The 281,884-nt window shown below is 37.5% G+C and overlaps 14 protein-coding genes across 28 annotated transcripts; 3 read left to right on the top strand and 11 right to left on the bottom strand.

Moving 5' to 3' along the window:
• Positions 1 to 27,501: 27,501 nt before the first annotated feature.
• Positions 27,502 to 151,430, bottom strand: LOC119548833 (CUGBP Elav-like family member 2). 5 transcript variants are annotated; one of them, XR_005219329.1, is made up of 12 exons: positions 145,849 to 146,112; positions 110,277 to 111,134; positions 73,284 to 73,744; positions 64,933 to 65,015; positions 60,916 to 60,964; positions 43,478 to 43,659; positions 43,114 to 43,411; positions 42,187 to 42,393; positions 36,265 to 36,414; positions 29,104 to 29,535; positions 27,678 to 27,769; positions 27,502 to 27,620 (listed from the first exon to the last, which is right to left on the bottom strand). XR_005219329.1 is itself a non-coding variant. In XM_037856450.1 (10 exons), the coding sequence occupies exons 2-10, from the start codon at positions 110,951 to 110,953 to the stop codon at positions 29,267 to 29,269; spliced, it is 2,376 nt and encodes a 791-aa protein (XP_037712378.1). In that variant the 5' UTR covers positions 110,954 to 111,134; positions 145,849 to 146,112; the 3' UTR covers positions 28,310 to 29,266. The 5 variants fall into 5 exon arrangements, 1 of the variants encoding a protein (XP_037712378.1); XR_005219331.1 differs by lacking the exons at positions 110,277 to 111,134; positions 145,849 to 146,112 and adding an exon at positions 151,040 to 151,430; XR_005219330.1 differs by lacking the exons at positions 110,277 to 111,134; positions 145,849 to 146,112 and adding an exon at positions 74,390 to 74,780.
• LOC119548834 (2',5'-phosphodiesterase 12) lies at positions 141,574 to 143,947 on the bottom strand. The gene is made up of 2 exons (XM_037856453.1): positions 143,601 to 143,947; positions 141,574 to 143,538 (listed from the first exon to the last, which is right to left on the bottom strand). Exon 2 carries the CDS (start codon positions 143,429 to 143,431, stop codon positions 141,590 to 141,592), a length of 1,842 nt encoding a protein of 613 aa, XP_037712381.1. The 5' UTR covers positions 143,432 to 143,538; positions 143,601 to 143,947; the 3' UTR covers positions 141,574 to 141,589.
• Positions 151,431 to 188,613: 37,183 nt separating the features above from the next.
• On the top strand, positions 188,614 to 190,868 carry LOC119548520 (lymphocyte antigen 6 complex locus protein G6d). The gene is made up of 3 exons (XM_037855811.1): positions 188,614 to 188,770; positions 189,415 to 189,585; positions 190,580 to 190,868. Exons 1-3 carry the CDS (start codon positions 188,716 to 188,718, stop codon positions 190,783 to 190,785), a joined length of 432 nt encoding a protein of 143 aa, XP_037711739.1. The 5' UTR covers positions 188,614 to 188,715; the 3' UTR covers positions 190,786 to 190,868.
• A 5,045-nt stretch (positions 190,869 to 195,913) lies between these two features.
• Positions 195,914 to 197,411, bottom strand: LOC119548096. Its single transcript, XM_037855185.1, has 2 exons — positions 197,251 to 197,411; positions 195,914 to 197,166 (listed from the first exon to the last, which is right to left on the bottom strand). The coding sequence occupies exons 1-2, from the start codon at positions 197,309 to 197,311 to the stop codon at positions 196,772 to 196,774; spliced, it is 456 nt and encodes a 151-aa protein (XP_037711113.1). The 5' UTR covers positions 197,312 to 197,411; the 3' UTR covers positions 195,914 to 196,771.
• An 808-nt stretch (positions 197,412 to 198,219) lies between these two features.
• LOC119546524 lies at positions 198,220 to 199,946 on the top strand. Its single transcript, XM_037852860.1, has 3 exons — positions 198,220 to 198,370; positions 198,489 to 198,674; positions 199,424 to 199,946. Exons 1-3 carry the CDS (start codon positions 198,319 to 198,321, stop codon positions 199,648 to 199,650), a joined length of 465 nt encoding a protein of 154 aa, XP_037708788.1. The 5' UTR covers positions 198,220 to 198,318; the 3' UTR covers positions 199,651 to 199,946.
• A 354-nt stretch (positions 199,947 to 200,300) lies between these two features.
• On the bottom strand, positions 200,301 to 200,974 carry LOC119546523. The gene is made up of 2 exons (XM_037852859.1): positions 200,636 to 200,974; positions 200,301 to 200,583 (listed from the first exon to the last, which is right to left on the bottom strand). The coding sequence occupies exons 1-2, from the start codon at positions 200,879 to 200,881 to the stop codon at positions 200,344 to 200,346; spliced, it is 486 nt and encodes a 161-aa protein (XP_037708787.1). The 5' UTR covers positions 200,882 to 200,974; the 3' UTR covers positions 200,301 to 200,343.
• Positions 200,975 to 201,068: 94 nt separating this feature from the next.
• LOC119546522 (probable G-protein coupled receptor CG31760) lies at positions 201,069 to 202,783 on the bottom strand. The gene has a single exon (XM_037852857.1). The coding sequence runs from the start codon at positions 202,746 to 202,748 to the stop codon at positions 202,221 to 202,223; it is 528 nt and encodes a 175-aa protein (XP_037708785.1). The 5' UTR covers positions 202,749 to 202,783; the 3' UTR covers positions 201,069 to 202,220.
• LOC119546518 (probable G-protein coupled receptor CG31760) lies at positions 202,767 to 244,368 on the bottom strand. 2 transcript variants are annotated; one of them, XM_037852848.1, is made up of 14 exons: positions 244,282 to 244,368; positions 240,521 to 240,753; positions 229,525 to 229,976; positions 226,859 to 227,045; positions 213,234 to 213,426; positions 212,042 to 212,447; positions 210,277 to 210,578; positions 209,481 to 209,634; positions 205,576 to 205,685; positions 205,379 to 205,523; positions 205,098 to 205,306; positions 203,830 to 204,079; positions 203,583 to 203,767; positions 202,767 to 202,902 (listed from the first exon to the last, which is right to left on the bottom strand). In XM_037852848.1, the coding sequence occupies exons 3-14, from the start codon at positions 229,954 to 229,956 to the stop codon at positions 202,863 to 202,865; spliced, it is 2,613 nt and encodes an 870-aa protein (XP_037708776.1). In that variant the 5' UTR covers positions 229,957 to 229,976; positions 240,521 to 240,753; positions 244,282 to 244,368; the 3' UTR covers positions 202,767 to 202,862. The 2 variants fall into 2 exon arrangements, with proteins under 2 accessions (XP_037708776.1, XP_037708775.1); XM_037852847.1 differs by having other exon boundaries at positions 202,772 to 202,905.
• On the bottom strand, positions 205,820 to 208,689 carry LOC119546519 (zinc transporter 2). Of its 6 annotated transcripts, none has more exons than XM_037852852.1 (3): positions 207,851 to 208,029; positions 207,240 to 207,794; positions 205,820 to 206,792 (listed from the first exon to the last, which is right to left on the bottom strand). In XM_037852852.1, exons 1-3 carry the CDS (start codon positions 207,891 to 207,893, stop codon positions 205,930 to 205,932), a joined length of 1,461 nt encoding a protein of 486 aa, XP_037708780.1. In that variant the 5' UTR covers positions 207,894 to 208,029; the 3' UTR covers positions 205,820 to 205,929. The 6 variants fall into 6 exon arrangements, with proteins under 6 accessions (XP_037708780.1, XP_037708777.1, XP_037708782.1 ...); XM_037852850.1 differs by having other exon boundaries at positions 206,208 to 206,339; positions 206,398 to 206,792; positions 207,240 to 208,689; XM_037852849.1 differs by having other exon boundaries at positions 207,240 to 208,689.
• On the bottom strand, positions 211,095 to 211,844 carry LOC119546521. Of its 2 annotated transcripts, none has more exons than XM_037852856.1 (2): positions 211,792 to 211,844; positions 211,095 to 211,694 (listed from the first exon to the last, which is right to left on the bottom strand). In XM_037852856.1, exon 2 carries the CDS (start codon positions 211,649 to 211,651, stop codon positions 211,118 to 211,120), a length of 534 nt encoding a protein of 177 aa, XP_037708784.1. In that variant the 5' UTR covers positions 211,652 to 211,694; positions 211,792 to 211,844; the 3' UTR covers positions 211,095 to 211,117. The 2 variants fall into 2 exon arrangements, with proteins under 2 accessions (XP_037708784.1, XP_037708783.1); XM_037852855.1 differs by having other exon boundaries at positions 211,097 to 211,709; positions 211,792 to 211,843.
• On the bottom strand, positions 222,822 to 224,696 carry LOC119546058. Its single transcript, XM_037852126.1, has one exon. It carries the CDS (start codon positions 224,694 to 224,696, stop codon positions 222,822 to 222,824), a length of 1,875 nt encoding a protein of 624 aa, XP_037708054.1.
• Positions 244,369 to 248,741: 4,373 nt separating the features above from the next.
• On the bottom strand, positions 248,742 to 252,403 carry LOC119548098 (gustatory and pheromone receptor 33a). Its single transcript, XM_037855187.1, has 5 exons — positions 252,374 to 252,403; positions 251,876 to 252,312; positions 250,993 to 251,394; positions 248,912 to 249,377; positions 248,742 to 248,853 (listed from the first exon to the last, which is right to left on the bottom strand). The coding sequence occupies exons 1-5, from the start codon at positions 252,401 to 252,403 to the stop codon at positions 248,767 to 248,769; spliced, it is 1,422 nt and encodes a 473-aa protein (XP_037711115.1). The 3' UTR covers positions 248,742 to 248,766.
• A 6,376-nt stretch (positions 252,404 to 258,779) lies between these two features.
• On the top strand, positions 258,780 to 262,902 carry LOC119547365 (protein rhomboid). 4 transcript variants are annotated; one of them, XR_005219221.1, is made up of 4 exons: positions 258,780 to 259,049; positions 260,952 to 261,095; positions 261,972 to 262,141; positions 262,210 to 262,349. XR_005219221.1 is itself a non-coding variant. In XM_037854182.1 (4 exons), exons 1-4 carry the CDS (start codon positions 258,810 to 258,812, stop codon positions 262,429 to 262,431), a joined length of 786 nt encoding a protein of 261 aa, XP_037710110.1. In that variant the 5' UTR covers positions 258,780 to 258,809; the 3' UTR covers positions 262,432 to 262,896. The 4 variants fall into 4 exon arrangements, 3 of the variants coding, with proteins under 3 accessions (XP_037710110.1, XP_037710111.1, XP_037710112.1); XM_037854182.1 differs by having other exon boundaries at positions 261,962 to 262,141; positions 262,210 to 262,896; XM_037854183.1 differs by lacking the exon at positions 258,780 to 259,049 and adding an exon at positions 259,133 to 259,234 and having other exon boundaries at positions 261,962 to 262,141; positions 262,210 to 262,902.
• Positions 262,903 to 263,344: 442 nt separating this feature from the next.
• On the bottom strand, positions 263,345 to 281,631 carry LOC119548471 (mucin-5AC). Its single transcript, XM_037855739.1, has 6 exons — positions 281,376 to 281,631; positions 269,606 to 270,202; positions 267,729 to 268,064; positions 267,589 to 267,669; positions 265,157 to 267,520; positions 263,345 to 264,718 (listed from the first exon to the last, which is right to left on the bottom strand). The coding sequence occupies exons 2-6, from the start codon at positions 269,691 to 269,693 to the stop codon at positions 263,637 to 263,639; spliced, it is 3,951 nt and encodes a 1,316-aa protein (XP_037711667.1). The 5' UTR covers positions 269,694 to 270,202; positions 281,376 to 281,631; the 3' UTR covers positions 263,345 to 263,636.
• Positions 281,632 to 281,884: the final 253 nt, after the last annotated feature.

Consider the following 281,884-nt stretch of genomic DNA (forward strand, 5'->3'; position numbering starts at 1 on the left):
AAAATCAACAGAAAATAACGCCAGCTGGCGATGGCAGCGTGACTCACGATCCTTAACTGACTTTAAAAATTATTTATAAGCTTAATAATTTTATTCCCTGTGGCAACAATGTCTTGGAAATAAAGGTGTGACAATTGAAAATTCAAAAATTATATTTCAAGTAAAGTGTTCTGGAATGATTTAGCGATTTGATTTACTTTCTAAATGTACTGCGGTCAGAAAAAATACACATTTATACACACATTTTGAAAGACACAAAACCATCTCCGACTTCATTCCCTCTCCATCCGTTTCAAGTTCAAATGGAACAATGCCAGAATAATGCTTTCCCTTCGGAGAAGGTGAACTGAGGTGATAGGTCATGGGAATGGGAATGGGAATGAGTAAGGGCCTGTGAATGCGAACGCCTCAAGTAGATTTAAATGAGCTCAACGTGCATTTAAATGCAGCCTGATTTGATTACGAAATTCGGGCTCCATCTCGAAGTGAGCTTCAAGGGGGATCGCCTGCTGCTTCTTTGGGTTGTTTTTGCTTTAGGGCTCTTGTCACAGCCATCAACAATTGCGCATTGTGGCATCGGCTGGCTGTCAGGCCAGGAACAATGCCAAACACGGCGAAAGCCACGGGTGCGAAAATTAATATTTGCCTGGAAAACAACAACCGCAAGAAAAGAGGGCTCTGACAGGTGCGAGAAACTATAGTACTACTCCTGCAATTGAGAATGCATTGTGTGCCCCAGCGCGTGGCTCGTAATTAATTTCCTGGGCTGCATCAGGGATGGTGAGGATTCAAAACCTTGGCCAAGTCAAAAGAGGGGGTTTTTGGAAAATTGTATCTTCTGAATCGAATTACCTAGCCCGAAATTCTTGAATAAAAATAAAACTGCATTTTTAAAAAACATATTTTACTATTTATTTTATTATTCTTAAGACTTCAAAACAGAAAATTTTTATTTATTTGGTTTTGTAAAGAATTAAAAGATATTGAAATACACGCTTTCTTAACTTTTAAATTCCGATTGAATTATACAACAAATTTGTTAATTCATTCAGTAACCATTAATCTTTTTTCCTTGGGATTGTAAAATAATGGTTTTGATTCAAAAAGATTATCCAAACAAAGAAGAACAATTTTCCAAAAATATATTTTAATTGTTTTTCAGAACATAGCTAGAAAATAAAACTTTTTTAACAATAAAGACAACCAAAAATGTGGATTTAATTACCAACAAATCCGAGACCTACTTTGTAGATCGACGAGATATTTTTAAAATATACTTGCTAATGATATGTATGGCATTTTATACAACGGATTTAAAAAAATTACAATGAAATATAAATAAAACTATATTTCTGGTCGATCATCTTAGGAAATCGCTGGTAAGACCACAAATGAAGCAAAAAAGCAAGTTAAAGAGGGCGAAGTGAAGCGAGCCGAACTTCGGGAGTTCAAGTACTTGGCAGTCCTGAAACGAGCTCCTTGGCCCCGAGAATAACCAGGATAGCCCTGCACCCCGCGCACTCTGCCATTTTGCTGGTTTCAGATCAAATGCATCACGCGGCTCAGTTCGGAGTTTCTGTTCGGTTGGGTTTCGATGGTGGGAGTTTGGACGTTGGGACTCGGTTGGAGGAGTGCCTGAGCTGCCTGGCAGCTGTTGAAGGAGCCCCTATTGTTGTTGCTGAAAAGGAGTTGGATTAGGAGTGGGTGGAGATGGAAGTGGATGGGTATGGGGATGGGGATGGCGATGTGGATGTGGTGCTGCCCTGCGGTGGCTCATTGTTCGACTGCAGCGCGAAGGATACGCATGTTGGTGGCAAGTCGGTTTGGATTGGATTTGGCAGGAGTGGGAGCCCCTGGAGGTAACTTAAAGTGAGCTGGCTCAAGTGGCAGCGAGTGGAGGGCGAGGGGCGAGGGCGGTGGCTAAGCCTTAAGATTTGGCCTGCCACTGCCTTTGACTGCACTCAGAGAGGAGCTTCGAATATGGCTTATTCCATCGGCCACATGATACTCACGGAAAATGCATTTTCGAGAACTTTCCATTAATTAATTTAATGAACTTTTGCCCGGGCTGTCAGTCCGCCAGTCAGTCAAGCCAAGTCAAGTGCATAAAAGCCTTTTGCCAGCTGCATTTCAAAACTGTTGGACAGCTTTTGCACAAAACCCAGTATGTGGGCTAAATAAAATAGAAATCCATAGAAATATATTAAATTAATTCGCAATTATGGAATGCTAAATTACCCGCAGTTATAATTAAATGAAAACCACCATGCTGAGTGCAAAAGCAGGGATTTATATTTATTCACTGGATTTTTTTTTTCTAAAAGCATGATTGAATTCATTTTGCATTCTGAATTTAAGCTTACTAATTCTGCATTTAACTAATTTAAATATTGTAATATAATACGCAGAAAATTTAATTGGAGTGAATATATTTTGTAATGCATAACATTAACTAATCAGCATTTAAAATACCATAAATAATAAAATTCAAGTTAGGAAAGACATAAAAAAATATTTCTATTTATACATATAAGTCGTAGAAAATTATATTTTTTATTTTCTTAGTACACAGTTATATTTTATTATTCTCTGCATTATTCGTTATTTGCCTTCTTGAAATAATTGTAGAAGCCGTTTCATTACCCTTATTATTATCCCACAATGGAACCATTAAGGGCATGCCATCTGGAATCACTCGTCATTCGGCCTTTGATATAATGGCCCCCTGCGACTGGGGAAATCTTTCATTATTTCGTTAGAATCATCCAGTTTCACCTTCGTGCTCATAACGTTGTCGCACAATTAAATTCGAACCGTGAAAGCTTTCAACTGCACTCTGGGCCACAAATTATGGCCATCCTGCCCATCCCGCCCATCCCTTCCCGCCCATCATTTTGGCCCTTTCAATGGCAGAACAAATGGCCAAAAGCGGCTGCCAAATGTCGGCCTACAAAACATATAGAGATGGATATACAAAGGGAAGACATTCGGCCGGAATTTAACTGCTGTGCAGTCGCGCATGAAGATCCGCTGCCAATCCCCCCGTTCCCCCCTCCACCCTGTCAATTATGGTCTATGGACATTAAATGTCATTACGCAGCAACAATCAAAAAGAGAGACAGGATTCGCAGCTGGGGAAGCTGGGAAATCGAGGAAAATCGGGGAAAAGGGAAAGCCGGGGAGACAACGAGCCAAGCAAAGCATGAAATTAAAATGCGCCTAAGATGTATTCTCAACTGTCATGATGCCGATGACGACGGCGATGCCAGGAGTCGTCCTGGCAAAGGAGTTGCTGCCCCGGCCCGTCGTTCTGCTTATAATTTCATTTTTCACACCCAACTCTCATTGACAAAGTGTGAAGGACGCGGGCCGAAGGCGAGCATTCTTCTTGGCTTTTTGCCTTTGCATACTCTTGCCAACAGAAAGTGTAGCTCGAACGACAAAGGACCTGTATCGAGAATAAAGTATTCTAAACTGAATTTAAAAAATGAATACCCTCAAAGCCGAAATAAACAGCGAAATTGGCTGCGGCACACAGCAAGTTAAAATTTTCTTTTAAAACAACTAAATTGTTTATGTTTTTGTATCGTGAACAAAGGAACCAGTGCTGCCATATTGTCCTTTTTCCGAACAGATATGTCCTCATGTAAACAGCGTTATTCGGAAAAAATTTTATACACACCATGTCAGGAAATCTGTCCTATTTTCAAAAATATAAAAATCAACCTAGCCGTTGGTGAATCAACCTGTTTTTATATACTAAAATGACTTTTTAGCCATCAAAATTGTAGTAGTAGTAGTATATAGTAGTAGTATACCACATTGTATTTAATGTATTTAAGTACCAGCTACAATATTTTCATTGCATTTTTGAGTTTACCATTTGATATTCACTGCTCTAAAACAAACTATAATTATTTTGTACATCTCTAGGTTTTTGACTAAAATATTATTAAGGACCTATACCTGAAATTCGAATGGCCTTAAGAGATATTGCCCTTATAAATCGAGTTTTACCACAAATCTTTAGAAACAACACATAGGCTCTGACTCGCTTCATAGAGTACCATCAGATTCTGAAATCCAAACTTCGGTTACATTTTGCATGGGGCACTGTGAAATCAGAACATAATCCCATTTACACTTTTAGAAAATATTAAAAAATGCGGGCGCTAGACAGGTTTTAGCGTTATGCTCTAGAATCTACGTGACATGCACCTACCGAAGAAATCAAAGGTTAAGTTGGATGTCTTTCAATACAAAAATGATAAATATGTAAAATAAAAACGTTTTTTAAAATAGTGAATAAGCGCATAGAACTTTATTTCCCTTAAATAGCATATTTTGTGTTTGGTTTGACGTACACTTACACATAAAAATTAGAAAAAGTAAGGCATCTACAGTCCTGGGTGTCCGGGTAAAAGTTAAATATAATATATACTATAATATATATATATTAATAAATATGGTTAATGGGAAGTATTAACGCTCAATCGTAATGGAAAACAAATGTTATAAACTACGTTGTAATAAAGGGTATTTAAAATTCCCCCTGCTCTATAGTCACATTTTGCTCTCTCAGCTTTTGTATTTTTGTGGGAGCCTTGCCAAAGCGATAATAACAATAAAATAAAATGATGAAAATGCCAGCGGCAGTTGGGAATCAGCTGCTTGAAGGAGGGGCACTGCTTGGCGGCCTTATTAAATTTATATTTAAATTTGCTGTATTGCGGCTGGGCAAGAGAGCTGGCTGCAGAAATTTAATTAATTTCAAAAACAAAAATTGAATTCTCGCCTCATTTGAAATGCAAAACCGAAAGAGGAGTCAATTAAATGAATGTCAAAGAGCAGGCGCCGAACATTCACAATGTGTCTCTTCCTGGATGGCCCCACCACGAGCACGACGACGACCACGACTCCGACTCCTGTGAATTGGGTCCTGCCTCAACAATTCCTTTGACACACACTGGCATTCCCCAGAAGGAGGAGCGGGCTACCGTGTCCTGCCCCTGTTGTTGTTGTCTTTATGGCAGGCGCCTCCTGTGGCCGCGCCCTCTGTTATTGTAGCCATGGAAATGAATATTAATGCCGCCAGGATTCTGCCAGTCGATGCCGAGAATGGAGGCCGGGGAATGGGGACGGAGGACAGGACACCAAAGTCCTTTGCCCACAAGGGCTCAGTGCGCACTTTGCACAGCATTAATATTTATCAGCCCGATTTCGGAGTTGTTGTTGATACGGGGCCCTAGGAACCCCTCGCCAGCCCCTCGGCAGCCCCTCGGCAGCCCCTCTACGCCTCTGTCCACGGGCCGAACAACATATTTTGCATACCCTTTGTCCTTTGTCTATAATATTTCAATAAGCGAATGAATGCGAATCAAGAAAGGCATCTCTGGCATCGGCAATTGCAGGGCATAAATTCGCAGCCAACTGAAATAAATAAATACAGCCTGGACTCACTACGCTATTTTGATAAATGCGCAGGTTATTCGTGATTATCCCCACTAATTTTGATTTTTTCTGCATCACAAAAAGTCCGAAGCTACATATATTCAATCAAAATTCTTGGCGTAATTGATTGTTATTAATTTGGAATTAAATAATTGGCTGGATTGTGCAAAAGAATAATTTTTTAAATTATTTGCAGGGCTCTTCATGAGCCTTGATTCTTTAATTATATGTTTTCATTTGATATCGTTTTTAGGTTCAAAGCAAAACTCAAATCAGAAAAAATTGAGGGAATTTCACACCATCCCTTTCACATTTTAAAATGATTGTCTATTGGTATGAGACAAATTAATTTCTGCGAATTTAAATGCAGTTCGATGTCACTTTTGTCAGGGCAAACGAACAATCTGTATAATCCCGGGGCTCTCGACATCGGCGCTATCATTACGCGACACTCACCGACCCCTCACCCTGCATCGCTTGAGGACACTCTCTTTATATGGGCCCATTATCAAGGGTAATGAAATTTACTTGTACACGAAATAAAATTATATCATTAACACCTGAAGCGTGCGGAGTCACACATGCGTCCGTATATAGTAATATATGCATGTGCACATATATGTTTGCATGTTGTCGATAGCGGCATCGCTGGCCGAGCACTTATTCCACCCACTGTGCACATATTTACCCTGTCTGCACGGCGACTTTCCGTATCGTTTTAAACACTCAGAAAAAAGTGCTGGCAGTGGGGGCAGAGCGGAATGTCTCGATTGTTCCTCGAATAATACAATTTGTTAACATTGGCTATGCCGTGTTAATCAGCCCCCGACGCGACGGCGTTAAAGCAATTTCCCCCAATTTCCCCACTGAAATTGCACTTTAAAATCGATGTCGGTCTGCGGGTGGATTTATTTCTGTGGCTCGTCGCACGTCGGAACTCCCAAGTGCAGGAACTTAATTAATTAGCTGCCTAAACTTCGTTTTGAAGTTTTTGGCCACAATCTGATTTCTTTTGAGATTTCTGCACTGAGGCAAGCTGGCAGGGCCAGCCAAAAACCCACCTCGACCTGGCCACAAGGAACTTGTCCTGTAGTTGCATTGCCATCAATGATTTTTTATAGGTCGTAGGGTGAGTTGGACAGGACGAAAGGCGGAAATATATTCCAGCAGTCTAAATATAGTTTTACTAATGTCTTTTTCCGCTACTAGTTATCTTGATTCACTTAATAGATTACTTTCTGTATATTGGACTTAGTGAAAACTACAATAAAGTCCATTGTTTGTTTCGACTTATTTTAATGAATAAGAGTTTAATTATCAGCTTATACAATTAAATGATATCAATTTAAATAAAAACTGCTAACATATTATTATTTGTAATATTTAATAACCATTTATAAGCTGAAGGATTTATATAAAACAAGAAAGGAAGCTAGCTTCGGCAAGCCGAATTTTCTATACCCATACAGTTTGTTTCCGTTGTATGTATTTTTTAAAAAACTAAAACCTAGTTATATAAATCTTAAGATAATGTTCCATTTCAATTTACTACCGTATATGTTTACAGAAATCAGATATAAAAGTCTTGGCATTATTTGGACGTTTGAAATTCTGAAATATTAAGAGAACATATTCCCAAGAGTAAAAGTTAATTTGTCGATAAACACCAAAATTATAATTTCATACATTTAAAAAAAATTTTTTTTTGATCACCCGTATGCGAGCTATAGGATTTAGTTGTCCGATCCTACCTACAATAGAAATAAGACTTTTGGGAAAGTTGCATCCCAATAGCAAGGGTATAATAAAGGTTGCATTCCCCAAACAATTTCCAAACTTATTTTAGGAGTGTAATACAATTAAAAGGGTAGCACCTGTTCGACTCCCGCCCTGGCTTATCCCTTTCACTTGTTACTGTTTTTCTTTGGGATTTTCGGCTCGGTTTTTGCCTGTTAAGTGCAGGACCTGAGCCGGCCGGAGCTTTTGTGTTTTAGTTTCCACTGCAAGCCGGACACGATTGCGGCCCAGTGGACGGCCAAAGAGGAAAGTCGGAAAAGGCGGAAAACCCGCTGGAGAGCAGGAAAGCGGGGAAAGCGGAGAAAGACAGGGCCACAGCTGAGCCCTGACCGCAATCGCATTGTGGCATTGTCCACATCGATGTTGTCGCCCTTTATTTTTGTTACCGGTTCGAGTTTTACCAGGCTTAATGGCCTGCAAAGGGCAAGGAGGCGGAAGGGGGAGCTCCAATTGATTTTTACTTTTGTTTTGCGATTTCCGACAGCTGAAGGCGCCTCCTCGAAAAAGTCCTGCCGGAATCGCACAACTCAACACAAATCCGCAGTAAATGAAAACCAAAGCCCGAAAACTTTCCTGGCAACTTGTCATCGTTTCGTTGCGCTTCCCTTCCGTTCGCTGAAATTAAATTTTAGTTATTAAATCATCAATTCAATCAGACAATTAGGAAAGTTGTCAGCTGCAAAGTTTGCCAGCCACACAAACTTGCTGACATATGTGAAAAGCCAGGGCCCTCTCCAGTTTCCGCCTTTGCCGAGTGACAGAAACTTTGCCGAAGAACATTTAACGAAAATATTTCTTAGTTAAAAACTCAATTTGTTTTTCAAGGAAACTCAATTTGCGGCTTTGAAGTAAACTGCAAATTTTCAACGAATTTTGAGGACATTAGAGTCGGTGATTGGGGGCAGAAGCTGGTTGCTGTGGTCACTCTGCCGTTGACTTCTGGTCCTTCGACTGATTTCAATTTCATTAACGCCTGGACGAACCTCTCCCCTTCCTCGACATACTGCCTGTTTGTTTGGCTGACAGCTGTTGCCAATTTCTGTCTTTGTCTGACTTCACGAAGCCCGAGGATTGACGGATGGTGGCGAAAGAGAAAACACGCGTCCTGGTCCTATTGAACACCCTGGTGTTATCCAACATATTAAAAATACTTAACATATCTTTTCTTGCTTTCAACATTTTACAATGAAATATCATGGGATTCGAAAATCTTTAAAACTATTAAGAAGGTCAATGGTAAATATGTTTTTGGTTATCTTTTTACCGAAAACCATTTCAACATTTTTAAGGACTGTTTTTGACTTTTTATTGAAACTACAAAAAATAATTTTATACATTTACCTACTATTTTCGTCAATAGGAAAATGACTATTAAATCTAAATTTTTTTCACTCGTATTCTTCGGCCATGCGCTTAACTCCCTGCCTTACCGCAATTGTGCAATTGATGGAAATTGCCTTCGAGCAACTAATGAAAATGTCAGAAACTTCTAGTCCATTTCCCTGCCTGCCGTGTGGCCAGAGGGAAATGCTGAAATGCTAAAATGCCAGAGTGCAGGTCCAGACTCGGCCTGGGCATGATTTTCAATTTGTGATCTTAATCAGCAGGTGTCCTCTATGGCTTTCTCTTTCACTTATTCCCCACCTGCAGCACCTGCGGTCGCCTATCAACGGCATCGTCATTGTCGTCCGCATCGTCATAGCTTTTTATTATTTTCGTTCGAGCCTGACTGCCTACTAATAGTGGCTGTTGCTGTTGCTGCCGATGTTGCCTTTGTTGAAAGGTTGCTAGGCATTAGCTTTTGTCATTCGGAGCATCCTCCCAATTCTCCCCTTTATTCTCCATCATCCGGCGAACAATGCACTGTGAATTGCCTGGGCTGCTCGACCTCCACGGGGTATATGCGAGTATCGTATTCTGAAAACCTGCTAAAATGCAATCAACTTACGAGAGTACTGAAAACATCTTAATGGTTACTAGTGCAATGTATAATTAATTTAAATTATAAAAAATAATCTTCATTTAAAACAATTTTATACAAAAGTAGGTTATTTATTTATAACATCATTATGGCAAGAAATGAATTCATTCATGAATCATCCTCCGCCATAAACGTAGAATTTCATCTAGATACATAGGCCACTGTGGTCCGCTGTTCAAGCCATCAGGAATGAGTCCATAGTCCACAGTCCTCAGTCCAGGATCCGGAGTCTAGACCGACTTGAGAGGTCCTGGCTGTCCCGCTGCTTTTTGGCCTGCTCCTGTGCCCATTTAATTAAATTACACCAAATTGTTTGGGGCTGGCCTCTGTCGCAAAAAAAATGGGGATCCAGGCACCAAAGGAAATGTGTAGAAAATGATAAAAATATGTTACATTGAAAAAATATTTTAGAGGCGTTTTAAGTCCTGGTAATTGCTGTCTTATAACCCTCTTCTTCTTTTCCGAGCGAATAATGTTCAACCCCTGCTATGTTGAACGTTAAAACTCAGCGGAAGGTTTAATCTGACACACTTTATGACCGGTTGAGTGTTGCTAAAACTTTATATTGAAACAAGCAAAAATATTTTAAATATAACTTCCCTATTTTTAAAAAATAGTTGTTAACATTCGCTAATACTACTTAAAGTTTTAAAGTCTTCCCAAAAGTTTCCATTTCATGGTAATATAAAAAAAATAAAATTATAATTTGGAACATCTGTGAAAAATTTCCACTTCTTGTTTGACAATTCAATGCGTGACTGATTTGCAAGTGTGCGTCTGTGTGACTTGTGCGTGTATTTGTATGTTATTAAAATACAATTGACATTTGAGATATGAAAACTTGAATGTGGCACATGTTCATGTTTTCTATATGGAATGCCATGAAGAGGGAAATTTTCAGAATACATTCTCCACACAAATTCAACACGTTGCCAAATTGTGAATTACGCACAGAACTCAATGTTTCAGTTTTCTGTTTTTTCCAACCGGAAAAAGTTTTACACCCGCAACCAGTGTTGTCAAAATGTTAACGGATGTGTAAAGCATAACAAGCAATCTTTTAAAATCAAATACATTGTATTTTCCTTCCAAAGTCAGTTAAATAATTATTAAATTTCCTGCAAATATTTAAATTTCTAAATTTCTAATTTCTAAATTTTAAAACTTCAAAAATAGTAGTGTTTTGGGTAGATTTATTTTCTTTGACATATACAGATATATTTTCGCTTAAAGTTGGCAGCACTGTCAAACGTCTGGAAATTTACATTTCTGCGTTGCCTACTTTTTGGGGCACGCAAATCAAAGTCATAAAATATAAGTTTGCACTGCGTAAACTGAGGGCGGGCTGGCGATGGCCACAGCTGCCTAAATGTATTTTAATTTGTGTGCCTCGGCTGCCGACTGTGTGCAGCAGTTAAATGGCAAATACATGAAGCTCAAGTTTTTAATTTTCCCGTGGAAGGGGCGAAGTTTTCCGCACCCCAAATGATTAATCGCAGGAGCGGAAACTCCCCCAACAGATGGTTCTCCTTCGCCGGAGCACCGGACAGCCCGGCAAGAGTTGACAATCCAAGTTGGGTTAGGTAACTGCGGCTCATATTGATCAATCACTGTCACCTGGCGAAGGGGCGAAAAAAGCGAGGGGTGGGCGAAATCTATAAACAATATGATAACCATTTGGCAATAAACTCGAATGTGTCTGGCGCTGTCTCTGCAGCACTTTGAGTGATTTGATATGGCACATCTATATCGGTGGCTATATATACACGCGGACATGGCCCGCGGCTCCTCTTTGATTGTAACAAATTTCCAATCTAAGCGAACGCGGAAGGACGGAATCGCAGTGACGGATGCGATGAAAGTGGAGTGGCAAGTGGAAAGTGGAAAGTGGCGAGCAGGCGGAGTTTCCCACCCAATTTTCCGCCTGCTCGGTCTGCGGAGCGCCAAAAAGTGTCACTTTTTATGAGCGATCATTTGTATTTCCCCCTTTCGCTAGTTGTATTTGCTTGTTTGTCGTTTGTCAATACACTTTTTCCTTTGCCTTTCCCCATTTTTTTTGTTCTCCTTGCGCTTTTCTTGTAGCTCCCATTGTAACTTTATGCTTTTGACAAATTCGAGTTTAAGTGGATTACTTTCCACTGTTGCATGTTGGCCAAGGAGACCCGACTGCCCATCCTGCCTTCGATTCTGATTCCATATCTTTGTCCTTCAGCTGATGACTCATTAATTGTCTGGAGGAGACGCTCGCTACGCAATTAATTTTCATTTTCATTTGCATTTTACGGTGGCGAGTGTTGGTCATAAATTCAGCTGAGATTCGCTGGCTGTAAAAAATTGCAACTCGTGCTTAGCATTTGTGCTAATGGTCGCAGTTTGCTAATGGGTTAAATTTTGAATGATTGCTAGATAATTAATTGGGGTTCACGATTAAGGTCAGCAGGGGAAATGTCTTTGGACGCGGAAACTGATTAAATTCTAGGATAACGTAACACCTTATGTGAAATTATGACCACGGCATAAGCAAATTGATTTAATTTGGTAGGAAAGTTGAATAGGACTCGAAGATTTCTAGACTTTGCATAAGATGTCACAAAATTAATAAACATATAGCGATAAATTTGATATACCATTGGTAGATTTATTTTCATTGTCTACTTGTATGTAAAATATCTTTTGTTCTGACACGTCCTACAATTAAAATATCAGACTATGTTCCTATAAGCACAAAACATTACGGTAAAACACAATCATAATCTTGAGGTTAACTATTTTGTAGGACCTTTATATTTACTAAGTCCCTAAAAAACCAGTACTTCTTTGACTTTATTACAAGGGTGGCTCATATGCTGATTTAGAACCCCTTAAATATAAATATTTTAATAAAAATGCATTCTCAACTGCTTAAATTGAACCCCTAGGAACCCATTGCTATATATATTTAAAAAAAAATGTATTCTAATCTGCTGGAATGAGTAAAGTATGCCAACCTAAAAGCATTTATAAACATCCTAAGTACCCAGCGAATGCTTCCTCATATAGGAAATTCCAATTAGGTCCCTGAATCCCATCCTCCGATCTCACCACCATCTGCAATCACTTGGCCATTCCATTTGAGACGGAACCCTTTTCGCATTCTTGAAGTCCTCCCATGTGAACAATTAGTGCCCAGAAGGGCTCGACCGTCCTGCGACACGTGCGTAAGTTTTCAATTTCGCTTTCATTTGGCTCTATTTTATTCGTGTCGGCCGAGTCCCCACTCAGGGCCAAAAAAGGGGCAGGCTCATAAAAGATTTAGGCCTCGCTGCCATTACGAAATGCAATTTGCAAAAACTTTTGATTTCGCTGGCAAGCAGGTCGAGTCAAAGGACCAAACCTTTTATTGGTCTCATTAAACGGAATGTTTGCGGGCTTTGAGCTTCGGGTGCCGCTGCTTTCGATTTCCAGGTACCGCTCCCCCCGACCGACCACGCCCACCGCCCCACTTATTTCCAAGTCGGTCCACGTTTTGCGAAAGGTGAGCGGCGTTGATTTTGAAAAGTTTCTGCGGCCCACCTCGAGGGTCGAAGTGCTCCAAAGATCTGAATGCTCTCGAGCTGACATTTTTCGTTGAAGTGGACGTGATTCGATTTGGATTCGTTTTGGTTGCCCGGCCGCCCCGCCCACAGGAGAACCCGACTTTGGATCGGAGAAACTTTGCAATTAAGCTGGCAATGAAGCGCAAACGGCAGACCGGAAAACGGAATCGAAAACGCAAACTGAAAATCATATTAAATTTCAGCAAATTATTTGTAATTTGTTTAGTTCGGCCAGGCGGGCGGGTGGTCGATCGAGACCCCTCCTCATATCTGCAGATTCATTTTCATATTCATATTCATGGGAAAATTGAATTTTCGCAAATTATTTGCTTGGTTAGTTCTATGGCTTCCACAAAATTGTTTGCCAGCACACAGAAGAGTCAGCAGATGGGGCTTCTTCTTCATTATCTTGCGAGCACAATGCCCGGAAAACTGGACCTGCTCTGCCATATTCGGAAAACTCTTTGAGTCGACTCGTAATTGAAATGTGTGATAGCACACTCACCAGCCCGTGATAACAATAGGCATTAGTTTCCCAGCACAACAGAGCTGGGGTATGGAATGACTGCACACCAGAAGTGTTTATTTGGAGAACATAATTGGAAAAATAAGCAAATATACGACTAGTTCTACAAAGTTTTTACTTTTTAATTTCGACAAGAGTTGGATCATGGAAAAACTTGTACAGTCGAACACCTTAATTGGGTACTTAAGTATTCAAAATATATTTATGGCCTTTGGTTACCTGAGTGCAGGACTATACTTACAATCATTTTCCAGAGATCACATTTAAAACTGTCTTTGTGAATAAGGGCAATCTTTAATCGGGCTTATGCGCAGTTTCCAGTAATTCGCTAATATCCATATGAGAAATCCTTGACTTATGTGCGGTGTTCATGCGAATGCCCGTCAGTTGGAATTGCGAATCCAAAGCGGAATTGACAAATGCCAGAAGCATAGGGCAAAAATCGATTGCCATTTTGTCATTTTTCAGTGGAAATTTCAACGCTTTCTGAGCGATTAGGCGCCACATCGAGGGGAGGAAAATTCTGCTGGCATGTGTATCGATAAGAACACGATAATGATGTCTAAGTCGCAAAATCCAATAATGAAAATTAATTTCTCACACACAGACTCGTTCGCGGGGAGCGTAAGCCACAGGCCCCAAAGCAATTTATGCCAAATTGGCAGGGGGAGCGATGTAGAAGGATGTTCAGACAGTCACTTCCACGCCTGAAATATTTTTGACACCTGCAGAATTCCTATTGACAGCTGTGCAGGTGGAAGGCTTTGGGGCTGGGGCTGGGGCTGGGGCGGTGGTGGGGTCTTTGGAAAATTCGCGTTTGAATTCGAAGCGTTTCGGGTTCGGGTTTCAGGTTCCCATTTCCTGAGAAGGGGTTTCCGGGGCTTTTCTATGCCGCGTGTGTGGGCATACGTGAAATTTTTGACAGTTATTTTAATGAAATTATGCAAGCACACTTTCACACATTCACCCACTCGAAAGAGCGGTGAAGGGGCTGGGTGAAAGGAGGGTGGTGCTCGCCTGCAGCTGATTCGAGAGTTTTCGGAGTGGGCCATTCACTCCGTATGTGGGTTAATCATATGCATTTCGAGGTTTGCAGGCGGCCAACGCTTTGCCACGCAGCATTTTGGTTATTTAATTAGCGCCCCGCAGGAACACACACAAACTAGGGGTGCTAGCACACACAATTAAAGCTCACGTGTCCGCAAACATTTTCTGTTTGAGGTCCAAACCTTTACTAAAGTTTCTGTTAAATTTAAGGTAATTAGAGTCCTTTGGCGGAGAATATAAATTACCTATTATTAGGGTTGTTTCTATTTCAGACACGCATGTTGGTATAATTTAAACACCAAGAGGAATGATCAGAATATTAACAAAAAGATAAATAAACAGCTTATAAAAGTACTAAAAACAGCTAAAGATTGATTCATTTATTGATCTATTGGTTGTTAAAATACTTTTTACGTAACTGTATGTACTCAAAAATATTTAGATAACTTCTAGTGATTCTTTTAAATTCCCCGAACTCTATTGTTACAATCTTATAACCATATTTGGTTGCATGATGTAATCGAAATTGTACTTTTCAAGTGCTCTTCTTATTTCTTTTTGGGCTTCCTTGGGTTCCCTGTTATTACGCCATGTCATCTCTAGTGTCTCATCGACTTTTGTGAGCCCAGTGCACCCCCGACACTCCCCGAGTGGCTGTGCTACCCACCAAAATTGTCGCACTGCCGGAGAAATTATCCCCCGGGGTTGACGAAGGTGAGCACGTGTTGAGTTCGCAAAAAACACGGCAAATGGAAAGAAAAGTACAAACTTTTATTTGATACGTTTTTGATTTGCGTTGTCAGACAATGTCAATGTCTATCCCTGGATCTGTCGCCAGCTCCTGTTGAAAACAATGACAAGTCCTGCCGGAGAAGGGAGATTTGCCACTGGAGACAGGAGACAGGAAACGGAAGCCGGGGGACAGAGGAGAAAGGCACTGGGGCAGACGAATGCGCCAAAGTCTCAAGTGCATCATGACACGTGAGTTTTTTGCTGAACAGTTCGGTTGAGTTTTTGGTAATTTGATTTCGACACTGAGATTTTCCCGGGGGCAGGTGGCAAAGCGGGCGAAGTTAAAGTTAACGCTACATTTGATGCCAATGGCAAAACAAATGCGGCAACGTGTGAGGAATTTTCAAGATGCCATCCGCCTTTCGTTTTCTGTAGGGCGGGAGTTTTGGGGGCGAATAATTTTGCATATTTGATTCTGGGCTAATAGAAAGAAAATGGCTTCGATTTTATTTAAGCGAGATAATTGGCTGGGGCAATTGCAATTTGTTTACTTCTTTTGTATTGGTAAAAACGACCCTTTAGAAAATGCTATGCTGTGAGATAAGGATTGTTGTACATATAATGAAAAGTAGTTATATCGGTATTTTAGTTATAGAAATTTAGATAAAGAGTTTGAAGTAAGAAATAGGTATAAATTTATTTAATTTTTTAATATTATCTCATACTTGAAGGCTTAAATTTATGACTTTACATGTTTCCTACTAGATCCTTGATATTTTTTAGAGTAGTTCCACCTGCGACTTTAACGCCCTGTGAGCTTTCACTTTATTTTTTGAAAACAACGCACGTATTTGTCGTTTCCATTACAGTTGTGCTGATTTTGATTTGCTGCCCTTATGTTGGGCTGCCTGCTGTGCCCCTCCCAGCGAACACCCTCTGCCCCGCCACTGCCAGTCAATCTCAAATTCACTCAATCAGTCAGCCCAGGCAGTTTCAGTTAGTCGTTGCGTCAACACTTTGCCAACTGCCAGGGGGGGCGGCAAACACCTGCCACGCCCACACATTTCGGTTATATGTTTTGTTCGAGTCACGTCTGTTGTTGTTGCGAAAACGGCTATTTTTTGCAGCTCGTTTGCCGACTTATGACTTTTGTGCCAGCGCTCATAGGCAATTTCTATCCACCGCCGGAGGGGGCGGGCTCAGGTGGGCGTGGCACATTTGTCATACTCAAATTTAAAATTCAATTTACTTGCGTCATAAATTTAATAGCACAGCCAGAGGCACCGCCACAGGCACAAATGCCAGTTGATTTTTCCATATGCGATACTTCTACGTCGACGTGTGAAGGGTTAACGCCAGCGAAAGGGCTTAATGGGAGGGGTAGGTGGGGGTGGGTGGGTTATATTAGCCAGGATATTTTGAGGAACATATAAAAACCATCATTGGATCACATTGGAATATTTTATTGGTGCTAACGCAGTCAAATCAGAGGAAATAAACTGAAGAACACGCGGAAATAAAATCTGGAAGGCCAATCAAAATATGTGTATGATTGTACTGAGGGATTTAAAAAATGAATGGAAAAGAAATTGAAGAATACAAGAACTAATAGCACAAAAAAAAAATTTTAAGATTATAAAAATACATAACTATAAGAAACATAATAACATTTAATATATAAAAACAAAATTTTTAAAATTGTTATATTAAATATATTATAGTCCGAAATAGCCTCTGTGGGGCTTTAAGATTTTTGTTTGGCATTCTAAGACTAACCACACTTTTCAAGATGTTAAAGCCGCAACTCAGTGGAAGCCCAAAAACATTCCCTCATTTGGTACAACTGCCTCTCATTAGGCATATAAAACATGGTAATTGCTTAGCTTGTTAGATGTTAGCAAGACTTTTAATCCACATACACTCCAGCCGAAAAAAGAATTAAAACTTAAAAGGAAATCTCTGCCCAGTCCTCAAGGCGTATACGTAACGGCGTATACGTAATATGCTAAACAAAAGTGCGCCAATTAGAAGGGAAGTTCAGTTTTTAAGCCCAGTCCCAAGCCCACAGAACCGCAAAAGCCAGAAAGTTGATTTCTTAACAGTCCCCTGCCCCAAAAGCCGCAAACCGAACAAAATGTCAGACGGAGACAGTCGACGAAGTCGGAGCAGCTCCAAAATTCTAAGCCAAAAAATGTTGCAGCAGCAGACCACAGAATTAAGCTGAAATGAGTCCGGCTCAGTGTGTGGAAATGGGTGTTTCAGGATAGGAGAATATGTGCGAGGGAGTCCGGGTGTTGTCAGTAACTTGTCTACTTGTTGTCTGTATCGTGTGGCAGTTTTTGGGCCCGAGTTTCAAGACCCACACTTCGAGGCATATGCAGGAAAAAGATGAATGCATTACAAATGAAGACAGCTGGGGGCAGGTCAGATGGAGAGTACCCTCATCAAAGGAAAAGTCACGTGACCAACAGCTTACGTAGGTAACTACTGCATTTTGCAGTCAAAGCTTGCCCCAAGATCTTTAAAAGATATTTTTCCGAAGTCTCTAATAAAATAAATATCTGCTCATTAAAAATTTCATATTAAATATTTGAACAAAATACAAAAACATTGAATCAAAATTTTAAATGACATAAACAACCTTTCCGCGGTATTTCAATATTCACCTTTTAAGCTTAACTTGCGTAATTCAATTGGTATCACACACCTTGTATTGTACTATACAGGTTTCTATATATAAGTATCTTTTGGTTAATTTTACGCATAAAATGTATTTTTATGTAGGTGTAGGATACCCGAAATTTAAATGTCGGATCTAAACTGCAGAGCAACAAACATTCGCTAGTTGAGTTTTTGAATAGTTAAGTCATTTCTTGTTATATTTATATTTGATGTACATTTTGTGGCTTGGCCAGAGTTTTGAACAGAGATGGAAAAGTCGGCTGACAGTCAGAAGGGTCTGAGTGAAATATTCTGATTTGCGTCTTGTCACGCAGAAATAAAGCTAAAGTCCATTTTAATTGAGTTTTTCTCATGTTGCAAAATGCTTTTTGCAAATTTATGACTGCAGACCGAGCAGCAGAAAATTGGGTAGAACCAACTGAACTGAACCAAATCCCACCGAACCGAATCGAGCCATATGAATGTGTAATAAAATGCATTTTTGGCCATTTTGTCACATGAATTTAATTTAATTTAGATTTGGACCGACAGCCGGCAAGGATCAAATGAAATGAAAAGAGCGTCGAAGGAAATGCTGAATATGAGTGAAATGAAATGGAATTATGTGCGGCTCAAATTTTATGGTCGAATGTGGCAGTTAAATTGAGCAGGGAAAGCGGCAAGTATTTTCATGGAAATGTGGAAAAGTTTTTCCTTTTCCGAGATCCTCAGCTTCTTCTTACTTACTTGCTGGTGTATGACAAAGTTTTCTTCGTCTTGCGCTTGTTATTTTCCACGTGCAGCGCTCGATATCAAAGAAAACAACTGGCAAGATTTCAAACAGCGGATTTCCCCCTTCCCATTTCCATTTTCATTTTCCGACCCCCTTCGCCACTTCAATTGAGCGGTGGCGGCTGCTTTTAACGTTTCTGTTTTTCCGTTGTTTAATTTTTATTTTTATTTTGATTTCGCCAGCGGCTTCTTGCACCGCTCACCCCTCGGAAAATCTGCGTAATCATTGGCAGACGGGCACGGGAAAAGCGGAACAGGAAAAATAAGTTTTGCCGCAAAAATAAATAAATAAATATCATTTTGTATAATAAAATGCAGGCGTGGAGGGGCAAAACTCGAGTAAACAACAGGAAGCATAAATTGTGTTATTGTAGCTTATAGGGGAAAAGCGAAGGGAAGGTGGTGGAGACAGCAGAGAAAGGGGAAGGCGGGAAAACTGGTCGATTTTGATGTGATTAGGCCTGTTTGGACGGAAATGGTTTAGTTAAAGAGAAAACTGGAAATAGAATCAACTTGTCCGTGGTCCTGGCAAAATGTTTTTCAATAAGTACATAACGAAATTGCAAATGTTGATTACTAATTTCCCGAAAACGTAAGAGATTTATTCATTACTTAAAAAATAAATTTATTTTAAATCTAAAATAAAACAAGAAAGGAAGTTAACTTCGGCAAGTTATTAAATTTAAAAATACAAAAAATGATATTCCCAATAGTATAAGATAATATGTCAAAAAACACCGAAGCTATAATTTGTTTCATATTATTTTCCCACCAATTTTCCGATCGTTCCTATGGCAGCTATATGATATAGTCGTCCGATTTTGATAAAATTAAATTCGAAATTCAGAACTAACTAAAAAATGTTATTTCCAAGCGTAGGAGGTTATATGTTAAAAAACACCGAAGCTATAATTTGTTTCATATTATTTTCTTAACAATTTTTCGATCGTTCCTATGGCAGCTATATGACATAGTCGTCCGCTTTTGATAAAATTTAATTTGAAACTGCAAACTAATTAAAAAATGTAATGTCCAAGCTTAGAAGGTTATATGGTAAAAAACACCAAATATATAATTTTTGAAAATTTTTTTTCCGATTATTCCTATGGGAGCTATAAGATTTAGTTGTCCGATCCGGCTGGTTCCGACTTATATTCTACCTGCAAAAGATATAAGACTTTCGGGAAAGTTTCAGCCCGATAGCTTTAAAACTGAGAGACTGAGGGACAGACGGACAGACGGACATGGCTAGATCGATTCGTCTAGTCATGCTGATCAAGAATATATATACTTTATGGGGCCGGAAACGTCTCCTTCACTGCGTTGCAAACTTCTGACTGAAATCAATATACCTTCTGCAAGCGTAAAAAAAAAAAACAAGGAAGAACGCTATGGTCGAGTACCTCGACTATCAGATACCCGTTACTCACCTAAAGGGACCAAAGGGAAACGGAGATATGCAAGCAGCAAAGCGAGATTTAAATGCGCCACCTACCGACGGAAGACAGATTTAAGCATTGTGGGCGTTAGGGTAGGCGTGGCAAATTTTTTTTTGGATCAATCGATAGGCATTGACGAGACCAATACATTTCAGTTAAAATTTTTAATCTAGCATAAAAATTTTGGGCGCCACAGGCTTGGGCGGTTTGTGGGCGTTAGAGTGGGCGTGGCATATTCGCATAACAAACTTGCGCTGCGTACAAGGCTACGGAATCTAAATCTGAAATCCCAATACTCTATCTTTGAAAGTTTCCGAGATATCCGCGTTCATACTTACGATTTTTTGACGTTTGTGGGCGGTTTGTGGGCGTTAAAGTGGGCGTGGCAAACTTTTTTTTAAGTCAATCGATAGGTATTGATGAGAACAATTCATTTCAGTTTAAATTTTTACTCTAGCATCAAAAGGAGCCACAGTTTTGGGCGGTTTGTGGGCGTTAGAGTGGGCGTGGCACTCTACTGAAACAAACTTGCGCTGCGTAAGAAGCTCAGGAATCTGCTCGCCAAATCTCAATAGCCTAGCTCTCATAGTTTCCAAGATCTCAGCGTTCATCCGGACAGACGGACAGACGGACATGGCTAGATCGACTCGGCTAGTGATCCTGATCAAGAATATATATACTTTATGGGGTCGGAAACGCTTCCTTCTGCCTGTTACATACTTTCCGACGAATCTAGTATACCCTTTTACTCTACGAGTAACGGGTATAATAAATGCTAGTAAAGTAACAAAAGTATTGCTATACCTTCAAGTTGAGTATAAATGTTTAACAACTGTTTCTATGCAATGGTGAACTTTTTAAAAAGCCAAAAATGAATCCATAATTTTGGTGTGTTTGCATCCCCCAGCGAACATGTTTTAATCACAGTATTAAGAAGGGGTTATCCCAAAAACAAAGGAGAGATCTCCCGCGTTCATCTGCCATTCAACTCCCAACAGCAACTCCCCGGCACATTTGCCAAATCAATATGCAATATCCCACAAGTAACGGATTTCAAACTTTCACCCACCACCCACTCACACTCACTGGGCAATCATATCGATGGGGAGAGATCCGAACCCGAACCGCCTGTCATAAAAGCCGCACACACAAAAATACGAGTAGTTGGCTGTATCAAGAGGGAACTGTGGCATGAAAAGCACAAAAACTAGGTTAGTTGCCGAGATTTTTTACCTTCGCTAACACGACCCCGCCCCCACCTCCCCCTCCGCCCACTCCACCCCACAAGAATAACAATTGCACCCTCTAACCCCTGACCCCACCCACTGCCATTCGTCGACGTCCCAGAGCCATCCGTTCATGTCTCTGCCAATGCATTTCAAAACAGGAGCAGCAGAAGAAGCGAATCGGGAAAGGCGTTTGGCCACGCCCCCGCCTCCGCCCCCTCCATATCTGTCAAGTGAACTGGAAGTGATACGGATATATGGGGGTATGGAAAGGGGGTGTAGGAAGAACGCTGAGCGTGTTCACGTGCAAAATTGCAGCGATTCCCTAGCGGGTTTCGGTTTCTCCTTCAAAATCGAATTCACTTTGCTGGATACACTGAGAAAAAGTAAAAAACACCACTTGAAATGGTTCCCTTGCGGCAGAAAATCAAGAGTCTCCTGGTTTTGAACTTTTACATTTTATTTCTTTTTTCAAAATGTACGATTTAAAATATGATATTGGGTAATCCACAATTTAAAATGTCTAAGATCTTTAATTTTAAATTCTATATCCAAGGCACCGTTTTTTCCAGTGCAGCATGTGTGTGCCTGTAACGGTGTGCGTATGCGAGTGCAATTCGAGTTCGATTTGGAGTGTGATCGATGACGATGACGGGCAGGATGCGATGCGAACAGGAAACGGACTGCCAAGGATTTTAATCAGCTGTTGTCGCTCCCCCTGAATTCGGGCTGAGGAAGGCAGCTTGGAAGCCGATCGGTTGCGGTAACGGCCAGTCGCCCGGCGACCATTGAGAAGCTGGCCATGGCCAGTAGAGAGAACAAAGGACTGCTGACTGATTTGCCAGGACAGGCATTTGTCTTAGCCATACGAACAATCACGTTGGATGAGGTAGGGAATTGTTCCGTAGCTGCATCTTTAAAATCCGGATGAATATCTAGAGTTCTTCGCAAGATAAAGGATACCTATTATTCAGTATCTCTGAAAAAGGGCAATATAATTATCTTAGCACTGGCATCTTAGGCTAAAACTATTAGTTCGGGCTTAAGACCTGTCCATGTAATACGTAATCATAGTTTGGCCAGTTTCTAGAGACCCTCCATGGAATCAATTTTGAGAACAAATCAAATATTTTGATTCCTTCTATGTGAGAACTTAATATATGGATCCCCCCTTTGGACAGACCCCTTTTCATTTGTGTCAATCTCAAAAATATAATGGCTTACAAATACATAATTATGAAACCATAGAAAAACAAGGCTATACTTAAACTTAACTTAAATAGTCCGTGGTAATTTACCCATTATGGTTTCTCCACTGTGTTCTTTAGCTGAACCTATTAGCACTCGCCCTAATGTATTTGGCTTCTCATTCTATGCGATTCCGACAACCTTGGTTTGCACACCATCTTTCTGGCCACAGATTGTTTGTCCACATTGCAACGCCGCTAAATTGTTTGTCTTTTGTGTGTGTGCTTGTATCTGCGAGGCTGCAGCCCCTCTATCCCCACTCCCTTCGCCCAGTCTTTCATTTGGGGGAACCCCATCGATGTGCGTGCAATGCCATTAACAATACGCCCAATGCCAAAAACGGGCAAACGCGCCAAATCCATTGTTATTTCGGTGGTCGATTGTTGTTCTTCCGGCTTGCGTGAGCTTACTGTGGCCCCAGCCACGCCCCTGCCTCCGCCCGCCCCCCGCTGGGTAAATTGTGCAAACAAACAGCGGATGTTAGAGCGGAGAAGAGGATGGGTTGTTCTGAAAGGATGCTGCTGAGTACACTCAGAGAAACGAATTCACAGTGCTTATTGTTATGCATTTGATTACGAATCTGAAAACGCTACCCATTGCGCTGCGTGCAAATTTTTTGCATTCCTGATTGCTTAATTTCTGGGGTATAGGTGATGGCTAATAATATTCGTTAAGAAAGGTTAAATTTGCCAAGAAAGTTTTTAATACTTGTAAAGGTTTTTGTTTTGCAAAATAGACAGGGATTGAAGCAAGTGCTCTTTGTATATTTAAACCGCTTTTCACGAAATAACAACACAATAAATTGTCTCTAGCACACCTTTTCAAATATTTCCGAAATCTTTTTCGGAATCATTTGTTCATTGTCTAGTTTTAATTTTGGGTAACCTGCCCAGTTTTTTTTCTAACTGCATGCAGAACTTGTGCCACAAATCGCTTCAATTTTGGTGGCCCACTCCGCTCCTATCATCTCATCTCTTTCCCTGACAGAGTTGGAGGATAATTTGGCGAATTGGAGGGCGGCTGTGAGTGGGCCTGGGCTTTGTTTTTTCAGCTCGGTTTGTTCTCAACTGCAATAATCTTATTAGCAGTTTGTTGTTCGAACCTAATCAATTACCAACGTAATTACAAACTTTGCTAATCTGCCTCGGTTTCCCCAGCAACGCTTTCCCAGGCCGTTCCCCCATATTGTTCATGACCGTGTCAGTGCTCGTGTTCGTGTCCCTGTCGCTGTTCATGTTCACGTCTAGATTGGAATACATCCTGCATACATGTAGTACCAATCCCAGTCCCACAGGCCCGTGGATGAAACGCGCTCCGCTGATGCGGCTCAAATTTAGTGGCCTAAATAGTGATTTAACCAGTGGAGCATGACAAAAGATCTCATCAAACGTTGGCAAATTGTTAACCAGAAACTGAGAGAGATGGAAGCGGAAGAGATTTCGATTAGGCGTAGTTGCGGGGCTTCCAAGTCCCAGGATGGTTCACAAGAGTACAGATTGAAACTCAATTAACGTTTTTGAAATGGGCTTAATTCATTCTATTTTTAGAGCACTATCAATATCTTCAACTTGTTTTTGTACTACTCAAGCTAAAGCTTGTTTATCAGCATATGAAAAGTACTCTAACTGTTTCAAAAATACTTAAATCAGAAAATGAAGAGTCGTTTAAAATAAACACAATTACAAAATAGTAATTAGTAAAATTAACTTTTCATTTAAAAACACTTTTTCAATTATTAAGGACAATTCGCTACCAATAAGACTCATCGAAAGATGTGAAATCATAACACTTAAAATATTGTATTAATGAACAGAAAATAAAAAACTACACAAAAAAACAAGGAAGAACGCTATAGTCGAGTACCTCGAATATCAGATACCCGTTACTCAGCTAAAGGGACCAAAGGGAAATGGAGATATGCAAGCAGCAAAGCGAGATTGAAATGCGCCACCTATCGGCGGTAGACAGATTTAAGCGTTTTGGGCGTTAGAGTGGGCGTGGCAAATTTTTTGGGTCAATTGATAGGTATTGACGAGACCAATACATTTCAGTTAAAATTTTGTATCTAGCATGAAAATTGTGGGCGCCACAGGCTTGGGCGGTTTGTGGGCGTTAGAGTGGGCGTGGCATATTTGCGTAACAAACTTGCGCTGCGCACAAGGCTACGGAATCTAAATCTGAGATCCCAATTCTCTATCCTTGATGGTTTCCGAGATATCCACGTTCATACTTACGATTTTTTGAAGTTTGTGGGCGGTTTGTGGGCGTAAGAGTGGGTGTGGCAAACTTTTTTATTTATCAATCGATAGGTATTGATAAGAACAATACATTTCAGTTAGGAGCCACAGTTTTGGGCGGTTTGTGGGCGTAAGAGTGGGCGTAAGAGTGGGCGTAAGAGTGGGCGTGGCACTCTACTGAAACAAACTTGCGCTGCGTAAGAAGCTCAGGAATCTGCACGCCAAATCTCAATAGCCTAGCTCTCATAGTTTTCGAGATCTCAGCGTTCATCCGGACAGACAGACGAACAGACGGACATGGCTAGATCGACTCGGCTAGTGATCCTGATCAAGAATATATACACTTTATGGGGTCGGAAACTCTTCCTTCTGCCTGTTACATACTTTCCGACGAATCTAGTATACCCTTTTACTCTACGAGTAACGGGTATAAATAGTAATTGACCTATGCAGACAGTTAAGTAACTATAAAAAATTGTACTTTACTATAAAAATGGTTATATATGTATTTGTTTTTGCTTTTTTTACTTTTTTAATGTTAAACCACTATTAAAATAGGTACATTCAAGTGATTTGTGTATTTTGTTATTGGAATAGTAAAAAGTTGATTAAATATCAAAAATAGTTGTTCTATCGTACAAATTTTCCGCAATGTGTTGCTTGTTGGCTCTCAAGCCAAACTCTAAAAAGTTAAGACTTTACTTAAAAGATATATTCTCTAAAGTGTTAAACATCCACACTAGCTGGAAGTCACCTTTAAATTGTGCAAATTGGACATTTTTTTTTGCTTATAAATTACCATGCTATAGTACGGTATCTATGAATTTAATTAGCTTTGTAAATATTAAGGTATATATTATATATATGGACATTTTTTTTTGCTTATAAATTACCATGCTATAGTACGGTATCTATGAATTTAATTAGCTTTGTAAATATTAAGGTATATATTATATATATATACAGGTTGGATAACTTTGAAAATAGTTTTTTAACTACAATCCATCGGTTGGATCCACTCTACTCTTTTTATAGATTCATTTACGTAATACGTTTGGGAAAAATTGACAATTCGATGGTTGGGGATTTTACTATTCTACTGGCCTATTTTACCAACCGAATTTTTTTATTTTATTTAAAACAGAGCAACGAGTATATAATATCCCAGGCACTCGACTAAAGCGTTTCTTCGTTTTTGTTCCTCCTTTACTCTTTATGTACAACTAGTGGTACCTACCTTTACCTAATTCCAAAACATCCACCAACTTTTTATACAAATGATTTATCGCAGACTTCCACACACTTTCATCAGTCTACCGGATCAATGCCGCTTATCGCACACCAACAATCAGTTTTGCCCCTTCTCACCATTGTTGCAGCGGCGTCTATCTATTGGGATTTGCTAGAGGAATGCCAATAACTTTTCGGCTTAATCAAATGCCAAAATATTTGAATATGCCAAGTCAAAATTATTGCCGTGTAAGCTCCGCCGCCGCCCCTTTTGGCATTTGCTGTCGACAGAAGCGGAGGAAAAGTTTTCCACGCATGATTTAAATGGAAATAAATCTTGCGTTAAGACTCGACTTGGATTTGGATTATGCAAGCCTGCGGAGGAGCGGAGCGAACTGCTGCGTCACGTAGTTGGTAAATTTGTTTACACGTCCTGCCGGTTGGCCCTCGCACTTGGGTCTTAGGATCTCGCCAGGATTCAGCTCCCCGGGCTACCCGCCCCCACAGGTCCACAATTGGCATAAAGTTTCTCATATGCAAATCGCAAGTTTAGCAAAATATTTCGTTTATTGTTGAAGTTTTCCTTTAGTTACTCTCGCTCTGTCTCCCTCAGTCGTCAACATTTTGTATGTTTTCCGTTCATTTTTCTTGACTTGCTTGCCTGGAAGTTTTCCCTCGCAAAGTTTTTTGGCTTTAGACATTTTTTGATAAATTATCCAGCGTCAGTTCGTGTAAGTTTGTGCCAGTAAAAATGCGCTCTCCTTTTTTAATAAAAATCATGACACCTTTTATTGATTTACTTATTCTGTTTGGATGCTGATGTGTGATTGTGTGGGGGTGTGTTGTGTAGCAATATACACTGAAGACTTAATAGATACATATAATCCATTCGCTTAACTAACTGCGTTTTATCACTAGAATTACGTTCTCGCTGTTTACTGCCTTAATATAGCCAATGCAAATATTTATCGCGGTTTTCCAAACTAATACTTCAATCTGCATCCACATTAAATGGCATTCTAATTTCATTTGTCCGAAAGGGGAATTCGCTTAATATCTAGTCAGAACACACAGCCTTGCTTTGTTTCTCTAAAAAATTACACTTAGCAGCTAATTATTAATTACACATTTAATTACACACAGAACACTTTTTACGTTAAGCTTACTCCTAAGGTGAATGCTAATTTCTGCGTTGAAATTATGTTTAATTTAAAGCCACATCCAGATAGTTTGTATAAAATGCACACAGCTTAGACTCTACTTCAAACAAAGACAAACGATCAATTTAGAAACTTAATTCAAAGCCATAAATTATTTAGCTAACCCTTCCATCTGATTTGTCAATGCTTTTGTTCAGCTTCAAAACCAATTTATTATATTTGACAACAAACTGAAACTCAGATTTTGTTCAGTTTATTTTTATAAATTTACTTTGTTAAAATTAGTTTGCTTTACAAGCATATAAAATGGCTTTTCTTGGCTATCGTACAACATGTTTGCATATTAATTTTTTTACAGGTTTTCCAATATGTTTGTGGTTCTAAAATGTACAGTAGTTGTAAATTTGTATGCGACAGCAGTGGAATAGGCATTTATTTTTGGGATTCTCGAGACTCAAGCGGATAATATTTACAAGTTTCAGGGACCTATGCGCCTTCTAAAAACGATTTGCGTACAACTGAAATGAGAGGAAGAATTAGAAGACTGAATATCTAGAGAAGGGGGTAAAACTTACCTTTCAACTGGCGGCTTGCATCAACTACCACTTGGCTTGCCTTTCCAAAAATAAAATAAATGGCAAAACTCTTCCAAACGTCAACATATCATCTGGAGAATATAAACAAGTTTAATTGATTAATTTCTAAATAAATATAGAACAAATCTGGTTGTGTTAAAGCGTGAAGGAACCAATCGCCTTAGATATGTTCTGAAATTAATAAAAATAAAAATGAAAAGCATTGTCGAATTAAAATTAAGTGTGATCACATACACCAACATAATACGCAAAGAAATACTTTGCTGTATTTTTAACCAAAGAACAACGTGTTAAGAACACAAAAAATAAGTACATTTTGTGTGCATTTGAAACAGAGAACAAAACTTTATTTAGATATGTATGCTGCGGTATGAAGTGTTTACATATGTGCATGATTTTTTACATCAACAAAGTATGCTACATTAGGCACTTATCTACTTCAAAAATGTGCGACGACAGAAAGCCAAATAAACTTCAACTAAAACAGAGAGTTTACAACGTAGTGAATCATATATAATAATATAATACCAGATTTGTGTAAATTTGGATGATGTAGCGAATGATAGAAACTAAAAAATAATATAATAAACTCCATTGATAAGACTTCAACATAAATAACAAGTTTTCCATTTTTGATTTCATTTGGTTTGTTGTCTTTTGTATGCATAGTTATTTTTACAAATTGCATAGTTAACACTGAGAAGCGTAAGTGAATTTGTTTGTTCAACTAATTATAATAATAATTGTGTTACTTATAATGCGTGTTAACAAAAACATTTCCTTTTTCAGTACAAATAAAAAATGTAAGTTAGTTTGGGGGTGTAACAAATCAGATAACTAAAAACTAATTATGCACATCAGCATAAATGTAGATATATATATATAAAAGAGATAATCCATTGAACAAAACGAGTAACTTGTAACTATAGCTAGAATATATATCATGTGGGTATATATTTATAATAAGAACTTCATTGTGACTTGCAACATGAGAGATGAACAAATCAAACAGAAAGAGCGAGTATAAAATTATGAGATATATCAAAAACTTATAAGCTAACACTCGAACAGATCCTTGTATTTTTTTGGGTTTTTTTTTATTTTTTGTTTCGTTTGTGAGTCATGAAAGTGTGTACAAAATGTTTAATAAAAAGGCGATGGTTCAACCAACTCGTACGACAGTTTAAAATATGAAAACAAGTCGTAAGGGTTCAAAGGGAACTTCAACAGAAAGTTAACTAAACTACGGTCTAATAGTTGTATTATTCGTTTCTTTTTTTTTTGGGTTTTGTGTTTTTTTTTCTAATTCAACATATAACGTGCTAAATCATAAGCGATTCTGTCTCTTTTTGGCACAGATTCATGTCTTTTTCTGCTCTGGTATTTGGTTTTTCATGATACGTACAACGTTGGCATTCGCATCTTCGTTTACTCTTGCAACGCGCGCGCTCTACACGGGCTACTCTTCATTCATTGACTACTCCATATTTCACAAATCTCAATATTCCTCTACTCGGTGTGTCCGGATAACCTCGCTGCTGACGGTGGGAATCCTCCGACAATGCCCTCTAGTAGGGCTTGGAGTCCTTGGGCTTCTTCAGCTGCACCTTGAGGCGCTTGGTGCCCACCTGGAAGCCGTTCATCGCCTTGATGGCCACCTGGGCCGAGTCCGGATTGTCGAACGAGACGAAGCCAAAGCACTTGGACAGGCTGGTCTGCTTGTCGATGAACACCTTGGCCGAGATCACATTGCCGAAGGGCAGGAACGTGGAGGCCAGATCCGTGTCGGTGAACTCCTGCGGCAGATGGTAGATGAAAAGGTTGCATCCCTCGGGTCCTGAAAGAAAGTAAAGGATGTTCCATTAATTTTTTGTTTTTTGGAATTACGAGTCATAATAAAGGACTTAAGTCTATCGTCAATAAATATTCCACCTTCAATACAATAATCAAACTGTGGTTTATCGACTTCATGTAAGTAATCAGATATCGGCCCTATAGTTTCTGCTGCTGCAACTAGTCCACATTATAGACCCACCTAGCAGGGAACTATTAATTAACCAGTTGCATTCTTGCACTCCCTGTGTTTTACCCATCACCCCCCGAGTTTCCACCCACTGAACCGCAGAATACAGAGGGAAAGTTGAGCGGACAAAGAGTGAAATTATATGGGTCCAATGGCGGAGATTAGGGGAAGGGATGGGCCCCAGCAGCAGCTGATTGCCAAGCGGAAGCGGAAATGATGCCTCGTCCCTCTCTTTCGCACTTGTCTCGCCATCTCCTTTGCTCCCGTCAACTGTCTGCCGTACGTGTGTGGGTGTGACACTTTGTTTAGCAGCACGTGCTATTGCGACTGCTGACATCGTCATCATTATCTTTCGGGGCATTATCATCGCCATTCCCGGCGTTATCATCATCGCCCCGTCCCTGTCTGCCGCCCTATCCCCGTCCCTGTCACACGCACATTAACGTGGCTCGCGCCTCGTGCTGCGGTTGCACTTTTCGTGCAAATTACTGTCAACGTCACTGGCAATGAGCAGTCAGCAGTCAGCAGTAATACAACCCACCAGCATCCGAAATCCAAGGCACCCAGCTCGGATAGAAAGAGACGGAAAGTGGGGTGTTGGAAAGAGAGGGGTGATAGCAGTGCCAGCAGTCGCGTTTTCACTTTCGTGATGCTTTTTAATGACAGCAAAACGCTTCAAATGGCAGCTGGCATTTTGCGGTCCTGTCTTTCAATTTGATCTGGATGAAATCCAAAAAATAAGAAAAAACAATGGTAACGAAAAGAAGTAAAAAAACACCTACGGTTACTCGCATTCCGAATAAAAACAAAGTATCGAAAAATAATTGACACCCAAACATTACAAATATAAAACCTAAAATTAACTTAATATTAAAAATACTTTTATCTGATATTAAGAATCTCGCTTTAATTTTAAAAACTAATTGCCCATCACAACATTAAATTAACCACTTTATATGATAGCTGAACAATGAATGAATCTATATAGACCTGCCTTATAAATTTAAGAAATGCTTTAGTACATCAATCTTAAGTATCTTGATGTGTGTTTTCCTTTCTTTCGATTTTTAATTTTCCAAAACTCATGAATCTCCTCACGATGTCCCAGTCATCATTAAAGCAAACTGTTACACTCTTTGATGAGTCCCCACCCACATACACACACGCTGAGATTCACACTCGCTGTAATCGGATAAGTTTGTAGTGGTTCCAGGACATCATGCAGCACCCACGGCCACCACGGCGGCATCCATAACTCTCACTCCATCATCGTTTGCCACAAGCACTGCTATTGATCACCTTGATGTATGGGTTGGCCACCGTAGGCCTGCAATCCCAGTAGGTTCTCCTCAATCCGCCCACCCAGGCCTCCCTCGCCTCCCTCAGTGCCACGCCCTCGAGGTAAACTGACTGCTGACAGATTGCCCGACGCTGATGCGATTACAAAATGAAGCCAAATTGAATGGCGAAGAAAGCTGCTCCTCCGGAGGCATCTCCTTCGGTCACAAGCCGTTGACGTTGCCAGGATTTTAATATTAATTGACTCGGGGCTCTCGTCATGCACTTGTTGCTTTGAAATTTTGCACGCCCAACAATTAATTTAGGCTCAGGATGGGGAACGAAACGGGAAGTAAAAAGTCCAATTAAAAGTGCTTCAAGCTATTGAATTACGCGACTAACAAGCGACACGTGTGGCTCGACACGATACATAATTAGATGAAAGGACAAATGTGAAGGCAGGCGGCACGAGATGTTTCTAAGGCAACAAATTAAGGTAACAATTTTGAATGACACTCGACAATTTCCTGGAAGATTTCAAGTTGGTGGAAAAAACATACCTACATAATGTACAGAAAATTGTTAAGGTAAATTTGTTTTTGTTTGTTCCTAAGAAGGCGAATTTCTAAGAATTTTTCATTAAAATGAAAACATTAAACTAAGGCTGCTCATTAGATTATTTCGAGGGGACTTTTGCAAGTATTAAATTTGGAGTACATTTATTTTTAGATATATGATTCATTCAATTCAAATAGCAATGTAAGTTCTTTTGATAGGATGTTTATATCATTAGTTACCGACTTTAACATAGAATAAAATTTGAGCAATAAAAGTACAACTATTTATTCCGACTATATGCTACACCATTTTTAGTCCGCATTACATTTCCTTAACCACCAAATTTATATCCAAAACTAAATCCATATGCAGTCTGGTTTTACTCAACTTTATATAAATTCAGTTGGCTGTCAACTGCAAAATGTTTTCCACTCATTTTGGTAACCAGAAATGTGTAACTTCTTGGAATCCGCAAAGGATTCCCCTCTCCATCGCTCCGCACATACAAATAAACTTCCTGTTTTGTTTTTTCTCAACTCAAATTTGTTGGTTTCATTTTTTTGGTTGGAATTTTTCAGTGTGCGAAAAACGATTTCCTATATTGCATTTTCCTCTTCCGCCGAGCAAAGATGCGGCATCCGCCTTGGCAATGTCGCCTGCCCTCTTCGCTATTGATGCACTTGCATTCTGGCCGGGGGAATAAGAGATGTTACTTGCAGATGCACATTCCCTCTCCCTTTCGCAGTTAGGACCAGCATTTTTGCCATTTTCCTGGCTGTCGCGCTCACCGAAGTGAGCTGGCGAAAGTCCTCCTTTATTTTCCTATTCCTCTCAAGGGCACGAACGAGGCGGAAGGAAGCCAAATGGAATCTATGGCACATAAGCTACAGTTCCAGATCTGCCTGCACATATATCTGAGTTTCTTTATTGATTTTAACGTGACTTGTGCATATAGCTGCAGTGGGAGAAATTGTGATAGAAATTCTCCGTTCTTAAATATTTGGTCGTATTCTTGATTGAGTCTGTTGCAGAATGTTGCTCAAAAAATATTCATGAAAACTTTGTTGAGTATGTTGTTGAATACATTGTTAAATACGTTAATAAATACGTTGATAAAAACATTGTTGAACATGTTGTTAAATACGTTTTCGAATACGTTGTGGAATGTTTTTGAATATGTTGCTAACTATGTTGTTAAATATGTTGCTGAATCTGTTATTGAATATAGTGAATTTGTTGTTGAGTATGTTGTTGAATATGTTGAATATATTTTTGAAGAATTTTCTGAATATCTTGTTTATCTGGTTATTATCTTGTTAAACATCTTGGTTATATAAGTTAAAGATTTTATTAACCATAGCTCAGAATATTTCCTTGCAAGTCTTGTTAAACATCTTGTTGATATTTTGTTATGTTTTCATTTCTCCACTTCATAACCATATCCACTCACTTGCAGGCTCATCCCCTTTATAATAATTCCAACTACCTCCCAGAGCAAAAGTCGCAAATCTGCGATGTCTCCGGCCACCTCTTCTGCTCCCCGAATCGCCCACGCCTTCTTTCTGCACATACATTTGGTTATTTTATATTCCGACTTCCGGCTTATGCACATGACTTTAATCCGGATGCAGCCGGAAGGAGAGGCGACCGCTGCCGCCTTAGGGTCACCCATGCGATGATGAAGGCGGGGATTCCCATCGTCTGTCACTGTCATATTTGTTGCCTTCCTTCCGTCCCTTTCTCGACCGGAGTTCTCGTCCTCTTGGTCCCTTAAGCATAGTCCTGCGCCGCTTATGATTTTTTAAAATTATTTTCCAACATATTTTTTTATATATTTGTATTTATTTTATTTTGCTGCTTTTGCCTCTGTTTCCTGCTTAATTTTGTGCCTGTCGTCTGAGCCTGTCTACACGCTTATAAGTTGTTTCCTGCTCCCCAGCCCATCCTTATCTTCCGCTTAAACTCCCACTATCGTCCTCTTCCGCTTTCTGTTGTGGAACTGTCGTCACTTGATAAATTTCACATGTTGAGAATTTATCTGCACTAGACATTGTTGTTGCAGTTTTTCCTGCCCTTTTGCCCCACGCAGATTGCATAAATCCGACATTTTTAGGATTTTCTCAAACATATTTTTTCCCTGACTTCAGAGTTTAGACGATATACGCTTTGAAATAAGGGAAAGGTTTTAACTGTAGCCTAGAAAAATAACCACCACTTAAAGCATGATAAGGAGGATACCAAAATTGTCCAGTAAATTAGTGGAATATATAAATAATTAGTGGAATATAATTCGATAAAAGTAGGGACAAACTTAAGATCGCCTTTAAAATCTCCTTTTTTATGCTGTCAAATCAGAGTCAATTACCCATTAACCACTTCCTGTCTGTATCTTGCTTATCTCATCCAATAATTATATAGAGCTTAGATCTACCCACCCTCCTGATGGGTCGACTTTCATTTAAGCAGGTCCCAGTCATCTATGATAGTTTTTCACAATCCAACCAAGCGAGGCGAAACATGGCAGCTCACATTTCGCATTTGGGCTAGCAGGAGCAATTTGTTGTGCTTCCACAGACAGCACCACACAATCCTCGCTTCCCCAGGACTGTGACCCTGCGTCTCGTTGGAATTTGTTGTTGCAGTTGGTCAGGAGGGAATTTTCGGCGACGTCATGAGTCAGCAGAGCAAACAAGGAGTCGCACAAAAGGACGAGGCAAGCAGAATTGAAGGAGTCGTGGGAGACGAAGATGAACCGGGGGGACAAAGGACGAGCGAGTCACTCAACTGCAAAAATATATCTCACTATATGGTGCATAGCATGCAGAGAAAAAAAAAGCAAAGAATGGTTGAGGCCGAATATGTACCAAATACAATTTAAAGTAAAGAAAGTATAACTCAGGAAATGCAATTAAAATTTCTTTAATATACTAGTTTTTAAATAACGAGTAATTTTTTAAGCTTATTTTTCCCTCTGCACTTACACATCAGATGAAGCACCCCCGGCACTCCCATCCACTCAAAGGATGTTTGCTTATGTAACCGGAAATATGGCAAAAAGTGCAATGCCAAAACATTTTCCATTGCATTTTGCCCAGCATTTCGAACATCTCCCTGCTGCAACTTTAATGTTATGTGTGCCAAAGTACACACCCCGGCACACAAATCCACGGAGGGCGGGAAAAGAAATGCTCAGTTGCCATATTTCCCGATATCGACAGCGACGTCTGACTAATGGAATTGTGTGTCAAGTGTGTGTAATATTTACACTGTGTCGGGAGCTGATAAAAGTTTAAGCCCCACCGAAAGCGCTCCTCATAAATTCTCCTTAGCGAGTGTGAGATGGGAGCAGAAGTGGAGTATATGAGATGATTGATCTTATTGATTTTTGCTACATCTCTGCAGGCATTGGCTTATGGCATTGAAGGATTTGTGTCAGCAGAAGACATTCGATTGCGGATTAAAGGGGCGTTGTGCACACATTCAGGAGGGCATGGCAAAGGCGATTGAAATTCTTGCAAGATGGTTTGGATTTGGATTGGTGATTCTGATTTGTAGGGGCTCGAAAATCTACTCGGGTCCAATCTTGCAGTTATGAAAATGCCCATCTGACATTCCGCTTTTCTCTCATCCCAAAATCCTGTACTTTATCCAACTGCATAACATTTGATAGATGACTTTTCATATAAAACTAAGGCCCCTTTCCTCCAGCACAATAAAAGCGACGCGAACAATGGCACAACTAAAACTAAGTAGATTAGACAGACATCCACAAAATGTCCATGACAAGTGGGATTCGGGAAATAGGGGGTTCAGTGAAGGAAGGGAAATGTGGGTGGAAATAATGCTGAGGCAACGAGCAGAAAACAGCAAAAAAGGATGCAAAAAATAACCGCATCACGAGCGAATGACGCTGACAGCAATGAGCGGGTTTAATGCATGTGATGTTGCATCAGAAGCAGAAGCAAATACAATTGCAGATGTGAAAATGGCAGTGGGAATATCCATTGTTTGGATACCCTTACTATTGTGATGCATAAATAAAAACGTAAGATAAATTTAAAAAGTGTTTGACTTAATGATTGCGGCATAAAATCTTTTTATGCTTAGTAAGTATAGATATATTTTGCTTAAATACAAAATTTGTTTATCAATTAATTTCTTTGTGAGATAGTTATTATAGCTTTCAATTCCCCTCTACTTCCACCAACTTTTTGTAAAGAGTATTTAGAGAACCAACTTATGTAACCAAAAAAGAGTAGCGCAGAGGATAAAGTGTAGACCGAACGATCTGGTATTGGACTGACACGACCGCAGTAGCATTCGTTCGGGCATTTACTACATTTATCAAAATGTCAGGCTTTTAGACATTTCTATTTCTAACGTGTGCGCGTAACTCCCCCACCTTTTCTCATCCCTAAATACCACTCTGATTACCCACGAAATTGCCAACAAACCAGAAAAGAGTCTAAACCTAGGATTCCCTTTAAAACAATAGAACAATAACCGACCAATTTTTTAAATATTTTTTTGTGATTACAAATAAATTTATAAGAGAACATATATGTTGTTCATGAAAAAACCTTTTGTAATTTAATACTATTTTAAATATTGAATTACGTTATATATATGACGAATTGGACTGCCTGTGCTTTACTCAGATTTTTGCCAATTCTTTAATATTTATTGTATTTTCAGTGGGTCACTCACCTTCGATCTGCTTTCCCGCAGCGGCGGCGGCTGCGGCACTGAGGGCCACGCTGGCCAGCGGCGAAGTGGACAATGCACTGGCGCTTCCAAATTGCGGTAGACCGGCGGCTGTTGACATATATGCCGATGCCAATGGATTCGGATCTGACCCTATAAGGATGAAAAAGAGGAGAGTTTTAGTGTTGTGTCACGCTAAAGCCATTTTTCAAATATCGTTGCGTAAAATAGACAATGAAATTAAGTGTCTCAACGTATTATAGCCATTAAGTTGGTTTATTGACGTTTTAATAAATGTATATGTTATACTAAAAAGATTTGCAAAACTAAAAGGAAAATATTAAATAATCCCACCCCATGTGTGACACTAAAAAATGTTATTAATACCAAACAGTTTAGATTTAAAAATAAAAAGTTTTTTTAATTGATATCAGATATTATCATGCATTTGTAATCTAAAACGGATTTTCTGAACATTTTTTTGACAGAATAACCTGTGATTTCACTGTACAATTATTATTTAGTTGGTATCGTTTCGTCAGACGTAATTAATCATCGAATTTTGTGCCCTGCGACGCGGGCGACATTTGATTATTTTACAAAGCACACACATGACACATCCGCAATAGCCAATCTGAAATTAATTTGTCTCTGTGCGATGTTGGTTGTGTTCTGGTTTCGGGTTTTGTGTAATTTGACGCCTGTTGTTTGTTATTTAGTTGTTTTGCGTGTTTCGCCATTGGCCGTCAGGCAATGCAATTTTGTGGTTTGCAATCCGCCCCTGACCACCACTACCATTTTACACCCCCTTTACACCCCCTTGGCGCCGTCCATGATCGCCGTTATTAATGAGTTTTGCAAACCTTTCGAATGGGGTCGAAACTCTGCGAGTGCAACGCCCAAAGAACTATATATTTGCAAAATGGGTCCAATAACCATTATCTTTGGATATTCCAACTTTGGGAAAAATATGAATTCAGCTCACCAAAAATTATCCTAGTTTATTGAATTTAATTGTGCGACCCACATTTTCTTACTACACTTTAAAAACTTTGATCAAACGGACAACTTTACTGATTTAAATACGAAAGCAAGCAGTTAAATGAGAAATAAAAACATGGTAAATTTGCAGAAGTACGTAAGCGAAAAGTTTTGCACATATTTGCACGGAAAATTGTTTTAATTGTTGTTCAAAGTTTTGCAAAGAAAGGCAAGAAAAGTCGTCCAGTGAAGAGTGGAATATGTATGAACCCAGGGCACACCACTCATCAAGGAGCTGGCTAACTAAGTTGGCCAATAATAATACACATGAGTGGCCTGGCCTGGCCAAACAATGGCAAATTGAAGAAACAGCCGAAAGAAAGGAATAAGAAGTCGAAAACATTCCCTAAAACTGTTTTCTGGCCCGGATGTTGTCTGTTTTGTATTTGCAAGTTTTTAGTTTCAAGTTGGAAAATTGTTCGTGGAGTTCAAGTACGAAATTGTACAATTTCCAGTTCCTCCTTCATCTTATTTGCCACTTGCAGGCAGAAGACTTTTTGTTCCCACTGTTATTGTTATTTTTGCTGTTGATTTTGAAGTGCAAAAAGAAAAAAGAAAGGAAAAGTGTATAAACAAACGTAATGGAGAGCCGGCTGGTAAAAAGGGAACGCCATGAAAGGAATGGCCAAGCAAAATGGAGGGAGTTCAAAACGTGTTGAAACCCTAAATCAGTTTGAAGGGCCTGAGGTTGGTAGTATAAACTACATAGTTTACTGCACTTGAACAAAACTTTGATTAAGATTTTCGGTTGTTGCTGTTGGCTTGACTCGCTTTTGTTTTTTTACCAACTCAACTTGGAGGCGAGTTCAAAGGAGTGAGCTTCGAATAACTTTTTGAATTGGATGCTCTTGATCTTTTGTGATGAGTGCTTGCGGAAAATCAGGCAAATGTTGGGAAAAAAAACACGACACACTGTGAAGATTTTAATTTTGTTCATCTTTTTGAAGTTTTTAATTCGCTTTTCTTATAAATTTACGAACGTATTAAGTCAGCTGATAATTTTTGTTGCTAATTAAGTGTAGCCAAAATTTACATAATTATAAAAAAAACCAATCTAAGTTAGTTTAAAGCATATATTATTTTTTTAACAAAAAACAAATGTTTGTGCAATATTTTTTTTTAGTTATAGACATTTATTGCATTTCCTGGTATAGGGTAATTGTAAATTATTTGTAAACAAAAAGTGAGTGCCATATTTTTCTTCCGAAGTGTAATTTAAAAAATGTACTCATATTCCTGCAATACGGTAATTATTTCCCTTTTTCAATTTAGCCTTGTTTTTATATCCCCGCATCTCCAACCAACAAACAAAATCCCTTTATTACTTCCATCTTCCCATTGTTAGCTCTAACAATTTGTATCTCCCGCATTGTTCGTTCTAACCCCAAAACAATTAGTTCTTTCATTCCACTGCCGCCGACTTCGATACATTTTCCATAAACAATATTCGGGCTGGAACAACAAACAAAGCGAGACCAAAGTCGAGAGCTCAATTTGTTTGTTCATTTTATTTGTGGCAGGCAAAGGGTGAGAGCAACAATAACAACGGCAGTCACTGCCAAAAGTTTGTTACTCGTGGCAACTTGGAAAGCGATTTTGTAGTTTAGTTTATGTATCCGACCAGCAAAGAAAAAAATACGAAACTAAAAGTTGGATTTTTTCAGCATGGGAACATGGAGAAAAAGAAGTGAGTTACAATAAGGGAGTCTCGACTATGGGATATTCTTTATTGTTTGAATAGTTCAGTAGTATTTTCAAAGGGTTCTATTTAAAACTCTTAAATCGCATAAGAATATTTTAAAGGAAGCTCTGAACGAGATAGTACTTTATAAATATTTAGATTTATTTAAGGTTTATTTTATTTTCCGGTTCCTGATAATAAATATGTATTAATTATATTTTATGTTTAACTTCACGTTTGGTTTTCCTAGTCATAACCTTTCGAACGAGTAAAAACACTCCTAAAGTACTGGGTATAAAAAAGAGAAAGGACCCACAGATAGGCGCATCCTCCCTATCCTCGCTGTCAGCTGCACTTTGAACTGCATTTTTTCAGTGCGAAAGGGAAGGATGTAAGAGACGGAGGACATCTCCTTCGAGTCCGAATCGTCGGACTCCATCCGCTCCCCGGGCAAAGAATTTTTAATATTTCATTAAATGAAGTGCCCGGAAATCGTTCAAGTGGCACACGATGAGCACGCACAAGTGCACAAGGGCCAAAACTCACGAAAATCCCCACAAGATAAGCTCGAAGCGAATGAGGCAGAGTGGCCAAAGGAGGGATTCTCTGCAAATCCGCTTAATTTTTGGCATTTTTCTGGTTAAGTCAGCCGCAGATTTTTCTTCTTATTTGGTCGTGTTTTTTGTTCGCCTACTTCTCACTAAGATCCTCTCGAAATGAACTTGCTAAGAAAGTATTTAAGAAGCAAGTGTAGAAAAGGCGGAAAATGCGGTCTGCGATGCCCACAGATAGGCAATGACATTTCTTTTGGCCCTCGACCGAAAACTTTACGCTTTATTTTTCTGGGAAATTTTTTGTTTGTGTTATATTTGGCTTCTGTCTTTACCACATTTAAGTGGAATTTTCCTGTGGTTTTTGTTTGATGAAATGGAAGCAACAGGACATAATTCTTTTTTATTTAAAAATTTTAAAGAAAGAACAAATAACCTACCAGCTTAAACTGCTGTCGCAACTCATTGGTCTAGATCGGTTTTAAATATTTGTATGAGAATATTTTAAGGAAATTGAATTTATAAACTTAAAAATCATTGCTTTTTTTCCATTATAATTTAAAAATATTAAAACCCTCACACTTTATGGACCTATCAACCTTTTGACCTTAATATTTTAATTCCCTATGGCCCCTTTTATTACCAGTGGCAACTGCAGAAACGGAAGCTGAGAAGTGAGAAATGAAGACTGTGAACTGAGCAGAAAGCATTGCAATTTCCCCAAAGCGAAAAAGTCAATAAGCCCAAGAAGGAGCCGTGCAGCAACAACTGGTCGTCCTTTATTCCCCATGTCCCATTTCCCAGGAACCAACTCCTCGTAACTTCTTTCCCCTTTCTCCAGAGGCTTCTGGTGCAATAAGTTCCGTGTTGTTAATTTCGCAAGAGAGTGTAACTTGTAATTTTGTATGTTGTAGGGTCTCCGGTACTCCAGATAAAGCCAGCCCCCCTCAGTTCCCCTCCTCCGGAGATATGGCCACCATCTCTCTACGGACTGGTGACGTAAAGCAGGCGACGTTAAACAAGCGCGTTACGGTGCACGTGAACGTTACGTCGAATGCTTCGTTGACTTTAACTATCAAACTTAATAACACACACATTTTTTTATGACAAAATGAAAATGAAAGCAGCATCACTCAGCAGGTGAAGAAAACTCAAGAAAATTGCGGAAAACTTTGACATACTCTAGGGTATTAAAGAAATAAAAGCATTATTTTGATTTAAAAGCACTAAGATTGGAATCATATTTAAGTAGGAATTACAAATTTATGGACTAATTAAATAATGGTTTAAATATTAAAACTTAAATTGCCACAGCATGGAAATGAAAAGACAGACTTTGAAAATGTGGTCATAATCAATATATCTCACCTTTCTTTTTGGCTGCGTTCAATCCATATTTATTTATACGATTAGCAATGTTTTTTATGTAGAGAGTAGAAACTATATTTTCATTAATGGACAGATTTTCAAAAAATAAAATTCCAGGATTGCAAACAAAGTTTAATGGATTTCATATTTCGTAAAACAAATACCGTAAAAAAAAAAAAAAAAAGAAAACTAAAACGGGGAAATCTTTGAGCATTTTCAAAGATTGAAGGGATTCTCACCTGATTTTTTGGCTACGGCCTTTTTGTCCAAGAGGCCTGCATTAAATCCACATTAATTTAAACGATAAGGTTAGCAATGTTTAAGTAGATAGAAAGGAATACATTTGTGTTAGTAGAAGACTAATTGAATTCTTCCAAGCTTATTAGACTAGACCCGCCGATGACGTGAATCCATTTATCCCATTTGGAGAGAAAATTCTTTTTCGGCTATTTTCAGACAATCCGGTGAGTTTCCTCTCCAATGAAGATTGACAAGACTATCATTGTAATTTGCTTTCCTTGGATAAGTTGGAAAAACTGAAGACGGCGGGCGGAGGAAGGATATGCAGGGGGTCAACGAAATCAAGCTAATTGGGCACTTTGCATGTCAGATGATGACACATTACTTGTTAGCAACGAAACCAGGAATAGAAAAGTAATTTCGTTGAGTTTTTTGAGTGGAAAGTTTACCTCATTATTGATGAATTAAATTAGGATGGCGAATGAATGTTAATGAGGCCATCGATTGGTTTATTCGCTTTATTTTATACTAAAAGCAAGGGTAATGCATAATTTATTAGAATTTAATTAAGCATTAAAAGGAAACTCTATATATACACTGGCAATATGAATTGCCTTTTAGGGCTATTCCTCAAACACTGTCATAATATTCTTTCACCCCAAAACAACTTTCCTATAACCCAATAACCATTCGACACTCATTAAAGACAATAACCAGGACAGCAACATAATTAGAAATCGATAAAAGAAACACTAAGCAACGGGACGGAAAAAGAAAGTGCGTCGGAAAGAAAGGCGAGCAACAGGCTGACGAGAAAGTAGAGCTGCGGAAAAACCCTGTGACGCACAAGGAAAACTTCAATACGGAAATGAGGAAAAATTAGATAATTAGCTGAGGCAACTGATGGCTAAGATATGGCTGGCCGGATTAGGGGATGTGGCACACCCTGATGAATTATTAACCAGGGAACCGCCTCAAGTGTTTTCTCTTCACTTTTTTTCCTCAACTATCCAATTGGTAATAAATGGGGTGGCGAAAACTTACAGAGCAGCGCAGCCGTGTTGGTCAGTTGGGCACTTCCCGGCGATGAGGCAGCGGCTGCTGCGGCGGCTGCATTCGATAGACTTGGCTGCGTCATGGCCGCAATGGCCGCCAAATTCTGAACGGTCATCGGGGTCAAAAGGCCAGCGGCCGCAACGGCGCTCGTGTCCGTCGCCGAGCTGCTCTGCTGGGCTCCCAGACCTGTGAGGGCTGTAAAGGGATAAAATAGGATAAGATTGTATTAGACAGTGTTTGCTAATATTAAGACTAAAGGAAAAAAGTTGCATTTGCATAGAGAAATATAAAAATAACCTTTAAAATCTTACACATTTTGTTAAAATGATTGGTTTCATATCAGGGTCAAGCAATATATTTCTGAATTTTAGAGCAGCTCCTCACTATTTTTTATAAGTATTTACATACAATATTGTATCACTAAGTTGAGTACCAAAACATTAGAAAAAATAAATGATTTCTAATTATACAAACAATACCGCTAAAAAGTTATCATAAAAACATAATACTTAATACAATAAAAAATTGTACTATTTCAAAATTGTTTCCTAACATGAAGTGAACCTTTAAGATTTTATAAAATTATGTTTAAGTTATTGGTTTCTTATCAATGTCACAAAATTCATTTTTATAACACCATTTTAATTTCCTTTATAAATCTTTACAATGAATATTGTATCGCTGTACCAATAAGTACCAATACTCTAGACATAGAAAATAAATGACTTCTAATTATACCGCTAAAAAACGTATTATAAAAACATAGTATTTAATACAATACAAACAATTAATTGTATTATTTCAAAATATTTTTTCGTATTAAGTAATTTTGTTTCGGATATAAAAACGATCACTATTTGCTAAACAAATAAAGTTCCGTTGACCAGGTTTGTATATTTTCGACAATCTTCTCACCTTGGAGCAACTGCTGCTGCAGTCCGACCGCCTGCAGTTGCTGCAGCAGTTGGATGGAGGCCGGGGTGATGGCATCGGCGCCTAGGACCGGCGAAGGCTGCTGCGGCGGATTGGGCAGAATGGGCGTGGTCACGCTGGTGGCTGTCTGCCCGAGCGGAATATTGATGTTGCTGGCCAGGTTCCACAGGTTGGCCTGGATCTGCTGGATCTTCTTCTGCTCCTTCTCCTTCTGTGTGTCGGCGAACTTGACGACCAGCGGCGATGTGCAGCCCTCCATGATCTTGTTCTGGCTTAGGGTCTTTAAGGATAAGCAAAAAAAATAATTAATTTTTGACAACTTCAAGATGCTATATTCGGTACCCACCACTTTAATGGCCGATATGGCAGCGTGTTTGGTGGCAAATGTGACGAAAGCACAACCCTTGCTCTGGCCGTTCTGGTCCCGAAGAACGGTGCACTCCTCGATGGCTCCGTGGACTTCAAATAGTTTGCGAACGTCGTTCTCGTTCAGCTTCTTGTTTAGCATTCCCACAAAAAGTTTGCGTTCTGTAAAGGAAGTGGTATACATTGAATTCATATTGATTAGATCAGGGATATATAAACTATAAGTATACTAAACATGAGAACTGTGTTTGCCAACAAATCATCTATCCCGGCTATAATATAATTGAAATGAATTACCGCCTAAAATACACATTAGTTATCCAACAAATTTCAAATATATGTGTTTGTTTTTAATTACCTCTACTCAACATTTATATTTTCTATGACTATATTGTTTTGCCATTATAAAGGTAGCTAAATACAAATTTGGTAATCATTTATCAACTTTGTCTTTTATTTGACTGCTGCTGTACTTTGTTTGTGTGGCGGCAAAGAACCAGCAGAGACATTCCCTATGCCCGCATAAACATTCTGTACTCAAATGTTTAGAGCTATGCAAAACAAGAGAATTTATTAGATAACAGGTATTCACATTAGAGTATAATTCGAAGAAATAGATAAGTAATATAAATGTGTTAATTTATTTTTTAATACGAATTTCTGCTAAATCGAGATAAATCCAAGCCATCTAAAACGGGGACCTTGGCCTTGGTAAGTTAATCGCTGCGTGAAACGCTGGCGGAAGCCCCAACCACATCGCCGAGTGTAACCCAATAGCCCCCAATGGACGGCCTCGCCTTGGCTGAGAGCTCAGTGCTGTGGCATTGAAAAGTGCCACACTCAAGTGGGTTAGGGCCAGGTTCGAACTGGTCCGTTCCGGCCGGGTCCAAAACGAGAACGGGAACGAGGCTCATGGGTGAGAGTCTGCGTGCTCAGCCAGGCTTAGTTAATTCCAGCATTTGGCAATGCTCAATTAATTTTACATAAATTAAAACTCTCGCTCCGAGTGAAAACGGTATGGACTCGATAACTAATTGGCAGGCATTTAACATTTCGCCAAATATTTGCACTTTCCATGGAAAAGGGCTCTAAGTGTGGTGGCGAGGCGGCCGAGGAGGCAAATGGGCAACTAATTTATTTGCACAAACACGCAAAATGCGCACTGCACAAATTAATTGTTATCGAATGTGCAATTGGCTGAGAATGTTTTTCCCAAAAGGGGAAAGGGAGTGCCATGTGATGTGGTTGTCTGTGCGGGCGGATCGGCTCGGTTGGTTGGGCTTTCTATCTTTTAACTAAACCAAATTGCAATTCAATTGGCTTAAATACATTTAAAGTGCTGGCGATTACTGGAAGCGGATTAAATTTGTATGACTCGGCAAAAATAAATAAATAAGCCAAATTTTATTTCAATTTGCAGGATTTTCGTGTCGACAACTATTTTTGACACGACCATTTTAAGGACTTTCATAAATATTTTAATGTATCCTTCACAAATTTGCAGGAAAAACAAAGCCATAATGTGAAAGTGATTTAAAATCATATATATTTTCCCCGCTTTAAAGAATTTATACATTGATTTAGGTGCTTCTTTTTATGGGTTACCAAACTTTATTTACCGAATATGTTAGTAATAAAATAATACATTTAGCCCTTACAATTTATATCTCCACTTTCAGGTTAACCCCTTCTTTCCAAATGAGCCCAATTAGTGTTTGATAATTTTAACTGCGCTGGCAGAAATTTTTGGCCAGCATCAACCGAAAAATCGCATACGGCTTTGTAATAAATTATTATTTTATCGCTCCAATAAACGCGAAATTTTTAGTCAATGCGAATTATGTTTTATAGTCTGCAATTTGCCAGCGCAAAAATGTTGAGCGCCCAGCGCCACCCAATTTAAAATCTGTTTTTGGAAATCAATTAAAATTATAATTAAGCTGCTTATGGGGTGGAAATTGATTTTTAGTAGCCATTCTGGTCATTGACTTTGCTGCGTTGACGGCGGGTATTTAAAATTATTATTCGAAACTTATTATAATGGCGGTTTTTATAGACGGGAGTAACCGCAAGAAGTGTTGAAATTCAGCTTAATGGCTGGGAATTCTAATGCCTCGGTTTTGCCCCCTTCGGTCTGCGACTTGCCACATTTCGAGGCATCGCCCATGCTGCAATGCGGCTCCATCCTTCCACTCGATGGAGCATCATGCTCCTTCTGCCTCCCCATCGCCCCCAATTCAATTGCCATTCCGAGTGCTGATGCTGCATCATCATCATTATTATCATCTTCCCCAAGCGTTATCAAATGCAAAACCACACACACACTATAATGACGTTGAAGGAGGAGGAGGAGCACTTGCACCACTATTATTATTATGATTATCGCAAACTGCAAGTGCAACTGCAGCAGCGACATCGACTAACTGCACTTGAGCTATATTATCATAATCCTGGCAGAAATTGCGCGCAGTCAGCAGCAGCGAACGCAGTGGAAAAAGGAATTTTAAAATTCATTGAATTCGATGCGGTGGCGGAATGCCAATCCCCGTCTAAAACATCCACCCACCACTATCCAATTCCATAATTTAAGTCCCTCCTCCCGAAAAAGTAAACAAACTTGGCGAGGCGGTGACCTCATTAGTTTCGATCAGCCGCAAATTGAAAGCATTACCATTCAGGGATTAAGTTAAAGATAGGAAAAATAAGAAAATATTATGTATTTACCTAAATTATAAGAAATGTCTGATGGGAATTTGTCGCTGTAGGGAACAAGAACTAGAACTTATATAGGATTTGAAGTTCTAGTTCTGGATTTGCATTTTGTTTAAATTTAAGAGGTAACAAAGTTCTCAGAGCTTCATTCAAATGCTATATGTTTTCAAACCCCCTTTTCAACAATATATGTATTCTTCCAAGGAAGAATTATTTCTTTCATTTATTCTCCTGCATATTAAGCCCCGCACATCTTAAGCTGCATTCAATTTAAACTTAAATTCCGCCACTAAGGCAGGCAGTGGAAAACTTTACCTTCAAGTCTTGCCGGCAAAATTGCTTTAGTTTTAAATTATTAATATGTCGGACCAGGCTCTCTCCCGTAGTTATTTCGCTCCTTCCCTCTTAACCCGGCCAAAAGGGGGTGGCTGGAAAATGGACGAGTCAGTGAGCCGGCTTCGGGGTAATGCAACTAATCTGCTTCTAGTGGCGCACATTAAGTGTTGCCACGCTTTCGACTTTAATTTGAAAACATAAAGCAGAAAAGGAGGGACGGCGACGGTGGCCAGGGAAGCGGCTAAAGTGCGGGCCACTTCTGCAACCTACATCCATACACACATTCAGCGAGGACTTGTTTTTCCTTGCTCCAGCGCTGGCCATTTTTGCATGCAACTCAACTTAACCGAGCGACCACTCGAACCCCGCGCCTCTAACCCAATCCCAAAACCTGAACCGGAGAACTACGACCGGAGGGCCTGGGAACCCCGAACCCCGAACCCCGAACCCAAAACCGAAACCAAACGCAGGGCGAACGAGCCATGACATCGACGTACTGCACACTTCCTTCCCACTCTTCATTCGCGCCCCCTTGTTCTTTGGATTCTGCATGTAATGAGTGGGTTATGCTTGATATTTGTTGAAGAACGACTCTAGGTTTACCCACTAAATATTCAGTGTGTTATAAACGACCCGTCCAATTTCCATCCGAATTTTTCAAATCTCAGGTTTTAAATTTGTTTGGAAGGGATTTTTATCAGCCTAGCGCTAAGAAAGAAAATAGAGTAATGTCAAGAAACTGGTAAATACCAGGACAAAAAAATTAAAATCAAGTTAAAATTAAGTTGTTTTTGGATTTGTCTTAAAATTGTTGCCTAGCCTACTCAGATAAGATTGAAAGGCACCATAAGAAGTTATAAAAATCCTTTTTCAGAATATAAGAAAAATTTTCATTAAATTTCTAGGTTGCACATTGCCTTTATAAACCTCAAAGTCTTGGCTAATTTAATCCTCCGCACTAAGAGAATAATAGCATTATCCGCTTCGGTTACAAATCTCCCACCTGGTTCATCATTCCCCCAATATAAAGCCGAAAATGGCCGCCGCGCAACACTCATAAAAACGGGTCATATTTGCCGCTACTCCAGCTGTGGGGCTGTGCATCCTTCACTCCAACCATCCCCTAGAACCCTGTGCACCCCTCCTCCTCCGCCCATGGAAATCGGCCTCACCCCCCTTGTTAGCCCGCACACTTGGCTTGGCTTATTTATGTCACAAATATGAGCAAACGCGTACGCAATGCCACGGCTGGATGGACTTGCCTTGCTTAAATAGAACCATCCCCCATCGCTTCCATTCCCCGCCCCTCAACTGCCCACTTGCCACCCACGCGACCCCCCCTCAACCAACCCCCCTTCTACAACTAAGCACTACCCACCTGGCTGCTTTTGCCACTTTGCATGCATCGCTGCGTGTTTGGCATATTTAACAAATTTTCGCAAAAATAATGTAACTCTCCATGCTGAACTCGCGTTGTTGTTTTCCCCCATGTTGTTGTTGTTGTGGCTGCGGTTATACGCACACAGTGAAAAACGGGGGGCTGTTTGTGGGTGGTGGGGTCCAAAAGTGAGTGGCAAAATCTAATCAAGCGCTGCGGCAAAAGTCGCACACCAGCATCAAAATGCACACACACGGCCACTCACATAGAGAAGTATGCTCAATTTAAATTTATTGAAAATTATCATAGGTGTAAGAAGTTGAAATGAAATAAGGAATTTCTTTAAAAAGTAATATGTTCAAAGGATTTTTTAAATATTCAATGTTAAGAGTTACCCTTCAATAAAAAAAAACTAATATTGCTTCGTATTGGTATACTTCATTTTGATATTTATAAAATATAATTATAAAATAAAACTATAGTTATTTCAAGACCCCTATATATATTTGAATAGATCTTGTTCATCTAGCTTATCATATTTTTATAAAACAAAAGGGAATTTTTTTTTGAGAAATAAAACAAATAAATCAAATTTAAAACTGTTTCTTACATATATGTGCATTGTACATACTAAGAAATAAAAAGTCCTCTCCTCTTTACTCTCACTTTTAAAATATAGAGAACATTTCATGGCAGTATTCCTGAATACTTATGGCATTACAGCTATATATTTCACTTTTCCACCTGCCTAATGAAATTTCGCTTCCGCCAATGCCAACACAATTTCAATGCATTATTAAATTTAATTTCGAGCAGTCGGAGGAAAGGCGCCGACGAAATTATGGCAAATACTTTGCAGCTGGTGTAAAATTTAAATTTTAATCGCCAGATTCGGCAGTTAAACGAAGGACAAAGGGCTCTACAAAAGTTCGTCGACTGCGGGATTTACAGTTTTGAAGGTGTATTTTAAGAACTTCTTTGTTTAAACCTTTAATTCTTTTTCAGCATGAGTTCTTAAGGTTCTGTAAACTGCAAGCCTCCTTATTAAGTGCAAAGGTAGTCCCCTTATACCCATTTAGATATTGTTATATTTACATTTTATACATATATTTTGGAGCCTTCCTTTTCCTTGGAATACAATTTTTATATTCTGCGTACTTTTTTTGGGGAATGCATAAACGAAATTTACATTTTAATTGCACTGAAATTGTGTTGCTTTGTGCTAAATCTATTTTCTTTTCGTTTTCCCTTCGCACAAAAAATATTGAATATCAAGTGGAGTTGCGGCCAAGTTGAAGGAGCGAAGGACTAACAAGGATTATGCATATATATCAAAAATAATTGCAGCACAAAATGAAACTTTGGCGAATAAATTTCCATTAAGCGGCGGGCCCGAAAGAAATAAATTTCAACACCCCTCAATAACAAAATGGAGGCGAAGAGGAAACCAATTTCCACAAACTTGTCTCATTTATCAATTCGGTACCAGCGATGGACAATAGTTCGTACAGGTTAATAAATCGATATGACATGAAAGCCACAAAAATGTCCTTGCAACAACAGCCAGCCAATAAAATGAGCCACAAAAAAAAAAGGGAGCACCGAAGGAACTACCAGGGAAACATAAATTTTCATGTCGGGGCAATAAAAAGGACATGTTTTTGCAGCATACATGAACAGATATCCCTACATATCCTCCCCACACAACAACAACATAATCAAGAGCATAACAATACGGCAAGAAAGTAGGAGCGAAAGAGATGGCCATTGCTGTGGAAATTATTTGCATTTTTACACATTTTGAGGGTCAAGCAAAGGACACGAAGGACACACACGAAAAGAGTATTATAGGGGGAAGGGGAAAATATGAATGGATGTCCATTATAGGGGTGTATGTGGGGTCAAAACTTTTGATTCGAACAATGAGTGTGCGAGTGTGTGTAACTGTGATAATGGGTTTCTGTGTCGAAGAACTTTCAACTTCCTTTATTGTGTTTTATGGCTCTCCCACAATATTTTTTTGGGTTACACTTCCTTTTTATTATGCTTTTCGAAAAGAATGTGTGGATGAAGAGCAAAGAGAGGGAAAGTGAAAGTAAGTAGTTCCAGTTTGATTATGATAATAACACATCTGCATAAAAAAGGAAGAAGGGTTCGCTTTTATGGCGCAAACTGAATCCATTTTTATCAATATAATACGGAAAATATGCAAATGCTTGGTAGGCCTAAAAATAAATAAGGACATTGCCGATGTAGAAAGAGATAAGCGTAAAAAAATTGCAAATTGTTATGATGATCCTAGTATATACTTGTTTCAGGATTTTAAAAGAACTTTCAAGATACCTTTTTAGGGTTATCCGGGTTTCTTCTTTAATATTGCAGTCTTGGCTTTCTCACAATTTCTTCAGCATTATGTCAGTTTGTAGGTTTTTGAGGAACTGTGGGTAACGCAAAATTTCTAAGCCAAATTCCCCTTTCGCATTAGCCAACTAGGCTGCTGTGTGTCGCTCAGTTTGACAGTCAGTACTCAGTCAGATAGTCGGTGCTGCAATCATTCAGTCACTCCGTCAGTCTGTCACTCAACCCAAGAACTGCCAGCCAGACAGCCAAAGAAGCTCTGGGAATGCATTTGCATCTTGTGAGCGAATATCCTGCCCCAGAGATATACCACCAGAAGACTTTCTCGCCTTCCTGCTGTTTGGCCCAAAACAAAGTGTGAAGTATTTCCCTAAAAACCAATTCATTTGCATAAAATGGCAACTAGTCTGGGCGAAATAGAGCAGGGTGTTTGTGAGCAACTGTGGAATGGAAACTGCAACTCGGCTAGCTCCCAGATTAGGGAACGCCATGGCTGCGCCATCAGACTTTAAATGGAGGCCAGGCCGAATCATCCCAGTTACTATGCACTTGAATAAATTTTTGGGCTATTAACTTAGCCATTGAATGAAGTTGGTTCTGATTTTTAAAAGAATTTTACATTAATTTTTTAATACAAATTATGAATTTATATCAACAAATAAGGGCAGAAATATGCTTTATTTCGTTTTTCCCCAAAAGAATATTCCTATTTTCTACTAATATTGACTTATAAAATATAATATATACAGATATTATTAAAACAATTGTTTTTTCCCATTGCGTCATTTATTTACTATTTTTTTTATTAACTCATTTCCTTCTATAACTTATTTTAAGTGCAAGATGCGGCTGAGGGTCGAAAGCTGCATATATGTGGGTAAATGGCACACGATGGTTCCCTCTGAATGTGAAAATGCATTAGGCTGCAACAACAATAGTGATAGAGGATGGGTGCACGCAAAAAAATAATGTTATGCGGGTCGGGTAGTCTAGGCCATGCCCACATCCCGCCCATAGGCTATGTGGCTTTTGTGGCCGGGATCACAGGACCAGCCACCGAGCCCGAACCAGAACCAGAATAGTGGTACTATAGTAGCTGCACATTTTTTGGGTCAAAGCAATTAAAGGTTATAAATTTCTCCCGTTCTCTTTCTCTCACTCGCTTTGTGTGCGAAAAATTACGTAACTTTTTTGGTGTAATATTTTTTGTTAAATTTCTATACCTTCGTTTTTGTTGCCCAGTCACGTCCACGTGGTGGCCATGGCCTCTCCGGCAGTTTATTTAACGTTTAATTTAGCAGAAAATTAAAGAGCAGTTAAAATTTGCATGGCAATTTGGCCAGCAGTGATTTATGGAGTAACAAGTGATGCTGATAGGGAGCAAGTCAAGGGTTAAGGGTCCTTTGAAAGAAGAGGCCACCCGTTGATGTACGGTTGGTACGTGATTTAATATTAGAATTTTGTGTATTGATTTGAAAGTAATTTGCAAATACTTTGCGGTTCTCAAACTTACAAATTTTTTAAAACTGACTATATTATTTACTTTTCCCATGTGGTTCTTCATACGTACATATATGATAGCTGAAAACTCCTTATCGTATCTGCCTTCCTATAATTCCTTTACTTCTTTTGTCACATATCACCCACACACTTTACTGAAATTTTACCCAGCCCACCCATTAAAAATGAAGTGCAAAATATAAATTCACTTTTCTCATATCGAGAGATGCAAGGACAATGTCCTTTTCTGTTGGGTTGTTCTGGCATCGACTGCTTGCTGGAGTGTATTAAGCGGAAAAGTGTCAGGCCGGCAACACGTGTATGTCATGGGGAAAATTATTGTTAAATATACAGAGAGAAAGTTTCTGCGCGTTAATAATGTCGAAGTCAAGTGTAAACTTGTGGCCGACTGATGAGTGCGTGGGCAGAGGGGGCGTGGCACGTCTGTGTTGGACACATCCAGGTGATAAATACCCAAAAAAATAAAGGGTTTTAACATGTTTACCAGTTGTTGCTCTTTTTGTCTGGCTTGTGGTTTGGCATCAACAGATAATAAAATGAAGAGCGGAAATTGTGTGCGGAAAGGTTGAAAAATTAATCGAGGTGGAGCCGAAAAGATCTGGGGATTCTGATGGAAAAAGATTCCAGGCAATTGACATTAAAGATTTAAAAATAAAAAATTCCAGCAAATTATAGGCAGGGGCAGAAAAGTTTATGGAGCTTTACTTAATTTAACTGAGTAAATGTGGTTTTAAAACTGGTTATCAATATTCATTTTATAAGCAATATATGATTTTTACTACTAAAAAGCATTTTGTAAAGCTAGGGATGAAGCGAAAATTCACTTAACTTTGATAGTTTATAATCGGAATACTTTCTTTTTAAGTTTATTAATACTTCCTTTGGTAACCTAATAGTTAGAACTGCTTTTTTACCGTTTAAAAATAAATAACCATGTTAAATTAATAAAAACACCATATTGAACTTTAAAATTTCAGATAAAATATCCTATCCGCAGGTAAAACTTCTTAACAATCCTCTCACATCCCGTATTTATTTTGGCAACAATTAAGAGGCGACTTTTTGGGTCATGGGCAATTTGCTTAATGACGATTTCTTGGCCATTTGATGTCGGCATCCTGCCTCAATCTCAATCCACCGGCGAATGACAACGAGGACAGGACGCGCGTCGTCCAATAAATTGCCTTAATTACCCAATTTTAAAAGGCAAGTAAAGGAGAAACCAGCGGACAGGGATAAAATACATCGTAATGTGAATGTAAGGCAATTTGGTCAGCTGACGACTCCTGGCAACTCCTGCGACAAGGTAGATAACACTCAACATCAACAGACCATCAATAAGAGAGTGGCCCACGGGGCGGATGAGTGGGTGGCGACGAGGTCGGATGGCCGAGAAGGACAGGTGAGTGGGCAAAAACTGACCCGCACAACCAGAGATGACATTGGGGAATGTACAACATATTAAACTAATACCAAGCAGAAGTAAATATTTTGAAAAATTATAGCTATACTTTAATGACAAACAAGATATTACTTGAAAAAAACCCTATATCACCTACTAAAATATTGAATAAGATCATAAAAAATCGGTAGTGCAAAGAACAATATTTGTTGAGGTTTATAAAGTATGTCAAAATTGCACAACTTTTTTTTTTGGATTCGAAGAGATAAATTCGTAAGAAGTAATGAAATCGTCAGAATTATATTTACCTTCGGATCGAGTTTTAGAAGTTCGGTCCATTAAATGTTTACAAATAATATGTATAAACACAATGTTTATTAATTGGGGCAGAATCACGATATCATCTCTAGCTTGAGTTCGAGTTTCCCGGGGGCGGAGAAAAGTCGGGGAAGTGTGGAATCTGAGAGGAAACTGCGACTCCTACCTGGCACCGCGTACGGTGATGGATGCGACGATGGCAGCCAATATGCTGAATTTATTGGCGGATAGGATTTATGCGTGGCGAGGTGCGTTGTCGAGGTGGATCCTGCTGCTGCCGCTGCCGCTGCTGCTGCTCCTACTGCAAAGGATGTTAAAGCTGATGCTGCTGCCGCTGCTCCTGGCGACAATGATGATAATAATGATGAGGATGATGATGATGAGGTTCCCGGGGCAAAGGACAATGCGGCTGCAACGTCGCTGTTATTGGATAAATTCTCAATTACTGAGGATAATTGACTGTTGCTGCTGCCGCCAGCGAAGGCAACATTCTCAGCTGCTGTTGGCTCAGATGGCTCAGATATTCGCGCTCTTGCCGCTGTTTTATTTCCCTCACAGGATCCGCATTCGCATCCGCATTCGCCGGCGCATCCGCATCCGTGGGCTCCTTTTTGGCTATTTACGAAACCGATTGCAGTTGAATTATTTATCATGTCAGATGATGATGAGATGACGACGACGTTGGCGAGCGGAGAAGAGAGAATTCTTGAAAATATTTCACACTTACACTCAGCTCACACAGATACTCGACACGCACACAAACACAGATACACCCACACTTACACACAGACAGGGAGAGCAGAGAGCGTTAAAAACAGAACAAGAATCGTGAGTCTCGAACAGGCGAGTCAAGTGGAAAATTCAATAAGCAAATATAATAAATATTAAACACGAATGTTCAACTCAATTATCAGCAAGTTAACACTTCTTCCCATACGTTGTTTGTTTATTATTTAAGAATTGTATTATCAATATTTTTCGAAGAACACGCAACGTTTTTTGGTGATTACTGCTTTTCGCTTTTTAGCCACGCACAATTAAAATATTATTTATTTTACTTTGATATTGGTCTCCTTTTGGTCGATAGTTCCTTGTAAAACGTTTAACGTGTAACAATCAGAAATATGAACACACAAATGGTTTTAGTTTAGTCTTTTCCGATTCGATTTTCCATAAAACAATGAACAACAATTAATCTGTGAGTTTCTCTTGGAGATTTCGCACTTTTTGCGTGTGATTTCAGAGTTTTCTTTCAGACAATTGCTGGCATCGAGAGTTCCTCCCTGCGGTCGCAATTAATGCGTTTAGCGATTCGGCTCCTGCTTTTATAGATGCCTTCTTTCAATTGCTACTAAATATAGTTGTGCCAAGTAACACTAGAAATTGGTCGAAGGCAGAGAATTCGATTTATTCGGATCAGTTCACTTCGAAACGATTCAATACGCTGCAATTTATTTCAGGCATGCGACATTTGCTTTGGGAAAATTGGAGGGAGAGGTTGATGGACTGTTCGCCTAAAGGGTGATATTTTACATATTGCAAATGTTTTTGCAAACAAAATAAAAAAAAAAAAAAACTTGTTAGATTATAAACAGCTTGAGGTAGTAACTTTGATCATTTTAATAATATATACATTAATAATATAATCTTTTTTAGTATATTTTTTAGGCAATTCAAATTAATTTTTTAATAAGTATGACTTACTTTCATTAATAAATTTTCTTTCTCTGAAAATCCAATGCTTTAAACTTTTAGACAGACACCCGGTATGTAGATTTGTTTGGTTTGTTTTCTCTATTCTTTGTTACTTCACTTTAACAGCCTGCCCATCACCGATAAGTTTCGCTGTGATTTAAATAAATTCCTTTGTGCAAGGCTCACTCTCTATTTACTTTTTGTTTTTTTCTGTTTTGTTCCGACAACGCGTATTGGCAAAACTCGATCCACTAAAAATAAATTGACATCAATCAGGGGCCGGGAAAAAAGAAAAGTCATCAGAACCAGACGATGGCGATGGCAACTAATTAAGCAACGTCACACATGCAACGTCCATTAATGAAAGCGAATCACAGAGGACACGACAGGCGAGACGAAAGGGATTAACTTCGTATTTAAATACCAAACAATAGGCTCAATTAAAAAAGGAAAAATCAATTCGCGAAAAATTGGAATTTTAGCACGTACGCGATGTGGGGAAAATAAATCAAGTCGATTGTTTGCCAGCTGCTTCTCTCGATTCGAACTGATTGACGTTGGAAATGCAACTAACCTGCGTTCGAGATCTAGACCCTAAACTCATCGCACGTTAGATCTAATTTCATCTCGTACTAAGATGATTCTCGGCTGGAAAAACTTGATTAGCAACTTTTGCTGAGTTGTGAAATTGTGGGCTTTGAGTTGAGCTCTTTTAAGTGACTTTTAATGTTGGTTTAGCTTAGTTTACTTTTTATTCTCATCTACCTCTTGATGAATGTGAGTATATTCTTTGCTCATTCGCATCTACTCGCCGCCCACCGTAGTTGTTGTTGCCGTAGCACCTGATGCTAATGAGTTAATTAACACATTTAGCAGTGGCACTTTGTTGTTCACAAAAAGTTGGATTTAAGAACTTTAAAGACACGCATTTCAGGTGGGAACATTTTCAAAACAAGATAGAAATGGATAGTGTACTATTTATAATAGCAACTATTTATATACAATACTTGTTATGTACGTCAAGGTAATATTTTACAAAAAGGGCAATTCGGAAAAACAGTTTATTTATTTAAATAAAAAAATATCAAATATTATAATGTTTGAATCATTTATAGCAAGGCTGAATATTGTACCAAATGTGACAAGCTCAGCAAGGTCTTTTTCGATTATAGATTTCATCTGTGTGAAGTGTTTGCATTCAACTTTCACCTTCTTGTTGACTCATTGATTTCCACACCAGCCAAAGAACGAAATATGCAAATACAATACGTAATTTGTTCAAGGTTCCTTCGTACCCCCATGGTAAAAGTTTTTGCCGTAATTTCTTGGCACATTTTGCATTTCAGCGCCACAAAATGAAGACTCATATATGTGTGCTCTCCCCTTACTTGCCATATATTATGGCTAATTTGAATTTTTATCATGTTTACAAGCAAACAATACGTGCATCATCATCATAGCAGAAAGAAGGAGCCGACATCGTGGTTTTCCTTTTTTTTTTTGTGTAGCTGTTGTTGACGCCGGGGAAAACCTCGCACAACATTTGCATATCGATTTCATATGCAGTGGGGAAAAATTCATATGTTCCTGCGTCTTTTCCACGACAACAACAGCACCCACCATCATTTCCTGCTCCGGTTGCCCAACTCTGGGGCAATGCATTCGTATTTTTTGTTCTGCTCCGAATTTTTATGGAATAAACATGAAGATGTCAGTTGCTCTCACTTTTGATCTCCTTGTTGGTGACGGAATATATAAGTTGAAGAAAATGAAGTAAGTATTTTCTTTATTACACTAAATTATTGGTTGAAAGCTATTTCTCTCCTGTATGAATTCATTTTTAAACTGATACGTTTAGATGAAAAACAGTAAAAAAAAAAATCGTTAGATATGTCATATAAAACTATTTTTTTTATATTAAGATTCCCTTTTTTAAAGATTTGAATATTTTTAAAAAGCTAATATCTTTATAGTGAGAGTAAACATAAACTTACGTTTTAAACTTAAGGTTTTCAACTATTTCCTTCTTTTCTCTGCATCCCGAAAAGGGAAATGGTGGATTATTTGAAAATTTAATATCACCCCTAGAAGCTTCTCTTTTCATCATCCCCCTTCCTCATAATCCTTCAAAACTTGACATCCTTCGCGACTCGTGGCCCCTATTTTCCCCATTTCCCGCTTTTCCTCGTTGTCTGTTTGAAGTTTGCTTGCATGTAAATTGCCCTGATTACCACGTTGCAGTTTTTCTCACCTTCCCATTTTCTCGCCTTTTCCACTTTTGCTTACTCATTTGATTTGCTTGCACATTCTGCTGTTGTCTCGTTTGCCATCCTTTTTTTACTTAACCTAATGCAAATCGCTGTTATTATGCACTTCTTTGCCCCTAGACAATATTCTCTTTGTTTCCCCGCCTTTCTTCGCCTTTTCCTTGAGGTATTTATGTCCTTCTGGGTTTCCTCCCCTTCCGCCAAGGGTTTTCTAGCCCAGGGTCAGAGAGGAAAGCTTCGGAGTGGCAGAGTGTCATAAAATTTGAATGCAATTTTTCCTTTTCCCTTTGCTTCAATTTAAGTGGAAATGAGAAGTCATTTGTTCGGTATTTATGGCAGAGGGGGATTTTTCAAGAAATAACTTTTTGTGGGTTTGAGGGTTTATGTGAGAGCTGCAATCGTTGATTGAATTTGTGATGAAAGATCAAAGGTAAACAAATCGTTGGGCATAATTTCATTTGATTGTTTGATTCACTTTAATCCGGAATATTAAACTTGAATGGGTGAGCTCTTTTGTGGGAAAAATTGATTGGAAATTTTATGGACCCCAATATGCACTGACTTTGTTGAATCGCAGCAACAGCCTAACAAATTAAATTCATAAAGGACCAGCATTCCGGTAATTTGATGCACTAGAGACATAAACTTTAACAGTTTAAAAGTTTTAAATTTGCTCCATAAATTATCTACAAAACCTATTAACCCACGTAATGCTTTCCCTGGAAAAGTACTTATGGAACTAATATAAATTCCTTGTTGTACCTTGAAGGCAGCTGCTCGATTCTCACGATACTTCAAGCCTTTGACTAAAGCACTCTATTGAAGGAATTTTAAAATGTATTATATAGCCCAGTCGAAGAATCAAGAATAACAATAGCAATAGGAAAGTAGGGAAAGAAAACCAATCAGAGGGTTGTTCTCTTTAGCGATTTCCGCCTCCCAAAAAGTATGCAACACTTTTGCGAACAACTTTCGGAAAAAAGGAAAATTTGGAGCAGGAAGAGGGAAAAGCAGCGTGAGCCAAGCAGGAAACAAAACTCGGCGACTCACTCAAGCATTTTATTAAATTGCCACCTTCCGTTTGTTGTTACGTTGAGACGACGACTGTCGTTTCTATACGTTTCTTTTTCGATTTCTAGGCTGTGAGACTACCTTCCCCTTAGCCCACTCGAATACTCTGGCGGTAAACCAGGAAAAAATGAAAACATGGAAAAAATATTTCTGCCATCTTTTTCTATTATATCGCTTCCGCTGTGGATCCCAGCCAAACTTTTTTGTCAGTTGTTTTCGTTTCGGTTTTTTATTTAAAATTTTGTTGCTGCCTCTTCCGAGGTTAAAGTGCCAAATCACGAAACAAGCCACATTTCTCTCTGTCTAGTTTGGAATATTGAATTGAATTGCAATTTCGCTGTTTGCCGGGGAGTCGTAGTCGTCTGTCTATAATGCGGCAAATGTTGGATGGCGTCCAACTTGAATTTGCATCGAATTTGTTTTAGGCGCAATGCGGGCGGTCGCTACCAAAGGGCTTATCTGAAATTGGAAAGCCCTGGCAGGGGTTTTCGGCCCAATCAGGGGTTTACCAAGCCGCTAAAAACCCACAGACTATTATATAGAAATTAGAAAAAGTTTTCACTGCTGCGCATAGATAAAAATTAGCAACGTTTATTATTTGCTTTGTTAGAACACCTGACATAAGAAGTAAATTGGAATTTCACTTTTCCCGCTTTTGACTTTCTGCGACTTATTGCGTTTGTTAAAGGTTTCTAAACCTAGACCAAAAACAATACATCTCATTCTATCCATTTCACAGCTATGAAAAACTATCATATTCCTCATTACCACCATTGAAAGTACTTATCCATCATCAACCCACAAAAAAAAAATAACGAAAAAATTAGTAAAGCACACACAGAGGAAAAAGTGCCGAAAATTATTAAGCATACGCCATGTTGTACAAGCGTAATTACACACTGCTGAAAAAGCAGATGGTGGCAGCTTTTCAGAGGAGATTGGCTGCCAGAAGGACTCGCAATGCTAGCGAAACTTTTTTTGCGCTCAGTTTGCATTTTTTTGTTCCAACTTGTTAACAATAAACGCCGCTAGAGGTCCCCCAATTAAAAGTGGCATTCTCTTCAGGCTTCAGGCCCTTTCCCCTTTCCCCCTCCCTTTTCCCTTTGGTTGGGGGTGAAAGTCAACATTTTTGTGGTCACTTAAGCAGATTAATATCATGGGTGTAATTAAAAGAAGCAGCCCCCAAAGTGTGGGCGGGTTGAAGCTTCCTGTCTGAAATTAACATAAATTAAAAAATGTTCACCAACTTTTTTTTTCAGCTTTTCAGACACTTTTTTCGTGTTGAAAATTTTTGCTGGCTCACATAATTGATGGTTTTTAATTAACTGCCAAGTGACCGACAGCTGACAACAAACTCTGAAACAAAGGGAGGGGAAGAAGCAAAATCCAGGAATGGAAGTTCAATGAAAAATTCGTAAAATGTTGGAAAAAATTTCGTTCACAATATCCCTGCCGTTTCCACGTTTTTCGCAATTTTCCCTTCCATCGCACTTTTCAGCGTTTTTCTCCTTGACCATGGCCAATAAAAACTGTCAAATACTATTGCCCGCTTTTAGGCTGACCGCGTTTTTCGCACGCAATTTCCCCTGCCACCAAATTCTGATCGGTTTGCGTCTATCTCTGTCGCTCTCTGTCCATCTCCCTCACTTTAGATGTCCTTGCTTTTCGAGAATTTCTGAAATGGGGGTTACATTTCGAATGGATAAGGGTCTTTGGACTCTCGCAAAAATAATATATACAAAGGTTATTTAAAATTGGGTTGGAAAAAAAAGATTTAAGATAAATAAAATCGACATGAATACTTATAAAGTTAACCATCTTATACAGTTTCTATAAATTCATTAAGGTTGCAAGAAGAGTCCTAATTTTAATTTCATTTTCAAAATGGGATAATTTTAAAAACCTATTATCCAATGTTTTTAAAAATGTGTGTTTAAGATCGAAAGTATTATAATATTTGAATACTAAATCAATACTTTTGTAAAGTTCCCTTTTTCTATAATGGACTTCCAAAAAATCCTTGTTTTTGATTAGCTAAACTAATCAAAAACAAGGATTTTTGGAAGTCCATTATCAAAATACTTGTGCTATCCTTTCAGTCCATGCATTTCGCAACCGTAAGCCCCAATTTGTGTTTGGTTTTCGATAGAACATCGCACACATATTTCTCACGCTTGGCTGGTCACTTTGTGCCGAGTTTTGTTGATTTGTTGGCGGTGGGAATATTTTGGCTTGGCATACTTTTAGTCACCCACATGCCCACAACACGTCTATCCACCGCATTCTGTGTATAGCTTTCGATTTCTATTTTTCTGTTTTATTTGCTAAATTTTTGTTTGTGATTGGGTATAAAAACTTACCATTGCGATTCTCGCTATCGGCGGGTTTCATTTGAATGGGATGGTACATCTGAAATAAGGTAAAATAAGAGAAAGTTTAATGAGAAATAAATCAATGGATTATTCGGGTTAGATTTGTAAAAGTACTATAACTGTTTCATTACGTTTTATCTTAATTGGCTATACATTTAAGGATTGTGTTTTTAGTGGCAGAAAACAATTTTGTGTTATCAAATGTGAACAAAATAGGTATACATGTGAATATGTCTACTTATCTTAACGTTTTTAGCTTGTCCAAACATATTGCGTTCTTATCTTCATAGTCTAGATATTTAACCTAATCCTGCCATTTTCTCTCGTTAAAATCAAATCCCTTTCCGGAGCGTGTTAATCACATTTGAAATATTAGAGCGCAATATGCTCCGTGGTTCCGGCCGAAAGAGAGAAGGCCGCGATTAATTTACAGAGCTTAGGGCCAAAATGCAGTCGCCGAAAACGGCGACAGGGGGGACTGCAGCTCTGGAAAGAGGGCGGTGAAAATGGGTGAATCGGGCGGAAAATCCCATCCCCCTTTCCACAGGGCCACCATCCACTTAAGCTGCATAATGAATGGAATGCAGGCAAAGGCAAAAAGGAGCCTCGCAGGACACGGAACAAAGCCTCCGCCTAAATCCTTGACAAAAGCCAAACACATTTATTCAGCGGTCGCTAAAAAGGACACGGGCGGTGGCAAAATGCGAAAAGGGGCAAAGTTTGCTGCTATGTGCAAAAATCCTAAAATATGCGTTAGACTTTGCAGCGTGTTTTAAATGTAATTTTTCGCGCACACACACACCTCACAACGTCTTCTAATTAAAACAAGCTTAAAGCTCGCCCTGTCCCCCAGCCACGCCCCCTTCCGCATTCAAAGAGGCCGCGAAACGGGCACGAGGTCAGGCTGTAGTCTATGGTTAGAGTTGGGGTCGAGAGCAAAGGGCAATATAATTTTTAAAAATTTTTAACTTAAAAAACTAATTCAAAATGTGGTTTGAAAATACTTTACTTTTATCAAAATGATGTAATTTAACTGCCTATAAATATTTAAAGGACCAAGAGATATCATATAATTTTTTTAAATGCCTCAATGTATGCTGTGATAAAAGAACCTTGTCTTGGACCATCCGATTAAAAAAAAATGTTGCATACTTTTTAGCACCTTTATAACAGATTTAAAAGTGCGATTCAAGCACTGGTAAAGAGAATTTAAAAACACTAGTTACTTCCGTGGCACCCTCGATAATAAACTTATAAATTAACAAAAAGTATCTTATGAAATGTAGTTTTTAAACACTTACATTAACTTCTCACGCGTGTCACGTGATCACCTCTGTGTGAAACTACAACTTGGCTAATGGCGCGTGATTTATTGGCGAACGGGCAGCAAACGACGACAGTCTACGCTAGAAGGCAATGTCCTTGTGCTTCCCTTTGGCGCTTCCCCCTTTTTCCCACGTCCCCTTCGCCCACCGCCTTTCCTGCTTTCCTGCCCAACCTTTTCTGGCCGTAAATAATACACGCAACGCGACTGGTTACAAATTGCAGTCCAAGTCAACCTGCTTCACCGCCGCTTCCTTGCCTTTCTTATTTTGCCAATTTATTTATATGCAGGAAGTAGCAATTACCAGTCAAACACAGGCGGCATTCACGCCCCCACCAGGAGAAGCAGTTTCGAAGGTGGAAGTCCTTTCCTCACTTTGTCAACCAGCTTTCGTGGTTGGCTTTTCCCTGCCTCCACGTAATTGGTTGAAATATCGCAGACGACTGTTTTCTATTGGGGCAATTATCGGCCGGCCTGCACTTAATCAGTGAAAGGTGGCTCATGAAATGCAGCCCTGCTATATGTTATCGATAAAAGAAAACAGGGAGACTAAATCGATTGGAAATTGAGCAAATATGGCCAACGGGAAACCTGACTATTTTAATTTTATGGCAAATTAGAAATTCCTAAAAGCTTAAGGAACACCAGCAAAATATTTTGACATACAAAAAACTTTAAAACTAAAAATACATAAACAAAAACGTGCTTTTAAATTAATATAAAGAAGTACAATAATGTAAATTCGTATTCTCACTATATTATCCTGTGCCAACCTAGTGATGAAAAACGATTAAATAAATATAAAATATCCCACCGACTTTCACAGCAATCAACATAAATTTCCAAAAGCATTTCCCCCATTTCGATAACAATCGCAAATTGTGCAAGAAAATTACAAGCTAACGTCAAAGCCTGTCAGTAGAACCGCCAAAAGCAGAAGCAACAACGTTGGGAAACCAATTCAGCACGCACATGTCCCGTTATTCGCCCTTTAACCCGTCATCGCCCGAAAATGTTCCATAGCAATTTTCTAAAATAAATATCGCAGCTGCAGCCACGAAGCTACATGCAAATTATGTCAGTTGCTCTTTTTTGAAGCCGATAACGTGATGACATAAGCATTGTCCCTAGGAAGCTTTCCCTTCTCTTTTTGGGAGCTAACACATGGCTTTCAAATAATAATAATATTCAATGCTTATTTGATGGCGCTATGCAAAAAAAAGGTATAGGGAAAAAACAAAAAAGTGGGAACCGAAAAATAAAAAGCAACATTGCCAAATGTCGCTCGCTTCTGCTGACGTTGCTCGCTATCTTCTGACCTCTCCCCGAACTACCCGTCCTACAACATCTTTTTCCCTTTGCACTTGTGCTGACAACTTTTCCGGGACTACGCTTGCTTTTCCGCTTTTCAGCTGCTTCTGCACCAAAGTGCAAATTGACATTTTTGTGCCTGCGGTTTGCTCTCTTCCCGCCAGACCGAATTTTTGTGGTGATCGACCACTTGAACATCCTTTAGAGGAAGTTTTAATATTATTAAAGTGTAGGTAAAATCTTTAAGATATTGAAAGACTATACATATTGACAATCTCATTATTTTCTAACTTTTTGGTTTTGGCACAGTGTTAATAAATGTTTTTTTATATTACCATTCTATTAAAAATAGCGTTTTTATATTTTATGTAAAATCTTTTTCTCTAAAACAAACTTTTCCATTTATCGAAAATTTCATCATACCCCTTGCTAAAATGGGTCTAAAAAACTTTTTGCGCGTGTCTTGTGCTAACAATTTTCGATACTTTTTTTGTATTCCTCCTTTATTTTTAAGCTGCCACAGGACACAAGACTAAACTTTTAAAATTACTTGCATTTTATAGGGAAATGTACGGAACGAAAAAAAAAACTATATTGGAAAATAGAGGAGGAAGAATTTCACGTTCCACGATTTTTTTTTTAGGTCTTTACAAAAACATTTCCCCTTGCGATGCATTTTATTTCAGTCCCGCAGAATTCTGCCTTTTTTGTGCGGTGTCATGGCTCTGTCAGTCCAAACGCCAGTCAATCTGTCAGTCAGCGAGTCAGTTAGCCATAATGAAGGAGGCGAGAGGAATCACGACCATGATGCGATGCTGCCGCCCCATCCCGAAACCTCCTGGCTGTTGTCCTGTCAACCGGATGATAGCGTTTCATGATAAGTTTATAGAGTTTTTCCTTGTTTGTGTCGGATCAGCGAAAATTCCAATTAAAGGGTAAGACGGCCATGTCGTTTTCATTTCTTTTCCTTTGCCCCAATTTAGGCCTGAAGACTACTTCATTCTATTATTCAAGGATTGTGAATCATTTACCACACTTGAAATAAATTTAAATTTCTTGGAGTTATTGTAAAAAGCTATACTATCTAACAATAAAAAATGTTGTAAAAGCAATTACAAAATATTGACTTTGAAATTTTTCGATATACCATTTCTGAAATTTATTTTTACACTGGTATACCACCACACGATTGAAATATTTTTGGATCCAAAATAATTCTGATCTAAATCTTATAATTAATATTAACTTCTAATATATTTGGATACTTTTGATAGGATTTACTGGAGGATGGGGAAAAGCCCCATTTAACCTTTAATAGAGTTTAGAGGGTCGAGTTTGATAAAATCATTACACAAATCAAAATGCCTTACCCCATTCAGCGTCTTAACATTATGCAAAGCATCCTGGGCTTTCAGGGCGGCGCGTCTCGTATAAAACGTCACAAAACAGCAACCTGGAAAATAAAGGAAGAAGCACAAGATTAGCATGAGGGTTAAATTGGAGTTTATTTTCGAGCGAGCGTCGAAAAAGGTGGCACTAGAAAATTATGAAAATTATTATTATTAGCAGAGGTGGGGCCAGGGAAAAATATCCGAATGGAAAACGTGTGAAAGGAAGGAAGCCGTGGGCGTTACTAAAGAAATGTGGCAACAACATGACAGCCTGGCACTAAATTAAACATTATGGGCCCAACAAATGTGTCGCGTTTGAGATTGGAGTGCAAGTTTCTAGGGGTGGAGGGTGTCGAAGGGGTTGGGTCGGGGTTTAGGGCTGAAAAAGGGTGGCTAAGGTGTTTAGATTTATGAGGGTTCGAGTCGAAGGCAAGTGTGGCCAGCATATTAAGTGATACTTAAAGTCAGACATTAGCGTTAAAATGCTTATTCGTCCCTCGTAAATTCTATGAGAAGTATTCCCATTTATAGGGGGTAAAAATATTATTCAACTTTATTTACCATCTCTTAATATGTTTTTAAGAAATATAAGATTTAGAAATAAACGTTACAGATTTATTAAAAATATTAACAAATACGTTTACTAAAACGTAACGCATCACATTTTAGGCAAGTTTGTATTAAATTAACGTTGAATTTTACATAACTACCAATATTATTTTCAGAGATTTCAAATGTCACTTTAAATTGCAACTGAAAACATTTTTATTTTCCTTTAATTTTTATCCCTTTTTCCATTGCATTCCATTTCCATTTCACCGAAATACTTTTTTAGGTTCTATTTTGAATGTGGCAGAAATTCCCTTTCTTTTATGTGCCAAATCTGTGGGCAAGTTACACACACACACGCTAGCATCCAGAGCGTTGGTTAAATCCATTTCCGACTCCTGCAGACACACAAACCCATGGCTTTCCCTGCATCCCATTTCATTTCCCATTTCCCCCCCCCAACTTTCCCGCCCCAATTCAAGGCCTACCACAACCTCAGGTTCAGCGGTGTGTGATGGCAGCGATGGTTACAACAAAACTTAATACAGGAATGAAATAGTTGCATAATGCAATTACCCACCAGCGTATCGGCGGCATTTAGTGGTGGCCATTTTGGTTGGTCGCCCCCAGCCGGTGTGGCAAGGGGGCGTGGCACCAGGCTGAGTTCCCGCCCCACTTAGCCCACACAGGTAATTCAATCTGTCGCCTTTTTTGCCATGTCACCACCAACATTTTTCTGCATTTTTCACATATTTGCAAATATTTTCATTTCTCGTTTCGGGGTTCTTTTTTCTGCCGTCAAATATCCGGCAGAGAGGTTAGACTGAGTCGTCGCCACATCCGACGAATGAGTGAATTATGAGATCTGCACTTTTTCCGTTTTCAAAATATCTTTAAGTCAAAAATAAAAGAATAAGTCCTGTGCCATTTCAGGCTTTCATGTATGCTTTCTTTCAATAAATGTTTAAATGATAAAATACATTGAAGTGAAGAAAATTTGGTATTACGAACAGTGCGTGCCAGAGAAATACTTCCTGCCTTTTTTAATTAACACTTAAATGATTTAATAAAATGTTACCCTTTGAGGAAAGAACGCAGATACACTTTATTCCACTAAAGGGAGCACAAGGGAGATGGAGGTATGCAGGCAGCATTCAATACTGATAAGAAGTGAAATAGTAAAAACCTATATCTGCATATTGAATTCAACATTTGGTATTAAATATTTGAACCAAATACAAACACAAAATGTTCAATACAAAACATATTAAAATGCCTGAAGTAATTTGCAAATTTTTGAAACAAGGTAGAAAAAAAAAAAAATAAAAAATAATTTCATATTAAATTTAAAATGTAAAATCTTTAAATTAACTATAATTTTTACAGCCCGCAATGGGCGAAAAACCAAGCAATGAAATATTTAATTTGAACATGAAATCCTTGGATCTACAACGTTTTTTATATCAGTGTAGAATTTGCATGCAAGCCCAACTTCAATCTCAGCAATGCACATTCGGATATCAAACTTGCGCTAAATACGAATCTAAGTAATTTAAATCTAAAAGGCAACTTAAAACTTTGAAAACAAGTCAGTGTGAGTTACATTCTTACTTGCAATGTAATACAATGCAATTTAAATTATTATATCCTGAACAAAACTCATTCCACTCTTCTATTGTTCCATCATAAAAATATCTTGTTTCACATAATACCGAAGAAAGCAACAAGAAACTTCCGATGTAAAATTCACTCCAATTTCATTTTGCAAGCGCAGATTAAATATCACTTAAAATTAAACTAGCGTTAAATGTAACAAATGATGGGAAATCGAAACCATTTGGAATGCAATAAAGCATAGTCGGCGGGCAAGGATACTGTATTGGGGGATCGGGGACCATAGATAAGGAAAGCAATCGAACGATAACGAAGGAGGAGGCAACGGAACTGCATCAAAACAACGCAGAAAACGAAGAAAAATCTCACACAATTCCCATTATGTGCATGTCAACTGCAGTTAGAATCAAACTCAAGACACACAAAACCAAATAGAACAAAGCGATAAAAAACAAGTATGGCCAAATCGGAAAAGTAGGAAGAAGCCAAGGAAAATCGGAGGAAAAGCAGCAGGAATAAAGCTGAAAACGACACCCAGTCACGTTTTTGGACAAAAAGAACTTAATCCCGGCAAGTGGGAGGAAGATGAAATCGAGAGCCGCCAGACAAGACGTGCCAAAGTCCGGCCAAAAGGATACACTCGTATATATATCCCGGCATATATCTATATATATATCCGCCCACTCACCCATAAAGTTCAAACCTTGGACACACGTTTGTGGACGAGGCGGGCAACGAAACGAATTAATCGAAGTTAAATAAATCAATGTCCTTAAACATTGCCACCCACAGATTTACTGACTCCGACTCCAAATAAGGGTACACAAAGTACAAAAACACTGCACAGGATCATAGATGAAACTTAAACAAACCAAAATCAATGGTGATTTTATAAGTCTGGGTTTAATTCCTTAAGAAACATAGACATTTCGTAAACTTTAAAATGCCATATTACAGTAACGCACTCTTTTTAGTTCCATAATCTATCCAAATTCTTTAATATGGTTTTTATATGTTTGTATGTATTTGATCTTAATTCAAATGTTCCTATGTTTTTATTTCAATTATAAACCAATTTTGTAATAACAAATGTATAAATACTTTTAAAGAAAATTAAAACCCAACTAGAGACATTAAAAAGCCTCTTACCCGAACCGTGTGACAAATGCTTAGCAATGCTTCAGTGGCGGCTAAAAGTCATGACCAAAATCCAATTTAACAAAAAAAAATCAAACTCAAACTGTGCGAAATTTACTTCCTGCATTTGAAATTGAAACTCGCCTTTTCCTTTTGCGCCCCGAAAATGCAAGGGGTGCGGAATAAAATTAAGTGAAATTTTATGCATTTTTCACGCTCAGTGCTGCAGCTAAATAAAAATGTCAAGAGCACAAAGTTTCTGGGAGAAGGAAAATAAAAAAAAAAGAACGGCCGATGAAGGCGTTAGATAAGTGCGTTACTTTTCCTTTTTCCGGGGAGACATTGGACAGCTGGTCTTAGAGTAGGGAAAAGCTTTTCAAAATGAAGTTCTCAAGGCAGCCGAAAGATAACGAAAACGGGGACAGAGGCAGCAAACAGCCAAAGAAATCTGCTAACTGACCGGGGTTTCCCCTAAACTCCTCCCCAACGAAAACCCCACTTAACCCCGATTTCTAACTTACTCTCTGTGTGAATTATATTATTTCTTTTCCTTGGTTTTAGGGAGGATTCTCATCTGCGTTTCCCAGTTTCCCGTTTTCTGGTTTGGTCAGCGAGTTAGTTTTTTATAAGGCGGAGGTCATAAATCACTGGCTCGACTAAAAAAGAGGGCGTCGGGGGGCGATGGGCGTGGCTGTCTTAATGGGGAACTGTGACATATGGTCTTGTTTTGGGGAGGAGAATGTTCACAATTGAATATGGTTGGGGTGGTTTATCCGCAGAAGCTTAAGGGGATAAAAAAGAATGATTTAGATTATCACAAGTAAGTTGGTTTTAAATTTATTCAATTTAATTAAGTTGATTAGGCAAAGAAAAACTGATAAATTTTTTAATTAAATTGATTTGTCAATTATAAAAATGGACACCATTTCAAAAATATTTTATTCAGATAGTAAGCTTCAAAATCCTTTTAAATTAAGAACCTGATTACGTTGTTCATGGAATACTTTATTTTGCAGAGCTCTTTGATTTGTTAACCCATTTTTGTAGAATTAAGGAACCATTTGGTACGTGCCTAGTTAGCCTACTTATAATGTTCAATTTATTTTTAAATGTAAATTATTTCAAGCACTGAGCTGAAAAGCAATTAGTTTTCATTTCACTTTAACTTGAAGGGACATTTCCACCAGAGAAATCTTAATTTTATCATAGTTAGCTGCGTTTCGTTGGCCACAAAAGCCGCGGAAAACTTGAAACTGCCAAACCAAAACGGCCACAAAACATTTTACAGTTCACCTCTGTCCTTTCCCATCCCCCTTCGCAGTTCACTCAATATCGAATTAAAAGCTACCTGTTCCTACCTTTTCTCACCTGAAACAATCCGAAACGGGACCGCAGAAAATCCTTCTCGCTATGCTTCGGTTCCATCCGCCCGAGACCCCCGACCCCATAACGCCCATTTATCCCGTATTCCGAAAATACTCCCCGTACTATCGCCGAACCGCAAGCGCTAATAAATTATGACCCCGAGCGCTTAACCTTGCGTCGCTCTGGTTTCCACCTTTCCACCGTCCGCCACCCACAGCCCCCTTAACCTTCACACCTCTCACCTTTATCTGCTGGCCGCAGTGCAACAAAAACGGCAACCATAAAACCGCAACACCCACAACAACATAGAAAATCCAAAAGAGGCGGAAAAGTTAGGGGGGAAAACGGGAGGAAAAACTGCCCGCTAACGAAATTTAGTGCCCCAAAAAGGATAACAATTTCGGGGAGCCAGAAGAAGGAGAAGCATTAGCCCAGAAATACTTGGCCGAAACGAAAAGGAAATTTTTTGGTTGATACTCTCTTTGCTTCTGTTGGTATTTTTAGTTATTTACGACTTTCTGGTTCAGAGGTCAACCATCGCACTTAAAAGTGTCATTTTGCATTTTGTTTGGTTTAAAGGAAAAAGCGAGACAGCAACTAAAAAAACTATGGAAAAATGCAACAGACAAAAGCCAGCAGCAGCAAAAAAAGTTGCACAAGTCTAAGGATATGGATGAGGTCCCTTAGCCAACTGGTAGCCAAAACTGGGTTACATTTTGCCATCTAAATGGAAATGTTGTTAGCAGGAAGTTTTGCTGGCTTAAGCCGAAAAAAAAGCGGCCAAACAAAAATGCATCATGCAAGAGCCGAAAAAAAGTCTAAATGAAAAGTAGTACACTAAAGGAAAGTTTGGAGATAGCGTAGTCTGCCTATAATGGATTATTTTTTATCCATTTATGGAAAATAAGTTTTAGGTCAAAACTAAAAAATATATGAACTTCTAATGATTACAATGATAACCAGTTCTTAAATACGTATTTTTACCAATTATTTTAAAACTGAGTTGTATTTAATATATAAAATATTTATATTCAATAAATATCTTTTTGAGCAGCCCCATATGATCCTCCTTGAATATATCTCGTCGCCAAGAAACAAGAAAATTCGTTCTTACTTTATTTTTTCCCACGATTCGTTGTAGGTCACTGATACGCCCCCGGAAAAAGCGTACCGCCTCCTTTTTTCTACTTTGCGCTGACATAAATAATAACTTTGAAATGCAATTTGTGTCGATTTTGTGTTTGTGACTTGCACAAGTCTCTCAGCTCTTTGGCCGGCTACAAAAATAATGGCAATAAAAGCGAACATTCTCACATGAGCACTTGGGGAGTGGAAATGGAAAAGGAAAATGCTGTGACTTCTTTTCGTTGCTTGTCATAAATCATCAACACAACGCGCCACTTAAGTGCTTCTAAAACTGTTTTGTCCCACTCAGATTTCCCCATCCTGCCACGCCCCTTTTTTCGGACGCCACTGACCAGAGCTAAAAGGCCACGCCCACTTTCACAAAAATAAGGACGAACCTGTCAGCGGCAGTCGGAATACGGGAAAAAGGAAAAATACAGATGGAAAAGCTAAATAGACAGTTAGATACGGAATAAAAATGACGGAAAATAAACAAAACGTTTTCGAAATACAAAATATACAAATACACAATGGCAACGAGACAAGAATGAAATCTCTCACAGAAATATGAATAGAAAAATCGGAGCAAAATGGCAATTGGAAATGGAAAAGATTAGAAGTGGAAATGTCGTTATGAATGACTGGGGGGAAAAGAGCACATCAATAAAAATGGAAACTTGGCTGCAGTTGAGAGGCCTCAGAAAAAGAGGCGGAGAAATGAACAGAACAATGAATATATTGGAATAATCAAAAGGGAGTTAAGGGCGGAAGATACGAAAGAGTTTTATCTTCATCCGAAAAGATTTCAAACGCAGTGAAAGCCGAATGACAGGCGGAAAATGTACAAAAACAATCACCTTATGTCTGCATCTTTGAATATTTCTTATTTAAATTATTATTTTGCCTTCATCAGGAAATGGTAACTACATTTGATGAATGAAAAACTTGAATGTTAAAATTGTCTCTGAAATATTAAATTTAAATTTATACTATGAAGAACATTAGGATCTAGTAATAAAAATGAAATAGGAGCAATAAATTTAAAAATTATTGGAACAAAGTATTTTGTTTTTATATATGGTTAAATCTTTAAGTTGAATTACAAAGTTTTCTAGTTGAATCAAATATTAAAAATAAATAATTGTCAAAATAAGGGACCGTAAATAATCTTTACTATTTTTTTTAAATAATAAAAATCATGGTCAAAGAACAATCCAAAAAAAAAACAAATTATATCAGGACATTCTTATGTATCATAGTTTCAACATCCGGTATAATTTTTATTTTTCAACCAGACAATAAATATCAAAAAGTAAGCGTATTTGTCAAGCGGAAAATAAACACCCATAAAAAAATCTTAATTCCTAGAGCTGAAAATAAAACCATTATTTTTGGATGAATAATCACATTTCAAAAAATAATCATTATAAAATGATTTTTTGGTAAAACGTATAACAATTACGATTCCTGGACAAAATCATTTTTACCTTCCAAAAGTTCTTCCTTTTCATAAAATTTTCAACTTAACTTAAATTTATCGGGAATTTAAATCAATTCAATAAACGCTTTGTGCAATCCATAAACTCTTAAATAAAGGCCAATTAATACTTTGAATTGTATTATTTAATTCAACAGATCCCCTCCCCGATTTGGGGCCCCAATATCCATTAGCAAAGCTCAAGGCTATTGAAATTTCAGCTCAAACACAAATAGCGAACAAAAAGCAATTTGCTGATGAAATGAAATGGCAATTGCAAGTGAATGCAATTAAAAGGGAGAGAAGGAGACATAGAAATATGTGTGTGCACTGGATGTACGACGTTCGTGTATTTGTATTCTGGCTAGACCAATATCTCATATTAATTTTGTCCGTACTTCTCTCATTTCCATGGGGGGAAAGATGAAGTTTTGGCGGAGCTTTTGGCTATTTACCGCAACAAATTCGGGTGTAATTTATCAGCCAGACAAAAGCTATGAATAATGGGAGAGAAGTCGTACAGTAGTCTGTCGAGAATACGAATGATTCGGAATTATAAAATTACAACTAAGAACGTTTTGGTTGAGCGGTCACCTTTAGTTCTTCTAAAGTAACATCAAACTAGTAATAATATTTTAACATACTAATATATACCATACATATATACTATTATAATATTAGAAAGGGCTAACTTTAAACGCTGTTCTGATCATAATACTTCTTCAAATGGGTTTAAATTTGGTATGTGGGTTGCATTCCGATAGCTTCTTTCAGTCTGAAGGTATTTTCTCTTAAACTATAGTTATTGACTATTTTATTGGGTATTATCTTTGAGATTTTTAAAATTATATTTTTGTTTGGGCCAGTACATTTTTAATATAAGTTTTACTTTGGAAGATTGGTTTTATGCTAATTTTAAATCAAAACAACTTGTAATTTTATATCGATAAGACCTTCTGCCTAAATTTGTATAGTATTAAATTTTTCTTTGGCTAATCCCAAGTTTAAAAGAGAATTCACCCCAGATATTAAGGTAAAAAATAATATTCTACAGAAGACTTACCCTTGCTAATTCCGGTGGCCTTGTCCCTCAGAACGTTGATCGAGTGCACCGCTCCGTACTCCTCAAACATTTCGCGCAGCTGCGACTCGTCCATCGACTTGGGCACCTGGCCGACGAACATCTTGATGTTGTCCGGATCCGGCTCCTTCTCGCCGTAGGTCACCGTGGCGTCCGTGTCCAACCGGAAGCAGGGGTCGTCCTCCATTAGTGCAACCACATTTCGGTTGGCGCTGCACGGGTTATTGTTGTTGTTGCCCACCAATCCGGCGGCGGACATTATACCGTTGGTGCCCACGGGAACCAGCGCGTTGTTGTTGTTTGGGCAAGCCAAGCTGGGATTGCCGTTGTTGCTGCCGCTGTTGTTGTTGTTCAAGAGCGACGGGTTGTTGTTGTTGCTGTGTATGGGACTGTTTGGCAGGCTATTTGTTGCACTGCTGCTCTTATCGCTCATACCAAAAGCACTGCAAGAGAAAGAGTCGAGGATAATGGACGGATAAGTACAGTGATTAAGTCTTAAAGAGAAATATGTATCGGAAAAATCAAGCAAACGGGAATAAGGTTGTTGTGTTCTTATCATGAATTCCTTATATTTTTAATACTTTTTAATAAGATAGTTTTTATATTTCTTCTTTTTTTGTAGTTTTTTAATTTTTAAATTTTGTTTTAATTGTACAGACTCAATGTATTAGTTTAAAAACAAACTTTATTTTAAGATTTTATTTTAAAGACTTTATTTTAAATTGAAGTCATATAAAGTGAAGCACACTCAATATCACAGGATCTAATGTTTATAAATAATTTATTATTTTTCCCTATTTTGTAAAGTACAGAAATATTGAACAACATAAATATCTTCTTATATATTTTCTGTAACAAATAAAGTTGGTTAGACAAGATCATCTTTAATAGGTGCCTGCTGTAACTTTTACAGTTAGCTCGCCATCCAATATTGGAGGATTTCATGTTTATAAATAATTTACTTAGATATAGGAATATTGAACGAAATAAATCTCATTTATTTCTTTAACAAATCAAATTTACGAAGACAAGATCCCCTCCAAGAAGTGCCCACTGTATCGTTAACAGTTACTTTCCCACACACTTACTCCAGGTAGATATCGTTGTTCTTTTCAGAAAAATCGAATATCATGCGGCGATTGGCCAAAAACGAAGCGCGACTGCTGAACATATTTGGGATCTCAATTTAATTTTTACACTGTCGACGCGAATAAAGAACGGGAAAACTTGAAACTTTTAATTTAGCGGCAGCCAATGACCATTACCAATACCAATACGCTTCACGTTTACTGTTAACGCACACGGACACTCGAGGTCGGATTGATTAAATTAAGGGCCTAAATAAATACTTCCACTTAACACGGCACTCGGAACTCAACGTGACTAATTAAAAAAGCTATATATTAAATATATAATCGCAGCGCCTTCGCTTCTTCTGCCTCTTCTTCCTCGCACTTCCTTTCCGGGCAATCGTCGATGGACAAATGAACGAGAAATCGAGGTGGCGATTGGAATGAGACAGGTTGAAGGCAATCTTCCAGTGGATTCCAGCGAGAGCGTGGGAGAAGGAATCAGCGAGAGTGCTGGCCCCAAGGTCAAAAGATTAAGCGATAAGGAGAGGATCACAAGTCGAGAGAGGACTTATTCGAAGGTGGGAAAGAGCAGGAAAGGTTCAAGAAGGGGAGGGAAATAAAAAGCTTTAGAGAGATGAAAATACAACAAATTGGATATGGTTATCATAATCACGGATTACAGTTAGCCCATTAAGTCAAAATAATATAATATAATAATATATATATAACAATATATTTTATTAAAAAAAAATAATTTTTTTAGCCTCCTTTAATAAGCCATAAAAATTTAAAATCTTTCTTTTTAATTTTATAACGAACAACATACGTATGTACGTACTAACTTATACCCATTACTTTGCTAAGCGAATTATGATTTTAACAATTTTTGGCATCTATACATGATGATAATCAAAACCAAATCCCGTTTACACTTTTTAAAAAATCTTCAAAAATGCGGGCGCTAGCCAGGTTTTAGCGTTATGGGCTTTAGAGGGGGCGTAAAAAGTTCAAGAATCTGCATGAGAAATCCCAACGATCTAGCTTTTTAGTTTCCGAGATCTTAGCCTTCATACAGACGGACAGTTCGACTCCTGCTCAAGAATATATAAGCCAGAAATGCTGGTATACCCTTTTACTCTACGAGTAACCCGAAGATATATGTATGGAACAATAAAAATAATATTTAGAACGTTTAAAACACCTTAAAGGACTCGATATAGGAATGAGTATGTGTCTGTAAAGCTTAATTATGTGCAATGTGATACGCTGCAATTTGTCTTTCATCCCCAAATGGAGTTTAATGCTAATTCGTAGACAACTTTGACTTTGGCCCGAGTGAGCCTTCCGTGTTTGCCTTGGCGATTTTCTGGCCGAGTAAACCTCAAGTAGTATTAACCTAATGGCCATTTGCTTGTGTAAATAAGCGATTTCAGCTTTTTCGGATGGATTTGGGTCAGCTGAAACGCGATGAGCAAACACTTGGACAAGGACCTCTACCGCACCTGATGATTAAACGCTTTCTGTCTCGTTACATTTACAGTTGTGAGCCGAAAACTAGTGTTCACTTATAAGCGGGATAATAAAAGATCGAAAGATCTTATTATAAGTAAAATATATATCTTTTAGGGTTTGGGATTTTTTGAAATATAAATATTTTAATTTTTATTTAGAACTAAATACTAGAGTTTTGACCGCGACTGTATGTGTGGGAGTGTACAAGAAATATATTAGCTAAGGAGGAAAAGGTAGGATGGGATCGGATAACAGGACGTAGCATTTAAGGAGGCGGACTCCAGATAAATGGATAATGGGAGATTTGTTTTTTTCGACGTAATTAGAAATATGGGTTGACGTGGAGAAATCGTAAGGTGGAAGAAAGTCTTTATGCAAGCTAAAGTAAATGGGGTTGGTTGCAGACTTCTGTTAAATATATTGCTTCCTTATACAATAAAGAAAGGTTAACCATTTAATATTTAACATTGCTAATAACTTGAATGAATTTTTTTTCCCCAGGTGTAGTTCTGTAATTCCCGTTGCCAATACATTGTTTTGCTCTTTCTGTTCTCCTGCACTCTTTTTGTCTCGCCCACAAATTTGCCGTTTTGGGGCTGCAGTTCCTTTTTAATTTTATTTTGTCTTTTAATTTCTTACAAGTTTCACTTTTATTTAGCAAATTCTTGTCATCCCGTTCCAGGTTTTTGCTCCCTCGGCGACTTCTTTGTTGCATTTTGTAATTTGAACTTCTTCTTTGCTCTTTGTTTTCCAGACTCAAAACTTTCTGGCTCCCCCTTCCCACTTAACCCTTTCTTGGCTTTTTCGTCTTGACTTTAATTTAGTTTAAGTTTGTAAGTCACTGGAGGGAGTGGGCGCGAATGCCACGCCCCTACCCTAGATGGCAAAGTTGAGGGGCCTCTCTGGGGAGGGTCTGTAATTGCAACGACCCTTTGACACATTTATTGCATTTCTTACTCTTCTCTACACATATAAAACATTTCTTGGCATTTTAGGGATTAAGTTAAGTGGGATATCGGAGAATCATCTGTTTTCAGTTAATGGAAATAAACTATTTTTTAAATTTTAAAGTAAAAAATTACATTGCCATGCAATTTTTTGCAGTGTACATTGTACATGATCCAAGTTCAGCTTAGGATCCAATAAAACATGCATTTGCGACAATTTTATCCAAAACTTGTTTAACCGAAAAACAAAACTTTTTATCCCCAACAACAACAGCAAAACAACCCTACGAAGAATGTACGAGCAAAACGAACTGAACTTTCTTACTATCAAAGTTCAAACTGCAATTCATCTTCATCAGCAAAAAGTATGCAATAAAAATGGCAACCAAGTGATATCTGCTATTCCTTGACCTCAATAATACCCATCAATGCTTATATTCATCTAAAAAATAGATAACGTAAATGAAAATGTAAAAATCTAAAATATAAAAATCGTTGTTTTTAGGGAAATAAAGACTGTTAATAATAAAAATCTAGCGCAAGACACCATAATTTATGAAAAGATATACATACTTATCCCATAGCTAATATGCCCTAGAGTTTCGAGTAAAGGGTACACTCAAGAAGTTCAACTTTCTCAGTCTTCGTTGGACTTAAAAGGACTATCGTATTTGTTTGTCAATAATGCACCCCAAAGGCTGAAATCCAGTTACAAATTGAAGATTTCACTCTTTAAATTTTTAAGCAAACTTTGGTCCTATCCCTTCGTTTACTTTTTCTTAGCATTTATCTTCATTTGTCGGAGCAGAAGGAAAAGCAGAAGGACCTGGTCCTGGAGCAGCTGTCAACAATTTGCCGACCGCAAAATTGTCGAGGGAGCCAAGTGGGAGTGTTTGAAATTCGGCATTGGGATTGTACTTGGACCACGCCTGCGACTCTCCCGAGAAACTCACTAATTTGCTTGATTACTCCAGAGAATATCCGGCGGCGGAGAAATTTGAAATCTATTATAAAAGTTTTTTAGCCTCAAAATGAAGGCTCACTAGGGATCGTCGACTGAGATACCGAGTGGGCGGAAGGTGGGCGGGGAAAATCATCTTCGACGGCGTCGACATGGGTCAACACTTTGACAGGGGCAAGGACAAAGAGTCAAAACTTCTCCAAGAAAGGAGAAGAATATGAGGAAAAAAAGTATGTATGTAGCAGCTGTGGGGCACTTGAAAAAATCTGAAATGGATAGAACGAAATTTTGAATTCGGATTTTTAGAAATGAAAGATTATGTTGAGCCAATTAAAAAAATTATTGCCAATAGAGGGTTTTACTGTCTGAAAAAAATAGATTATAATGGTTTTCTGGTTAAACCCTTGCATAGGGTATAATGATTTCAGTCAGAAGTTTGCAACGCAGTGAAGGAGACTTTTCCGACCCCATAAAGTAAATATATTCTTGATTAGCATGAATAGACGAGTCGATCTAGCCATGTCCGTCTGTCCGTCCGTTTCTACGCAAACTAGTCTCTCAGTTTTAAGGCTATCGGGGTGAAACTATCCCAAAAGTCTTATTTCTTTTGCAGGTAGTATATAAGTATATAATTCGGAACCAGCCGGATCGGACAACTATATTTTATAGATCCGATAGGAATAATCGGAAACAATTTTTTTTTTAATTATATCTTTGGTGTTTCTTAACATAAACCTCATACGCCTAAAAATAAGTTTTTTTAATTTGTTCAGAATTTCGGATTTAATTTTATCAAAATCGGACGACTATATCATATAGCTGACATAGGAACGATCGGAAAATTTGTGGGAAAATAAAATGAAACAAATTATAGCTTCTGTGTTTATCATATCATTTTTTGTATTTTTAAGAATTTCGCAATAAATTTAATAATTATAACTGCAAGGGTATACAAACTTCGGCTTGCCGAAGTTAACTTCCTTTCTTGTTAATTATATATTTGATGTTTTAAAACAAAGTTATTGTGAACATAAGTAAAACCAATTTTCATTTCAATTCGTTTTCTTCATAATATTACAATTTGTTATTTGTTTAGCTTCTTCTTCTTTTTTTTTAAGTGCATGGTAGCAGCTGAAAAATTCTTTGAACAACTTTTGCTCGTCTTCATTTTTCTATTTTTGCTTTTGGGATCTTTTTTATTTTGCAGGTGAGCCGGATAATTTTTTTTATGTCTAGCGTCTGCTTCACAACAAATCAAGTGCGAAGTGGAATCCTGTACTTCATGTTATTTTTGTTGTCGAGAAGAGTGAACTTTTGATTCTTGTTATTTTGTTTCTCGTGGCTCTTTGTTCTCCTTGATTGGTTTTTTGTAGCTAGTGCGGTGCACTAGAGAATGGAAATCAATGGGAATGGAAGAGCCCAAGTGGATTTTGTGAAGAGCTTTAACAGAGTAATTTCTGAAGTGGGGCAAAAGAAATTGAAGGACTGACAAGGACGAAAGGTTAGTAACAAGTCCTTTAAGATTGTGGGAAAAGCTTCTTATATAATGCCTTATAAAAATACAAAAGGTATACCAATTAATTCTTTCAAAATCTTTTTGTGTCGAATATTTATAATACATTAATTGGTAAATTTGTTGTTTAACTAAAAAGCTGGTTTTAAACATGAAATTTCCATATGTTTTCTAGGTAAAAAATCTACTAAAAGTTTAACATGCGTACAGGAAAACGGACCTGTTAATATTCTTTGTTTTTTTTTTAACATTTAAGTTTGTATTTGATCCTCTTACAATATTGTTTATCCGCACAAAGGGCTTTGAAATCTATTTAAATTTCTCATCATATATGCCTTTATCTAATCATCATTATATGTATATTAAGTATATATGCATATTTTTACGTGTGTACCTCATTCCTTAAGTTTTAATCCCTTCTAATAACCCCAAGTTCGCGGTTTCTAAGCAGCTTAAACTCGCCCTTAACCCAGATCGGTTTTTTGCTTTGATCTTCCCAGGAATAACCTTTTAATGCGACTTAAGTTCAGAGGACTATAAATTACTAAACTTCACAAAAAAACAGCACAGAAAGCAAAGAAAATCAAGACGATAAAAGTATGAGAACATTTCGGCACGCTTATCAAAGATAATTTTAAGCCGCATTTAAAAATGATTTCTTTGCTTTATTTTCGCACAGGCGCTGGCACTTTCTCCAGCCTCTTTCCCTGCTCCTTTCTCTCCTTTTTTGTCGAGCTACGCGACTTTTTCCGCTGACTGTGCGTTGTCTGGCAACCCTGGATGAAAATGGAGGGGAAGGTGTACGATTATGGAGGGTACCAGAGCGGAAGAAAAGGCAGAGCAGCAGGGTGGACCAATGTTGACAGTCAGTGAACCCCGAAAAAGGCAAAGCCAACAATAAAACCAAAAACGTTTCTTCATTCTGAAAGTTACAATACCCTATTCGAAAGAGTATACTATTTATTTTATTTAATTCTCACAAAATGAAATTTAAAAATAAATAACAAGTCCCATCGGTTCGATTTTGACTAAATTTTAAAATATAAGGTTCAACACTCCTTATGCTTTTTAATTTAAATGATATTCCAGCATGTTGGCTGGAAAATAAAATTATTCCTTAAAAAATATTACTATGAAAAATATTTTTGCGAGATATATAAACTGAATTCTCCACAAGTACCAGTTGTTTCAGTTTTTAAGGTACTAAGAGGTAAATACTAGTTTATCTCACCCACCCGATGTTCTTTTCTGTCAAAGACCCGTACCCATCCTTGCATAGACCCCGAAACCTGTGCGAGGAGGACTTGGTCTCCTCTTCGTCCTTCCACTGCGACAATTGGATGAGCAAATGCTGACGAAAGGGGTACGAGATGGGGCTTATGGGGATGATAAGGGGGAGGGCAGCAGAGCTTGGACTTTGCGCAAATATTTGACATGGCCAAAAGCAGACAGCGGCCAAAGGAGTGGGAGCACTGACTGAGGGACTGAGGAGATGATGCAGCTCATTTTTTGACTCAACTCCGGGGATTTTCAGGGGACTTTTGGAGAGGGGTCTTTTTAGGTTTAGGACTCGTGTGTAATTAAGCAAAAATTCCAAATCGTTTGTAGTTGTTGTCCTTGTCTGGCGCCCTGCGCGCTCATTCCCTTTTTGTTAATAATCACTTGTAAATAGATCAAAGTTGGCATTTTATTTGAATTCCTCATCACAGTGAGGAATTTTTGAGCATTGAAGTTGGCACCAGACTGAAAGTCTGAACAGAATTATGTTGACTAATTAGAGGTTGACGAGGGAGAGTTCATTGGGGAATTGGATCAAACACAAAAAATTTGTAAAGAAATATGAGACAAGAGAGGATTTGCTCCCCAAGGGATTTTGACTTTTTGGCAATATTTAATTAAGAGTTAAGTTTAAACTGGAATACAAGTTTAAGCAAACAATTATTTTATGAGTCAAAATATGACTGAAATATAAATTGGGTTATTTACAAATAATTATTTTAATGAGTTAGTCCTGCCTCTATAAGTCCACAAATTGGCTGTTCTCATAACTTTCGCCAAGTTCCTTAAGAAGCTTATTTATTGAACTATAAATGAAATTACTATAGCATTTCATTTATTTCAATTGTTCAACCATAACGTTTCATCTTAACAGCTGAAAATGACGCACAAATTAAAAAGCCAAGAGCACGAAAAAACACCATCGACATTGTCACCCAAGAAAAAAGTGTGTAATAAATATCCACCACACAGGAAACCAAATTAAATAAGTAAATCTTGTGGCCATGTAAAAAATGAAACCGAAAAAGCAAAAATAAAGAACCGAAAGCCGAATCGAGTATAAAATATATGTATGTGTGTCGAAAGATAAAGCACAAAGGGATGCCAGGACTGGGCTCTCAATGTCACTGGGAAAAAAAGAAAATGCGACCAAAAAAAGAAAATTAAATTGTGAAACGTAATGTTAACGCAGCCAAATACCCAAAAGTCCAAGCGAGGCGATTCGAGCCCGGCTTTAACCACAATGAAATGAATGGAATACATGCGAGAGTACTAACCAGAAAAAATATATATTTATTCCCTTTTCTGGGCTCCTCTTTTTTTCTGGTATATGGAAAACTTTGGGTCCTCTTTAAGGGAACCAGCCATGACACACATGCCCGGTAAGGATCAAGGGGGTGGTTCGCGCACTGGTGTTAAAACAAAAGTACAGGCATTTCACCCAACTGCAAAAATTTCAAAAATGCCAATGGCTTTGGCGAGCGGAAACAAAAAGTGAAAAGAAATTCAAATGGGATGGTGGAGAAAAGCGAAGTTTAGATACGCTTAAGATAAATCTTCATGTTTTGAAATAAATACCACACGGAAAAAAGTAGCCATAGAAAAGCCACTTACATTAATTTTACACTATTGATGGAAATTAAATTGTAAAATATAGACCTTATAATCTTTAGTCCTAAATCTATAACTTAATTTCTGTACAGCCAATGGTACAGATATCAAAATTTTTTTATTTTAGGTACAGTCTTCAAATACCTATTAGAACATATATTTTTGCATTTGTAGAAAAGTCAAGGAACACTTTTACCCATTGATAAAAATTGTTTATTGTTTTATAATAGCTTTTCCGCTTTATTACATTTTTAAACAAAAGTCCAAATGTTAATAAAAACTTTTTTGAAATTTAAAAGAAAATTAAATCATGAAAATGGTAAACTTTTCAAAATGCCCCAGTTCGGGGAAGGGCTTAAAGTTCAAAAAGATGAAATTCTCAAAAACTTCTCGCCCGGGAAAAGGAATTTATTGATTGATTTTGGAAAAATCGCCAAACCGAATGCGAACAGCGACAACTGGGGGCCTTGGATAAAGAAGAAAATGATTTGCATGGCTCCCGGTAACGGGAAAAATTCCACTCGCTCCCCTTCGAAAACTCCCACCCACCAAACGGAGCAAGATATGTGGAAAATTGAATCAAATGATTTTTATTTTTCTCTCCTGCAGAGACAGAGCAAGGGGTTAACACTTTTCCAGCATAAGTCTTGCCGGGAAAAAATAAAAGAGAAGGAAAAATTATAAATGAAAATTCCAAAGTGCTGAGGGGTGCAGGAAAGAATGAAAAAAAAGAGCCGATGCCACATGAAACTTCGCAACTTGAGGCAGGCAAAAATTGTCGCCACTTTTTGCAAATTGTTGTTTGCCAACGAAATTGAAACAATTCCATGCTCTTAACTGCACAATTTTCTTTCTCCAACAGCCATCTCATCTCTCACATGGCTCTGTTTTTAACCATTCGATGCAGTGGCGCATAAATTTTGTTGGTTTGACGCGCATTTTATAAGTGATGGTGGGGTGCAACGGAAAATTCAGGAAAGTGCCCCAAGGAAGAAGTACTGGTCTCTTGTCTCTCTCTCTTGAATATAAATGCAGTTTCATATTTGAGCACTTTAATCAGAATAAATTGGCAATGCTGGCAATCATGAGCAATTAAATTTTTCGAAAGTATTAAATATCAACCTAAGTGCGTATTATAACAATAATATTCTAATATATATTTGTTTATAATATTTAAATCTTAAAATCTTTAATTAAAACTGTTCTGATTTTAAAGTTACAATTTCGACCTTATAAACTTATGAAAATACTTTAAAAAAGTTATAAAATAAAATCACAAAAATCCGGATTGGTAGCATACCCTGTTTATTAATAATATTTAAATTATTTTAAGTTTCTGACAATGGTTTGAAATCGAACTAATAACACTGGTCTAAAAAACTTCAAAATCTTAAAGAATTTTACCTACACAGATAAATATTAAAGTACATTGATTTTGAATTGAGAACATTCGCTCTTAAAACCGTGTAAGTACATTTTTGGTTCAATGCTCTCAATATCAGAACAAAAGCGTGAGAAGAGAAAAGTTAAAAATGAACATAGAAATATGCACTTTAACTAAAACAGCAGAGGTATTTCAATAAAAATGTTAAATATTTTAATTAAAGCGTTTAATGCCTCTTTAACCCATTCAAAACTTGAACACATCGTTATCCTAGCCCGGAACACACTCCTCCCAGTTTTGCTGGCCATCTTGGTCTCTTAGGGACCATTACCTCAAAATTGTGACTACAAAAGGGGATCAAGAATGGGGGAGAATAAAAAATTAAGTCCCTCTTTTCATTCTCATGCGGGAGACATTTGTATAATTTGTTTGTGTTTTGTGTGTGTTTTTATGATTTTGTCAACGCGGCACAAAAGAAAACGAGCTGCGAAAGCGAAAGGATGGTGCCGTGATAGAAAGGGATGGAAAATAGCCCACAAAACGACCAAACGATAATCATAACAACGGGACACGGCCAACGAGGCCCCTGGGAAAAGTTGGCCAAAAGGATGAGGGATAAGGAAAAGCGCCAGGAAAGGAAAGTCGTTTAGCCGTGTCTCTAATTGCCTAGGAAAATGGCCATTAAAAGGACAAGGACAGGCACCATCAGCTGTCTCTTTCAGCCAGGTGGATCCTTAAGGGAAAGGAAAATCGGGAAGCAGGAGGGCCATCTTATTATTGAAAAACAATCTTGAAACATAAATTGGCCCGTAGCCAAAGGCATGAAAAAATAACATACTTTAAACGATGCTTCGGGGAAAATATTTAACGATTTCGTTTATTTCATGATATTGAAATATATTACAAACAGAAATCAATTTGGAAACGATAACAATGTCATTTCCAAATAAAAAAGGGGTAACCTTCAGCACCTTTTAAAAATTTAACAGTTCAGTACTTGAATTCCCAGTATTTAACTATATCCTAAGAAGCAATATATAAGATATAAGCAAGTTATATATATAAGAAAACTGTTTTATTTTATCTTCCTAATTTTAAATTTTAAAATGAGCCAGATAAGCACTTTATATGTTATTAGAAACAGAATAGCCTTAGTAAGGCTGAAACATTGTTGGCAGTTTATTTTTAGCCGAAGCAATAAAAAACTTTTCCCGTATCCTGAAGAGCAACAAGAGCAAATATAACACAAGAAATCACGCACGCACACTTGTTCAACGAAGTCGCGACATCAAGTTTCCTATATCCTTGGTCTTAGAAAAGGAATGGCGCTATCCTTTTCACACACACATGAGGAGCTCGAGTTTCCGTCTCTTTCTAGCTAGGCTCTACTTGACGCATGTCACGTGTTTAATTATTTACGTGACTTGGCGGCATTTTTTCGTATCCTTATACTTGAAACGCTTTTCTTGGATTTTTTGTGAAGCACAAGCATTTCTTTCGGCTGCCTTGTGTAAATATTTATTGCCATTTTGTGTCGTGGCTAAAAGAAATAGAACGGGAAACACGAAACTAAAGCTGCCAACTTGTCGCCTACGATTTGTGTTTATCTTGGCTTAAAAGCCAATTGATATTTGATGAATAAGTGCATACTATACTCAGCAAACATACCATACTATTTTGACATTTAGGTGTCAACTTTATTTTAGAATATTGCCTAGCTACACAATCATAAAACATTTTTTAATTTATATATTTTACAGTTAAAAAAAAAATAATTTTAAAAAACCGTTTTAAAATGTTTTATAATTAATAATTATAACCTTGCAGAGGGTATAATGATTTCAGTCAGAAGATTGCAAATCATTGAAGCAGAGGTTTTCAGCCCCATAAAGTATAACAATAGACGAGTCAACCTAGATGAAACCTTCCCAAAAGTTATTTTTTCTATACTTATTTTTTTAGGTGTAGCTACTTAAGACTTATATAAAAAGATTTTTGGGAAGGAAGCTATGCCCATAGGAATAAAAGGGAAAATATTGAGAAAAAAAATTTTAAATACAGCTGATATATTATCTCATACCTCTTGGAATATTACTTTTTAATATTACAGAATTTCGAATTAAATTTAAAAATATAGACTATATTTTATAGCTGCCATATAAAGGATCAAGTAATAATGGTGCTTTATGTTTCTTACAAACAAAGAAGTGCATTGATTTCCATAATATTATTGGCGACTAATGAAGGTATTTTATACATGCTTACGCATAAAGACCGTAAACAATTTTTACTTTGCAAAACTCATTCGTGGAAATTGTTGCTGCTCAAACACACACATGCACACAATTAAAAGGACAAGCAAAGTCATTAAAAATTTAAGCAGCTTTTAGGCTTACACGCGAGAGAAAAATAAACACAGACACGCAGAAATAATAGACTTTGCCGCGCTTTGTTTTTGTTTATTAAGGCAACAAAAACAGCAACAATTATTTTGTATGTCTGGGTTTGTTGCCTTTTTTGCATCTGATTAACGTTGGGAGGATTGGGGGTTTGAAAGGGGGATACGCTTTCAGGGATTAACTGCTTGGGGTCCCACAAAGAACCTTTTCGCCGACTTGATCAAATTTTATTAATTGAGTGAAGCAGACACAGCAAATATTTGCATGAAAATTTACCCTTTCTCATTGTTGCTTTTTTCTAATTACTGGGGTTTACAAAGAGAAATTTTATTAATTTAATTAAAATTTTCTGGCTAAATAAAGACGCTTCGGGGCCATATTAACCTTTAAATTAGTTATATTTAAAGTCATAAATATATACTAAATAAATTCCAATGGAATTGACAATCACTTGTTTTATAAATAACTTTCCTTATTAGAAATTCAAAGCGTTTTTAAGAGCAATAAATCTGGATGCAAGTGTGCAACAAATATGTTGTATTTACACATACGATTGCCCAATTTCAGTTTCAATTCATTTCAACATCAATTTTTCACACATTTCGCATCGAGTGTTTGATTTTTGCCATTTTATTTGCCTTTTCATATTTAATAACGCAAACATCTTGGCTGCTTGGCTCAGTTTGCCCTCAAAAGCAGCATTTTGCCATCATCGAATGTGACACACTTTTCCACCTGCACACCCTCATACACCTTGAATCTACAGGAAAAACCTTTCGAATCACTTGACTTGAAGACAATTCCTTGGGCCGGGCCACTTACGATTTCTGCTCCATGTGTGGCCCATAAAAAGTGGCTCGGGAAAGGGGAAATGTCTGAGTGGCACAAAAGTAAGCGAAAGAAAGTGCCATGTTGTCTACCCAATACAATAAATATTTAATGCACATGTTATTACATCAATAAGTGTGTCACTCGCCCACACATAGGACGTAAGCTCTACACAGATACTGCGATGGCGAAGCTTTTATCTGTTGTCAGTTGAATGTTGCTAGAGGCAAAAACCGCTGCTCGAGAAAAAGACAGCGAAAAAGTATCTTCAAGATAGAAAATGCGGTTAGCAAAGTAGTTGAATCCTCAAGTTGCAGCATTTTGGCTAATTTTGTAGTCCAAACTGATAAATATTTAAAAAAAATCAAGATAATATTAAAAACACAATTTTATTTTTAAAACCAAAATAAACCAACTTCTTGAATCTTAGTTTGTTTAATTTTCTTCATAATATTGTTGTAAAAGTGACCCATTTTTTAATATTTCAATTATGTTGTTCGAAGGTATTTCCTTCAATTATTAAATTGTCAGCTTGAATTGCTCTTCACCCGATGCATTGATAAATCGATTCGATTTTATTTATATGCTCGAATCAACTTTCGTATATAATACTTTATTATTCATGAAAAGAGGTTTTCCCGTCGGTGTTTCTATTTTTTCGTTGCTTAAACAAACGTAAACATGAATATGTATATTTAATCGAAATGTGGGTCAATTTTTTATGCATTAGCAATCGTTGGAAAGCGTTAAGAGAGAGGTAGAAAGCCCGGAAGAAAAAAAAATAGACAAACATTCTTTTACCACTTGACGTTTGTTTGTTTGTTTAGTATTATTTTTGGCCATATTTCTGTGTGTGTGTTTGCTGTCAATCGCATTTTGGCCGGCCTTAATGCCACATGACAGGGACAAAGCGTTGCATATTTTAAGGCGCCACAGAAATATGCCAAAAACAAAAGAAATCGAACAAAAAATAGTTTGTTCAGCGGTCAATTTTTTCGTTTCCTTTTCAGCCGGCAAAATTCATGCAGAATGTCAAACAATATATATTTTTCATAATAAAAGAAAACCAGCGAAATAAATTTAACTTGTCGTTCAAGTGACCAATAAATATTTAAAGAGGGGTGAATACAACTATTTGACGAATTAATGGATTAGAAATAGATTGATTATTTTGGGAATATTTTAGTTAGTGCTCGGTTTGAAAAACTGTTGTTGGTTTGACAAATATTGTCTATGTCAAACAAATTTAGGCTTAGCAGATTAGTTCTCTGGTAGTATCTACTCGTTGTACTCACCTTAATTATTAGAAGCAGGTATATGAAAAGAGAAGAACCAGGAAGATATGGTTAGACTTTATTTAAATTCAAGCTATAAAAATGTGTGTAACCCTTAAAGTGAAAAGTCAAATAAGCCAAAAGAAAGCAAACAGTTTAATTACAGCACAGAAGAGGGTGTGGAAAACGAGAGCTCTCTAAAAATGCATAATTCGAATAATTTGCAGTGTAATTAGAGCTGCACTTAAATGGTCAACAAGGAGCAGGACTCCAAAACAGATTACACTAAATACGAATGTGAATGCAACGCACACACAGACAAATAGGAAAACAAAGGAGCAACATCATCAAGGAAAAAGGATGGAAAATCCCAAGAAGAGGGAAAAGCGAGCCCATAAATGTACGACAACCGCAAATAAAACGGCTGGCAAATTTTCTAGAGAACGGAGCCAGGGAGTGGAGAAAAAAGGAAGCACAGAAGGAGGCAGCTAAAATTATGTGCTTGTGTTCAGGAAAAGAGGTCCTTTAGCTGCTATTAACTTCGTCTATTCGCTGGAATTACCACAGCGTCTGATTGCTAGACTGGATTAAATAGGTAAGATTCTTATGCAAAGTTTAAATTAAAAAAAATAATTTAATATTTAACAAATCTTTGAAAAGGTTTTCGGCTAGCTTAAAAAAAAACTCAATGATTTTTAAAAAGCGAATGAGATTCAGGGAAATAACTCCAAAAATATTAGTATCAACTAAAATACAATTTTATAAAACTTAATAAAATTATATACTTGATATAGACTTCTGTTTTTTATAAATTTGGATTGCATTTTTATTTCAAAATAAAAAAAATGTATTTACTATCTGATAGATTATATCCATACAGTATATTAAAATGTTTAAAAAAAAAATTTGAATTGTTTTTCTCTCTTCCACATATGGTCCGGTTAATACTGCTAACGCCTTTTATTCGTGGAAAATTTTTAGTTTTTCTGTTAATTTAGTTTTTTATTTTATTGATAAAAAATTTAAAATTCAAATGTTTTCAGATTCGTTTAAAGTTCTATAATAATTTTTTTTTGTCGCAGTTGCAACAACTCGTTCCGACTTGCGAGTGCAACAACTGTCTGTTGTTATATGCCTGTTGTTCTTGTTAATATATTTTTCTTTGCAGCCCCTGGATTTTCTCTGTCGAATTATATTTTATAAGCCCCCAGAAGCAGCAGACAATTTGGACCCAAAAACAGACCAATTTAATGCCGCGACGCCAAAAATTTTCCAGCCATAGACAACAACTTGGTAATGGGTGTGTGTGTGTTTTTGGTCACAGGTGCCACTTATGCGGTCCGTAAAGGGAAAACTGGGAAAAGAGAAAGGTGGAGAAAGGCAAAGTTGACTGAGCTTTTTGTGGCTGCTTTCGCCATCGCCGCAGTTTCGCCGCTTATTATAACGGTTTTTATAACCAAGACAGTCAAGGAGAAATGAAACTTTTTTGGTAAAAAACAAGGGTATTAAAATACAGAATATTACCGCTTTTTAACCTTAAAATGTACTTAGCTTTATGATAAAAATAAAAAATTCATTATTGAATTAATTTATTGCTTCCTTTTTTATTATTTTATTTGTAATATAATTATTATTATTATTATATTTGTAATATAATTATTGTTATTATTATATTTGTAATATAATTATTATTATTATTATATTATATATTAAATAAATTATTTATATGTAAGTGAATTAAATATTTACCATTCTTAAAAATACAAGTTAGATCAAAATAATACTTTAAGCTCTTATGGGATATTTTACAATTTTAAATGAGATAACATCTTTTCTTGATATTTTTATAAATGTTATGTGAAATCTTACAATTTCAAAATGAGATAAAATCTGATCTTGATATTTCTATAATTATTTATAAATGAAACCAAATTAAATGGTATCTAAGGGGTCGATTTTCACGAAAATAGCTTTCCTTTCGGTTTTTCACTGCTAGCCAGACTTTGCTAGTCATTTCGTTTTCCTCCCCTTTTCCTCATTTCCCTCCCATTTCCTTCTCTTCCAGACGGCGGCGCATTTTAAGCATCTTAAAAAAAGTTTTCACCCGGGTTGGGCACACACACATTTGCGGGTTAAAGTTTCGGCTGGGCTCCTTCTGTTTTTCACAGTTTTTGCTTTAATAATTCATTCGCTCGCTATTTATGTGACAGGTGATAGCCGTGGAAAGGCTTTCCCCCTTTTTCCACCCATTTGGTCAAGTGAAGAGGACCTGGTCTAGACTTTCGGCACCCGCAGATGGAATAATTGCTGCCGCTGTCTGTGCGTTTTATTCCCAGGGGTCCATTTTGGGACTTTGAAAAGGGTGAATATGAAAGCAAAGAATTTAATTTGGAGAATTTGCAGTGGTCATATGGGTGACTAATTGAAGCGACCCTTGGGGAAAGTAAGAAAGGGCTTGAACAAGGATTTAAAGCTGGGAGACCTTTTTTTTGTAAAATAAATATTAATAAGGTGAACAAAACACAAACTTATAAAGGTCATTATTATTATACATGTTGCTCGTAGAGTAAGGGGTATTTTATATACGTTGAAAAGTATGTAAAAGGTAGAAGCAATTTTGATCCTATATACATTTATATTCCTGTCCAATCGACTGTATGTCCGCAAAGGCCTCGAAAACCTTAAGAGCTAAAAGAGCATGCTAGTTCTAGGGAACTACGCAGCTCAAGTTTTAGATTTGAAAGATTTTGTTTTGGTGGTATTTGAAAACTATTTTATTTGTCTATACCTATCTGTTTTCCGAGAATCGTATCAACCACACCAATTTTTAAAAAATAATGGTAATTGAATTAGCCTGAGTATTAGGTATTTAATAGACGAGGCACTAGACTACTATATTTTACTTTAGAAAAAAAATCCGGATAAGTATATTTTTGAGTAACAAAATATGTAGTTAAAAATTTTATATTTGCGGGGGAAATAAAATACAGTGTTACTAAAAGCATTATATTTTATGGTAAAATAAGTTAATGTTTTAAGACGGATAACAGCTTAAATTAGATTTTCTAGTTCCTTAGATCTTTAAGCGTAGGTTAAACTTGTGCTCTTCTTAAGTCGTAACTGAGTCAGATAATAAACAGTAAACAGTAACAACAGTTAACGAGAGTAAAATGTGTGTACGAGTGAGTCTGGGTAAATACCACTACATGCTGGATCATTAACTAAACGACAGTTTGAGCGTTCTGCACAACAAAAGGCGACTGGATAAAGAATGAAAACGGAAGCTGAGGAAAATTTGTTGGCCAACCGAGAGCAAATTTCTTGGCAATCTTCGCTGCGGCAGCATGGAGGAAATGTGCCACATAACATTAACCAACAACTCATATCCTTGAAAATTTAGCCAGACGACTGAGCGCCTGTTGATGGGCAACAAATTTTTTCTACTTTATTTTCTTCTACTTGCGGCAAGGTCTAATGAAGCGGCAATGAGGCGAACCAACAAAACGAAGAAAAGTTCACTCGTGGAAGAAAAACAAACATCGTCATCATCATCATCGTCATCGAGGGGTGAAAGGGGGGCAAGGACACGCCATGACCCTGATGAAAATTTACATATTACCAAAAGGGAACTTTTGCGGTTTATCAGCAAAAAATAATCAAAGATACTCGCAAGACCGGAATGGCAAATGAGGGAAGAACTTGGGAGAACGGGGGAAATGCCCAAATTAATATGGAAACCAAAGAAAATTCTACTTTGATGATAAAATACTTTAAATTCTTACGAGACATGTATACACCACGGGAGTATACAAACATTTTAGGAAAAAGGTGAACTACTTTAAATTAGGGTGCCAAAAAGTATGCAACACTGTATATATTTTATATTTTATATTGCATATTTTTCAGCACCTTTGTGTGACATCGTCGTTTAGTCAATTACTTAGTGATTTTTGTGTAACTCCTTATCAAAAAACGCCATTATCTCCAACAGATTTAGTTCTTAACCTAAATAAAGCTCCCCGAAATCAATGAAAACTACCTTTATGAATTTAAAGACATTTTCCAGGCCTGAAGAACGTAAAAAAATAATTTTTCCTTACTAAAGAATGGAGCAATCAACAGCAGAACTCAAGGAGCCAACAATTGAGCAACAACAAGAAAGGCACAAAGAGCACAATTACAACTACAAGTGCGGGTCCAACCAACAAAACCCCCACCACCACCCATCATCCCCTTGAGACTGCCTCAACAATTAAAACCAACTGAGTTGCCATATTTGAAGTGAGCCAGCGAAAGGACAATAATAATGAGGAAAAGGGGTGAGGAAAAGCTGAGGGAGTAGTACTCATAATCATAATTATGGGCTTCCCTTAAACAACAAGAACTACATCAGAAACAGCAAAACCTTAATTGTTCTCATGTGTTTTGGCATGGGGGGCGTGGCCCCTTTTATATTTTGCCTTTTCATTGTCCAAAGGAACAAAAAGGAAAAGCACATGCATTTAGCTTGGTCAAAAGAAAAGTTCCAGCATTTATTGTTGCTGCTCTTTTCTGTTTTCCAGCTAACATAATTATATTCTAGTTGCTCCCATCATCGTCATTATCGTCTTCAGGCCTGACCGAATTCGGTTTTAATTGTTCCTCCGTCATAACTTGTAATGATGGGGATGGTGGTCGGGTGGTGCTATCAATGAAACTAATTTGGAGCGGCTTCCTTGGGCTGAGACAAATATTTTATCACAGCATTGGCCAGCATCTACTCCAAACACAAAACGAGACAATTAAAATGACCATTATAGTGAGGTGGGGAAGGCAGAAGTTGAGGGAAAATCAAGATGATATAGGCAAAGAGGTGTAGAGGAAACTACAGTGAAACAATTTGTTCAGGGTAAAGCTAGTCTATAAGTAATGAATCGAATGTTGCCTTAAAAGAAAAATATTCCAATAAGGAGAAAACATTATAAACAATTTAACAAATTCCTAATTCTGTTAAGTCACAGACTTAAGAAGTTTTTCTCAACAAAAATGTATTGTAAAATCGGGTAAATTTGATTCGTTTGCCTGGTTTCATGTGTTTTATGGAAAAAATAAAATTACTGACGCTTTATTTTTGACAGTTCTGGTGGCTGTATAGCTTTTGTCTTCCTTTAAATTTAGAAGATTTAAAGTAAATGTTGAGAAGGCAATATTTTTTTTACTCGAAATAATTTATTTGCCGAGAACTACACTTTTTAAAAACATGTATTTTTTTTCTTATTTTACTTTTGTGTTAGATATTTTCTTTACCACACTTTCTTGACACATTTTCCCTGCAACCCTTTAAATTATCATATCATTTTTGTGCTGCATCCATCTCTCCTCATGCTTATAAGCAAGTCAAGTGGGTGGCAAGTTTCCTAATTACGCCAACGTCGACGCATCCTCATCTTCACTTGACATATTTTCCTCGCTATTTGTTGTTGCTGTGGAAAACCCGCCAATGAAAAGCAAAATCTCCGACTGAGCGGGAAAAACTGAAGGGAGAGTGTGGCATGGCAAAACGGGGAATCAAAATATACGTGACATTTTTTGGGTTCTTTTTGATGATGCAGCCTGTGTGTAGAACATGTTCAAACACACATATTTACATTATAGTAGCTCTGTTCTTTAGAACTGAAGTGCACAAAAACCCCTATTTAGCACAAAAATGAAAACGAAACCTTTCAAACGCATTAATGCATGCTTGTATATGTGCAGCTGCTAACCCACATAGGGCTCATAAAGTGATAATTAAATAAGTTTTTTTTTCAAAAAGCCCTGGATCAAACTCTAATTAAAATAAAAAGTATGGGTGCGGAAAGCATTTACATTTAGCTAAAAGTAAGTTTTCAGTTGATGGTTTAATAATTAAAGTAATAAGCTTGCCTACTTTTTATGTACTTATTTTTTAATTTAAATCGTTTAATCAGGCTAAAGGATGAAAAAAGCTAACAAAAAAGGACAGATGTTAAGCCAACCACAAGGAAAAAAATAACAATCAAATGTATTTAAAGTGAGAAAGTAAAGCTTAGAAAATATTTAATAGCTTAAATACGAACTCGACTTTGAATTAATTATTTTTATCCTGAGGCTGATTATTGGCATACAATGAAATACATAAAATAAGAGGAAGATCGAATTTAATTGTGCTTATAATTTTAGCAAAAAATATGTATACTGAAAATGTAGCTGAATCAAATAAGGCCTTGATTTATAATTTTGTTCACCTCTCCTACTTTCAGAGCTGTTTGTGGCATCAAACGCACTTTTGGCTTTGAAATAAATAATGACTTAGGCTTATTCATCCATGCCAGTAGTTTGGAACGAAATTAAAGCAAACAGAAATTCCTGAAATATCGAAAGGATGTCAAAAACACAGAACGCAACAACCTGACAGTTGCACAATAGACAGGGGCTCACTGGCACAAAGGCAGGAACATGGACCAGGGCGAGTCTCCTCTGCTCATTGACCACTTAAAGACAAAGGCCGACTCCGCTGTCCCTTGTCCGTTGGCCATTGTCCGTTCGATGTCCGCCAGTTGCCAATCGCCGGTGCATCGAAGCGGCAAATGCAACACCACGACACGACAGCAGCAACAGCAACAGAAGCACAACAGCAACATCGACGGGAGCAACACGGAGAGCAAGTTGCAGTTGCAACATGAACACACTTTAACCCAGGAGTCGATATCATTTCCGGCCAAATGCGTTTACAAACGTGGCACGGACTAAAAGATGGAACGGGTATTTTCGAGGCGAACATCCAGAGCAGACACACTCACAGGCGCACAAAACAAGCTGGCGAAGTTTTGCTTTCTCCACCTCATTTCACCGACTTTTATACTTGGCTTCTATTAAAGCCTGGCACACACCAAAAATTGCATTCAAAACATTTCCAAGTCAAAAACGCTGACAGACTGCACCGTCTGGGCTCTGTATTCACTGACAGGCCGCCGCCGTCTAGCCAAAAAATGTAGTTAGCCTGCATTTTCAGGCTACACTCATAAAAAAATAAAATAAAAATAAAAAAGTAAAGAAAAAATCATTAAATAACAGGTAATGCAGAAAAATAAAAATGATTTAATAAATATCATGTATATTGCTCATACGCAGTGTTGCCGCTCCTAAACAGTTGTTTAATTGAGATTAAACTGCCATCAAAAACATGTCATAGGGGTTAAAAGTGAACTAGTGATCTACCAGCTATGAATTTGATAAGTCCGTAGGCCGCAAATTTAGACCCACCAAAAATGTTGGAATCTTAAAAAGGCCAAACTTAGTCTAATTTTGGATCAGTGCACTGCCTGTCCACAAAGTGAAGACCACACAAACAAGCCAACCTAGAGCAGTCGTCATTGCAGTCACTCACTCAGTCAATCAACGAGTCATTCCGTTTGCCAAACACTTCGGGACCCCCTTTTTGGCCGCCCCTGCCGCAGGTCGACCCCCCTCAGTCGCCACAGACACAGGCGCCTGTCAAGTTGTCGTCTGGTGCCTGTGAAATTAGCGGCTGCTTGCAATTATGGCCTAAATGCGATGAGAACACCGTTAGACAGGGGGGAGGAAGTCTTTCACAACTCTAACGAACACCACCCCACCTTTCCTCTCCTTTCCCATGAAAACTTTTACCAACGGCACTTGAATGCAGTGGCAGTAGTGGCAAGAACAACAATTTTCGGGCAATTCTTTACTCCCGAGCTAATTGTTGTTGTTAGCCATATCCGTTGGCAGCAAACTGGGCTAATTGGCCTCCGCCAGAGTTTGTATGGATTTTTAATTGAAAATCAATAGGAGAGCGCAGCCCCAAAACGGTGGAGGCATTGGCTCGGGATAGCACAGCTGGTGCTCCGAATATTCCAGCAGACATAATCTATTGCCCAATTTTGGCACACAAAACAGTTAAAGCGGCTTTAAAGATTTTCTACTCCTGCAAAATGAGGAAACCCTGGAACAGGTTAGGGAATAAAATAGAAAATGTAAGGACGGTGAATATCAAGTGATGTTTTATAAGCTTATTAGCAAGTTATAAATAAATTCACATCAATATAAATCAAAAATATTTTTTTTTTTTGTTTTAATTATTTATTTTAAATATTGTATATATCTTAAAATATAAATAAAAATATATTATGTCACTTAAAATATTTACAAAACTTTCCACTAGAAAATAATTATTTTTATGTAAACTTAATTAGTATACAAATGTTTTTAAATATATTAATTACTTTAAAGAAATGCCACGTTGCTCTCAAAAACAAAATTTAAAAAATGATTTAGCTCAAAGTTAAATAACTTCTTTTATGGGGAATCACTGTAGATTGTTTGGAGAGTGAAGGCGGAAAAGCCAGTGAGGAAGATAGAAACATTGCTTACAGCAATTTTGCAACACTTTGGCAAGTCAAAGAATGTTTTTAATTAAATCAAAAAAGCAAACCTGGCTCCTCCCCATTTCCCCCTTTGCTCTGCACGTATGGGAAAACTTTTCGTTTCGGGGAAAAATTCATTAAAAATTTAATTTTCGCTCAACAAGTTGAAAAATGGGAAGCCAAAAAAAATGCGAGGAAAGAGATAGGGGGAAAGAGATAGGGGGAAAAAGAACTCAAACCTGACCCCGAAAGGTAAAAGAGATAGTGAAGAATGCACTTTGCTAATAAGTTTCGGCGCTTTTCGAATATCAGATGACGCGAGTGGAGGAAAGCGGAAAAGTGGAAAAGCAGAGAGCGAGCTGAAAGTTTGCACCACGTGACAGGCGAAAAATATTTTTCAACTGTTTGAAAAAAGGAAGAGTTAAGGGAAGAATATTTTAGAGTGGTATTCGAGCCACCTCAACCCTTTTTCCACCTCACTTTTGCCACAAGTTTTCGCCATTTCTGTGTCAATGTATGCCAAGAGGAGTACCGCCTGCCCGGCCCCTCTTTTCAACCCACAATCCCCCAAACCCTTTTTCTCACCACCCCATTTTCACTAAAGTGAAGCCTCGCTGCACAGCAAAGTGTTTGATGTTGTTGCTGTCGCTGCTGTTGTTGTTGTTTGGTGCGCAACGAGGCATGCATATGGTTTACATTAGGCTAAGTAGCACACACACACGATATTACCTCCACGCCAACTCACACACTCGCACCCACAATGCCCCCAAACACACACAAACTCCCGAGAACAGAACAAACTCACTTGGCGCCTACCTGGATACCAAATTACAGTGGAACAAATACTAACAAAAATGATTTGTTGTATGCCTAAGTATTGTTTAGTACTTTAAAGATATCCTTGATATTTTCCATGTACTTCTTTTATAATTTCTTAGGATCTAGGGTTTTAAGAAAATCCAAACAGTTCGATTTTTTATAAATTTTTGTAGGGTTACATCTACTAACAATACGAAGTAGCAAATTGAATTCAATAAGAAATCAAGAAAACACTTATATTTTTAAGTTTTTAAATGTTTAACTCTTTTTAGCAAAGGAAATATATTTTATAAATTATATCTCAAGAAATACCTTATCCTTATTTACCCCACCCACTGTCGCTATTGTGGCACAGTAGCGCCGAAATGGTTTCGCCCAGCGCCGAGTGTTTGTATTTTGGCATAAACGCGCCCTGATAAGCTAAAAGGCTAAGGGCTGCCAACGCCGCCACATGTGGCTCAAGGGTTAAACCAAAGGGCGATGCAGCACAACAGCCTCAGATATCTAAAAACTCTACGGAAATTTAGCAAAAAATGCGAAAAAACAAAATGTGGCAAGAAGGGAAACAAAGTTGATAAGCGACCAGTTTTCCGGGCTCACTTAACATATTTTCAGGGGAACGGAGTGCTGTGCATTGTCTATAAAAATGTATGTCTAAAGGGGGCAAAATGCCGCAGCTCTTGGTTTAATGGTGTGAATTATATTAAGCGACCTACACACGCACGTGCTGGAAAAACCAGCTGCTAACGTGTGTTTGAGAGGGTGGTAACCCTATGGGGTTGCCGCTGATTTGTTTTTATCACAGCTCCCCGGAGGCATCAATTATGCGCCGATGTCAGAGCGGGAAACTCCTTCTCGGTGGTGGAAGTATTTAATGGAAGGAAAGAATACAATTTGGGGCGATTCCTTTTCGAATTTGAGGGGTTGTTTAAAGTGGTTGTATCCCCAATAAGTAATTCCTAAAACTTAAAAAGAAGAGCCCGAGCATAAAAGAATGTTTATTTGTTTTAAAAAAAAAACAGCCAAGGGCGAAATAATACAAAATAAAATGTGTGAACCAACAACAACTGAAAGCCTATTTAAGTATCTAATCAATAGCGGTTTAAAAATTCTTTATGCTTCACAAGTAGCTTAATAACGGTATAGAATTAATATAAAGGGTGGGAAAGTTAAAAAAATGTTAATAAAACAACTGAGATTAAATTAACAGCAGTTGGTATTACGTTTCAGGAATTTCACACCTAAAATACAATATCAGCCTGTTCTGATTTTGTCTTCTGACAAGTAATGTGACATTCGACTTGATTTTTATGCGTTTGATATATAACCCGAATTGTTATAAAAATAACATAAATATTTTTATTATTTTTCTATACCGACATTTGTGCAAGCCTAATCTGATGATTTGAGGTCTGAGACTTGGTAAATTTTTTAAATTTTGTTCTCTATATTTATAACTAAAAACGAAAAATTAATTTTTTTAATACCACTTTAAGCCAGGATTACAAAGTTGCAGCCCCAAGACTTTAAAAAATATATTAACATTTCCCAAGTGCCGCCCCACAAACTGTGCTTTATATGCCGCATAAAACTCGGAATTATAACCGAAAATGTAAATGTCAACAATTGCCAAATAATGCTTCCCTTTCAACTTTCTTCCTTAATCCTCACCCTCGATGGAAATTTTGCCGCCACCGCAGACGCACATAAAAACGATTTCGCGCATTCAAAAGCACAAGGAAGAAATGCACATAAAAAATAAAATACAGCAGAAAACCGCTTTTAATTCTTTTTTAAGCAAACAAATAAAATTATGCTCGAGGAGGGGAGCACAAACACGGCAAATAAATATGCCGAAGGAGTGAAGGGGGCTCTGTTTTTTCCCTGGGGTGCCTTCAACGCGGCCATTATGACGAGCGGAAAATTCGCTTTTCCCGGATAAGTTCGTCATTTGCTTGACGAATTAAGAGGGGATTTTGGAACATTTAATTTCTTTAAGCCAACTTTTTGAGAGGCGCATTAAGAGTGACAATAAAAGGGCACAATTTTGTGGGTTTATTTTATTTGAGTTTATGAAGGTCCTTTGGGACAATGAAAAGGATAAATTGTAGAGTTTTTAGGAAAAATATTAACTAAAACAATAACCATTCAGACCAATATCTAACCAAATGAAATTGTGATTTATAAACTGTTGTCTTTTTGCTTCCTTCCTGAAATTCAATCTTAAAACCAAAGGCAAAAGTATCACCTTACAAAACCCTAAAATATTTTTATCTCCTGAAGCAAAATCCCAAAGACTTAAAACCATTTAGCCCACCTCAAAACCTGAACCAGGAATGAAGCCCTTTTATCCCACTAAGTCCGCCACTTACTCAAACCGTTTTACCCAACCAACTGACTTAGTTTCCAAATGTAAAACATTCGCTAAACATGCCAAGTCACTAAAGAATACTGAGTAAACGGGAGCGAGTGGGAAACAAGGTAATAAAACACCGTCGTTTAGATATTTGACTTAGATTTTCAATAAAATACAGTGGCAATCTACGCAGCCAAATGCTTGCGACAGCAACAGCCAGCCAAATCCTTTGCATAAGCCAGGACAATCTAATTTTATGGCCAATGGCGGAGGAGCGGCAAGGTTGCGAAAAACTGAGGAAATGCGGGCCAAATAAATTGCCTCAGTTGAAATGTAAGCCTGGACTTCATTCCCATCCAGCCATCCCGTTTGAATCGCGTGTAATGCGCTCAATCAAAAGTCAAATGTCTAAAAATATTATGAAAAGCCCTTTTGCCTGTTAGCCAGGCCCAAAACAGAGCAGACCGGACCAGGAGTCGTCCAAACCGTAACAGGACGTTGTCAGGACGCAGCTCTCCAGGATTCGACTGAGGAGTGAGCGAGAATTCCCCAAGGGGTTGTATTCACCGCTCCCGGATTGGTAAACTTGTGTCGATACAGTGCACACTGGGCCAGCCGATCCGATTTTTGGCCAAAAATACGTTTTTTTTTTTTAAGAAAATGACAAGACCGAGTATGGATTCCTTTTTATAATACATTAAACTAATTTATGCCAAAGTTTCAAAGAATTCGGGCAAGTAGTTTTTGTTTACCGTATTTTTAAAGTTTAAAATTCATCAAATATTGATGGAAATGAAAAAAACTCTAGAAGTCAAAGATGCTGATGTAGCTGTTCGACTTCTTCACAAAACTTTTAAAAGTTATTATTTTCAACAAGTAAAACATATTAAATAGCTCTTATGACTTACTTGTTTCCTAAAAGAAACTTTTTCGTTGATTTTTACTGCTTTTTTTAGCATATGAGTACTTTGCTTTTCGAGTGCTTTTGAGTGCCATCTCCGAATGAAGTCATTACATCAAAAATAAATTCTTTAATTAATTTACTAAAATCGCTCATCGCCGACTCGATGCGGTTTTGCCTTAGTTTTCAGTAATTTTAATTTTAATTGATGGCTTAACTTGAAGTCGAACCGTTTTGATGAGCTTTACTAAGAATGCCTAAAAGTATGCCGTATTTTTTTTTCGTCAGGTTTTAATGTACGTTTTGGGCGCCAAAATTTGATTTTAGTCTGCCTAACATCCAAAATCTACTTTTTTCATTCATTCCCGCATCTTCTATTTCTGAAACCCAACAATCGAATGTTATATCGGTATATCGAAAAGAGAAATATCAACTTTGTTGGCTCTTCTCTAAAAAATGTTCACAATTTCTGTCATTTGGTGCTCGAAACTCGAAGCGAACACACCATGGCCTAAAGGTATGCTGCATTTCTTGTACTTTCGTCGGGGAAGAACTAAAATATATAATAAAAATATAAATATAGCTTACATGAATACGTAGTCGAAGGCCTCGTAGCTAGCACTACCCCCTATGTTAGTATTAGTTTTTTAAACTTTACTTGAATCTCAAATTAATAAATAAATAAATAAATGAAGCATACTTTTGTGATGACTTCAGAAAATGTCAAATTAACATTAAACAAATTAAAAAACAATATTTTACAAACAATTTTTTTCTAATAATTTGATTATAAGAATCTAAACAGATAACAAGAAGAAAAAAATAGAACATTTTGTTAAATGGAAATCGTCTTTGCTTGTTATGCTTTATTTAGTTTTTTTTTCGTATATTTTTTCTATTATTGGCTCCATTTGCTTTTGGCCTGTGTTTGTTTATGCATCATTTTGATTTTCTCAGCTCAAGTTGTATTTGTTGTTTCTATATCCGTGGGTGTGCTGGTTGGCAAATCTACTACCCTCCTTAGTTTACACAGAGCCACTGCCATTTTTATTTACCCCTTTTTAGTTTCCCGTTTTAGCCTCTTTTTCTGCTCTAGTCTCGTTTTGTTTATTTTGTTAGTTGAGTCGTCCTCGGCAAGTTTATTTGTATTTCGGTTTATAAAACCCCAGCTCGGTGGCTTGTTTGCCCTTTTTTGTTGGCCCGGCCAATGGCAAATGACTGGCCGCCTTCCTTCCTTAAGTTGGCCTCCTTCTCAATGTCTAAATTTATGTGCAGCCGCAATTTATTTAAATTTATGTGGCTTTTGTCAAATTGATTTCAACGCTAAAATGGGTTGACAAGGTAAAATGTTCAGGCCAAAAAGGGCGTTGGCTATGCGATTTTTCAAGAGTCCTGATTGAGTTAGCATTGGCAAATGGCTGAGCGGAAAAGGTGGTGCTGGGTAATCAGTGGGGCAAGTGGATCGGATTATAAGCTAAAGAAATGATTGCGTTTTAATAGAGGAAGCTTCGAAGGTCAATACAAAGGAAAAATATCAAAATAAATACATTTTAAATAGTTTATAATTTTAGAGATTTTAGGAAGTGATTTAAAAAATGTTTCAAATTGGTTCTTTAACATAACTTTCTTTGTTATTGCCAACAATTCTTATAGAACCTGCCATGAACGACATTATATAGATTTTATGACAAGCCAAGGGTCAGAAATATATGAAGCTATGGAACACCAAAAAAGATGGTAAACTAGAGGAAAAAAGGTTTCATATCAAAATGGCAATAAATAACAAACAATGCTGTCTGCAATTTTCCACTTTATAAAAGAAAAGCCATAAACAAAAGGGGCCTGATGGTGGGGGAAGGACAAAAACGAGCCCGAAAATTACCATGGATGTTCCCGGTTGCTCCCTTTTTTTCTGGCAGGGGGTGCTCCCTTGTTTTTGTTATTGCGACTCATAAATGCAAGGATAAGAGTTTAAACGCGTGGGAGGAGCAGGCAATGACTGACAGTTGTAGAGGTCTCGTTGGGTTAAAAAAGAGGGGTCAACGGGTCTGAAGGGGTCTGAACTTGTAGCATATTTTTGCCTCGCAATTAATTAATCTCCAAGGTAATAACGAACAACAACAGACTGGATCACAGGGTAACAATTGTTGGCGCTTCTGTTTTTATTGTTTTCGCATGCACTGGAATTTATTTTTGCTTTATATTTTATTCATAGGTATATCCCTTATTTGTGGAATTAAAATGGGTATGTATCTATTGAATTCATCACTATAAAATCAATCTATTTACAAACATTTTATTTAATAAAAATCACAATATTTGTAACCATTATAAAATCACATATAAGAATGTAAGATATTTTAAAAATATTTCTCTGTTTCTTTCTCTGTATCAATATAAGGGTTTGTTTGTCTGCAAATCATTTTGGGTTCTTCATGTGTTTGGCATTTTGTGCATTGCCGCTGACGCGCCGTTTTAATTTATGAAAATGTTTTTGCACAAATGAAAGTGGAGTCACCACCATCAATGTCATGAACTGGAGATTAAAGGGGTTCGCCAAGGATTAAGAGTGGGCTTGGCCAGTGGGGCTTAAGTAATGTTTAGCTTTATTTGATGAGGATTGGGTTAAGCCTTTTATTAGGGTTTAAAAAAGCTCTTATTGTATTTTAACAATCTATGAAACAAACCGTATCATTGATTAATACTATTGTTCAGTCCACCATTGTAAGCATAAACCGACTTTATAACAAAAATTAATAGAACATATTAAAGCTAAATAAATATTTTATTCTTAACAACTTTCATTTTTTTTGCAGTTTTGCCCTCAAAACCCAAAATTGCGGTACCAAACAAAGCAAAACCACAACATAAATAAAAGCGAAAACAAATAATGCTTACAAAGTGCCGAAAATCCACCAACAAGGACCAAAACCATCCATAAGAAACTACTGGGGAAATGTGCATAGATGATAGAGAAGGGAGCTAAGGGAACTGGGTCTAGGAAAAAACAGCAAAGTTCATTTCCACACCAAAATCAATGAACCAACAGATGCAGGCAAAGGGACAGGAAAAAGTAAGTAAAATGCACAAGAAAAAATTGAAGGATAATTTTAAAAAAACATAAACAAAATATTTAAAATAAATCAACATGTTATTCTTAATTCAATCTGTATTTGACAGTAATTTAAAGATATTTCAATAATTCTAGAAAGCTTAGACCAAGTTTTTCTCGGTGTAGGATCGGACGGGCCACAGCTTGTGTGGGTCGAGTGGAAGTGAGATAAGAAATGGGGATTTCGAGTCGGTGGAGAAGGTTATGCAGGGAAAAGCGAGCGCAGCTTTCCAGCTTTTGTTTTTCCACTGAAGCAGCTGAAGACCGCAAACGCAGTTACACAAACACCACACACACACGTACTCTTGAAAACGCACACACTCACTCTGAGAGCAAACACCAAAAAATGGTAAAAGTAGAACCCAGAACTAACCGCAATTTTCGAGGCGCTTGCATGCGATAGAAATAGAAAGGCAAACAAATAAAAGGATGTTAGCTGGCTTAAAAGGTAACGAATAGTTCAATACCTATATGCTGTTTATTATAATATTGAAAAAAAAAAACAAATTATAAAATCTTCAAAATTTAAGATCATATATTTGTTAGTACAAGCGTACCAAGGGAAATTCTTTTAAGTTAAAGGACAATTTATTTCTGATTTATAATTGAACGATTTCCAGTAAAATTTATACATTCATTTATCAACATTTAATGGAAGAATTTTTACCCACCAGGCAAATATTATGAGACGTAAAGCTGTAAAGGGCATGTAAACATAGTTTTTTAGGTATGATTTTTCGATAAAAAGGATACAAATGTGAAAATAGGCAACCCCAGAACTATAAAAAATATAGCATACCAAACGGCGCCATTTTATTAATGCTTTCTGCACCAACAAACTGCGGCGGCTTTCACTTTTCACTCTTTTCGCCCACCCATATTTTTTATTGCTTTATATTTTATTTTATATTTGGGGTCAAACCCATTCCCTTTTTTATTTGCTGACCGAAGAGAAACCACAAAATAAAATAAACCGAAAATCAACATTTGCAGCATTTTCATTTACTATTTTTTTTGTAAGGACCTTTAGTTATTGATTTGGAGGGTTCGTTGATATGTGTTCCAAGGAAAACTTTGCAGACGAAGGGTCCTGCCCACTCTCCCTTTTCGAGTGTGTGATTAATACATTTGGTCAGGCATTAAAAAACACAGGGCAACCAACTCAAACCGAACTCTGTTTTATTTGACTTAACCACTTCAGAGGGCCATGTGCCGTGTGTTTTTGCCGCTCGTGCTCCCTTTTTTTTATTATTTTTATTTGCCCCGACTTTAAGGACTCTTGAGTAATGATGGCCAGACCAAAAGTGAACTGAATCCATGGCGGGGACTCCGCAAATTTGCGGCAACCAGAGGTCGAAAGGGAGAAAAGGAAAAGTGCTGACATGTTATTTGTGCAGTTAACGAGCTGAGTTATTTTCCAGGGAACAAACCGCACTTGAATACAATAAAATGAAGAAAATAAAACCAACAACACAAATCGAGTGAAAATATAATAAAAAGAGGGCCGAGCGACCAAACCGCCATTTTCCCCGTACAGTTTTCCCATCGACAATTTTCGGTTTCTGCCTAACAAATTACACAAAATTTATTTTCGTGCTAGAAAGTTTGATATTTGTTTATTTGATTGCCGCTCATTAAAATTGGAAATGTAATATTTATGCTATGGCCCCGCAAACTGCACCCTCTAAATTATATTTTGTAAATCAACTGGGTGGCCAACATTGTTGCCATAAATATGGAATTTCATGTGGTGCAGAAATTATTATTTAGTGACTTAGTTTGTCTCCATTTCATTTAATTACCTTTGTTTCTAAACAGTTTAAAGTATTAAGTTTCAAACTAAGTTTCTTTAACATTTTCTCATAACTTTAAATTCTAACAGATTTCCCAACGCTGCTGTCATTTTCAACATAACTAAAAAACAATTTTGTGCATTCCCAAATATTTGCGCAAAGTCGCTTCTTCTTTAACTGAAAGCATTACTCATGTATGTAATTTATATGCAACTTTCTATTTTTATTTAAATAACAAATTTTCGAAAAAAGTGAGCAGATGCAAGTCAACTCAAGCCAACTGACACACCCGCACAAATATTTAACATATTTTTTGCAAATAAAATTTTCATAAAACAATAAAGGTGAAAAGTATGCAGACACACATGACTAACAGAAATGCATGTTGAGCTCGGCTCAAATAGCAACTATGCAAATGGCAAACATAGAACATCTGACGCGTTCTGTTTCCCCCACAAACATATATTCTTTTGCAAACACTACAAAAATTAAGAGGCTACATAAATTAAAGAGTTTACTGAACAATAAATATATTTTAAATTACTTATTATGAAACGGAAGTTTTTCACAATTTTTTTTCTTTTTAAACTTAAAAGTTTGACCAAAAACCATGGATCTTAAAATATTTAAGTAATGGAAACAAGTAAACTTAACTTCTTTCAGTGCCTGAAAATGCATACACTGGCCTGTCTGTTGGATTTCGATTTCAGTAGAACAAAACCCAACAAAAAGTCGCGGGAGCCAAGCTTACTCACTGGGTTATCCTTGAATGTCCCTCAGCCAGCAGCTAAATTAGCTTTTCCTGGGTCACACACACCCACAAATGAAGACAAGTGGGTGTGTTTTGGGGGTGGTGAGTGGGTGGTATGGCGGTTGCTGGATAAACAAACAACAGCAAGCAAGAAGCAGCAGCAACAATTGAAATGATACAAACACAGAGAACGCTGCAAAGTGAAATGCAATGCTGGCTTGGGTTATAAATAGACTGGGTGGGTGGAAAGGTGGGCGGGAAAAATGTAGGAAAAATGGTTGTAGGTGGGTTTTTTTCATAATGCCCAGAAGAAAAAGCAGCGCTGCATTCTTTTCAATTGCTTTTGTTGGCTGCTGTACACGTGGGCAGAAAAGCTGGCTAGAAAAATAGGAAAATAGCAGAATGTGTACCTGAGGAAATTGAAAAAAATGACCTTCATATTAAGTGCATAAATTCACAACTTTGTGGGGCAAAATCTTAAGAACATCAGAACCAAAGGGGCAAATCAATTTGGCTTGGAAATCAAATGGATAAGTAAAATATAACAATTTCTTGTATAAGTCCACTGGGTAAATTTTGATTGCAAACAAGGATACTAGGAATGGCTACAGATTTTGGAACTATTTATAAATATAATAAAAAACACTGTGTTAGTCTTAAAGAATTTGAAATTTTTTTTTTTAAGGAATACAATTTGGTGGAATACTTCATTCTTATTTTTAAGTTTACACTGATATTAAACGAAATGAATTTTTATAAATAAATTTTTATAAAAAAAAAAAATAAAATAGGGTATATTAGACTCGTCGGAAAGTATGTAACAGGTAGAATGAAGCTTTTCCGACCTTATAAATTATAAATATTCTTAATCTCCTTAATGTCCCCTGTCCGTCTGTCCGGCATTCAGATTCTAGAGATTCTTGCGCAGCGCAAGTTCATTTCAGCAGTGCCTCGCCCACTATTACGCTTCAAAACGCCCATATTGCTAAAACTTTCCTAGCGCCCACGTTTTTGAAGATTTTGTAAAGGTGTAAGTGGGTTTTTGCTTTGATTATCAATATTCATATGCATGCAAAAAAAAAAAAATCAAACTGGAGCATCCATCAAAAAGCTATAAACAAATAAAGGAATCGACGCTAGGTGGCGCTGTTGCGGGCTGTGCAATCTTGGGAACAGTCGCTTTGTTGCTTGTATATACCCATCTACCTCCCACTCTACTAAGCTGGGTATGTGATAGTCGAGGCCATCGAGCGTTCTTTCATGTTAAATCTAAAATTTTAAATGCATTTTTTCTTGGGCCTGCGCAAAGCCTTAACAAACATTTTCTTTCAGAATTTTCCTTTATTTTTCAGGTTTTTTTCTTTGGCTCACGCATTCCATTGTCACTTTACCTTTCGCCACACAAAAGCTGTGCTGCTTTCTCAGAGTCCTTTTCTAAACATCCTCAAAACATCCTTGCATTCACATGTTCTGGCATTATTTGCTTACGTGTCCAAAGCTCATCTCGTCCACCCACCCACTCATGGCCACTTTAATAAATGAAAAACCTCTCTCAGAGTTTTGTTTTCCATTTCTATTTGTTTACCACTGCTGCTGTTTTGTTACAACATGTTTGTTTTGTTTGTTATTGTTTTTTGTTTGTTTTGTCGCGCATTAGAACAGAGTCATTTCACTTTCAACGAAGAATTTTTCCGTTGGGCATGAATATACTCGTAATTATTATATGGGCCCCGATGACGATTTATATTATCATGTGCCTCATCTGAAGCACCGCCACCCACAGCCCAACTAATTGAATGTCACATGCAAATGCAACATTACATTTACCCCGAGCTAATTGCATTGCAACACGCGCTTTAAAGTCAATGAACGATTTGGTATTTCGCTATTTTACTTAGCCACAATTGCAGGCACGCAAATGTCAAAGCTTTTTAAAATAGCCATAAAATGCCTAGAACAAGGGGAGACCACGAAAATAGCAGCAAAAGTTGTAAATTGCCTAGGCAGTAAACATAAAATGTCATACTCAGTGGGTTATAAAAAATTTACGCAATGTTTGCCCTTCTCTGGAAGAAGTTAGGGATGGGAGTATGAAAAAGAAAAGGCGTTTCTCTCGAGCCACAAGAAAATTAAATACATTTTCATGCTAGATTTAAATGTGGAAGATATTTATGCCTAACCAAATCTGGCGTTACCAAAATAAAAGTAGGTTTTAAACATTAAACATCCTAGGTTCAAAACCTACAACAGGTAAAAAAAACGACCCTATGCTTGTTTAATAAATAATATAACATTTTTAATGTGTTAAGGTTTATATATAGAACCGGTAAGGTACGTTTTATCCGATGTCAACTAACGTCCGATGTCAAACTAAAAGTAGGTCTTATTCTAGATTCGAAACCTACACTAGAACAAAACTGATCCTAAACTTGTTTAATAAACATTACTACATTTTGAATGTGTTGACTTATAAAAGAGAAATCATACTTAAGTTAATAATATCTCTAATGTTTTAGAAACAAATCTTCAAAATTTTCTGAATCTTTATTAAAGCCTTTGGAAAGTGACAAGTCTTCCATCGCTACGCCATCCCATTTTCATATATAAATAAAGTCCTGGAGGGTTCTTACGTATAGGTGGTAACTGTCAAAATGGCGCCTCCTTTAGGCGCCAACTATTTGCATGTGTGATAAGCCCAGACAGAGTGGGAATGGAAAAAGGGGCCCAAACAAATAACGAGAAACCCTTTACGGGGCCACAAATCAAAGGCAGAAACATGAAAACAATATGTCAAATGATATTACACATTAAATTAGTTAAGACCAAACAAATGTGAGTAATAAAGCCGCCTGTCGTGTGTCTGCGGGGGTGTAAGGACGGGGGTTTCGTGTCGAGCATGTGCTCGGAAAACTCGATTTTCCTTACACCAATACACTTTACTACTTCCCACAACTTGAGCACATTTTCGCCCAGCAGCAATTTGTCACGTGACATTTTCGCTTGGCCAAAAATTACAAATGTTTTTATTATTTTTGGTTTGTTTTTGGCATTTGCGCTGCATGCCCGTGCTCGGAGGCGTTGCCAAGGTGCGTGTTTTCGGGTTTTGATTTCCTGACGTGTTTACACCGAGGATACAAAACAACATGACAGCACAAAGACGGAAAAAACGAGATGGAAAAGGGCAGAGTATAGCCCTCCACTTTGGTTAATTAATGTGGTCAGTTACTTAATTTTAAAAGCAACATAAAGATTTAATTCCCTTAAATGGGTAAATAATAACCTTATTATTAAATCATACAAAAATTGAACACCCAACAATTCTCATGCTTTCATCATCATTTGCCATCTCTACTCCCAGTGTTTATTTATGCATTTACCCGAATAAATGAAGATTTTAATGGATTTTCCATGTATGAGGTAACCACCGGTTGTAAATGCATTTTCATTTCTATAATTATATGACTTCTTGCCGATTTCTGCTAATGAATTAAGTTGGATTTTAAAAAGCATTCTTGTCGTGCACGCAAACATGCAATGGCAGGCCAAAGTTTGCGGGTTAAGAACAATAAGGGAATTGACCACAATTGCTATTATATTTTTTTATGTGAAGGAAAGTGAAAATCATGATTTATGAATCAATGCAGAAATATGAATTAGCCACAAAATGTATGATGATTGCAGGGAGCTTATAGAATATGTTCTAAATTATTGATTTTTTTACCAAGTTGACTTTTGGTACTGAGGGTATTCTGGTTTTCAAATATATATATAATTTATATTATATTTAGTTAATGTTCTTGGGAGTGTTTTTAAGTTAAACGTGTTTTTTTTGGTGGTGGGTGTACAATTTAAAAATGTTTTTCGAATTTTTAAACTTAATTCTGGGTAGGAAGAGTTACAAAATAAAATTGATTGGACACAAAACTTCTTCTTATGTGTTAAATTAAACATTGTAAGACATGTTGATAAGAAAATTATTAAAATATATACAACAAAATAATGGTAACATTGGGTCAGAGGTTAGTGTGAGTTGATTTGTGTTCCGGGATGGATCGATAAGTCGTCACTCGCACACTCACCTATCCCTCAGGCAAATTTTGAACTCCGGCTGCGAATCGTAGTCGCTGTTATCGATAAAGCTGCTGCGCTCCCTGTCCCGCTCCCGCTCCCGTTCCCTCTCCCGCTCCCGCTCCCTTTCCCGCTGGTACTCCTGCATGTTGGCCAGCTGCTTGTGGAAGAGCTCCTGCTGCGACTGGAGGAGATCGTGGTGATCCTGCAGAGCGGCCAGGTGGTTGAGCTGCTGCTGGTAGGAGGACGACTGCTGCTGCTGATGCGGGGGCGAAGTGGGCCTGGGTCGCTGGTAGGGATGGTGGTGGTGGTGGTGGTGGTTGTGGTGGGGCGGCTGGTGGGGCGGATAGCGCTGCAGCTGTTGGTGGTTGTGGTGGTGGTGGTGCTGCAGACTGTGGCTGCTCTTCAGCTGCGTCAGCTTGGCGTCCACCTCGGCCAGGCCGAACTCCAGTTCCGCCTGGGCCTGCTGCTCGTAGGCCTGCTGGGCCTGCTGCAACCGCTCACGCTCGCTCCTCGGGGAGTTGGCCAGCTGCTCCGCCGGCGGCTCAATCTCGACCGCCGAATAGTCGAAGTCCAGTCGGTGGTGATGGTGCAGCGACTGTGTGTTCTTGCTGTCCGCCGTCACCGCCCCCGTTCCGGGCGTGGCAGTGGCTATTTTGCCGGCCAGCGCGTCCAGCGAACTCAGCATCTTGATGGGATCCTCTGACTGATCAGTATAGGCTTTAATCAATCTGTACTCTTATGCCGCTTGCTGGGTCCTTTGCTGACATACAGCCGAGTCCTCGACCTTATACCCTTTGCTCCAGCTCGCTTAGTTCTTTTTACTTTGCTTGTTTATATTTACTGTTTAACTATTGCCTATAATTTGCCTGAAGGAGAAGTTGGGAGGCAAATTGCAATGGATTAGTAAGATTTTATGAATATTTATTAGTTAAGGTAGATAAATGAGTGGATGCGACCTTGAGACAATCAGGCATGCAATATATCCCCTGTTTATTTTCCAGCTTAGGTCAGCTACATTTCACTTAAGCTCACAAACTCGAAAATAAAGAACCAGCCCACACACACTCGCACACACTTGCTCACCCACACAAGCACCCGTTGAGTGTGTGTTCTCGTGTCTGTGTCCGTCTGTCTGTCTGTGGTCGTAAAATGCAAACACTTGAGCTAGAAAAGGACCGGCTTGAAAGGCAAAAAGGGGTTTTGGGGATGAGAGGATGCATGGAGTGGTTGCCACTCACATTGTGTGCACTGTTTGTCCGCCCCGTCTCCACATCACCACCCCCTCCCCCCAACAAACACAAACATCTCGAGGGGCAAAAGTCGCCCCAGCTTCTGTGGTCAAAATAATTGGGGGACATTCAAATGAAGAAAATCAAGAGGAATGCTAAAGTTATACCATTATACATAAAGCAGGGAGAACTCGTTGCAAGTAGTTGCACTATTGTTTGGCAACAAAATGAACATTCATTTATCAGTTTATTTTTAATTATGCTATAAAATAAGGGGACATGGAAAATGCAGTTCTAACATCGATGATATTAACAAAAAAAGATATTCGGCATACGGAATATACCACTTTTTTTTGAGTAATCTGACAAAAAGGGCTATTAAATTAGTTGAGATTGCAATACTTTGTGGTCAGTGGAGGACTCTGGGCAATTTCAATAAAGAACCCAGGAGCTCTTCCTTGGGCAAACAAGCTGACCGCACTTCATTCTGGCAAGCACACTAGCTTCTGTACTTCCATATATCCTGTAGCCTCAGAATCCTTATCCACTCCACTCAACACCTGCAATATCTTCAATCAAATTTGCAGCTTACAACAAAAGTCCATTGTTGTTGCTGTGGCTGTCGGGTTTTTGTATCTACAAAAAACTACAAAGTTTGCTTAGTATCTTTTACCAGCGATGATTGAGGGGGTGGTACTGCATAGTGGGTGGCTGAGTGGATGGGTGATATCCTGCTTGATGTTTGTTGTATGACATACTATAAAAGTCAACTTGAATGCGCTGTGTAAATTTCACCACATCTCCTCCTAGCCAGAATCCAGCATTTCTCCCTCCCTTTCTCCAGTGCCTTGCAACTTTAAGTAGTTCTCCCTGCCACATCCTTTTCTCTATCCGGCGCAATGGTTGCATTTGAAAGGAATTTGCCTTTTACAAGATTTTACTCTTTGCAATTTACACGCGTCGACCGCTTTTCCATAAGCACACACACAAATGCGTCCAAAACCCACTGCATACACGTAAGTATATGTGTTTGTCTGACTGTGTTGCAAGCATTTGGCTTTTGTAAATGTTACTTCCTTATTACATGGCATTATATTATTGCAGATACAGAGCAAGTCTCGGCTATCAAAGTAGTCCCAGCCACAAATGGGGAACAGAACGAGAATGCAGAGGAAGTTGCGGGAACAGAAGGATCTGGGTTGGTGGTAGGAGGGTTATCCTAAATGCTTTCCAGGATGTTTGCCCACGCAGGATGTCTTTGCAGCAACAGAAACGGAAAGAAAAAATCTTGGGGCCTGTAATTAGCAAGGAGTAGGCGGGGTTTGCCACTCGGTTTAAAGTTTAATTTAAGGACTGTAAAATTAATGAGGAAATGCTTAGAAAGTATCTAATGATGTGGAAAAATTAAGGATGTATGAATTATGCATCTAAACATTTCCATCCCCTTATAGGTTATGTGATTTTTAAAGTCTAACATTAAAAATCTATAAAAAACGTTATTTAGGTATAGTGATTCCGCCAGTCAAACTAAAGTGTTATCATTAATGGTATGACTAGTTGATAAATAAAAACATTCAACTAATATATATGCCTAAAAATTCACTTTTTTTAAAAAGAGCTGCAGGAAAACCATTCAAATATAAAATGTTATCATACCAAATATTATGCAAAAGCGTGAAAAAGCGTAGTTCAATGAATAAAGAACACAAATTTGCATTCGTTAATTTCCAATGAATGTCGCTTTAATCCTTTAAAAACAATTCAGCAACTTAATTAGCCACGCAGCTAATTGCATTCAAAGGATATCAAGCTCAACCCACAGCCGCAAGGCAAAGGAGCCAGACAGTTGGAAGTCAGCTCCTTTTTGTCCTTTTCATTAGCCATGGCATAATAGAATTTGAAAGGGCTTTAAGAGGAGCGCGCTCACTCTGTGTGTTATCAAAACTAGCAAACGGAAAAGCCAGGGAAATGTGCGCGAAAAATTAAAAAAATTTAAGAGAAAATCGCGATAGACGAGAAAACTCTCTCTCTTTCTGAGCTTCAAAGACAAGCGCGCCATAACCCAAAAACATAAATCCTTTGGCGGAAAATAAATAAAGCGAGCTGGCAAGAGGAAAATGAATATGCTCGCCGTCGCAGAGAAATGGGGATATATAAGTGGAAAAAAGTTGATAAGCGGCAACTGCAAAAGCTTTTTAACACCCAGCCAGAAAGGAAAATGCGAAAGAGACACATTGAATGCGGATTTCTCACTGCGGGGATACAAATAAAAAGAAAATAATGAGATTTTCCCGGCCATCCCAGTGACAGAGAGTAACTTAGAAAATATTGAGCGTTATAAAAGGAATTTCCGTTGTTCTGCGGCTTCCATTTAGAAATGCAAAACTAAGCAATTTAAATTGAATCTGTTTGACAAGGGAAACATCTAAGAAACCATGTAAAATAGGCAAAGGAGCAGCTTCCATTTGTTTCTTATACAGCGAACAAAAAATAAAAGACCACAATTATAAGAGTGCTATTTGTCCAAACTCTTCTCCCATGCTGTAATATACACATTTATGGTAGATTTTCTCCGATATGTACACTAATTAATTTTCCAAAATTAAACCAGCTTAGTCGTTTTACTTTTCAAAGGTCTATCCTTGTTTCATGAACAAATATGTAGACAATATTCAATTATCATCAGTATCGAAGGCACAATTTCCCCCGAATTATTTTCCATGATAATGCCAAACTAGTGCAAATATTCCTTTCGGCCAGCATTAAATCAAATGAATCGTTTGATGCGGCACGGACAAATATTGTGCCACTTCTCAAAATATAATCCTGAGGAGGATATGGAAACCCAACGAGAGGCCCCCAAGATATTGGCATAAATTGTCAGCTGACAATTTAATAAACAATGGAAACTCAGGGCTAAAATGATTAGACATTTATGGATGTGTGCTCGGGGCCAGAGCAATGCAAATGTAAACGTATCGAGTATCTAATTAAGCATCCCAGGATGGCCTAGAAACACCAATACCGAGATTTCACCCGCACATAAATTAAACGAGTTCTCCTCGGCCTTTAAATATTTCAGACAAAAGCTTGAAGCTTCAAAATTAAACAACGCACACAATTGCTGCCTTCGTTGTTGGTTATAGGGAAGAAAGTCTTAACCGCAACAAGCCAAAGTCACGATGAGCGGGAGAAAGCAATTACTTTCTGCTTTGCTTGTTGCTTCTCCTACAAGAAGACGTTCGGTGGTCCTGCCCCCGAAAAAATGGGAATAGAAAACTTTTTGTGGCCCTGACAGCAGTTTATGCTACACTTGCTCCGACTCAAACTGTCAATATTTTACTTTAAGACACCCGGCCACAAGGAGTCGAGGAGCAGCCACATCATTTGCTATAAACTTACTTCATGCTGCTGCTGTAACGACCCAAAACTCGACGGAACAGAACAACAAAGTGGCAACTTCTTGTGGGCGGTTCTAGACACAAATTCCTCCTTCTAGATTTTCACTAGCTGGATAAATAAGAGAATTAAAATGAAAATATTCTTAAGATTCTTTAAGTGGTACTTCAAAAATTACTTTTTATATTTCCTGAAAAATATATTCTTTTGACTGTATTTCACTAATATTCCAAATCTAAAATTTTGTTACATCGTTTAAGTCTTATATCATATATAGAAGATTATTTATTTATTTAATCGCCAACAGATAGATCCTTTTCTGGGTAAAATTATTAAACATTAATCTATCTTCAATCTAAGGTAAATCTATTTTAAAAATAAGTAAATTTATTTATTTATTTGAGATGATAGTAAAGTTTACAAAACTAATACTAACCCTAAGGGTTTGCCTGAGAATATTTTTAGAAGATAAAAAACATTCATCAGATCTTAAATTCGAAACAGGACTCTCCCTGATTTTCCCTACACCCCACCAACCGAACCTCCCACTGTATTTTGTGGTTGGTGCTGAACATGTGTTTTCCTGGCAAAGTTAAGACGAAACCTGCCTCAATTGAAACCACCCAACCAACTGGGCCACAAATTTTGAGGTCAGCCTGGGATGGTCTGGCATAAATCTGAGAGCAAACTACACCGAGGCAACCTTCTTGGACAGGACATCTCGGGCTGAGACTCCTTTGGGCGCTGGCGAGTCCTTGGGAACGGACTTTGAACCCCATGTTGATGCTGGTAATCAAGGCATTAAGTGTGTTTACTGTTTATTTTATTAGACTTTAAGGCTTAATAGCTTTTTCAAGAGCGTTTTTGGGCTCGCCTTTGTTTAGCACCCTCCCGCCCATTCAAGTATTTAATTAAAGTCAACTTTGATTTAATTAAAAGTTCTGGCGCTGGCCCAATATTTTGCTCATGAATTATTTATGCCAACAAAAGTGCTCCAAAAAAAAAGGAGAGGCCGAACTGATTAAGCCAAATAAACATAAAAAATAGGGGCAATTGCTGATGGTGGAAAAAAGGAAGTGCGACAAGTTACAAGTTTGCACCGCAAAATAAGAAAAACTCTTACTCTCATTAGCGAGAAACTTTGCCCAAGGACTAAGACTATAACATTCCTTATTTTCGTAATATTCTCTTCCTTTTTTGAATGGCGAACTTTTGCGTTAAACTTTTTTAGTCCTGGCGTTCTCCCACTTTTTCTATTTATCTCAGCCAGTACTTGGTCAATTTCCTGGTCAGTTTTGTAACTTTGTTGACGTGTCCTGCAATCGACTGTCGCCGACTGCTTTTCTTTTTTGTACTTGACGTTAATCTGTCAATTTTCGTGGACAATTTCTGCAATCGCACTGTCTGCAAAAAAGCACGCTATTTTATTAGAAAATTTTTATTCACAAATACTTTGTTATACTTTTTTTTCATAAGCCAAAATAAAATGTAAGTAATTGCTTTTATTTAACTATTAAAAAAGTTTCAAGATTCTAAAATAAATTTACCGACTTCAGGTGCAACAAGAAATATGTTTGGAAGTTAAAACAATGCTAAGCCAAACACAAATAAAAACAAATAAGTGTGAGCAGAACACAGCAAAATGTGAAATTCAGGAAAGAGGAAAAAGAATGAACAATATTTGGTAGATTTCGATTTCATTTTGTTTACATGGCGCTATTACTGAGAAAGCAAGGGTATGCTGTTATGCACTTTATAGTTCCAACATTTACAATTTTTTATCGGCAAATAGGTATAATTTGGGACATCTTCAAACACTTCCAAAAATAATATGCTATAAACTCTGTTTATATTCTCTTCGAAACAAATTGACTGGTATGAGGTAACCGGAAGCCTAAAATATATTGGTTTTCGAAGTCTAGGACACAGCACTGACCCAGTATAAATATTAAAACAGTAACTGAGCGAATTTCCACTCACGCCGAACCAACTGGGGAACAAGTGCGTCGACTCTGTAATAATTTATATTTATTTTCTGTTATCTATTTGACCAAAAATTGCAAACTGCAAAATTGCCAAAACAGAGCAACAGAGTCTGGTCTCATGAAATTTCTATTGGCAATGGTGTGTGGGTGAATTTTCGGTGGGTGTTGTTTTGCACGAGTTGGGTGGACAGAACTGCCATTGTTGTGTCAGGTCTATGTTCATGTTCTATGTCCATGTGCACACTCGGCTGTTTGTTGTTTATGCAAATCTCAAATGCCTCGTAAAAGTAAATGAACAGAGAACAGTGGGCAAAAAAATGGGAATAACAAAAAAAAATTGTCCGACAATTTCATATTGAAAGTAAGCTTTTGCCCTCTGCGCCTCAGTTCTTATGAGTGGATGATGAAAACTGAAGTGTTTGCTTTTGGGAGAGATACGGAAAATGGGATAACATAGTATCTTAGTAGTTGGGTTTTCATACTACGGAAATCAGACCTTTAATGATATAGTTGGTTGCAAAACTGATTCACTTAAAATAAAATATTTTATTTCTTGTTAAAAATAAAATATCTTTATAGCGAGAGTTGCAAAATTACCAAAAACTGTTAACTTTCTTCCGTTTGATAAATGTTCAAGCACTTTAATGCTTTTAGTCGTATCGCTTTTAAGGAAATGCATGACTCCCATTTTAGGCTCGTTTATCTACAATTAATTCTATCCCCCCTCGAAACTTCGCCTTCTTCACGACGTGTCCAAAGCAATTAACACATTGTCCACCTTTTTAATGCTTCGAGCCGAAAGCAAAATGCCAAAACACTTTCGACTTGGGCCATCGATGAACAGTGAGTTGCGTGCCAAACCCTCGCAAACTGAACCATTTTATATATCAGAAGACTTGGTGCTCTACCTTTTATTGGAGCCCTATGTCCAGGGCTTGGGGGATTATTTATGGAACCCACACACGCAGCTGGCGGCACATTTCTCATTTAACTGCCTTCACCATTTGCTAATTAATTCGAGAAATTCCATTTGTTTCAACGCTGAAACAACTAAATTTTGTTCTTATTTTTTTGCCCGTTCTTGAGAATGTCGAAATCAATTTGTGTTGCGTTTGCTTTTTCGACTTTGGCAACGAGATTTGTGTTTTTACGACTTTTGGCATGTCCAGAAGGAAAAGAGGGAAGCGCTGCCTTTCCACAATTGCGTGTTTTCTCAACGGGAGAGGTTAGGATCGTTTAACTTCTGACCACCTGCTCACGCAAAAAATATTTGTACGAAATCAAATTAATGGCGGCCCGTTGATGTTTTATTAATTTATACGGCTTTCCTCTGGCGCATTCGGTTTCGGGGGCTACGAAATAAATTATATTGCTCATACGGCGCGTGGTTTGCATTATTGAGTAATTAAATACTAATTAAAGCGTAACATGAGCCAATTCCCTTGATTTTTATGTGAGTCCTCGTTGCGGGGAGCTGTGGTTGGGGAAAAATAATACGAGTTAACGAGGAAACAGTCGACTTTGTTCTTATCTCCGGATTGCGTCAGCTTTAATTAGTTGGGGGAGTATTATTTAATGAGGCGAGGTTTTCATTTCGTACAATAATTGCCTGTAATGTAACAAGAGGTAATTTTAAGCGAAGCCAAATTTATAATGAATGGAGAAATCTTTCTTTTAAATGTATATCCATTTTTATGAAATAAAAAACCATTAATTAAACTTCAGTACAAACCGTTGCGTTACTTATAAAGGCTTTGTTGACCAACCCCATAAATTTTGAGTATCTAGAGAGGTGCAAAGCCTCAACTTTCTTTTATTTTACTCGTTTATATAGCTTTTAGGCATTCGCATAAAATCAGACATCCAGAGTGCTTTAAATAACAAATTAACCGAAAGGATCCTTGAAACCATTTCGCACGGCTAGACGACTTTGGTCCGGTTTAATTGCTCCGCAGTGATTTGCATCCTGTTCTGCCAAACCAGAAGCCAGACATTAAGAGCATGGGTCTCATAAATGACACTTGTCTGGCTTTCGCTTCGGTTCGGAAAACTCCTCAACTGAACTAATTACTCGGAGAGTTCCCGACTCCCTTGAGTGCTCCATCAAAAAAAATATCCATGAATATTATGCATTGATAAATGCAATAAACTTTGACAATATTGTATTGTCGTTGTTGATAAAAATTCATAAATAAATATATATATTTTTTCAGTTTTCCGGCACCAGCAACGATATTTTTTTGCTGTCCTGCGCTGACATGTCACTCAAATTGTGCGACGTTCGATTCTGTTTGCCCGACTTCCAGCTCTTGTTGTTTGCTCCTGTTGTATAATATATCCTATCATAATCTTTCCTGACACGCGATGCTCCTGTTCCTGTTCCCGCTTCAGTTTTTTTATCCTTATCTTTAACTGGGTTCGTTTGTTTTCCATCCTCTCTGTTTGTGTGTGTCCCTTCAAATATTGTTGCGACCCATCAATTTGATGTTGTCAATTTTCGTGAAAATTTATTGTTTGTTGCTTTCGAAATTTGACATTGTCATGCAGTTCGTTAGCCATTTCTGGCAGAATTGTGATGTATTAAAAACAGTTGACAGACCATTCGATGGTACGAAACAAGGAATGGGTTATCTACAGATCGAACTGAAGGGCTTTGAAAACTCTTCTGAGAAAACTATAATACTAAAACATATAAAATCAATTAATTTAAGGTGTTCATACCTTCAAAAACGAAATCTTCCTGAATATATTACAATAAATAATAATAAATATTTCGTAATAAAAAAAATAATTAGAGATTTTGATTAAAAATTGAAATTAAAAATTAATGTTAAGCGACATTTTTGATTTTTTCGCATGCAATCTTAACACTTAAAAATTGAAAGCCACAGGAAATAAATCCAAAAAAGCAACTGTCCGCAAAATCATTTCTCGCTCGTATTTCTGTCCGGGGACGGCATATAAAATTCCAAAAATATCCTACACAAAAGCCCAGGTTTCCCCCAGTATTCGATTTACAGAGCTGCATTTAAATCTTTCACCCGATGTGTGTGCATCTGGTGTGCTTATCGGGTCTGGCATAGGTTTTTGTCAAATAAATATTGGGTGCAGCATTCGCACATAAAATACACAAAAACAAACCAAAATACGCAAAACCGGTATAAAGAAAACACAAAACGATAAACAAAAAAATAGGAACTAAAGATATCGAGGGGAGGGAAAATAGGTGCCGGGAACACACAAAGCTGTTGACATGTTGTGGAGGATATATATGAAGTGGATGCAGCAGATACAGATACGGATTGAATGGGTTGTATAGCTCGGGGTAGGGATTCCTCTTCCTCGCTCCGGCGATTGTTTATTTTTGGGCTTCATGTTAATTCGTGTGTAATAGACAATGTGGCCGAAATCAGCAAAAAGACCATGGGTATGTGCCAAAATAAAAAATACATTTAAAATCCTTTTGGCTTGCGTGGAATTTTTTTCCTTTCTGATTTTTGTTTGCTTTCTTGTGTCAACCCGTCGCACGCTTATCAGAAAGGGTTGCTCTTTGTTTTACACACAATCTGCAGGTGTCCTGTGACTTTGACCAGTCATGGGACCTTTTCCTGTGTCTGGGGGTATCTCTATCTGTGATTCACCTTTGTGTCTGTCTACAAACAAAGTATTATCAGCAATTTTCCCTTTTTTAAATTATGTTATGTTAAATAAAAAAAGGGTTCTTCTCTCCATTTCAGAACTGCAAAATTGAATTAAGTTTGTAAAATTGTGCAGATTTGTTTTTCCGGGATATTGTTTTTCACAGACGGAATTTAATTTTACGGTGATTTTGAGACGTTTTGTCTCTAGGGGTAATTGTTACCTTAAAAATTTAGCAACCAAAGAAAATTGGCCAGCAATTTAAAATAAAACAAATGAATATACAAAATTGGGTAAGCTTTGTTTAATTATTAAATTGTTAGGTGGCTAATTTTATTTCACATAACATTGATGTTAAACCAATTCTTTAATTTATAGGGGAATTCTAAACAAAGTCGTGAATATATGCAGATGACCAGATTTAAAATAAAACATTTCAGGTTTTAAATTAAATCCCTTGAGCGAGCTAAATAATTAAAAGGAAATATAAGTTTCAGTGATTTTATGCAAACCGTTCATTTAGCATTTATTATTAATTTCCTATTTATTTTCATGAATATTTTACAAAGCCGTGTGCAACTAAAAAGACTTTAATAGTTATCTGCAAATCATATAAATATACTTTTACAACAGGCGGGAGATTAAAGCTGGGCCAATCTCCACTTGCTAAACTGAACTACATCAATAATTGAATACAATAAATGTGCTCCAGAACACAGTGCGTATGAGTTATGTTGTCGTTGTCGACGTCGCCGTCGTTTGTCGCTTGTTAATATGGCTCATAAATAACGCATTTATGACACAGACACACGCACAGGACCAGGACGCAGTGCTACAATGAACTCACACAGACAGGCGTGCATGTGTGTGCGTGTGTGAACTTACACACACTCATTTGTTTGGCCTGTCCGTGTCTCTCTATTAGCAGCTTTGATATGCAAATTTTGCGCCTACATAATAAAGTTGCGCCAGATTTTTAACCCCCTGCCCTCCATACTTAGCCAACACAAATACACACACCCATTTACACACACTAATGCCAATCCTAATAGTTTAATATGCTTATAATTGTTGGCTGAAATAGTATTGTCGTGTTGTTTTGTTTTCCTCGTGTCTCTCACTTTGCATTTTAAATATTTTATTAATTTCGTATATATTTTTGACCATTTAAATTTTCGTCGGCGCCGAGCGCTGAGTGCATTTGACAGACAGACAGGCATTGTTTAGGCTCCCTATATGCATTTTCCCCTCTCAGGTTTGATTTATGTTTTATGCATTTTACCAAATGAATTTAATTTATGGTGGAATATTCTCAACATATTTTTTTGCATACAAATATTCGCTGTCAGAAATACTCATTTCGGCCTCGACGGAAGTGGCGAACGTTTGTTTGGTTTGCAGACACTTTTTACCATTTTTGCTGTATGGCGTGAAACAAATTGTAATGGGGAAAAGGACTGGAAAAATATATCGATTTTAAAACAATACGTAGAAAGGATATTTAGGTTTGTACTTTGAATTTCTATCCATTTTTAATTGAGGAAATTGCTAGGAAATTCGTAAATATTTTTAAGACAAAAATAGCTTCTAATTGACATTTGATTTTAATTTTAAATTGAAGATGCATTGTTAGAGAAATCAATCAATCATAAGCTATGGCTAGATATAAAAAAAAGTGAGTAACAAGACAAATTCTATAGTCGAGTGCCTTTACTGTCAAACTTCTGTTACTTAGCTTACCAACTTTAAAAGAGGAAACAGTGCTGTTTACTTTTAAATAAAATTTCAGGGAATTTGTAATGCCGCGGCACCATGAAAGGTATTTTGAACCTGTTTACTTTTATATAATTACTTTTAAAATAATATTGCGATTGATATGATTATTGGCATGTACTGATCAATAAATCAATTTCGATGCACGCTGAAATCAAATCATCAACATTGTATGACGGTTTGTGGGTGTTACAATGGCCGCGGCTCTAAGGGTAAACAAATAAGTGAACGTGCTTTCAAATTATGGAAGCGTTGTATGGCTTTAATTATAATTAAATGCTCATAAAATGTTACCAACTCTTTCCAATTTTGTCAAGCGCTCTAGTACCTATAATAAACCACAAAATAAAGTCTTTAATGACCAAACTAGCTTAATCAGAACTCGAGATTAAAATATAACAAATAATTTTAAGTGCATTTTTCTTTGTTAGAGAGCCAGTCCAAGAAACCAAATTGTGGATTCAAATGTGGATTGTATATGATGGTCTGAAAGCTTTAAAATGTGTCTAAAAGTATGCAGTGAAAAAATAATATATTCTTCCGGAACGAAAACATTAATGCATACTTTTCGATACCTTTAGAAGTGATTTCATGGCTTAAGTAATTGTTTTGGCACCTTCGCTTGCAGTGCCTTTCACTTTTCCACAACCAAATTGAAACATTTCCAGCGATTTCACTTGCAGAAATTCAACAGAAATTCAGAGGACCTGGGAACTTGGCCCAATTATGGCCCGGCACAAACAACACAAGCCGGCGTTGTACCGCGCCAGACGCCCGAAAGTCGGCAAATGTTTTTTGTTTGCTCTGGTTACGGGGACTGGATTCTGGGTGCTGGGCTCTGGGTTCTGGCTTGGCAGTTAAACCGCACTTGCGGCAGTCACCTTGTCGCTTGCTATCTGCCTCCGCTTTTATGGAAAAACCATGGGTGGTTGGGTGGCAAGCGGGTGGATATACATATAGCCCCCTGTCATAAATCTCACAATTTCTGCATGAAACTCAGATGCGTTTTGGCTTGGCTTTATTGCCGCCAGTAGACGCGACTCCTTGTTTCTCTACTTTTATATATATAAAGTTCAGCGTAAAATGTCTTAATAAAGTCTTCTGAGCGGAGATAGGAGTGCAAAAATGCGAGAGTGAAATGCCCTGCTAACATCTTTATGTCAAGGACACTTTTATGCCTCCCACAGCCGTCAGACAGAGATAGAGATTAGATTTCCGACGTTATTTTTACGTTCAGATTTGATTTTATGGCCATGACGGTATTTATAACGCAAATATTAACAATTGAGGGAGGTCGAAAAACGTATTGAGAAATGAAGTCATTTATGGCCGCTTATTTGTGGATTGGTTACCTATTTTAAAAAACTTTTTCATATTAAATCTATAAAACTAGAAGCTAGATTGTGTAAAAAAAAGTTTTCGTCTACATCGTTTTAAATAGCTGGTTCTAAAACCCACTTGACAAACAATGTTTTTGCTTTTTTAACAAAATCCGACTTAATTAAAACTGTTGTTCCTGCCTGTTGGCAAGATGTTTGTTTTACAGTTTTTACTTTATGTGCGATGTTGCTGCTGCTGCTGTTCCTACTCTCAACTAATTCAATAAAGTTTAGTTAGGGGCAATTTACACACCCACTTTCCGCCCAGCCCAATTAGCGCACATCTTTAGCAACAGCTTTCGCCATGTGTCCCCGACTTATGTCTTTATTAAATGCTCTCGATGTCTGAACATCTGCCATGACCATATGGAGGGGGTCTATATGTACACATAGCTCGTGTGTTGCGTGTGTCCGTAATTTAATAAATTTAATGAACATATGCCGCCAGAGAAACAAGCTGAGATTGAGGAGTCAGAGGTGGAAAAAGATGTTCCATGGGCGAAATACAAACAGACTTCAATGTCGATGGACATTTGCCTTGGAACATTTTTCACTGCTCCCCTAGAAATATACATAAACACACGAAGGTTGGGGGAAAAAGATTATGTAGACGTGTACCCACTGACTTATGATGGATGTCTTTTGTTATTGTTCTCTCTTTTATGTATTTCTCATCTCGTTCCTCGCCCCCAGACTTTTTTGGTTTATTAGATATAATATTTTAGTGGCCTTTTGCGAGTGTGTTTGAGTCCTGCGTCCTTTCAGTTATTTGATGCGCTTCAGCAGACATGTGTTTACTCTTGTTTCCGAGTGCTAAAGTGAAAAAAGAGGGGCCCTGGACAAGGAAATATATATTTTACGCAATTTTTGGTCTGTGCATAACAAAAGGCGGCACTTAAATGTCTCTCTCCTCTTTCCCCTCTAAATTATGCCCCATATGCTCTTCGCTCTTCCTTTTTCCTCAACAATAAATGTTTGCCACATTTTTCTTAACATTTTCATGGAAATTGCTCATTTTATGTTCAAATTTGGTGAGCTCCTTTCTCTGCTTTTCTTTTTTGTTTGCAGAAATTGTTTATTTTATTTATATGGGCGGGTTTAATTGGCCGCACACACACATAAAAAGGGGAAGCAATGTGAGTAGAGGCCATAAAGATTATGTTAATGCTTACAAAAAATTGGGATCAAAATGGTTTTAGAGAGTCGGAGTAACTAGAAGAAGGTTTCTGCCCCGAGGGCAGCAATAAATCACTTACGAAATGGCACTAAAAAATTTCTATGGATCAGGCAATGGTCATTAGAAGCAAGGAATTTATTTTTAAGTTAAAGCCCAATAAAGAAATACTAATGCCGTTAAAATACCTTCACAAATATTTATAAAATATTTCCTAAACAAACAATAAACATTGTCATTTTACCAACACGAAATCAATTTTTGTTAGCTATTGAAGAATGTAGCCAAAAATACCAACGAAATTACGGGATAACAAAAACCCAATAAGTAGGCTACAGAATTTTGGATATGTTGTAGTTCTTTTAAATTACCACGCATACGCACCATGTTACTAAAAGTCGTAAACGTTAGGTCTATTAAACTCTGGGATTAATACATTTTACTAAGAATTGAGTTCGATACAAGCAACGACAAATATTAAATAAAATGCTAACTAAATTTAAGCAAGTCAATGCATATGAATAGCCTATATCGGTTATCCCATTTTTCAGGAAATTGTGTTCTACCATCCGTTAAGCTCAGTTTTAAGCCCACATTGTTACCGTTATTTATTTGGTTCAGATGCTGCACAATTTACTGGCGATTTTCACTGCATTTTTTATGCTTTGCATTGCGGTTGAGTTTTCTGCATATTTCTTTGTTGTTGTGGAGGCGTCAGCTGACGTTGGCATATATTCAATACATTTCCTTTATGCCTGCGAACTGGAGCTAATTTGTTTACTGTCGGGCGCAGCCATATACCCTGTTTACGTATATACCATTTTCGGGCCAATTTCCCCTTTCCACCATTCATTTGTGCCAGCTGGTCAAACAGTTTTCATAGTACACAAAATGGTTTTCCATTGGCTTCAAAAAAACAAACCATTTCAAAATGAATTTTTAAATTCCGCCCGAAATAACTTTTTTAATTAAATTTCTGCCTTATCCCCGAGTTGACTTAATGCCACGAAGTTTAGCTAATGCTTAAACAATTAGTGGGAGAGAGCCTCTTCTTTTTCTCATTTTGTTTTCCTTTGTCTTTGGCTTTCTGTTTAACTTCCTGTGTCTTGTTGTTCTTACCGTGTTTTTGTTTTCGATGGTTTACCTTTTTTACATGTCTTATTTTAAGACAAGAAAAATCCCCCTTATTTTATTTCAGCTTGGCTGCTAGATTTCTTGGGCTTTGTAAGTCAATTAGGAAGGAGATCTTAGGTTTTATTGAGTAGCTAAGGGGTTTTGAGTGGAACTTAATGAGTTTCTATTAATAGCCTCTCTCCGAGAAATAATGTTAGATTTAAAAACGAATTGCAGCCGTATCAAAAAGAAAATTTCTTTTCAACTTTCAGAGCAGAGTGGTTTCCAATTTATTTTATTTTCATTTTCATAACAAGGGCTTAACCTGAATGCAGCTTTCCGGCAGCTGTTACAATCGAATGTTTTTGCTTCGCTTATTGTTAAACAATTTACAGGCTTAGCCTGAAATGCACAAAAGTCGAACAAAAATGTTTTCATTTGCATTGAGTGAGCGTTTATTCATTGCCATATATTAATTAACTATAAATTGAAATGGATTCCCCGCTGCCTTTCGCTTTCGATTCAATTATTGGCAGCAAACAAAGCAAAATATTTTACAAGCGAATTACTTTTTATAACATTCAATATTTTTTGTTATTTTTTTCATTTCAGAAAACGGGGGCAATTAGTGAAGAATGAAAGCAAGGTTTACAAAAAAAAACAAAACTGAACTCTGTTCGTGACACACTTTTTCACATTGAGCCCAAATAAAGCTTTTAATTGTTGCCAATGGATTAAGGGTTCACTGTGCGTATACTTAATGCAGGCCAAGTTAATTCGTATTGATGTTAGCTTTAAATGGTGGGTAATGTTTTCATAAAAACCTGTGTGTTTAATGGGTTTAATAATTATTATGCTTTCTTTATACGTAAAATTTAACGAGAACAAAGTATAAATTAATTTTATAAGTAAAACATACATTTTTACAGATAAAGTGGTTAATATTTTTAGTGTAGGACTAAATTATATTTCGCATTTTATTAAATTTCGGACATAAGTCGGTCGGAGCCAGTTCGCATCCATAATCCCTAGCCCCCCGCTAATAGTAATTAAAACTATACATTTTCGCCATCGCATAATTATAAATTGTTTTTGGTGTTAACAGTATTTTTTTTTTGATAAGCAATTAATTGAAATATGATTGCCAATTAAATGCATACTTGATGACCCACAACCAGTGGCATATTTTAACATTTAAATTCATAATTAATGCAGCTGGCAATTCAAATTGTGTGATAAAATAAAGGCAGTGTCTTTAATTAAAGTTTGCGGGGGATAACGAAAATCCGTGTCGTTCGGTTTTTGATGGAATAAAAGAGCAAGGCTTGTCACGTGCAGTCTAGTCTCAACAACTAATTGAAAGGCAGACGGGAGGAAAAGTAAACAAAATGTCCATGCAAAGGAGATGAAGCGGCGGAGGGAAGGCCTACAAAGGATAACGATTGAAGGAGCAAGGATGGAAGGAAAAAAGTGGAGCACAGCTGCCGACCGACGACGTCCTTGCCCATCGTTATTATCCTGTTATCTCTCTAATAATGCCTCAGAGAGTTTGTAATTAAATTTTTCAAACACTGACGTCGCCCAGAGTGGCTGGCAGAGACTTGCGATCCGCCGACCAGAGATGCAAAGATACAACGAGGAGGGTATTCAGATACAGATACTCGCATAAAGAACGTTACGCGCACGAGTGCCACTAGTTAGTTAGATAATAACGCTCAACGGAAGCCGCTCAAAGCGGAAACGGAAGTCAAGTTAAGCGCACTACTAAACAGATACTCCAACATGGCAGCGAGGCGAAGGGAATGGAATGGAGGAGCGCAGGAGAAGGACAGCAGATGGAACTGCACAGATTGATTGACTGGCGGAGCGACGTGAATAAAACCGATTGAAAAGGAATCCAAATGACTAAACGAACGAGTGGATTGAATTATGCTCAATCCAGTTTTTAAGTCTCTTTTCGCAGCCAGGATATTTATGAAAATTGAACATAAAAGGTTGCATCCTGAGCATATTATTGAAGGTGCTTCTTTATGTGCAATTCAATAAAGACATTAGGGATTCATGTAAATAACTATGTACAACAGATATCCAGAAAAAGTTATGAATAATTTATTTAAGCAATATTTATTGACTAAAAAACCAAATTATTAATAATTAAAATAGTATTATTCAGTTTAGTCAAAAACTGCTTTCTTTTTTTTCCTATGATAGATATATTTTGTTACAAAACTTAAGTAGTCAAAAGATACAACATTTCAAAACTCTTTAGTTATCCAAGCTACTTTCTGATTTTTTACTGGCATTACTTTTTTGAATGTATGCGGGGCTTCTGGCTTACACACACACAAATTAGTTAGGAAGGACGCTGAGGTCCTTGAGCAAGGGAGATGGTGTCAGTCTGGCAGCGTTCGACCCTCTCCCTTCCACCAGTGCAGCCGCAGACGGGCAACGCTACAGTCAAGTCACCTCAAAGGCTGTCTGTCTCCCTTGCTCATTTCCCCCCTTCCGCTTTTCCGGCTGCGTATTTCATTTCACTTTGAATTCGTCCGATGTTCTATTTAAATGGTTACGTAATTGCATAATTATGGGCAAATGTAAGTTGAAACTTGTGGTTAGTCTCGCTCTTTTGTAAACAAGACTTCCACAAAGAGTTTCGGTATTTGTTGTGGGAGGAAAATTAATTCGGGGGGCGAGCGTTGAGGGAGGTCACTGAACTGACAGGGAACTTGGCAGCTCGAGCGTGGCAGGAATTCGATGGATAGGGGATGCTATATTCGGAATATAAATGACACTCATAGCTCAGGTTTTAGAACAGAAAAATATCCTTTGGGGTAGCAAGGAGCAGGAGAGATATTTTCTTATGTAGGTACAGACAGAAGATAGATCTTAAAGTACATTAATGTGCGACAGGAAGGACTAGGTGAAATATTGGGATAAGTTCATTAAAGAAAAAAGAAAATCAACCTGGATGGTATAAGAATTTAACTTAAAGACAGAAAAAACGTAATTGATTTAATAAAAATTTATAAAGGTAGAAAATTAAAATAGAGGGGATACGCTTCACAAAATCCCCTTCTTTCTTCCCCCATTTCATGGCATCACGCACTCATCTCCACCTTAGAATTAGAAACCAGCCCCAGATGTCAGGGATTTAATTAAATGCTATAAATCAAATGCCTGACAACTTTATGCAAATACTGTTCAACCATTTCTAGCCTAAGGTCAAAATACATTTAAAATACGAGAGCAAACATTTACACATTTGAAAAATCAACACATAAAAATAAAATTCAGAATGCAATTTATTTGGTAGAAAAAATGTTAAATTTTTGAGGAAAATAGATAGCAAGTTAAGGACAGTTGGGAAGACTTTTAAATACCCCTCACGTTTTTCAATTAAAGCCCCGTTTCCTTTCTCCGGCGTTCTCTTTTATCTCTCCTTATATTTCGCCGAATTCTCGCCGTCTTTTGCTGTCAGCAGACGACGCGTGAAAAAACGCCAGCAAGAAAACGCACTCGCGTTTATTTCCGCTAGGCAACCGCGTCGGCACGTGATTTGCGACGAATTTTCATTTTTGTTGATTTCTGGCGTTGTTTGTTTCCGCGCTTGCGGCCAGCAATTGGCAATTTAAATTTTGCGGTCTAACATTTATTCTATACTTTTTGAAACGCACTTGACTGCCACAGTTTCAGGTGAAAAATGTTATTAAAATGTGCAATATTTAACTTGAATTATGCCTGGTAGTTATTTGATGACCAGTTTCGACAATTAAAAAGCAAATAGTTTTATTTTGTTTCGAATTTCTCAATGGCTCAAACTTGTTTCGTTTTATTTTTAAATTGAAATAAAATAAAAATATTTAAAATCAAAACTTGGGAGTATATTCTGGGCTATGATGTGAACAAATTCTAAAATGAATTTGACTTTTTGAGTTTAAAACAAGCATTGATAAGCTTTTTAAATATTTACTTTAAAATTGTATCTAAACGAATCATTTTCACATCGTTTTCAAATTTGAAATTAAACTGCCTTGCTTCGGACCAGCAAGATAACAAAAAACACTCACAAATTATGCACAGACAATAAAAAGGAGATTTCACTCTGCCACCCATCGTACACCCCTCGCAAGAGAAGCCAGCTGCTGCCCTGAAGAAATCAAAACACTTATCAAATATGCATTGCGCATATTAAAAATCAATTAAATATTTACACAAACACACAAAATGGCGGCGGCCGAGAGCACTTAAAAATGACGGCCCCAGCAACAACAATGCTGGCTCTGAGTTTAACAAAGGCAGCGGGCACTGTAATGTAATTGAGGCAGTACCAAATACACAAGGGCGAAATGAAATTAAAAATGTATTTCGACTCAGCTGTTGTTGTTTACCGGGGCAAGACATTGTTCAGATAAAATGGCACTAAAAAGCATTTAAAAAAGGTATTCTGAATTCAACTAACCAGTCGATTGCTTTCGTAGTAATATTTTATAAATAAATATACAACAAATGAATCGGGCTAGAAAATATTGTAAAAATATTATTATTATTGGAATCAACCAGTCTTTATAAAAAACCGCCTTTTTTAAATTGCTTTCAAACACATTGTACATTTGTTTACTTTGTTATTCAAGCGATAGCCAATATATATAGAACTGAAGTTATTTCCTAAGCATAATTAAGCAAGGAATATTTATTTGGACCCACTAATGAATAAAAACTACTTTTTTTAATACTATGACAACTGGCTGATTTTCAATAATCAAGGGGGTTCCAGTAACATTACCATTTGATTTAATAACCTTTCAAGCGTCACAAACCGTTTCTTTTAGATTTTTGAGTTTTCTATAGCCTGGCAACCACTGTAACGGAAATGGAAATTGCAATTGCAAAACAGACGCGCAACGTGTGAGTGTGGGAAAAGCGAGGGAGATGGAAAACGGAAGGGCGGAAAATGGAGAAAGGCAGTCAAGGCAGCTGCCATTGCTGTTGTTGAAGTTTTGCATTTCCGGTATGCAAACACACACACATTTAAAGGCAGAGAGAGTGAGAAAGACACAATCTGAAGACGTAACAATGTGTAATTGTTGTTGCCCATTGATAAAGCTTAACAGTCAAAAAGGGCGAGAGAGAAACCAGCCACAGAGATCCAAAACTCATTTGCATTTAACACGTTGACACACAGCAGGAAGTTACAGTGGCAATCAGCTAAATACAACTAAGCTATGTTACTTTAACGCGATGCAAAATTTAACTATAGAAAGCCAACGCTGTCGCTGTAAATTTAAATTTCTGTTACGGCAAAATTATTAAATTAATCTTTCAAGATATATCTCTGTATTATGAATAAATGTCTTTAATGGCATAAAATGCATTTTGAACCATTCAAGTTAACATTGTGTTCATATATACAAGTATAAATATTTTAAAGGATCAAACAAATTTTTAGTAAAAAACGTTTTCTTCTTTTGTAACAAATAAAATGTTTTCATTTTTTGTTTTGTAATAAATAAAATGTTTTCATTTGTTATTTTGTAACAAATGAAAAGATTTTATTGCAAAAGTGTTAAAAACATTTTATAACGCCAGAAAATTTAATTTTTATTGTCAACACAGTCACACCAAACACACTCAACATTCCATATTAAAAAAAAAAAAATAAGAGCACCCAGATTATAATATCTTAAATCTAGTAGTTTTCTTACTTTGTTTTTGCACTGTAATTTCCAGAGAGCAACTTTAAGCCGAACAGTGAAAATCGGATTCGCGGCAAAATCAACAAAGGAGAAAGGCCAACTGAGAGCCTTTGATTACGACTGTTATCATTTGAGCCTGTCCCTTCCTTATTGCACTCACACTGAGCCGCACTTCGTTTTCATATAGGTTTCTTTTCCACTTTGACTGATTGAATTTCCCCGGCGCACCTAATTGTACACTTAAACGAATGGTAGAGCAAGGACCGAAAATAAATAATTAAAGAAGAACGGCGGCTCCTTTTTGGTAATTCTTTTGGGTTAATTGCAGAGTTAAGTGAGAGTTTTACAAAGAGTGTTGCCTACTTAAAAGGGCACACAATCGCACAAGGCGTCCGGACGCGATAGCGGTACCAAACGACAACGGTTAACGACAATCGACGAGAACGAACGATGCAGGATAACGCCGCTGATCAGGACATCCGCACCGTTTGAAAGCACGATTTATACTAAATACTGCTTTCGCTTCGGCACCAGAATCGGCGAAATTGTCAAATTGAATTTCGCACACTCGCACAGAGTCCTTTGGCGAAGGTCCTGCAGGAATTGGCTCTCTGTTTACAGGCGGCAACGGTATGTTCTAAAAACCAGACCGAACATTTGTGTTCTCTCTAGGAACTTTTCTCTGACTCGCGTTCGGGTTCGGTTCCGCAATTCGCCATCTCTTCCACATGTTGCCATCATAGCAACCTGTTAGACTAAGTACCTTCCCCTCCAGATTGTAAGTCTTTCGATTTAATGAATGAAAAATTCTATGCTAGAGGAAGTTATTTAATAATACATAGCTTCTATAAGAAAATAAATAAGACAAGGATAGCCAAAGGTTAAGTTGTTAAAAACAACCTTAAAAGCAATTTTTAACATATTAAAGAAATTATTAATTAAGTAGTTATACACTTTTTTTTATATATTCTTATAGTTGTATAAAAAATGCAATGTATTTTTAAATTTTATTAAAAAACATAACTGTAGGTTTTGTACGAAAAAAAACCGTTATTTATTGACTCAAAAAAATTATTTTTAGTTTTTTCAATAACCTAATCATTTTTAATTAAATAAATATTATATTAAGTTATATTATTTAAACAAATTTTAGAATAAAACATAGGGAAATCTTTGTAAGATTTGTAAAGAGAAAAGTACCCTTATCAAAAGAGCGCGCATGCGTTGAACTTGTTAGCGGTAATGGGAAATTTTAGACAACGAAACGGTTGGGGAAAAATAGAATGGTCTAAAATAGACCAAAACAAGAAATCGTACGTAAAAAATGTAAACAGTGAAGAAAAAGAGACAAACAATTTTAAAATACCATTAGTGAAGGTCAATTTACTGAATTTATTAATTAATTTATTTACCAACTTGGCTGTAAAACATAAAAAATTAAATACTGTGCCAGCAAAACTAAAAACGGTTCAGCTTAACCTTATTTTAAATAGCCTTTTGTAGTTCCACTGTAATCCCTGTAGAAGCAAAAAGTCTTCCCATTAATGCAGACCCTTTGGGTTATCCCCACCGCAAACAGCAACCGACTAACCAACTGATGGACACACAACAAGGACAACAACAAACAACGACAACAACCACAAACGTTGACAACGAACTGTGTGGCCAGCCGAAGAACAAATGCAGGCAACTTTAACCGCGAAAAAGGAACAAAAATGGCAAGGAAAAACTAAAGCAAAGCCTAGATTTAACAACAAACTCCTTTTAAATACTCTTGTCTATTTAACCCACAGTTCGTTATTTTAATCGAATGGCTTAATCTTAATAATTAAATATTTAGCTCGGGAAACCAGCATAATCCTATACATATAAAACATTTATTATTTCTTTAAAAAAAAATAACAAAATTCCATTTAAATAGCAAAAGCACAATATTTTAAGAGTATTTTTAAGAGTTTGCCAAACAATAAAATTGTTTTCCAGTTAAATATTTTGCATTAAAACGTTGTAATACCTCTGCAAAGGGTACAACCACGCAGCTAAAAGGTATGAATGGAGCAAGTTGAAGTGGAAATGGAATGTATCCAACATCATCAGCAACAGCAATGGGAATGAGAACTGAAAGTGGCGATGTTGAACCTAGACGACAATAAATACGCAACAAGAACTACAACAATAAGCAGGGAAAGGCAGGGGTAATCAGGTGGGTGGAGGGGGCGGCGGAAATCCGAGGTGAAAGGGGGACAGCCATAGCATCCTCGCTCTCTGTCACACTCCTCGAGCCATATCATCGCCGCATCATGATGTAAAAACTTTCCCGGCTCCCCGCTTTAACCCGTAGGAAAACCTCTAACCCAAAAGCCCCAAGACCTCCGATTTTCCACCTCTCCCAACTGAGAGTCTGCCCTTTAACAGAATTTTTGTTTACAAACTTTTGCTTGTTTGTATATTCTATCCGAACGGTGGGCAAAAGGAGGGGCAAAGGTCCTCAAGCCCCGTCCACAAAGGACTCCGTCTCCCCAGCATCCACATTTCCCCGCTCTGTTGACTTTTTCTGCGGCGACGCGACGCCCGCTAAAAGTTGCGAAAATTTCGTCTTTTTTGTATATTTTTTCCTTTTTTGTTTCTCTGACGCTTAACAAGGAAATTCCTGATGCGATTATGAGGCTCTTGTTAAGGTGAGCCAGAAAAATGGAAGGCACAACCAGATCGCATGACACAGAGAGCGGAAATTCCTTTGTGGCTGCTGCGGTCTGTCATAGCCAAAAACTTGATTGGGAGGTCGGCGAGATTTACTTATATTAACCAAAAACAAATTTAAAATTTAAAAAACACTTGATTAATGAGGCCAAAGCAAAAAAATGTTAATCACCAAGAATATTGTGATTTTATGTTGTATAGTTTAGAATATAATCGGGTAAAATTAATTTGATTTGTTTATGTCCTCCAGTTTGATTGGACTTTATTGCTGTGAATAGATTTCATCAGCAAATTAAAATATTTAAAATTCGTGTTTAATCATCTCGCCAAAAAATGTATAGAAGTATTCATTTTTCTCATAAATGTTCAAAAACACACTCACTCGCAATGTGAACGAGAACTTCAAGACACGAATCAATTAGCTGGAGCTGGATCAGAAACCGGTGAAATCTCCCCATGAAAATGGATCAAATTTCGAAACGGGACTGCTGCTTGAGAACCCAATAAACTTCTTGAGCAACTGCAAAGGGCGACCGCAGGAAAATGCACTCAAAAGTCTAGGTGACATCACACACCGCCCCTTTTTATACCGCCCACCTCGGCGAGCGACCACACAATGCAATAACGCCGACAGATTACAAAGTGCACATGTGGTAAGCTCCCGAAGTGGTGGGCGCGATGGGGAACGAAATACCAACGGAGATGGGTCCTGAAAATCCATGTAAGGAACAACAGGAACAAAGCACTTGGAACCTTGCGGTGAAAACCTTGTGCTTGGTCTTCAATGCCCTTTCTCATTGGGTTCCTTCGATTTTTTGATATTCCTTTAAATTGGTATTCGGTGCATTCAGAAAATATAATGTATAGCACGATTACTCCGACATTGCGATACAATTTAAGTAGTCCAGGACTTAAATATAGAAAGATACGGTCAAGCTATTAATTTTTTGAACAAAATGATAAAGGTTACACTCAAAATAAATTTACTCTAAATTTTAGAAAATCTCCAAATGTATTTTTACTAACCATAAGAATTTTTTAAGTCAAGGACATTTTTGGTAAATCAAGAAATCGTTACTTAAGTATAGGAAATGGTTACCATAACTATCTAATAATGATTCTTACCCTAAAAAAATATAAATATTTTCTTTAAAATAGAAATATTTATCTTTGCATGATCTGTTGTACCGAAATATTCTTGGGTTTGATCCCGCCGGCTGGCGGGAAAAATGAAAAATATTATATAATTAAATTTATCTACTTTGCCCATCCCCCAACCACGCAGTTCTCATTTATAACGACAGTTACTTTTCGAACCACTGGCTTATGCGCGCGATTACTTAATATTCAACGATCATTTAAGAAACCCTAACTTCATAACATACATACAATACTAAGATTTTTTACGACATGAGCTGGTGTTACTTGAAAATCTGATTTATCGACTTTTAAATTAAACACAAACTGACCAAATTGTGTGCGATTTTAAGTTAATATACGTAAAAACTTCTAATTGTAAAAATCTAAGTTTTTTTGAGGTGCAATTTTACAACAACGGCTTGGGAGGATTTTTGCTGTAAACTAATAATATCGTAAATTTAATAGCAGTTATAGATAGATATAGCATTCCACTTATATTTGTTAAAGTTTGCCAATTTAAAATTCGAATTTGTTAATATGTTAATGCTCTTTGCTTAAGAGACGGACAAAGCAGCAAAAACCCTATTGTTAAAAATGTATTGATCAATTTTATGGTTGACCGTTTTTTTAAAGCTTTTTTATATTTTTTTTTTTATGTATGATTTATTATTGAACCGACTGCCAGCAAACACTCCATTCAGTTTACATGTTGCCTTCTGCAAAATAAATTAATTACTGGATTCTAGAGACCGATAAAAAGTAAACATCAATAAAACTTATACAAACCCACAAAAAATCTATTGCACTATGCATTTTGCCATAGGCGGCTTGTTTGAGTCGCTGTGATGTAGACTTTAAGTTGGAACCCATAATAATTCTTCAACTGATTTTTCGTGTTTTTACGACATGTACAGCAAATTTTTAGTCGTTAAAACTCAAACTTTTCATCTTTGTCGAGCTACTGCGCTGGAGTTACTTGAAAATTGTATTTTTAGACTTTTAAACTAAACTCAAACTAATAAACGTAAAAACTGCGAAGTGTTACATTTTAAACTTGGAAAAATCGAAGAATATCGAATAATTGTCCATTAACGGCTTGGTATCATATTGACTGTAAACTAGTAAAATCCAAAATTTAACTGAAATAGATATAGCATTCCACTTATAGTTGTTTGTATAGATTGCCAATTCGAAATTCGAATTTGTTAATTTGTCAATGCTCTTTGTTTAAGAGGCAGACAAAAAAAAACAGACAAAACCCTATTGTTAAAAATGTATTGATCATAAATCAAAATTAGAGTGCACTTGAAAGTTCGGCTTTCAGTGGGAGTGTTCCTTCTCTAATTTGGGTGGTGTATTGCCGAACTCCATTAAGTTGACGCGAAGAACTTTGCGTTTGTGGTCGCTGCTTGTTGCTCATACCGTTGTTCTTGTTGTTCGGAGTGTCCAAAATGTGTAGTTGTCTCTACGAAGGGAAGGACGCCCCAATCTTCTCAATGGAATAGGAAGCGGGAGGAAAAAGGGAGGAGGTCAACAAAGAGCATTCTCATATACATGTTCATGAACAGGGACAGACGCCCACAGGGGAGAATATTCCCCTCCTCTTCAGAGTCCCCAACTTCAATAGACACATAAACTTATTTCAGGGTTCGGGGGCTCTGTTGACGAACCGACTCTATTCATAGTACTGACCTATGGCAACACATACCCCTCATCATGTCGGACTTGTGTTGATTCGATGACAAAAAATTTGTCATAAAGAAATCTAAAGGAGACCTATGCTTTACGCTTTAATTATTTTTCGTCATAAAAACTTTAAGTAATTGCATTTCAAGCTCACAATTTTTCTTAGATGTAGAACAAGAACAAGAAGTTGTTGTTGGTAAGTAAAAGGTATAAAAAGCAGAGAACTAACTCTAAAGCCTAGGTGGCTTTTTTATTGAGAGGAAAAGGAAGAAAATATCAAGAGACCTTTTCCTTTTCCTCCCAATCTATCCATTCCAATAAGCTTCTGCCGGAAAAATTTCTGCACAGGGCCTTTTACAAAAAATATCAACGCACCCTGTGGGAAGGGAAGAGCAAGCGGATGAATCTGCCACACTGGGGGAATAAGGACACTGAATTGGGGAGGGGAGCTGGAGGATGAACCGTCTCCACATGCACGTACACAAAACAGATAAATGGTAGCAAGTTTTTAACAAAACCAACGGAACGGGCAGTGCATTGAGCTCAGACATTTCCTGTCCCATGCAAAGTACAATTCAAGGATCTTATTTGGAATACAGGATACCCGGTAATAAAACATGCATATTTTTAAAATGCCCACTTTGTTGTAGAGCCTTCCTCTTCTGAAGAATTCGAGGTTATGTGTTTGTGCCATTAATCTGTGATTTCCTTATGTGACTGACCATCCTTATTGGAAGTCCATATGAGTGGAAGAATGCTAATGGAACTACGCTACCTACAACGTCCTATGATAATAATAAGATCGAAACATTCTTTTGAATAATGCAGTGCACTTCTTTGTAACAAGACGCAAAATCTTAAGTTTAAAGCTTTTTAATGAACTAGAATATCATATTAAAAGGTGATTAAATTCAAGAAACTTATTTTAAATAAAACATGCACATTTTAAAAATGTCCAGTTTGTTGTAGAGCCTTCCTCTTCTGAAGAATTCGAGGTAATTTTGGTGCTTGTGCTATAAATATGAGATTTCCTTATGTGGCTGACCTTATTGAAACTTATTATGTTGGGAAGAATGCATATGGAACTATGCTATATACATACTATGATCGAAACATACTTTTGAATCATGCAGTGCACTAATTTATAACAAGGCAGCACAAAATAATAGCGAAGACAATCTTAAGGGCATAGCTTCCTTATAAATCACAATATCATATTAATAGGGGGTCAATCAAATTTATTAATATTACGATATAATATACCCTTTCAATCTAAGGTACAGGGTACAAAAGGAAACCAACAACGACAACATGTAAAATTATGCGTCAGTAGGAAGGAAAAGTTTATGGGGTGACCCCAACAAAGTCGAAAGAAAAGGAGAATCGCAGACAGAGACGGTCCAAGTGCATTCACTGTCCCTCAAACTCACACAGAGATAAAGGAAAATCGCAGGGGGAGATGAAAAACAGGCAGCCAAAAGGCGAGAAAGAGACAGGACCGAGCACGCAAATATGCCAAAGCTTGCAGAGACAACAAACAGGAAGTACGCATTTCCTGCACCCGAGAAAGAAAAGAAAAAATAAAATAAAAACATTCCAGGGAGTAGGAATGGCTGGGGGAAATGGAGAAATCAGGGGAAGAATCTGAGCAAAGGGAAACGCAGGCGAGACACAGTAGAAATGTCGCGACGACAACTTTTTGACACAAAAGTGCCTGGAAAACAGTTTTTCTTTAGTTTTCCCAGCCAGTCGCCCTTCGCCGTGAAATTAATTGAAACTGGCTAGACCTCTGGGGAAGGAAATGAATGAGGTAGACTTGCAGACTTGATCTTGACACTGTCCCTTGGCAATGTCCCTGAACTTGCCAAATAGTACATCCTCCCTTAACACCCAACAGCCCCTACTAATTTCAGAGATACGGTGCAAACTCGCATTTTGTAATATCTTAAATAAAATTATTAAAATAATTTTTTTTTTTGTATGTAATGTATGAGTGCTGACCATTTATTACTTAATCACATAATTGTAAAAAAAAAATTCATCTTTTTCATTAACAAATGAATTTATAATTTATATGGAGAGTCCCAAATGTAATCGTATAGGAGAAGAAAGTTCAGTGTTACTTGGCCTATTTCAAAATCTTAAAAATTTGACAAATATAACTTTTAAATTTGTTATAATGATGTTCGAGATAAGGATATATATTTTCAAAATATTATTTTTAATTACCTGCTCGCATTTTTATTTGATTGAATATAAAAAAAAATTTATTTCAAACACTAGTCTCAATATCATTTTTAGAAAAAGAAACTAAGCTGACTTGCAAAATAAATTTATTAAGTTTATGATTTGAGTCCAAATCTCAAATGTCCCGGTACTTGTAAATGTCCACTCAGCAATTCTGGGCACCTTCCCCACCAAATGAGTTTCGTGTCACAAGTTGACCCGGCCGAGATTAAGTGGGCGTTTAATTTACCAACTCGCACAGTCCTCCCAAAACCCAAAACACCTCCCCGTAAGTCCTTCTGTCCTACACCCTCGTCTATGAAAATACTGCGTTAATGTAATCCACGCTCCTGGCATTTCCGTATGCTTCCGTTTGCCTTTTCTTCATTGCTTTTTATTTTTTCGGGAGTTTTTTGTGCATGACTTTGTCCTTGGCAGTTGCCTCGTGACTTTGCCACTTGGATGATCTCTCTTTCCCCTACTGTTATGCTATTTTAGCTTAATCAACAAAGTAAATAAAATGTCCTGCCGACTGACCCCTGGTCGGAGGTAATTTTCTGCCACTTTTTTACGAAGTCCTAGGGCTTAGTAAGTCACATATAAATATGTATTTTCGAATAAATTTGAGATTATTTTTTGGGCATAAATTCGGCTTATTATAAATAATTTAGTTGCGTAAGCTTCATTTAGCAAATATGTTATGTTGAGGTTACCATAAAAAATAAACCCAATCAGAAGCACAAACTACTGGAGAAACTTTCACAAGGAAATAATTAATATTAATATTTATGGATGCCCTATGCAATCCCCATTCAGAACTATACAAATTTTTAACCACAACCACAACTCATTAGGTTCTTTTGAATTCACCACACACATGTTACCATGGAAAAATCAGAACTAAATCAAGCGAATTCACTTTGATGTGCAATAACAATATGCCTCATATGGGGATGAAATGAGGAGCTAAGGCAAACCAAACTGAGAATTGAAAGCATAGCTTCCATTTTTGCCTCATTCCCGTTTCCTCTATTGCAAGGAGCTAGTTGTCAACACGGTCCCACGTAATTATAGAGTTGCAGGGCTTATACAACACCACACGAACTTTAACAACTCTAGGAGCATTGATAGAACTTTACTAGATATGAAATCAATTTTTTTTTTATTTTATTACTTTATATTTATTATGTTAAATGTTATCTTTTAAATTTCCGTTGTAGTAAAACAAAAACAATGCTTAAAAAAATAAAAGTACCAGTTGAGTGCGAGATTATCATAATGAGGTTTCTTATAAATGTAATCCCTTTTTCTTAATATTTACTGTGTGTTTTCTAACTTTATAGTCACTAGGACTTCTCCGCATACTAAAATGTATTTCATATGGCTTTAGAAATATACATTCAGACATCATTTAAATGTTAGAACTACAATTTTAACCGCCAATGTACCGCACATCGGGACACATTTCATTTGCTTTCTAATAATTTCTGTGGAAAATTCCGATTGCACATGTGGGACTTTATATTGGCAGCACTGTGGAAACCAATTAAAATGCTGCACTGGCGCTGATTATGGCAAACGACAACGTTGTGGGGAGTGGCGGTGTGAATAGATTGGTATGTGTCAACTAAGTGCAGTTAATTAGTGCGAAAATCACTTCAGTTGGCTTGGGATATTTTTTCCTCTCTCCGATTTCTTTTAAGCTTTTTTCGTGCCATTGTTGTTCTTGTGTTTGTTGTTGTTACTGCCACCTCCAAGGTTTTTCCTTGGCGAATTTTCACGTTAATTGCTCTGCGTCCTGCAATCAGCCGGAAAACAGTAGCAGAAGCCAGGAAAGGCAGCTGCTTGCCAGCGAGCTAAGCTACTCAGGGATTTACTCAATTTGTTGTCACTTCATTCCGCCATTTATTTCGGTTTACTTTCCTTGTTTTTCTTTCGTTTGAGTTTAGACAATTATTATATCGCAGGGATAATAAAGTACATAAAAAGCAGTTTGATAAAAAAGTGGGGGTGATAGTATTATTGAAATAATAGTATTTAATAAAAATATTAATTATTTGTTTGTTTAGGTTTATATTTTAGTTATTTTAATATGGGATACATTTGTATTTATTTACTTTGTAAGATCCCCGAGTTCTTTAAACAACCTTAATAAATAATCAAGCCTCATATTTAAATAAATAATTTATTTTGGAGCTGCAACTGACTTAAATCTAAGATCGGCTACAAGAGCAACGTGATCTGATGGAAAAACAGCCGAAGGTATGGCAGTATTGGCCTTCAACTCCTCTTCTGTGGGCAGTGGAACGTACTTCATTAGTTCAAATCTATCGTTTTGGTAAAATATATAATCCAAACAGCCCGAAAAAAGAGTGGTATAGTGGGTAAACTCCGGTGCCCCACAGGCCGACACCATTTTAAAAGGTTGTGAGAGCTCCACATTCGAAACAGCCTGTTCGGAATTACTACGCCAATCGTCCAGACTTTTCTCCGCAAGTTGCTCGGTCATCAACTTGTAGATCCCACATTCGGGAACGCTATTAAAATCGCCACAAAATATCAGTCCAATATTTTGAGGACTACTGATATTGAAATCCTGTACAGCTTTACTTATGATGTGCTCAATAAAAAGCATAGAAAATCCCATTTGCAAAAGTCGAATGTGATCGGCATCCGGATGAAAATATAAATGCGTGTTAGCCACAAGAACGTAGTTGTCCGTTTCCTTAATCCTTAGCAAACAAGTTTGTAAAGTTGTGGACCGATCACAAATTCGTTCTGCTAGTTGAGAATTAACTTTGATCTTATTCCAAAGGCTTTCGAAAACGGGCAGTTTGGGGAGACTAGGTCCTAAATGCAGAACTTGAGAGTCCAATAGTTCAAAGCGCGATTTCCGAAAGAAAATGGCAACTCCTTCCGCACACTTTCCCTTCGGGGCCATAATGCCATGAAAATTATACGGCGGCTGCTCTAGAATTTCCTTTAAATCGAAATCAAAAATTCGTTGATCGACTTCTTGCAGGCAGATAAGATCCGAGTTATAACCAATGATTTCGTTGATGAACAACGGTTTCCTATAGTCTATTTGTAGATATTTCGATGGGCAATATGAGAATAGAGTACTTCCGGCGTAATCACTACTCGCATATAAATCGGCCAGTAAATTGTAGCTTATCACCCGAATTTCATTGGAGTCACTCAAATAATTCTGAGTGTGGCTGTGTCGATTTTGAAATGGACAAAACCCTGGAGAATCCTGTACCGCAGAGTTTGCAACCTTTTCCACCACAGGACCATCTATTCCCTGTTCATTTCTTGGTGTTAATAGGAATTTTAAATAGTAACCTACATCTTGGGGCGATACTAGGTATTGAAAACCCTCTCCGCAGACTTCCCATTCGGAATCTGTAGGTCGCTTGGCTTTGTACCATACTCCTTTGCTGTACTGACGCTCACCGAATTGAATCTGAACATTAGTCGGGTATATCACGAATCCTGCCAATATGCAGGACGGCAGTTTTAGGGATGAAATCCATGGTGGATTAAAAACCATATCGTAGACTGTATCCACCACCTGCAGCTTAACTCCAGTAAAATCTTTACTGAACAGATCGGAAAATGTCATTTCGTTAAAATTTCCATCGTAATTGTCACTTAAGAGCTTCACATTTATCTCAGCTGGGGGTATTCCAGATTTCTTAGAGGTTTTAGCAAGTCTATTTTGAATATTGCTTTGAATCCGCGCTAATATAGCGTCGATGGGCTCAGTCATTTGACGACGGAAATTAAATTCACGGTCAATCTTTAGATTGGAGTTTACAAAGCGGAATACAATGTCAAGCTCCTTGCTATCACTGGCATTTCTGAAGTACACTTTTTCCATATTGACAGAGCTTAAGGTGCTACAAAATCTGGTCAAAAATGAAACTCTTGTCTGAGTAAAATTTCTGACAAATAAATCAGAGCAGCGGGTTTTGTGTCTTAAATAAGAAACAGCAAGACTTTTTGCACTTTTGCTAAAACCCATCAATCATTCAATGTTCCAGGTCTGCGAGTTGAGTAACGATCGGTTGGGAAATGTTGGTGCTAAAGATGGGGACTCCGTTTGTTTATTTATTTACAGCGCCGGTTTATCTACGAAATATTTACGTTAACCAAGTTCAAAGGCTGCGCAGACTTTGTACCAACTCACGTACTTTGATATTATTGCGAAGTCTGTCGGCTTGATGTGTTTCACACTTATTAAATCGGCGTTTTAACTTCAAGACACAACATCCAAACGAAGATTTTAGGGGAAACTGCCCCGATTCCGATAAAACTAAGAGAGTTTTTCACTTTTTCGCTCTGCCACGCTGTGATCAGCTGTTCATTTTGCCATTCACACCGAACTGAACCACATGCGCCGCAAAGGGAAACAGCTGATCTTGAAAAAGCTTTCGGCAAACAGTTCCAACTTAAAAGCTTTTTGGCAAGCTTTTATATAAAGGTTTTCTTTGGTAAGAAATTAATCAAGGGCAGATTTTTAGAATTTCTTCTGTTACACATTCCATTTACAACATGTTTATTGTAGAGCCCAATCCCAAATTTTATTTTTAAAATACTGAAAAAGCAAAGCACACTTAAAACTGGTAGCTAACAAAAATATAAGTATTCTTAAAATTTTAAAAGGGTATAAGAAAAAACCCTAGATCATTAATATTTCAAAATCAGCGCAAAAATACTCCACATTTTAAAATAAGCCAGAGGGAATTCTTAAAAAAAAATTTCATGGTTCAGAAAAAAACCATAAATCATCAATATTTTGAAATTTATACTTTACAATAAATCAGTTGGGATGTGCTAAATAAAAATGGTTATTATTGTAATATAAATTAAAAAAAACACATGCATTTTATAACTTTAATTTGCATTATTTTCTTTTCTATTCATTTTAAAGAAGTGTTCCCACCATCTTAGAATCTTCTTAACAACGCAATGCAGTGTTCCACTATAAACTTTATTATTCCGAAAAATTACACGCGAACTCAACTATAAAACCTCCTATTTCACTTCAGGTGAAACTCGCTTCAAGGCAAATATCATAAACATTAAGCTAAGTGTTACGATCCAAATGAGACATGTTATCCGACGGAAACTCAACTTTTGGCCAAGTTCAGAGAGGACAAGCGAGGCGACGGCCATAAAAATTCGAAACAGAAGCCAGATCATATGAGCGTATTTGAAAACGGGGAGTAATAGGAGGGAAGCACAAGTGCATAAAAAGCAGAAACAAGCCAAGAGATGACTTGGCCAGGGCCAAAAAGGAATTGGCTTGGCCCCGAAACAGAGTCAACAACTGTGCGCCACACGAGGGTTTGCCAAAAAAGATTGCAATACGGAAAAAAATCAAAAACAAAAAAAAGTACGGAAAAATCGCATAAAACTCTATAAAGGACACGGAGGACCGAAAAGGACAACAACAAGATGACTGCCCGGCAAACGAAACCAATTGAAGAAATGTTGCTGACACCAAAAACGAAACTGCAGGAAGACGCCGATGATGAGGATGAGTCTGGGAATGAGGCTAAGCTCGAGGATGCAGAGAGTATCCTTGGGGCAGCGAGGACGTGGAGCGGAAGCGGTAAGGACAACAACGAAATTAGTTAGCACTTGAGAGAAAGCAGCTTTGGCTCAGGTCCAGGACTCGTTGCTGGCTTACAACACCTGCGGGTAAAGGAGGGCTGGACTTCTCGCTCCCCTTCCTCATTGACCCGAACTAGAGATGTCAGAAAAGCCTCGATTGAGACGGGATTTTGTTAAGACTAGTACTAAAAAGGTAACAAGTGTTAGAACAGTTATTGTTTTAAAAAGAATATTTTTTTAGGCATAGAAAAATTGTAAAGTCCATTTTAAGTCTACCATGAAAACATACAGAACCAATTACCTTGTTTTTAAAAATGAAGACACCTTAAAAAAGAATCTTTAAAAATGTTCAATGCCCAGAAAAATCAAACCATTAGTAGATTCTATAATAAACGGGTGATCAAAAACAAAAACATAAAAATATTATTATATAAAATATAATAAATATCACTTGATTTAACTGTCAGAACCCTCTCGTGTTAATTTATCACGAAGAATACCCAGCCACAATATACGTAGTACCTCCCATCTCCAACAAAAGTAGTGAAGGAAGATCTGAGAGGCAGGCAGCAATTAAATAGCTTCGAGCACTCCCAACTCAATTGCAGCAATTTCAATAACCGTTGAGAACACTCAAAGGAAGGCCAGTTGAGCAGGGCAGGCCAGGTCCTTGCGATAATCTGTCATGCAGTCGAGGAACCCCAAGAACCCTGTGCCCCAAATGCACCCCCACACAGGATCCACTCCTCATTCCATTCACTCCAGCGACAACTACAATATCCGCTTTGGGTCTCGACACTCGAGCAACTTTCTCGCACTCACCTATTTCACTTGCTGCAGGAATTTGAAATATTTCTTCTTTTTTTCTTATTACACTTGTAAAATTTGTAGCCGAAAGCAGGGAACTGGTCTATTTCATTCGTAGTTTTCTAGGGGAAACTACTTTTTATATTTTTTTTTAGAATATTTAATTATTATTGATAAAAGCATGAAATGTGACGCGGTACGGCCGAAAAGTTATTACATTGAGAATTTTGCCACCAAGAAGCCGAAAATTTATGAACTTTTATAAAATTATATGTACGCTACACAATCTGATTTAGAAACACTACAACTAAAAATTTTATTCCAATAACGAAACGATTTGACATGCTCTGAGATAAGCCTACTTCGATTAAAATAGTACAAATTAACTTAAACGAAATAAAACATTATTTGAGCGGGAAATTCAAAATTGCAGGTGAAAAAATGTTCCACATTATATTATATTAACATATTTCTAAATTGATTCACTTCAATCAACTCTATCTCATTCGTTCGCCAAGTCGAACGTTTGACATTAAAAATAAATGAATCAACAAATACAAAAGTTTTGCCAAGAAAGTCATTTGCTAAATTTGGCGAATCGAAAAAGAAAGTCAGGAGGGTGAGCAAAAAACCCGAAGAAATTCAATGAGACTGAAAATTTCCTGGCTCGTTGCCAATTGAAGGCAAAGAAACAAAACAAAACTCAAGTTTCTAATCAATTAAAAAATACAACAACCAGGGGGAGGCAAATCAAGAGTGGGAACGATTTTCGGCAATAAATAAATTACAACCAGCAGGCAGTCAAAGCGATTAAATAGAAGAGGGAATGGATGAAAAGGGTGTGGGTGTCGAAGGAGGTACCAAACTTCACTACGTCTGCTGCAATTTTAATTACGACTGCGATAAAAGCAGGACGAAAGTAATAGAATGGCGCAATGGAAACCATTCAGGAAGACATGAAGTTTGTCTCGACTTTAAGAATTCTCAGTATTTTCTAAGAACATTAGCGTAAATAGAGGTGTGTCCTGAAAGCCCCTCCCTAACCAAGTTTTTGCTACACCACCGAATTTATAATTTTATAATTTTTAAGAATCTTGTATCTATAAAAGGATTCGTTGGATTCGGCCAACTTTTTGCTACACAGGAAGCCATTCAAAAATTAAATTTCCAAAGTGATTAAAAATTCTCTAAATTGGCATTATCCCCAAAAATATTAACAGCAACATGTCCTTCTGCAATTGAAGAAGTGGTAAAAATAAAAATAATTCAATTCCCAATGAACTAACGATTAACTTATTATAGTTTTATATAAAATACTGAGTTTTGTCATATCATATGTATAAAACTGAATATATATATTTGATACATTCTAAGTGTCATTTAAGTAACATCCAGTTATTTTTCATCCGATACTATCGGATAATATTATTTTTAATGCTTTGGGAGATCTAAAAATGCTTGGGCGGTGCTCACATTTGAGACAAAAATGTTCGGATATTGTTTTAAAATGTTGATATATAGTATTTAGAAAACCTTCCGCCTGGGAGGCCTGATTATGTTATACTACTGTGTGTGGAATATTATTTGAGCGTTATGCGTCTTTTGCGTGAAGCAAGTTTTCTAAATAGAGTTCTTCTTCCGAAACCACCGTATTCGCTGATGGCTATACCAGAAAGGGTCTATTTAGCATGTTTCGAGGTTTGGAAAAACGTTGGCATAATTTTATTTGATTAGGAGGGGATGAAATTGTTTTAGAAGAATATATAAGGATTGGCTTAGTTTTGCATTTGAAAGATAATGTTACTCTTTTTATTAATTCTCTATCTTAAGAAATATATTATACCCACTTCCGTTTCTAACACAGGGTATAACAAGGCAAAAGGCACTAGCTCAACTAATCCTTTGGCAAAGTCTTTGACAGTTGTCTTAGCTTGCACAACAAACGACAAAAACAATAACATCTTCATCATCATCATTATTTCCAGCACTGTGGGATGAAAAAGCACAATAAACAAAAGCAAACGAAGAAACAACAAACATTATCGCACATCATTATCGTTGTCATTCAGGGAGCGTTCCAGCTTAAAAACGCACCCCACCCACCAGCCCCCCTATACTTATACATATATTTGCTTTATTTTTGTGTTTAGTTAGTTTTTATGAGCGTCATTATTTTCGCTTGCCATGGCGCTAAGCATCTTAAGTGGCTCCTTCCCCGCATTTCCCTCAATTTTTTGGTCCGGCTTTTCCTTGTGTGTTTGTGTTTGCATAGGCGCAAAATGTCTTCGTCAACTTTTGACGATTTTATAATTTAACTTTTCCCGGGAGCTGCTGCTGCTGCCGTCTTCCTCCCGTTTTCCCTCTAGCTAGTTTCAAAAACAACTTAATAATAAGTGAGTGTTGAGTGCTGGTTAGAGAAAAGTTGACTTGGTTAGAGGAAGATGGGTGCAATTAAGGTGGCAGGAGTAAGGCTGTGGGATTTACTTGGGTCTTTCGGGCTAGGCAATTACTATAGGGGATCCACCATGGTGAGCTGCATTCAGAAAGTTTTCAGTGCGGAAATAATTGTCAAGGATAACCATGGCAATTGTAAGGAAAAGGAAAACCTTTGCAGGGATCATTGTTTGGCTTTTGAGTTCTGGTTAAGTATGCGCTACATAGAGGCATTCCAATATACAGTTTTTACTTGTTTCCTATAGATTCCAACAAACTAAACCTTTTCGATATTTTTAACGTTCTTTGCCAAATATGTAAAGAAAAGTATCAGAAACATTTTTTTTCCGTTTCTGCATTTTTAAAAATATTAGAATACATCAACTAGTTTCGCGTAAAATGAGTGATATAATGAAATCCAATGATGGTAAACTTAAAATTCCTATTTATGTAATATCTCCCTATGGGATTTCCCAATTTAGATAAATTAAAGTTAAGTAGTTAGGTTTGGGAAATTCAGAGGAACTTCCTTTGCTGTAATAATATTTAAATCATCTGGTAGTGAAATATGTTCCATCTCCCTTCAACAGATGAGCTTACTCACCTGTTAACCTTACCCGAGGCTTAAAGGCTGTTCCCAAACTTATTTAAAGGCTTAAAAGTTTATTCTTAGTTGGCTAATTTCATAAAGGCAAGGTCTGACTGGCCATCTGTGAAGGCCTAAAGTTGTACATATATGCCAAGGAATATGTACGCATTTCATATGTATAGTATAAACATCATCATCAATATAAATTTGTTTTGTCAGAGCTGGTTTATTTTGTAAATATCAAACAAATGGCTTGGAACATAAGTGAAACATATGTTAAAAGCTAGAGGAAAAGAGTACGTAAAGCGTAAACAAGCAGCTTTTCATGCTTGACATGCGTTACAGAAAAAATAAGAAGCAAGAACCCACAGATACATCGGGGACATATTACAAAAGTCAAGCAAGTAAAAACAATGAAAAGACATACATACAAATTATGTGTATAAAAAACTGAAAACAATGACAATTCACAAAACAAGAAAAGAACGAGGGAGAGCTCCATCTTAAAAGATTGCTAACAAGCAAAGGGAAAAATAAAAATCGTTAAGCTCCTTTCTTCCCCGCCCCACCACCAAGAATGCAATTTATATGCGAAAGGCTGAGACCACGCCCCCTTTCGTTACCATAATAATGAAACATCTATAAATTGTCAGCCAGTTCTGTCGTTTCCCGCTCCTTAGCCGCCCCCTTCGGTTCAGCGATGTCCTCTCGAGGACCATAAATAATATTATTATGGCTCCAGGAGGCAACTTGTATTTGTCAAAGCAAACAAAACTGCTCTCGGTTTGAGTGGGTGTGTGTTCGAAGAATCCTTCCACTACCCCCCAGTCGAGTCCCTCCCCTTGTTAACGGCATTATTATTGGCAGCCATTATTCATGCAACAAGTGATGCTCAATGGCAGAGCAGCAACTTCCGTCTAATTACGGCTAATTGAATGGCTCCAAGTTCCGGGATTTGTCAATTGATTTGTAGAGGGATTTCCGATAAATATGGCAGAGTATATAGATGAAATATTGCAACTAGCTTTGCGAAATAAATTAAACGAATTAATAAGTTATTTCAATAAAAATGTTTAGTATCATGACGAATCTTATAAAGAATATTTTATTCTAAACGGAAATTAAATAAATAAAAGTCAAGCCTTGTTATACAAAAACATTTACTACGTTGAATGTGTATTCTACTTATATTTAAAATAATAAAAGCATAAGTCAACAAAAAAAATACATAAGAACCTTTAGATTTTCGATCTTTTCAACAAATTATACAATATAACTTTAAGTAAAATTGCATTTTTTTTGTTTTGTTATAAAAACAACTTACTTTTGAAAAAAGAAAAAACAATATTTTTGCCCAAAACTAATCTTAAATTAAAAAAAAAATTATCCGATGAGAGATGCTTGAACAAAACTTATTGAAAAAAAATTGATTTCATTAGAAATTGTTGCAAAGTTACCCATTGCAATATGTATACTTTGCGTAAGTTCCATTTTAAAAAAATCATAAACTAATTGAATATTATAGCCTTATATGGCTTCGTAAGCGGCAGAGCTTAAATATTAAAATTGCATTGTATTGTTAATACAAACAATTTGTATCGTTAAACCGCACATGATCCTGGTCATGCAAAATATATGCCACAAAATAGACAACCAAAATCTATTAATACACATGTGAACTTTACATATTTTTTATTCGTTTAAGGCATTTTGAGAAACACGAACTACCAAACAAAAACTATTTAATAAATTTATCAATAAATTGAATAAAAACTTGTTAAATTAATCTGTCACCGGGGAAAGGCGATATGCATATAACAACATTTTAATCAATTATATCGCCATAAAAAAGTAAACACAATGCTGAGGATAAGGAAACCTTTATTGGCACATCGACAGCAAATAAAAACCACAGCATCAACATCAACAACAACAAATAGGCGAAAACAGATAACCCAAGCAACAAAGATTTATTGCATATATAAGCACATTTATACAGTTTTATTTACGTATATTCGCTGATTTATAGAGCCGAGTTAAACCCATGTGGTTTATAATGAGACAACACAGTTAAATGAGGTTAGAGTTGGGTAGGTTTTGCAATAAATTGCACCGTTCAAAGTATACACACAACAGATAACTTAAAGGCTTAAAACTAAGATACTCCACTCGAGATGTACTCACATAAGACTCATATGCATGTAGAAGACAGACAGATATAGTAAATGATAGTTTGGATATCGAGATATATACTTGAATAGAGACCAAAGAAACCCACAAAGAAAGCAAAACAGGCACTTTTTTACGGTTTACGGGAGACGTGACGTTACGCTACGAGACGTAATGACATAAGCGTACAATACTTTTGTATTTATATTTTTCAACTGCGTTAACGTCCACGACAATTACGGCACTTTTCCAAAGAATTGAAGCAAATTTGAGGCACAACTATACAAATTTGTGTCCAAACGTATTTAATGACCAGAACTATTTTATAAACGCACAACACGAAAACGCAGACGAAACACACAGAAAAAAGTCGAATTAAATAGTATAGCAAATTAGAGACGATCAGCAACGTTATCAAGACAACAGACTCTGACAAACTAAAAAACACAAGTCGAAAAAACGCAACAAAAATTAAATAAAATAAATTAAAAGGCCAACAACAACAGGCAGCACTCAACAAATCGGTGATAATGCTCATGATCGAATTAAGAGGCGGCGATCGCAACTCAGAGAAATCGCTTCGAAAAAGAGAGCTCCCTCGCCCGATCTATTTTCGAAAATTGATAAGGCCGCATCGAATCGATCAGTTTGGCATTTGTGTTCGAAAAAATAACAAAAATGAACTCGAATAGAAATCAATGCAACTGACAGAAGAGAAAGACTATCGATACATATTTTCGAGAGGAGTGCTTATCAGTTCAATGTGAGAAATGTATGCGGAGGTGGAAGATCTTAAAGTACTTGTGTGTGAAATATGATCTTCAGAACAGTTCAAGGGCACTTACGCAAGTCTTGACTTTTTCGTACCTAGATTTTTTTTATTTTTAAGTACCTATTTAACAGCCGTTATCTCAATGTCATGTTAACTATTGGCGTAAGATAAAAATTTTTGTTTCAGGTTTATCCAACCGAATTTCTTATTGAATCTCTCAGGCTGTACAAATTTGATGTTTGATAAATTAACATCATTTTTAGAAAACTATTAGTTTATTTTTGAGGAATATTAGGATAGGCAATCGAAAAAGAACCACTATGGTATTTTCCTTTCTGCGTGTGTAGATCCTTAGTGGTTGATTCTTTGATTCAAAATACAGATAAATAATCATTATTTACAGTCCCTGAAAACTAATTCATGATACCTTTCTCAGACAGACAAGCAACTCGAACCTTAACATTACTTTTATTACTGTTACAGAAATATTTCTGTATCTTCAAAATGTATGCTACAAATATTTTAATTGCTACGATGGACACATTTTTATATTTTCTTAAATATTTCGTTGAATTTTAAAATGCATTTATTGTTTATAATAAATTTGAACGGTAAGGGGTTCAACAACTTACAGGCGCAGACAGTTTAACAGTAAAGTACCAGTTCACAATTTATTGCCAATTCCATTAGAACCCTTCAATTAAGAAATGTTCAGTTGAATACCCTTCATTGCACTTTATTTTTTCCGTCCCATTGAGCTAAACATCTTTTAGGACTTTCTAATGGAGTCCATTCATTGATACTCAGCCTGAAAACATAAGAACGAAATCGATTTACAGGACATGGGGCACGTGACCACCAGGTATTATCGCTGACCCCAGTCCATCCCCGTTGCACTGGATTCGAAATACCACCCACTCCCAGGGTTTCCAGTTCAATTGGCTACTTAAAACTTTAACAGCCGTAAATTCGCAACAAGCAAGGGCTATGAAATTTAATAGCAGACGCGAGGAAATCCCCCTTCCTGGAAAAAAACCCTGGAAATGTCTGACCAATACAATACGCAACTGTATTAGCTCACGTAACAGTAAAAGTACGTATTTCGTCTGGTCATTATTCCGATGTTGCTACTGCCATAGCGAAACACACATTATTGACTTTTATTGCTGTTTCTGCGACTCTGACGGCACTGTAGATATGTGGCTTTTACAGTGAAAGTTGCATAACATTTAATAAGAAAGTCAACCAATAATTTTAAGTTTACTTTTTTAGTCCTACCTAAATAAGGTACTAAAAATATAATTGTATGTTTAGGTTGTTTTACTTTATAGCTTTAACTTATTAACTGATATTTTACTGTTGGGACATATATATACTTTACAGTTCGCGTTTGTGTCATTTAAAATATGAAATATAATTATTATATAAAAATTAACAAAAACCTTAGAGAACCTAACTTAGAAATACATTTGTAAGTTATAAAAAATTTTAAATATCTTCTTTTTTTAATATTGCAGTTTTTGTTCTAACACAATAAGACCAACTGGGCAATAAAGATACAATCTCAAAACGTCAATAAAAAAAGAAGTCTGCTTGTTAGTTTATTATGAAGAATGGGGAGTTTTTATGCTGGTTTTACTGTAAAAAGGCCGCTACTCTGCTACTATTTTCTGGTCTTCCTTTTATTCTATTACAGCTGCTGATACCTTAGCCTTTTCCTTAACCCTTTGCGTGTGTTTACATTTTCAACCATGTAATTCGTTGCATTTTATTGCATGCGTGTGGGTGTGAAATATTTATGGGGGTTGCCCCAGGCGACATTGCTCCTGCACTCGCCACATGGCCAAAACAGAGCTGGACAGGAGGTTCTCATTTTGCCCCCGGATTTTCCGCTGCTGCTGCTCAAGTTTAACGAAGTGTTAAATGGCCGGGGGCAGCGAGGGGTTAAGAAACGAGCTCTGTGCTTCGATTTCATCTCATCGCTCCTCGCTGGTCAACGCCTTTTTATCGAAATTTGTCACGCACGGGGAAATTTTTCCGCTCCTTTTTGTTTGGTCTGGATTAATAGAACGAAAAAGATTTTCGTTTGGAAAATGTTTGCTACATGAGTCGCATGAATGACAGCAGCGAAGGAAAAGTGTCGAGGGCCAGGGAGTTGGCATGTTGACACGGCTCGGAGCGCACGTGTGTGGGCTAATACCTTTCGATGACAAAAATTGCATTACTTTTACTTTCTGCCCCCAAAAGATGGTTGAGCGGAGCTTAAGTAGTTGACTTCTTTGTTTGCCTATAAAAACCAGGATAAAGGTGAACATGTTTTTTGGGATTGTGGTTTTAGTCGGTGATAAATGTGAGTCATTTCGAAAGACGTTTATTAAATTTAAGGTACCAAAAATGAATCGCTTCACTAAATACAAACAATAGACAACGCTATCGACTATCAGATACCCCTTACTCAGCTTAAAGGAGTGCGAATGTTTCCGATATTGAACACCACACCACCTAGCGACGATTTCTTATAACTTTTTAATGAATGGTCGTATTTTAAACTTTTTTCGTACAGATTGGTATTGATAGTCAAAATTTACACTTTTACAAAATATTTAAAAATATGGGCGCCAGACAGACAGGTTTAGAGTGGGACTCCGATGAAACAAACAAACTTGCTTTGCGTAGAAAGCACTAGAATCTGCATAAATTAACCCCAACTTTATAGCCCATATAAACCATATTGAACGTTCATACGGACAGACAAACGGACATAGGACATGGGACAGACAAATAAATTGTATTTAATTGTATAAGAAAAGTATTGTATCATTCAAACGGACTTTAAATGACTTTTCCAATGATGCCAAAATGTACATGAAGTAAGTTCATATTATAAGTAAATGTAAGTTTTATTTTTTTAAATACTTATGCCCACTAGTGTGGTGTACACTTTATATACATTTGTTTATCACTAATAGTAATAGCTGTATAAAATGTGTATTTCCCTACGACTCAGCTTTATTTTTGCCTTGTGTACTCTTTTCCAGCAACGAGGAATCAATAATGACCACACAATAAGTTAATAGCTTCATTTACCGACCAGGAAACCTCTACTTGCGGTTGGTGGAGGGAAGTTGGGTGTCTTCCCTGCCAAGGCTCTATTCGAATCTAATGACCGGCAATTTGCCAAACACCCAAGGCCTGAACCATTTTAGAGTGTTGCGAAGAAATTAGCCATCATTTAGTGTAATGAGCATAATAATAGCAACTAATGGCCGACCACCAACACCACGGACAACCCACTAACCACCGCAAAGGAGCCCAAGACTATCCACCATTTGATTAAACAAAGATTGACTGAAGTGCTATTAACTTTGGGATAGGGCGGAAAGTGTTATAAATGGGATGCAATTTGTACGAAAAAGAAGACAGGGATATAATGGTAAATACATATTAAGCAAAAATTCCAAGGCCATGCGAATTACTCAATTAATTGAGCTCGGTCTGCCAATAATCATAAATAAACTGCCACGAAACCCACTCTGGCTACACTTTTAATTATTTCGTTCTTCTCCTTGGCAAATTTAATAAAGAATAATTACAAGGAAACCAATATCAGCGAAGACCCAAAGAGAATTATTTGTGGGGAAAAATAATTAACAAAAACCGCCACAACAGCAGGCAGTTTCTTATGCTGACACACACACAAAAATATACGCACAAATGGCATGTAATTAACATATAAATTAAAGTCTAGTACATACTTACGTGGTAATAAAATGCTAAAATTGCTGCCTGAGCACATGTACAAACTCATTCATCAAGGATTTTAGCTATACTCGTTGCATAAAAATGTTTTAGATTCTTAAATTATAAACATTTCATGTTTCATTTAAATCAAATTATATTTCGTTCAACTGGCCATTTTTTGATGGTAGAAAAGAATTAAAAATTAAGTTTAAAAAAGTGCCTTCCCTAATAAACAATGGAGCCGACAATTACCATTGATTAACTGGCCACACACTCTGTGCAAAAAATGAAAAATATTTTAAAGTAAAATAAATAAATAATAAACATTTTGCCAAAGCGTGGAAATGGAAAGATAATGGAAAATGGATTGACGCCAAATCAATTTCCGTAGCGAAATTTTAAAATCAGCGAACAAAGGCTGAATGAAAAAATGACAATGCTTCGCTACAGCCTCAAATAATTTTCGTAAAATTAGTTGACGTTTTGCGTATCCAACGGGTTCGAGTGGGAAATGGAGATGGTTAGCTGTCAGTTTGGTTTAACAACTACCGAAAAAAAGAAAATGCAGTCAGAAATGGCGTATAAAATAAAACACATTTACACCAGAATCATTCATTTGCGAAGCACATTCGTAAAATCGACCATCGCATTGTTTTATGTCAGCTTCATCAGCATCAACTGAAACCGAACTGGGGCATCATCGAATGGGGATTCAATTGTGCCGAACAGAAGCAGTAAAATCAACAGCAAGCCTCGAAATAACATGACGAAGTTTGAATGTCCTAGAAGTTTAACTCATTAGTATATATTTTATTAAAAACAAATAATATTGTAACTTGAAGAGTATTGAAATATCTTAATAATTCCTTGTTAAAAAGCTGTAAATCATAAAAAAGGGGACTATTGAAACTATATTTGAATTAAAAAATTAATATTGTTGGTGTTTATTTTCAGTATATTTATTTATACCTATAACCAAACAAAAGAAAAATGGGGAATCTTATTGGTAGGTCGAAAATGAGACCAATCTGCTTCAAATCTAGACCATAAACTGTTTTCCCTTTCCCATCAAAAGCATTGATGGCCCTAGAAAGCGCCAATGCTGATGCTGCTGATAATGACGATGACGCCGATGACGAGGATACTTCGGTTTGGCTGCAGTTTTTAACATGGCACGTTCCTTTCTCCCCAAATGCCCCTCGGTGATTGCAACAAAATGCTGACGGATTCGGCACTGCCACACATGTCCAAAGCATCACATACAAATTGAGACAAATACACAAAGAAAAAATGTTTAGTAAATATTTTTATTTATACGCTCTAAGTAACTAAAAACAACTAAATGCTCTAATAACTACTTAAAAGGGGTTCCCTTTTAAAGGCCGGAGACATAAAACTTAAAAAAGTTGTTTTTATGTTCTTAAAGAAATTTTACGTTTCGGACAGATAGAGAAAATTTAAATAGTTTATAAAAAGTAATTTTAAAGACTCATCTTATTTTTTCGTTTGTGTAAAAGAGATAAAAGGATCTGCAGTGAAAACTAAAACAAAAATAGCCTCCAGTTGCCATTTGTTCGTTCAGCTCGTTTACGGCTTTGTCGTTTTCGTTTACGTCATGTATTCCCTTTCGATGTGTTTTAAAATGCATTTGATGTGGGCGTAAAAGGATCAAAAAGGAGGTCCCTATGATTGTGGAGAGAGGGCCCTGAAGTTCAGGCTCCTTTTGTTGATTAATGCCAATTGTCATTACATTTTTGTGTATGTAAGTAATAAGTCAAAGTATGGTTAATTATATACGTGTTATTAAAAAAAGAATAACAAATAAAAACATATAATAAATAAATTAAATCAAATTTAAAAAAAAAGAAAAATCATTTAAATAAATAGACAAAATACCTTGTTTGTTTATCGAGAAAAAAAATAATGTAACAATGAAATGAATACAATTATAGGTAAATAATGCAAATAAATATAATTATGTTACAATAAAACGGGAATATGTTAATACACAGAAAATGATCCCCTTTCTATCCACTCCCTGAACTTTATCTTCAATTCGAATCCGCTAACAACTTTATTCAATTTCGTGGCGGTTCTTTCCACTTTAGAAAGATTATCTCTGCTTGGTTTACCATCGACCACATCAAATGCTTTCTGTGCTCCATTTCCCCTCGCAAAACTTCAATCAAGCGAAGGACCGCAAATCCCGAAAATCAGTCACAATTATTACACTCAGGGCGAGGGGAATTGGAAGGATCTGAGGTTGTGCCACCCCACCCGACCCCTCTTCATTAAGCCTTCCATTTGAAAACAAGACCAAGGAGAAAAGCCTGTGGAACAATGCTAAAACTATTCCCCATAACAAATAGCAACCGAAAGTGGGATGGTTTTTGCGGGGCGAAAGTTGGTTGGCTGATTGATAGACAAGGAGACAGTCACCGACACCATCGACGTCTATGGTTCCACTCTATCCCGGTCTTTTGAGCCATGGCAGCTCCTCCCTCCCCGCTGCCCCCTCGGTTGTTGTCAATTAACGTACGAAAATGACTTCCGCTTTGATTGTGCCCCGCCATTCCCCATTCCCCATTCCCCTCCTCACCACCAACAACCTCATCCATCGATCGAATGTCAACTGGTTGACTGCCTGCCTAACTGTCACAGCCTGTTTCCGTTTCCGATTAAAGCTTTGGCAAATAGTTTTGAGAGTGCTGCCCCCGAATTCCCTCCCCTTTTCGTATTGTTGGTGAAAGGTTACTGCTGAAATGATTTCTGCAATTGTTGCCGAGGCCTCATCATCATCAATCGCTTGATTAATGACCGGTTAATTGTGCACTTTATAAAAGGAACCCATTGCCATTTCTTTCCCTTTTTTGGGCATCACAAATGTTGATTTATTGGAAACACCCTAAATAATTTCTATAAGATCAGTTCTGGTGTTAAAATTAAAAGTGGCTTAGGAATGGCTTTCAATTCCAGAAGTAGGAGAGAAATATTTTTTTTCGAGACACTTTATTAGACGTTATTCGCTCGTGAGATTTTTTAATGAATTTTTTGTCTAAAGCGAAATTTTGTGCCCAATTTTCATATTTTTTCATGTTTTTCCATATTATTTTACTTTCGATTCATGGTTATATTTTGCAACCACTTAAAACACTCCTTGTGGGGAGGATAGTTGAAAGTAGTATTTGATAATATGGATTGTTGAAGTAACCACATAAGTAAATATATAGCCAGTTACACAGCCAGTATTGGCTTTTGCACCTGTCAACGACAACTCGATGACCTAAGATGTAGTAATACTAAATTATGCGGTCCAATCCCCGGTTGTGGACGCCCAAAAAAAGTTGACACCGCCTAATTTTCAGGGAATAATATACTGTAGATCAATAAAGAAAAAGATTAAATTGACATAAATGGAGTTCTCCGCATCAAAATGCTATAGCCGAAATTTTATATTATGAAGAAAGGCTTATAAAAAAAAGTATTTTGACATTTTGCAACCGTTCTCGAAGACTTTGCAATTGACTTCAGTGTTGTAGGAAAGAGTTGTAGCCAAAATAACAGGGTCAATGTGATGACTCTTTATTTATAGCTGCTATATCCAACCAAACTTTTCTAACTATCCTTACCCCACTCTCCCCTAAACTAGTAATAATCAGAGGAACCATTACAAAACAATTTTGGTGAAATTCGAAAGCAATTGGTGATATTCCTCCTGAGATATGATCAACCAATCCAATGGTCTGAATCCCATCTGCTATCTCCGAATTCCCCCCTTTCCGCGTAAACCCTATGCAAATGACTCCCGGCAAATCAGAGTCGCAGGGCATCACTTATACATCGGCCGACACCTTTTGGGAGCAAGCAAAGCATGAAATTAGGCAAACAACTTTACCAAGCCAAACAACAACAAAAACACTGAAGGAGGCGTCGCGCCTAAGCTGGGGAAAAAAGGACACCCAGGACATAAAGACAGTCGCAGACTGAGAAAAGAGCAAACAAAACGAAACGCACTGGAGCACTTAAAACGCAAGGAGCGCCCAGGAAAACCAATGCACTGAAAAAGATACATTTCAAAACACTATTATTTTACCTTTATTCTTACGCGACCTAACATACATATCAACTAAGTTGGAACAAGTCTGGATTGGCGGACTGCAATATTATCGTGAAATTTCAAGAACTTTTGATACACCTCTTAAGGTCAAATCGATCCCGAAACATTTCGATATTTTTAAGTGTGGAAAAGCGGTGGGTCAGTGGGTGGAGGTGGGGAGTTCCGTGGGGCAATGAAAAGCTGAAGACGTCGCAGCCGCAGTGCAGACGACGCAAACAGAACGCCTAAGTAATTGCAGAATAAACAAGCATCAACAAAAGATTAAGACGCGCTCAGGGACCCGCCTTTAATCGCCCAACGCCCACTTGCCGCCCAGCCACCCACAGTGAAAACTCAACCAAAATAAATAAGCTAAGGAAAACAAAAACACAAACAGCAGAAGAGTGAAAAGCTGCGACAATTGCAAATATTTTATTTGTTTCGCTGTTGCAGCATTTTTCTTACACTAAGGACCTCGTCTTATATGCTAAGTTAAAAGAAGGTGTCAAACTCTTTATTTCCATGCGTTTTCTGGTCCTTAAACCTTTCCTAAACTTAAAAGAAAATGTAAAATGTTTTATATATATGTAAGTGTTTAAGAAAAGGTTAATAACTTAAAGTCAGACCTTTTTAAATGTACCAATTTTCATACTATACTTAAGGTTGTTAAATACATTTGAAAACAAGGAAGAACGCTATAGTCGAGTACCTCGACTATCAGATACCCATTACTCAGCTAAAATGACCAAAGGAAAATGGAGATATGCAGCAAAGCGAGGTTGAAATGCGCCACCTACCGGCGGTAGACAGATTTAAGCGTTGTGGGCGTTAGAGTGGGCGTGGCAAAGTTTTTTTTGGATCAACCGATAGGTATTGACAAGACCAATACATTTCAGTTAAAATTTTTTATCTAGCATGAATATTGTGGGCACCACAGGCTTGGGCGGTTTGTGGGCGTTAGAGTGGGCGTGGCATATTCGCGTGACAAACTTGCGCTGCGCTCAAGCCTACGGAATCTAAATCTGAATTCCCATTTCTCTATCTTTGATATTTTCCGAGATATCTGCGTTCATATTTACGATTTTTTGAAGTTTGTGGGCGGTTTGTGGGCGTTCAAGTGGGCGTGGCAAACTGTTTTTTGGGTCAATCGATAGGTATTGATGAGAACAATACATTTCAATGAAAATTTTTATTCTAGCATGAAAACTGTAGGAGCCTCAGTTTTGGGCGGTTTGTGGGCGTTAGAGTGGGCGTGGCACTCTGCTGAAACAAACTTGCGCTGCGTAAGAAGCTCAGGAATCTGCACGCCTAATCTCAATAGCCTAGTTCTTATAGTTTCCAAGATCTCAGCGTTCATCCGGACGGACAGACAGACGGACAGACGGACAGACGGACAGACGGACAGACGGACAGACGGACATGGCTAGATCGACTCGGCTAGTGATCCCGATCAAGAATATATATACTTTATGGGGTCGGAAACGCTTCCTTCTGCCTGTTACATACTTTCCGACGAATCTAGTATACCCTTTTACTCTACGAGTAACGGGTATAAAAACATGAAAATATTGATGGAAATCAATATTTAAGCAATTCAAATGAGTTATTATTAAATAGTTTGGTTAAGAAAGAGCTTCAAGAAAAGTTTAAATAATGACGAAGAGTTGAGAATCGGAGACAAATTCAACGTTATGAGTAGACGGCGGGACTTTTTGCAAAGAAAATGCGAGTGTGAGATAGGTAGAAAGGGAGTCGGGAACTTTCTCTACATTTTTGTGGTCGATGTGCAAATGAAGCTCAACGCAAAAAGTGGTCATTACAAACCCCACATACCTCCCATCTTCCAATAGTTGGAAAACTTGTCGTTGCAAAAATGTCGGCAAAACTCGACGAAACTCCTCACCTCCCGCAATCACCAGAATTTCTTTGGATTTTGGAAAGCACAAATTTTTAGCGCAAAAAAGTTTTAACAACTGCGTTAAGAAAATAAGGGAAAACGAGTTCAGGGCGATGCTTTGAAGCGTTAAGCAATTTGCCAGCTTCATCCACACTTCCCCAACTAACCCCTTATGTCTCCCCTTTGGATGGGTCTTGGCCTTAGCCAATTTTGGTCTAACAGTTAAGTGCGGGATTAAGAAAAGATAAACATTTGTAAGGATTTGGCCAAAAGTTTGCCTTTTGGCCTCTTTGTTTTTGTTTGCATTCTTGTTATTATTATAGTTGTTCTCTTTAATGCCTTGGGCAGTGTTTATTCTTCTTTTGAATTTTCAAAGGTCAAAACTACTCTTTTTGTTAAATTGCAGTTGGAATTGCACTAACTAAAACATATAATTGCAAAACAGAAAATGTAATTATTACATAATATAACATTTAAAACTAACATCTGAAACTTAAAAACAGCACAAAAGTTTGTTAATAGCCGAAATATTCTTGCATTCCAAACTTTAATTTAATTTGTATTTAAATAGAACACTCTTAAAAATATATCCCCTTGAATGCAGCATATTTCCACTTCCCTATTTATTTCCCCTCTGTAAATAGTAATAACTTTTTATGGCCAAGTGCTAACTCAAGAATTTCATATCCACAAACAACATCCATTGCAGTGGATGGACCATTTGGCCGATGACTTGTAGACAAGAATCGTAAAATATCAACGCCAATAACTTTTGCCAAAGGCTGTCATGGTGCCGAAGGATGTGCGGCGTGGAAGTGGCGGAAGGTCCTCTGTCAATGACTGACTGAGCACGATGCAGCCGGGTCTGAAAACTGAGGCAAATGGAAAATCATGTGGCAAGCGCTTTGCGACACGAAATGAAGAACGAAGAGACCCCGGAGGCGTGTGGTCTGTGCCCCACCCCCCGGCAAATGCAAACGCAGACAAAGCAAAGAAAAGGGCAGCATTATGCGTGCGGATAACTCTACCATGGCAATTTCTTCTGGCCAAAGGCGTCAGTCATACACATATGGACCAGGAGCAGAGCTACCATATTGATGATGCATTTGCTGCGGCCAATGCACAAGGATTGCCCCCTGATCCCGCAGGCTGCGCCCACTGCTCATTTTTTGCCGCTGTTGCTCCCTCGGTGAGTTACACTCTACTAAATATTTATAGCCTTTTTAATGATGTTTAAAAAGCCAAAAAAAAAGATTTTTTATATTAAAATGAGTATAATATACTAAATTAAATATAGTATAAACACCAAATATAAATAAAAGAAGTTTTTACAAAAAAAAAATACTTTTATTAAAAATATAACAAGACATTCAATAGTTTCCCTGTTCTTTAAAGCATAAACAAAAGTTCAAAGAAGTAACTCTTTTTGTATGTATGTTCTGTTTTTGTATACATAACTGACCATATCTTAATAACGTATCATTCAATAAATTTCTGATGTATGTATTACATAATCAAGATATACAGCCGAGCACCTGCTATCACTTTCACAATTTTTCGTTTTACTTTTCAAAACGCAAAATTTTTTTAATTGTTTTTATTTTTTTAACTAAAATGGTTTTTAGTACCATAAGGAAAAATATAGAGTACTCATCGTTTCGTTAACATTAGTTCGCCACCATCACAAGTAGCCAATAGTGGGATATTCTAATTCTAAACCCAAATGTATACGAATATATAAGAAACAACAACTTTCGTTTTGTTGAAGGCCGATTAGTGTATAGTCCCATACGCAAACAGCTGTCAAGGTAGGAAGAACCGGTGAGAGAATGAAACATTCCGATAACGAAACGATAACAAAAACCTTACGAAAACCAGAGCACGTAAAAACGAAAACCGAAATTTTTCTGAATTTCCAAAATTAAAGTGAAAACCGGAGCCTGATTATTTAAAATTAAATGTCGAATTTTATATAATGTAAATTTATTTCTTTCTGCTTTTTCTTACAGCACTAACTCGTTACCGCTTTCTCCCAGTGCAGTCGAAGTTTAGTGCGTTTTTTGTTTTTTCTTTTTTTTGGTATGCAGTTGGTAGTCTGATTCCAGGGGCGTCGGAGTCTGAGCCCTCGGTCTCGGAGGCGCAAAATGTTTGCACAAAGGCTTAGGGCAAACAAAGCTGAATCAGCAGGGCAGAGACGACTACTGTCTGTCAGCAGCCACTCTCCACTGTAAGGGGCAACAATACGAGGGGAGGGGGCCTGGGTGACAAAGCATAGGGCGGGGTCGAAAAGAAATATCCATTGGCGGGGTACGAGGGTCAACCCTCCTCTTCTATTTTACTTTTTTTCAGCGCAAACAAATGAAAGTGGATCCACTTGAGCGCAGCAAATGAAGTGCCATAGTTGGTTGGCAGGATGTTCGAGGGGTACGAGTTCAAAAAAGGAGGATGGACGGGGACAAGGAGCAACAGCAGCAGGATCGGACAGTAAAAGTGCAACGAAAGCGAAAAAGAGCACATGAAACAAAGAAAAAAATGTATAAAAAAGGGAAGCAAATGCACACAAAATGTCGATGTTAGCCATACAAATGATACAAGCAGAGTACGGTGGAGAAGTGGTAAAGAGGACACTAGATTTATATATATTTTTATTAAATAATATATGTAAATTTATAAACATGTTATACATATTGATGTTATCTTATTTTATTATATAAATGTATAAGCACATATATTGATATATACATTTATAAACATGTTATACATATTAATATTATTTTTTTTATTATATAAATTTGTAAACATGCTGTATATATTGATGTTATTTTATGGATTTAAAAAAGTTTTTTTAAGTTTTTAAAAAAATAATACTTAAAAGCAAGGACTTTTAATGCATTATGTATAAATTGTTATGTAATAATATATGTTATATAAATATATGACGTACTTAATAAGCTATTTTAAGGTATAATTTTCAATATCAGCATCGGATATTTTATTTTAAGAAAACTTAAAGGTACTTTTCAACTTTAGCGGTATGAACAGCCCTTAGAAATAAGGTGCAAAGGATTACTGAATCAGTTTAACGTAGCCAGTTTTCACCGTATCACATTTTGAATGTGTGGGCTTGGGAGAAAGTTTAGTTGGCAGCAGTGTCATATGTGTTGCACACTAGTTGATGATGTTGCTGACGTTGCCATGAAGGGATAGGTCAGGACTCGAGGGTTTGAAAGGGAGACCGGAGTGGGTATAGCCCATTGGGCTGCTTACATTGGATGAGCCGCGCTGGAGCACAATTTTCAAGAGATACGTCAATATTTGACAAGTCGTCATTGTCGTTGGCTGCTCCCGCCCCTGATTTTCCACCTACCTCTCCCCCTGACCAACCTCATTTTCCTCCTCGACGTCATCGTTGTGTATTAAGCGCTATTTTCGCTATGCTATTTGCTGCTTCTCGTTGCCCTGTTTTCTGAATATTTGTGTGTTCGACCGCTGTTCCCTGGCGTATGTCGCGCTTATATATTTCCATGAAAACTTATGCAAAGTGTCAGTTTTTAGAAAATGAAAAGTTTTTAGGGATAATCTTAATGATTATATCAGAAAACCACAAAAATAAAAATGTACAGGTAAACTGAAGCTTATCCTCGCATCAATATTTTTACTTGCATTAAAATTCGGATTTGTACATATTAAAAAAAAATGTAGTATAGATTTAGTAGAAAATCTTAATCATTGTACCAGAAAATCTCAAAGTTTTGAATGTACAGGTAAATTGAAGCTAGCCTTAACATTAATTTTTTACTTCCAATAAAATAAGGATTAAGTTTGAGAGTTATAAACATCGATTGTCTTATCAAGATGTGTTTAAATATATTGTGGGTATATTATAGAATTTATTTCAAAACAAGAGAGAACGCTATAGTCGAGTACCTCGACTATCAGATACCCGTTACTCAGCTCAAGAGACCAAAGGGAAATGGAGCTATGCAAGCAGCAAAGCGAGATTTAAATGCGCCACCTACCGGCGAAAGACAGATTTAAGCCTTGTGGGCGTTAGGGTAGGCGTGGCAAATTTTTTTTTAGGTCAATCGATAGGTATTGACGAGACCGATACAGTTCAGTTAAAATTTTGTATCTAGCATGAAAATTGTGGGCGCCACAGGCTTGGGCGGTTTGTGGGCATTAGAGTGGGCGTGGCAAAGTTTTTTTTAGATCGATCGATAGGTATTGACGAGACCAATACATTTCAGTTAAAATTTTTATTCTAGCATCAAAACTGTAGGAGCCACAGTTTTGGGCGGTTTGTGGGCGTAAAAGTGGGCGTGGCACTCTACTGAAACAAACTTGCGCTGCGTAAGAAGCTCAGGAATCTGCACGCCTAATCTCAATAGCCTAGCTCTTATAGTTTCCAAGATCTCAGCGTTCATCCGGACGGACAGACAGACGGACAGACGGACAGACGGACAGACGGACAGACGGACAGACGGACAGACGGACAGACGGACATGGCTAGATCGACTCGGCTAGTGATCCTGATCAAGAATATATATACTTTATGGGGTCGGAAACGCTTCCTTCTGCCTGTTACATACTTTCCGACGAATCTAGTATACCCTTTTACTCTACGAGTAACGGGTATAATAACTAATCGATGCGGACGAACTTATAATAATTTTCAATCTATGTGCTCAAACTTTTATGTTGCCTTCTACACATAAGGAATTCCGTAGTGTTTCCCACTTAACTGATTTGTTACCCATTTAGATACTTGAAAGTGCATCTTCCTCATACCGCCCAAAAACTTTTCAATTCTCTCGGCTTATTAAAAGTGCCATGCAATATGAAACTTGTTCGCTTTCCCCGAGGCGAAACAAATGAATGGAACTGAACACAAAACAGCCTAAGCCCAAAACTCAAACTCTATTGAACTTCACTTCAAGCTTGGTTACCCACACTTAGTGTGGAGGACTCGTCAGGATGATGAGCTGGGGAATCATGATGAGGATAGGGACACTCCAAAAAATTAATCGAATTTATAAAAAACTAAAGCTAGCGATAAATAAATGTGGTTACTAACTTAATATACCGTACTGAATGTGCTGGATTGTAAAGTTTTTAGGTGTAATTTTTGATAAAGATAAAGGCAAAAAAATAAAAGTATCAAAAAGTTAGGCAGGGTTAAAATTTTATACAATAATTTAATTTTGGGCAACCTAGCGAGGTGAGAACTTTATTTTTTATATCTACAAATTATTACAAACATAACTGGTTCAAATTAATGCCTGCTTATTGGTATTATTTTTTTACTTATTTAAATCCACCTTTTAAGGTAAAGTTTTAAGGTTATTGGAGGGACTCAACTTAGAGCCACAAAATTCAACTTTGATGTATCCGTTGCGTGTAATCATATGGTAAACGATTTCGTTCTATGGCAATACAATGTTTTTATGGTCAATAGCCGTAACGCAGAGTCCAAAGTCTGAAAATGTTTCTTGTATGTATCATAGATCCTTACAAATGTAATAGTTTACTTTTTGAGTGTATTTCTCGGGACTAAAAGGCACACCTCAAGCACCGGAAAAGCCGCTACTCAATAGCCACAGAGAGACAAGGACACAGACAGACAGCCGATGAAGAGGCAGCAGCTGCCGGTGCTCATGTTGCATTTGTTGCTGCTCACCTAAATGCAATGGCAAAAGTTTTATGTTCGAAACACGAGCAGGCAGGCAGACAACAGCAGCGAGGACTAGGACTAAGCTCACTTCCGCAAGCATTAACGATGCACGCCCGTGGGTCGGGGAGATATAGCTGCATAATGGAGTCTGGAACAGCCAATGACCATTAGACGGGGCCCAGTTGCCGGGAGCGAAGTTTGTCTAGCGGAGTGTCCAGGCCATGGGATGGACAATAAGGCAAAACGAGTTATTAATAAACAAGATTGGGATGCCATCGGAACGGTTGATGTGGTAATACCCTATTCTGATGAAAATACCCATTTCTGACCTTAAAGAGGAAGTTTCTTCAAGCTGAAGAAGGCTAGAAAGAAGAATTTATAGGAAGTATTTATCATATTATCTCACTAATAAAGTTCAATTAAATAAAAGATCCAGTTTTTATTCATTTTTTAGGTGGCCATAAAAAATTTAAAAAAGAAATAAATAACAAGAAATAAAAAATAAATAAATAAATAAAGATATTAACTTGGCTTAAGGGCATAAAATTATTACAAAAAACTTAAGAATGACTAAAAATCATGGTGCAAAAACTAAATAATAACACAACTTTTTTAAAAATGAAGTTAACTTTGAAAAATGCGCTTATTGGCAATAAAAACTGAGAGACTACTAAACAACTCAGGACCCTAGCTATAAAGAAATTGGGCTCCAAAACTTATAAATTATTTCCAAACTGATCCTAAAACGATTTAAGGCGTTTTAGATCGACAGCATAAATAGTCTAAAAAAACACGAAGGTTTTTGGCTTAGTTATGGCCAATCAAGTACAAAAGTCACTTTAAATTGCACTATGAGTGCTTTCGAACTATATCTTTCCTATCCTGACGGTGATCCTGCACGGGTTTTCTTGCTCGAAGTTTCATTTGAAACGTATGCAATATTCAGCTTGGGCTAGGAATCACTATCTTAAACAAAATTACATTATGAGTTGATTCATGAAAGATGTCTCTATAGGACTTACTTTAGTAAGGAAGACAAGCCCATGTCACTAGCTTATATCCTGCATAATAAATGGCTGTTGTGGTTAAGAGTCCCCTTTTACCAAACATAACTTTGCCTTAATTAAATCGTTTGAGTTAAAAAATTTACCCGTTTCTTGAGGATGCTTGTAAATATTTTTCGCATTTAGGACAGGAATTTTTATTTTCAGTGCATGTTTTTTTTATTCTGTTCTCTTAAACATTGGAAAATGGTCTTAATATTCGCTCCTTTTATAAGCACCTGTTTTAGTTTCGTCTTGGCCCTGATAAGAACCTTTATGCTTCTTGATCTCACATTCTCGGGTGGAAAAATGGGCCAGGACTCGGTTTTTCTGTGTTGTCCCTTATAGTTTAGTTTAGTAATCCAAAACCTAACCAAACAAACTGTTTTCTGCGTTCGTTTTTTCATCCAATATGTTTTTTTTTTTTGTAATATTTTTCATTTTTGACTAGGAACATTTTACACATAATATTACATTGATAAATAATAATATATATGAAGTCGGAAGAATAGGAAATGTTAATTTTCAAATCTCACAAAATATATGCATCCTAGTGGTGTTATTCTTTTTTTGGTCTTTCATTCATATATATTATTATATCCGTTACTCCTAGAGTAAAAGGGTTTACTAGATTCGTCTAAAAGTATGTATATATCCATATTTCTTTGGAGCGTTTCTGACCTTATAATGTATACATAATCTTAGTCAGTATCACTAGCTGAGTCGATCTAGCCATGTCCGTCTGTCTATCCGTCCGTATAAACGCTGAGATTTCGGAAACTTTAAAAGCTATAGCCCGTAACGCTAAAACATGTATAGCGCTCACATTTTCACATAGTTTGCAAAAATAAAAATGAGACTTTGTTCTTTTTATCAATACACGTCCACATGCCAAAAATATTCAAATCGGACCGTTCATTAAAAAGTTATAAGCAAATGATGTGTGCAATCTTGGGAACAGTCGCTTTGCACATCTCCATCTCCCTTGCACTCCCCTTAGCTGAGGAACAGGAATTTGATAGTCGATAGCATCGACTATAAAGTACTCTCTTGTTAAAATTAAGAAACTATTGCATAGTGGTGTTATTAATTTCTTTGAAACTGTATATCGCTATTCCTTTAAATATTTGACCCTTTCGAGATACAGAAATGCGTTAACAACTCAAACAATATTGCAAATATCGAGCTTCCTTTAATCGGAAGCTCCACATACAAATGCAACACAAACAAAGGAGAAATGCTCTGTATGAACAATATTGACAGCAGTGATTATGGCATATAGATCGCAGGCCAATCCCAATAATTTCTAACAAAACAAACAACCCAACAATGCCTGATTGGCTTATGGTAAGTGTATTATAAACAAATATGAAGTGGACTGAGCAAAATATTCCGGCCTAATACAGGAAACGGAAGTGCCGACAAACACACACATGTGAGCAACAGCAAACACACGGAGGGGAAGGAAGTGTGAGAGGGAGAAAGGAACAGACGGAGTGATAGGCAAACTAAATGCGAACAAATATTGCAAAAGTTTTTGCTGTAGCACATAAATTTCTGTCATGGGCATCATTAATTAGCGCCCCATGCTCACCACCTCAGCCAAAAAAAGATACATTAGCTCAAAACGGAAGTACAGTCGCGTTAGCATAAACAAGCCGACGATAAGCTGAAAAAAACAGAGTTGCAAAAAGTTAAATTAAGTTGGATAGTAATTTGATGCTTTTTTTCGTTTATGAATCACCACTTGACATGGAAATTCAAATTGAAACCATCAATCATGGTGCTGAAAGTCAAAGGAGATGAAAGGATTCCAGCAACTAATGAAAACCAAACACAGCAGGTGATGGTGATATGTTATTAGAAAGAGGAGCAGGTGCAGATGAAGGTGGAACACAAAACGCTGTCGTTGCATTTTGTGGCGCCTTTTACTTTGCTTGAGTTTTTGTTCCTCTTTTCTCATTTTTTTTTTGTGTTCAGCTGGTTGGATTTTTTTTCTTCTTGCATTTTGTTTGCGCGGCGGTATCAGTGTAGTAATCAGAAATTTTAATCAAGAGGAGAGATGCCCTCCTCGTCATTTGCCTCCTGATGCCGCCTTAACGCTTCACTTAGCTTGGCTCCAGCGTCGAGGTAAACATTGCAATTATGTCGAGCACAAGAGAGCAGCGAGATCCAGGTAAGCTCTGATTAAAAAACAGGGCATAAAAGCAGGTGAAACGAAAGAAGAGACAGTCTCGACTTGGAGTTTATGAGAAGTGCAGAGAGAGGCGCTGCAGTTTTAACAAATCAAGTGTTCGCTTTATGACGCGATGCTTTGAAAGTGCTGAATGTATACATTTGATAAATGTTTGTTGATGTAACTGATGAACTGAAAGGGATAAAAAATCTAACAAGGCTCCTGCAAAAAATTGTCCAGTGCTGCAAAGTAAATAATTGTTCTACGGGGTCTTGTTGAACTAAAAAAAATATTTATAATGCATTGCTTTTTATCAACGTACAGTAACGAATCTATAGGGTAACTTTATATTTTTTAGAAAAGATAAAACTTCAATTTTAATTACTAAGTAAATGTTATTGGATGTCAGAAATTTAAACGATTTTAAATTCATAAATCACATAAATACAACAAATTTTTGTTGGTTGAATTAATATCTTTAACAGAAAGAATGCAGAAAAATGTTTAATTGTAATGAAAAATAATCCACAAGTCGTGCCCTTTAATTAAGGATCACACATAATTTTTGTCTGCGAAGGCGACTTCTGTATATACACGAAAGGTATCGGAAAAACTAAAAGGATTGCACACCAGGACTTTCAAAATTTTAATTGGTTTGGGAGAAAGAGCAGTGAAAGTTTTGAAGTAAAAATTAAAATAATTTGATCTGTTGGAGCCTTTAATTTATTTCGGATTTCTTAAAACATTAGTAATTTTGAATAGGCATCAAAACAAGTTATAAAAGTTAAGCTTTGCGCATAATATCATTATGGACGGTAGTATATTAACCACCTTGTATTCTTAATGAAAATAACTTAATGAAAAACAATATTTTGGGGCCTTTTCAAAATTAAAACTTTATTTTGTTTGTCCGTCGGATATCAGCTTGAAACCTTTTAACCTACAGAATATGATGATTTAACCAACAATTTTTTCCCTGTTTATCATACATATCGGAACCCGCTTACAAAGTAAGAACTTTTTAGCAAGAAAATTCAGCTTACAGACCAAAAAATGGAAAATGTCTGTGGCTGACCACACAAGCACACCCAACACAAGCACAGCCCGAAAAACAATTGAAGAAAAGTAAATAAGGCAAACCAAAATGGCAAAATAAACGCATTGGAGCAAAAGTCGCACGAAGGAAAGAAAGTCGGAAGCGGAAGTGTAGATATAGATGTGACTGGGTAGGGGGATGGATTCATGCAAAGCAGCCACGGGCAAAATGGCGCACAGCTGCCAAGCGGAAGTGGATGTGCCCACGACCCCTCATCACCACTGCGAATTTCCCATGTGGAGTGCCTTTTGTGGTTATGATGAATATGAATGCTATGTGATTGCATTAGCAACTTCATCTCCTCCTCCGACCCCCACCTCTCCGGCATTCAGTACACGACATGACAACACACTCATTTTCACATAATGCCCAACCAAAGCAGGGGTAATTGGGGATGGGCTGCAAAAGGAGGTGGCAGCTGCAAAATGGAAGGCCGTTGGCCAACAAACGGAAGCGTTTTGAAAAATGTGTTTAGTGTGTGACAAAAGACGGAGCAAACTTGGGCCAAATGCAGGGAGGTGCGAATACTTTCGAGGACTGGTTCCAAAACTAGTTCTTAAAAAAACTAAGCATGCATATTTTTGCTGAAGAATTGTATAAACTTATTTAAATATTATGTGTATGTAATATATTTAAGATTGTATAAATTATTAATACAAATGCAATTTGATTAGTATTCAAGATCCGGATCTCGGATCGTATATTTATATCGGATCGAGAATTACAATTTCGGTAAGATGATTGGGCGCAGAATACTTTTGAAAATAAGTAATTAAGCCAACGTATATGTTTTAATTAGGGATTAGAAAAAGAAAAGCTGTGGTTACCTAAAAAAGTTTTTAGTACCATTTATCAAAATTGTGACTGAAATCCAATAATTCAATATGAATAAAACCTGCAACTGGATTAAAGCATTGCTAATGCAGTCAAATAACTGTGGAGTATTAAACGTGAATGTTAAAGGGAATAATACAAAAAAAAAAATATTTCAATTACGTATGCGAGATTCCAGCTTTGAATATCCCTTTCAGTTTCCATCAAAGTCACCAGTTGGATTTAAATTACACCCAATTAGATAGAAGCTCGTTCTAATAGTGACGAGAAAAACGTCAACGTCAAACGTCAAAACAAGACATATATGTCCGAAAAAGAGATACAATTTAAGCACTAAGTAAAATACAAAATTTCAATATGAATAAAATATACAACTGGATTAAAACATTGCTAGTGCTGTCAACTAATTTTTCACTCTTGCTTAATTTTTTTATTTAAAATTTTTTATTTAAATTTCTTGAGTAAAATTTGAGATTTCAAAAATACATTTCAGTTTCCATCAATGTCACCAGATGAAATGAAGTTACAACCAATTTGATTTGTTAATTTTTTATTTATATGTATTATATTTGTTATATTACTTAGCTCCTTTAATATAACTTCTTCACAAATCTCAATCAACTATGCATTAGTGAAAAATCCCAAGATTAAACAATTACAAACAAAAAGAAATGGATGTTATTAGGTTCTGAACTAGTTCCAATAGAGTCCCTATATTGTCCTAGAAATGCTTTCAGCTTAATGCACAAGCGGAAGTGCAGTGCAGGAAGATGCAGCACGAACGGGCCCGACTCCTTGTTTTCCCCACCCGTCTGGTTAGCGTCCTGTTTTGCGGTCAAAAACTTCACTTAGTGGCATTTTAGTTTACTCTTTTCCTATTCCTTGGTGTATTTTTTGCCTCCTTTCATTTTTTTTTGTGTGTGCATGTGTTTATTTAAATTATGTTGTGCGGTTTCTAGACTTCCGTTGGCTCAATTAGTGGTCGGTTAGTTACGGACACTGCTTTCCGCCGTCAAAACGCACACTAAAAAAAAGAAGGAGAGAAAACAAGGATATACCCTCGCACACTCATAATATCATCCGTGCAAGTTTCCGGCATTTTTGCTGCATTGCGTTTCATATTAAATGTGATTACTCCTCGCCCAATGCCCAGAAGATTGGCAGGACCCAGGGACAGGAAGTCCGCCATCCAATGAACCGTTAAGCAAACGCGTTGTGAGCGGGGGTTGGGGGTGGCAGGCGGAAGGAGTCCCCATCCGCCCCTCACCTTCGCCCCGCAATAACCACCAATTCATTTGAGTGCCGTTGTCGAATTGGCAACATTTGCTGGCCTCCCCGCTTTTGGTCCTGCGGGATGTCGGTCAAAAAGGGTTATGGTTTACCTTCCACAGATACACAGCTACAATAGAGGATAAAGAAACAGTGGTTGTTATTACTACAATTACTACAAAAGACCACGCAATTCAGCCATTTTGAAAGGTCATTGCTTGGATTTCCCCAGTTATAATCAAAAATAAATAATTTTTACAAATATATTCTCATGTTTATGACTTTTTCAAATATCACGTTGCAAAGAAATGTTATTCATTTAATATTATTATTACTTGGAATTTATAAAATAGGAGTGCCCTTTATAGTAATTTACAATTATGAAGACTAATATACACTTGAGCCTCCTTAACTCGAGCTTCCCTAGCATAAAGTAAAGACGCTTTCACAACTGAAATTATTGAAAAAAAATTAAATTTTTAAAAGTTAAGCCAACAACTTAATAAAACAAGTTTTCAAAAATTTAATTTTTATATTTTTAATTTTTGTATTTGGTACACTCATAAAAAAAAACCGTGCTAATATCCAGTGTAAGCAGTCTGGTTTTCATGCTTATTTCATGCTGGAAAGGTCCTTAGTTAAGCACAATTTGGATTTAAATAACGATCAACTCTAAAAAGTCACAACTTTTTGTTCTGGAAGTGCTCAGTACAGAATGCGCTGGTATATACATTTTCAGTTTTCCATTCTTATTTATTTTACTAGCTGATAAATAAAACCAAATTTAATGTAAATATTCATATTGATTAAGGAATTATTCGTCCTTACTTTATTATTGAATCGTAGTTGTTTAAAGTACAAATATGACTAGATTTAAGAATAATTGAAACCTGTAGACCGGAAAGGTTCTAAAAACGTACTGAAATCGGGTATTTTCTGTATCGAAAATTCGTACTTAAAAGCTGTATTTTGATCTCAAGATCGGGATTTTAAATGCTTGGCGAAGTTTTGACACTGACAATACTTGATTCAAGCTCGAAATAGTTGATTTATTTTTTGAGTGTATGTTTAAATTGTGTTTGTATATATTACTATATACCATTCTAATACATGGATACAAAGAATAAAATAAAATGTATTCCCTCTTAAAAGTAAAATTTTTTTGCAGGTTAGAACCCATAGTAACTTGACCGCTCCTGTACATATGTGCGTGAGTGGTGGAGCACAGCCAAAACAATCATAAAAATGCCTTAACCCAGCGGCTGGCGAGCCATCAACATTTGATTGAAAAAGTCTCCGACCCCGAAAAACGAAGGAAGGGTCGGAGAATCGTCATCAGTTGGAGATTTGATTGCATTTGCTCAGCTCCTCCGCTCCTCCAGAGAAAAGGATATCATATTCGCAAGGCTCTCCCCCGAGGCACTCAAATTTTACGACACTAAATTTAGTACTGCATATTAAAAACGATAATAAATGCTTCTGCATGTGAAAGATTTTTCCCTTTTTTCCTGGTGAATTATTAAATTATTTGTTGATTATGAATATGTAACCAGGTCGGGGGCGTCAAAGGGCATTTGAGGTAGTAAGAACGGAAATTTATTGCAAAATTAATGTTCATTAGGCAATTTCGAAGGGTAGTGAAATTTTATTTAAAGTGGGTGGGCTAAATCATGCAATGAAGTTAGAGAAAGAGAACCAATAAACCATATATGTGTGGGTAAAGTAAAAGTAAAACGTATTTTATAAAGAACTCTACAGAGCGGATAGGTTTATTGTTGGTCAGATGTAGTGATTGTTTTTAAACATTTTTGAGAATGCATTTTTGAAAACAATATGCAACTTATTGTTTTTAGACCATTTAATTGCTTACATTTCGGCAATCGAATAGAAAACACAATACCAGATTGGCTCAGTAACTGACCTCATTGAATGCCTCTATCTCGATCTGTTTATTTGCACCTCGCTTTCCCAGTTTTTGTGTGAGAAACACATTGTGTTTTGCACACGCGATGCAGTCGAAACAAATTGGTTTCATTAACTTTTACTATAGCATTTTGGCCCGCTTGATGGCAATAAATTGTTATCTACTCCACATGATGTTCCCTGTTGCTGTGATGCTCCTGCCACCTTCGGAAGCCCCGCTAGCTGGTAGCTACTTCAGGCTAACTGCCAATACATATTCATTTTGTTGCAAAATTTTCGCACATATGCAGTTGTCCTGCGGAGTGAGAGAGACCGGGCGAACGAGTGAGTGAGTGAGGAACAGAGTGTAACGGTTTGAAAATTGTGTGGGGAATCAGTTTTACAAAATTGAATTTATTTCGCTTGCGTTGCAGCATCCCCAGCGAAAGGGGACCAGCACAGAAAGAAACATTTTAGTAAAATATCAGAAAACATACCTAAAACTGATCTCCAAACTTAATTATATTTAATTAATTCAAACTTTTCACAGATTTTTTGTACATCTCCTCTCGACAAAAATTCGAAAGACCTAAAAAGGATTACGTTATCATTAGAATTAGGGTTGGTATAACGATCGATACTATAATAAAAAATTTAATTTTTTTTGTTTTTTTTGGTATTATTGTGGATTAGATAAGTATTTTTAGATATACTTAGTAGAACACTTTTAATAAAATATTCAAGGCGTTAGAAAATGTTCAATTAAAGCCTTGTCACACTAAGAAGGGTTACCTATTTAGTCAATAACCCAATTATTCCAAAAAAAAATTTCGCACTGGTACAGGTCCATCACCCGATTCTTAAGATGGACACTGTCTCAAGAAAAATAACGACACCAATGTTTTTTAAACCATAAAGCATATATAAACTAATTATTTCGGGTTGGTCTGCGTTCATCATAAATAAGAAAATAAATAATAATTATTATATTCGTGTCAGTCTGAGTCGTGCCGAAAAAATCGCTTACCTTCTCGAGTGCTACTTCAGATTCGGAATCACTCTGCCGATAGGCAAAGAAATTTTAAATATACCAAAGACCCAACCAAGATTGTTTGAACTTTCATCTTTTAAGTTTTAAAAACAATCTAATTTTCCTTAAAATCTTAAAGAATATTTCTAAAATTTCCGATCAGTGTACGTCAGAGGGAGGATCCCCTCGATGAGTTTGTTGGTGTGTGGTGCTATAAGTATCAATAAGTCCAACGGCAACATCAGCTGGCGTGTAACTAAGAAGGATAAGTGCTCTGCTCCACTCTGTTCTGCACTACCCATACCCAAACCCATGCCATCGAAATTTTCATTATTATTTTTACGGGGCCTCTATCTATGCATCCATCTATCTCGCCATCTCTTTTCGGTCCCGTGGCTCTCTAACAATTGTTTAGTGGCTCTGGAATTTATAGCGATGTTTGTGCGCCACCAATGGGGCAATAAATTGAAACGTGTTCCCTGGCCGGAGGCCGTCGCATAATGTGGTAAATAATTGTGAAAATTAGTAAGAGCTATAACTTGTAGCTGAGCTGTTAAAAACTATCGACTAATTGGTATAAATTTAATCAAATAAAAAATGAAGAGAGATCTTGGGATCGAAGAAGACCACAAATACTTGGATTGTTTTACAACCTTAAAGTAGCGTGAATGAACACTAGAATACAGGATTAGTAAGACATCTGCTGAATAATTTGTTTAGACTTTTAAAAATGTTTTCATTTATTTTATTTAAATATCGAAATACTTTAGTTTGTAAGCAGCCCACTGTAGGGCTCATTTCAGACTAAAAATAATACAATTTTCAAAGAGATCAAAAGAGAATTTATCCCAACTAAGTGACCGTAGAAAAATAACTTCCCCCACAAGCAACATATGAACCACAAGGCTACCGAGGAGTTACGAACACACAAGTCTATAAACAATTGCGAAAGTTGTTCCAGGCCGCAGCCACGAAAATACCAGCAACAAGAAAGGAGACAGAGAAAGCTTTTAATGCCCAAAGAGCAGTAAATATCAGGGAGGACGAGGAGGAGCTGAAGGAAGAGCAGCAAAGCCACAGACAGGAAGTGAACTCACAACGAGTCTGTGTTCCTGGCAATGAATTGCAAATTTCATAGAAATTGTTTTCAAGCGCTTAACATGGCGTATGCGTAACGCATTCACAGCCTGAGCGTTCTACATCCTTTCTTCACCCCATTACTATAACCTTCGAATGCCATTTTAGCCATACCATTCTGATTTCATGGAGTCGATAACAACAGAGCAGAGAACAACGAATGCAGACGTCAACTGAACGACGTCACTTTTATTGGTTTGTTTATTTGTAGCACAAATTTTTATGATTTTTCCTCACTTGTACGTAGCTGCTAAACTGATTTCCATGGGGAAATCATAAGGATACGCTCGACAAGTTCCTTATTCAGCTTGCTATTTCATGTTTTTGTGCCTTTGATTTGGATCCCTGCTTTTTGAGTTGCCTGATTTGCTTTAGTTTAGTGAGTTTCTTTATCGCAAATGAAGGCTATATCTATTGAAACTCATTTTTGTTCGTGGGAAAATGGGCAGTTTGTTATTTGAGTTCATCGTTTAATCAGTGCGGAAGATGATTTGGAATATTTTGAAGACTTTAAATAATCAATTTTATTAAAAATCTATCGCTGCATTTAAAAATGATTTTTTTTTTTTTGATATATCGAAAAAAAAACATTTAAACCTCTAACCTATTATAAAAAGGTTAATTTTTGTAGACCTTCACTCAATTCCTTTTTGTTTCTAAAACCCCACTCTATAAATCCCACAGCTCGACCATTGAAATCCGAAATCAACTTTAATTAGCTTCTGAAATTGCAGGGCGGAAATGCATGTAAGTGCCTAAGTAAATGGACTTTTAAATCAACCGCACAGGACTTTGATCCCTCATTCCTGATGCCGGATAATTGCAACTTAGCCACGCCCAGTTGGTTAAGCAGAACGCCCAACTCAGCCGAGCCAAACACTATTAAGGAACAGATGGAGGTAGACGGCTCTCCCAAATGAAATGTAAAGAAAATGTTATTTATGGCCAATTTCACGAGTGTCTGATGCTGTTCCTCCTGCGGAAAGTGCAGCTCCTCCTGTTGCTTATGCTGCCCGTGTCCTGGCAGCTGCAGTGGATAGCTCTTGGCCAGCAAAGAAGCGGAGGATTCTCCCCTTGGATCACCTCGAAGGATTCGCTCAGAATGCGTGCGTGTTTGAAGCCTCCGCATCGACGAGGAATGCAATCTGTAATGCAAAAGGCGAATCAAACGTATTTTGCTGAACCAGCGCCAACATCAGTGTTGTCGACTTAGCTCTTTGGCAAGCCAAGTCGAACCGCTTACAATCTATAATTTCGAGAAAATTATATAGTTAGTGAAGAGTTTTTTTTAACATACACACACCAGCTATTTGTAATAAAGGCGTAATTATTATTTAATTATTTATTACCTTATAATGAAAATATCAAACCTTAAATTGGAAACAATGATTGCGGAAAAATTCGGACACGATCTAAGGTATATTTTGAAAAGATTTAAGGATTTTAGGTATTTTATAAATCATTATAAATTATAATTCAAATTTAATTTTCGTTCAATATTCACAGTCATCTCTAGCACTTAAGTCGGCTGCCGTTAATGGACACTTGCACTCGGAGAAAAAATCTGAAATCTACCATAATCAAGACATAACCAAGTCGATCTAGCCATGTCCGTTAGTCTGTCCGTCCGTATAACCTGCGAGATCTCGAAAATTGTAATAGACAGGGGGCGATTAGCAAAAATATAAATTTTTGCGGGCGTGCCGAAAATCATTCAATAAATAATATTCGTGTATAGTTTTAAAAAATGGACAAAATATATCGGCGGTTTGTTTTGATTTTATGAAAAAAATAAGGTCAAAAACCGCCAAAACCCTGATTACACTATTAACGGGCAATAATACAAAATTAAAATTCTTCTCAGTGCAAACATATACGCACATATGCAGTCACTGCCTGTGGGTTGCTGCTACATCTCCCTTCACTTCTCCGATTCCCTCGCTGTCTGTCGGATTCTCTTGGTGCTTGGGAATCGAATGCAGGTTAAATGAAAATGTTATTTCATTTGGCCGCCACTTAGAGTGTCGGAAATTGAAATTTATATCCGTGTTTCTGGCCAGGATGCGAAGGACGACCCAACTGGGAAGGAAAAGCGGAAGAGAAGTAGCCCATTGAGGAGCGAATTCATTCGATTGTGGTTTATTGCCCCGATTGCTCAGCTGCTACCAAACTCAGACAGCCAACCAGCCCCTTTGCCTTTGCAAATTTACAATTGATGCCACGCCTTGTTTTTGGGGCTCCGACTCCTCGTATTTCGAGGGTAATGCTCTGTGACATTTTTAGACGATACATTAATAACGAATTTATTCCTCAACTTTGTTTTAATTTATTGCACTTTCGGTATCGTCTCAGCTGTGACTCGTCGAGGGGTCTATTGGGCACAGTAATAAATTATTAGAAATTATAGAAAATTAAACACCTTTTTTTTATTAAAATAAAGTTATTCAATACTTCTACTGTTAATTATACAAATCATAATTTAATTAAAAATTTACCCAACCAAGAAGCAAAGTACAACTTGAGATTCATAAAGAATTTATTGATAACAATTTTTGAAATTTAATTTTTTTTTTGATAATTGTTTTGGTACCAATATATGTTCTAGATTTCTTGTTATCTGCCCCAGCTATCTATTTGCCTGCTAAGTCCAGATTTATTGTTATTTTCTCATTATTTGCATTATGTAAACACAATGGCCTATTTCACCCTTTTGGGAGAGGCCTCCGATTTGCCAGGCACTCCTGGATATATTCCATTTTCTGACTGGAGCCTGTACAATTTAATTAACTTTCAGCAGATGTGCCTCGTATCAATTGGATTGCACTGCTGTTGTTCTTCTCGGTTGATTGTTTTAGTTTAGTTGTGAGGGGAATTCCATTGTCACATGCTGGTCGAATGCCCGTTCATTTAGTTATATTTACATGAGCAGTGCAACGAGATTACCCTGAATTGCATTCGGGACCAAGACAACAAATAAAATGTGTGTACACTGTACATGTTTAAAGGTTGCATTCTGCTTTCATATGTGAGTTGTAAGGTATTTAATATTTTTTTTAATCAACATGGTTTTTAAATAAGTGTTAAGTATTCGCCCTTCAAAATAAAAACTTTTTAACATTTTTATTAAACAATTAATTTTCGTTTATAAACAAAAAATTAATTTTAAGTAGCCTAGCAGAATTATATCCTTATTAAAAATAATTTGTCAATGAACTGTATTTTTCCTATGAATTTACGTTTCATAAGGTATCACACTTAAAAGTGGCTGGTAGTTTCTTACATTTCCCGATTCTTGTAGGTTCAAAGTAATTTTATTAACAAGGGTATATTAGATTCGTCGAATAGTATGTATTAGGTAGAATAAAGCGTTAACGACTTTACAATGTATAAATATTCTTCATCAGAATCACTAGCCGAGTCGATCTAGCCATGTCCGTCCATGTCCATGGACCGGAAAATATAAACTTGAACTTTGGAATTAGGCATGCCGATTCTAGAGATTCCTGCACAGCGCAAGTTTATTTTAGCAAGGAGTCACGCCCTCTCTAACGCCCACTTTAACGACCATAACGATAAAACCTGTCCAGCGCCCAAATATTTTAATATTTTGTAAAAAGTGTAAATGGGATATTTTTCTAATTACGCAGGTACCAAGTCAAAAAAATTCCACAACCCATTATTACTTTTCCTTGATAATTGCGTCCTTTTGACTTAAAGTCCCATACAAACTTTTGTGCCATCACCTACAGGTTCTTTGGTAACGCTAAGCACACTAAAAACCAATGTTTGCTGACATTTTGAATTATATGGCCTATATAATTGGTCTTATCTAAAATATTTTCGCTGAATACCACTTTTCATTGAATATGGCATAATTAAAAAATTTTCCCCATCTTGACCGATTGCCCATGTCTTTGGAATCTGTCAACAAAGGTGAAAATCCCAAATTCTTCATAATTTCTTTGATGGAAACGCGTTCTAAAAAATAAATCTTAAATGGAACCACATTTTTCTTTGAATCTATGTCCACTGTATGCTTTAATTTCGGTTTCACGCGATTTTACGCGGCTTTTTATTGGATTTGTTAGAGCAATTAAACCATTTAGTTAGTTCTGCGAATTAAATTCTGGAAAAACTGCATTCCTTTACTTCTCAGTTCGTTTTGGAAAAATAAGCTTTTGCTAAAGTCAAAGCAAATGTGCACTATCATTTTGGCCCCCAAAAGTACATAAACACGTGCCACTTTAGTGACATCGCCTCTGTCATTTTAGCCAGGCTAGACCAGTTCCCCTTACCCCATTTCTCTGAGCCACTGCTTTTATGCCCACGTGCCAAGCGACGTGTTGCAAATTATTTCGACATCTGATTTTAAGCGGAAAGCACGAGATAGAGAACCAAAACGGGGCGAGGGAAAGCTGGACAAGAGATTTTCTTGTTCACTCTCTTTGGGTCTAAGCGCAAAATTACTGGCTAAAAAGGACAACAGCCGAGAAGGCCAAACGGACAGGGACAGGACTTCATTCGCCATTCGCCCATCTCCATCCTCGATTCCACTGCAGCTGGGCTTTTCGGGGCCACTTATGGCCTTTCTGTGTAAACTTTTGAGTGCATTTTTCGATGCAGTCCAAGCAAAAGACCGGAGAGCGTTGGACTGGGGATTCCCGGCAAACGGGCACATTATGGAACGTTAGTCCAGCTGCACAGGGAGAAACTTTCAGCTAGATATAAAACACAAAATCCTGTAGGTTTAGCTCATGTTCAAGGCGAACATTCATTAGAATGTAATAACCTCACTTTTTGAATAGTCATTAAGTTCATTGGTTCCATTCAACTGTAACACATGTCACACATACAAAATGTACAATTTAAATTTTACATACAGTGGTCGGCATAAGTATTTTGACAAAATAAAAGTTAAGTATACTCATAACTTGAATTTACTTCTTGTAAACTATAGGCATCAATGGAAAGGTAATTTCAATGCCGTTTGAATGATACAATACATTTCTTTACCCATTCAGTACTTATTGAAAAGGACGAATTTGTGTAAATCAACTTTGAAATTAAAAAAAAAAACTTTTTTCCTCGTCTTGAAAACTTAAATTTTTTGATGCAAAAAGTTTCTTCAAACAAAAATAATAGTAACTGCAAAAAGAATTTTTCAAATATCATTTTGCTTATATTTTTTATGATTTTTTGAAAGTGACAATGTCGGAAAAAATTTGTATGAAAAAGACAAAAATATGGCTCAAATGCCTGTTTTTAAGCATTTTCAAAAATTCATAAAAAATATAAGAAAAATGATTTTTGAAAAATTCTTTTTGCAGTTACTATTGTTTTTGTTTGAAGAAACTTTTTGCATCAAAAAATTTAAGTTTTCAAGACGAGGAAAAAAGTTTTTTTTTTAAATTTCAAAGTTGATTTACACAAATTCGTCCTTTTCAATAAGTACTGAATGGGTAAAGAAATGTATTGTATCATTCAAACGGCATTGAAATTACCTTTCCATTGATGCCTATAGGTTACAAGAAGTAAATTCAAGTTATGAGTATACTTAACTTTTATTTTGTCAAAATACTTATGCCGACCACTGTATATATGAGGTCTTTTAAATTACTTCCCAACGCAAATAGAAGTTTTTGACAAATCCTGCATAATAATCTATTTACTCTCTTCCTTCAACCTTCTTCAACTCTTCCGTTTTCTTCTAAAGAAATTACTGTCTTATTTAGTCCATAAATAAACCAATAGTCCTAAGGGTAAAATGTATCAAAAAAGTCAACAAGTTCAGTTTCTATTAGTTTCTTATTTCTGTTTTCCTCGTTGCAACAAGAATTTGCTGTTTTATTTTTAACAAATATGTTAATATGGTTCATAATGTTTACTCTTCTTTTGAAAATTCGCGTTCTCATTTTGGAATTCATATAAAAATGAATGATATTACGGTCCATAATGTTTCTTCCTTTTTTAAAGGATTTGCGGTTCGAATTGTTTAGAAAAATCGAGCCAAAATATATAAAACAGTGCTGATGTGTACGACGGCCAGTATAACTGTTGGCATAGGCATCGCAAAGTACTACTCAATGTTATGTTTACTAATGTACTCGAGCAGGTTTTAGTAGGTATAGTGTGTTAGTCATAAACAACATCGGAAATAAAGCATACTAAGCAAGAAAATATATTTTTATGTTCAGTGCTATCAAAAGTTTGAGTCTTCATGGCTGAGCAGGAGGCCAAGGGGAAGGAGCAAGGGAGTGGCGCCAAAAGAGGTGGAATAGCACTGGCGAGGCTCCATCAGAAAATGGTGCAGTTGGTGACATTTGCATGAACATAAAAAGCTCATGCACAGCAATTTGCGACTTTGCCAGTGACATTAAACGTGGACAGCAGCAGCAGTTCAGCAGCTCCAAGTTACGGGTATCTGGAATGGGATGGGTTATTTTGGGTGGAGCGGTGCATAAATGCGAAGTGGTCAGGGGCTCATTTCGTATAAGGCAGAGGCAGTCACAAGGGGGTTTAATAATGGAAAGCAGCTCCCCATATAAAAAGGAACTCTATTTTTCCTGGATTCAAAATTCTTTTTAAAAATCCATTTTGTTTTCCAACCATGTATTATGTTTAAAAATATATTAAACAGTTTAGTTATAAATATTTTGAGGTGGTTTTAGGTTTTTCAAAAAACATTGATGATAAAACTATTCTTAGCAAATTATATACGGGCACACTTAAAATAATAAATACTAAATATGTTGATGAGACTGTTGAAAATGAAATTCATTTTAAAAAAAAATTAAAATGGTAATAAAGTTGATAGATAGCACAGATAATTTAGAAAAATCTTACTTTTCTTAAAAGCTTCAAACCTATACCACAAAATTTTATAAAATACCCCAAATGTACATGATTTAAAATTTTCCAACTAAGTAGCCAAAATACAACGAACAATATGTAATTAAACTAATAGACTTAATATCATTTACCTTAAAAGCCTTAATTTACCATCTAAGTTAGTCTTTTTTATAAACTTCTCTATCCTTAATAATAAATACATAAATATATACGGGCACACTTAAAATACTAAAAACTAAATTTATAGGTGAGTCTGCTAAAATTGAAATTCAATTTGAATCAATCGTATTTAATAAAATGGTAATAAAGTTGATACAATACATTGTTTCATAACATATACCAACAAAAAAATGAAGAACTTAAAAAAAAAATTATATTTTTATTTTTAGTACTCAAGCACAAAACAAAATGAACCATTTTTCGTTTTCCCCTCTCTAACACGAACATTTCTACGCATCTGCTAATGGGGACTCCCTCGCAATGCATACAAATAGACACATAGGGGTGGGGGCTTGAGGTTGGGCAGACAACACTTTGTACACTTCATTAGATCGCAAGTGAAAGATAATGGAAGGCGACCGAAACAATGCCCCGAAAAATGATGTGTTAACTGCAGCGTTAAAAATCTAGAAAAATAAGCGAAGAAGCCAGAGTTAACCTTAAACAGCCCCGAGGCACAATTTAGTACAGCTGAGTGGTGGCGAATGGATTTCCTTGCCTTTTCGTTCTCCGGATTTTCTGCTGATGTTGCGTAAAATAAAATGTGCAATTTATGCCGCCCCCGAAGTGTTGAATTTTAAATTTCCCTACGAGGGCCAGCTCTTAAAGGCCGCCCTTCAAGTTCAGCCCAACAATGGGCAGCCAGACATTAATTTCTTATCGTTCGCCTGCCTCGGAGCTCGGATACTACACACATCCTGCAAAGTCATTTTGATTTATTGGCAATGATTTTCCAAGTTATTGAACAGATTAGATGGGCGTGTTTTAGTTTCCCTGCAAAGTGCCAAACAATTTGTTTATGTTTTTTGGTAACGGACTTGGCTTCCTCGGTCCTTCTTCTCCGCCATTAAATGCAGGGAAGTCCTGAGACGAAATTGAAAATTTTCAGCTCTTTTCTGGTAGAGCAGGTTTTCCAAATGAAATGACAATTGGCCAGACCAGACTGAACCGAGCCAAACCGAAAAGGAAGACGAGATTTATACCCCTGCCATAAGCTTATTAAAATTGTGCAGAGCAAGTCAAATTTCGTTGAAGGGATTTTCTCCAATTTGTTGCTGTCCGAGTGCAACGAAAAGCAGATTGAATATAATAAGTATGAAATAGCTATAAATATCATATTGCGAAAAATGGTCAGCAACAGGCAACAGGATTCCAGACTCTGTATTCAACCTGGAGCAACTGGTTCCGATAGAAAAGTAGAAATGTGGAAAGAAAAAGGGATGAGACACATCAACCTCAGCCTGATAATAATGTTGATAACAACCAATAACGCTGCAGACAAACTGAAAATGTGGGTACAACTAGGCGGCATTCAATTGCTCTACAAATCGTTATTTTACCAGAATATTACCAGTGGCTTAGACCCTTGACAACCTTCAAGTCGATATCTCCATTCTATTTAAAATAATACAATAATTTGTTTAAACTTAAAACATTTTAGTGTAATGGGAAAAGTGATTTTTTAATTTATTCTTTTCAAATATATTATTTGCCATGTATTTGTGCAATTCTCTTAACGGTATAGAAGAAAATATAAAACTATAATTATTTTATTTATTTTTTTCTTTTAGTAAACATTATCCTTATAATTTAAAAAAAAGTATTAGCTATAGGTAAGCAAAACAAATAGAGTATCTACAAAATAAACTGCCTTTCGGTGTTTCCATTTCTATACACTTTTAGCCATCTTTTCCCCAATATATAATTGAATTTAAAGCCAACACAAACATCTCTAGAGAAATAAGTAGACGAAGGATGCAACTGTTCATGCCCTCTCCTCATCTAAAATATAATAGAAAAATTGTATGCTCGCTATGCGGTGGCAAAAAAAAAAGATAAAAGAAATTCAATCAGAATTTGCTGCTGCAGCTGACCGCAGAATAAAGCTAAGAAAAGTGAGATGGGGTTGTGGCAAAATGGGAAAAGCAAATCCGCTTAAGATATTGTGTAAATCATGAACCACAACATTCGACTCCCTGCCCCCGAAAATTCAACGCGTGTAGGCATTCGTAATTATGTGGCAAATTGGCGGCTTGACAATGCAATTGAATGCAAAATATTTCAACAATGAACTCGCTGAGAAGCCGGAAATTGAATATGGTCTATGTCCCCCCAAAAGCAAAACCCTTTCATGAAGTTTTTCATATTGAATTGCATTATTGGTCACATTGCTGTCAGATCGATCCAATGAAACATTTCCTAATTATGCGCAACCAAAATGAGTTGAAAAATATCTATAGCATGTTTGATGTTTGCAGGGGATGTCAAAACACTTTCTGGCTATCTGATAAATTATACAGATTAATGAGAAGTAGGTACAAGCATTTTTTAAGCAAGTTTAAGAAGCAAAATATATATATTTTTTGGTGGATTTTTAAACCTAATGGGTTTATTTTATTTATTCACCCATTCAACAACATTTTCAAAGGTTGTACAATTTTAATGATGCGATGAACAAAACAAGCGAATCGGAATAATTTCGAAGAAACCAACGAATAACAGCGCAGTGACCCAACAACAATATTAATGCCGTTGTATTTTTTCTGATAATTATATTATGTATAATAATTTGATTACTTTTTGTAATTAATCCATTGAACTGTGCTCAGTGCGCGGATTTAAATATTTGGTACACCATGCTAATTGACAGACTCATTGAGTTAAATTTTTGTTTTTGCGGCGCAATTGAAACAAGTTTTGCTACACCGACAAATTTTGTACTCAACAAAAATACGCTCAAAAAGCTTTAAGACGTGAGAAGTTAATTTAGCATGAAGAAGTTCTGTAATGTGACAAAGTTGTTTGGGGGTATGCTGACTATTTAAGCTTAAATGTAGAAAAAAGATTTATAGATCTTTTAAAAAGCCAATTTTATATCTTCAACATACAAACTCCTTCCCTTTCACGAAAAGGATTTGTTGCTCCCCAGACGGCTGCTCTTATCGCAGAAATTTCCTCTTAGACCGAAAATGCCATGGTAACAGACAAAAGGAAAAGATTCAATGAGTCGATTGCTCAAATAACATGCAACAAAATAAGCAATCAGTGCTCAAAAAAAGAGGAACAGACTTCCAGTAAATTTTCAAAGGACGAGACAATAATAGGAAAAGGATTTAATGAGCTGCTCAAGGTCTTTGAACTCTTAAGAAGATAATCACCCAATTTGATGGAAGAACAGGAAAAATATGTGGCAACAACTAAAAATGAAATAAAATTAAAGGAATTAATTTTTTTTTTTTTAATTGTGTTTTATGTGTATAGGAATATAAACTAGATGACCTAGATCAGGCGGTACCCACTCATTGATAATTACAAAAACAGACGTCTTAACTTTAAGTAAATACATAATATTCATAATTTAAATTCTATAACGGTCTTTACATCTTAAGAAGATTAACATATACTTTTTATAAAATTAAAATTCAGTTAGATATCTCGAATTTATACCAATATCCCAATTCATTATACCTATCACCTTGCCAATAAAAGTTCAATAACCCAAATCAGAGAAGTATGTCACTTTGCAATTTAATTCCATTATCCGCACTAAATTCAATTGATGATAAAATCCCACAGTTCAACCGCAGTCAATTCACACCACCAACAACAATCAATGGACCCATAACGGCAGTATAGTAGAAAAATAATTTAACCGCCTACGAATCTGTTGATCAAAACAAAATAGTTTTATTTTAGCGACCCCAATGCGTGGATCGCTAAATTGACATAACAAACGAAAAACTCGTTTGAGTTTCACTCAAGTTATGCCCATTTTTGAGTGAATGAGCAAAGCTTTTCTTGCTAATCTCACTCGAAAACAAGTCGTAAATGAAAAGAGCGCGGAAAACAAGCACGAATCTAATTTCAGTTGTTCATCGTCTGCCAAACTGATCAAACCGAAAGTTTTTCAACTAATCTTACAAGTTTAAAATTAAAGGAACTTAATAACTTAAGCCAATATGCTGAAACAAGTGATCGGTCTTCTTTTCATAGCCTTGTGTATGATGCACAGTGGTAAGTCCGTCCCATTTTAGATTACATTTCTGCTGAAAACATCATAAATAACTAATTTGGAATAATCTGTGTCAAACGAAAACCAGTTTTGAGTGTAACTTAAAAAAAAACGACTTTTAAGTGAACCGCCATTAAAAAGAATAAATTAGGAAAATGTTAGAGGGAAAATATTATACTAATATTAGCTGAAACAACTTGCTAATCAATCTTTAAGAAAAAAATACGACTAAAGTCAAAGGCGACAACTACACACATCAATAATTACAAAAATATCATCATCACGTCCGCCAAGAAAGTATTTGAATCGCGCCCACAATAATTTCAGAAAAATAAGCATACAGCTAAAAAAATTCAACAATACGTATAAAAAACCGAAATATTCACGTACTTTTCCATACGTTTTTCAAGCGAGTATAGAAATGACTTCATTGCCGTCAAATGACAGGGTCTGGAGAAGTTATGGGCTGAGAGTTATTGTTTATTCGGCTGAGGGCGTTACATAAGGCGAACGCGTGAGATCGAGAGGGAAATGCTGATACCAAACTGGTTACAAGCTAGGCAAATTGAAATCGGCGACCTAGACCAAGCCACTGGAGTGAATTAATAAATATTAATCGAATTCAAATTATTTCTGTCTCCTTCAGCCTCGGCCATCAAGTGCTATCAGTGCAAATCCCTGACGGATCCCAACTGCGCCAAGGACAAGATCGATGCCGCCTCCAACATCCGCACTGTGGATTGCGACACTGTGCCGAAACCGAACATTATGGACCAACTGCAGCCAGTGACCAGGTGCAACAAGGTGGTGACCAGCGGTGAGTGAAATCCCAGGGAGATCCCGTCTTGCATACTGATTCCAATACTAGAGGCGCACGCACCTTGAACGCAATAAACGCTTTAAGACGTGATGTCACCCGAACTTAGTAGTCGAGATCGGGAAGGGGGGACGAGTTCCAATTAACATATGGCAAACAAAACACATACTGAGAAATCGTACGCAAAGCAGATACAGTGAGTTTCTCAGTCGTAAGGCGATAGCACTAAAAAATGTAGGAAAAAATAAAAAGAAACCACTCATTAAAAAATAAAAAACAACTGTTTTTAAATGATAGCAACAGCAAAAAAGAGTGATAAAAATGGTAAGAACGAAATAAGTTTCTGAGGAAATATAAATATCGAAAAGTCCAAGTAAATATATAAATATATGTAAAATGTGATAAAATACTAATTAAAGAAAAGAACTAAAACAACTAAAATTAAATAAATTAAGTAAATTGGACTCTAAAAATATATTACAATTTGTTTTGCTAATTTTAAATGACATTATTTGGAGAATTTTTTTCTCAATTTTCTTTGAACCTTTAATGACTCATTAGAAATAAATAAAATTGTATAGTTTGCAATTTGTATTGCATTGTTAGAAGCAGTGGAAGTTGCGACTAAGGCGAATGGCTTTCTTGTGAAAGATGCAATATTTACATGTTTGTATTTGCTCAACTGGTGTCGGCTTGTTTATAGTTCTACAAAATGATGTATCATAGCAATAAGCATAACAATGTCTAAAAATGTGTATGTATTTGGCCCGTTCTCTTCTCTTCTTACTCAAATTCATATCAAAAATTCTTTAACCAAAACGTTTTTAAGACATTTAAACAAACAATAATTAATCTTGCGTGCTTGAACACGCATTCATTATTCATAGACATTCCGATTTTGCTACAACGTTTATGACGATTTTTAAAGTGGTCCTCTTATCAAGTATATTTTTAAAAGCAATATAATAATTTCATTTAAAATTGTGTTTCACAGACCGTGCTGGAACGATTGTATCTCGGGACTGCCACTTTGAGTCCATTGGGCAGAAGGAGAACGAGTGCACTGTGACCCACAGCCGCCAGGTCGAGAGCTGCTACACCTGCAAAGGTGACTTGTGCAACGCCTCCGGAGCAAGACGCTTCTTGGCTGTCAGTGCGACGGCTCTTCTGGCAATCTTCGCCGTCCATATGAGCTTGTGAGGCGGTTCCAAATCTGATCCAGGAATTTATAAGATAAATGTGGATAACGTACCTGTACAAAAAAATAAAGATTGTTAATTAAATTCTTGAATAAAGTATACTAAATATTAAATGAAACTTATATTTATACCCGTTACTCATAGAATAAAAGGTTAAATTGAGTTCGCTGAAAAGTGTGTAGGAGGGAGAAAGGTGCGTTTCTTGATAAGGAAAACTAGCCGAGTCGATCGAGCCTTGTCCGTCTCTCCGTCTGAACGCAGCGATCTATGAAACCAAATTAGCTAGTTGGTTGAGATTTCATATTTAGATTCCTTAGCTTTAAATACAGCGCAATGATTGTTATCATATTTTGTGACGAAAATAAATTATAAGATCCGCTAAACAAATACACTTTCTAAATATTTTTCATTTGGCACGCTGCAATACAATAGCCTGGGTAGGCAAGAAGGTGTATGATTTTTAAGTTAGGCCTTTGGAACCATTTTTAAGAAAATTTTCAGTAACTGTTTCGAACAACATTTTTCACACATAACTTCGAAACTAATGTATGTAGAGAAATTATGTTGGGGAAACATGATTAGAATTTGTATAAACCTTTCTAATGATCTATAGCACATGTCCATCTCCTTAGCTGTTTAGAAACTGCAGGCGTAAAATTCGGCTTTTTCTAGCTATTTCCCGCCGAACTACCCAGTTTTTCAAAAATAACAAACAAAACTAGTTCCCTAAAACATAAAATAAACCGGACACACTAACAACTGACTAACACAGAATTAGGTCTTGGATGTACAATTTAAAAAAAAAAAGATATTTAAAATTGCATAGTTTGTTCATGCGATGGTTTTGCTATCGTTAAGTTCTTTCTAAGTTATTTTAAACCTATGGACCTATAAAAAGCCTTAGTAGAAATTAATAATACCTTTCGATCGGTGTGTGACTTTTATCGATCGGACTATCGTAGCAGATTTTCAATTCTGCGGCTAAATACAGTAGTCTCCTCTTGCAATCTCCCGGTGAAATTCGCCACTACGTGGACTGCCGTCCACAGTGATAATAACCTTAAAAATATTTCCAATATGTATTTTCATAAAGATTAACTTAACATTCTTAGGTCATATTTAGGAAGAACAATTTTTAGGCTTGATCCATTTGATAAGATCAGAACCTTATCATAAGATTCCTGATAGGGTAGCCATTATCATCTTTCTTGCGTTCTGATATGTATATGTATGTATGTATGTACCTGTAATAGTCCTCAAGCTCCAGACGCATTTGATTTAAGTTAAGAAAGTTGTCAGGAAGATCCTCAGTATCCATGAGAGCAAGGTCGCAGTCGTTAAACACATCCATTGGCAAAATTAAACGTTTAGTCGAACACAAAACAGATAGAATACGCCGGACAATGTCAAGAAAACCAAGATGGCGACAACGGGACTTGCCAATTAGAAGGTAAAAACACAATTTAGGCTCGAAACGAAACGCCCACAAACAATTCTTAACAAACAAACACCCGTTACATCTTTATCTAAAGGATGAACAACATTTTATCTCAGATTGAAATAGCACATTTAACAAATTAAAATAACCCAACGACGCTCACAAAACGAACAAAACGAAAGGAAAAAGGAATTAGAGATGGGAGAAAATGTGGCCTCCACGAGGCTTTTATCGAATGCACTGCTTTGTCTATGAAGCGAAGCTATTAAATATCTGGGGTATTCCCTAAACTTTTGCTAAGCTAAATGGTTGGTTAAGTATATAAATTTATTTAACATGGACAGTAACTTTTATATAACACAAAGAAATTTCAGAGAAATCCGCTTGGGAATATGCATAGCATAGTATTTTTATTTTTAAACTTAGCTACTGATTTTGTGTTGTTTTCCTAAGTATAAAGAACAAGTGTAGTATAAGATATTCGCTTTTTGCATAAAGAATTCGACTTGCAGCATTATCAGGGCCTTGGAATTTCTTTACAATATGGATTTCAAAATATTAAACTACTCATGAAAACGAGTATTTTCAAGTAAAAATACGCTATGTCTTAAGAGCCATGTGTCTTCAGGGTTATTATATGTATGTACATTAGGATTTAAAATGCAAGACGAAGCCAAATAAGAAGTGCAGGTGTCATGAAATGGGATTTAAAACATCTGAAAATACCATATATTTATATATATATATTATATATATATATATATATATATATTTTGCACTTCTCTTAATCCAGTTCTGTTACTACTGATAGAGTACTTTCTCAAGTATTATTAAAAAAATAAATGTACCAAACGCTAATATTTATTTACAAAAAGTGCACTATAAGCGAAAGTCGAAAACTTAAGGTACTGGGATGGATCAGCCTAAGTTTCTAGGACTTTCGGCCAAACGGTAGTATTTAACTTTTAATTTCCATTTCCGATATTAGTCGCAAAAAGATGGAGCCAAATAAATCGAATATAAAATTGTCGAAACTTCAGCAAAATATAAGCTTCATTCGATACTATCGATGCATTTTCGATCACCTCTGCCATTCTTCTTCTTTAGTGAATTGGAACTGACTTGTTAATGGCAAGTCCGACGTTTTTATTATAGTTTTACGCCAATTGCTTAGTTTTGTAGATGGAATACAGCCGGCCGACAACTAGTGGATGCCACGCAGGGAGATCCAATGCAGGACGTGCAAGAGGACGCGCCGCTAATCACAGGGTAACCCGTGGCACCAACTTAAGAGGTTCTACCAAATCACGTCCTGTGAGGAGTATGGCTTCCGAGGTGCGTTCTGGGCTTAAAAGCAAGAAGATGGTCTCCTTTGCATCCCAAAAGAGCGTAGTTCAATTCAATGGGAACGACTCAATGGATTCCGATGTGCCAAAGCAGGTGATAATTCCGAAACCATATGTCAATCCGCGAAAGTATCTGAACTCAGCTCCGAAGCGTGTTAGCAAGGAGAAACGAATTGTCCCTTCCATAGATTTCGAGCACGCACGCTTTAAATTCAAGAAAGACTGGATGCATCACGTAAATCGGAACAAAGTTTCCAATGCCCCTCAATTGGAAAGAGATGATATATTTCTAGAGAAATATTTCAATCAGCAAAATAAAGTGGACAAAGTTCAAACGCGTGCTGCTTTTAAACGCAAGAAGATAAACGCTACACAACTTCATATAAACGAACACCCTAAACCCGACATTCTTCGGCGCGGAAAGGTTACGGTCCCTAAGCGTGATTACAAGAAGAGAGACAATTCCTTAGATTTCGGAAGCTCAGTTTTGGAATTCAATGAGGAAAACCTGAAGACGTCCTGTGCTGTCAAGAAGGTAGTCATGGACGACTCCTCAGATTTCGGGGACTCAACCTTGGATTTCGATGATGACGGAAATCAAAGTGCTGGCAAGAAGATAGAAATGTACGATTCCTTAGATATCGATAACGCAATCTCGAAATTCGTTGAGGAAAACCTGAAAAGGTCATGTGCTGGAAAGAAAGTAGACATGGATGATTCCTTAGATTTCGAAGTCTCCGTCTTGGATTTTGATGAGTCAAGTGCTGGCAAGAAGAGAGGTATGAACGATTCCTATTTGTTGGATTTCGATGGGCCAACTACTAGCAAGAAGAAAGGTATGAGCGACTCCTATTTGTTGAATTTCGATGAGGACGAACTTCAACTAGGAAACCAAAAAAACTCGAATTCTGGCATGAAGAAAGATACGGACGGTTCCTCAGATTTCGGGGACTCAATCTTGGATTTCGATGAGGATGTATTTCAACCAGGAAAACATATAAAGTCAGGTGCTGGCAAGAAGAGGGGTATGAACGATACCTATTTGTTGGGTTTCGATGAGTCAAGTGCTAGCAAGAAGAAAGGTATGGACGATTCCTATTTGTTGGCTTTCGAAGAGGATGAACTTCAAGAAGGAAACCAAGAAAAGTCAACTTCTGACAAGATGAGAGATATGGAGGAATCCTCATTTTTCGGAGATTCAATATTGGATTCCGATGAGGATGTATTTCAAACCGGAAAAAATATAAAATCAAGTGCTGGAAAGAAGAATTTCGATGAGTCAAGTGAGAGCAAGATGGGAGGTAGGGTCGATTCCTATTTGTTGGATTTTGACAAGGATGAACTTCAAATAGGACACCAAAGAAAGTCAACTGCTGGCAAAAAGAGAAATATGGACGATTCCTCAGATTTCGATGACTCATTGTTGGATTTCGATGAGGACGATTTCATTGATTTCGGGAATAGTCAGGACATATTTCCGAACATGTTTAACGACCAACAGAAAAATCAGGATAGAGTTCAAACACGAGCTGCACTTAAACGTAAGATGGAGGAAAAAAACAATAGGAAGGCTTCCAAAGTTTTTAAACAGCACAAAAAGTGGAAGAATCTGGCTACGGTTTCAAGGCGTGCTAGCAAGAATATGGAAATGGACGATTCTTTAGATCTCGATAACGCCTACTGGAATTACAATGAGCACGTCGTCCGAGATTTCATACTGTAGCTCGGGACATAGAACAACTCTAACGAAAAACATATATTTTAAGTTAAGTTAAGGTCAAGATGAAGACCAACCTCATAGAGCCACCTTATATTTAATCAAGAGACTTCTCAAGAAGATTCCAAGGAAGCAGCATTTAAGATTCACACTTTAATTGGAGACGTAATGAAATAATATCTTTTTAGTTGTTCGGTTAAGGGCAAGATTAAGCCAAACTTTATAAACCATCTTATTAAGAGACTTCTCAAGGAGATATGTAAATAATTCCAAGTAGTTTTCAAGCAGAAAAATCACACTTTATTTTGAAACGAAGAACAAGTCTCGAGAAAAAGACTAACCCTTTGGTTCAATTCGGTCAAGGCAAGATTAATCCAAACTTTATAGATCCATATTATATCTTATTAAGCGATAAGGTGGAAGATATGAAAAGTATCGTGATATTTGAAAGAACAAATGAAACCGGAGATTTGTAAGACAACACTGCACTATTACAACGACAGTGAAAACTACTAAGTTGTTGACTCACTAGAGATATTCATATCCAATTCATCCCCAATTTAACACAATTTCGTAAATTCTTTTGAGGGTAACCACACTTTAATTTAAAATTCAAATTACAACCCCATTGGTGTATAAATTGTTTATTTCATTACAAAATGTTCTAATTGTCTTTTCATAAAAATAAAAACTTGTAATCCTGCTGGCGACTAAAACTAGTGTTTCTTTGTATACGCATTGCAAAAAACAAGTAGAAAATAGCGGAGATTACAATATTGAGCTTACAAGATGGAATGTCATGTGCGTAAGATATGTTTTGGACGGAAATAGTTTTCCAGGCTTAAGATACGTTTCGAGTCGTTTACAGAAAGGCACTTCAATTCCTTTTGCTCATTTTACACAAGACTGTCCATAATTCAATGCAGGGATTTTGTACAAAAGGCTTCTTTGCAGTTAAAATTGTGCAATTCAACCGGATTAGGCGCATATTGATTACAAAAAACTTGGTTTTTTAAATATTTGGGTTAAATAGCGTCAAGCAACGGACTCAGAAAATATTTTTTTTAGACTATAGAATTTATAGGAAGTATAAAATTTATCAATATGCTTACTCTACGCACATGAGTATATTAGAGGTGAAACCCATAGTAGTACCGAGTTCCAGAACTTTAAGAACTATCGGGGGTGGCACAGAAATCGCATAGCGGTGAATGGGGGTGAGTTTCTAATGTGCATCAATATAAATTTTACAAGACTTCTGCATATCGAACACTATTAAACACTACTATTTAAGTTTTGCGTCAATAAAGGATAAAGGGGGTTAAAAAACTTAAAAACCAAGTTTTCTGTTATCAACACGCTTGCTCCTAACTAATATTCACCCAAAAAATAGGGCTTTTAAATTTAAAAAATCCCTTCTCGTCTCGGTACAGTCTTGCGGCAAAGGAGAGGTGGCAATGGCTTCAAGTGGAGGAGACAGATCCAATTATTGCCGCAGGAGTTGCGCCACCAGGACGGAAACCAGTGTGCCAGAAAGGACGCCCATCCAGCCGAGGCGATGGACGCCCGCCGAGTTGCAGCCATCCTTGCTGTTGCACGTGCAGAACTCCATGAAGATGTTGTAGCTGCCGGTGCGCATCAGGCAGAAGCGTTCGTCGCCCTCGATTCCGGGCTCGCCCATGTAGGCGCAGCTCCGGAAGTAGCGCCACTCCCCGTGCACCTTCTGCCGGATCTTGCGGCACATCGTGGGTCGCACGCCCTTCAGGTGCTCCAGCTCCGGCGCCTGTTGGCAGTCCGTAATGGCCAGGGTGCTATTGTCGAAGGGATCTCCGCATTTGGGATCGTTGTCGCTGCGGCAATCCCAGCATTTGATCGCCTGGCCTGCAAAATTCAGTCACACATTTTAGGATCTGTGTGCGGTTGCGCAGGCGCACTTGGAGGAACACCTTCAGGCCAATTACTCACCCACTTGAAGCAGACAGCAGAGCACAACCACGGAAAGGACACATTTCTCCAGCGTTTTCATCTTATTGTTTGTTATTTGTATTTTTCGTTTCTTTTCAACTGATTGAAATTTTGGGCGTGTAAATAGTTGTGTGACCGTCCCTGCAGTGTTCAAAAATGCCATCTTAAAATTATGTTTTACCGCGGACACACACCAGGGAGAAGAACTTTGATAGAAATCAGGGTGGCAATATTGCTATAAGGTGAATTTTACATTTTCTACATTACCGTGTATTCAAAAATCTTGGTTTTTAAACGATCGACTTTTCAAAAAATATTCGTTCCGCAAACATAACGATACAATGTATGCAAGTCTTGACTCAAAACCTTTAGCACGTGGAAGAGCCCAAAAACTGTTTTTTGAGGTCCAACATCATTTAAAAATTCAATCTGACTCTGACTTGATTGTCATTCCTTGTTTTTCAGCCATTGAAAAGAAATATATGTAAATTTTATTGTAAAGCGTTCGATTGTAAGCAAACTTTGGTAAAAGTAAATTGGTCTCCTAAAATAATAAAAAAATTAGGCTTAATAACATAGATCTTAAAAAGTAACACCAGCTTACAAAATTAAATCGTCAAAATGCTACACAGAGGCTTTGGATATCCAGTAAAGTTGAGCACCTAAAATGGTAGCCATTTTTTTAAGGGTAAAAAAAGTTTTCTGCGTGTTTTGAACAAATTTTCCAATTTATTTTGAGTTCTGAAAAACGCATTTCGGTTATCTAAGACTTAGTTAACCTACTAAACTAATATAAATTGCCTGAAAACTTGTTTATATTTGTTTGATATTTAAATTATTACGATTTAAAAAGGAGAGAAGATAAATGGCTTACTTTCTTGCTACATAATTTATAAAAAAGAGGGTTGTCACCCACAGCTCATAAATTACGAGTGTGTGGCTTAGGTATTTTCTAGCTCCCACACAAACGGTCACACCTGGGCTAACGTTTATAGGAATTTGTTGTTTTTTGTTTAATCGTATTTTGTTTAAATTGGTCGGAGCGCACAAAGCGATTTTAAGTGAAATATGAATGTCTTAATCCGATCCACCTTCCTCCTGCTCACACTGGCTATATGCGGTGGGTAATAACGCCCCAGTCGTAAAAATTCCAATAGGCCACCTTTTAATCTCGGCTTTTGGGTGTGGCTTAGGCAAGTGTTTTTGAGTAATTGAGATTAATCAGTGAACTATTGCAGGCAGCTGGGCCATTCGGTGCTACCAGTGCTCCTCGGACCAGGATCGCAAAGGATATGATAGCTGCGGCGCCTACAAGCGATTCAACAGCACGGAGCACATCGCGATCGAGTGCAACAGCGACGAGAGCCACATGCCAGGATCCTTCTGCATGAAGGTGGTGCAGCAGGGACCCCGAGGATTTATCTGTGAGTTGGGGAGATCTTTAATGGAACCCCTAGCCTATCTCTTCGAAATGCGGTTATTGTATTCCAGGAAATCATTTTTTTTTTATTTAAGTTTTGTATAGTTAATTTTGAAAGGTGGCTATAAATAGCATGTTGTGTTTCCATAATTATACAATCGAATAGGTCTGTTAACCCAATACCAATCCTCCCTGGTTCTTTCAGCTTATTACATTTTACTGGAATTTTTGAATCGACAATCGCTGTTAGTAGCAAATGTAGCACCGTAAATGCAGCCGAGTGGACCTAGACTTGTCCTGTGTGACGGTCTGTCAGCTCGTCCATCCCTTTTTAAATAAACTAGTTTCGCCTTTAAATCAATCTAGCTGCCATAGGAATGGTATACAAATTAATATGAAAAGTTTTAGGTTTTAATTTGATTAAAATCGGGCGACTATGTCATAAAGCTTGCAGAGAAATTATGGGAAAATAAAATTATTTAATTTTTTACTTAAAAATAACTAGACAAACAAATTATATAGCTGGCATAGAAACTGTGTGCTATTTATATCCATCATAAATATAGAGACATGTATTTGTTAAGATCGCCCAACAACCACTATGGCATGGCCAATGTATACTAAGTTATTGGTTGATCCACATCGAAAATCCACGAAACTATGACCTTCATTTGACTTAAATATTGTATTAAACTATCTTCCACCAATGCGAAATTTCACTTAATTAATTTTAATTCACCGTTTATTTTTCAGGGGACGGTCGTTGGCGTCAGGTCATCCGAAGATGCTCATCCGTTTCTGAAACCGGTGTTACTGGTGTGTGTAATTGGGGCGTCTACGAGAACGGCGTTTACTGGGAAGAGTGCTACTGCTCCAGCGATAGCTGTAATGGCGCCAGCCTGACCCAAATGCACGGATCCCTGCAGCTACTGTTAGGCTTCCTGCTGATCGGCGCTGCCTCCAGGATCCTTAGAAGCTAAAAGGAGAACCAGGCTTACTCTCTCCACCGAAAACAGACAAAAAGTGCCTTTTCAAGCCTCTCTTTTTATTAATATCTAAGCTGCGAATGACTTTTTCATTACAGAAACCGATTCCGTCCACCTTTTCATGTCTAAAATTAAGTAAAAAGTTGTACGATAAGTTATGAACGGCAACATTGCGGCAGGTCAATATGTAGACCTCAGATTTTAACAAGTTTAAATAATATAGAAGCAAAGTAGTCTGTGGTTTATGAAATTTTTTTTAAAATGTAAAAAACGAAAGCTTTTATCCGACATTCCTGTAGTTTTAATGCACATAAAACGTAAAGTATCGTCCAAGAAAATTAACAATTTAAAACCAACGGAACTATTTATAAAGTCTGATAAAAAAGCACTACAAATTCTTCAACACCTTCTGACTTTTTCGATATTATTTACAAACGACAACGACAAACCAAAAGAAGTTTAGTTTGCGCACACCCTTGTATATGAGTTACTTAAAAACAGGAGGAGGCTCTAAAACTAAAATGCAACTTTACTATTAAGCCATATTTTCCAAGAGGTTATTTATTTTGCTTTTATAATTATTCACAAGAGAAATGTAACTTTCATATAAAACCACAATTGTACACATCCAAACGCTAGATAAACACCGACAATCAAAATGTGCATATGATAAGTATATAAAAACGTTTATTTATCATCTTGATTTAAAGCGCAACCTATTTGCGTTTCCATAAGTGTTTTCAGACCATTTTCCGACCATCCAGCTTTCGGGTCTTTGGCCACTGCTGTGAAAACGGTAGTGGAGCCGTCCTCAAATGTTTTCATGGCATAAAAGGACCTTCCCTCCTCCAACCAAATTCGCATTTCATCCATAGAAGGTGCGGCCGATGAGGCAAACTTCGAATCATTACCAAAGTTTTCTCCATACTAAAATATAGTTATCGTTAACTTAATAATAGATGTGCATCAGCAAACTTACCCATTGCCGATATAAATCCACTGGTTGGTTCTTTTGGGTCCACCTTAGCACTTTTAGATAGAACATCATGAATTTGTGCACATTCTCTTTGATCCTGATCGACGGAGCGTGATGGAGCCTAGCCAGCTCTTCGAGGGTGCTACGGCATATCTCGCGATCCTTAGGCCTTCCGAGGTTCTGACAAATGGCCAACGCAATGCGACGCAGGGACTCGAACTCCTCGTCTAGCAGCTCCTGCCTCGTCATGGGAAATTTTGTGGACTTGTATAAACTTAATAAGGTATTTCCAAATCAGAGTGAAAATGACCGGCCGTGTTTGTAGTGAATGGAAAAGGGAGCTAGAAACCGGTGGAGCCTTTCATTAAATCCTTTACTTTTTAAAACACTCAATAGTAAAAAAAACCACAAATGTTCTTAACTTTTATAACATTTATTTTTGATTTTGCCATATTGTTTCCTTTACAATATTTTATTTTAACTTTAACTTACTTTCAATGTTTATATTTCGTATTAAGGTGTTTTCTTTTGGTTTTTAAATACTTTTCATTATACGTATTGCCCAACTGCATGAAGAAGAATTGCGCGTCTGTTAACACTTTCCCAGCTTAAAATAGTACGCTAAAATTTCCATTTATTTATTTATTTGTTATATCAGTATATGTATCATCTTGTACACTAAAATCGACTCTTTGCTATGCTTAGATGTAAATTTATAAAGGTTATATGACGATGAAAACCATGTAAATTTAACTACGAAGCAAAAAATAATAATTATTCTATGAATGAGTGCAAAGAGAAGAAGGAAAAATGCAATTTAATTCGCTAGGTGCATGAGAGATAAATAAGATTTGTTAATGCCAAGTCCCTAAGGGTTCCGACGGACTCTATGAGACCCATCGGACCATCTGGCCGTCTACAGTTCTTCTATACAACTTTCTTTTTCGATCCGAACGAAGTGAGAAAAATTTGCTCAATGCTGATCCATTTTCGGTTTTTAAAACGATGGAGATCATGGATGATGGTATAATGGATGGGTGTATGGTTAAAAAGCCGAAAATAAAACATTATAACATACACATGAAGGTTGCGTTTATGCGGTAGAAAAGTTAAAGATGATGGGAAGCTTTGAAAGAAAGTTGTACAAAACTATAATCCTTGGAGAGAGTAGTTAAATACAGTCAGGCATAAAAAAATATATAGTTTGTCAAGCTTTCTTACTTTTGAGAAATTTAATTTTAAAAACAGATTTTGTTTTCCATGGGTTGTAATAAAATCAAGAGATCGGTATTAACTTTGGTTGGTGGGATATTTCTTAAACTTTTTGTTACTTTAAAAATACTCAATTTGTTTTAAAAATGTTTGGTTCCAGAAAATGACTTTAAAACATCTTGCTGCAGTAATTCAATGCTTGTTCATCCGCATAAACGCTTTTAATATATTAACAACTTTGACAGACACATACACACCAACATTATTTAAGACTATATTAAACATTAAGCTGTTTGTTTTTCGCTAACTGTTTGTTGTTGCTCTAAGACTGGGTAAACAAAATCACAAGTTAAGCAGATCGGGGGTGGAGAATACGTCAGACTACGATGGGTGTACGACCATCCAGGGTTTTGCTATCCGTCAGATTCGATGACAGCGAACAGGATGTGTTGTTATCATCCTCGAGGACCTGCAGATGATGCGGCGGATTGTGCAGTTGCACCTGCTCGGTGATTGTGATGGCATCACTGCAGGACAGCATTGGTGACTCCAAATTCTGGGGCATCAAGAGCAGACCACTGGGATGAGCCGGAGATGGGGTGTGGATCGCGTAGAGGGAACTACTGGCCGTGGAACTCTCGCTGGAAAATGGCAGCAGGAGCTCCACCTCCACCGGTGGCGATGGGCTGTTCACCTGGGTAACCATCGTATCCTCTTCGCTGCTGGTCAGCTCATTCAACTGGGCCACCGTTTGATGGATCCTCACGTGCTCCGCGTCATCCAAGTCGTTGAGTTGGTAGTAAAGGTTCAAGCTATCATCCAAAATGGGCGCAAATAGGCGGCGAAACTGGGCGATCAAGGCCGCCTCCTCTGATCCTGGCTGCTCTCCCTTCAGGGTAATCATGTCCTCCGATTCCGATTGGTGGAAATTAAATTTAATGGCGTCCTCCACCAGGGTGGTGGAGCCCTGCCTCCCATCGACTTCTATTGAGCAATCTTTAACACTTCGTTGACCTCGTCAGACTTTGCCCTTGGGCGATTTTAATTTCGTTGGCGTGCTACTGGAAAAGAAATAACATTTATAAAACTTTAAGTTTGTATAAAATTCTTGTTCTTCCTCTTAAGCGAGGATTTATCTTGCAAGTATTAAATTGCATTTTCTAGTCAGCATTTCAATAAAAACAAGAAAGGAAGTTAACTTCGGCCAGACGAAGTTTGTATAACCTTGCAGTTATAATTATTAAATTTAATTCAAAATTCTTAAAAATATAAAAAATTATATTCCCAATAGTATGAGATAACATAGATATAGTTTTTTTAAATTTGTATTTCCGATTATTCCTATGGGAGCTATAAGATATAGTTGTCCGATCCGGCTGGTTCCGACTTATATATTACCTGCAAAAGAAAGAAGACCTAGCCCGATAGCTTTAACACCGAGAGACTAGTTTGGGTAGAAACGGACGGTCAGACGGAAAGACGGACATAGCTAGATCGACTCGTCTAAAGATGCTGATCAAGAATAAAGTATATTATGGGGTCGAAAACGTCTCCTTCACTGCGTTGCAAACATCTGACTGAAATCATTATACCCTCTGCAAGGGTATAAATATAAATTAAATAAATACTTCCAAGAATGGCGCCCAAAATATACTAAATTCCGATGTAAGTATACCATTACAAAAGTTTGAGCACATGGTATTACATGAAACTTATAAAGGTGTTTTGAATAGCTAACCTGGACTCTTCCTTGCCAGTTTGCGTCTGCGCCGTGGAAACCGTGTTCTTGCTATATGGGGCTTGAAATGAGGTTGACGTTATGGTAAAATATCCTCCCGGCTTTGGCTTCAGATGCCTGTTGTTCATCTGCATGTGCACAGTCTTCATGAACTCAATTTGGTGGGCCAACTTTTGGACTTGTTCCTGTCGAAGTGTGTTATTTCATTAACTTAGATACTTGTTCTTCAGCTTAAATATTTTCTTACCTTAAGTTCTTCATTCTCCTGATACAAATCGGGCGACTCCTCTGGAACCAGACCGACTCCATTCAGAGAGAAAGAGGCTGTTATGCTCCTCACCTTGGCCTTCTGATCCCACTTGTCTCCCTGTCCTTTTAAAACCCGCAAAATCTTTGGCCCAAATACCAGGGCAATGGTGGTGGTCGTCGAAAGCTGGGTACGCACAAATCCCAGCATATATTTGTAATCGGGTCCGGCATTTGGAAAGAGCATTACGCTGTAGGGGCAAAATAAAGAGATTTTTTAAAAAATAATCTAACATACGGATCCTTTGGTTTTATTTTTTTAAAGGGACTGGTACAATATAAAATATGTCAAAAATAAATTAGGTCTAAAATATACTTTTTAAGGATTAATTAAATATATTAAATATAAAATATTCTGGGACCAATTATTGTTATATCTACCATACTAACCTATCCCAGTTAGGATTGGTTTAGGTGCGTGGCATAGCAAGTTTCGCAACAAATTGCATTAATTATAAGGACTTCATCAAAGGGATTTCAGTTGGGGAACGCAGCAAACCAGCAGACAACTTGAAACCGGGAGATTGCCCGGGAATGTCTATGTAAACAAAGCGACAGACAGATGGAAACCCGTACCATGGGAGGGAGATGCGAGTCCTGGCAGACCAACAAAAAGGATTACAACGCGAACACGAGCGCGCACAAAGCAAAGGAATTTAATTAAAAGCGGACCGCGTAAGACGGGCAGCTTTACATTTCCCCTAATGGACGCGACGCGTGTCCCGGCATTTTGGATTACGCAACATGTGTCAACTCTTATAATTCAATTCAATTCGGGAAGAGGTTCATCAGGTGGCAATACCCTTTTGGATTCAAGTAAGCACTACACTAGTCGTTTTTAAAACTGTACAAGGAAACTTAATAACCTGATCTATACCCTAGCAGTGGGCGTTGTATATTATTATAAATAGTATATACATTTATTAATAGTTAAGGGGTAGTATTTCAGGCTGTTTTACCAGGTTTTAGCCTTGTTTTAAGATTTAAGAAAATAGTTGAATGGTTTTATTTAAGGTTGATAGTTTCATTGTTAATAGTCCCGAACAAAAATATAATATATTGACGGGGTTACAGAAATCTCCTCTAACCGAAATTAAAATCTGGGTGTTCGTAAAAGATTTCTATGACATTGCAGATACCTTATTATTAAAACAAAATATAAAGTAAGTGGTATAAATAAAATATATAATTACTTGAGAATGCACTTACTGGAATGCCACCATGGCGATGTTGACGAGGGCAATGTTGTATATGGCGTACGAGATGAGCCGCGCCTCGTTGTACAGACTCTCAGCGTTCCGCACATTGTAACACACCCGGATTCCCCAGGCCAGAAAGAATACTTCTCCGATGGCCAAACTGTGATCCCACCAATTGTACGAGCACTGCTTGAACTTTAAATGACTCTGGTCCAAGATCTTGGAAATTACACGAAAATATGGGAAGCGTTAGAAAAATGTTCCTAAAAATTAGCCATCATTAATACTTACCACCTCAGCATTTGGCGTTGCCGAAATGGTCCAGGTTCCCAAATAGATCAGCATAACCAGCAGAATGGGGACCATCCACTGCAATAGTTGCTGGTCATTCAGCTTTATTTTGTGGGCCGACTTTACGCGATAAGTCAGAGAAACTCTACGATATAATAATTAAATTTTGATTTTTGTTTTTTAGATTTTTGTTTTACCGCCAAGTTTTCATAAGCAGCGAAGTGTACGTGATGCAAAAGCCCATGTGCCGCGTCCATTTGGTGGCTATACACCAAGTTGTATCCAAGTAGGGAAATATGGCAACCATCTGTAAAGATAAATGTATGCCACTTCTTAAATCACTAAATTTAAATATTTTCACTTGTAAGGCCTTACTAAACTGAATAAGCCAACAAAAATATAGGAAAAATTAAATTTCAATAAAATTAGAACCAATACTTGTATAATATTTGGTACACATTATAATTTGTTATCATTAAAAGATATACAATATTTTTTACAAGAGCTAAACACGAAAAGATTCCTTTGAATAGAGGATACCGTGTCTTCTTTTATCCGTTTTCTGGATTAGTGGGCTGCTGCTGTTGCATCTGCATCTTCTTTTGGTCCCCATCCGCCATGCCCTTTTCCAAGTCAGCGGACTTTCGCCTTTCATTTTTATCGGGAGGACTCAAGCACTGCTCACAGTTCTCCATATCCGGCGAATACTCTTCGATCTGAATGGTGGTCTCGAAAAATCCGAACCGCTTGTGGATCAGTTTGGTGGCCTCCTCAAGGATCAGCTGAGGATCTGCATCCTGGGAAATGGCCAGGTGGGCGGACAATGCCACCTTATTAACGGACAGGGCCCAAATTCTCAGGTTATGGACGTGCTCGACACCCGGAATGGAGAGAAATGTCCGCTTGACCTCCTCGTAATCCAGGTAATCCGGTGTGGCCTCCATCAGAACCATTAAAACGTCTTTTAAAATTTTGATTGTAACCACAATAACCAGAACCGAGAAGACGAATGTACAAACCGAGTCCATGAAGCCCCAATCGGGCAGAAAGAATATAATCAGAGCGGCCACAAAAACCCCAATGCTCTGTATGAGATCCCCAATCACATGAATCATAGCCGCCCGCACATTGATGTTCTGTTTTTCCTTTACATGGAACTGGGTGGACACTGACCTTCCCACCATCGACATAGGGTCCTTTTGGGACCCCAAGCCGACCTTGCTCCCTTGCTCCAATCCTACGACCTTTGACCTTTTGAACTTGCCCGGAGTAAAGTGCGGGTTGTCCAAATGCAATTGCACGGCCATTATCACGTTAAATACTATGGCCAGCGCCGATGTGATCAGCATTATCACGGCGTCCAGCTCGAATTCTTGGTTTACCCACCGCATAATGGCCATATACACAAGGACGCCTGCGAAGGGTTTCATTTTTAAAGTAAGAATTAAAACTAATTTTTTCGGGTTATACAAATTTGGTTCGTTGTGAAGATAAGTAGTAAGTAGCTCAAAAGAAAGATATAATGTTTAAAATTATATTTAAAGATATTTTCGTATTTGGAAATAGTGCTTGGTAGATGAAAGTACAATTTTAAAATAATAAATTAAATATCGTCTAATTTTGATTTTTCATAATGTTTATGTTAGCAATCGTTTCAAAGCGAATCATTCTATTATTTTCAAGGTTCTATTCCCCATCCTCGTGGAAAACAAAAAGTAACCTAGAAGACACAAAGTTTAAAAACCACTTTTAGTTTAAAACGAGGACGAGAAAACGCCCCTAAGTATTTTTGGTCTAAAATTGGATGGGAGTAAAAAGTTGGGAGTACGTTGTCTCCCAAGGGCGAATATTTACCGTTCACCTGTTATTACCCAGATAAAGAATACGGATATCATGGCCCCGATGACCTCTGCCCGATACCATCCGAAGTTAAGTCTCTCAGACGCGGGCCTTCCAGCCAGATGTAATGCAAAGAGTGAGATGAGGAATGAGGACAGGTCCGTTAGCAGATGGGCAGCATCTGTGGCAATGGCCAGACTGTTGGAAATAATTCCACCAGCAACCTCGATAATCATGAACACCGAGCACAGAATGCAAGCGATTATTAATTTTCGTCTGGCGACCTTATCCACTCCAGTGTCCCGCTCCTTAAAATGACAGTGTTTGTCCAATTTTGTGGTAATATGCGAGTGACCCGTTATTGTTAGCGTTCTCTGCGAATCTGTATTTCGGCGAATTTTTTCATCCGGAATTTCTGCAGTCTTTTTCTCCTGATTTTCTCCTGGTATTTCTTCAGGTTTTTGGTCTGAAGTTTCCTCTGAACTTGGTAGTACTTTTTCTGGAGATTCTGTCTGAGGGTCGGATGCCGAAGTATCTTTGTCTCCGGGTAGCTGAGTGGTCGTCGACTTCGTTTCATCTTGTGTAGCATAATTTAAATTACGGTGTAATGGAACCTTCAAAATATTAATATACCTATGCTTTTCAGTATTAGTGGGTAGTTGTGCCTGCACATCATCGTCTTTCTTTTTTGTGGTAGAGGAAACCGCTTTGGGTTTTATTACAATCGGTGTTGGCCTCCTCCAAGTTTTGGGCTTCGAGGCCTCCTCTATTTTTCGCAATTTCTCAAGAAACTCCGCCGATTCTTCTTCCGATCTGTCCTCATTTAACTGATTTCCATTGTAAGTGTTTTCTTCAGTTGTTTCTTCAGAGTACCCGTAATGATCTGTTCGTATTAGACTTTCGTTTGAGGACTCTGTAGAAGATTTTATTTTTTCCTTCCTCTTTTCCTTGACATCTTTTAATGGCTCTTTGTTAGACGGTTGTGCTTCGTCTCTTGTATCCGTTTTAGTTTGGCTATTTTCGGGCGGCACTACCCCAGTAGCTTTAGCGCTTTTTGTCAAGGTAAACCTTTGTATAAGAAGGGTAGACCAACTGTCTTCGCTCTCCAATTTTTTGTGCTTAGCTTTCGATGTCTTAGGTTTCTCACAGGTTTCACCTGTTTGCGATCCTTGTTCCACTTGATTTTTTTTCTTTACCTTCGGAAATAGTTTGGGTTCATCCCGATCTCGAGATGTGTCCTGCACGTCGGAACGTTGACTACTCGTCCCCGGTCTTTCTTCTACATCGGGAGTCTTGACCATTTCCTTTAGCGCCGTCTGCAAGTCCTCCTCATCTTCATCCTGCGAATTTTCATCTTTTGAATTTGCAACTCGATTCTTCAATGATTTCTTGCTCATAATTATTTTCTATCCATTTAAAATGATTTTTTAGAATTTTTATTTGTTTGATTAGAAAATCGAGTACAATTGTACTCTTTTAGTTCCCTCTTCTATGTTGTACTGTTATTGTGTGGGCGTTCTTTTAGGAAGGGCGGAGGTTTTATGTGTCCACTGGGTATTATACCATTGTTGGCTAATGTTGACAGCATAATTGCCAACCAGAGAAAGGCGAATTAGGTGAACATGCAACACCCTTTTGAGGTCGTACCCTTTTTCATTGAAATTAGTTTTTTTTAATATAACTTCAATTTCATTTATACCTAACATTTGATACTACTGATAAGACCCATTAATTATAGATTCTTAAAAACAAACAAAACAAAAATCAACAATATAAGCAACATTGTATCTTAAATTCTAAAAGATATCAGAAATGCAAAGTGGTTTTTTTTTATTATTATTTATTGATTTAAGCATAAAAATATATATATATTCTTTTACGATGGTTTCAATTATTTTTATTCTTAATTTAAAGTTCTAGCAGGTTTATTAAAATGTAAAAAGACACATTTTGTTACAAATGGAATACTTAAACCTCCATACCCTTTCGACAAGTAAGTGCTTAAAAGCCGCATTTAAAAACCCATAAGTGGTGCTTTTATGTTGTGGTTTGTTCGCAGATCCCTTTACATCCAGAAATGGGAATGGGATAAGAACCAAAACGGGCTCACATGTGGGTTAATTATGAATGAGCCCGTGCCGACCACGTTAGGGCCTTTTGTCGCATTAGCAACATTGTTTTCAAATGGCCTTTGTGTGTTTTTGGCTTTCAACCGCCTTAATGGGTTAAGAGTGTCGCCCCAAATGACCCAAGTACTACTTACCTCCAGATACATGATGGCGCAGCCGATTAGCGTGATCATCAGGAAGATGGGGCTGGCCACCTTGAAGACCTTGACGCGACGATGCCGGAAGAGATAGCCGGCGAGTACAAAGGTGCCACAGGCACAGCCAATCGATATGGTCAACAGGGATATTCTAAAGTAGGGGAAAGATGCTTAGCTTTTACGTTACTAAACAAGTACCAGTGGTGGAAAGTGGTCATGTCCTCCCTCCGCGTTTTCTTGATTCGGTTTTTAGATTGCAGAAATATCTTTTATGTGGTTTGAAATACCTGATGAATTCATTCATAAGTTGTGTATGAATATTGTCTAAGGCAAAAAAATGAATATTGTCTACAAGCCAAATGAAAACCAATCAAATCTGTAAAGTATTTAAAAGGTAAATATGCTAAATGCAATTATTTGTAAAATAAGTAGACCCTTTAAAAATAAATTTCTCATAAAAAGCGAATAGCAGGGACAGTTAAAGCTGTAAGATCTCTATAAATAAAATCTCATATATGACATTCTTAACTGTTTCATTATTGTTGATTCTATTTGAATTGGTTGCTAGGACTCGCTGATGGGTAAGTATGGGTAAGTATATTACCCTGCTAGGTTCTGTATGGATATTATGAAAACCTCTTTAAAAATCCAACTGCACAGCTTTCCATCATTATTTACTAACTGAAAGGAAACCCTGTCTAGCACTGTTGGCTACTTTTCCTTGCCATAAACCTTGTAAGAGTGGTATCACCTCTCCCATCACTGGCAAACAATCACGGATACGGATACCAACCTGAATGGCCAGTGGTAGTTGGCCAGACATGGCTCCGGACCCGTGCACGTGTCACAGCCGGGGGCGCAGGGCAAACACTTGAAGACCTCCGTGTAGTAATTGCTTATATTGTCCTGCTGCTCCTGCCAGGCAATCTCCATGATGGTGCCGTTGAATCCGTCCGGATGCCGCAGCGAGTAGAATCCCGCCCGGCACAGGCACTGGTAGGATCCCCGGGCCCAGCTGCTGCTCCCGGTCAGCGTGGTCAGCAGTTTTCCGCCGCTTATTGTCGGGGTCTCCGCACTCGGCTGGCGGTAGTCACACTGCCAGGGGGAAAGCAAAAGCACTTGGCTTAAATAGTTGCAAATCAATTGCAGTTGCAAAAAGTACACTCAGAAAAAAATTAATCTCCTTAGCATGGGCGAACTTAAACCAATTTTAAGGTAATGTTTTTAAATATATAGGCGGTTTGTGGTTCAATATGCCATATAACGATGTCGTTTTTCTCGAATCAAGGGTGTGATAGGCTTCCAAAACCAGTAAGCCTGATACTAACCTCAATGAAAAAAGCAACAAAATGAAAATCTCTATAAAAAATTTGTTCCATTTCTTACTTGCTTCTTTGCTTTTTTGATTGATGTATCAGATTAAAAAATTAAATTAATTTACTGAAATCAATAAAAATACTAGCCAGTATATATGTATCTCAATGAAAATTTGATGGTATAAGTGCTGCAGGAACTACTCTCTTTAATTTTTATTTCATAGCAAACAATTTGGAATTTGAAGATGTTTTAACACTAATATAATTTATTTTTATTACTTTTTTACATTGAACATTAACAATTTGGAAAAGTAATATTTAGGAAAATAAATTTTTTGCTTTACTTAGAGCTTTAGAAACGCAATTAAGACTCAGCCATGAGCGTGTATTGCTAACTGATGTTTCTTCAAGTTGGTCGGTATGAATTTGACTCTCTGACTCAATATCATTAATTACTTCCAGAGGTGGCACTTCCTCAGCAACCGGATTATCTACAGAATTAGTATTCCCTTGACTCGTTTTATGTCGATCAGTGCTGTCCATTCGAAATTGCTCCTTTTCCTGAAGGCTCATTTTGCGCCAAATAGAGGAGGCCTCAGCGGTTAGTCTTCCGGGGTTGGCTCTCTTGAACTTTCCTAAGAAATTCTTGTATGCCATACTGCTTCGACGGCTAAGGGTGTGGCGACTTTTCACAGCCGGGGCAGTCGATGGGTTACCTAGCGTTTCGGGTACATTTTCGGGGGTCACCACCCCGCGAACTTCAGCATCGAGCCGTTTGACAGGTTTACGGAGCTGTTTGGACGGTTTCTTCTGCGTCTTAACATCAGACAGTTCCCCATTTTCATTATTCATCTTCTGATTTATTCACTTGGTCTTCTGTTTGTATATTTGTTGGCTGAATTTAATATTTCTGTTAGAAAGTGCAACGACAAGGCGAAAGTAACTGAGTCCTCGCTCTGCTATTTTTTAAAAACTGTACAACCAATATTTACCTTGAATTACAAAATGTGTGCTGCGTTCTGTACTGAATCTGAGTGAATAAACTAGACAAAACTAAAGGCAAGGGTAACTCGGTCTTAGGCCTGCTTCGTATGTGTAACTTAGAACCAAGAAAATATATTGCAATTTTATTTTTTTCTTATTTAAATATATTTATGTCTGAGAACCCATGTTGATATTATAAAAAGGTTGTTTAGGTTTAAATTAAAAATACCTCATGCATATGAGCTTCTATGTACTTACCACCATGGAGGTGCGATGACACTTGTGGGAACTGTGGAACGCCTGCAGATCGTTGATGGTGCCCTCATCAATGAGCCCCATCCTGCCGCCCAAAAACGGGGATCTCCGTGCCGTGAGACGATGTTGTTGCTGCAGCTGCTGCATTTTCTGGCGGCGACTCCCGAATTGATAGGGCTCCGCCTCGCACTGGTTGACCCGCAGCGTGGACACGTCGATGTCGATGCTGATGAAACCCCTTAGCCCGTGGCGCCCAATCGGCGGGATTGCAATGCTGTAGGACACCAGCCAGCGGCTGAGGGAGCACGAGAAGTATGGAAAGGTCCACCAGCCCTTGTAATAGTTGTTGGGCGGACTGGGAGCGAATTTCGGGGAACGCAGCGTGGGTGTAGAGGTCTCGTCGTCGAACCTGTGGAGGGTATTTTAAATGAATTCAAGCGAGGCTAGAGAAGGTCGTTATAGCGATGTTTGGCGAAATCTAATTTAACATACATCTTATCATGATGGTTAGCATTGCTTTAGAAAAATAATTTCATACTAAATTCTTTAGTATATTAAAGGAAAATAAAACTATCACGTTGTGAAAAAATCCTATCTGTTCTAGTTTTGGCTGGGCGTTATTGCACTAAAAAAAGTGTTTCAAAGCCTGCAGGCGAAAATGCATTTTTAGAAGAAGTTAATTGGACTTTCAAATGATAACGTGTTTTCCAAGATGAGCCTCAACCTAAGAGCTAATTATAATAACTTATTTAATTATAACTTTTTATGTTGAAACAAATAAATATACCCTAATTGTAGTTTTTTTTCTGTGGGTGGATTTTCAATGACTCAATAGTTTCAGTTCTAAGTAAAAAACATTTTTTAGGCAAATATTTTATAAAAGAAAGGTATCTCAGACGTTTAGGAAGCATGAAAATAATGTATTTGAGAAACCAGACGTTATTGCATGTTCCCATCTTTCGAACATAAGTACAATCTTGACATTAACTTAGTATATTAGCCTGGTGCCTTAAAAGTATGCAGAAATATTTTAAAATACTACTATATTTAATTTTTAGGACATTGAATAAAAAAATATTTTTGTACTAATCAAAAAGTTTATAACACATAAAGTTTATAATTTACATTTATCAAAAAGAATTTCACTTCGTAACTCCAATATAATATTCCGACAACACTGATTTGTGGCACGTACCAGGGATAGCTGCCTGCGGGCTTCTTGCCAATCTGCAGCCCATCCTCGTCGTAACGCTGCGTTTCCGACTGGGCCCCCTTGACCCACCACACGTACGACTGCACCGCTCCATTCGTCAGATTCAGGGCCAAAATGCGGGCCCCGGTTACAAAGTCATCGGTGAGCAGTCCTTTGGCCAGGGCATCCGACAATCCTTCAAATGAAAAGAGCAGTGCATTAGCATTCTGGGTCGCATGGGCAAAATGTGTTTCAATAATTGGTGGCGGAAATTAAATGAAAGTACGCACAAGGTAATTAAAAACTGTATTTCGAAAACAAATTGGTCGTGTCACTTCACTGCTCGTAATTGCTGATTACAGCGCACAAATTTCCCAACTTTAATTATTTATGGCGCGAAGGTTGTGGCTCTCATTTTCGGCCTGCCGTCAATTCGATTTACCAATGGGAAATGCATTTCCATTGTTGATTTCCCAGCCACCGGGGTGTTTCGTTTGATTGCATTCTCAGTGATTTACATAAATATTTTTGCAATTTCCAACGTTATTATACTCAATCCTTGTCGAGCGGTTATTGCCACAGAGTGCTACTCAGGTGTAGCTCTTAAAATCGATAAAAGCAAACATGTACTAAAGACTTAAAATAAAATTGAAATATGAAATACTATATCAGTTACAATTTTTTTTATAAAATTCATTAAATTTAATTATATTAAACTTACTTCCTGTAATGCCAACATTTTCCAATGTATATATTAAATATTCAATTCAATAACAATTGCCTTTGATTTGTTAATTAAAAACGAACTTTTAATTAAATAAATTCTGAAATGTGGACAATTTCATTTGTGTGGGTGGGATATGCGTGCACATGAATTATGCATGTGCAATTAAACGTGTTAATCACGTTAGGAAGGCTTTCCCATTGTTATCCCGCTGCATTGCACTTTCTGGAAACTTAAAGCGCTTAACTCGAAACATCTGTTATTGTTATTGCGACCTTGAAACAGTCATTAAAAGCCGCAGCTGTTGGTGCAGTTGTTCTTTCGGCCTTGGCAAAAGTGTCAACCCAACAACAATGATTAATATGCGCGGCAGGACATCAGAGGCCTTCTCTCTTCTTCGACCTCCCCTCTCGCTCTAACCTCTGTGAGTGTGGGAGTGTGTGGGCGGTGACTGTCAAAAGCTAATATTTTTGCAACACTCGCCCGCCCTTCGGTTTCAGTGCTGACAGGATTTTGGAAACAGTAAGTTAAAAGTAGCTAAACATCTGAAATGATATCCCATACAAGGCATTATTTGTAATTTTCAATATAATTGAGTTCTGATTAAAAATCTCTTTGAAACGAGTTTTTCAAAACAAATATTGTTAAATGTATTTTAGTTCTTAGAATAATAGACTAAACGTTAAACATATTTTAGTTCTTAAAATAATAGACTAAACGGGATTAATAATGGCCTTAAAAATGTGCCTCCCGTATAGTTTGGGGAAAAGTGAACTAAAAATCCACATGGACCCATTTATCCCTTAAATAACATTTGTCACATATTTATTGCCATTATGTATCCCATTTAGTTCAATATTTCTAAAATAAACTTCGATATTAACGAATATTGTGTGTTTTGTTGCCAATTCATACGGAATTATAAAATGTTTTAAGACAAAAATAAAATTTAAGCAAATTTTAATAAGTTAATTTCAATATCCATTCTTAGGAACGGTTAAATCCTTTACTTTCCTTTAGTATAAACATATACAACTAATTAAACCTATCATATTTTTATTGAGTTGATACAAAATATAATTTTTTTTTAAATATTCAGAAATTTGAAGGTATGTACATTTTTTTTGGATAAATAAAGCTACATTATCCGGGAAAAAGCTGAAATGGAATCCCTGACGTTTGACTTTCAGTAAGGAAAAAAGGGGAGAGGAAGCGAAAGCGAAACGAGAATTGTTTACAAAGTAAACTTATTTAAATTCGATTACCGCAACTTCCGTGGTACTTTCTTTATTTTTATGTTTTAGTATGTATAGGGTTTGCTTATTTTCCCTTTCCTGTTTGTTTTTGTTGCTGCTGCTATAGAAGGTACGCGCAACATCTCGGAAAGTTTTTCTCTTCTGTATCCGGGAGAAAGTAAAGCAAACCGTGTACGTGCATTTTTTAAGTTGGCAAACTTTTTTGATTCCGTGGGGTTGGAGTAAAATTGAAACAAAGGATCTGCGATATGGCAGTATATGTATGTACATACGCGGGTAAAATGTGTATGCTTACTTTCCCCATCCGATTAAAAAAAATTACTAGCATAATTTATCCAGTACTCAAAGTCTTTGATATCGCGCTTGATACTATAGCAAAACAATCAATTTAGGGTGTAACAGTAAAACTTAAAAATAGACTTTAACACATTTGTTAAATGATTAAAAAAAACAGTTAAAGTATATAAAAAAACTTTATTTTTATCTATTTGTTCCCGTTTTTGGTTTTAACATCAAAACGGTATTGCTGGTTTACTACATTGCTGAAAATACTTTAAGTATGGGAGTGTAGGATAAAGTGGCGAACTTGTTAAATTGTAGTCGATTTCTCTTATCGTGTCGACAATGTATTTACAATAAAACAAGGAAGAACGCTATAGTCGAGTACCTCGACTATCAGATACTGATAGTTACTCAGCTAAAGGGACCAGAGGGAAAGGGAGATATGCAAGCAGCAAAGCGAGATTGAAATGCGCCACCTACCGGCGGTATACAGACTTAAGCGTTATGGGCGTTAGAGTGGACGTGACAAACTTTTTTGGATCAATCGATAGGTACTGACGAGACCCATACATTTCAGTTAAAATTGTTTATCTAGCAAGAAAATTGTGGGCGTCATAGGTTTGGGCGGTTTGTGGGCGTAAGAGTGGGCGTGGCATATTCGCGTAACGAACTTGCACTGCGTACAAGGCTACGGAATCTAAATCTGAGATCCCCATTCTCTACCTTTGATAGTTTCCGAGATATCCGCGTTCATATTTACGATTTTTTGAAGTTTTTGGGCGTTAAAGTGGGCGTGGCAAACTTTTTTTAGGTCAAAACAGCATCAAAACTGTTGGGCGGTTTGTGGGCGTTAGAGTAGACGTGGCACTCTGTTGAAACAAACTTGCGCTGCGTAAGAAGCTCAGGAATCTGCATGCCAAATCTCAATAGCCAAGCTCTTATAGTTTCCGAGATCTCAGCGTTCATCCGGACAGACAGATAGACGGACATGGCTAGATCGACTCGGATAGTGATCCTGATCAAGAATATATATACTTTATGGGGTCGGAAACGCTTCCTTCTGCCTGTTACGTACTTTCCGACAAATCTAGTATACCCTTTTACTCTACGAGCAACGGGTATAATTATTAAGAGCTCGCGTAATTTGTTTCTGAGATAGTTACGACTCAAAATATGAAGCAAAAACTAAAGAGCCTATTTCATTAATGTGTTTTAGCAATGCCAGAGTAAAGATTTGTAAAAATCCTAGTCAGATAAATATATACAAGAATTAATAAGATCTTTAGGAACAGTTCTTGATACTATGTGTTTGTTTCTTTTGCGCCTATTGAAAGTGTCACAATCATATATTCAACAGTAGGGTATCGTGACATTTTTTTGGGTTTGAGACTTAAACTGTTTTGGAATTCGTTGGCAATATATCGTTTTTTGTTTCTGTTCTACAGCCAATAACTAAAAAGTACATTATTTTTCGTAGATTTTTCTGAACGAGAAATTGATCAACTTACTATTATAAATTTTAACCCAGAACTGAAGTGAACTTCTCTTCTAAGTGTACAGTAAATTTGTACTACATTATATTCATTTTCACCTTTTCTTAAAGCAAAAATAAATCATTTTCACATCTGCATAGATTTTTAGTGCGTATCTATCAGTTCGTCACCTTACCCTACTACTTGTAAAAGTAGAAAAAATATAGGTTTACGCCAAGCGCTGAAGTATTTAACTCCGCCAGAAATTTACCGTCGAACCTTTACAGGAATATGCTCTACAGGATTTCAGCAACTTTCTGCTCTTAAAGGTTTGAAAAATATTAATTTTCGGAAAAGTGACATTCAAAAAAATAATCGTTCATTACTACACCCCACACAACACTACTTGTTCAATTAATAATCGTTGTCACTGTGTAGACATATGTGTTTACTTCTTATCCTTCTTCATACTGCAACTCTGAGCAAAGTGGCCGAGACAGAACGCTTAAGGTAAACAACATTTCGCAATGGCTGTCAGGCGGTTTTCACCTGCGAAGGTAACACACTGCGACAGGACGAATAACGGGAATGATGTGCTTATGGGTCACGGGCTCATTCATCATCCGCTCTGCCATTTTGTTCCGAACTCGTCCGTATTCCGTCATCAATCTATTTTGCCATTTTTTTGGATAGTTGTATAATTTATTGCCTCCTGGGCATGTTTTTGTTTTACTCGCTGGAAAGGTGTTGCTGAAAATGTAACAACAATTGTAACATTTTGTGTTTTTCATTTTCTTGGCTGTCGGACAAACAAAAGTTTCAGAGTGTGTAAAATTGGAAATTATTCAAACTGCAGTCAGACATGTTTTTTGCAGTCCCACGTGGGGGCTTTTCCAGATGCCAGGTGTTTCAGGAATAATTAAATTTATCCGAGATTCGGTTTGACTGAAAACGGACTTATGGGGGCAATTGTATCGGTTTTTTGGGAATAATATGTGGAAGAACGTTTGTTTGGTCGTCGGCAAACAAACTTAAAGGGATACTCGGAAAGCTTTATACAAATTTCAAGATGTTCGGCTTAAATAGTTAATATATGCATGTGTATGTACGATGTTCTCTTTATAAGTGAAAATGGTAAATAAAACAAGAATGGCCCATTTTTAATTAAATTGTTAAAGTAAATACATTTACACGCTACACATGTCTTAGAATGATAAATGCTATTCATATGACTTCAGTTCAACAGAACATAGTTGCCATAAAAAATGCTCAAATGGATAATTATTCATTTATTTATTTATTCGATTTTTTTGTGCAACCCGCTGGAGCTTTTCATTTATAGCATTAGTCACTTGGCGGCAAAGTAGAACTACACTAAAAAAATATAGTTACGATTTAATACCGGTTGTATTAAAAGTATCCAGAGGTAGTATTGAAATTAAGGTATAGATTCAACACTAAATACTATAAGGCCTTTACTTTACAGTTTCCTTTCTATATTGAAGAGTATAGAATTTGGATTTGTGGCATTATTTAAAAAAAAATTAAACTAGTTTCAATCGACGCCAAACCGATACTCAATAGTGTAAAATGTATGTAGCAATAGTTGCTTTTTATGACTATTTTTTTGGTGTACCTATTTTCCATTGACAGAAAAGAGCCTTTTAGGACCTAAAGGAAGTCAAACCTAATAGTTTTATCTGCCCCTTAAATTAAAAGGTTATTTCCATGCCCTTGACGCAACCTTTTTCATTTAAGCCCAAAAGCAGGCAATTGGCTTTGCACCCAGCCTCTCTCTTCGCTTCTCACAGTGTGCAGCTCGACGCTCCTCAGCAAGTGTTATCCTTTTAAGTGGCTGTCGCTCTTGCCCCCTTTTAAATTGGCTTTAATTTATTCGATTTGCGAGGGCACTTTATACGAATAATTTATGCACCGCATCAAAATTTCAAGAGTCAAACAGACGGCCGAGGGTAAGATAGAGGCAAGTGCCAAAATTGTATACAAATGGCAGCCTCCTGTTGCTGTCCTGCGCTCAACAGGATGATGGAACAATAACAACAGCAGCAGCAACAAAAGGCTCCAATTTGCCTTCCCTTTATGCGATTTTCGCTGACACCTCTCACCTTTGTGAGCACGAACAGAGCCAGTGACGCCAAGAAAAACCCTGATATAGCTGTCTGCCAACCGAAAGAGGTGGTCTGTTTCAAGACGGTGTGGAAATCATGGCCATAATGGCAACTTGTGCGCTCCAACACTTCCAGCCCCCCTTATTATCCCGATCCTATACGAAGACAACCCGAGAACCAGAGCCCCAGCGATGAGTTCATTGTGCGTTTTGTGCTCCGGCTCGTCCTTGACTATGCATGACACACTGATAGCATTTTATTGGATGATTTCTACACTGTAAGAAGAATTTAAATGTCTTTAATCCGGTTAAAATTGCAAGTACTTTTTAGCCAGATCCAGTTGGAACTGACTTCGATCGTTGGTAATGGATATCTGAACAATCTTTCGTATTGACTTAACACATTTTGGACATTTTTTGGTATATTTTTCGAAATGCAGAATAGGGAATATGATATATATGGTGTCTAATAGTATAAACGTCATTTATACTTTTAGGCACCTAAAATGACATCAAGCTGGTGTCTTAAGTCCTTTACATATATTAATATGACGTTGTTATACCCGTTACTCGTAGAGTAAAAGGGTATACTAGATTCGTCGGAAAGTATGTAACAGGCAGAAGGATACGTTTCCGACCCCATAAAGTATATATATTCTTGATCAGGATCACTAGCCGAGTCGATCTAGCCATGTCCGTCTGTCCGTCGGTCCGTCTGTCTGTCCGGATGAACGCTGAGATCTTGGAAACTATAAGAGCTAGGCTATTGAGATTTGGCGTGCAGATTCCTGAGCTTTTTACGCAGCGCAAGTTTGTTTCAGTTGAGTGCCACGCCCACTTTAACGCCCACAAACCGCCCAAAACTGTGGCTCCTACAGTTTTGATGCTAGAATAAAAATTTTAACTGAAATGTATTGTTCTTATCAATACCTATCGATTGATAAAAAAAAGTTTGCCACGCCCACTTTTACGCCCACAAACCGCCCACAAACTTCAAAAAATCGTAAATATGAACGTGGATATCTCGGAAACTATTAAGGATAGAGAATTGGGATCTCAGATTTATATTCCGTAGCCTTGTGCGCAGCGCAAGTTTGTTACGCAAATATGCCACGCCCACTCTAACGCCCACAAACCGCCCAAGCCTGTGGCGCCCACAATTTTCATGCTAGGTACAAAATTTTAACTGAACTGTATTGGTCTCGTCAATACCTATCGATTGACCCAAAAAAAAAATTTGTCACGCCCACTCTAACGCTCATAACGCTTAAATCTGTCTACCGCCGATAGCACCAGTTTACAAAAAAAAATTGATGAAATACGCACTTCAGGAAACCTTTGTTTTCCGGTAGGATACATCTCCCTGATTAAGAAAAGGGCATTTAAAATTTTTTCTATGGTACCAATTTTTTTTAAAGTGTATAAAACGTTTTTCGCACTTTTTTATTTTCTAACTCGAGTTGTGACAAACCGAATTCGGTCATTAAAGACTCATTTTACAGGTAATGGAATGCCCTTTAACTTTCTTATACACATCATTGAGTTCCATTCATTAGTTTAGAAGCTACACTTCGTCAAAGTTGAAAAAGTTGGAAAAAATGCAAAAACGCTGGCATAAATTGCATCTTTAAAAATACACGCCTAAAAACCGAAATTAGTTTTATGTTGTTTTCTTAAAGGCTGAACTTTAACGGAGAATATAAGCCATTGATCACGACAATCCGTTGGTAAATCGATTTTTTACAGATTTTTAAACGTATATACCCAAGTTCAGTGCTCGGGAGCAGCGGCCGTTAAACATTATTTTAAATTTTCAGTGTTGAGGAACGTAAGAATTTGGTGCAAGTTGTAGTGCATAACGTCAGTTTCCTGGGTATTTCCTTGCTAAAAATATATGAAAATGATTTCCTTGTAACTGCAATCGCATACTTTTTAGCTTGCCAAGCACTAATAGCAAAGAAACTGACGTTATGCATAACTACTTGCACCAAAATCTTACGTTCCTCAACACTGAAAATTTAAAATAATGTTTAACGGCCGCTGCTCCCGAGCACTGAACTTGGGTATATACGTTTAAAAATCTGTAAAAAATCGATTTACCAACGGATTGTCGTGATCAATGGCTTATATTCTCCGTTAAAGTTCAGCCTTTAAGAAAACAACATAAAACTAATTTCGGTTTTTAGGCGTGTATTTTTAAAGATGCAATTTATGCCAGCGTTTTTGCATTTTTTCCAACTTTTTCAACTTTGACGAAGTGTAGCTTCTAAACTAATGAATGGAACTCAATGATGTGTATAAGAAAGTTAAAGGGCATTCCATTACCTGTAAAATGAGTCTTTAATGACCGAATTCGGTTTGTCACAACTCGAGTTAGAAAATAAAAAAGTGCGAAAAACGTTTTTTACACTTTAAAAAAAATTGGTACCATAGAAAAAATTTTAAATGCCCTTTTCTTAATCAGGGAGATGTATCCTACCGGAAAACAAAGGTTTCCTGAAGTGCGTATTTCATCAATTTTTATACCCGTTACTCGTAGAGTAAAAGGGTATACTAGATTCGTCGGAAAGTATGTAACAGGCAGAAGGAAGCGTTTCCGACCCCATAAAGTATATATATTCTTGATCAGGATCACTAGCCGAGTCGATCTAGCCATGTCCGTCTGTCCGTCTGTCCGTCTGTCCGTCTGTCCGTCTGTCCGTCTGTCCGTATGAACGCTGAGATCTTGGAAACTATAAGAGTTACAATACTGGGATTAGGCATGCAGATTCCTGAGATTCCTGCGCAGCGCAAGTTTGTTTCAAAAGAGTGCCACGCCCACTCTAACGCCCACAAACCGCCCAAAACTGTGGCTCCTACAGTTTTGATGCTAGAACAAAAATTTTAACTGAAATGTATTGTTCTCATCAATACCTACCGACTGACCTAAAAAAAGTTTGCCACGCCCACTTTAACGCCCACAAACTTCAAAAAATCGTAATTATGAACGCGGATATCTCGGAAAATATCAAAGATAGAGAAACGAGATTTCAGATTTAGATTCCGTAGGCTTGAGCGCAGCGCAAGTTTATTACGCGAATATGCCACGCCCACTCCAACGCCCACAAACCGCCCAAGTCTGTGGCGCCCACAATTTTCATGGTAGATAAAAAATTTAAACTGAAATGTATTGGTCTCGTCAATACCTATCGATTGATTTAAAAAAAACTTTGCCACGCCCACTCTAACGCCCACAACGCTTAAATCTGTCTACCGCCGGTAGGTGGCGCATTTGCTGCTTGCATATCTCCATTTTCCTTTGGTCCCTTTAGCTGAGTAACGGGTATCTGATAGTCGAGGTACTCGACTATAGCGTTCTTCCTTGTTTTTTGTAAACTGGTGTAGGTGTCGCATTTCAATATCGCTTTGCTGCTTGCATATCTCCATTTCCCTCTGGTCCCTTTAGCTGAGTAACGGGTATCTGATAGTCGAGGTACTCGACTATAGTGTTCTTACTTGTTTTAGTTTTCGGTTCATACGAACAGACGGACATGGCTAGATCGACTCGGCTAGTAATCCTGATCAAGAATATATTCTTTTTAGGGTCGGAAAGACTGCCTGTTACATACTTTACGACAAATCTAATTTATCCTTTTACTCTACGAGTAATAGGTATAAAAATCAGGTCCAGTTCGTAAGTTTCAGGGCATCTAGCTCTACCCTAATTTTATACAATTCATTGCCTCCAGTTTATTATACGCAACAGCAATACATTTCGATTTGGTGATTTTGTATGCAGAATGACTGGTGCCCATATTTGTTGGTCCTCGTCACGGGACCACCCAATATCAGAGACCTCTCACCAGCCAGTTTAAGTGAGGTCCTCAGAATGGTGGCGTCAAAGTGGCCGTCGCCAGGGGTCGTCTCCAAGCGGACCATAATCTGAGACATCTCTTTTTTTCGTCCATCTTCGCCGTTCGAGCCAAACGCAGCGCGAACTTTGATGAGCTTCAGGCGTTGACACTGGGGATACGGCTTAATGAGCTCGTTAATCTTGGCAACTACAAATTGAGCAGCCTCTTGAACAGCACTTTCATAGGTGGAAATCGGGAATAGTTCCTCACACAGGCAGTAATGATGTGATATCGCAGCGCTGCGACAATCTCTGCTCTCTGGAATCGGTAGAAAAAGGCTAATACCACGACTGTTGGACAAATTTTGCGTTCGTTTCATCACGTTTATGTCAGTCAGGTCATTAAGATTAATTAAATCCTTAAGGGTTTCGTGCAAATCATATGTCGTGATCAGACTTCGAGCGTTCTGCTCAAGATTGGAAATAGCAAGAGGGAAGCTCTTTGGAAGCCATTCCGGATATATGGCAATAAGAAGAGGTTGCGAAATCTCTTTTTGGCCTTGGTCAGTATTGGGAAATCCCTCCATTCTGAATCCATGATCGGCCAATACAAGAATAAATGTGTGATTCATAATACCCAGCATCTTCAAGTGCTGCATTATTCTTAAGTAGTCTTCGTCTATCAGCTTGGCATAATTAAAATGATCGTGGATGCCCTGGGTGTGCCAAAGAAATGAGAAGAAAGGACTTCGTTGCAAATGCGCCATTGTCTTATATATAAAGTCATAGTATATAACCTGATAGAGTCGATGGCCGGAGCACTCAAGGCTATGATCGGTATTATAAGTTGTGAATAAATCGATCTCGACCATTACTGGACGCAAATAGTAATCGGTGGGCTGCTTAAAAAAACCCTTTTTCGTGTGTGTGAATGTGCCGATGCTTTCGTTATCCTCACTAAACACAGTTGAGTAACCAGCCGCTTTGAAATCATCCCATAGGAAGTGACATTTGTCGAAACTTGGCTTTCCAGCATAACAAGAATTTTCAAGTTCTGAAAAGTATTTACCGCTTAGCAAAGGAATCAGATTGGGATACGAGTTGCGACCCACACGATTGTAGCCCCAAAATTCGGTATGGGGTAAATGTTCCATAAAGTGTGACACTTTGTGAAAGTGTCGTTGATAGTGCATGTGGGATATTGAATCAAGGCCCAGAATCATGACTGAAAGTCGTTCGTTAGATGTCGATGTGTTCGACAGCATTGCAGAAGGGGGTAGGAAAAACAGAACGTCACTAAATATTATCCTGGCAAAGTCAACCCAACACCAGATGCGAATGTTCTGCTGGCCGGCTCCCACAAGGTAGGTTAACTGGTCTTTTAGCATGAATAACTGCAAGGATACGTACTTGTTTAGGAAGTCGTGAACTCTTATGAATTCCCGATAAGCACAGAAAATATGTCTCCAACGCTTCACACGAGAAAATGAAAAAAGCTCTGATTCTGAGATATTTAGGAGCAAATAATTTCTACCTCCAATAGTCTCGGCTTTAAAAAGCTGCATCCTTGGGCAGATAACTGGCTTGAATGGCTCTATGAAAGAAATAGCTATGTCCGAAAAAGGTTTCGTCGCACGTATGCGACACCCTGTCGAATTAACAAATAATGCAGAGTCGCTGTCGGTTAATATGCTATTATATTCAAAGCTAATATCCTTAATCCGGTCCCAATGCATATAAAAGGATATGAAGATCCAAATAAGAATAATAGTCATTGTCAATCCTAGGCGGCGATTACATTTTGTGGCCTTTTCACTTTCGAGATATATTGATATTGCTGTATGCATTTTTGCAATATGTTTCGAAAATTCTAGAAATATTGACAAAAATTAAAAATGTTACTTGACCTGAAAACGTCTTTGCAGTAACACCATATAATTTTTTTGCTCATTTTATATTTTCAAAAAATTTTTCTAATAAATTCCCAGATCAATTATTATGTGTAGGTTCTGGTATAAAGATAATGTCCATGTAATTATTACTCGATTGTGTATTCATATTTCAATATTTCATTTTACAATTTAGACGAACTTAATTTTATTGGTTATGTTTGAAATAGTATAAACCTAGTCATCCCTGCTTTGTTCTAGTTTATCAGTTCAATATTCTCCGTTTGTAAAACTAAAACAAGGAAGAACGCTAAATTCAAGAACCCGTTACTCAGCTAAAAGGGATCAAAAGGGAGATTGAGATATACAAGCAGGAAAGGGAGATTGTAAAGCGCCACCTACTCGCGATTACAATATATGGTTATGTGAGCAGTAGAGAGATTTAAGCGTTAAGGGCGTTTGTGGGCGTTAGAGTGGGCGTGGCAAATGTTTTTTTTAGATCAATCGATAGGTATTGACGAGACCAATACAATATAGATAACAATTTTTTTCTAGCATGAAAACTGTGGGCGCTTTAGTTTTGGGCGGCTTGTGGGCATTTGAGTAGGCTTGGCAAACTTTTTTTAGGTCAATCGATAGGTATTGACGAGAACAACACATTTCAGTTAAACATTTTTTTCTAGCTTTTAAATTGTAGGAGCCAGAGTTTTGAACGGTTTGTGGGCTTCCTTCTATAATATGCACCTAAATAAGAAGCACACACGTTTTAAATTCAAATTTATATGTATAATTTCTCTCAGTTCATCACTTTGTTGGGCACTGTCAAGGTTGCTGTCGGGTGACTGGCAACTGGGATCAGAATGAAAGTCTTGTCCTGACAGCCGTGCGACAGCATTGGGGTTGACAACCAACGACGCACTTGTGGCGCATCAAGCCATGCCGACGTTTCGTCCTTTTTATACCCTCTACCCTCTATATCGTACGCCCACCACCCGCTCAGTTCACATGCAGTGTCCTTTGCCGTTGTTAGTCCCAATGTTACCGTTGTTGCTGTAGATTTAATTTAAAGTTCACATTGTGCGTTGTGTCATCCGTCGCATTCGTTCTTGTTCTCAACTGTGATTTACCCACGAAGCTTTTACTGGAACATCGTCGACGAGATCAAATGGGGGCGATGGAGAAAGGAGGGTCCAAAAGGAACAGATTTCGTGAAATTAAGCAAGGACATGTATGGCAATAAGTACAAATATACACAGCATTTTACAAGGTTCCAGGGCTAAACGAAGTCCTTACACAGCGAAAGGGAATCAGATTTCCACTTAAGGGATATAAGGAATTGTGTTAGAATGGGGAGCACCAAAAAAAAAATGTATATTATTTAAATTCCTGCAGTTCTGAGTCTTCTTTTTAAAGGTTTCAGTTAAATCGAATCGTTTTTAGTGAAATATAATTTGATATATTTTAAAATTAAATATTTATTGAAGAAAAAGCTTGTAATGCAATTAATATTCATTAAAATTCCGCATTCAAGGCGACACGATTTTCCTTTCTTCTCCTTCCCATGGAATTTTAATAATATTAAATCTGCATTCTGGAGTAACCAATTACCCTTTCTTTCATTCTTTCAATATTTAATGAAATTTACCATCGGATAAAGAACTTATCCACATAAAGTGTGCCACAAAAAACTTCAGCATATTCAGCAAGCAATATAAAAATCCCATAGACAGCTTGAGTGAGGAATTCGCACAGTTGCCAAAAAAGTTACTTTAAATGGCGGCCATTTAAAAAAGTTGTGGAACTGAAACCATGTCGATACGGTTAAGCCCACGCACACATACTATATTTTAATCGGTTCCGCATGTGAGACTCACGTATTGACTTTGCTATATGAATTTTCCCAGCAGGAAAATGTCATTCGGCTGCGATAACAGGCCAAAATCCGCCCACACGCAAACAAAAACAAAATCAATAATCGATGGTGGGATAAAAAATATGGGTATACGCTGGCAGTTAGGTAGGTGGAATTATATTCTGTTCAAACTCACCGCCGTGCCGAATGATGCCAACTTCCTGGAGTATCGAGGCGGCCAAATCGGCTTTCTGTCTGGAGCTCTCATATCGTTCCGAGTTGATGGGCACTTGTAGGGGTCGGTACAGGGTCGAGATGCACAATGTCCCCAAATTCTCTGTGGCGATGTCGTGTATCGTTACCAGTGATTGTTCGATGGCCGCCTGTTAATGGTTTGGGAATCGGCCATTATTATTATTTTCTGAGTAGGTTTAAAATGGAGTGGGAAGAGCCTAAGAATGCACGGTCAAAAAAATCAATTTAATTATAGAAATTGTGAACGAAAACCAATATAATATTTGTGTGGACTGGAGTCGCTTGATATTACTGTCAAAAACAAAAGCCGAAACACTTTTTCACCAGTGCATAATCATATTTTGCGGCTACCCAAATCATTCTTTGTAGTCTATTCAAGTCTTTGTTTTTTTCGTTGGCCTCTGCCGCTGACAAACGCATTAAATATACATTTTAGGTCAAACAAAAATTCATGGTTGGGCCATTATATCGTCATTTTTGTAGACCCTTTTATCGTTTGAGTGGAAAATTACGTTATTGGCTTTTCTTTTTATTCTTTAACTTTACGTTCTAGGCACCCAAAAAGTTTGCTTTGTTTTGACATTTATTTGTTAAAAACCAGAGAACGAAATTGCATCGAAAAGTTTAGGCAGAATTTAAAGTTGAAGCATGTATTGTTAAGCAAGTGTTTTGTCTTTTGTTTGACAAGCCACGACAATAAAGTTTTGGTCAGTAGATATGAAGAGCAAATTCGGAAGTTGAGGAGCAACAAAGTTTTCCCCAAATAACTTTCCTACTCAAAATATCTACACCAGAATTTGCTCGGCTCAACTTCTAACCATTTAACCTAATTAACTGGGCTCATAATGTGCACATAAACCCCAGCAAAATACACGAAACTTGTTTACGAAAGTGTGGAACTTAACTATAAGACAGGCTAAGTGAAACTGAAATATATGGCATAATTTATTGGGTATTAAAACTATTGATTTGCTTATAAAATATTTATAAGTTAATGGTGTGGTTTTAATTTTAAGATATTTAAGTTCACTTCCGAAAATAAATTATTATTTTTCATCAAATTATTTCAACGTGCTAACAAATAAAACAAGAAAGGAATCTAACTTCGGCAATCCGATGTTTATAAACCCTTGCACGTAGTTTCTATGGAAGCAAAGTGTTTGGGTTTTCGGAACTTTTCGATTTTAGAATTTTTTTAATTACAGAAATATTAAGATAATGTTTCATTTCAATATACTAGCGTATATGTTTTACCGGCTAATGGTTTTTGTATTATTTTGACGTTAATATTCCGATCCTTAAATTGAATTCGTAATTCTATCCCTGTGATACTTTACTCAGCGGACTGTATTTGACAGCTCTTATCGTTCCTCATTGAGAGTTATTAAGTGCCCACTAAATAGCCACTTTGATAATTTTGAAATGGAATGGAGAATTACAGTGACCTCGCGTCTGCAATCGCAATTCAATTAAATTCAGACAAGAGCCATAGGGCCCAGAACGCACCTTCAGTGCAGCGATTGGGTTAAAGCACCCCGCTCTTCGGCAACACTTATTCTCATTACTTCAATTGCACTCCTGTGTAATTGCAGCTTAAATGGGGTTAGCACTAGGCAACACAGAGTGCCTGGAATCTGTGAATACACTTTTCAATGTGCGTAAATGGTGGACGGTAAATTTGAAAATCTACAACTTTTACACATAATAATTATTTATTTTAAAGTCTAATTCAAATTATACGAACCGTCTAAAGAATCGATTTAAAGATTACATTTCATTAAAAAAGTAATGAAACTAAAATAAAGATCATTACAATAAATTCAATAGAAAGTAAAAATAAAATTAAATTGCTTTTGCTATGGTTTCGATGAAAAAATTTGTAAATTCTTAAAGCTTTTAAAAATATGTCAAATTTTAATATTGAATTTTTTTGAAAGTTATGTCTTTTGGGTTGCTTAGCTACGTGAGGCTCATTTCAATGACGTTTTTTCGAAACCACGACTTGGTTTTTGTCACAAATTCAGTATCTCAAAAGCTACTGCTTGATCGAAGAACCTTAATTATATTTATTTTTACTAATTTTTAAAATTAAAATACTCAAAATTATTATTTTTCTATTTTTCGATAAATTTTTCCACCAAATATAGTTTTAATTTTTTCCCAATTCCTTCGTTCAAGTTCAACATTTTTTGATGATCCTGCCACCAGCTATCATGTCCACCGGATGGGCACAAGGAGATTTTTTGATATAGATATATTTTTTATAATGCTAAGCAAACTTGTACCTAAAATGTACAAAATTATGTAAACGTAAAAAATTATTCGAAATATTAATAAAAATCACAAACAAGTTTTTGTTTTTGGGCCAAAAACCCAATGTTACCCCTAAAAACAAAAAAGGAAGCTACCTTCGGCCATCCAAAGTTGATATACCCTTGTTGCTTAAACCATATCATGATTTTAAAATCATACAAGTTAAATGATATAGTCATCCTATTGTTTAAAAAAAAATAATATTCTGGACTTTTAAAACAATTCTAAGCACCAGGGTAGAAGAAAATATGATGCGGCTTTTAACAAAGCATTGGATTCATCATTCAAACTCACCCGCGTGACCGTGTTGCCATCTCCGATCCTTACGATGTTTTTAAATGAATCCTCCAGGATGGCCCAGTTGCCTGAGAACTTATCCCCGGCTGCTGATGCCGATGAAGTGGTTGCCGTGGATGTGGATGCGGATAGTGTTGTCGTCGCCGTATAGTTGTTTAATGTTGTTGTGGTGGCCTCGGGATTTGTGGCAGCTGTTGCTGCTGCCGCATGTTTTGCAAATGCGACCAACAGCAACAAGTGCAGCCACAAAAGGGGGACAGACTGCGTTGTTAGCCAAGTGTAGTTGTCCACTTGTTGCTGCCTCTGGCAGATGCCATCTCCCTTTGGAGGACCTGCCACGCCTTCCGCCCCACCTGATCCTTTCTCCGCCCTCGCCTCCTCCGGCAGCTTCTTCTTCTTGCGCCTCACCGCATTGTGCCGGCATTTCATTGTTGTTTTCGCATCTGCAACTGCAAGGGAAGGATACAGAACGCGAATTAGTGGCGGAAAATAATAGTTTTTAACGGCAATTTTAGTCCATAAACTTTGCGAACGCATATTGGTATCATTAAGGTTTAAAAATTGTAACTACAATGATAAAAATCGTACTAAATCAAATAAAAATATTTTTTGTTCATTTAAAATTTGCTATTAATGAATACAACAAATTTCAAAACTTGTATTTTCCAACTTCATTTTAGCGTTAAAGTATATGTGGAATCTCTAGAATATGCATTCTTAATCCCAACACTGTTGCTTCTATAGTTTCCAAGATCACAGCGGTCATAAATAAATCTAGTAAACCATTTTACTCTACGAGAAACGGGTATAAAAAGGTCGTTGAATTTAAACACTTTTCTTATGTTATTCCAACCATAACGCATAAGTTTGACACAAAAAAACTTCAATCGACAGGGACTTTAAAACCGGTCTTACACATATATTTTTTTAGCCAGGCCATTATTATACTTTTTTACAAATGGCTGCCATTTTTCAGCGTTTAAAAGCACTGCAAATAAGGCAAAGAGAGTGGCGTTGATATTGAAGGATGTGGGGGAGTTACCTCTTTTAGGGCGGGAACGCCATTTTTATGGCAACCCCCTTCGATTCGAACATGTGCAGACAGAAGTGGTCTGAATCTTAAGTCCGAAACTTACTTCCATGCCTCTTAGCTCAAATGCAAAAGATGTGTAGCATTTCCCTCGTTTTCTACGCGTTTTACTTGATATTTACATTTCACTCGCTTTCACTTTGCCGAGGTGGAAATGGGTCGGTTCTGGAAGTGTTTTCCGCCCACTCCTTTTTATTTTATTTATGTCTTCGGTATTTATTTACGAGTTGGATTCATGTAGACCCAAGCTGTGGGCGTTTCAGGTAAGCAAATCGCTATCCGTCCATGCACTTACTTCCCTGTCATCTCTTTCTCCAGTTGCTGACTTTCTCGAGTTCCCTTTGGCTTTGTTTACACTTGTCCAGGCCATAAATAAATATTTCAACAATTTATTTATGTCCCGGGTATATCATTTTTTCATGTGCTGAGAGCGAAAGTGAAACTGTCGACGTATAATAGGGCTTGGATTGAGAAAATTGACAAGTGTCATCACAGTTGACACTTATTGTCAACGCTTTTTATCAACATCTATTCGAAAAATAAACATTTTAAGACATTGGTTGGGAAAAGCTTTTGATTAAATTGACTTTTCATTATTTAAAACGAAATGGCATTCAATTCGGATAAGTAGCTTAGAATTATTGATGGTATAATCGAATTTTGATGAACTTTTCGATGTGCTTGAATAAAATAAAATATTTGAAGTGGGTAAAAGTTTTCAATTCCAAAAGATATCTTTCATTAGGGAAAACTGCACCCTTGTTTGCTCGAGAACCCCTTCCATCACATCGTATCCACTTTCTAAAGCTGTAACCACCTCTTAGCCCCCAACCCTATAAGCATTAGCCATTTGTTGGTATATGGTAAATGTTTATAAAAAAATTTGCCAGCCATTTGAACTTGACTGACGACAGCATGTGGATTATGACGATGATGATGGTGGGATGGGAATATTATGATTCCACCCACAGCGCCCCATGTTTATATTTATTGTTTACAGTTGGGAAATTCCCCTGTCTTCATCGCTGGTCGCGTTTTTCGCGTTTTATAAGCATGACTAAGCAGCGACCCAGGGAAAAAGAACACACACATGGCCAAGAGCTCCAGACAGGCAGCGATGCCGAAGAAATATGAGCAATATGCAAAGGATTGAGTGGATAGCTTTTGACTGGCTTTGGCACCAGGATCCCGTAGCCAAATGCCGCGAAAGGGTTCATAACGAACCACACCCCACCGCTACACACATACGAGTCAACTCAAACCGAAAAAAAGAGACTTGTAAGCGGAAATGCTGTTGAACATGGCTGCCAGTTGTTGTTTATCCTTTTTATTTGCGGGCTAAAATAAACATGAACGGGGACAAAAAACGAAAGTCCCTCTAAATCTGTGCCGGGCATATGATATATATGAATAAAAAGGCACTCGACAGCACAACTCTGGTTTTAAGTGAGATTGTTGAAACAATTCTTGCGAAAGGATTACTTGGGGTATAAAATCACTACTTGTATCGTGTTATAAACTTATAAATCATATGGAGTTTTTTGAAAACAATATACTTTGAACCCTTTCATAACAAAATAAACTAACATTTCTGGTTAACTTCGAGTTTAACGTTTTATAATTTAAATGAATATTGTAATACAAACACATTTTTTAGGTGACAAAATTATGTTAGCGAGTGTGAACAGTGTTCACTGAACACACATGCAGTTTGAAGGACATGTGCGCTTTAAAAGTTTTAACATGAGTTTTTGCCCTCCGAATTGTCGCATTTGTTGTGGTTTCCAAAAACATTTTTCGGATTTCATACTGACTTTTTTTAAACTTTGTACGTAAAGGTTTTTCTTTTAATTCGACCGGTTTCATAAAATACGAGTGTGTGAATAAAATAAATAATAAATAACTGGCTTTAGTTCTTTTTTGGATGATATAAAATTTTAATTTTCACAAACTGTTTTAGTAAATTTCTAGGAAAGATATTTTGATGGCAACGAAAATGTTTGATATTGGCTTATTTTTAAAAAATAATCTTGGACCTTTTCTTTTATTTATTGCTGGATAATTTCAACAATTTACAATAAAGTTTAACAAATAATTAAAAGTGTATAGGAGCGTTTCAATTATTTTTGATTGGTATATGTGCTTTATTAACATGCGAAGTTCTCAGACCTTCATTTGAAAAGGCAGCCCATCTTAAATGAAAATCTGTTTCTCCGTTGCAAGCAATGTATATAGGCTAACCAAATGTTTTCAGGTTCCCATATTATCAAAACTAAGCCTCTGGCTTATGCTGACTCTGGTCCCTAAGGGGTCCTGCCAATCATTTCGGCCACGCCTATCAAGCGTTTCAAATCTTTGGGACAATTTTCCACTAACCGCCAAACAAGCTTTTCCCATGAATTGGCCAAGGTCGCAGGCGGGGATTTTTTTGGGCGGAGAAAAACTCCTGAGGCTTGCATTAATTTAATGAGGTTTCCTTCTGCCTTTGATTTGCCTGCGGTTTACTTTTTTCGACCAGCCCACTTTTTTCGGTCCGAGTGTCGACAGACGTTGAAGGAAATGAAACGATTCAACGCCTTTTCACTGGCTTTTCTTGCCGACTTTCCTTTGCATGGCTTTGCCTTCATTTGCCAACTGCCTGCGGTCAGAACGTCACAACCCAGCTGGAATAAGTGAAGTTGTCAGTTGGCTGTTTCAGTTGTTGTCCCTGGGTTTCCTTAAGCTGTCATGCGTTTTGCATAATGCTCTGGACTCGATTGAACATTTGATTCGACATGGATCAACATTCCCTTCGGTGTGCCCACAAATTAGGTTGCGGAAATTGGTTCGAAGATAAGGTTTATCAGTACACAGATTGACGGGGGTCTTCTTAAAATGTATTTGGCTTATATATATATACAGACTCGTAAATCAAATAAAGTAAGCCCTTGTGTTCTTTAAATATTTTATTTAAAATATTCATTTCCAATCAAAGTAACATAAGCAAATGATATAAAATGAGGTGATTGTGTTAAAATTCTTGAACAACCTCTATACATCTTTGATCTTTCAAATTTGTATAAAATTATTGTCTATTCTATTTTTACTGTACCAAATTACATTGTATTTCTGCTTTTGTCATTGCCCGTCGGACAACTTGGGCTCTTAACAAAATTGCCTTTTCCAAATCAGCACCACCCATATGTGGAAAGATACATAATGGTCACATTATAAAGTCATAAAAAGAAAACCCACAATACGCTAAGGAATTGCCCTGGGTATAGACGGGAAGTGGAAAAGTGGAGGCAAACAAAGAATCATAAAAATGAAATCATTGCAGAGCTGAAATCATCGCATATGAGCAGGATAAATGCATTGCAATGGATTGGCAGATGGTTGTCGTCCTTTTTAGCGGGCACTTTCCGGCACATAAAGCACATGAAATTATTATGATCGAAAATCAATGACAGAGAAAACTGACAGAATCAGCAGAATGCGGCTAAAACGCACAATTGCTGGGGGAGCGAGTGGACTGAATAAAAGGAGCGTTTGCCGGCGAACCCTAAATGGGGCTTGAAGGACCGACACCGACCCTCGCTTGACCCTCCCCCAAGCTCTGTTCCCATTTCGAGAGACGCACAAATGTGTAAAGCAGATAAAAACGTGCTTATGAAAGGGTCCCAGAAGGCATAGATATGGTTTATGCGATGAATGGCAGCATCCATGGGTCCCCAAATAAAGCCACTGGCCGAGGACCAAAGGAGCGGCGACTCTGCTAAATAGCTCAAAGCTTGTTTGCCTTTTCCCTCAAACGAGGAAGTAATTTAACCCATTTCCATAAATAAAAGTTTACTTTCATGTCTGCAACTTTGGACAGGTGCAAGTGTTTTTCCTATGCCCTTTAAGGCAGTGAAGTCGAAAGGCGACTGAAAGTGTCGTAGAAACTGCAATGACATCAAGTGAGATAGCTGTGGTAACAGCTGGAGAGCCACATTGCCACTGGCACTAATGGCGTCATAAGAAACAGATGCACCAAGTGTATCTTCAGAAATAAAAGTGGTGGAAATATGTTCTGCTACCCTTCACCTTTAATGAAAACGATGCCCAAGAAATGGAACGAAAATTCCTAAATATAAATTTAAATTAGAAATATTTATTATATATATTTAGAAACAAAAGTGGTGGAAATATGTTCTGCTACCCTTCACCTTAAACGAAAAGGCTGTCCAAGAATTAAACAAAAATTCCTAAATATAAATTTAAATTAAAAATATCTTTTAAATATTTTTAAGAAATTTTTACAGCAACGTCTAGCTAATTATATATATTTTGTATAGAAGATACAAAATGAAAACTTTATGATCCTTCAAAGCAAACTCTAAAAACAAACCATTTCTTTTATAGTTCCGTTCTGCAAGATACAGTTTTTATTAAGACACTTCTTTTTTCCGCGATGAAATACCAGTCCAAGGTATTTCGCGTGGATCTTATGAATGTCCATAAAAGCAAGAAGATAAGTCTTCACAGTGATATCATTAACACAAGAAAATAACCCAAAATAACACTACCAAGCTAAAATAAAATCTAGAAAAAAACAGCACAATTGACAACAGAAACAGAAAGACCAAGAGTCAAATGGCCAATATTAATGTAAGAAACAGCAACAGAAGTGCCAGAAGAAAGAGGGCCAACAAGAAATAAACTTATAAACATGTTGACAAATTTTGTCTCTGCTCGTTTTACTCGGTCCTTGTTGTATTTTTTTGATTTTTCCAGCTTGGCCCTTTTAAACGCCATGTCATGTGGAAAATGTGCTGGAGAACCCAACGTGAAGCTGGCGGAAGGAATGCGAAAAAGCGGAGGTTCCACTAAAAAAGACTTAGTACGGGCAGCTGAAATAGCGGAGAATTCAGGAGCAGCTGCGTTTGATGTCTTTACCCAGGAAGCTGGAGGCGCTGGGCGGAAGGAGCTTTTGACATTGCATTGCCCTTACGGCACTATATTGTATATAGTATACTTTTCGAGGGCAGAAGGAGCAGGAGCCACCAAAGCAGGGTAATGCGACGTAGAAATACTGAAAATGCTTCTGAAAAATTCTCCTTTCACGGAACACAAAAACTATTTCAATTCCACTCTCCAGCTTCAAAGAAGAGGAGTGCAAACATTTCTCAAACTACATGAAAAATTTGTAATATATAAAAACTATTATTTCTGAAAAGACTATTCTCTCCTCTAAAAACTAACCATGTTGTTTCCTCCTCAAAGGAAGACCTACGAATGCATATTAATCATCTTCCACACACACAGAAATATTCAAGTACATTGTTCTTGAATTAAGAACATTCCTTCTTAAAAGCCGTGTAAGTACATTTTGGTTCCAATGTTCTCAAAATTATAACAAAATAGGGAGAAAAAAAATTTAAATTGAGTTTATTAAACATTTTTTAATAAGTGTACACGACTGACTGGACTAATAGTAGTAATAATAGTTTATTTGTTGAGATACGAGCAAAATGAAAACATTTTTAGATGAGAACGACAGAAATTTCCCTGTGCATAAATATAGTACATACAGAATAATGATACAAGTCTTTTCAATTCTTCTTCTTTCTTCAAGTCTTCTGCCAAATAAAATCCGAAAGCTCAAACAGTTAAACAGTCTACCAATTTAAAGAACGAGCCACCAAAGGGCGACACACATCCAGATTAACATATAAAAGGATGAAAAGGATTCGTTAGACGACAGCTTCGGTGTCGCCACCCTCCATCCTCCCTGTCGCCGTGTCAATTGCAGCTTGCATATAAATTAGCGTAATTAAATGTCGAACAAGTGCTATAAAATTACAGCAACAAAATTGTGGTTAATTGTGCATTTGATGGTTTGCGAGTGTGTGGTTATAAAACATTATGACTCAACTTGATGGCCCTTCAAGTTCTGCAGCGCTACCGCTGAAGTGCAGTCGCCGCTCTTGGCAAAGTATTTTACGGTCTACAAAAAGTTTTTTTAAAAATCAAGAAAATTTAATATTAATGAATTTTTCCTAGCAAATTAGTTTTTCCACCCCAGTCTATTAAAACAAAAGTGTTCTATTTAAAGCGGATACACCACTTAATTGAAAAATGTATGTTGGAGCACATTAAACGATATAAAAACAAGGAAGAACGCTATAGTCGAGTACCTCGACTATCAGATACCCATTACTCAGCTAAAATGACCAAAGGAAAATGGAGATATGCAGCAAAGCGAGGTTGAAATGCGCCACCTACCGGCGGTAGACAGATTTAAGCGTTGTGGGCGTTAGAGTGGGCGTGGCAAAGTTTTTTTTGGATCAACCGATAGGTATTGACAAGACCAATACATTTCAGTTAAAATTTTTTATCTAGCATGAATATTGTGGGCACCACAGGCTTGGGCGGTTTGTGGGCGTTAGAGTGGGCGTGGCATATTCGCGTGACAAACTTGCGCTGCGCTCAAGCCTACGGAATCTAAATCTGAATTCCCATTTCTCTATCTTTGATATTTTCCGAGATATCTGCGTTCATATTTACGATTTTTTGAAGTTTGTGGGCGGTTTGTGGGCGTTCAAGTGGGCGTGGCAAACTGTTTTTTGGGTCAATCGATAGGTATTGATGAGAACAATACATTTCAATGAAAATTTTTATTCTAGCATGAAAACTGTAGGAGCCTCAGTTTTGGGCGGTTTGTGGGCGTTAGAGTGGGCGTGGCACTCTGCTGAAACAAACTTGCGCTGCGTAAGAAGCTCAGGAATCTGCACGCCTAATCTCAATAGCCTAGTTCTTATAGTTTCCAAGATCTCAGCGTTCATCCGGACGGACAGACAGACGGACAGACGGACAGACGGACAGACGGACAGACGGACAGACGGACAGACGGACAGACGGACATGGCTAGATCGACTCGGCTAGTGATCCCGATCAAGAATATATATACTTTATGGGGTCGGAAACGCTTCCTTCTGCCTGTTACATACTTTCCGACGAATCTAGTATACCCTTTTACTCTACGAGTAACGGGTATAATGATATGAAATAAAATTGCGTATACGACAGGTTCTCTATGGACCTTTACTTTTTCCCATGAACAGGATTCTTTAATAACTTTCATCACCAAATCATAATCCAAGAAAAGGGGCCGCCCATTTTCTATTTCAGGTCTCGAACCACCCAACCTTGGTATTCATTTTCCCCACTTTATCGCACTTTTGCGACCATTAAGTGCAGAAGCTGCCTTTAGAGACAGAATCACGGCTTGTTTGCAAGAGTTTCTTGGCACTTTTAAAGGATTTACCGGCGTCACTGGGTGGAAACCAGGCAAAATTAAAATGGAAGCGCAAATTTGTTTCTGTTTGAAGGCAACTCTTTGGCGTTTGACTTTTGGGCCACGCCCACTGGGAGATGCAAATGAATCTGCCCAAACAGTTTAAAAAAATGCACGCCCTCCTGGATGCCACGCCCCTTTCCCTTGCTTTTAGACAAACCATTTTGTTCACTTTGGAGGTATTTAGTTATTTTCCCTGTGTAGGGAATTTTATGCAGATATATACGTACATATAGATTTGAGTAATGAGAAAAGTTGGGATTGAGGGCAGTGCGGATTATTCATTAGCAGTGGCTTTTGCCCGGTTTTCAGCTTGTTTTTTGTGTTCCCTTGCATCGCTAATTGCTGAACGAAGTTAAACTTTTTTGGCCAGGCTTACCTTTAAATGTAATTAAAATAAGGAAATAAGTAAAAACAGTAATGTATTTTTAATTAATTATCAAAATATATCCGGTAGACAAATATAAAATAATTTTGTTGAACTTTCATAACTTAAACCAACATATTTTAGTTTATTGCCAATATAACTAGCTCTGCCTATAGGGACTTCTAGAGGGGGAAGTTCGATTTACGGAAGCCCAACACTATACCTATAGGCCAATGTTGCTTTTAATAACTCATAACGTGTTTGCAGTTAATTAACTGGCAATCGCATTACAATGAATACATAAAGGATTTATAGAAAAGCAACTTTACCATGCATATTATTGTTTTATTTTTATTGTGGCCCGTGGCAGGTCTATAATATTGTAATGACATTAGCCGAAAACAATCGACTCATAATAAAGAAAGCTTAAACAAGTCAATCGCATTGGAATGGGAGGGTTCGTGCTTAGGGCTTCTGGCCATTTCGATTTAATTCCAACTTCAAGGCACCACCAGTGAGTTACATTTGTTTAAATATCTATTAATTCCGTTGGCCATTAATATTTATTGTCACTGCCAGAGGGAACCATGTGGCTCCTTCTTTGTTTTTTGTTTTTACTGATGAGTATGTTTTGGCAGAGTACACTCAGCAGGGAAATGAATAAGCAGCTAATAAGCCCTAAGAACATAAGCAGACTAGCAGCTCAAATGCTCACAGACTCACGCCCATAAGTGCGCATACATATAGGGCTTATGAAAGGTCTATTATTTCCTGCCCCCCCATATTTGTGTTTCCTTTTTTTTAGCTGCTGGTAGGGCATTATCGTATAACATCGAGTGCGATGATTGATGTGGAAGAGCAAAAGCAGGCAATATACTTAATCCGAGCAAACAAGGCTTTGTTTAATTATAACAAATGAAAGGGCCAAGATTGTCTTGGCAGTTATAAAAGAGCAACAGTGACTTTGAAGGATATTTTCTTTTTCGTCAAAATGTCACATGACTTTGCATATGCAAATTTATTTAGTATGGACCCAAGCGAGAAAATAACGTAAAATGCAAATTTCATTAAAATATTATACATACAAATACAGTAAAAATAAACAAACAACAAAAGAAAAACAACCCTAGTCTGTTTCCAATTAGCCCCGAGGTAATTTTGAGGAATTATCAACTTCCATTAAAATAATTATTTACCATTAAGGCTGTCATCTTTTCCTGTTTTTGTTTAACGAGTTTGATTAAGAGTGCTTTAACCGAAACTTTGTCCATTGCCCTTGGTTAATTGTTCAAATTTGCTTTTAGGCAAACAGCTATAATTCTATTTAAACGAAAATTATGTTTTGTTATCTATTGGGTAACTAATATGTAGCCAAAATGAGTTTATAATATTTTGAAATTAGATTTGAATTATAGATATATAAAAGTGACTATGTGGATCGTTGGTATACCACGCAAGTATATGCAAAGTTATTCAAGACATAGAGACTGCTGGTTGAATGTCTTCCCAGGGTCAGAGCCCTGAATATTTACCCAGTAGACATGGGTCGGTTTTTAATCTGTTTTTATTTTTAGTCTCGAGTGAGAAGAAAAGGTGAACGAACAGTAAAACGCATACACAAGTCCGCTGAGATACATCAATATTTATGTCGAGAATTTGTAGCATACTTTCCAGTCGACGGAGTCTAAGCCTTAAAGCCATTTAATTTTATTACACTTTGCGGACTTTAAGGCACCAAGATGCGGTTAAATGGCCTCTCCGTCTGCAACCCCAAAAACTCAACGAGTAAATAATTTAACGGATTCAATTATGTACAATAATTTGGCATATACTGCGTATAGAATGTTTGTATGTACATACTTAGATACTCGGAGGCCTGGGCTAAATTTAAATCTCCCGAGGGTTGGCTGCGGCTCTAATTTTGCTAATACATTTGATGAAATGGAATATCTATGCGGCACTTTGGGGATGTTGGCTGGATGTTGTTGAGTGAATTATGAAAATTGGGTTAGTTGTGTGTTTTTTGTGAATATGAGAACAGGTTGTGGAATTAATATTATTAAACAGCTAGGAAGTGCAGAATACTTATAGTTTTGATGTTATCTGATTTTAATTAATAATAATAAATGATGTTTTGTTAGAGTTTTAAACAATTGTTTTATCTATTCCTTGAATGCAATTAACGAGGTAATTCCTCACTTTTCTTTGATTAACTTACCTCCTTCACACGAAGTTCAAATCATGGCTCTGAGATTTGTTTGGCCTTCTTCAAAGTCAAAGACTTGGCTGCTTTCTTCCGTCTGTTCTTTATATTTATCGTATCGTTATTATTTATTTCCTTTGTTTGTTTCAGTTATCACTGATTTTGTTATTTTCACTTCATCATCTCCTTCCACTTTAACGTTTCATTTATTGTCTGGATTTGTTCAACTTGGTGCGGAGCTGCTGCTTCTATGTGTACACAAATATTTAAATATATTTTAGAAATGGTATTTGCTATTGTCTGCCTTTAAAATGTGCGTGGGTGTAGATTTGGCTCGTTATTGCTGGAATTGGCTTTATTTCAATTTATGCATTGTTTGCTCGTTGAGTTTAAGCGTAATTTGTGCCGAGTTTGTTATTGGCTTAATATTCATAGAACTGTAGATAAGATTTGCGGAATGGGTACAATCTACCCGGTACATTTTTTGTTCGTTAGCAAACTAAGATCCTTAATATGGTTTAGGGTAACCTGATTTTAAGGGCTTAAGATGCAAGATAGAAAGTAATATTCTAATTTTCTAAATTAAATAATCATTCAGAATATTCAACTGATAAACAGCTTAAACATATTTAAACTTCATACGTTTACAGCACTTAGGTTCATATAGTAGAACTGTTTCTCAGGCTCCTTGATAGTCTGCTATTTTCTGGGCTCTAAGTCATGACTAAGCTATTCCTTTTACGTATTCATATTTAGAAGTGACCAACTTTGCTTAAAATTCCTGTGTGAAATATCACATTCCTGCACTTCACTCGGTAGTTTGCAATTAATTGCCAACTTTATGCCACTGGCATTTTTCAACTGAGCATCAGAGGAGCCGAGCACACATTATCGTTAATAATGAATGGAACTAAAAGTTCCGTGCAGCCGACAAGGACAACGGAGAAAAGTTGCTGCACAAACTTTCTGAAGAGCAAAAAAACTTTTAAATACACTCAAAATTTGCCAGAGGGAACGGGCAAGAGGATTTTATTTCCTAGTTAGTACTTTGGAAATCGCCAACAGCTGAGCTGTGAATATTTATGAATATTTATAAGCCGTGAACTGTCGCTTATTAAAAAAAAAACTTAATTGAAGCTGCCGAGGAACCTGTTGCCGGCTCATTAAGGCCGGAAGTTTCCTTTGGCTTGCCCGTCGGCAGCAAAGTTAATTACAATATTTCATTGCTCCGGTGATGGTGTGGGTGCGGTGTTATTTTTATATCCAACAAATTGCCAACAGCGCATTAAACTCAATAATACAAAAAGTGAAAAAAAAACGGACAAGAAGAAATGGAACAAAAATGCAAAGCAATTTGTAGTAAATAAAAAGCGGAATGCTGAAATGGCGCCCAAATACGCAACTCAAACAGGAAGACTAACTTTTCACGCCCCCACAACAAACACCCTGAACTTTATATATACGTGTGTGTGGGTAGACACTCACACTGTGGCAATTCACACAGATGTGGCCAATACATCGACAGGGCACACGGGGGACTTTGATTTTCATGACCAAGTGAAAGCGAGACGCCAAGAAGAAGACGGAGAAATGCTGGAGAAAGCAGTGGAAAGTTGTCCTTTCTATGGCATACGGAATGTTGAATGCTCTTCAAATGCTGAAGGTGGACAAGGGAAAAGTTCCAAGGACAACTGAGGTATTGAACGGATAACTAAGCTGAACTAATTAAAAGTAAACAGTAAGAAACAAAAATGGTTTTAGAAAATATGCAGCTTTTTACCTTTATCAGAAAAATAATCTTAATTAAACAACCAAGCAAATATAAAAATTCTAAGATTTTATTAAATGAACTCAAAATAAATTGTATGATGCTTAGAAATACGTTTTCTTCATGTGTCCAGTTCAAAAAAAAACAAGAAAGGAAGTTAGCTTCGGCAAGCCGAAGCTTATATACCCTTGCAGCTATAATTATTAAATTTAAAAACACAAAAAATGATATTCCCAATAGTATAAGATAATATGTCAAAAAACACCGAAGCTATAATTTGTTTCATATTATTTTCCTACCAATTTTCCGATCGTTCCTATGGCAGCTATATGATATAGTCGTCCGATTTTGATAAAATTAAATTCGAAACTCAGAACTAATTAAAAAATGTTATTTCCAAGCGTAGGAGGTTATATGTTAAAAAACACCGAAGCTATAATTTGTTTCATATTATTTTCCTACCAATTTTGCGATCGTTCCTATGGCAGCTATATGACATAGTCGTCCGATTTTGATAAAATTTAATTCGAAATTCAGAACTAATTAAAAAATGTTATTTCCAAGCGTTGGAGGTTATATGTTGAAAAACACAGAAGCTATAATTTTTTTCATATTATTTTTCCACAAATTTTCCGATCGTTCCTATGGCAGCTATATGATATAGTCGTCCGATTTCGATAAAATTTAATTCAAAATTCAAAATTATTTAAAAATTGTTATTTCCAAGCTTAGGAGTTTATATGCTAAAAAACACAAAAGATATAATTTTTTTTCATTTTTTTGTCCGATTATTCCTATGGGAGCTATAAGATATAGTTGTCCGATCCGGCTGGTTCCGACTTATATACTACCTGCAAAAGATATAAGACTTTTGGGAAAGTTTCAGCCGGATAGCTTTAAAACTGAGAGACTAGTTTGCGTAGAAACGGACGGACAGACGGACAGACGGACAGACGGACAGACGGACAGACGGACAGACGGACAGACGGACAGACGGACATGGCTAGATCGACTCGTCTAGTCATGCTGATCAAGAATATATATACTTTATGGGGTCGGAAACGTCTCCTTCACTGCGTTGCAAACTTCTGACTGAAATCAATATACCCTCTGCAAGGGTATAAAAAGATGTCTTATCGGAGAAGATTTTATGCAAAGCCTGATGACACTAAGAAACTTTACAATTTCCTGAGATTTACATAGTTTCTTAAGAAGTTTCACTTCATTTTCCGGTATTCTCTTAACTACAAAAATAAACATGCCTCTTAAAAGTTTAAAGTGAATACATTTTCAAAACTTTAACATAGAAATAATAATTACTAACTGACTAATAAAGAAGTAGCAACTGTTATAGTATGTTTCTGAAGCAAGCAGATCTCAAATGAAAGAACAACCAAATGGGAGACTTCAGGTTACTTTTACATTATTATTATTACTTAAAATTAGATATTGGAATTACGACTAATGAAAATACTTGGTTTTTATCTTCCAACAAGATATTAGACCATAAAACAAGGCTTGGGAAATGTTTCCGTTTTGCAGAAGAGTTTCAAGGACAACCTGTAAGTAAAAGTCAGAGGCGGACACACCGTATTCGTCTAGGTAGGATTTATCTACTTCTTGTTTTTTCTGCCTTGTTCTCCATTTTACTTCTTGTATTTTGGGGCAGACGCCCACGCGGCGCCAAACTGCGCAGTCTGCTCGGCTGATTATTCAACAGAGTTCATATCAAAACATATTTTTTTCCTTTGATTAGATTGTTTTAAATTTCAATCACTTAATTTTCCAATTTCGGGTTTTGACAATTAATCAGTGATGAGTGTTTTAAAGTATTTTCAAAACCTTTATAGCTAAATTTCAATGTTTTTTCAAGGTTTAAATAAAATAACTCATTTTTGTAGGTTTTTGTTTTTATTCCTTGAACATGAGTTTTTGAAGTAGACCGCAAAAACTTTCGTTTTCCTTACAACAACACTGGCCACTGAGGATAAGGCGCCCACACACTCACACTCGCACACACAGGCTCCCCTCTCTGAAGGATGCGGTGTACCGTTATTCCGCTATGGCACAACCGACTCACTCGAAACTCCCCCACGAACTGTCGCGGTATCCGTGGCTCCTGCTGAAGAAAAGTCCAACTCGTGCTCGCTCGTGCTTGTGCTTGTCCGCTCTCTCGCGGTCGTGTGAGTGCCCCTCTCTCTTTCGCCCGCCTCTTATCAGTTCGATTTGATTTCGCCTGGAAGTCCTCGCACAATTTGCCTTCGCTTGGCCAAGGGTGACTGCGTCCTCAAGGATGTTCCGAAACTCACCACACTTGTCGCTCGGCTGGCTCTCTTTCACTCTCCCGCTCTCTCCGGCGTTGCTGTCTCGCTCGAACAGACACCTGTAGTGTGAAAGCTTTCGGCATGTGACAGTGTTGTCAGACTAATGTCAAAATTTGCATACATCAATTTACATACTCCGTTTGATGAACACTACAATAATTTACCTAAGAATTATTTTTTGATAAATTAAATTTTGCTTAAATTCTGTGTTCTATTTATTAACACAAACTTACAAAATATATATTTTTTTGAAAATTCACAAAAAGGATGATAGCAGTTTCCTAAAGGGAATGAGTTATTTTTTCTCAAGATGAGTTTTTCCCCAATTTTGGATTTAAATTCACTCGATTTGGGAACGTCATCATTTTCTCTGTGTAGATCACAAAAAAAAGTCAACAACATTTTTTATATTTGAGTTTTTTTAAGACTTTATTAAAAAATTGTTTTGGTATCTCCGTGTTTTTATTTATAACTCGAGTTGCGCTGGTGATATATGTTTAAACTTACAATTATAATGTCACCCTTTAATTTTGCGGAATATTTAAGCGCCTACATTGATTATATTGTGTAAAAGTGTAAATTGTTTTCAATTTAGTGACTGTAAGTCGTCTGTTGACATAGGAAAAACTAAAAATAAATCTGAAAAAAATTGGTGCAAGTAAGCTGCCTTTCTTTTTGAATTCATTTTTTTGCATAACTTTTTGCTATATATTAAACCACATCATCTTTACTCAGTGTTGTTAATTTTGTGAAATTTTTAAGTCACTGCAGATTATAACGTATTTGTGGTCAGCTTTTTGATAGTATCATAAAACGGTATTAAATCGAATAATTTAGTTTTAAAACATAAAAGAACGTAAATAATTATATATATGTATCTTATCTTAAAATAAAATCAAATTCGTTTAATTCATCTCAAATTATATAAACATCTTATTTAATCATTATCTGGTCTTAAAATGTTGATTCAATGTTCTTTATTTATGAACAGAGCTAAGCAAATACTTAACTAAGTAGATGATAAATAAACTGAAGTGGGGTAAGCTTACCCCAAATGAGCTATAAATAAGTAACACATTCATTCAACACACTTTTATGTTGGATCCAGCGAACTCTTTCCCCTGAAAAGCCATTACCTTTTTAGCCGCAATTACTCAAACAACAGCAACAACCTGTTGGCATTTGTATGCTGTGTGTCCGTCTTTTCCTGCCCCTGTATTTTCCATGCACATCCACTGAATTAAGCGTTTCAGGGTAGCATTTTCTACTGTCTAAATGAACTCTTAAAAGTGCTCTGACATTTCACATTGCCTCGCAGATGTCACGTGGCCGATGCTGAACTTTTCACTGAAAAAAACATTTAAATTCGAACGGGGTACTTGCCCATTCGGGCACTCATGTATGTATCCGTCATCATCAAAAAAGAGCCGTTTAGAAGCACAATTAAAACAAGAGAAAACGTTATAGTAGTAGAATATGGCGTTAGCGCCACCTTTAGTTCATTCCTTGCGGCTGTTTACGAGATTTTACTAACACGCCACATAATGTGAAACCTCCATCCCTTTCGCACTCTATTGAGTTTGCTAATTATTAATTTTTTGTCCGACTTAAACAATATTTTGCACTTATGTATATGGGTATTGATAATAAGAACAAAACGTCATTTACAAAATATAAAAAAATGTGAGCGGTAGACGGGTTTTAGCGTTACGGGCGATTGTGGGCGTGGCACAATTTCGCTGCGCAGGAAGCCCAATAGTCTACATGACAAATCCCAATTTTCTATCGAACGCCTCCACTATCAGATATCCGTTACTCAGCTACAGGAAGCAAAAGGAAGATGGAGATATACCAGCAGCAACGTTAGATTGTAAAGCGCCACCTACCCGCGATTTCATTACATGGTAGTATAGGCGGCAGACTGATTTAAGCGTTATGGGCGTTTGTTGGCGTTAGAGTAGGCGTGCAAGCATTTTGATAGACCAATGAATAGGTGTTGAAGAAACCAATATATATCAGTTTACATTTTTTTTCTAGCACTAAAACTGTTGGAGCTACAGTTTTCGGCGGTTTGTGGGCGTAAGAGTGGGCGTGATGCGATGCATACGAAGATAAGGAATTTAAATCTGAAATCTCAATTCTCTAGCTCTTATAGTTTCCGAGATCACAAGAATATATAAACTTTGTGGGATCGAATACGTCTAATTCGTTTCATACTTCTCACTGAAATCATTACACCCTCTGCTAGTTTTAAAAAATGAAGAAAGGGATTGACAGCTAATTAACTATGGTCAGTTATTATAGACTTTATGTATGTCGCATATTGAACAAAATTTAGTTTTTTTAATTTCTTTGTTATTGATAAAAACATCTCACAAGATTAAAGTATATTTTAACCCTAAATTGTGAAGAAAGTCTGTTTAAGGCTTCTGTAGGAGTGTGTGCAGTGTACTTTCTGTACGTACTAATTCCGTTGAAAAGAGGAGCATTAAACCTACTCGGGATCCGACCTGTTTTAACCCAACCCTCACTACCGAACCCCCGGATCTAACTATATTCCTCCTCGCAGCAACAGTTGACGTAATTTGCAGGTAATATGTGTGTTGCCTGTTGCTTCTGTTTCCAGCCATTTCACTGACCAGGACAACCACATTTCAGGCCCATTCTCCCCAGGTCCCTCAGGCTCTTTATTTATTTCTCCTTCATGGAGGGTTCGTGTGCAAACGAGCCAATCGAGCCACATATTGATTTACGTGTTCAGGATGTGTTCTGGTAGCCATTGAAACCATGCACGTAGAGAATATGCACACGGAATAAAAATTGTAATTAGGGAATTCATTGTCACTCATTGAAAATAATACATTACAAAGTTATTTAAGTATAGCGAATACAAATTTGATAATTAGACCAAAATTAACTTTGAAAAATATTTTTCAATTTAATATTTATTATGTAAAACAATGGGTTTCTAGGGAATTTCTATGATTATGTTTTTTGAACGATGTTTTATAGTTTCTAAAAGCAACAGCTCACTAAAAAGTTTCAGTGCTTTGATAAAGTGTGTAATGTGAGACCCGCAGTATGTCTTGTTCGAAAAATGTGTAGCAAAAAGAGATAGATAGTGTGACGAAAAAATCAATTAAATTGGATACTCTTTGCATATGATGAGCAATTAATTAAGCATTTCTGACACCATACGGTAGCCGGTTTCCACACTTTTTCGTGAAAATAGATTAACCCGAACCGAAATGCAATTTACAATCTAGCCTCATTCCGGTTGAAAAATTTGCATACAAAAAGGGAAAAGAAACATATTTCTGCACACATTTCCGCTGCACTAAACGTGATTGAGAGCGGAAATTGCTTCATGTTCTTTTTTCTCCCGCCGAGCATCCTTCCTCCGCCTCGTTTTCACTTTTCTCCTCGTTTCTGGCTTCCGTTTGATGGCCGCAAACTGTGGACTGAGTGCGGAAAAGAGGCCCTGACTGATGACTGGCAAATCGGGTTTTCAATTGACATTTGATAGAAATTGCGTTAGTAACCCCTAGTGCCTCCCCCGCCCCCTCTTCGCGTCCGTCATGGGGAGCCCAAAGTGTTGCCTGATTCGATTATCGCGGGGCTCAACAGAAGCCTTCGCTCCCCCAATGAATTTTTTCCGCACTTCGTTTTGGTTACTCTCAGAAATTGTCTTTGGATGAGTGACTTATGAGGTACCATTTGACGGATAAGCGGCGGAAATGGGCTGAAATTTTGTGAGGTGTTCGTATTATTACATTTGAGACTAGATTTATAATTGGAAAATGTAGTCTTTGGCTTTATATATTTTTTAAAAAGCTGCGAGCAACTATTTTACGATTTTAATAAACACACATTTAATATTATTTTAATTTTAAAAAATATAATTTATTTAATTTGGGTATTATATGTTTATGATAAATAAATTCAAAAAGGTATCTTCTTCGTATATATGATTTAAAACTGTAACAATAATAAATACTTAAAATTTAACATCTCAAGCTAATTTTTTTAATTTCTCATTAAAAGAGTGCTTTTTGTCCGACCTTACAGGCATATATTTTTTCACCAAGAGTGCTTAAAAAAGATAAAAAGATAAATTGTGATAAAAAGTTACGTTTAAAAAAGTGTTTAATTGAGTTTGGCTGAACCTTTTATGATATCAGCCCCTCGTTGCGCAAAATTGCAGTCATGTCAAACTGAAGCAAGACAATCAAATAGGATGTGGCTGCACTCACAGTCTGGAAAATGAAATTAATGAATGTTGTGAGTTTAAGGTTGCCTGCACCAAAAACTCACCGAAAAAATAAAAGTGTAGTCGAGGGCAAAAAGGCCTATGCCGTTGAACTGGAAGAAACCCTCCCAGTGAAGAAATTGCAGTGTAAACGATTTCATTTTGTTGTAGAAGAGATCGTTGCTTAGCATGAAGGCCGGTTTCTTCTGCATTATCTCGTGGACAATCATTGCCGATTGTTTGGAGTGATTATTGGCATTGCAACAAAGCCGGAGCACGATGTATGCAACTACCATTGTGGTAAAGCTCCAAATCACATACAAATGGGTCATATAATCCAGCAGGCGACTCTTTCCGCTCACAACAAAGTTGACCTTGGTTTCCAGGAAAATCCCGAAAATGCTTACCACAAAACAGGCCGCCATATAGGGAACGCACTGTGGACCGAACTCGCCATTTGTTATCACACTAAGCGACAGGATCTTATCATGCAGCTTAAAGAGATCTGGCAAATTGGCCTCCGAAGATGTTCTAGATTAAAAAAATAGGGCATTTGATTTATTTACATATATATTTTACAAGATTTACTTTCAATAATTTGGATTCAGTTAATAGTTATTTATCCTGATTGCATATGTTTAAGGGGTTATATACACTTGAACCCGCTAGGGAGTTCGATTTTTTTTTATTGTTTAGAATACTAACACGAAAAATTATTCTGATCGTAACTGTGTTACCTAAGACATAGCATTTTATACCTAACTACCTCTGGGTATCAAAGCAGGAAACTGGAAACCTCAAATGCAATATAAGTCCGATTGATTTCATTATTTTTGATACTTTTCAAAAAAGTAAGTAAAGTAAAAACAGAAAAAAAATTTCCGCTGCAATCAACGTTATCAAACTTCCTTCGTTCAGCGATAAGATATTAAAACAAGCAAGAACGCTATAGTCGAGTACCTCGACTATCAGATACCCGATACTCAGCTAAAGGGACCAAAGGAAAATGGAGATATGGAAGCAGCAAAGCGAGATTGAAATGCGCCACCTACCGGCGGTAGACAGACTTAAGCGTTGTGGGCGTTAGAGTGGGTGTGGCAAAGTTTTTTTTGGATCAATCGATAGGTATTGACGAGACCAATACATTTCAGTTAAGCTTTTTTATTTAGCATGAGAATTGTGGGCGCCACAGGCTTGGGCGGTTTGTGGGCGTTAGAGTGGGCGTGGCATATTCGCGTAACAAACTTGCGCTGCGCTCAAGCCTACGGAATCTAAATCTGAAATCCCGTTTCTCTATCTTTGATATTTTCCGAGATATCCGCGTTCATATTTACGATTTTTTGAAGTTTGTGGGCGTTAAAGTGAGCGTGCAAACTTTTTTGAGTCAATCGATAGGTATGGATGAGAACAATACATTTCAGTTAAAATTTTTATTCTAGCATAAAAACTGTAGGAACCACAGTTTTGGGCGGTTTGTGGGCGTTAGAGTGGGCGTGACACTCTACTGAAATAAACTTGCGCTGCGTAAGAAGCTCAGGAATCTGCACGCCAAATCTCAATAGCCTAGCTCATAGTTTCCGAGATCTCAGCGTTCATCCGGACAGACAGACAGACAAACAGATGGACAGACGGACATGGCTAGATCGACTCGGCTAGTGATCCTGATCAAGAATATATATACTTTATGGGGTCGGAAAAGCTTCCTTCTGCCTTTCCGACGAATCTAGTATACCCTTTTACTCTACGAGTAAGCTAACGTGCTTTGCGTTTTTGATTTCAGATTAACCTTTCTCCCGGAATTGTGTTGTGAACTGAAACTTTAGTCGTTGAAACACAAAAAACTGAATTTGAATAAACATTTTCCTTTATATGAAATACAAATCCCAAAAATTTATCTGTTTGTCGTGTTACAAGTGTATATAACGTCTTTAAGATAATAAATGTTTATGTCCTTGAATGAACCTAAATAAATTTTGATTCTCCCAAAAATAACCTGTTGATAAAATAATAAATAATTCTCACATAGTTTTTGTCCTGCTAAGCACAAATCAAAATACGAAAAAAGACAACCAAACCAGACTGTAAACATTAATCAAACGCTTATTTTTTTGTATTAGACCTAAGCCGCCAAATCGTTTTGCCTTACCCTGTGTTTTCGGCAATGGTGGCATTGTCATAATCAAAATCATCCTCGTCCTCATCGTTACTGGTGTCCATCTCGTCCTCGTCGTTCTTTTGTTGGCCCACTTGACGTTTCATTTCGCTGGTCAACTTGGGCTCATTGCCGAATGTCGTCCTGCCGTCCATGGCCGTAATCGGCGTTACGGTCTTCCGCTCCTTTTTGCCCTCACTCTCGATGTCGAACACGGTGAGGGGGGCGTGGCGGTGCCGCGCCTCCTGGTTAATCTTCTCAAACAGAGTGTTAATCTGCTCGAAGCGCTGCGAAATGACCGACACATGATAGATGAACTCGCCCTGGATGATGCTGCCGGCCAAGTACGGGAAACTGGACACCATGAACGGCACAAACGCAAAGTTGCCAAAGGTCCTAGACGGGAGAAACGGATTAAAATGTGCTAAGGGTTACTGTAAAGCTTGGGTATGTAAGTAATTCGAACTATTTCTAACTAGGATTAGTTTTTTAATGACATGACTCAAAATTTATTTAATAAACAAAAACGAGCGGTATTCAATTTGTCAATTTTGTAAGGTCAGATGATTCTAGGTCGGGACACTTTTTATTTCTTTCTTGACATTTTGTTAACAGCTCGTAGGCTTGATATATTAAAAATACAAATTCACATTTAGTCGACTTGTCACATGTCCAGTAGAAAATAATTTTATATAAGGTACTTTAAGTTTGGCACACATTTTTCTCCATGCTTTTACATTTTTGTGAGCTCCCAGATTTCCACAGCAATGAAATAGATTATTGTCTTCATACTGGGCACCATCTATTTCAAATATTTCGGTCTTAGACTTACATTCACAGCTTACAAACGATTTCACATGAACTATTTGTTACTCACAGATACAACGCTCTGACGTCATAGTACAAGGCAAAGGTGAAAACGCAGAATAGGAAAAGCCAGGTGAAGTGGTAGGCCACACTGTGTTTTACCGCGTTGACCTTCACCTTATCCATTTCCGCCACTCGCTGACACTTCTGGATAACTGCATCGATGTCATTTAATCGCTCGTCGAACTGCAGGAAGAACTCCTTGCGGCGATAGAGACTCATCAGAGTGATTGTCAGATATAGGAAGGCTCCCAGGTGCATGAAGAGGTGGTTGCTCAATTTGCAAACACTATTGCAGGCGTCCAGAAAGCAAAGCCCCAAAACATGACTCAAGTTAATCAAAAGGTAGCAAATCACATAAAAGACAGGCACAATAAACATCATGGCATAGTCGACAATGAAATTGGTTTCCGACTGCTGGCGATTGAGTGGTATAAGGCCTATAACCTATGGAATATAAATAAGTGGATAGATCTATAAAAAGTAACCATTTCATATTAGGTCTTACCATTGAAAACCAGTTCATAATTTGAATCATTTTGTCACTCCGATATTTGGTAACTTTTCTCTTTCAGTTCTCTGTTTGTACTGCCCGTTGGCTGGTCGATTAGAACTCCAAACGGGTTAACATTTACCTTATGAACCCACTCGATTGTTGGCATAATGAAAACGCTTATACGCAGTGGCAGGAGCGTATAATGTGCATATGGTTAAGATAAATATCTTCAGGGGGGAGCCTAAAATGCTTTTAGCTTATTAAATGTGTACCGAACTGTACACAATGAGAAATAAGTAAGCGATAAATAAAGGGAGCTTTGGGTATTAACATAGGAGCTTATGATATGTTTATTATTATAATGAGAATGAAAATTTACCTTTAACTTTTGAGGTATAATGTATAAAAGGAATCAATAACTAAGGTTTTTTAAGAATAATTGTTAAACATAGCCCATAAAAGCACGGTCCTTGTTATACCAAAATGAAAATATTTATGTACACATATAATTTAATATACTTTAATAAAATGGGTCGATTGTGAATATTTTTTTGAGTGCTGTTATAATTGATCCCGTAGTTTATTGATTAATTATATAATGTGTGTTGGCTAGTCTACACTTAAAATTATTGGTGTAAATTGTAGCTGAATGTATTTAAATGAAATAGAATAGGCCAGTTTGTGATACTACATTAACTACATAATTAAACAATTGTTTTAATTTCAAATTTAGTTGCACGTTATTTATAGCAAATTAAATTATTTTCAATACCCTGAATTTTCATATTACCATAATTTGCAACTTCCAGGATATTCAAACACACATGCTACGATTTCCCTTTCTTCTCCGTCTTTTGTTTTGAGTCCTTGAAATCGAATAATTTCCACATATTTTCCCCGTATTTTACTTGCTAATTAAACAATTATAAGTTAGTGCCGCCTAACACTAAATTAACAACTAAGACAACACCGGCAACAACACTTCCCCTCGCCCCCAACCCTCGTATAGTGCCAACTAGCTAAAACGTTTCTCGCCCGAGAAAACCAATTAAAAGCAAAGCCCTAACTGGCGACAAGAGATGCAGCAGGGTGGGGGAAATCGGGCCAAAACCATGAGATGATAAAATGCAAATTTCCCCTGAGTTGGGTAGTCAGTAGGGGGTGGGGAAGTGGGAAAGTGGAAATCGGCTTGGGCAAAGGGACTTACAACAGTTACAACTAAAACAAGACGGCAATGGCAAAGTGTAAGGTGTTTGCCGCCTGCTGTATGCCTTTTGGCCCTCTTAGTTAATAATTGAGTTTGCATCGGAGGCACGCACCAACCAACACTCACGCACTCACACTCACACATACTCAGTAGAGGGACTCTTCAATAGGAAGGAAAAACGTCCTTCGCGTCTTACTTATGCCCATGCACGCCCAATAGACCGCAGATCCGGCGGGTTGTACATATCCTAGAGATGGGCGCTGCTACAGCGATTAATCATTCATACATTTTGTAATTTGTATTTTTGCGCACCACATTAACGTTAAATTACACAAACTATTATGGATTACCTGTAATAACACCTTCTTATACAAATATTAAATTCAATCAATCAAGCTAAAGTATGAATCCTAAAATGTTATATTGCTCCTTAAGTCAGAAATAATTTTCAAATATGACATATGGCTTAAAATTAATTATATTGAATGAAATATTTTTTAAGTCCAGATTATTATAGCCTAATTTAATCTATATACAAAATCACTGAACTGATAAGTAAACCAGATATGTGATATAGAAATTTTTTTTCATTTTAGCAGTAAGTAACCAAAATCACTCATCCGACTAGTTAGCCAGAAATAGGTACTTTTAGTTGTACTTTAAAGCCAGAAACACATTTAATATTATTTTTCGATCAGATTATTAAAACAATATTAAGAAAGTTCTTAACGAACTTTCACATAAAATTCTTTAAAATCGGAGACATCATGTTATATACAATTTCGAAGTAACGAAGAGAAAATGAAAACTACATTTAACAAAATGTCAACTGGCCTTTTTACTTCAACCTTGAGTTGCGATAACTGGCATTTCCTTATAGGTCTAATTTTCCGCAAAAGATGTTTTTCCCAGATGAGTTCTGGTCCAAAGTGTAATATTATCCATTGGTATACCATCTCTAGACCGTAGACACAAGCTAGCCAATGAAGCGAAGCTAGTTAATATTTGCCTTTGGAGAATGTCGTTATTCACCCAGCATCTTATCGTCGCAGGCTTTCCGGGAAAGTCTTTTAAAACGTTGCTAAGTCGCTGCATGCAAATTTGATACCCACATTAGATTAGTTTATTGTAGTGCTCGGTAGTGATTGTTATTGCCTTTGGTGTCCGTAATAAAAGCGCCCACAATTGCAGGCGGACTCTCGATAAGAAAGGCTCCCACTGCGCTTTATAGCCGCCAATCCGTTGAGATTTCTTGGGGCTTCTCGGATTTACCCGATTTCGGTTGCTTTATTTTATTTTGTATTCGCTCCCTTTGGCGGTATCAATAAAATTGCGGTCATAAACTATGACCGTAATGGTCTTCAGTCTCTGCCACGCCCCTTTTTTTCCGGCTCGTAGCAAGTCACTCAATCATGTGGCACACTTACTTGCCTCGCTTACAATGTTTTCCCGACTTATTTTGGGCTTCCCTTTTTTGTATTTGGCTGCCTTGTAATGAGCTTGTTTGCCCAAGATTTTGGCCCCAAGATTTGCCTAAACGTTTTTTGCTTCCTTCAGTTGACTGCGAGAAAATTTAGCATTTCGGATTTGAGCGCTGCTAAAGTGGAACATCTTGGTCCTGTTTGAGGGGGAACTCACCAAGTGGGCAAGGACCGAAATATGTTAGGCCTCTGAGGCTTTGCTGGCGTGCAAAAGCTCCTCGCTTGGGGAGTTATCCTTAGGCAAAATATTCTTAAGTGCTGGATTTTTACAAGCAAGAATTCTTTTTTTTCAAAAAATATTTCAATTGAAAAAAATGTTTTACAACAAGAATTTTTTTGTAGAGGCTTGGTTTAAACAATTTGTTTTTAAAATCTAAAAAAAATATTACAGAAAATCTGTATATCTACAAATAAGTAAGATGATATACCGAATATAACATCTTATTATAATATTTAAACGCACCAATGAATACTCTCTGTAAAGTGTCGTATCGAGTTAAGGCTAATGTTAGAAGATCAAATTATTTTAACAACATAATATTATAATATAGTATTTTTGTATTTAATTTGGTCATAGAGCTTGAAAACAAATTAATTTATTTAAAGTTTACTAAGACGTAAATGTTTGCTTATTTTAGACGACCCTGCAAAATTGCCTTTAAATTCCAGACTCCATTTTCCCTTTAACGGGTTGTCTAGGAAAGGACACGTGATCTGATCCTTCCCCTTTGGCTAGTGGCATGTAAGCCGGGGGCGAACAAATAAAGCCACACAGACATATCAGACACATCAGCCGGGATAAGTTTTGTGTCTGGCTTAGCCAACTTTGGCGCTTTCCGTTGGCCTTGCCGCATTTGTCAATTTGTTGTTTCGGATGCATCTCCTGCCTTTGTGGCACGTAGCCGTCGACTGTTAATGACTTTTGGCAAAACAACAAGTCACAGAAGTTTATGACAAACCCTTAGATAAATTCTTTCACGCACAGTTGCGGTTAAATAACTATAGAACAATACAAATGGAAATAATAATATATTAGGCAATTTAACTTATTTAAAATATCACCATACGAATATTTTGTATTTCTTATACGACTTAAAGATTTAATTGTTATATATTTATACAATAAGTTCTTCGTAATTATATTATTTATTGAACTTAAAATAAACTTATTTATTGGTAAAGAACCTAAAAGACTTAAAGGGGTAACAAAAGATTTATAAGGATAACGAAGAATAAGAGAATTAATATAAGTAAGTTCCTTTTAATTAAAATTCTTCTGTGAAACACCTAAAATGGAAAAAAATGGTATTGTTCGACATTGCATTTAAAATGGTTTCCGATTTAGTAAACCAAATAGGACTTCTATTAATTTGACCGTGGCTGTATGATGTGCCAAGTGTGTGTTTCCTCGTTTATGTGTTTTCTTTATCTTAGTTCAACGTTGCGTCAAACTTAACTAGCCAAACAATTATTTCCAACGCTTTTGTGCTCTCCCCTTCTCTTTCTGCAATTCTATTCCGCATTGCTGCTATCTCTTTCACTTCCGCCCAGAAGCCAAAAGTGCTCCTTATTGCTTGTTACATAAATATTTCATTAAAAGCCATTCATAACCAAGCATTCGGTGTTGACAGCCGCCTCCCACCATCAACGCCCACCACGTGTCCAGCCGAAAGAGCTCGGCGGAGAAAGAGACGGCTGCAGGCGACCGAAAGAGACGGGGAGAGCACGGAGAAGGAGAGAGAAAGCTTTTCACCACAGTTCTGTGTAAACAAGTCGCTGGCGTGTTGGAATTGTTGCTGCAACTTCTGTGCAACACCGCTCACTCTGAAATGTCAAATGCCAAGGATGAGGCTGGGCCAAATTAAATTCGAGCTACAAGTTGGTTGGAATATTAAAGTGTATGGCGGTTGCCCGCAGGCGAAAGTTCATCCACTTATGGATTAGCTCTCGTCTAAAACTATTTAATTGTGTATGATTAATGACTATTCTCTGATGCACAGCGAACATTTTGACATTATCTGTTTTTCACTACCCTCTTAATAAATGTTAAGTTAAGGTTAAGAAATAGAAATACTAATCAACAAATTGTAAATAATAAACGCAAGTTTAAATTGTTTGTCTTTTTTTTTAAATATGCAGTCAAAATAAATTCAATTAAAAGATAATAAGAAACAGGTTATTTTAACATCGAGAAAATATGATCAAAAACAACGAAGTTATAATTCTTTTCACATATTCTTTAATTTTCCGATTGTTCCTGTGGCACCTATATGATATAGTCGTTCGATTGTTATAGCAGATTTTGATCAATCTTCATGACAAAAATGGTCCAAATCGGACCATCCATTAAAAAGTTATGAGCAAATAAAGGAAACGAAGCTAGGTGGCGCTGTAGCTTTGCTGATTTCATATCTCCATCTCCCTCGCACTCCCCTTAGCTGAGTAACGGGTGTCTGATATCGACTATAGCGTTCTCTATTATTTTTCAGACCATTGGGAGCTATAGGATATAGTTGTCTGGTCAGGCTCGTACCGACATATAAAGTTTATCCCAATAGCTTTCAAAATAAGACACACGGACGAACCGGACAAAATATATATGCTTTATAGTGTATTAATTATCTTCCTCAGAAAAAGTACAATGAATTTGGTCATAGTGGCCAACGGCCAAGCTTGATCTTTATTCTTTTTTGGTCAATATTGGCGTGACTTAATTTATTTAGATCCTTATATAATACACTCCATTCCATTATAATATGGATATGAATTATTCTTGTACACCACTGAAATTCTAGTTCTACCTAATATGTCATGTTCGCTAAAAATTGTTCTTACATGGACACCCGGGATGGTGCTTAATACCATCGCTTTTTGTTTATTAGAGCAATGTATTAATGGTGAGCTTTCTATATTATATGTTGACATACATAAATTTTTTAACTCATAGATAGTAATTGGGGTCGTTAAGACCAGTGTGATTATTCTTTCACTAAAATGTTGATCCCTCATATAGGTATTGAAAACTGCCTCTGCGTTTATTCTATTTGTTTTATTTATCTACCTATACTTGTGGCCATAATAGAAGAAATAGTAATATTTTGTTTTTGTTTTTGTTTTTTATTTTTATATTTTTTTTAAAGTAATTTTTTTTTTTTTTTACTTTCAATAATTTTTGAAATTATAAAAGGCAAGTTTTTTTTTTGTATCCTTTTTTTTTAAATTTTATCCAGGTCGTTTGCTCGACTCTGGAGTCTCTTCTTCAAACACCTATTGTGTAATTTATATACTTTAGAAAAACACTTGCTGACATTATAATTACAATTATCGCCGTTGAATCGACAACTTTTGTGTCTTCAAAACCCATTTGTCGGAAACGCCCTCTTCTCTGCGCGTACTTCTGAATCATAAGTTCTGCCCGAAACCATATAACCCTCTGCAAGGGTATAAAAGATCCTTATATTGAGGAGTGTTATTTGGGGCTCGTTTTAAATGCAATACGGATCTCCAAAAGTACTTAAAATAGGCGCTAGTCAAGACTTGAACCACAGCTAGCCTAAAAGCATGCTTTGCGGTATTCTGCAACAACTTTGATAGCGTACACTCGTTCTGATAGTATTTAGCCAGCCAACAGCCGGCGCGATTCGGTTGAATCGGAATGGATCGGTATGGATCGTGGGGTTTTGGAAGAACAATCACCCACTCGGCCTAGTCGCGCGTTCAACGTTGGGCGCATCGGTTGTCGCAGACTTCAAATCGCATTATGTCTGCCCAACTGGAGAGCAACAATGCCAGTGAAAATAATAACAATAGCGTCAAGGATGTCAGACTCCTGCTGCTGCCAGAGACTTCTTCGGATGGCAATCCGGCGAGTGTCATTTCCCGCTCCGAACTGCAAAAGAAATTTATTGATGACCTGACACGAACGGTTGACGGGGGCCATGTGCGGAGGAAGCGAGTGTGGCGGGTGCCCTGGTTTATTTTGCTGATGTGTTTTATGCAGGTTCGATTTTATGCAGTTGCTCCACTTGTTCGATTGTCTCATTTTTTTTTTATTTTTGCACACCCGGCAACGTCGCGTATGAGTGATGTGTGTGTTTAACGCAGAAAATCATTTTTGAATGCTGGAAAGCTTTTAATAGATAAGAATATACGAAATCTAATAAATTACCTGTGAAGATGTCAAAGGTGAAACTATTTGTGGTGCCTATAATAAAACTTTTTGATTGCGACAAATTCAATTATATATTCTATGAAATGTGCTTGCTTGCTTCAAGATGATAAGAGAATTCGATTCTTTTGAAAATATACTTCAAAGATTGTGCTTATGTGCCCCAAAAAACCCAAGTTCAAAGAGCAATTTAATGAATTACCCAATTAAAAAAATTAAATGTAAACATTTTATAGACAGGCAATTTTTAAGCCGACTATTTAAATTAATTCAAACCATTCTCTTAAAAGTAATTAATAGTAATAAAGTGAGTGAGTAAATTTCGTTGCTGATAAGCTTTGTATTAAACAAACTGAGCAGCAGTGATTTCCAACATTTTTGTTTATCATCCCGCATCTTAATATTGCTTTTTTCACTTGATTTGTTTAAAACAAAACAATTCGTTTGTTTTTGTTTGGCTTACACGTGGATGGTACCATTGTGTGTGCTCCATAAATGAGTGCTCTTTAATTCATATGAATTTTCATTCACTGGAAAATTATTTCAATCGTTTGTTTGTACTTCAAACTAAGCAGAAAATTATTGATAGATCGTATTCATTTTTTTTATATTTATGTCTTTTTAAACAAGATATTAAGTTTATGTATTCATATCAGGAACTAAACTTGCGATTGGCTAATGGTTTGCTCACAAGTTGATTAGAACATAGAACTTTTTTACCTAGATTACCTAACTATGTTTATTTATTCGCAGTGAATCAAAATGTCCGGTTAAGTAATATATTTAAATCGAATTTGTCCTATGGATAAGTTCTTGAAATTAGTTCTTTGTAATACCTGCCAACAAGTGTTCTGCCGATTGATTACTAATTGGCTCTTGGCCAACACCGCTTCCCAACAAAGTCCCACAAGTGTGACCCATTTAGAGCAACACTCATTAATTGATACCTTGCTGCATACTTCAAATACTCACTCTGCACACTCAATAACGCAGATCGGTGATCGGTAAGGTTTTATTGTTAGACCCAACCCACAACTCGGTGATGATTGCACAATCGAACGCAGCGCTGGTCCGATTTAGCTATATTGCCATTTTAGTCATCGAATCGATCGAATGCCGCAACTTGCAGCTCTGGCATTTGTCATATTTGGTGGGATCGGGATGCATGTTGCACCGATTTGGTGTCGCAGCAGTGTTTTTGTGGCTGCTGTCAACTCATGCGGCGCACATTGTGCGGCATCTCAACTCAACACTCGCACTTCTCCGTTGGCCAAGTGTCGATCGATTGAGCGAAAGTGACAGTCAGTTGCCATGACACTGTTCAGCAAAGTTGAGGGTGTTTCGATATGGCAAATACAACTAACTCTGGTTGATTGCTAACGAAGAAGCTGTGCTTGGTGAGCTGTCAGAAACAGTAATTGCCGGAATTTAGCCCCTTATCGGTTTTCGAACTCATGCTTATCCACAGTTCAGAAATTCGTTTGAAATTCGGTAATAATGAATAATGGGAAATGTTGTGAAAAGTGAGTCAGTTATAATCTCAGATTTACCAAAAAAAAATGATTTTGAATACATTTTAAGTTCCAATTAAAAGAAACTGATAGGATCAGTTGACGGTTCCATAATTATAAATTACAACTTATATAAACACAAGAAGAAGGCTTATTTAAAGTATCTTGTAGTTTGGTGCCAAGTAATTAAAGGTCTTCTCTGTCTTTTTTTACACGTTACCAGATATCACTGCACTGGATAGCTAATGAGTGCATGAAAAGAAGACTGATCTTCAAGTCGGAGTGGATCGGCGAGTACTGGCGATTACTGACCTATATGCTGCTACATTCCGATTATTGGCACCTCACTCTCAACATTTGCCTACAGGTGAGCACTTAAGTTTGGTTTTATAAATTTCACATCTTTTACTTAAAACCTAAATAGATTCTTTTTATTAAGGTTAATTCACTTTGGATAAGAGTTAAGCTACACCCAAATAGATTCTTTTTTTTAAAGTTAATTTACTTTGGATTAGACTTAGGCTACACCCTGAACATAAAGTACTTGTTTGTACTTATATATTTTTAAAATTGCAAAGCTTGATATATATTTTTTCGAATAATTAATGAGAAAAACTTTCATATCAAGATTTAAATTTCTTATTAAATTCACCTCGTTTTGTTTATTTTATGTTATGACTAATTATTCAAACATGCACCGAAAGTTAAGAAGAAAAAAGAAATGTTACGTTGCGATAAGCTTATTTATCAGCATCTACTTCCGAAATAAAAACTTTACATACCTAAAATTATTAGCTCGTGGCTAAACGCTCTCACCTTTTGAGATATAAAATAGTCTCAATACATTTTTTTTTAATTTTAAGTATATAGTTTACATTTATTCAGCTTAAAATTTAAATAAACAAATAATTTTTTGGATGTTTTAAGGTCAATAATTTGTATTCCGATATGAATCAATTCATATAAAGGATTTAAAGATCTTTGATGTGTTTTATTACTATACTGAGAGTTTACTTTAAGACAGTGATCGCATTAATATAACATCATGCTATGATTTAATTTTTGTGAGTGGTTTTCTCGGCCAAATGGACCGACCGCCATGCTTCTGTTGGAGAAAACTGTCTTAAAGTAATAAAGAAGTCAGTTCACGCTGTTTATAGCCACATAATGATGCACCACCGTGTCCACCTGCTCTTGCATTGTATTACTAAGAAAGGTTAATGTCTCTGCCAGTGCTTTATAGGTATCTGCCTGGAAGTGGAGCAGGGTCACTGTCGCCTGGCCGTGGTCTATATCGTGGGTGGCGCCGCCGGTTCGTTGGCCAACGCCTGGCTGCAGCCCCATCTCCTCCTGATGGGGGCCTCCGCCGGGGTCTACGCCATGCTGGGGAGTCATGTGCCGCACCTGGTTCTGGTCAGTCAGCTGGAAACCGCAATTTAATTTTGATTTAATGTTTACACGTCTCCCACTTTGTCGAATAGAACTTTTCGCAGTTGTCGCACCGCTTTGCCCGCATCGCCGCCCTGTGCATTTTGTTCCTCAGCGATGTGGGTTTCACAATGCACCACTTTTGCCACAATCACAATCGCAATCCGCGGATCAGTCTGGAGGCCCATATTGGAGGGGGCGTGGCCGGAATTCTGTGCGGTTTCATCGCCTACCGACGCGTCCGTCCGTCAACTCAAAGAGCCGTTTACCTTTAGTCTCAAATAAGGTCGTAAATTGTATAGTTTTAGTTTTAACATAGTTTATTATAGTAAATTATGCTAATAAGTGGACTTCACAAGAGCCACAGGTTTATTTACTTACTAGTATGCATTTATGTGTTTTTCGAAACAAGAAAATATCAAAACGTATTTAAAATACGAAAAATAAAAGCAATTAATGTTATTTGATAAATTAATTAACAGTTCTTAAACAATTTGGGCTGCCATCATACTGATCTTGTAATTGAATATATTTATAAACTAATTTATCTTGTTATTATTCTGACAATCAAGCAATCCTTAATGGAATAGTCAGCAATTATTCCGTTTATATTTTTTATGGGCAGTCCCTATTGTTTGGTCACAAAATCCGTTGTTAACTTATTATTCTTTTTGATGGTAATGCATACTTTCGGTGTTATGAATAAACATTTATTTTACACCTCATAAAAGGGTGGGCAATGTTTTATGGCTGGTTTTTATGTGCTGTTCACTCGCCACTGAATTAATTAACCTACACTTGTTAACTGAATTGCGTCTCTATTGAATTAATTGATTACTCGTCAAGTGGTTTTGGCTAATTAATGTTTTTAGAGACATAAATGTGGAATTTAAAGGCAGGGATTTCATAAATATTCTGTAGCAAATTTCGATGTGCAATTAAAACGAAAACAATTTGTGGACTGTCAACCCCAAACATTGTGATTGGCAATTAGTTATATGACAATTAGTATGAAACAAGGCTGAAACTCGATAAATATTTATAAACATTTCAACAATTTTATTCTTGTTAGACTTTCATATTTCAGGGCACAGGAATATCAAACTGAAGTTAGGTTCCTTACGAGTTTTATAACTCTTTTTTCAGACCATTGTGGGTTTTATCATAATTATCTTAATTAAACCCCTATCCAAAACATAATTAAAGCCAGTTTTTATGTATTTTATTATAGCCATTTAATGTATATGTCTTCTTATAATAATCTTAGTTTATGGATTTTATAAATGCCTTGCTAAAGATAAATATTGTTCTCAAAGGGATTACTTTTTCTATAATACAACTTAGGGTCTAGAGAAGGCCTACTCTACCATTTAGTTAGTTACAGCTAGGGATTAACATACGAACTACAAACTATTGCTACGAACTGACACTTAACCTCTTTACACTCCCGGGGGGATTTCGATCTTGGGGGATATCTAAATTAACAGTCTAATGGGCCGCACTTGACGCCCACCTCGGTGCATTTGCATTCCAGGCACTGGCTGGATAATTCCACGATAATCCGACCCACCCGGTACATGCGTCCGTAAATGTTGCAGCCAGCCAGTTTCAGCTGACCGAGTGGATCATCGCCACCCGGCAATCCTCCTGCTCCTCCACCTACGTTCCTCTCCCCCGAAACCGAACCAGATCCCAAATCCTGAGGCACATCCTCCGGGGATGTTGCCGGGGGAACGGTTGTCGGAGGTCGTGTTGCATGTTGGTAATGGTGGAATTGCTGCGGTGGCTGCTCATGTTGCTGCTGTTGCTGCGGCGCCTGCAACGCCTGCTGCTGCTGCGGTTGCAATCGGTGCGGTCTTACCTCATAGCTGGTATCCATGAAGGGTAATTTGTCGAACGGGGAGTTTAAAAATGGATGCAGAGTGCTCTTCGTTGTTGTGGGCTGCCCCGTGGTTGTTGACGCAGATGATGCCGACGATGTTGCTGGTGGGGCTCTAGTGGTTGCTGCTGTGCTTTGGCGTCGCGTGGCATTCTGGACTTTGCGTCTATTGCCGTTGGTCTGTTTGTTTTTCGTTTTGCTATTTCCCTTTTTGGCCGGAGCACGTGTCGTCGCTGTTGGCCGACTTGTGGCTGTTGTTGCTGGTGTGCTTGTTGCTGCTGCCGGTGTTGCTGTTGTTGCTGCTGTTGCTGTTGCTGTTGCTACGGATTTTTCCGTTGGCAGTTGCTTAAATGCTGGCACTGTGCTGCTCACTACCTCTTCCTTGGACAACTCCATACCGAGCAGCTCATCCAAGAGCTTATCTAATTTATTGATTTCATATTTATCTATCAAGGGGGTTTCCTTTTCCGTTGTTGTTGGTTTGGTTGTCGTCGTTGTTGTTGTTGTTGTGCTGCTGCTGCTGGTGGTGGTTGAGGATTTAGATGAGGCTGTTGAATTGCTGACACTGAAAGTGACGGTCTCGACATGCCCTTCAATGGGCTTCTTGTCAACGATTAATTCATCGAGATTGGGCGGCGGCTCAGTGTGTATGACATCCTTGAAAGGATCGGGTGTGGTGATTTCTGAAAGAGGCAAAAACAAGGAAACACTTCAGTTTAATCTGATTCAGACAGCTCTTTTAATCCATTGATTGCCAGAGGTATTACACTTATGTCCTTGGCAAAATTAGAACGAAAACGGGTTTGAAATTCGAGTGGTTGTACTAATCTGTTTTATATTAGTATTTTCATAAGGCAACAAATTATAGAAAAGGATCATGTAAGAACTACTATATCTTTGTCAACACTTGGGTTTAAAGTTCCTAGAACTAATAAGTACCATCATTCAATTAAGTGCACAATTTAGATTCAATAGAATGTTCTACTAAGCTGAAGAAACTAGGGAGAGATAGCTGTATTTATGCTTATACACAACTAATCAAGAACAGAACACTAATGAATTAGGTGCTATACAGAGAGTGGTAACCTAAGTAACAGTTCTTAAAATCATCCCAAACTCACCTATCGGCGCGGTATCATTTGCCTGTGACCCCGATGTTGTGATATCGATAATATGCTGGGTAACATGGAAGTTATCAGCTGGCCCATTGATTCCGCTCGAGGTGACATGCTCCTGGAGAACCTCCCCATCGATAACCAGTGGTTCCTTGGGCATAAATCCCCCCTCCGTTTCGGTGGGAGGTGAGAACCCATTGTGAGGGGGCGGCACCACCGGACTATCGAAATCGAAGTTAACGTAAGCCGCACTGCCCTCATATTTCCCACCCACATGAACCACAGGTTCTGCCGCGGATTCCACGGCTGGAACTTCCACATTAAACTTGTACTTGTAGGCAGCCTGATCGGGCTGGGACTGGGAAAATAGAGCCACCGAATCATCAATGGTGTCATACCCAACCACATCCATTTTATCGGAGGCCACACTCTGCTGATAGAAGTTTGGCGGATACTTCTCCTTGGGAACCGTGTCCACAGCATCGGTTGGGAGGAAAGGTATTATTTTTAAGTTCGGCAGACTGGGTGGCAATGTGGGTTCACCATTGGTGTCCAGTGGTTCGGCTTCCAAAATACTTGGGTTTGTTTTGATCACCAGAGGTTTCGGAGTGCTAGTTACATAAGGTTTGGGTTTTGGCTTAAATTTCGGTTTGCTGGTGGTTCGTATAGTGGTTGTTGTTGTTGTGGTAGTGGTCGTGGGTTTCGGAGAAGATGGTATCGGAGTGGTGGGCTTCTGTGTGGTGTGTTTCGGAGTGGTGGGTTTTGGAGTTGAGGGTTTTGGAGTGGTGGACTTTGTTGTTGCAGGTTTTGGAGTAGTTGGCTTCGGTGTTGTAGTTTTCGGTGTGGTTGTAGTTTTTCTTGTAGTCTTTAGCTTGGGTTTGACCGTAGTGCTTGGCTTCACTGTGGTTTTGATGGTAGTATCTATTTTTGTTCGCTGGGTTGTGCTAGCACTTGGTTTTTCAGTGGCTTTGACTATTGTCGGCCTAGTGGTTGACCCATTGACCCTCTTATCTGCCGTTCTGTGGGTCACCGGCTGACCATATTTGCTGGTCACCACCAGCATGGGCGGTGTCACCGTGAGATTGGCCAGTTTCGAGTTGATTCGGGTGTGAAGGGGCTTGCCACTCGGCAGGGGTCTAAACATTGGTGGAGCGTGAGTCGTTGGTCTCTCAGTGGTTGTGGTTGTAGTCGTAGAGGTCTGGTTGAGGGGTTCTTCGAGTATACCAGACAAACCATCCATCAAGGCGTTAAATAGACTAGGTTCCTCCTTTGGAGGCGGCATAACCTCCGTGGCTGGTGTTGGCCAAATTCCCGCATTCGCCAGACCAATTTGTTGAGCCTCCGCCGGCAGTTCACCTGCTGCCATTTCTCCGCTGTCCAACTGCTCATCAAAGTCCTCTGCAATGCGCTTTATGCCTTTTGTTGATGGTCTGAATTCTGCGGCTTGATTCAGTGGGGTACTCGTCTCCGAATACGCTTCCGTTTTGGGGTTCAGTTCCTCCTCATCAGGTCCCAGCAGGATATCCATCCAGGAGAGTGTGTTCTTAGCCGTAGTTGACTCTGGCTGGCTAACTTCTTCGTGCCTTGTGGTCTCAGTACTAGGACCCAAGAGCAGATCGAAAAAGCTCAGGGCCGTAGTGCTGCTCACCTCCTCACTGGACTCTGTTCTCATCAAGGGTGGTGCTTGGGTGGTTCCAATAACCACAAGATCCAAATTGTTGGCCAGCATTTTGTTGTTATTACCATCGATGAACTCAAGACCCTCGCGAAGGGTATCCATAATGCTCTTCTCACTGCTGACCTCCAGGGGATTGCCCGCAGCAGCTCTCGTGGGATGACGATCGTGCGGATATCTCTCGGCCATGGAATTTTGGGGTATCAAAGCTGATCCCTGTGGCTCCGGTTCCTCCTTGCCAAAGAGCATATTGTAAAGATTAAACTGCCTGGAGTTGTGCGACCTGCGATAGTCCCGCTGACTGCCGCAGTCGTAACTCGATGGGCAGCACTGGCCCTTCGGCACCACCGGAATACAGTTCTTCAGAGCCGGGGAGCACTTTTTGGGGGCACACCGCCTTGTTCCCCGGATGCAGAAGCATATGTCGCAGGGCTTGTCCGCATCCGACCGCATCTTCTGACCCTCTGCGTAGAACTGGGCACCCACAGTGCAGCCTCGATTGCGCTGCAGGCGCTGTGACATGCGCTGAAAGTGCTTGTTCGAGGTCTTCCTGTAGCGCACCTCCTGCGAGGACTTCCCCGAGGTCTTGCTGCTGCAGTCATATCGCACGGGACAGCAAGTGGAGTCCACGAAAATGGGCTTGCACCCGTCCACGGGCAGCATGCACTTCGGCTTCACACACTTCTCGGTGCCACCTGTTATGAAAAAAGGAAATCAAATTATTAACAAATCCCTTCTGGATACCAAGACTATGTATTCTCACCTATACAATAGCAGTAGCTGCACAAATTCGAAGATGACATTGCAGACCCGGACTTATAGACTGTTCCATTTTTCACACAAACTGTAAATAATAATAGATTTTAAGATCCATTGGTCATAACAAGTATATCATTTACTTACCGAACAGATCCGTGTCGGAATCATCTGATCGTCTTTGGAGCATATTATCGTTGACCACCCGATCGATGGACTCCCTCTCATAGTGATCCAGATATGCGATGATGCGTCGCTTGGTGGGTATCTTGTAGAACGCATCCAATCTGGCGCAGGAAAGATAGGGGCAGCAGGAGCTCTTCTTCTGGACCACCACACAACCTCGTGGCGGTGGCATGGGCATTTCGGGACAGACCTTCAGCCGACACACCAGCGTCTTTCGGTTACACTGACAACTCAGGCACTTCTCCATGCTGGGCACCACCGATTTGTCCGCGAACCACGTGCCATTGTGGTGACACCCTACGGGAACAATGATATAAAAATGCTTTATAGTAATAGATGTATTTTTACTATTACTGTTTTTTTTAATATCAACAGTCACCACAGATAGTTACCTAACAAAATGTATTTATGTGGTACGAAAGATATTATTCGTCATTTAATTTCCTTAATTATATCATAATTTCCCTCCTTTAGATACTCTACTTTGTGCAATGAAATCAAAGCAACCTTTCCAGTCCTTAAACAGAATGTAATGGCTTAATACTATACTTAAATCAAGTCTTTAAATAAAAGTGACAAACGGCTTCGGATTGCATCATTTTGACAGATGACCTGTAGTCGAATTGCAATCCCTTTATTGCAATCCCATCTGCCTGAAGCAAGTTTGTGGGATTTTAGCACTTTTGTTCTCTAGCTTGTCGCTTTTCTGGCTGATACTGCGATTCTGATGAACTTTTCACCAGTTGCCCCCATCACAGGCCAGATGCCGGCATGTTGGCCACCCTGCCCTCGGGTTTCATCTGCTGGGACTCGTAAACAGTGCTCTGAAAGGATATCCTTACAGATTCAGATGGAATTGCTGTAACCACATACCGCTTGATTGAAATAATAATTGGTATGCAGGAACAAGAGCGAATCAAGTCCTTGTGGTCAAGTGGGCGTAAGATTTGTAGTTTGCTCAACCCTGTTTTTTTTGTGTATAGAGCTTAAAGTGTCACTGAAAAGGGCTTTATTATAAAGTTTGATATAGCCATTTGATGTATAGATATCAGTTTGCTGTTGATATTTATTTTACATCTAAAGTCAATACATAAATTTGAATTGAAATGGACATTTTCCAATGACTTTAACTTATCTGCATAAATATTATTGAGTTTCCTTGATTCCTACTTCTTCAACTACATCAAATTTGTTCAAATATAACATTAACGATATAACCACAGATATACAAATAAGAAGAATTAAAAAATGTATGTAATACGATTTTTGCACAGCCAAACAATAATAAGAAGAAATAATTGACCTTTTAAATATTGAACCTACAGATTTAAAACTACAAAAATGTTGATACTTTTTAAGGATGTAGCTAAACTTGGCATTTGTATTTAGAAACTTTAAAAATAATTTTCTCGAATAATTTAAGACCCCCTTTAATTTGTCTACACAGAGAAAAATATTCGAGGACGTTGTTCTTGAATTGAGAACATTCGATTTTAAAAACCCTGTAAGTACTTTTTGGTGTCTACTTTTGGTAAGTATACACTACTGACTGGAATTATGGTTTATTTGTTGAGATATACAGTGCAAATACAATTCAACTTGATTCGAGCAAAATAAAAACTTTTTAAACTTCTAAAATGTCGTTCTATTTTTAAGAACATTTTCAACTCGGAAGAGAACCCTTAATGAACATCAAATCATCAACAAACCCAAAGTATTCGATTCGAAATTATCCACTTGATCGTCTAGTTTTCCGCGGATCGGCTATAGATCGTAGAGTCTGCTTCTCACCCAATGCCACACATTTCACAGACATTATCCGCTAGGCCCGTACTCACCTGTATTCGGTGTGATAAATGCATCCAGCTGTGCGGGCCAAAGGAGAAGTAGTGCCGCCGATAATATGCTGACTAAGCGCAGCGTCATCTTCGTTCGTGGATGCCGTTCCCGTTGCGTGGACGTGGATGTGGATGGGGATGTGGTCGATGGCGATGTGCTTGCCGCCGAAGAGCATGAATAATGCAACAGAGCCGACTTTGGACTTGGGCCCAGGCCAGAGCAGAATAATCCCCTGGCTGCCAGTCCCCCTTTGGTGTATCTGTATCTCCCAGATGCGGCAGGGCAGCGCTCCAACTTGTCTGCCGGTGTGGAGAAGAGTCCAACTCTAATGCTCGAATGTGTGTCACGCAGAGGCAACTTTCGAATGACAGCGGCCAACGGTGCGCATGCCCATTTGGCTTAGACTTAGACCAAATTAAACCGAGCTGGAAATTGCCCGCACCATTCGCCGGGGCATTGCCACAGGTCGTCGTCGTCGTCGAAGTCGTCGCTCGTTACTCGTCGCCAGTGCCAAAGTTCTGCCACACTTTTAATGAACCATATAGATGTACATGCGCGGCGGCGGAAAAAAAGAGGAAAATTTGTTCGCTTCACAGCTGCAAAGATACGGAGAAAGACGGAGATGGGGGTAAGTGCTGGTCATTAGTGGAACGATGTTGAATAATGTTGGCGGAACTATGCAACAGGTTGCCGGGGCAAACAACTTCATTTGAATAAACTCTTTTAGAGAGCTAAATTGACATGCGTACCTACTTCAAAATACGCGAGAGATTGTGACGATTGAGTAAGATGATATGGTTAGGACGCTCAGGTAAAAGCTAAGTGTAGTCTAGTCTACATTAAAGAAATGGGAAGAATTTTTATACTATAAGAGATAATAATATTTATGTTATAAGCGGAATGTTTCCCGAATTAATGTTAAGGTTTGCATTTATATCTAATATATACGTATCAAAACAAATTGAGGTAAGCCACCTTTCAAAATTATCCCGACATTTAAGACTCTAATTAATAGAGCTTAATAGAAAATCTCAATATATGTTAAGTATTTGCTTTAATCAAGGGATTATATACTGAACTGGAAATTGTTTAAATACCCCAAACTTTCTATTCTATTTTAATCCCCTTAAGCTGCGGTCAAAAAATACCTGAACACGAAACAGATCTTTCAGCATTTCCCTCTTAATTCCCCCAATAATTTCACACAACTTTATCGCTTTGTTTATCCACTGCACTTCGAGTGCTTGGCATAAATTCTCACACGGAAATGGGCCAAACGCAAATGCTGCCAGAATCCATCAGTAAATACACAAATAGAGGAGGCAACAGAGCCTCAGCGACACCAAGCCGAAGTCATAAATAATATAACTCAAATGAGAGGGGCTCCAAGAACTGGTCGTCTCTGAAGAAGAAAAGTTCTGGCGCAAGTATTCACTTCGCACTCCTCGAAATCCAGCCAGACGCGAGTTGCATGCAAACGCAACAACTGGAAAACAGCCAAACAAACATGAAAATCAAATAAAGCCAGGCGAATGGCGGTCATTGCCAGCGAAAGATCCACCGGACCGCCAGACTTCTGGCCCCCAAGTTGGCCAAGAACCATCCCCAGTCAGTCCAACGGGTATATAACAGCCAACGGCCAAGAGCCAACTAACAACATACAACTTGCAACTAACAACATACAACAATGTTGTCCACGGACCACTCCGAACTGGCCACTGCAGCCACTTTCATTAAGAACGTGATTAGCAGCGAAAACTCACTGGCATGCAAATGCAAACGAAAAGTCTGGAAAGAACAGGGGAGAGTTTCTGGTTCTTTGGGATAGGGAAAGATGGGATACTCTGCCAAAAAATCAGGTAAGCAAGAGGGAATAGAACTCTGAAATATTATATATTGTAGGATTATTCAATATAAAAAAAACTTAGAAATATTGATGAGTAGTTGGAAATAAAAAAAAACATATTAAATTTTAAAGTAATGGTATGATCATTTTTCTCATCGTTACTTTAGGCCAAAAGCATGTCATAAAACTAAAATATATAAACACTTCCCACTTTACTAGCTGTTTTTATAATTTATATCAATGAAATACTTCTAACTAGTAAATAGGTACCCATAAAGTATGTTCTTAACATAGAAAACGTATAATATTTTGAGTTTAAAACATACTTTTTAATATATCAATAGGTATGAATCTAATAAGTTCTATATGCCTAAAAACAAACGTTTATGAGGTATTCTCCCTTGCTGAATAACTATATTTCTGCAAAATTGCCCGATTGAAGTTATAAAACATTTGCATTTTATGGATTCAAAAACCTAAAGTAACCCACGTTTTCTTTTAATATGTATTATATAGCCGGAAAATCCTACTCAGTGGCAATACCCCGACTGATCGCTGCAGGAACTCCAGCTCGAAAGCGCCGATCTTCTTCGCTTAATTGGAGCTCTCTTTGCATACTGGATTGGTGGGTCCGCGTTGGCCTTGCACAATTTAGTCGCAGTTGGTTCTCATGACAACTTTTAATCAAGTCATTATCTGAATGTCGGGCCACAGGAGATCTATGCTGGAGAAACTTTCACAAGGCACGAAAAAGCAGAAGTCACAGAATAAAGCCGAACGGCAGACACCGAAAAGAATTTCAGTTTCACACAATAAATCAGCAGCAGTTGACTTTTATTTTGTTGTGGTTGACTCTGCTTTTAATTGAGAGCCACTTGTGGCTCATTTGCATGCCAGCCTCGTGTACTTGGCCATGAAAATGGAGGCTTAGAACACTGGAATTGCTGGCTGCCACTGCGGTGAAATGGATCGAGGCGAAATCTCTCTTTCGCCGAGGTTGGCCTAGGGCCCGAGATTGCAGTTGGTGAAAATCCCCAGCTTAATTACAGATTTTCCAAAAGCGATTTACATCGGGGCCGGGCCGGGCCAACATAATTCCATAATTTCCGCTGGAGAACCACGCACTCTCAGATATTATCAAGAATCTCTATGGGTATTCCACTATATCCAGAACGTGTGTAAGCCCGGTCGCCTCATAAATAAATTACAGTAATTACATGAGCAAAGACAAAACCGAACCGAACCAAAAGAAAGCGAGGCTGTGGGAGCAAATGCCACTCAGGTGTCCAACACAAGAACCTCGTATAATGGGGCCAAGCAATTACGCCCAGACAACTTTATTTATATACTCTTTCTTTATTTTGGCTCGACCATACACTGCACGAAATTAATCAAGTAATTTATTTGACTGCCCCCGGGGTTCAAAGCGAAAGTGTTGAGACTTAAAGTCTCTGATTGCTCGATTAGTTAATCACAATGCAGAGTTCGCCTCTTTTCATCAACCCAGTTTACCGGGGTTCCGAAGAAATTAAAAGTTTTTAGGGTTTCAGTTTCATTAACCTAGTTGGAAGAGTTTGTATAGAAATATTTGACAAAGGTTGTTGGAGATTATTTCGGCAGAGAACTGTAAATCTCGAAAACAAAAATGATCCATAGCAATGTGGGGTATGTTAGAATTTCAGAATTTCTCCATCAAAAGTTAATCATAGAGGTTTTGGCATTCACTTTAGGATAATTATGATTATCATCAATATCAATACTTTAAGAGAATATTTTCTCATATTTTCAAAGAAAATTCATGGGCATCATAGCCCATAAGCTATATTGAAGTATAGAAGTGCAGTTTTTTATTATTTAGATATTGAAAACATTCTTGCAAATGTACAAATATAAAATTGTATAAAGTAAACTCAAATATTTCCCTAATAAATATATGAATATTAAAATTATTTATAGTGTAAAGTCAACATAAGATTAATTATTAAGTCCAAGTCAAGTTTCTCCTCCGAATGTAACATATTTGTTTTTGCAAAATTGAAGACACACATGTTCATTCAAAGAAATCAACCCAATTAACTAGTTCGACTGTCCCGATTCGCCACAATACCACTCGGCTGACAATAAATTCTCCACTTCTGCCAAAATAGAGCTCTAAGTCGAACTGTAGCCGTGACATCGATTCGGCAACAATAAAATTGGGTATTGAGCATTCGCATCTGATAGATACTTTGTTGGCCCGTCCGTTGGACCATTTGACACAGTAGCAACGCCCCACTGACAGATTTATTTATCTGGCTTTTCGGGAGGCGATGGAGCACTAGCACTCCCTCCATATTTGGACGTTGATTTGTGAAAGGCGAAAAGCAAAACCAAAGTCGAGTGCAACATTTTGCGTTGTTTTCATTCGGATCTCCTTTGGATCTGGCCTTTGTTTTGTGACTACTGGGCATATTTTTGGGCGCATTCTAAACTTATAATTTGTAACAACTTTCACCGAGCGATCGTGGCGGGCACAACTAGCACTTAGGATTATGTAAATCTCGACCAGGCAGAAAATCTAATAACAATGCAGAGCTCCGGAAAGTGAGGTACGGATGAAAAGAGAAATACTGTGCCCGAGATTCAGATCTGGGCCTATTTTCACTTTTGCAAATCGTCTTAGAACACGGAACACGAATAGAAATCGAAGTCAGTGCGAGTCAATAAGCGATCATTGAGAATTGAAACGTGAGCATGACTACACTAGTCAGCAAAAGCGAGATCGCCGATCTTATTCTTTATGAGTATTATGGTAATGGAACTCCAAAGATACTGTGGGGATAAAATAGAATGTTCTAATTAGGAATATCTTCATCTTAACTGTCAAAAAATTTGTATAGATAAGAACATTTATAGTTTTAATAGGTTTAATTGTTTGCATTCAAGTGTATTTCTCTTTCCTTTCTCAACAATTTGTAATGCTTTTAATAACCACATTTGCATATCAGCTCGTGTGTGCGGCTTCATCATAGAGTGAAATTTGTGTCATCATAATTGAAGAAATGCCAACACGCTTCAACTTCAGTTTCACAGCCAGAAAATAAATTTGGCAATACTTCAGCCATTGAAATGATTCCAGCATAAAGCACATGCCAAACTACTCTGGTAAAAAAAGGTAAGCAAAAACCTGACTTACAGACTGTCAGAGCCATCAACATGTGTGGCTCATTAAATATGCTGCGAACACACAACAAGTACAAGAAAAGCAACGAGAACGGAGGAGTTTGAACAATTTTCATGTCCAACTCTATTGATGCGACTACTTCTCCTGGCAGTACACATTAAAAAATATTTTTTTTTTAATTTAAAGTTCTTTTTATTTTAACTTAATACATATAGTAGTTTAAACAGGATAATTTTATTAATATCTGAAATCAATAAATATATATGGCGGGAAAAGATTGAACCTATAACCTATACCATAGGAAATGCAATAAACGTTTTTTTTTAATTTTTATGTGAAAAAAATATAAAAGGTTTTTTTACATACCTTAAAAAATAACTTGAAATAAATTGTAATTAATAGTATTAGAGGAAACTAAAAGGGAAAGTAGGTTTTTCATTTCCATTTGCACTCAAAACTTGAATAAACAGGTATTGTAGGAATAAAACTATTTTTAAAAATGTTCTTAAAATTTAAAGTTTTGTTTCAATTTTGTTTCTAAAATAATTTTTTTATAATGATTCCAAAATTATTATAATGATTCAGTAATGAAACCAAAAGAGATCAAAGATAGAAACTTTTTTTCGGTCAGGTGTACCTATCCACCTCTCCCTCTGGCTGCAGACAAATGCCCGTCATTTAGTGGTCGTCAAACGACGACCTAGCCCCCCGAGCACCTATTCCTATCCCCCTGCTCCGCCTCTGCCTTTTCCAGCCAGCGATCGACGATCTACAGGCAGCCCCTCGCCCTTCGGCCCCCGCTCCTCATCCGAAGTGCCCAGAGCCGCGAGGGCTCAATAAATGGGCGTCGTTTATGCACCTCATCATCAGCGATTGCACAGATCGCAGCTCTGTGTTTTTATTCGCTCGCCCTGCTGTAGTTGCTCGGCCAAGCGGAAGTTGTTAAATGAAAAGGCAGAAACGAGCATAAAATGGGAAGAGGTGTCGCCGTCGTCTGGGTGGAACGAAGAGCAAATGCTCTTGGAGGAAGCCCCTTCGGATGGGCACATGTCCTCAGAGAATCTGGATGTTTCGGAGGTGGAGATGTCATGTTAATTCAGGGTTCCTGGAAGCTGCAAACGACCATTAACTTGCGTTTATTGCAAAATTCTATTAGAAAGATATTTTATTGATATATTGATTATTGGTATTTCTCATATATTTAATGCCCATTTATCGTTTAAAGTAAAAATGATTATTACATATATTTTATTTTTTAATATTTAAAAACCTATAGCCTCCACAAAAATAATCATACCCTTACGCCCACCGTTGTTCTTTATTTCCTAGAACCCCAATGGGATATCTCATTCACCAACCGCTCTCGTACCATTAGTCATAAAACTTAATTGAATTTCTTTCGGTCAGTTGAATGAAGTAATAGTTGACTTGTTAATTAGGAGTGTAAAGACCGCACCGGTTACATGCAGGCCAAGCCCTCAGCTTGCAAGAAAGATATATAACTAAACGTGGATCGGGTGAAAGTAGAGTCAGGTCGTCGTCTCCCGACATCTCCTTCGCTCTAATGAAACTAGAACAAACTGCACGATTGTGGCAAATGGATAGAAAAAAGTGCACAACTGGGAAAGGTTTTTGTGTCGTCCAGCTAGCACCTTTCACAAAAGCCGAAACTATCAGCGAACCCACACCGAAATAGCGCCAAACAATGAACTGAAAGTTCTTAATACCCTTGATTACTTATTGGCAAATTGATGTCGCCCTGTTCTGGTTCTATTAGAAGGTAACAGCGTAATAAAATTGTCAACATGACAGGCTGCGATTAATATAGACTTTATATTTATAATGCATAAATCATGCAGCAGACGGAACGTGCTCCTTTGCCTTGCATTACTTTTCCCACAACTTACTGTTGCGACTCCTGGGGCAAATTCCGAATTTATTGTGCTAGGGATGTGTTTTTTGAGCATTCTTTCTACATATTTAAAGGTACTGTAAAAAGTGTTATTAGAGAGAGTTTTTATATCTTTGTGTTTATAATATCTTATACAAGCTTTATGTCTTAGCTACCTTAAAATATTTTGAAGCATATATTAATGGTACTAAAAAATACCTCATAAAGGTGTTTTAAAAACGAAATCATAAGCAAAATGAATGAATCTTCCAAAAGTTTTTAAAAAATTCTGATAATAATGTTTTCTGGAGTTCAGAAAACCCCTTAACTGCAGCGGAACACGATCATATTTCACTCACACGCTCATCTCTAGGCCAAAGCCAACGACCGCACTGGGTTTGTGGCAAACTTGTTCTGACTTTTGTTACAATTGGTGATTCCTTTCTTTTTTATTCTGCTTTCTAGCGCTGTAAGACAATGCACCATAAAACTGCATTGGAGTTGTGATCGCTGTTTCTGCCCGTTTGGTTCCCACTCCACCCATTTCAGTTGCCATGCAAATTTCTGGCCTGTGTTGTTTTTCCGTCTCGAATGTTTTCCTCTTTCCGGGCACATTTGTCAAGGTGTCTTGTAAACAAGGAACGCAAGAAACCCAAAGAAACCAAAGAACCCAAAAGAACCCAGAACCCAAGCACCGTTAGATCAGATGCAGACGGAGTGCTTATATAACGCATTGCGCCAACCGAATTTGTATGTTTTATTGGTTACCTCTTTAGGCCATAAATGGTAGTGACAAAAGTCGGAATTTATGGCCTGCCGACAGTTCTGATAAATAACCCAAGGCCCGACTGTGGCTTAGTGGCCTGGGGTTTGGATTTTTTCGACGGGGATAGGGCGTTTTGCAGGTGGGGAAAGCACCTAAGAGAGCCATAAAATGTTTTATCTTCGAAGCTGTTCTTCCAGCACGTCGTCGTGAGGAGCCTGAAGTTAATTAGCAGGGAATAAATGGCTTTTAAAATTCCACCTCTTTCGGGAAGTAAGCCGGGAATGCGTTTCGGAAAATGTGCCTACAGGAGCTACGAAAACTTATGGGCTTACATTTTATTAAAGAGAAGAAGAGAATGCATTGGAAAGCTTTTTATTTGTTTTTCGATAGAACCCTAAAGGGTCAAAGTACTATAGTCACATAATACCCTGCAAAACCCTATAATTGCATATATCTCATTTCGTCCTCTTTTAAGAGCACATAAAAACCTTAAGTATAAGACGAGATAATTCTATTTGTTTTCTGTGTATTGTATAGATGCTGTTTGGATAGTGGAGACACAAAAGAAAGAGACCTTCCTCATATGGCCAGGCTCAGTTGGTTAGGTTTTTTCGCTGCTTTATTTATACGTGCACTGTTTTTCAGCCGGTTGCCTCACCGTTTTCAATATCAGATTACGTGCGGGTCATCTTTTGTTGTTGCTCGGGGGGACTGGGGGCTCTCCTTAAGTGCTGCAGTGCTTTTCGGCATATCAGATGTTGCTAATGTGGCTCCGCTTACTGTGGGCCGGGCTCAAGCGCTCCACTTGAAAGGAGAGCTTAGATACCAGATACAAGATACTTTTTTCGACCTTGAGATGGTGGTCGTGGCTTAGCTCCCGGCCCTGATAATCGGATTTGTGGCACACCCCGCTCAGCAAGATAATCGCCAAATGCAGTGAGGCGTGGAGAGATGACCAAAGGGCATCCAGGAAGTTCATTTGATGTGCTGAAGAACTTTTCTACAGAAATATTATTGCGCTATAAACTTTGTTATAATGAAGACTTAAATGATCTTAGATCTATCGGGGTTGCTCTCATATCCTTAATTATTTTTTGATTAACAAAATATGATAATGAAACTAGAGTTGGGAAAATCTTAACTTCTCGTTATTATAAGAACATAAAATGTTTTCAATATCATAAAAAAAATTTTTTTTTAAGTTACTAAAATGGGCAATCTTTATAAGGGACTTGAAGACTTATTTAATAAGTAAATAAGATCTAGCTTAGTTTTGTATACAAAAGCAATGTGGAGCTCTCGAATTCAGGTCATGTAATCCCCCTTCTCTGAACTATTTAACTGCAGTGTATTCCGATTTCGATTTAAAGACTTTTCATTTCTTAATGTTCCTTTCTTCCTGTCTTCGGACGTTGTAGATTTACTTCATCTACCGTGTTTTTCTCCTTACATTTTCAATTGCGGGCAATTAGCAAATTCTCTTTGGGCTCACTTTAATGACTGTCTAACGTAAAATGTCGTCTTACACTCGAGTTTTATAGCTTCCGCTTTGCATTATCAAATATTATTGGTGTTGTTCTACCGCTTCTTATAACCGGCTTCTTCTTCTTCATACTGTTTGCAATTGCATGTCGTCACGTCAAGCTCTGAGAAGTGGCAAGAAGAGGCAGAAGAATCGGCGCAGCAGCTGAAAGAAAAACCCTTGGCTATCTAATGATGATCATTAGGAGCGGTACTGTAATCACACAGAAGCTAAACTCAAACTTCCAGCTGAACCTTAAGCTAGTTCCCCTTCTTCTTCTTGCTTTTTGTCAACATCAAACGGTAATTTCTTAAGCAAAAGAAACAAAAAACAGCATCAGAGGCAACAACTGAGGAGCAACAGATTACTCTAAACATTTTTACACAGAAAATAAAAATCTTACCCAAAGTGCTCAATTACTAAATGGTAAAGCCACAAAATTGGTAGGGTGATAAATTTTATTTTTATATATTTTCATTCATTTGCATATCAAACCGAAATTACAGATATCAAATTTTATTAACTTAATGCTCTGCATGACATAATTTTCATAATTTTTCTGTTCTTCCTAATAACTTACTAGTTAAAATTTCTACATGGATAGTAATGTCTTTTTAGGACTCTTTCCTTAATATTCCGATTCCTAACTTTCAATATATTTTCTTGTATTTTATAAAAGGGAAAATATGATAAGAAAATCATTTAAGAAGCAGGTTTCTTCGAGTTACAAGTCTTTTTAATTTATTGTAGCTTTGATATTGGTTTTTCTTAATTTCACCTCCTTTTTCCGCAGTGTAATTATAGCCAATGCAACCTACATTCTCTCCCTTGAATCTCCACACTCTTGGTCTCTTTCCCTTCTGGTTTCCCCGGTTTTAAAGCCCCGATTGCGTTTTTTGCGGCTGTGAGACCATTGTAACGGCTTTGATTAGTCTTAGGAAGTCGCCTAAGTTTTGTCGTTGTTGCGTTGGACTCATCTTCCCCTGCTCACCCCCTTTTCTCACAGTGCGCGGCACACTGATGCGACTTTTTCTTTGGTTTGTTTGCTGCTGCTGGCACTATAACAGTTAAATGCTTAGTTTACATCATTAGCATGCCGTTTCCATATATTTTCCTCTCTTTTGACTAATAAATAAGCAATTTAGTAACTGATTCTTCTTCTGTCGCCGACTATGGATTTAATTGGCCTGAGCAAGTTGGTATATTTATTTAAATTTGCATAGATTTCCAGGGCATTAGAATCACTTGATTGACATTCTCTGGTTAAAAAAATTATTTGCGGTTCAGTCAGGGAATTTTGAAATTGAATGGAAAGTGTACAATTAAAATGGAAGTTCCTTTTGTATAATTTTATTGCAAGTACAAGAACAACAGGGCTTATAAGATAACAAACTTATGAGGTATTAGGAATATCGAATAATGATAACACTAACTTTTTGCCCCACTTTTAAAGGAACTTGGTACAGGGTTCAAAAATTACAGCAATCAAGGCAACATACAAACATTTTTTGCACATTCCACAAAAATGAATATTGTTTAAGTTAGTTCTCCTTATACAATACTATCTATATACCACCTAAACTTTATTTAAAAAAAAAAAATTATACATTACCGTCCAACAAAATTATGATTCTCGATAAACAAACTTCAATTCCGCCTAAAAGCGTAAAATTTATATGACCATTCAAAACGTTAGCCACCCAAGTTCCCTCCCCAATTACAAAATTTTTAAATATATTTTTCCTCAGTTATTACACACTCCAGAAAGTTCGTTGCCTTATTTTTACGAATGTGTTAAGAAATATGCATTTTCATGTTGCTCTATACGCTTTGATAATTTCACGAACGCGTTATCAATTTATTGTTTTAGCTCTCCCTACCCAGAGATATTTGATAAATAAAAACCCGGCCTTATTATGTACGACTGTCTTCCAAGAACTGAATTAAATTGTAGATGTTCTTTTACCGCAGTCATTACACCAAGATTAACACACAGGAATCACTGCCTTTGGCCAGTTCGTTGCCTGAGTCTTTCGTTTGTGTGTGATTTTGCTGTTGTCTCTGCCTCCGCAAGAACGAGTGCACTGAAGCATGGACTTTCGGCTCTGACTGCAGGTTTTTGTCTGGGTATATTATTTATTTATCTGGCCACCAACTCGGTGGGTTCTATTAACAATGTAAACAATACCGTTAACACGACACGACGCGTTAGGAAAAAGCTTTTGGCAGAGGGAGCGAAATAGATACATGAAATGTGCCGCAAGAATTTGCCAAGTTGGTGGGCAAAGAAGGAAGAGCCGACTTGCCAGCTGCATATTTTAGCCACCACTTCAACTCCCCTTGGCAATGCATCAAAGAATTGAACAACAAGAACAGAGCTACGTAAAAAGCGTGAAAAAGAGGCGACAGGAAAAATGGTTTGAGGAAAACACTTATTAAATTTTAGCATGCCCAAAGTGTGGATAAAGGTGGCAGGGAGGCAGGCGGTAAAGAACCGCAACAACGACCCCAAGAACCACAACTGGGAAGTGTCCGTGTTTGCCCAGCGATGCATTCCTGGAGTTCCCCGCAATTCACATACCTGTCTAGGGTGAGGTTTTCTTATATCCACTGTTTCTAAGAGGCACAAAACAAAAATATGACTCCACCGATTGCTATTATTTCGTTCTGTTTGTTTGTTTATGCTTGCACTTCACCGCCACTCGAGGGTTCGATCATCCTTGACCACAAGAAGAGTCTTCTAGTCTTTGCCTTTCCGAAGAAGAGTTCTTTTTTTATTGCTCAAATTTATTACCGTCTCCACACTCCGATCCGTTTTCTCGTTCTGAACGCGTCGCGTGCTGATTCCAAACTGAGGCTCAGCAACAAGTTCGAGTTGCTTTTAAGAAAAAGCATTCGAAAGAAAGTTGTCTGCATACTGAATTCTGTTCGAGCAGGCCAAAGATTCTCGTTCGAAAGCTGCAACAAAAGAGATTCTCTGAAGAGAGAATCTTCTAAGAGAGGCCTCCGACCGAAGGGAGATTAATTACTGGTTGTACTGCTGACAAGCATGAAATGTCGCTTGTCCGCAGTTTGTTGGCCAATTAAAAA

The sequence above is a fragment of the Drosophila subpulchrella genome, chromosome 2L (assembly GCF_014743375.2).
Source record: "Drosophila subpulchrella strain 33 F10 #4 breed RU33 chromosome 2L, RU_Dsub_v1.1 Primary Assembly, whole genome shotgun sequence".
In the NCBI taxonomy this organism is placed as follows: Eukaryota; Metazoa; Arthropoda; class Insecta; order Diptera; family Drosophilidae; genus Drosophila; species Drosophila subpulchrella.

Excerpts from the sequence above, each read along its gene's own strand:
- LOC119546058 (XM_037852126.1), bottom strand. The coding sequence starts at position 224,696 with ATGACTATTATTCTTATTTGGATCTTCATATCCTTTTATATGCATTGG.
- LOC119548096 (XM_037855185.1), bottom strand. The coding sequence starts at position 197,311 with ATGAAAACGCTGGAGAAATGTGTCCTTTCCGTGGTTGTGCTCTGCTGT. Across the intron at positions 197,167-197,250 it reads CTGCTGTCTGCTTCAAGTGG|GCCAGGCGATCAAATGCTGG; the intron begins GTGAGTAATTGG and ends TGAATTTTGCAG.
- LOC119548471 (XM_037855739.1), bottom strand. The coding sequence starts at position 269,693 with ATGACGCTGCGCTTAGTCAGCATATTATCGGCGGCACTACTTCTCCTT. Across the intron at positions 268,065-269,605 it reads ATTTATCACACCGAATACAG|GGTGTCACCACAATGGCACG; the intron begins GTGAGTACGGGC and ends TTGTTCCCGTAG. Across the intron at positions 267,670-267,728 it reads TTCCGACACGGATCTGTTCG|TTTGTGTGAAAAATGGAACA; the intron begins GTAAGTAAATGA and ends TATTATTTACAG.
- LOC119546521 (XM_037852856.1), bottom strand. The coding sequence starts at position 211,651 with ATGAATAATGAAAATGGGGAACTGTCTGATGTTAAGACGCAGAAGAAA.
- LOC119548098 (XM_037855187.1), bottom strand. The coding sequence starts at position 252,403 with ATGATTCAAATTATGAACTGGTTTTCAATG. Across the intron at positions 252,313-252,373 it reads TTATGAACTGGTTTTCAATG|GTTATAGGCCTTATACCACT; the intron begins GTAAGACCTAAT and ends TATATTCCATAG. Across the intron at positions 249,378-250,992 it reads ACCATTGCCGAAAACACAGG|AACATCTTCGGAGGCCAATT; the intron begins GTAAGGCAAAAC and ends TTTTTAATCTAG.
- LOC119546519 (XM_037852849.1), bottom strand. The coding sequence starts at position 208,614 with ATGAGCAAGAAATCATTGAAGAATCGAGTTGCAAATTCAAAAGATGAA. Across the intron at positions 206,793-207,239 it reads CTTTATCTGGGTAATAACAG|GCGTCCTTGTGTATATGGCC; the intron begins GTGAACGGTAAA and ends AACCCTTCGCAG.
- LOC119546518 (XM_037852847.1), bottom strand. The coding sequence starts at position 229,956 with ATGAAATGCCGGCACAATGCGGTGAGGCGCAAGAAGAAGAAGCTGCCG. Across the intron at positions 210,579-212,041 it reads GTCATCGCACCTCCATGGTG|TGTGACTACCGCCAGCCGAG; the intron begins GTAAGTACATAG and ends TCCCCCTGGCAG. Across the intron at positions 204,080-205,097 it reads ATCGCCATGGTGGCATTCCA|CGTAATGCTCTTTCCAAATG; the intron begins GTAAGTGCATTC and ends TTGCCCCTACAG.
- LOC119546524 (XM_037852860.1), top strand. The coding sequence starts at position 198,319 with ATGAATGTCTTAATCCGATCCACCTTCCTCCTGCTCACACTGGCTATA. Across the intron at positions 198,371-198,488 it reads GCTCACACTGGCTATATGCG|GCAGCTGGGCCATTCGGTGC; the intron begins GTGGGTAATAAC and ends GAACTATTGCAG. Across the intron at positions 198,675-199,423 it reads GGGACCCCGAGGATTTATCT|GGGACGGTCGTTGGCGTCAG; the intron begins GTGAGTTGGGGA and ends TTTATTTTTCAG.
- LOC119546523 (XM_037852859.1), bottom strand. The coding sequence starts at position 200,881 with ATGACGAGGCAGGAGCTGCTAGACGAGGAGTTCGAGTCCCTGCGTCGC. Across the intron at positions 200,584-200,635 it reads TGGATTTATATCGGCAATGG|TATGGAGAAAACTTTGGTAA; the intron begins GTAAGTTTGCTG and ends ACTATATTTTAG.
- LOC119548833 (XM_037856450.1), bottom strand. The coding sequence starts at position 110,953 with ATGCTGAGTTCGCTGGACGCGCTGGCCGGCAAAATAGCCACTGCCACG. Across the intron at positions 73,745-110,276 it reads AAAATTTGCCTGAGGGATAG|TGCTTTTGGTATGAGCGATA; the intron begins GTGAGTGTGCGA and ends TTTCTCTTGCAG. Across the intron at positions 65,016-73,283 it reads GGCCACCGGAATTAGCAAGG|GTTGCTGTTTTGTGACGTTT; the intron begins GTAAGTCTTCTG and ends TTTATTTTCCAG.
- LOC119548834 (XM_037856453.1), bottom strand. The coding sequence starts at position 143,431 with ATGGGTTTTAGCAAAAGTGCAAAAAGTCTTGCTGTTTCTTATTTAAGA.
- LOC119547365 (XM_037854182.1), top strand. The coding sequence starts at position 258,810 with ATGTCTGCCCAACTGGAGAGCAACAATGCCAGTGAAAATAATAACAAT. Across the intron at positions 259,050-260,951 it reads TGCTGATGTGTTTTATGCAG|ATATCACTGCACTGGATAGC; the intron begins GTTCGATTTTAT and ends ACACGTTACCAG. Across the intron at positions 261,096-261,961 it reads CTCTCAACATTTGCCTACAG|TGCTTTATAGGTATCTGCCT; the intron begins GTGAGCACTTAA and ends TGTCTCTGCCAG.
- LOC119548520 (XM_037855811.1), top strand. The coding sequence starts at position 188,716 with ATGCTGAAACAAGTGATCGGTCTTCTTTTCATAGCCTTGTGTATGATG. Across the intron at positions 188,771-189,414 it reads CTTGTGTATGATGCACAGTG|CCTCGGCCATCAAGTGCTAT; the intron begins GTAAGTCCGTCC and ends TGTCTCCTTCAG. Across the intron at positions 189,586-190,579 it reads CAACAAGGTGGTGACCAGCG|ACCGTGCTGGAACGATTGTA; the intron begins GTGAGTGAAATC and ends TGTGTTTCACAG.
- LOC119546522 (XM_037852857.1), bottom strand. The coding sequence starts at position 202,748 with ATGATTACCCTGAAGGGAGAGCAGCCAGGATCAGAGGAGGCGGCCTTG.